The sequence below is a fragment of the Dromaius novaehollandiae genome, chromosome 13 (assembly GCF_036370855.1).
Source record: "Dromaius novaehollandiae isolate bDroNov1 chromosome 13, bDroNov1.hap1, whole genome shotgun sequence".
Classification (NCBI taxonomy): Eukaryota; Metazoa; Chordata; class Aves; order Casuariiformes; family Dromaiidae; genus Dromaius; species Dromaius novaehollandiae.
The window spans coordinates 14,234,770-14,521,991 of NC_088110.1; the positions used below are offsets into that span (position 1 = coordinate 14,234,770).

Below are 287,222 nucleotides of genomic sequence, written 5' to 3' on the forward strand. Positions count from 1 at the left end.
AGTGTACATTTTTTGAACACAATGGACCATTAAACTTGTTGTCTCCATAAAAAGCACCATAAAAGAAAACTTTATCGCTTTGTAACTTTGGAAGATAAAAAGTAATTTCCCCACCCGAAGGAGAAAATGGCAAGTAATGATTTATACTACAGCTTTCAAAGCTTCAAAAAAGATCTGGTTTTAATTACACTTTTAAAGCACATTTGTGGGTGGGTAATCTGTAAAACATGAATTAATATTTCTTCCCACTCACCTCCACTTAACTGAGCCATTTACACACACAAACACAGAGAATAAGGAAGTATAATAGAATATTGTATTTAATTAAACATGATATATACTGATGCACATTGTAATCCTTTCAAATCAAAAAGTCTGATATACATAAGAATGTATATAAACTTGTTGCTGAAACTGGCTTTGGGCCCATTTTAAAGAGGGGCTAGTACATTATTGGGAACATGTAAATCAGGGCTATAGTGTATCAACTACAGGTGAGTTTTGAGAAACAGCATCAGTTTTCTTTCAGCAACAACCTTTTCTGTATTTTCACATCTCTTAGTAATAATAATAATAGTAATAATAAAGTTTCACAAGTTTTGTCTGTAGAAACTACGCTGGGATTATTTCTATGATTTATTTATTTGCTCTATTGTTTTATCTGTAAATATCTACCATGACCAGCTGAGAAATAACTTCTGCATAAACTGCAGTAATTCTTATGGCAATTATTGTTATCTCTGCAATAATCCATGCACGTCAAGAGCACAAAGCTAGCTACAGCTAGCTAGAATAACCAACAGCTATTCTAGAAATACTTTTAAATATAGCTTTGTGTCTTTCAGTGGCAATGGAAATAATTTTTTATATGGCTTTTAGAAATTCATGACCTGTTCTTTTAAAGTCTGTTGAAAGTGTAAATAGTCATCTGTACTCACGTAGACAGGACTCAATAGAGAGACTTGGGAAAATTAAATAGCAAGAAGGCCCCAATTTAGCCCTTAAAAAGTCTTTCAAGGGGATACTTTTTACTTGACTGACAGCCTTTTTTCTTTTATTCACTCTGGCCAACTTCTTCACTCTTTCAGAAACTGTCCAAGTGTAGCACCTAAAAAAAAAAAAAAACAAAACACTTTGACAGTATTCCTAGTTGAATTCTTCCCTGAAATTCTCTTCCACTGTGTCCCAAACACCATTTCTATCTCCAGTTCCACCACATAGCTGTGAAACCCTACTAAGCCTAAACGGAGCTCTTCAACTTGAATTTTGGGACAAACAGATGAGAGAAAAATTATGAGGATGCTGGCCACATGCAAGGGGAAAGCAGTTGTATTCCAGGGTACTCCACTTCCCCCCTCTCAGCATTACTCAGCTGTACCACAACCAGTACATTTTTTGCTCTTATGTCAGTATTGCAGGCCTCCTTGATAATATCCCTTCTTCCTTTCCCTCACAGCTTCCTCTCCCTCTATGAGCCAGGGTCCTGCTCCTCCGTGCAACCTCCAGCAAAGCTTTTTTCCTCTTCCAAGCCCCACGCATATCTGAAGCTAGTCAATCTCCTTCTGTTGGCAGGAGCAGGAATAACGTAATGACAGTACCTGACCCCTTGATTGTTACTGGGCTCTCCGCCTCCTCCAACAGTCAGTACTTTGTGACAGAGAGCAGCAGCCACAGACCAACAACCTCTTAGCGGTCAGCAAGACTCCTCTCCTTCCTTGTAATGCAGTTATAAGCAAGGCATCTTTTGTTGTTTTTATAAACCGTAGCTTTGCTTTGAGCTGGATTACAAATGCTTATTTTCAACATTTGACTCCCATGGATCTGATATGGCCATGTATGTCTGGTCATTAACTTCATTCCCAAAACTCTTAAATAGTTCAGGGCATCCTAGAAACACATTGCAGTAAAGCTCCCTAGGCACTTATGTTCTGTTGGCTTAATCATCAGGTGAGCCTGGGCATAACATTTCCAGAAGAGTCTAGTTTAGCTCCTACTCAGAAACAGCCAGGCTCTTCCAGAAAGATCTGGCTTGCGATGTGTTTCAAAGCTCCATCTTGAACAAAGTACTTGCTAAAGCTTCACACTAAAATACACTTGTGTCCTTTTGCTGTAACAAAAGCTATTAAGTACCCTTTCAAGAAATTATTTTTGCTTCATGTAACTTCCTAGGCTGCAAATATAAGAAGGGAGGCCTGAGGCACTATCATGTTTCAACAGGCAAAGTGTCCAACATGAAGCCTTATTCATGATTTTTAACTTATGGAGTGCAAGTTAAGTGCTGTCTCAAAATCATAAGCTCTGTGTGTGTTTGTATTAAAAAGGTATTTTTCAAGATCAACTCTAAACTAAAGCCAAGATTTGCTCAACAGTTGCATTGCTCAGTGTTGTTCAGCACAATCTGACTGATTTCAAGACCGTGCCAACTGAGTAAAATGGAATCCCCCTTAAAACAAGAACTGAACAGTCATCTTCATCTAGACACTGCTCCAGCTCTCTGTATGACTGAATTCTAGATTACTTACCAAGGCGCGCAAGAACTGAGCACTCAGTAGTAGGTGACTTGAGCCTCTCAGAAAAGCCCCAGATCAACCAGCCCAGCCTCACCCGCCCTCGCTGCTCACAGCCTCCGGCGGGGCAGATTCCCCAAGGCGGGAGCCCGAGCCCGGCTCCGAGCGGGGCAGGACCCTCCCAGGGCCCCATCCCGCCCGAAGCGCCCCGTCCCCAGCGCAGCCGAGCCCAAGCGCCGCCGCCGCGGGGAGGCAGCGCTGCCCGCCGGACGGCGCGGGAGTCTTCGCGGCCGCAGAAGCCACCGCCCCAACGGCCCGCGCGCCCCGAGTAACAGCCCTCACCCTTCCCGCCCCCGTCTGCGCGGCCGCGGCTCTCGCGAGATCACCTCCGCTCCCGGCATCCATTTCGCGGCTGGAGCGACGGGGGGGGGCGGCTGTGAGGGAAGATGAAGGCGGCGGCCATGTTGGGAGCTTTAGGGTGCTTTTGGTGTTGCTTGTGCTGAGGGAGCCTGCGTGGGGGGAGCCGCCGCTGGGGGATCGGCGGGAGGTCGGGCCTGACCCGAGAGGAGCAGAGCACCTGCTGCGATTTCGAGCCGGGCTCGCTTAGTCGCCTGCGTCCGGCTCCGGGAGCGCTCGGCAGGGGAGGAGGGGGGTCCCTGACCGAGGAGCCAGCACCATGAGCGGGGGGACGCCCTACATCGGGAGCAAGATCAGCCTCATCTCCAAGGCCGAGATCCGCTATGAAGGGATCTTGTACACCATCGACACGGAAAACTCCACCGTGGCGCTGGCCAAGGGTAAGGACCTGGCGGACGGAGGCCCGTGGCCCTGGCGGCCCAGTTACGCCTCGCGGAGGGTGGCGGCGTAGCGCCGCTCGCCGCTGCGGAGGCAGCGCGGCGGCCCGTCCGGGGCCGAGCAGGATCCCGAAGCCGCGGCCGGCTCGTCCGCGGCGCTGCGGGCCCGGGTGCGGGCGGGAGGCCTGCAGGCTGCGCGGGCCCCGGAGGCGCGGCGAGGCGGCCGGGCTGAGCTCCGGGGGGAGCCCGCGCAGTGTCGGCCGGGGGCGCGGCCGCCAGCCCGCCTCCCTGCAGGGGCGGCCGCGGCCGGGCGGTGGGCACCCGCCGCGTTTGGCGGCGGGGGCGGGACGAGCAGGGGGCTGGGAGCGCCGCGGGGCGGGGGCGGCCCGGCGGCGCCGACTCCCGCGGCGCGCGGAGCTCCCGGGGGGGCACGGGGAGCCCCGAGGGCCGCGGAGGGACTGTCGCAGTGAGAAGGAGCCGGGAGCGTTACTTGGAGCAGGAAGCGGGGGAACAGGAGCTGCTGAAAGGAGTCCTGAACAGAGTAAAAGTATGAAGAACTTAGTGGTGGAGCTAGTCCAGAGTGAGAACATAAGGGAAAGCGAGAGGAGGAGACAGGAAAGAGGATTCGCTTGTATCGTAAGAATTCCCGGTGTAGAGGCCGTAAATGGTACGGGGCTGCGTCCCGTCAAACTCGGCTGCGTCCTGGGGTGGGAGACAGCCGAGATCGTCTAAAGGAGAGCCTGCGAGTGCGAGGTTATCAACAAAGAAGGCTGACTGTGAGCTCTTAATTTCCGAAGTAGATATATGGCATTGTGTAAATCAAAATTGAGGACAAGCACTGGCGTGAGAGTGTATTGGCCAAAAGAATGTGTGTGTCAGAAAGTTAGGAGAATATATTTGTAGAGCAAGAGGGTCAGAGACGGGTGTAAAAAGAGAGGATGTTTGAAACAGTATCTGGAGGGCTGTACTGTTTCTTGCACATGATAATGCACTGTCAGCACAAGTCTGTTAACTGTAGTAGTGAATCTGTAATATTCAGGTCAAAAATAAAGTCAGAATTTTTAATATGTTCTTTATAATTGACTGCAAAACTCAATTGTATTTTAACTTACAGACCTTGACTCTGTAAAGTCCTGATAAGTAATCTAAATGCATATATAAAATCAGAGCTTAATTCAGCTGTTAGGTAAGGAGAAAAATTGCTTCCTGTGTAAATTAATGATGGGACTGAGAATATTCTAAACCTCTTTTCCTGTTTGTTGTAGTAGACTTTAGCCTTTAAGCTAGTGAAGAAGAGCATAATGAGAATCTGATATTTTACACAGTTGCTATATTTAATAATAGTTCATCTGTTGAGTTGATACTATGTAGCAGTTTGTTTGCTTTCATCTCTGATTGGTCTGTGTGGAAATTCTCATTTGTTTGCCCTGTCACTTTAACCCCCCCCCATATATGTGTGTGTGTATTACTATTTAAGAAATAGATCGCTTTGTTCTGTAAGTTGTATTACTTACACTTTGAAACAGATGGTTTGCTTTTGTACAGATGCTATGCTTTTGTAGCAGGCTTGGTCCCAGGCCTGCATAAGTCATTTACAGGATGTTTAACTTTCATGATGTGATCTTATTTATTTATAAAGTTGTTTTTAGGTTAAATTGCCTTGTCAGAATTGATTTATCAGCTTAAAATGGACAGCTGGTATTTCTGTATATGAGAAAAAGATAAGCACTATGATAAAAAATAAATGTTTAGGAATTCCAATTGCATGTTATGATTAAGTTTCATACAAAAATGTTTACAAGAATCCCATCCTTGAGGAGCTTGTAATAGTCTTACTCTAATTTTGACAGATTTAGTACTGACCAGGACAGTCATGCATGACTTCTCAGGAGTGGTTAAGTCATATTGTTGCATACCTTTCGAAGTACAGATATTTAAGACAGATTAAACTACAGTTATAAATCTAAATGGCTCTCTTCTCATAACTCTCATCCAAAATGTAAATCTAAACTATTAAACTTGCTTTAATAAAACTTGTCTGAGTTAGCTCAAGAATGTATGTTTTGTAACATAGTGTCATGATTCAGAAGAGAATAAATGAGTATTCCCAGGCCACCTGGAACCAAAAATCTTGATGTTAAAAAAGCCAACAAAAAAATGATTTACCGCTTCCATTTTGCTCCACTCTATAGATGGCTTTGTGTCACTGTTATCTGGGTTGAGTGCAAGTCAATTTACCGTTACTCGTTTCCTAACTGAAATTGCTGAAATTATTTGTGGGGTGAAATGCAAAAGTAGAGGCAGACTCTGTCATTGAATATCTGCAGATTTGTTTAATAGTAGGGCTTCAGTAGGCTAACCTGAGATTAAGTTGATCAGGATGTGCATGTGGGATGTCCTCATTTCTCTTAAGTCTGTTTTTTAAGCAGAAATAATTTTGGGGGGTTGATGATAGGGTCCTGATTGCAGTCTTCAGTTACTGTGGAGCAATCTCTTCTAGGTCTCTAACTAGCAACTAGCATTTTATTTACAAAGCTGCAATCCTTTCACTACCAAAAATTGTGGCCTCCATCTCATGAGTTAGAGGAAGATAACAATTGGTTAAATATTTTTGTCCTAACATTTGTCCTAAGCTTGAGTCTGATAATGCATCTTTTTCAAAGTGTTCAAGCCTGCCGTTATTTAAATAAGGGTGAAAACGCCTATGTATAGCACTAGGATTGAATTCAAAATATTAGGCAAGATATATGATTATTTGATTTATTTACTTTTATTTTTATATATATATATATATATATATAAATATAAAATTGATGGTGATATTTCCTTTGGATTTCCAGCTTTTCAGAGTTAGCGTTTGGGACTTAAAAAAAAAAAAAAAAAAAAGAAAAGAAAAAAGAAAGAAAAAGAAACAAAAGAAAAGCAAAATCTTAAGTTTCAAATTAAATTAACTTCTAGTTGATACTTGCAATTTGTTTTCCCATCATTAGGTCCAACAGGTTTCAGAACAGACTGTTTCCAAACCACAGTTAGAAGAGGGTAAAATTTTCTTGCTGTAAAATGATTGCAGCTGTACCCAGGGGCAGTATAAACATAACCATGATTGATAGCACTTGAACTTGCACACTGTGGCATTAAAAAGTAGATGCAGTCTTTTATGCTAGTAACTTGCAGTGTCTTTCTATTTGAAGGCACCTATTTATGGAGATGGATTTTTAATGTAGGTAGGCTTTGTAAGAACAACCATATTGGGTCAGAAAAGGCTTTGTTCCCTGCCAACAGTAGTGAATTCTTAGGGGTGTGGGTATAAGAAACAGAATGTTAGAGACTGTTCGTCCAGTGTGATGCATCAGTTTTCACTTACAGCTGTTGGGGGCTTTGTGTGGAGCTGCATTTGGACCATTATGCTTGATAGATATTAATGAACTAGCTTTCATGAATTTGTCTTAGTAAGTGGTTTAACTTCCAGTATTTTTGGTCATCTGTGATAGTGTTTTCCATAATCTGATGATATATGTGGCAGAGAAAACTTACCTTCTTGCAGACACTTAAGCTATCTTAACTGGGAGAAAGACTAAGAAATGAGGATGGAACAAAGTTAAATTCTTGTGAAGACCTGAGCACTTCAATAGTTGAGGGGTAGAAACAGCAGAGGGAAGGGATAACTTTTAAGTCTTTATGAAGTTATTTTTCAGAGTCAGTTAAGTGACATGCACCTTTCATGCCTCCCTCCATGGCTTCACGGTTAGGGTATGCATGCCTAATCCAACCCTGTGCACAGTATATCACACCAGAACACTTTATTATGTGAAAGCTCACTCCTGGCTAATTTCCTCGTATCTCCCTGTTAAGTCAGCACCACTAAAAGCAGGGAAATGCAGGCTGAATTAATTGTTCTGAAAGTAACAGCCCACTGTTAGCTGTTACCTTCCCATTAATTATTTTCCCATGATATGGTGTGCAGACATCTGAGCATGTTACAGGGAAAGGGTTGTGAGGTTTTTGGAGAGATTTGGCAATTAAGAATGAATTGTTCTGTAGTGGTGGCCTAATTTTGGTCACTGTGCTTCCCATGGGTGCCTTAAGAGTGGGGAAAGACTGGTGTCTGCATGTGTGTGATGTATACAGAGTAAGCCTGATGAGATTGTGTCGGTGCTATGTGCAGAGACCTGGTTGAACTGTGTATGTGCAGTAATTCACCTTAAAGGGGAACAGAGTCCTCGTTTTGCTAGTAGAATACACAACTTAGCTTCTGATTATCACAGTATTTTTCAGTCAACAGGTGATTATTTCTGATAACTGATATGGAAACTTAGTGTTTTTCTTGGGTATTATAGTAGTGTAAAATAGTAATACTATACATTATATAGTATTATAGTAGTAACATTGAAGTCAGTCAAAATCTCTACAAATATTTACTTGCATCTCTTTACCCATATTAAATTGGTGGAACTACTTGGGCATAAAGTCATACACAAATCCTATTATGCTCAAAACTGTAAGTTTCTTTCTAGCCAGCTACTTAAGTGTGTATAATTATGCTAACCAAAATATTTGCTTTTAACATATGATAGTTGCCTTTTTCTTCTTTGCAAGTCACTATATCAATTTAGCTCATTTGAAGAAAAATGTTTAAATCGATATGGTAGGATTAAATGGATTTACTGCAGTTCTGGTAACAATTATATGGTCATGTTATTTTTCACGTGCTTATTTTCATTTCCTCTCACTCCTCAGTATTTTGCTATATATGAACCACTGCACCTTGTTCTGGAGGAAGGATGTAGTCCGAGGAAATACCCCAAGAGGCAGAGCTGGATAGAGCTCTAAGACTGCTGCTGCTCCAAATACATTATCTTTTTGATACTCTGACAACTTAGTATTTCTGATTATGCAAAGCTATGGTAAAAGCTGTTTCTTTCTAAACTCCTATTGTATTGACTACCTTTAATATTAGACTTTTTACTTCAGTGGACTCAAAGCATGTTAAATCCTAATCCAAGCAGAGGAAGAAGAAACTATTGAGAGAGGCATCCCTTTGCAAAATATTAAATGAAATGTTCAACTCTGTTATGCTAGTATCTGAGGACCTAATAGGGATAGACACTATGTCAAAACACAGAGTAGTACTTATCTTGGAACTTAATCTAGTTAAGCCAATTTTACCTGTTTTCTAAGATCCCTGCACATGCAGTTCTGGTTCCTTGCTTTAGAATGAAAAGCAGGGTGAGAGATGGTTACCTTTGTTGCTTTTGGTTGAGGGGGAAAGATTGAACCCCATTTCAGAGCTTAATTCTGCAGGATAGGAATAAACAGTTGTCCTTTTTTGGGCAAAATTGTCTTTTTTTTCTTGGGGGGGGTGATTTGCACTAAACCCAGTTCAGTAGTTTCAGGTGTGTTGGGCAGGGGGGAAGGGGAGGAAGGGAACAATCCCAAACCCCTAGTAGCAGCTCTTCCTGTATTTTTTTGCAAACCGTAGACTATGTTATCAGTGTCTTCATCTAGTTGCCTAGACAGCTGAATCTATTAATAATAAATTCTGGTTTGTGGCATTGGTAATACTTTCCTGTTAAGTTTTCATAATTTTTTGTTGGGGAGAGAGAGACAAATCCTTGTTGAGTTGCAATAAAATCTTTTTACTGATTACAGCCTGTTACTTGTAGGTAATGTTTTAAAAAAATACATCCAGTGATTGATTGTTTATCATTAGATTAAAATGATGTTTTTCAGCCTCTTTTGTTGATTAGTTTAGAATGGAGAGAGGTAGTTGCTGGGTGTTAAAACTGTTCCTCTTCTTTGTATCTTGTGACGTTGGTATTATTACTAAAATGCTTATCTATACAGAGTAGCTCTGACTTGCAGGAGAAGTACTTTCAAAGTAGACTTCTGCCATAGTTCATCAATAAAGGCAAGACGTCTTCCTCTAGCTTACTACCCTTTTTGTGGTGTTACTGTTGCTTAGTTCCTTCATTTTAGCTAGAAAGTGAAATACTTCATTAACTTAACAGTTCATGTACCAGCCATTTTTTGCACACCTTTGTAGACAAAATGGCTAGTAGAGCCACCGTTTCAATGTGGTGGGATAGACAACCCCAGTACAAGGTCAACTTTGATTGCATTTAGCAGGACAACAGGTCAAATAATACAATAAAAGGCCAAGTTTATTTACCAGTTATATACTAAATAGAGTATAGGATGGCCAGAGATCAAAGTTGGTTGGTTTTCTGTGTGTGTGTGCGCGCGTGCGCATATGTGTTTTTTTTCCCCCTAATTTATGTTCACCTGGAGCTGATAGTCTTAAGGCAAGGAAATGTCTGGAAAGAGTAGTGAAGGTAAAACAATGTCAGCTGTATACACTGGTAGTGATTATATGTGATACAAGGAGTAAAGCATGATAGGCTTCATTATATAATCCGCAAATTGTTGGAATTCAGCTAAGTACATACAAATTAATTTCGTGTGTCAGTGTGTTGCACCCTATGCAGGAGTACTTAAGATGACAATTCTGCCCCAATGAGTTCACTTAATTTGATAGAGATGATATGAAACTTAAACCAGCAAGCAAAATGCATTGTGCTTAGTGAAAACTGTATCGACATATTAGAGTTCATAACTGTTTATTTAAATTTTGATTCAGACCTTGAAAAATACTTTGCTTTCGGTCATCTGTAGTATCTTAATTTCTAGTAGTATTAAGATAATTTTTTTTCCTATTTTGTATATGCAGAATATGAAATACGTAGATTCACAGGACTGACGTACCAACCTTTGTTGCCACTTGGGGTTCCTGTTGTTATAGTGTCCAGAGATTATGTTAACTTCAGCAAAAAACTGCCTTGCTGCTTCCCCTTATCCCCACAAAACAATCAAAACATTCAACCTCTGAGTGATAGTGTAAGTGGTATCTCAGTAAGGAATAGGAAAGGTGTATTTGCTTGAATTTTAACAGAGATTTATAAGGTCAGATTACTTGTTTCTATCGGAGCAGTTGACAGTGGCAAAGAATATGCTGCCTATTTAATGGACCTTTTGCCCAATCAGTTTGTTCTTTTTACTTAAATATACCAGTCTCTGCTGTATGTTTGAAACCTTTTTGCTGAATGTGGGGCTTCCCCCCATCCCCCTTTCCCATTTCTGCAGTTCGTTCCTTTGGTACAGAAGATAGACCAACTGACAGACCTATACCACCTCGCGATGAAGTCTTCGAGTATATTATATTCCGTGGTAGTGACATTAAAGATCTAACTGTCTGTGAGCCACCAAAGCCTCAGTGTTCTTTGCCACAGGACCCTGCTATTGTTCAGGTAAGCTGAAACGTATTTTTAGACCTGTTTGTTGCTTAAGACAACCTGGCAGCATTAAGTGCTATCTAGTTGAGACTTAGTGCTAAAAGTTAGAATCTTCGTTGCTGTAAAGTTCACAATGCAAAGTAAAGAATTCTGGACTTTCTGGAGTCATAAGATTTTTCTCTCTTGAATCATGTCCAACTGTGAAAATCAAAATTGAAGTCTAACTCTAGTACAATGAATTGGACACCAAAGCTGACAGTTTTTTCAAAAATGCTTTTTTTTTTTTTTTTTAACCAAAAATGGTAAACCTTGATACCTTCTTTTGAAAGGTATTTGGGTTAGCAGGACAAGTATGCAGGATTTCTTGGGAAGATCAGACTTTGTATAAGTCAAATTGCGTAGATGCGGAAACATCCCCATTGGGGATTTTTTTTCTTTTTTTGACTAGGACTTAGTGTTTTATCTAGCTCTGTATTTTAAAAAGGGCAATTATTTGAACATCCTTATTTGAAGAGGGAGCAATTTAGAGCTTGAAGCCTTCAGGGCTGCTTAATCTGTTGCTTTATAATAAATGGACTGACAGAGCTGATTATGTTTGACCTCTGAAATTTGTTGGCTTGCTGATTGTGATTGTGGGGGTGTCTTATCACTGACAGCAAGATGGAAATTCTGGGTTCAAAAGGAACTTGATCAATTCTACATAAGTTTGTAATTTCAAATATTTAACTATTTCATAAAGTAAAACTTAACTTCCTTACAAAGTATCCTTGCTGCCTAATTCCTAAGGTGTTTTGCCAAGTTTGATGCAACTGCTTCTGTCAGTGTTAGTTGAGAGCTGTGAAATGAGATTGCTGCCAACCCCAGCAGTAATAGACTCACCTCTGCTGGTGTGTTTGGATTTTACATTGGTTGTGTGGTTTTTGAAACTTTAGGGGGAAAATGTGACATTTTTCAAGTTCACCAACAACTGCTTACACGTGCTTGACAAAAGCCAAGTCCAGTATCTGAGGTTCTAGGGAAAAGATTGCAAGTTCTGCAGTACTGTTGTCACAAGTTAGTAACATCAGAAAGGTGAAAGTGCTTTCTAAACTATATACACACACATGAAATTTTTTTTTCTGCCCATTGTTCTTTTGCTAGAATGAATGTTTTGGGCTCTAATGCAGAGTAATGTGATTATTTCAGCATTTTTGTGCTGTCTTTGCTCCTGAAATACATTGGTTAAACTTTTAATATCAAAATAAACAAGTTTATGAATGTAAAGTTTTCGTATATGTATTAGCCACAGTCTTATGGTAAATTTAATGAAAAGTTTTGGTTTCCTCTGTTTCTTGCCTTGCAGAACTATTTTCCGCTTTTTATGCAAACATTATATTCTACAATTTTTTTTTCCCTTTAGTCTTCACTAGGGTCTTCAACTACATCTTCATTCCAGTCTGTGGGGTCCTATGGTCCTTTTGGCAGAATGCCTGCATACAGTCAGTTTAGTCCAAGCCCATTAGTGGGGCAGCAGTTTGGCGCTGTTGGAGTTGGTATGTTCATTTTTATTTCATATTTTCCTATAAATGAAGTTGCATGTATGTTTCTAAACAGTAATCAGTGCTTATTATTCTTGTTTTATCCTAAGGGCAGGTCTTGAATCTACATCAGTCCCACGCTAGCTCAGTAGTAGTGAGTTTTTCCTAGCCTTTTTGCCTCAAATCAAAGTATCTATATGGTTCATAACTTACCTCCCCATCTCAGAGGGCTGAACAGGAAAGGATCATGAATATTTCACAAGTGGTAGAGAAGCCGCACCTCCACAAAAGCCTCCTTGCTGTGCTGGGGACAGCTGGTCAGGTGGTGTGTGCCTCAACCAAGGATTTGGATTATTCAGCAGTTCCTTTGCCAGCACAGTTCTGCAGCTATTCATGAGTTGTTAGCTTGGCATGAGGTCCATACTTGAAGTGTTTGTGAGCTGATGGGTTAGTTGCTCCTTTTTAGTTATACTGTAAATCTGATAATAGATGCTCTCAAACCAACTAAATTTCCTCCCTCTCTCAAAGTTTTTTCAGCAAAAGAGAAGTCAGTTTACATTCCCACCATTTAAAAAAAAACCAAAATCCACACATATGACTCTATAAGGAGTTCAGTTAACAGAAAAGAGGCAAGAACCTTATCGTAAGTCCTTTCCATTCAGCATTTAGAGATGAACTGGATAAGATCACTGTGGCTTAAAGTGAGAATTTTGAGGTCATACAAGGAAATCGAGGCCTTATATGCAGTGGAAACTTAGCTACTAGTGAGTATCATACTGATACAAATACAGATGTAATTTGATATGGTAACAATGGGTATTACTTGGCTGGTGTTATTTACAGTGATGGCTGAAATTTAAAAGCATGCAAAACACTAAACACCCTGGAGTTTCTAATTCTTCAGAATTTAACTTAGTTTTCTATCTTTTATGATCATAAAAATATGTTTAATACAGATGTAGACTCTTGTTATATTAGGAAAAAACAAACTGGTCTGTAGCAAAAAGTATGTTTAGTGCAATGCAGCTGATAACTTGCAGTAATACAGAAGATGAAAGCCTTCATCAGCCAGAGTGAGACAAGGTAATAGAGAAGCAGAGTTTGAAAGGAGTATTTTTATTGTATTTTACCTTTTATTTTTTAAATAAGAACTTATATTCTTGTAACTGTAATGGCAACAAATTTATTCTTAGAACTGAAAATGCCAGCCATGTGAACTGAAGGCTGTAGAATTGCCCATAATTTGATATTAATGAATAAGACATGATAGTTATATTCCCACTTAACATCTTTTAAACAAAAATATATACCAATGGCATTTTTTTCTTGCTCTGTAAGGTGGTGTCATGACCATGCTATGTTAATGCTTGCAATATTAAAGTTGGCAGTGCTTTTTTATTTTTTAAGATAGAAGGCAACAAGGTATTATAGTCTTACCACCTTGGTAAGAATACATATGTTATATTAAATTTAAATATGTGGGGGCACAGATGGATGGACTTTTGTGTATTCTAGAATAGCCTAATACGGCTTCCCAAATCATTTAGTACTAATTTTTTAAAAACGACTACAAAGAAGTCTAAACTAGGTTTTACAGCTGTATTATTTCTTTCAAAGCAGGAGGTTCTTTAACATCTTTTGGAACAGACTCTTCAGGCAGTGCTAGCTTGTCCCAAAGCACTGCAGTTGGTTCTGCATTTACAACAGATGCAAGATCATTAAAAACGCAGATGTCTCAAGGTAAATCTTGCTGAATGAATCTGTGAGCTTTTTGACTGACCATCTTGTCTCCCCCTTCCATTTAGGTGGTTGCCAGAAATGTTATTTTCAAATGTCCAGGCTGAAATAGGTTAAATTGAGGCTAATGGTATACCAAACAATTCAATTCTGTCATGAAAATTAAGGTGTTAAGAAAATTAAGGATGAGTTGAGAGGTTTTGTATTTATTCTTTAAATGTGTTTTCCTATATCTAGCTATGCTGCATAGGTAATTGCAGTTTTAGCAACACACCAATTATCTTTAAAACATCTAGATTAAGGAGTAGGACTTACTTCAGATGAATGTTAGCAAGCAGGTGCATATGGAAGTTCCGTACCTAATTTTATTGATAGCTTGACAAAACTTAAGATACTACATGCTGACTGAATTGTGAAGTCCTTCAGTCTACAATTTTTAAATCTTTATGCCTAAAGGTGTGTGGGGGAATAATTATTAATGTATGGTTACCTAAATAATACTGACATGAATGCCTCTAGAGGTAGTGACATGACAGTTAAATGGTCTCAACAGTAATAGGAACTTCATAGATAGATTTTGTGTAATATTAGAAAAAGAAATAAAAAGCAAAAGGATAGTTCTTTGTGATTTGAGTGGCAAAGAGGAAAGAAACTAAACATTAAGCAACTTCATCCTTACCTTTCCTGAGGTAAGGTCTTTCCTTAAGGTCTCTCCTAAAAATCCAAAAGGTGTTATTTTCTTTTTTCCAGTCTTCATTGCTGCAACTAAAACAGTGTGTGCTACCATTTATCCCTCGTCATTTTAAAAGGCAAAATAATTAACTTTACTAATAGCAAACAGGTTTTTTTCCCCCTAAATTCTAGTTGAAATTTGTGAACAAATTAGGATGGCTTTCAGTTGTATGGATTACGAAATATATATTTGAGTTTTGCTGCATTAACCAAAAAAAAAAAAATGCTGAGCACTTACTGTTTCTCTACTGAAAGAGAAGCTTGGTTCTACTGAAAGAGTAGCTTGGTTCTCTGTAGATGAAATTTAAAAATCATACGATTCTTAGATTTAATATGACATGTGTTCCAGATGAACATACATTTGGCAAAAAAACTTCCAGTGGGGCACCAACAAGATTTTTTGCACTTGCTTTAAAAATTCTTTTTTCTTGTTTTTTAGATCCTAGGTGTAGCTTTGGGGACTTTTTAAAATTTTTTTTATGGGACAGGTGGAAAATTACAGGCCTACTTCTTGGGACTTGAGTCTTACCATTCTAATTTCTAGGCAGATTTATTCTTGTGGTGTTATGAATTTGCCTGGCCAGCTCAGATGTGTCTGTTCCAAATATGCTTCTGGCTCCAGTCACTCATGTTGTAAATTGAAATGTATGAACAGTACTTTATGGGGAAGTTTTCACAACTCTTTCATCTGCATTATGCCTGGCGCTGGCTGTCACTGTTCATTATTTTGTTGACTGATCATACAACAGTGTGCTAGATGAAATGAAATTTCAGTATCATAACTGTATCTCTGTCATTGGGAACAGTCACTTTCCACTTGGCTTTTCAGGGAGGCAGAAAGAGTATTTGTACCACCTATCAATCAAAAAATTTAATTCCACAGCTAAATGCTCATCATAGATAGGTTGGTAGGGATTAATTGTCCTACCCATTTTTTTCTTTTAGACTGGGGGAAGGGGAATTGCTAAATATCCTTCATTCTGGATTAGTGGATCTGAGGGTGCAGAAATATTTATTTCCTCTTTGGACACAACTGTCTTGACTGGTAAGGCAGATAACCCTGTCAGTCTAGATTGGTTGAGACCAATAACTCAGATTTGTAGATGAGAAATAATCCTTTGGGGGTTTTTGTTTGCTTGTTTTTGTTTAGGTCGTTCAAGCCCTCAGATCGATCATTTGAGAAGGAGCCCCACCATGGAACAAGCAGTACAAACAGCTTCAGCCCACTTACCTGCTCCAGCACCTGTTGGGAGAAGGAGTCCTGTACCAGCCAGACCTTTGGTGTCTGCTAGCCAAAAATCGTTAGAGAATCAGGAGCACAGACGAGGTAGCTTTGGATAACTTCCTGTTTTGTTTTGGTTTTGTGTTTTTTCCTCTATACAGAGCTGTTCAGCTCTGCATTAAGGGTGGTGTGCAGGAATCTTCCTGCTGTCTGCTACTAGTAGACTGGCCAGCAGAGACCTGGATTGTAACTCTTCTTTTTTTCTTTTCCTTTTGTCAAATGTTTTTTTCGTTCAAGAAGTTTAATTCATGTTTTACTTTCATAGCCTTGGATTTTTTGGAAATCTGAACTATATAGCTAAATACATAAGTATGATAGAAAATATCTAATTGGATAAACAAATCATCTTTTTATTTCCAACTTTAGCTGAAGCACACAAGGTTTCAAGATCAGAAAATGAACTCAGAAATGAAAACAAACGGCAAATTGGTAAATCTTGTTTTGAGAAATAGTTGTTGTTTTCAGACATCTAGTTTCAGACTTTAATAAAGTCTACTGACATACAGTATTGTATATAGTTTACAGAGCGGTAGAACTTTGTTTCTAATGTTCAGAAATCTTAGTCAAGAAAACTTGCAGTTCAGATTATGATAATGTAGAACATGTACTTAGAATACTTTCACAGAATTGTTTCTAGTGGGTAACGGTAATTTTGCATTGGGTCAGATTAACACAAGCACAGAAAGTCAACATTAAACCAGTGGTTTTACCATTTCCAATCACTTGCAGTGATTGGAATAAAAATACAAGAACAAGCAGTATTAATGGATTTATACACACAGTAGTATGAAGTAAAACTTGATGTCTTTTACAGAAATACTTGACTGAAAAGCCAATAACATTTTAACTGTTACTTGGAAAGCTTTAGTGACTTTCTAGAAAGCCCTTTTGCTTACTAAAGGGTAGTACCTGAGGTTAGTGTATTTCATGTTTTATGCCCTTGCTGTGTTTATTGCAAGTGAATTTACGAATTATAAGCTGCTCCAACAGGACTTTTAACCACAGAAACACAGGAAGAGGATGCTTGAAGCCTCAGCCTATTACCCGAGGAATTTAAAAAACCCAGGAATTTCTCAATTTTCAGTTCCAGGTGGACCTTCGGCACGGAGAGGCCGTGGAGGTCACCGAGGGGGCCGAGGAAGGTTTGGTATTAGGAGGGATGGTCCAATGAAGTTTGAGAAAGACTTTGACTTCGAAAGTGCAAATGCACAATTCAACAAGGAGGAAATCGATAGAGAATTTCATAATAAACTTAAATTAAAAGGTAAGTTAATTTTTGCTTTAGATTTGAGCATGGAGGAAAAACAGCAAGATATGCCTCGTAAATGTTAATGCTTGGAGAAAGAGCTTTTAAAAAAGCCTGTCCTACTAAATGTTGTTAGCAGTTATGGGAAAAAAATCAATGGACAAGAAAACTGGGATCATTATTTAATTTATTAAATACTTGGATCAATATTTAAGTCTGGGTCCATGCTGTAACAAGTCTGCTGGTTAAAAATGCCTGTTACTTAAGCAGAAGTCCCAATAGTGAGTGTATTTTCTGGAGTGAGTTCTGGAAAAGATGCAGTAAAGGAAAATCTGTCTTTATGTTTTCAATTATTAATAGACCAAAAGTAGTCATAAAAATCTTAGTTTGGGATCAGAACTTTTTTGGAGCATGCATGAGAGTCTGTCTATAAAACAGGGTATTTCTTTTCTTTTCCTTTTTCTAAAGAAACACGGGAGTGGTTCAGATCCATGCTGGCAGGACTTTTGTTTTGTAGCAGGCTTCTGTTTTAATTATTTCACTCTCTCGAGATCAGCCACTTGTTCGTTACTTTGCTGCTACTGTTTCTGGACAAAATTGCTACAGGATAAGAGAAAGTTCCCTATATGGGTAATTGATTGGCTAAAAGCTAGGAAACAAAGAGTAGGAATAAATGGTCAGATTATAGTGTAGAGAAAAACCACCAGTAGAGTCCCATAGAATTTATTCTCTGGTACTCACCTCTTTTCTGTATCATTTTTAAATAATGAATAGAACATTTGCAGTTGACACTAAACTATTCAGAATAGTAAAGAGGAAAGCTAACCATAGAAAATTATAGAAAGACCTCATGAGACAAAGTGGATGGTAAATTCATGTTTTGTTTTGTTGTTTTTTCTCTCTTAAAGAGTAGCTAATTGTAAACTTAGGTGTGCTGTGGAGTGGATGAGGGAGAAATCTGAAGTTTACACATGGCATTATGAGACTTGAGCTATGAACATTTAGAAATGAGACTTGAAAATCATGATGGGTAGTTCTGTGGAACCATCAGCTTGTTTGTCAATACCAATAAAACGATTGAATATCAATCACAGCAAGATAACTTCAGTTATTATTAGGAAAGGAAAATGCCTTAAAATAAGTCCATGCCATGACTTCCTGAATGTTGGCTCCCTGTCTCAAAAGGGAGACTGCAGTGATGGAAAACACAGAGAAGGGCAAACAGGGATGAGCAGAACCATGGAATCGCTTTTGCATGAGGAATGACCGAGTGAGGATTCTGAGCTTAGAAAAGAGAAAGCTAAGAGTTAGGAAATAGACAGCTATCGTATTCATTCTACCACGACCTGCTTTAGCCTGCAAAGAATATAAAGGATGTCACGCCTCCAGACAGCAGCAGCAAAACATCCTAATTTGCAAGTCAGATAATCTGACACTCATGTTCAACTTCAGGAGATTGTTTTATGTTGTAAATGTTCAATATATTTTGCTTTGTGTGTTTGTGTCTTGGAATAAATTAACATTGCTATTTTGTTTAGTCTGATGGGCTGGAAAATTTCTGTTTATTTTTGTTTTCCAGAAGATAAACTTGAGAAACCAGAGAAGCCTGTGAATGGAGAAGACAAAGGTGACTCAGGTGTTGACACCCAAAATAGTGAAGGGAATGCAGATGAGGAAGATCCACTTGGACCCAACTGCTACTATGACAAAACCAAATCCTTTTTTGATAACATCTCCTGTGATGACAATAGGTATGGCTCGTAATGGGAAGCTTCTTAGGCTGCATAATGCATGTTTTTGACATAAGGTAGTGTCAGCACTACTCATTACAACTAACTCTAGATGGAAAATGAGTAAAGGTTAAATCCACATGCAATGGACAAAAATAAAAATTCTTTGAGTGTAATATATTGATAGCAAGATGTTTTAAATGTTTGGAAACATGCTTCTAGAATTTAATGCACATATTGCAGAATCTCCTTTCCAGTATGTTGTTGCTGTTGTGTTACAGAATTACCACTTTAAGTTAAATCAGTCATGAAAGTGCTTTGGTAATGGTTTCTAAGTAGATTACGTAACTCCTTGGCCAATAGTATTGTTTGAAGAGGAAGACAGCATTTCAGGAAAATGAAAGCTTGTCCTTTGCTGTTTCCTTTTTTTATTATGAAAGATGATGTGAATTGTTGACATAGTTTGAGATCATAGACGGCCTCTTTTTTTTTTTTTTTTTTTTTTTTTTTTAAAAAAAACTACCGGCTAGATAAATTTGACTAACATCTGTAACTGCAAACTCCTGTTTTTCTGTTTTCTGTTTGAAATTGTCAAGAACAGGGTTTTTTGTTGCTTTTCATTATATAATACTGTGTGCAGAGCATACAGGTCGCGTTCTTTATAGGAAACTCTTACGGCATTACTAATATATATAACTAATAAATACTGTAACGTATCCCTCCCCCCCCTTTTTTTTGAATCAAATGAATTGTGGCAGACATCCAGATGCTTGCAGAAGACATAATTTGGAAATTTACAATGTGATTAATCTGTAATTTTGCATTTCATTGTCTTGTGATTCTAACTAAGCCAAGCAATCTTTCTTTTGAAATGTTTTAAAATAAACAATCCTCGTTCCTTTTGTGTGGCAGAGAACGGAGACCGACCTGGGCTGAAGAGAGAAGATTAAATGCAGAGACCTTTGGAATACCACTGCGTCCTAATCGTGGCCGCGGAGGCTACCGAGGCAGAGGGGGGATTGGCTTCCGAGGTGGAAGAGGGCGAGGAGGTGGAAGAGGTGGCTTCACTGCCCCCCGAGGCTTTCGTGGTGGCTTCAGAGGAGGTCGTGGAGGCAGGGAGTTTGCTGACTTTGAATATAGGGTAAAATATATTTAATCTTTGTTATGAAAATGGTGATTGTCCTTAAATAAATCACCATTGAAGAGTGTATGACTTGAGCCACTGCCCTTGGAAACTAGTGGTAAAACTCTTGCTTTTAGATTTGATGTTGAACTATTGAGAATAAGAATTTGTTGAATACTATTTCGCAGATAATTGGACTACTTAATCAAAGGGCCATTAATGCTAAAATTTGGGTTAACATAGCAACATTTCATATCAACAACAACCAAAACTGCAAGCTGCCTTTATTCACATGCCCATAATATTTATTGTGTAGCTTGATTTAAAGAAAAAAGTAAAACATCTACAGATAGAATAAAAGTGTTAGAAATGTGAGTTGGGAGCATTTCTCTAAGCAGTATTCTAAAATGTAAAGGCTGAGAGGGAGAAATTGAACATGCGTGTAGCATGCAAGGAACCTTTCTTTGTGAGTGATTTGGCACAAAGTGGGCTGTCCTATATACTTGTCAGTTCCCATATAATCCCTAAAAATAGAATAACTGCAGTTACTGATGCATAGAGATGACCTTTTGCAAAAAGGCAGGTCAAAAAATAGTCATTTATGAGTTGTGTAAGTTCCTGTTAAACACTCTTTCTCTTTGTTTTTTAAGCTATAGCTTAACATAATCTTATAAAATAGCTGCTGGGAAAGCTAAGGTAGAATTGACTCTTTCAGCCAATCAAATGGTTTAAAAAAAGGGGGCGGGGGGGAGATAAGGTATTAAACCTTGGAAAGAGAATTTTTCTGCCTACCCAGTAGTGAAAATGTTTTTAAAAAATCAGATACTATTATTTTGTTTTAATTAAATATGAATGAAGTTTAAAGTTTCTTAAGGCTTTAGGCACAAGACACCATGCAAGTCTGCTAACTGAAATAACCTGATGTAAAAACTTTTTTTTAATCATCCAATAAGCATAAAAAGAGTAATTTGTTCTGCAAGAGCTATGATGGCTAAAAACCAGAATTTTTGTTCAGAATATACTAAGACAGTTTGGCTTTGCAACATTATCAAGATGTCCATTCTTCTGTTCCCTGTTGATGGTCATAACTCCTCTTGCTATCAGCCATTCAGAGAAAGGACTGGCTGGTTGTCATCCCCAGCCAGTAAAGTGAAATATTCAGTGCTAGCAGTATGTTAGGTTCACTTACTTTGTTCTTTTAGAAGCAACACAAATAAATTATCCTTTTTATGAAAGCTAATTGGCCAAGCAGTTTATGTAAATCAGCAGTGCTCCATTGTTTGCAAAACTAAAATCTTTTCATAATTTCAGTGTAAGCCATTTTTCTTAGCACTAAGCCTGTATCTTCAGCCCAAACATTAGCCTGTTAAAGAACAGAAATGATCCTGGTGCACCGTTCAGAATCAGTAACAAATATAATTATCTAAATCAATGCATGTAAATATAGGCTTTTAAAATTCTGAGCCAGACATAAAAACTTTTTCTGGTAGTGTACTGTGTGAGCAGTTACTGATTTGCACAGTGGAAGTTCTTTGTTTCCTAGTTGAGGATGAAATTGTTTGACTAAAAAATGTTTTTTTTCATCACAGCAAATTTCTCACTGTTCCTCAGTCACTCATTGATTTGTTGGTAAGAATTAGTTCTGTAATTGTAAGAAATTTTTTGACAGCTTAGCATGCTTCAATGAGTGTTAGCATGGATCTTCAACTTCTTAGTTTCAAGTCAAAGATCTTAATTTATGTATGAATGTGATTCACTGTCTTCCAGATAATTGGAGTATTTGTGCCATGCTTCTAGTCAAAATGACTAGCTTCTTCAGTGTGTGTCAGGCAGAGGGTATTTTGACCAGAAGCTAACCTGACCATAAGAAGTGCTCTTTTCTGGTTTTAGTAGATCAGAATTACCCATCACAATGCATCTTTTCCCAGTGCTGTTATCCAAATAAATTAGTTTTTGTGTTTTGCAAAATGAATTGTAACATTCTACTGTTGTTCCCTCTAGAAAGACAACAAAGTTGCTGCATAGTCTGCAAGAAACCTGAAACCGGGTGAACGTCTAGATCTTCTTGATCCAGAGAATTAGTTTCAGTCTCTGCAAAGAATGAAGTTAATTTGCTGTATACTTGTCACCAGCACTGGGATTTAACTATTTAATTTCAAAGGGGTGTAATGCAGTTACTTTTTGAAAAATGGCCATCTTTGAAAACAGTGAGCATTAAATATATTTGAGACAGAAGGATAAGTAATTTCTTATGTATAGTTAATTATAAAGCAGTACTTCGATGGAGTTTAAGTATTTTTTCATCACTGAAAGGATTTTTCTTACTACTAAACTGTATTTGATAATTGCTTCGAGTTGTAAGGACAATTGTATGCAGAAGGCCGTCGATACTGTGAGTGTTTTGATCCACTGAGGGTTGTTTTTTGGAAATCCTGTAATATCCCTTTTGAGATAGTTGTACTTTATCAACTAGGGTGCTGGACAGTAGAAAACTTGCTTTGTCAGTCAGATATGTACACACAGTAAATACTGTTTCTTAGGCAAAGGAAACTTTTTATATAGTTGTAAAATTCCATTATATCCCATTGCCAAAGAAACATTACAAACTTTGTATAGCTGTATAAAAAGCAACTAATTTTTTAAAGAATAAACATTTTTAAGTCGGCAAACATACTGTGTTATTGCAAAAGTTGATATGCTGAAGAACACTGAATTAGTTGTTTTTCTTTTTTTTCCTTTTTCTTCTTTAGCAGCTTTTCAGGCTTAAATGTTTGATTTTATATTTGGACTGTAATGAAGATTTGAAAATGTTCTTCCATTATACAAAACTGGATACATTCTTCTCTTCTGTTGCAAAAATTTGTTTTTGTAGTTTCTGGCATATCACAGGATTTGACCAAATTAAGGAGATATTTTCGAATAAGGACAAAATAAAAATTTTCATATGTCAAAATTTGAAATTTTACTTAGTGATAAATATTAACTTTTTTTAATAAAATGGACCAGGCACATGAGTTGAGATGATTCTCCTGGAATGCCTGGGACAAAAGTATGTCTCCATTTGTCAATTCTTGAAATGTTAACTTTGTTGTAATACCTGTAGACATAAGCAATTTAAAAAGAATTCTTAGTGTTTGAAGTTGTTTGCATTTTGATAGACCATAGCTTGGAGACATTAAAACTCTGGTTCTAATTCACGGTGGACCGTGAATCCACAAGTGACATGGTATGGACTTTTTTGCCAATTCTGAATGACTAGTTACGACTTTTTGATATGCTAAGTTACAATTGAAATAGAAATCTGGTCATTTGTGTCTGTATATGTATATGAAGGCCACAGGAATAAAGGGATCCAAAGATTAAAACATTTTGATCTAATTTGCTGATTTTTTTTTTTTTGTTAACTTTATCTTCAAAATGTTCAGTGGTGATAAAGATGTGGAAAACTGCACTGTTGGAAATTTGAAATATTTAAAAGTGGTTGATAGAATCTTAATTTTATAACTTTTTGTATAGCACTACAAGGAAGTATTTTGTAATTGGTTTCCTTATTAAGGTCAAGTATTTGGCAACTGTAGAAGTTAGATAATATTGTTTAGTAATGTTTTTTGCATGTTAACAACAATGCCTTTTGGGATCCACAAATCATGATTCTGAACAACTTTAGAGGTTTTTGAACATAAAGGCAAGTGCTGTACTGTTGCAATAACTATGTATACTGTATGAGGTGTCCCAGGCTTATTTAAACACGATGAATTGTAAATACCAATGATACATGCTGTGAAGGTATGAATTTAAGTCTTTCCCCCCAGTACTTCGGGTTACTAATCGGGGTGCTCTGTGCCCGGGAGTTAGCAGCATGGCATACCTTCAGTGTACCTTGCTCCAGGAACGTGAGGGGTTTTTTATTTTAAAGCAGAATAAACTGTTCAATAAAATCAGTCTTTTGAAAGTTATTTCTTGTAATGGTAATCTTCTCGTATTGGGAACTCTGCTAGGAACTGACTGAGCTGTTCTTCTGCTAGAGCAGATAAAGAAAGGCCTTTAATCAGAGGTTCGGTGTGGCTGAGTGCAGTTTTCCAGTCGGTTCCCTTGGTGTTTCATAGGATTAGAATTAGGGCATAATTGGAGCGGTTGAAGTGTCCGGAGGAAGGGGCAGGGAGGGGGAAGGCAAAGCTCGGAAGGTGACTGTCCCAACTGTTTTAACTGGGTTTACTGCTGGGGGAGGGGGGGACAGCTCTTTAATTTGGCACAGTCCTCGATTTTATTTACTTATTTTTACACGGGGCGGAGAGCAGACATACCTTGCCGCGTCCGGTGCCGCCGCAGGCGGGAGGCGGGGGGGGGGTGCTGCCGCTTCCCAGCAGCGCGCCGTGCTCCTGCCCGCCCTGGAGCTCGCTCTTCCCCCGGCGACGGCGCCGCAGCTCCGGGGCGGGGGCTCCTCTCCGGGGCGGGGGCTCCTCCCCTCATCGCGCGGGCAGAGCCGGCAGAAGCCGCTCAGCCCCGCCGGCCTCGAGGACCGCTAACGGCCGCGGGGGGGCGCCGCAGGGCGGGCGGCTCGCGCGCGTTACGCGGCCCGTGCCGGCGGGGGGCGGGGCGGAGGGCTCCCGGCGGCCCCTGCGCGGGGCGGCGGCGGCGGCATGTCGGTGGCGTTCGTGCCCGAGCGGCTGCGCGGGAAGGCGGAGGTGAACCAGGAGACGCTGCAGCGGGTGAGTGCGGGCCGCCGGCACGGCCCCCCCCTCCCTCCCCCCCGGGCGCCGCGGCCCCGCCGGGTAGGGCTGCAGCCGCCCCTCGGCGCCCGGGGCGCGGCCCTCAGCGGCGGCCGGGGCGGGCGGTGACGGGCGCTCCTCTGCCGCAGCTGCTGGAGGAGAACGACCAGCTGATCCGGTGCATCGTGGAGTACCAGAGCAAGGGCCGGGCCACCGACTGCGTCCAGTAAGTCAGCGCCGCCGCGACGGGGCGGGCAGGCCCGGCCTGGTCCCTCCGGGTGGGCCGCGGCCCCGCGGGGGCGGCCCTGGAGCCCTCCGGAGAGCTGTCACCCCCCCCAACGCGTAACGAGGGCGGGCGCGCGGGCCCTCCTCTCCAGAGCGCTCCTCCGCTGCAGCCACCTTAAACAAAACAAAAAAAAAAAAAAATCTGTTCTACTTCCAAGGAAGTTTCCCGAAAATTCCTTTTAAAGAGCTGTAAAGTGAAATGACCCCTGCACAGACTAAAGCTCACATACGTACCTACATACATACGTTCCTTTTTGTCAGGGTTTGTGTTCTGTATTGACGCGAAAGCTAGCTCTGCTGGGCAGGCTTTCCTTTGCCGCCCCCCCCCGTGTGTGTGTGTAAAACACAGGGCGATACTTAGGGCAGAGGGAGCGAGCGGCTCTCCGGCAGTTCAGCTGTAGCTCTTAGACTTGAGGAGCCCAGACTGACAGGCAGGTCCACAGAGGCTGCTGAGCCCAAAACCAAGCTGACTGTGTGGTCAGGCCAGTCTAATAGTGGAGCTTTGTCCCCTCCCACCTCTGGGCTGCTTTCCCTGGATTCTGCATCTTTTCAGTTGTGACCATATATAGATTTTTTTAATGTGCATTTTTTTTAAAAAAACTACCAAATGTCTAGTCTTACTCTAGAAGGTACTTGGTTACAGTGTGTAGTTTGGTGAAGGATAGTGAGTGCTGTAGTAAAAGCAGAATATAGAGGGGTTTGCCTCACATTAGGGTTGTGGGTTTTGGGTTTTTTTTTTGTTTTTGTTTTTAATAGCTATTTCTTTCCCTAACATCAGGCCACAAAAGTGATTATTAAAGTGTGGGTAATTTGCTATAAAAGAACAGGCAACCAAGTACTTTCAGGTAATGCTTTTCTTCCTCTCACAGGTACCAACACATCCTGCATAGAAACCTCATCTATTTAGCTACCATCGCTGATGCAACTCCACCCAGCACACAGAAGACTGTAGATTGATACAGTTACCTGGCCAGTGATGCTCTGAGACTCTGTAGAAGGACTTAGTTTAGGCTCCTACTTTGGGAGCTGAGAAGGTGTGGTCTTGAAAGGCAGGTAAATGGTCATCCCTGCTTTTGCATTAAAATATGTGAATGTAGTTTCAATGTAATACTAGGTTAGCTTCCCCCCCCCCCAGCACTCTATAGTAGTACTTAAGGGAGATGCTCATGATCATGCTCTATTTCCTCCACCCCCGAAAGTACTCTGTAGCGTACTTATGGAAGCAGCCTGGTTGTCAGGACTCGCAGTCTCAGTGAAGCAGAGACACTCAGGGCTGAGGTTGTACAGTAATAGGGGAAGCATTCAGCTATGTAACTTCCCTCTACCTCCAAGATGACAAAGTCCGGGCTAACTTGTCATGGATCTATTGCCATAAACAGTAGACTGTTCTGTATCTTGTATCATAGAAATTGTATTTAATAAATTAAAGATGTTCTCTGTAAATGCTATTATGGTCTGGATTAGTATGTGTTAATAAAGAAGCAGCTCAGTGGTTCAGAGAAATAGGAATTTTAGCTTTTCTAGGAAAGATGAGTGGCTATTACATAACTTACGGCTGTAAGTGTAAGGAAGAACTCCAACCTTTAGTTCAATGAGAGAAGACTGTACGCTTGCCCCAGTTCTGTCAAGGCTTCTTTTTGCTTGATATGCTCTGTACTGTAGATCTTGTTAATGAGTAAATTCTCACATAATCAAAACCGTTTCATATGCTTTGTGGGATTTGTCAGCAGTTGTGTTCAGTTGTATCATTCTTAGCCAGCAAGAGCACAGCTTAGTTTGCACCTCAGATCGGCCATTTCACTGACATGATTTGCATAACCTAAACAAACAGCCCTGATATTAGTTTTGTCCAAAAATCAGAGGTAACTTCACTCACTACTGTGAAAATGATTTACTCTATGGTTGCTAAAATTCAAACTACCACTTGCCTTCTGCAGTTCTCATCTGTGCTGCTAGTTTAAAGACAGTGCTAGGGCATTTTCTGCATCGTGCTCTGCAGCACAATCTACTTGAAAGAGTAGTCTGAAAGAGGCTACTATTAGAGGTTTCAGATTCTGCAATGCAATAGTTCAAATTTATACGATGAGTCAGTAAGTAGGCAGTTGACAATTTTCAAACTGATAAATAATCCCATGTTAATGAAATAAGATCTTTGTTTACAAACCAAAGTTACATTTTAAGGTGCTGCTTACTTTCAGCAAGGTGCATATTTTAAACAGGTATGACCTATTAAATGTATATCTTTAATAAAGCAAATAGTTTACTTTTACAGAAGCTTTAAAATACAAAAATGTACAGTTCCAGTTCAGAAGCATCAGCTATTCACAAGAAGCACTGCAATAAGGGTAAGTTAACTAAGCACCAAACCCTTGCACTTGGCAGTGTAAGTGAAATTTAATGGCAAGACTCATTTGCCAAGTGCAACAATTCTTAAAATTACCAGTGTTCAGAACAATCGGAAGCAAAGGACAGAGTAGCACCTACGTGGTCAAAATGCAGACAAACTTTCTTTGTTTCCGCAATTCACTTATGGAGGACCAGAAACTTGCCAGCATTTGTAACTGTGAATGAACGGCAAAAACTATAGCAATAATTTTGGCACTTGTTAGAAAAGTTCAAAAGTAAGTGTTTTCATTAACTTTCATTTTGGTCTTAGTATGGATAACCAGTAAGTACAACCAAATTTAGGGTTTAATATTAGATCTAAATGACAAGATTTAGGAAACTCAAAACCATTCATCAAGTTAAATAACCACTAACATTTTCAGCAGAGGGTTTTCAAAATTATAGTAGTACAGACCATTAACAACTTACAGACAGAAGCCACACTGATTGTGCAAAGCACATTACTGTAAAAAGTCTATGTACAGCAAACAAATCTTTGTAAACATGGTAAGTATGAAGTTTCAGAAAACATGGTGACAATATCATAAATACAGGCAACATTGGCATCCTCAAACAGCACAAAAGGTAACAATCTGGGCCTGCAAATATAGCCCGTCACCATACAAACAAAAAAGGTGGTTGGGTTTTAAACACCCAAATGTTTAATAGTTTTAGTGTTGTGTATACCTTTTATTTATATATATATATAATCTTACGTATTTATTTTTTGGTATCTTTAGATATAGATGTACTTAGTTTGTAAAAACAAAAACAACAAATGTGCTTTATCTTCATTGAAAAATTATGTAGTTAGAACTAATAACCCATTTTACTAGTAGTTAACATATTAGAATGATATGACTTAAGAAAAATACAAAAATAAGATTAATACTGTCAAAACTCTTATACCAGAAAATATTGTGGTTTTTAGACTCTTTCAAAGATGAAATATGAAAATTTAAATAAGCTTTAACTATATAAAGAATCTTCTGTAATCTCAATTAATATACAGTGGGATAGCTATACATATATTTACCATTGTTCTTCAATTTTTAAGCACCAGTCACTCTCCCGGATCCACTTTGGTTGGAAGGTTATTCCTAATTCCACAGGTTCACTTAATGGCACATATTGACCTCAAATAATTACTTTATCCTTTTAAAAAAAATAATGTTCTTTTAACTAACTGCTACCCCACATTTCAGTTCTAGTATCTTCTGAGCCAGCTCACTTTTTTTTTTTTTTTTTTTTTTTTTTTTTTTTTTTTAAATCAACTGTAGCATCTGAAATAAGACTTTAAATATATGCAAGTAGTCCTTTAGGCTATTCTTTCACACACTTAAGGAGCACTGTGTGGATAATGCCTTTGGCCAAATGAAGTAGTAACAGATTGTGTATTTGAAAACCAGTGTCATATTATCCACACAGATACTGTCTACTTTAAGCAGCCTAGATAACATTTGTGACACAAGTTTGAGTGGTTCCAGCTGATCTCTACTGAGAGTAAGGGAACTTTGACTTTTGTAACTGCTTTTGCAACAGTTTCAGAATAAACTCACTTGTGTGGCACACCAAAAGCTGCTGTTGCACTTCATTTTAAAAAAAGTTGCCCACAGGCCATTTACTGAGAATACAAAGGCTTTACAGCTTGTCCATTATAAATTTAAACAGTGTTGAGCAAAGTGACCACTATATATTTGCTTCAACATATTAAATGTATTTTAGTAAGATGTTTAACTATAAATCTATATGAAAAATAGCTATAAAATACAGTGTTTTTTGTATGGTAGTCCTTCAGCAGTTCTCTTAAAAAAATGTTTTGAAAGTAAAGGCAATATACACATCTTTAAAAGCATTTCTACATCACAGTTTTGGGCTGTTTCATGTACGTCTAACAAACATATTGGCCATGTTTGCTCAGCACTGCAGAACTGAATTCAAGAGTTTGTACACATCACCCAATAACCCCTCAATTCTGTATTTAATGAGATAAACAGGATATAACCAATACACAATTGCAAAACAAGGTATATATAATTTATGACTGTTTGGCCCTGTGCTGCATTTTCCAATGTGAAAAGCAATTAGTACTGATGCAAGTAAGACGGTCTGCGTTCGTGCTTTACTGGAAAAGATTTAAAGCCCTTATTCATCTGTTTGTGCTGGGAAGCCTGTTGCTGTGATTGCTGCTGCTGCGCATAGGCAAAGCTGGAGGAAATTCCTGTTGCTGAAGCACAGTCGTTGGCTGCTGCCCACACAGGTGACTGGAGGATCTGCATCGTGTCGCTCCACTGGCTGACGGGGCTGCTCATAGGATACAAAGACGTACTCTGACTGGGTAGTGTGTTCATGACCGAGGACGTATGCTGCCAGGGTGCCTTTGGAGGCCAAGTTTTGGTTTTATTATCCTGGGAGAGAGGGAGGGGGAGACAGGAAGAAAGAACAACCAAAATATTTTCTTTTGGGGAAATATTTACCATTTCATCTTGCCTCTCCCACCACCACCACTACATTTTTCAGAAGGTTGATTTAACTATCTTTAAAAACAGGATTGATGCATATATACAGCACTCTTCATTCTTACAGTACTTGCCTAATGGAAAAATCTTCTTATTTACTTCAGGGCATTTGTTTGGCCAACAGTAGCCTTGCTTTAAGTCAAGATTCCTAGCAAGAAAAGTCATCAGCCTGGTGATACTTTAGTTTTCTCTGCACAGACAGTTTAAGCTGATTGTGTTGCTTCTTAGCTTAATTTGAAGTCTGTTATTTTAATTGTGGAAACCTCAGCTGCAAGAGGAAAGTGTTAAGTGATTTCCAACTTTTAAATTTAAATTTGGTACCTTTGATAGAAGCATTTAGAGCTACTTGAGTGCAAGTGGTTTGGGTTTTAGCTGAGGTAAACAACATGGAAGTACAGATGAGGCTAGTTTAGGCTTCCCCCCCCCCGCCCAGTGAAAATCACCCCAACACACATGTGGGAAAAATGACTAAGAGAAGCCATTTTCAGCTTACCTGATTACGGTCATCTACTGCAGAAAGAAGAGGTGGTGACGGTAGCGTACTAGGTTCCTGCTCGCCGCTGCTGTGTTTTCTGGCGAAAAAGAGTAGTGATGTTTATTTTATTTTTTTTTTTAATGAGTCACCTGCATTAATCTGCCACTGGCATACCATTCTGTAGTTTGTCTGTCACATTTGATAGACTAGCATGTGTACTCTGATGTTTCACCTTGTTTTATGAATTTGTTGCTCAGCACAGGTGAAAGAACAAGCTAATGCAGCAAGAAAACTGCTGTAAAAAAAAAAATACTGTGAGGGACTTAACAGGGAACAGTAGTTCTCTCTGAGCTACACCTTCAGCAACATGCACGTGTGTTTTTGTAAAGGTGAAAGAGGAAGAAGGGCTAGTTTTTTGTCCACTTTGAATAAATCAGCCAGAAACTACTATTTTTTCTCCTTTTTTTTATTTAAAAAAAAAAAAAAAACCACTGCTCGGGGAGTTGTTCCCCCCCCCCTTTTTGTTAGCTTTTCTGAAATAACTTTAAAACAGAAGGAAAAAAATGAGTTGAACAGCTGAAACTGATTGAAACAATTTCTTTGTTGAAGAAATTTAGAGATTCAGCCTTATACCTTTGGCTTAAATTTGTGATTGAATTTCAAATTCAAGTCTTTGTCAAAGTCATAGACATTTCTGAAGGATTTTTTATTTTTAAATTAAAGTAGAATCATTCATCCTTAATCTTAAAAATCACCATGCTCAGAACTCTACAGCTGAGTAGTCCTTTGCAGGACAACTTTAAAAGTGCTCAGCCCTTTTGCCTTCATACTGTATTTTTATTTTGTGGTATTTTGTCAGTCTTGTGGGATTTTTCTTCCCTCTAAAAACAAATAAAAGAATAGTACTGTTTGCTGATGGCATGAAATACTGTTAAGCTGTAAGCTTAAGTTTTTATTTAATGAAGCACACTTAAACCCCTCCTGTTCTGGTCCATTACTTTCAGCCTTCTTGCCTTAGTTTCATTATCTTCAGCTACAGTATACTTCCTTTCTGCCAATGCATACAAAAAATAGCTGTCCAGGTATAATCTGCTGCAGGAAACTGGCAAGACAACCGCTGACTCATCACCACCAAAAAACCAGACAATCTTGTATCTAAATGTATTGGCTCTGAATTATTCTGGTGATCTAAAAATAAAAATATTCTATCTGGCCACAGAACTAACTAACTTGATTTTTAGAAGAGGTTTTGAAAAATAATTCAAGTCTGATCCCAGACTGAAATAGGGTTGGAATTCATGCTTTATCTTGTGCCTTTTAATTCTCTTAACTACTCTCTACTAAGGGATCAACGAGGTTCCAAAGATACAGAGCTTCCAGCCCTTTAGAAAAACAGAAAGTAATTATGCTTTAATTCATACCACTATTTTTAAGTAGATTGTTTGTAATTGAAAATTCTGGCTTAGTTCAAGTTACTAAGCTTATTTATTTATGCGATTAATTTTTCTCTTAATGAAGTTTCCTCAGAAGGAAAGAACTTAATAGGCAAGTGTACTCAAGGGAATTTTTTTTTTTTTGGTGTCACTTAGGGATCGTAGAATCTAGTACACTACTAAAATGGTGATGGTGGTAAGGGGAGACACAGGTCTAGACAATGTTATCAGCAGTGTTGCTTGAGTGCCACAAAATTGCAGTAGAGGCCAAGGAAGAGGAACTTGCTGGCATCAAAACACATGATGTTAGGGGCATGACAGTTTCCTCTTCACCACAGGCAGGACATGACAAAGCTGCAGTGAAGTACACTGTTTAGAAAACCAGTTCAAAGATGAACTCCCTCTCAAAGGCATCAGTAGTTTAGAGAGAAGTGTCATCCAAAATGGATTACCTTAGAAGAGGAGAAACATCAGATCTTTCCAGACATACTGGGTTTCAGCTAACAACGGATATTATACAAACTAGCATCTGTACAAAAGTGACAGCTACTAATATAGCACAAATTGAGACTCCATAGCATTGAGATCAGATATACTCTGATCCATATCATCAGTATAGTCTGCAAACTGTTTTGTGCGACTTCCTCTAACTGGCAGGCGTCTGCTTTGTTTGGTTACTCAAACCAAATTATGCAGAAGTGTGCTGAAGTGGTACACGTTTCTGTTAATTTTGCTCACCTTCTCTGCTTTACAGCAGCAACAAGGTCTGGCCCTGAGAACATGGAGAACAAACTATCTCCATTAGCTGAGGAAGTCTCATCACTTGAACTGGCAGAGTCTCCTTGAGTACCAGACCAGCTGTTCGTCACGTCACTGTAAGACAAGAAGTATATTAGTTCTTGTTTCTACAGTGCCTGGTCCAGATTGTATGCCCTAGTTCATTACGCTGAATCTTTGCAACAGATGATACCTCAGGGCACAAAATGTAAATACTTTGTAAAGTACCAGAGTAACATAAATACTTCCATTTATTTACTTCCAAGTGATCACATCACTGCTATGTCTTACAGTCAATTTATACATTCTATTAAAATAATTTCATAAGCTAAATTTGATGCCACAGCCTCTCCCTGGTCTGGAAGGGGAAAACAAATGACACTTGCTTTTGCAATCACTGAGGATGTGGCTATTTCATTGCAAAGTAGTGCACATACTTGAGCTACTGGTTATAAACTACCCTGAGGATACCCCTGAGTATTGCTACTGCATTATGGATAAATGGATGCAGAGTCTTGAAACACTTCTGTTGTAATAAATAGTTCTGCTTGGAAGAAGTGAAGGGACTACCATACCTGCTATAAGGTACTGTGGCATGCCTTACAGCAGCAAGATTAAGTTGCTAAAATCTGGAAGGCTGAATTCAGTCAAGCACTGTAGTTTTCACAGTGTCAGTCTTCATCAAAACTACGTCTTAAAGGTCTTCAAAATACTGAAATAAAGCAATTCTGAATGAATCTATACTATAAATTCTTTATTTCCTCTGTTTGAGGAAGACTCAGGACACATCCCAGTCTAAAGAATGCATCAAACAAGTGTCAGTGCTTCAATATCAACCTAAGCAGGAAGCGCTCAGAATTCTAACCCTTGACTTAATGAAGTGCAGCTTCATTACATCACATGCAGCAGCAATCAGAAAACACCTACTAGTTGACAGTATCCCCACATTCAGCTGAGTTTGAACATAAACTAGACTCAAATACTATAAATAAGATACTGCTTATCCAATCTCTTACCCTTCTGTGAAATACTCAGGAAAGGGCCAGGTTTTGTGAGGATCATCAGGAAGAGGCCAGTTGCTACGTGTGCTGCTTGGACGACGGACATGCTGTGCTTGCCTTTTTTGTTGCATAGCCTGGTTGACCCCAGCAACATAGCGGGCAAATTCTGGATCAGAGCCAACTGAATAAAAGAAACCAAGAAGTCAGATGCTGACATTCAGCTGTTTCTACTGCTGTTATCCCCTTCATGTAATCCTTTAAGCTTGAATGTATCCCAACCAACAAAAAAATAGTTCCATCACAGATAAATGCTGGACAACAGTTGATACCTCTTGATGGAGCAACGAGGGACACCATGAAGAAAAATATTGTAACAAGAAGTAGAAACACACGGTCCATATATAATGGATATGGGTCACATGGTTTTCCCCCCACTCCTCAAATATTTCTCACAATGGAATTGCCCCTGCTAATTCTTTTCTATCAGGAGAATATTATTTGTCACTATGATCATGGCTAGACACTGAAAGGTCCCATCAGCAGACACTGACAGAATTAAAGCCTGTAAATTTATCCAAGCTCAGAAAAGAAAATATTTGAATTATTAATCTTGATTCTGAATTGCAGTGTAGCTTGCAGCTATGTTGTGATTCTGCTTGTTTCTTGAGAAATCAGAATCTCAGGTTCTCATTAGAGCTACTAGCCCAAAAATTGCTCACTTCCTTCAAGGGCTATAGAAAAGCAGGACATTTTAGGATAAGATTGACATATACTGAAAAAAATAGTGATACATAAAACTTTGTAAAGCTTTATGTTTCCAAAACATTAAAAAAAAGTTATGCATGATCTTCTGCAGACAAAGTAAAAACCTTAGTCTAAAAGGTATTTTAAATGCCTGATTTGCTCTGACTGGTCAGAACAAAAAGTTTATGTATTAAATAGAGTATTAGGTGAATAGCACTAGGAAATATTGGCTATTGCTGGCAATATTTAACTACTCTTTGCTTTGTAAAAAGACCCTTATAAATAAAATGTAAAGGAAAAGACACATACCTGCAGGGTCAAAAGGCAGAATTTCCCCTAACATCCCAAACACTCCATCAGTTTGGTCACGATTTGGCCATGTGTTGTTTCTAGGTCCTTGTGGTTTCTGTCCTAACATCTCTGACATCATATTGTCCATATAGCTGCTCACAAGACCCAAGCTGTATAAGTCAGAGCTTAAATCTGAAAAACCAGGATTGTTCCACTGGTTAATATGAGACAATCCAGCTCCAACAGCTTGGGCTGGCTGCTGTGAAGAATTAGTTAGCCATTTGGCAGGTACACGTTGCTGTGGTCCAATAGGTTGAAGCAAATGTTGATAATACTGCATTTGCTGCTGCTGCTTTTGTGACTGCTGTTGCTGCGACAAGCCTTGCTGAGAAGGATGCAGTGGTGGGTGAGAGAGAGATTGCGGCTGCTGTTGTACTGTTCCTGATTTTTGTTCTGTTGCCGTAGAGGATGCAACAGAGTTCCTTCTTTTCACCATTGGAGAAGTCTGCTGGGATTTGCCCATGTTAAAGCCAGACAAGAAATCTATAACATCCTGCATTTCTTGGTCAGTCGGTAAATTCATACCTTTCTCATCCTTGCCCTCATCTGTTTTGAAGAAGTTGTCCCGTCTTTCAACTAGAAACCCATTCACTAACTGATTATTTGTGCTCTGAATTGACTGCAGTGGATCTGTGGTCCTAGGGAAATTACCAATGTTCAAAATGCTCTGTAATCGTGCATCTATGTTAGCAGGCATTTTAGCTTTCTCCTCTGAGTTGGAACTTATGAACACATTTTTGGAAGGTGTACTGGGGATCGAGTAGCTTCCACTATTACTTGTACTAGTGCAGGAAGTTTTTTTTGTAAACCGGGAAGTCAGTTTTGAGAATGTCTTTTGCAGACCACCTGATGATTTGCTTCCATTTCCAGATGGCAGGTCAACTTGATTCCCGAAATCTGAGATTTCACGTTGTAACTGGATCTGAATACAAGGCAAAGCTTGCTCCCTGCAGCAACAAAAACACCTGTATCAAACCAACTAATACATTCCATTTATCCTAACATCCTATCCTCTGTCTAAAGAAATTTCAATTTGTATTTTGGAGAAAAATGCGTATTTGGGTAATCAATAGTGCAGGAAACAAAACCAGAGTTTTCTATCCAACTGGTTAGTTCCTCAGCTACTTCCTATGATAGAAATGTGAAATATTATTAACATTTCCAATAGCATTTACTACAGATTACTTCACTGATTTAAACTTTCCTACATTTATGCTCTACTTGCCTTATCCTATTTTAATTGTGCTAAATGGAAACTAATCTAACATAAATCAAGTATTTTTGTAAGAGACGAACTAATACTTCTGTACACATGTATAAATTTTGTTTTTTTAAACAAAACCCCAAAACTGCTGTATCTCTGTACCCACAGAGTCCCTATATAGAGTATCAATTTCTTACTCAGAGTCCTACTTTCCTGTTGAATCCTTTCTAAGGAATTGGTACTATTGAGTTCTTCAGTACAGACCTTTAAATAACGATGGCTTTGTTTAAACTAGAAAAGTAAAGCATGAGGCTCAGAGATGTACCTTCCTTCCTTCCACCTGTGTATGTCAAACACAGCAGTATAGAGCACATCTACTAGTCCCAAAGTCTTCTCTGGGTCCAGACTCCTCTGTAGCAAAGACATTGTTGCTGGATCTTCTTTCAGACACCTGTAAACATTAAATATAACCTTTAAAAATAAATACATCAAAAATTTGACTTTAATATTAAACAATGTTTATCACAGTAGTTACATATAAAAGGCTGATTAATTATACTATTTCTGTTCCTACAGAGGTACAGCTAGTAAAGGCATCATAATATGTGAGTGGCTGGAAGTCCATCCCTAAAGGCCAAGTCTACAGTCCTGTTTTCTCTTTTTATTGTTGAACATACAACTAAACTAAGTTACGAGTGAGAGTTACTTTAAAAAAAAAAAAAATCAAGATTAACAAATATCTCTTTAGCAGAACAAGCATAATTCAGGCACAGAGGTAGAAATAAGAAATACACAAAGTCTATTTTTGGAAAATGGCAAGAGTACTCAATAACATGAAATGCTAGTGCACGAGATTTAAATCTTGGCACCCTAGGCAATCCAGTACTAAGAAACCCCCAGCCTGAGAGGCCTAGTGTGGAAAATTATTCAGTATATCCAGTAGTCTGTGCAAGATTTCACTGAGCCATGAAGATGCAGAACTACTGTTTTCTTCAGCAATGGAACAGAATTAACATTTAATTTAACATGAGTCAGAATAACTTAAATCTCAATACAGCCATATTACTTTGTGAAGTACTTCGAGCACCTCCGGCACAGGTAATTAAACAGGGCGCTCTCGCTATGTGTCAGTAGGGGGAGCTCTTCCAAAGAGTTTAAACTGGGGGTCAAAGTAGTCTGCTTTATTCAATTCTTCCATAATACAGCAATTTATATAAAGAGAACAGAGCAGTGCTAGTTTATATTCTATAGGGAGTAAGGACGAATTTGGATAAACAGACTAGCGATTGACTCACACTTGTGGACGTACCATCGGTACCGCTGGTGACAGGCTACCTCACTAAGGATTCAGATGAATGAACTGTGTTGTACTAAAGTTCGTAATACTGAGTACTCTGAAGTGAGAGAGAGGAACAATGTTCCAATTCCAATTATTATTATTTTTTTTTTTAAGAGGGAAGTAGTCCTCCCCTAAAACACGCAGATGAATGCTACATTCTTTTCTAGACAATTAACTAAACTAGGAGAAATAGTGTCTCTAGAACAGTTCTGTGGTTCATACCGGCCTTTAGAGAACAGCTCAGTGAAAACAGAGCGCGTGCTAAAACCCTTGCCTTAATCTCCTCTAACTACTGGCCTTCCTGAGGTCATAGCTGAGTGGACCTGCTGGAGAGGAGTGCAGCAGGAATGCTTCTGGACTTTTTTGTTTGTTTATTTTTTAAACTTTTCTTTCATCATCTAGTTTTTACTTTCTTTTTTCTAGATTTCTCTCTCAGATAGCATTGCCTCTCTTCTGTTGCCTCCAACGCACACCACTAGTACAGACATTTTAAGTCCAACTGTAAGTCAGTCTGTGAGGAATGGTGCTATTCTATCAGTTCCAGATAAAAGAACTCAAAGAAGATATGCCATAATTAAAAATATTATCTTTTCCAATTGTACTGGAATATTTTTTCCTATGTATTTAAACAGTCATAGCTACTAGTGTAATCTGCAACACAGTATTTTTATTTACCAAGTTGATGGAACTTGCACCACAATTCTGGATCCTTCTAAACTTATCTGAGGAGCATAGGCTTCTTTATTTTCAATCTGTGCTGTGTCCACAACCACCTAGCAAATAAAAGGAAAATAAAAGCAAAATGATTAAGAATTAGTTTCAGTTATTTTATCACCCCTGTAGTTAAGATTAAATATCTTACCTTTCTGCCATGCTAGAGGTTGAAAATAACCAGACAAAAAACAAAACAACTCATAAATCATTGTAAGTTGATTTGTTTTAACATCTGAAGAGATGGAAAGCATATAAAAGGATTAGTTTGATATATTATCCTATACTGCAAGGACTTAACTCTCCTCATTTACATATTGTAGTTATGAATCACTATGTAGCTACCAACTGCTTTACATAGCAGCTGGTAGATATCAACGGCTTTGCATAGCAGCTGTTACATTTGAGAGGTTTGGATCCAAGACTCAAATTATTACTTCAATAGTTCCCAAACACCTATTTATCCAAATATTAAAAAATAAAAAAAACTAACTGTAGTACATGGTACGATATAGACAATTAGTATTTAATTTGAAACACTCAGCATAGCTTGCAGTTCTTCAAACACCCCCCACCCTTTATTTCTTTGTTTTGTGTTTATAAAATCCCATACCAACATTTCTGTATTCTCCCTACTGGAACTGCAGCATTTTTAATTCCTGTTTATATAATAGGAGGAAGCTGTTCAATTTGTTGAATTCTGAGCCTTCTGTAGGATATGAAGATATACGGAAGATGAAAGTTTTGAAAATTAACCTTCTGTCATAAGTCTGTCTGTTTATGGAAATTGAGAAGGAATTGATTCACCTCAGCTTCATTTAAGCTTCAGTACCAGTGCTAGTAAGTTCCATATTTGGTTTGTGCTTTCTGTTGTTGTCCAGTCTGCATGGGTTGGTCTTTTTGATCATTTCCATAATTTCCTATTTTGGTCATGCTGAACCAGCAGCTTTTTGGCAGCAGTCAGCAGTTCTTGCTTCAATGACTAGCAGATTAGCTTAACCTTGAAATGGCAAAAGTCCTCCGGTATAAATAAGCCTCAAAGGATATTACTGGCTTTTTTGCCATGCTGGTTCCACTTCTATCTGGTTGTCTTCTACTGGTTACGAAGAAACGTGAAATGTGAGTAACGCTGAGATTCTGTTCTCTCCTGCATTAACCAAACCATCCAACAACGCTTAAGCGCAACTATTTCCCACCTTTTAAATATTTTAGCGCAATGCTTTAGATATCCTCCAGTAGACTCTGAACATTTGCCTTAGTTTATTCTGACTTCTAAAATGTGTCTAAGCACAGTTACAGAAAGCCATTTTATAATGTGCTCATGAGGGGAAAACATCTTATTTCTTCAACAACCATGCAATTCCATTCCTTTTTTTCTTCATATTTTACCATTTTAATTTTATTAAATTTGGTATTCTGAGATTCAGCTTTATTGCAATTATAGTTGGGGTAAGAGAAAAAAACTTGAGAATGATTTTCTCAACACCCAAGAAATATATACAGTCTACAATTCAGACCTGTAATTCAGGAGCAAAATTCTGATTTGTGCAGACTAAATAAGCTTCTGGTGGTGCGTGGTGGTGCTCGTGGTCTGGGTTTCCCCCTCTCCTTCCTTTTCTCCTCTCTAAAAACAGTTTTACATTTCTCAACACTTGGTCACAGTTACAACATCTGGGGTTTAAAAGTTACTAGGATATTCAGTAGTTCTGTAATGTATGTTGTTTTCAACTACAGAAAGATCTGTTAGCACAAAAAAGGATGGCTAATTAGAGATTCAGTTAAACCTACTCGTCATGACTTTGTATGAGGTCAAGTCGGAGTTTATTTTCACCCATCCTCTGAATTAAATTCAAGTATTTTCATACATGCTAATTTTATTAAGACACAGATTTCTTCAGCTGACCCAAATCTGAAAATACAGTTTTTAAATATATATGCTAAGGTAAAAATGGAATAACTGCACTTTTAAAATTATTTGTTTTATTAAAAAGTAAAGCCAAAAGAACAAAGCAAACTAACTCACACCTCACTGTGCTTTCTACTCTTATTGGGAGTTTCTTCTTAAAAGGTACACAGTGTATAGGCTAAACAGTTAGACTGTCTAATGATGCTCTATTTGGCATTTAAATGACAAATTAACTCCCATTTCTCAACTAATTCAGATAATTATTTTATAAAAGCAGTAAACCAAAGCCTGTGTAATATTGTCCCATGATTCACTTATCTGTGCTCAAAATAAATTCAAAATAAACACATTTCTCACTCCCCGCCTGGTGGGTGCTTAGAGGATGCTTCCTGTGCATCAGACATCTATTGTTCTTGTTTTACAGGTGTTTCCTCCCTCATCTCCACCCACAGAGTGCTTTAAAGAAGAGAATTAAAATTTCTCGTCATTGCATGAGGTTATATACAAGTGTAACTGAATCTTGTAAAAAATTACGGTGCATAGTTCACAAAGAAAAGCTCAACCCTCACACCCTTCCAAATTATAACAAATCGTAAGTGAGAACAGAACCAAGAAGGAAGAAGGCTTGCAAGTCTTTTGTTAAGTGTGTATCTCATTACTATGCCTTTGAAGATGAAAACCGGCTATTTTCAGAACAAGAGATTCAGGCAACAGCCTTAGAGACATTCATGATTCTACTCAAATAGTATTCTTTAAATCAACACTATTATCTGGGAGACTGTATGGGTAAGTTTTACGCTGACACCTCTCCATACGTTATGGTAAACTTGAAGAATATCAGCACTTCTATTACTAGCAAGTCTGACTGGTTATGTCTAGATCGGGGGACACCAGAAGACTTCCAAACTCCTGAGTCCAAGTATGCCTCAGGCCCCATCCCAGGTCTTGTCACCGCAGGAACCAGGTATGCACAGAACTCAACCCCTATCAAGCCTTTGTTTCCTCAGAGAGGAAACAGTGGGAGGTGCAGCATCCTCTGAAGCTTCCCTGATCTGGATGCTCAGGAGCCAAGAACTCTTGAAGGGTTACACCATGCTCCCACTGGTCATTTGAGAAAGCGTTCCTTTCTTGGACTCATTTCCCATACCTTGCTGCTGACTCTCAGCATCCTACAATGCACTACAGCACATAAGATACTAGCCCACCTAACTATAGCCCTTTTCCAGCCCTTCTTGCATTTACTAGTATTTAATATGTATTTTTCCAGAAAACACGTAATCAGAAATTTGACCAATCCAACTATTCCACAGCTGCCTTCCTATACCTCCTTGTGAAACTTCTTACACAACATGCTTGATGGTCTACCACTTCCTATCCTTAAATCCCTATATCACAGTGAAAATAAGGATTGATAGCAGCTGCATGGCTGTTACTATATTGATAGTCTGTCCCTTTCATTTTATGGATCATTCACATGACAAGTCAGTTAGGAGACAGTGTCTTGAATTCAAGTATGACTTGACCGTACTTCCCTAACAAATATTTAATACCAAAGGGATATCTAAGATCTGATATCTAATATGAAAGGGATGCTGAAATAGAAACATCTGACAAATTTATTATTTACCATTTATCATTCGCCATTATTACAGAACCTATTAACAGAACCAAAAATAAATGCTTTAATGAACTAAGACTGGAGGTCATGCAAAGTCACTTAATCAGCTGCTTGATTTGCTTGAAAAAAATAGGGTATTTTCAGAGTATGCAGCAATACAGATCTTTTTATCAGAAATCACAACTAGTTACAAAATCTTGATGGCCTGCACTCACCTTGAACAGAGTGAGTATATGAATCAACAGGAAGGACTTAGCTCACAGAAGCTTAAAAGTGATTGAAAGAATACTTTACAGAAACTATCATGAGCTGTGATATACCTTTGTACATCCTTTTCCTACTGCACTCTTGCCCCCATTTTATTTGCCCAGTCAAATGAAAGTTCATAGTAGTCCAAAAAACCTTTTTGTCATGAATGAGCACTTTTTTAAATAAAAAGGTTGCAGTAATTAGTTATAGCAACACAAATGCATTTTCTTATCAAAATATGTATTTCAATCATATATTTTTAGCAACTGATAGTGTAAAATATATGCTTTTTACTTTTGAAGAACACATACTGTGTTCTTCATAGAATTGTATTTAATTGCTCTGTCCTATGTTGTAGATGTCAGGTAGCATTATTTGGCAGGGAAGACTTACTGGTGTCTGTTAGGCAGAAAACACAACTTCCATTCAAAAGAGAACGGAAATGAAAAAAAGGGCAGTTTTCAAAGTTGATCTCAGAGAAGGGGGTTTCAAGGTTTTTCTTTTTGGTTTTTTTTAACAGTCACCTATAGATTTGAAAATCTTTCTATTTTGGTATGTATTGGAATAGAGGCTTCATTTCTAATCAATGGAGACTATAAAGTACACTGCATTTTCCTGTTCGTACCAGCTATAGATAGTATCTATGAACTTACATTCTACAGGGATACACCTTGTTCATAACTCAAGTAACCTGCAGTGTTAAAATGAAGCAACACGAAGCAAGACACTGGAAATGAATTTCCAAACTTTATATATTCTGAAAAGAAACTAGATATTTTAAAACGGTCCTTTTTTGCTGAGCCTATCCATAGTTACTTACCAGTCCAGCTTGGCCAAACAACAACTGTACAGCAGTTTTGCAGGCTCCTCGCCAAGTCGAAGGGCAAACCTGATTTAGTACTTCAGTAACAGGAGAGTCATCCCGTGGTGTCAGTCCATTATGGCATCCAGCTTCTTTAATTAACTGCAGCATTGTGTGCTGAAAGTCATAAAAACTTTGTCATACCAAACATGGGAATCAGAAATGTTAACACCAATACCTCCATATGTATTTGCCATTGTTCTATGCATTAATAGCGTCTGTTACCCCTAAGCAGTCTTGTATAGTTATAAGAGTTTAACTGCAGAACAGAAATCTGGAGGACAGTCTCTGCTAATTGGAACATTATTTTCCTCCATCGTCATAAACTTTACCTTATGCTCCTGCAAAACAGTTTAATCAAAAGTACAAAAAGTGCTGCAAAGACGACAGAAAAGCAGCATTTGAGTTGTGAGTTGTTTAGACTCTTTCAGGAGCAAGGAACTAGGCTTATCTAAGAAAAGTGCTGATTAAAATTAACCAAATTACTTCTGAATGGACACCTTTCCTTTCCTTTGTACTGAAAATTCCATTAACTTTTCCACTACTTCTAAAATACAATTTAAATTGTTTTGGTAACATTGTTTAAAGTTTTTAAGATGACATTAAAAGGACCTTTACCACAAAATTTTTTTTCAAATACTTCCCCCTTAACGTTAAAGGGTTGAACCTGGGGCATTTGTAAGGGTTCACTCTCCTCTGCACTTTCTGATACCTAATCACCTACTTCCAGAATAGGAGCTCACTTACCTCCTAGACTTCTATGCTTTTCTTAGCTTGGACTGAACTTGCCTAAGTGGTTAAAAAGTTATTAAAGGAAGGCATGGACCTACAGCATTATCCCATCTTGTTCATAGGAAGTTAGGCTAAAAATATACATTTTTAAATATGAGCTTGGCATTGAACTTACTGCAGTTGTTCTCTTAATTTTAAGGAGTTCTATTGATTTTTTACTGCTGTGATTAGATTCAGGGTTATTACCGTTTTCAGCTTCAGGTTTTCTGCTGCAGACTCATTAAAAGATATTCCTTTCAGAAAATGGGATCCTATCTGAACAGGTACAGTGGGGAGTTCACACTGAATTGGCTGAGGTGGAGTCTGTCTCCTTCCTGTTTGCTGGGCTTCAGCTTCACTGCAACAGCCCTGAAATACAAAAGAACAGATCAGGTAAAAGAAATCAAAGATGTTAAAGAAATCCTAATATCGGAGAGTCCAATTTACTTTGAAAGCAAACAGCGAAGAAAGAGAGGGCAGGATTAGCAGATCTTACCTGAAGACTTGCTTCAATAGCCTTTGGGTTCAAGTGGAAGCCAGCCTTCATTGCATATTCACAATGGCCTAAACTCTCCAAAGCCACTTTGTAAGCCTGGTATTAAAACAAATAAAGTTGAGGTGCAACAGCCATAGTCCACAAGTAGGTGTGTAGTCTTTGCATCTGGATACATGTGTAAAAATCATTATATGGATTTACCTTACTGAGCTCTACAGCGTACACACATTTTTCATATAAAATTCCAACACTAGTAATTCTCAAATACTTCTTGGCTGCCTGTGGTATACATTTCTGCAATAATGTACTCAGTCCTATTTTATTTCTTGGCCCACTGACTGTACTAGATACATATGAAAGCAAACAGATTTTAAAAACTCACCTGCAAAGCACTGTCAATTTTCATGTTTAGCTCTTTGAGCTGATGTTCAGGGATTGCCACACTTTGTGAGCAAAAAAGTTGCTGAACTTCAATTCCAGCCAAACATCCATCGCAGCCTCTTTCTCGCAAGCGAGATGTGGCCTGTAATGTAAAATAAAAATCTAGAGTAAAGAGTATTAGTTCAAAATTAAACCAGATCAAGTTTAACTAGATTTAAAAAGCAGAGTTTGAAACAGTATAAAGAAGATGAAGAGAGGCATCTAAGGGGAAAAGATCTAGAACAGACTGTAACTGACTACTACTGATACTTTGAAAGTAAAAAATCCCACTTAATTTGTACAGCATGTAGGTGTTGGCTAGCAACTTAATTCAACATTGTTTACTGTTACTATTTCAACTCCCTCTCTGGACTAGGGATGCTGTTACATAGGCCACATGATGACTGTGGCTACCAGACAGAAGAGGGACTTACAATTTCAACATAAAGGGTATTTTGAACACTTGCTACAGGAACAGAAACACAATCATGTGTACAAACATTTATGTGTACATAAGAAGATATACTTTATCAAATAAAGGGTGATTACTGTGATACATTTTTAAGAGAGCCTTACAAGACTGCAAGTGGGTTGTTAAAGACAAAAAACAAAAACAAACAAACAAAAAGTTAAGGTCCCAGATCTGCAAACCCAAGTTTAATTTCAACCACATTGAAAACAAACTTCATAGCAATTACAGGACATTTCTAGAAATTATAACATGGTTAAGGAACAAAAGTATATTAAACATGAAATGAATTTATTTTTATAAAAAAGAAGCAACAGCTCTAATCCTGGTAAAATTTTAACAAGATTATCTATAATATATCCAAAGCAAACCCAAATCCCCATTTTTCTCAGTGGGAGAAGTTTATGCTGTGGCATGAATTACAAATAATTCGTCTACATTCATAGTTCTACAGGAAACTTGTTTGTTTTCATATACCTGGAAAATGGAAACCCTGACAACGTTTCCAGTCAGGATGATTAACATGCCTGTGTGGGCTGCCAAATTAAGACTTCAAAAGCACATGCTTCATATTACTTGAATTTAAGGAAACCATGCAACTAATGTCTGAAGCCATTCTGATCTATCAGTTTGTAGACTTCAGTAGCATACAGACAGAGAAAGATTCATAAAACTGCTTTTCCTTCTAAAGTACTTTTTCCTCGCAAGAAAAATTAGGATTCCACAGATGACAAGTGTTTGTTAAAATACAAGTCCAGAAAATGGTAAATTTAAGTAATGGAATTAACATTCCAACAACTTAGAAATCAAGCAACACCAAACTTAACAGTTCTCCCTCAGCATGAAGACAAAAAAGAAAAATCACCATAACAATTTTAAAATATAAAGTAGAACTCATGCTCAAAATTTAAGAGAAATGGACATTAAATTATTTTTCATAAAGACTTCGCTCTCACTCTTCAGAAATACTTGTTTAAAAAGTTTCCTGTGTCCCCTCCTAACCACATCATTAATTCATTAGTAATAACAGACAACTGTTTCCACTGTTTGTGGGCTCCTTATTTACAATCATATCACAAAGAGAAAAAAAAAACCCCAAACTATAAAGGGCAAAGATAGTGTAAAATACCACACGGGTAACAAAAGCTTTAGCATCCGAAACCACTTGCACCATTCCCCCATGCAACATAGCACACCTTTAAAATTACAGATTTTCTTCCCTTATTACGGCAGCTAGGCCTGAATTTAGGTTTCACTAAATATAATGCAATTTCACTACAACAAGACATCCATACCTCTGCTGCTCCTCTCCATGATCTTATTGCATCTTCTAGCTCATTTGTGGGGCTTAAATTTGAGGCTCCAGCCCCACTAACATTCTTTCTTTCCTGAGCTACAGCTTCGGCAAAGCAAGAGTGTGCCACTGGCTGGACCTTCTGCAAAGCTTGCGACAGGAACTGAAAGTGGACCTGCATCACTGTCAAGAAACATCGCCCAAGCACCTTTGGAAAAAAAAAAAAAAAAAAAGAAAACACAAACACATTTTTAGCAAATAGGAAATCTTATGGAGTGTCCCTTCGTCCTTCCTGGTCAGTGTTTGAAGTAAAGAACCAAGTTAAACTCAGACTTTTTTTAATTTAAAAAAATAGTAATGTTTCAGATTATAAGTAGCAGATAATATTTATCTATTTACTTAAAACAAGGTAAACTGTTAGCGAGCATTGGCTTTAATGAATTAAGGGGTGATCAGACTGATTTGGTTCATAAAAGTAGAAAGGCGGCACGGAGACTTGTGAGTTCAAGGTATGGTTACTTGAAAAATGAAAAGCTCATTTCATTACTTAGCAATATCAAGGACATGAAGCAATACTAAAATGCAAGGAGCATATTATCATAAGGACAAAGTCAACACCAAACCCGGCTGCACCCAGATACAATTGAATTTATGCTTTTTAAACAAAAAAAACAAACCCCATGAACTACTTCAAAACACTATCACAAAATCAGATAAATTGCATCCACAAGTTTATCTTCCAATCAAAGCAATAATCAGTAATACACAATCAAAATATTTTGCCACATAAGACAACAGTGTCATTTTTTGAACCAGATCATGACTGCAGAATAGACACACAAAGCTGCGGCTCTGTCACTTGTGCTGTTTGACAGGAACTGCTAATGCTGACGCAAATTTCCACTCCAGAATACTTCATTGCAATGGGTCACGTAACAGTATGCATGCGCAAAGCGTGGGGGCAAGCAGGGAATAAAAAGCAAGAGAAAAGGTGCTGGGAGGTTTCTGGCGGGCAGCTGGGCCGTGGGGTGCCCCAGGGCCCTGCTGCTCCCGCGGGCTCCGGGACACGAGGGGCGGCTCTGCCCAGCACCAGCCGGGCTCCGCGTCACGCACTCCCACAGCGGCGGCCTTTCCTCCAGAACTTCCATCCCTCATTTCACCTCCCTCTCAACACTAACGCCACACCTGAGGATTACAACCAGACCTGCACTACCACAGGCAAAGCAAAACAAAAGCACAAACTGAGTATTTAGGGGCACCCACTGCACATGAAAGAACAGATAAGCACACAACTTCCCGGGAGGGCGACACAGAACAGAGGCACGGGAGCAGGCGTGCTCCGTTTTCAGGGCCACGCTTTCCCACGTGGACAAAAGCTAGTAACGAAGCAAAACTAGAGCACAGCAGAGAGGCAAATATTTTCCAAGTTACTGTAGAAAGCCTTCAAGAAGCTATTCAAAATGTTTTCTTTCTTTTATGCAGTTTGTCACACCAAGCAGTTTAAAATGTATATTTGACTTTGATTTATTCAAAAAGACTAGACTTAAATTCCATTTTAGGAATAATGTCACAAAATACACAGATAACGTACAAAGCCATCAAGCCTTGGCGCAAATAAATCATCTGGCTCGTTTTCAGCTACATTCTTCTGGAACAAAAATATTCAGACACAATGATCTTACTGGCAAGATCCTGCAGTCACACTTACAGTTATATGCATTAACTATCTATTTTAAAAAGAATCAGCAGTGGCAATTCTTTTTTCCATTGCATCCGGTCTCCTTTTGACATTCCATTCTGCTTCAATCACTTCCCTTCTTTGTACAAAGCATTAAATAAAACATTTTTGGTATTCTGACTGACCTCTGAAAGTGCAGTTTGCCTTATTAAAAAGTACTCAGCAAATGATAAAAGGAATAGAACTCCAACTTTCCTGGCTACAAAATTAGAAAGATTTATAAGAAAACTGGAGGGAGAGAAGACTGGTAATCTGAGTATTTCTGTGTATGGAGAACGCAGTACTCAGGGGAAGAAGAAACTAGGACTCATTAGGAATTTCAAGCCAATTAAGTTTCAAAGAATATTTAAGGTACAGAGGTTGAAGTTTTCCCTGCCTGGGGATAACACTCAAAATAAACAAATGATTTAGTTTAAGTGGCAGCACACAACATTCCTAGTATAATTTACAGTGTTAAGCAGTAAAGAGAAATACTAACATCTGCTTTACTTGAACTTTTATTTTGTGTGATGAATAACCTATTTCAGTCTTCCTTAGAAATGGTTAAGGATGGTTTTAACTGCTTAAATAAAATCCAATTGGTGGGGGATTTTTGCACTGTAGTTTAAACACTCACTCCAAACACCAAACTCATTTTGTTTTAAAATTCGCTTCTTGGGGATTCTCTTCTGCAGAGCCAGGTCTCTCGCTCTGCTGTGGCAGCAAAGCACAACCACCACCAGTTTAATAAATACAGCCAGCCGTTACTGGGTAAAGTGTGTAAAGCAGCATACTAAGTCCTTGCTGCAAAATCTGCTGAACACCATCAGCATACAATGTAGTGTCTTCGCAATTAGAGTACAGATACCACCATCTATTTTGAGTTTATTTTTCTCCACTTTCCCATGCAGGAGTGTTCAATCCTCCTTCTTGAGACCATAAAAAGGACAAACTAAAGCCTCGGGACTATGTAACAACCAAAGACGAGCTGGAATCACCACAAGTGTCAACCAGTAAGTTCTTCGGTTTTTGGTTTGGCAGGGGGGGAATGGTTCATTCTTTTGTTTTGTTTTTTAAACCACTTCTTAGGATTATTTACATTGCACATACGATGAGCTCTTCCAGCCTGCAAACTTTTTATCCCATGAAATACACCACTAGCAGCTCTGACTTTCCTAACCCTTTAGCAGGAAGGGCAGCTACCTCAGCAGCTGAACAATCTTACCTAAAGGAATCTGGCAAAAAGTTGGGGCAGCTGGAAGTAATGTAATTTTCAGGGAGGTCTTGTATCAGACTCTCTTGTCCCTAAAACAGGTGACAGTTTGTTGAGTTTATTCAGTGTAGCTTGCTTCCAGTTGCAGTTGCTTAGAGAGTTACTGCTCCTTTTTCATCCATCTTGAGGGAAAAAAAAAAAAATATCCAGAGTTTCCTTTTCAGCACTTTGTTTTGTTTTGTTTTAAGACTGTATCTAAACTGACACTTTTGGAAGCATGCCTTTCAAGCTGTGTAACTTCAGAAACATGCAGTACAACAACAGCTCATCGCCCAAGGATTCACCCAAATACTTAGGTGCAATTAAGGGACAAACACGACACCACAACTGACCGCTAGTAACCAAGCTAGCTAACACGATCAGATTGGTTATGTACAAACAAATCTCACATGAAGATACAGAGTTTGGCTACACTCCATCCCATATTATCATCTTGATGGGGGCACGCAATCAATTTTGAAATATTTTGCTAGACAAATTGTACACAAATACTGCACAGATTTCACTGCTAAACACTGATTCCATGCAAATTCCCAGGCAAGAAATTTTAAACACAGATTCTTTGAGACATTCACTACTGTTGATAAAGTCTGCAAATAATCAATGTCAGTCTTCTAACCTTGATACAAATACCTCCCATTCCAAGTACCATTTTAGAGAATGGGGTTTTTTTGTTTTTGTTCTTTTTTTTTGGGGGGGGGGGGGGGAAGGAGTGGGAGAAGGCTTTTCTCCCAAGCAAACAAAAAACCCCGAACACCACAGCACACGCTTATTCCCTGGTTTCCAACCACCCTCATTTCCCTTAGCACAGTTCTTAATAGCTTTCGTGATGGTAAGTCCTGCCTATAACTTATCTGCCCACTGAAGAGACCAGATGAAAATAGCAATATAATTACCTTAACAATGAGATATTACTCAAACTGGTGTACCAGCTTGTGAGATAACCCCCTTTCCCACTCAGTACTACAAGTGAACAGAACATCACTCATTTTCACTACGTCGCGATCCCCTGCAGCTCAGCAGAGCCACCTCGCGTGACCCAGAACTCCTCCATGGGCAGACACCATCCTGCTCATTAAACAGAGTCACCTACAAGACAGACCAGATTCCAACACAAGTTATACCTTTACCTTCACGCTATTAGGAGACGTGGACAACCTGGCAGGCTCCTTTACACTGACAGTCAACCTAAAAACCCTGTAGTGGTAATCTGATATTGAGTGCTATTGCAACGCTAACTATCCTTAGACAATTTTTGGCTAAATTAGTGTTAAGGCTATCAAAAAAAAAAAAAAGAAAAAGAAAAAGAAAGGAAATCAAGTCTGACTAATACAAGATATTTCTGAAGACTACGCTAGCAGATCAGAGATTAGACTATAAGATTATAGACAGAAGCAACAGAATAGTATATAGTATTGTTCCAGCTGCAGTATTTTTCTACTGATTTGAAGCAGCTTTTTGCTAGTAACCATTCCCCATCTCCGAGAAGTCTGCAGCCGATCCCTGCAAACCACAGAAAAGATAATTCAAAAGATGTAATTTGGGCTTTACAATATTTGCTAAGGAAAGCATGTGTTTTATGTTTACTAGGACATTTTTGTTCCATATGCTTCTTAAATACTCAAAAGAAAAGCCAAAAATAATCACCATTTAATATGAATGGAACTACTCATAAGTATTTTGCACCCCAGCCATGCTTCCCTTTTGTTTATGAAGGCAACATGTATGCTTGTCATTACCACTTTTAAGAAAATACACAAACTCCATCTATAAATAAAACATGATTCATTCTTCATATTTTGCAGTTAAGCCTGGGGTTTTCTTTTAGCACTTTTATTTTAACACTTTTATTAACAGTTTTAGTGTACTCTTCTATATTACAAAACTCTAATGACTGCTCCGAAAACTTAAAGAACATAAAAATACACTTTCATTCCCCTTGATTTCCAAGCTGTTCCTCGCCCATACAGGTGCAAAACTCCTAAGAATTCGAGGTTTTCACAGGTTTTTTGAAAGAGAAAAAGGAGAGTCAAGAAAAGCGGAAAATAAAAGTCAACATGTGCATTTCGGGAAATTAAGAAACCTTGGCAAACTCCCTCTGTCACCAATACTTTGATGAAGGGAAGTCAACTTTTTATATATCCTGGCAGACAGCTCTGAGCAAGCAATCTCTGTTCTGACAAAATTAATTAATTAATTAATTAAAATCACCCATCACGGCTACAAGTCCAGGTTGCACAATCTTTTTTTAGTTCAAATCCAAATCAGTCTACGTTCATCAGAACTTGAAGTTTTCTTAATACCGCCTTCCCTGAGAGCTAAAGCCCACTACACTGGTTAAAAGCATGTAGCATCTCACGAAAGCTAGAGCTCTCTAACTTTTAAAAGTCAAATCTGCTCCGCTTACATGTCTCATTCATCCTCAAAACACCCATCCTTTGTTGAGGGAGGCTTAGGAGAGGAATACTTTCCTTAGTTGAGGTCATGCATAGAAAAAACTTGATTTGATGCCCTTCTAATGAATTTTGGGTTCTGTCCTTCCAGCCCACAACGAATTATGACTCACCTCCCATTGCTCTGTAATGCCAGACTCCATCCCCCAAATTAGGGGCTCCTGAGCACCTCTTGACAGGGTGTTTCTGAGCTGCCACTCAGACATTCAATCATCTCTTAATTCTTTTTTCAGACAGATAATCAGCTCAGTTCTTTCAGTCATCTACTAGAGAAGCTGGAAAAGCAACTTCAGATTATTACTCTGTTTTCCCCTCCATCAAAGGAAAAATTATGCTGCTTGTGACACTCTTTTCCCCTGGCTTTCCAAGTCAGTGAACCCTGGTAACAGTCAGGAAACTCCTTTTTTTATTTTTTTTATTTATTTTTTTTTAATTTCTGCTTCCATTAGGTGGATACAGAAGTGAGTTTTTTTAAAACCTGTTTTATGAAATGTTTACTTTTCCATAGATCAAGAAAAAAATTAAAGTTTTAGCATAAATAGCTCAGTTTTCAAATCACAGAAAACAGCAGGAGAGGATCTCAAAAGGTCATCCTACTGTCCCAAGCAAGGAACAATCTTAACTGAGTCAGTTCTGACAGATGCAGGTTTAACCTGTTCTTTAAGTTCTTTACGATGGAGGCTCTGCTGCCTTTGTAGCAATCCATTTCAGTGCTTCACTGACATGACAAAGTATTTCCACAATATCTAACATGTGATTTAAGTTCATTACTTCTTGCTCCATCTTACATGGACATGAAGGACAGAACACTGCCACCTCTTCTGGCAGCTTCTTGCATATCTGAAGAATTCTGATTTTCCTCCTTAGTCTTTTCTGTAAAGTCCGTAATGCCAATTCTTCTTTTCTTTCAATCTGTCCTCTATTTTCTGGATGTCTGAATACTCTTGCTGCTCTTCTCCGGTCTCAATGCAGTTGCTCCCTATTTCTCTAAGCACAACAGCAATAACGGGTTGGTGCAGCACTGTATTTAGTATCACACTAACTCAAGTGAAGAGATTTGAACTCTTATTTCATGGTTCTTGCAGGTTATATCCTGTTAACACAGGACGACTGCCTCTTTGCACAACAGCAGCAATACTGATTTAGGATTTGCAACACCAGCTCCTATTCAACAGATGATTACCGTAAGCCCTAGCCACTTCTCTGCAGAAGTGCTGCCCAATCACACGTTCGCCATGCTCCATCAGTGAGACTGCTGATTTCTACTTAAGTATAGTACTTTGCAGTTTTCCCCTCTGAATTCCATCCCGAGTGGAAAACTCATTTGTGCAATTTAAGATTACTTTTTAATTCAGCAAGTCTTCCGGCATACTTGTACCATGTAGTTTCACATCATCTGTAAATTTAACCGGTGTATTCTCTATGCAGACCTCTGCCAAGCCTTATTCAATACGTATTTCCATCTTGAAAGTGAGCCACCGATAACTGCTTCCTGGGCACAATTATCCAATTAGTTTGACACACACTTGTGTCATCTAAACCATGCTCCCTAGCTGACTCATAAAACTACCATGTGAGTCAGTGCCAAATCCTTAAATGTTGCTTGCTCTTAAGCAAAAGTAGAATGGAATATTTGTCCCATTAAGCAAAAATTCTCATAATTTTTGCATGTTGACTTTTTTAAAGTCAGGTGTAAGATGCAGCTTTAATTAAGAAAAGATTAAGAGCACTGCAGTGATGAATGACTTCTTTCCTCAAGATACGCTCAAAAACAAAACCAAGAAATCCAGCTGTTCTAGCGGTACTCTCTTTAAATTTGTTAATATCATATACAGAGCTACCTAGCAAAAGAGTACTGCAGGTGCATATGGTGTTCAGGCACAAAGGTTAGGTCTATAAAGGTAAGCGGAGACAGAAACAAGTTTCTCCACTTGTGCTCTAAGCTTGCAGGACGCGCAGCTGGGCCAAAACAACGCCTTGCTTCTGCTAGGGTCCTCCGGCTTCGCTTCCCGCTGGCAAAGCGCTCCCTCCAGGAGACCCCCATCTGGGGGCAGAGCAGCGCATGAACCAGCACCTGGAATTGTTCAACTAGATTATAAGAGCAGTACAGGTAGTTGCCAACATTTTGCAAGACAGAGTTTTAAAGTCCACAAAAAATGCTGGAAGAAAGGTGGTACTTTATGTTTTTTTCCTTTTTTTTAATAAAGGATTCCCCTTTCATGTGTTATCAAGGTCTTTAGTTACATGAATGCACACAGATTTTTAAATAGAAAAAAGATTTTTTTTCTATGGCCTTAGATAAGCATAGTGATATATTAGCTTGATTCTATATTAGTTACAACTATCTTCTGTAGACTGGTGTTCTGGAAGACAATCTCACTTCACTGTATAATAGGTACACAACGTGGAAAAACATGTCAATCATTTTTGCTACAATTACGTGCTACAATTCTACTTAACATTACATTCTACTTAACTACTTCACCCGTAAGTTGCACACTTACGGAAAGCAGAAAGTGCTTGAGGGGCAAACACGCATTACATTCATAGCTCACAAAGCTACTAGAAATCAAAATCAAAAATAAGAAAATCAAAAATAAGTTTTCTAATCAGGATGGCACTTAGTAGGGAAAACTCTGCAAAGGCTCCTGTAAAATAAACACATTAGAACATGAAGAACTATTTAAAATGCCAGGAATTCATATGTGAATATCACTTAGCACTGCCCATTACATAATCATGTAATTAAGAAACTTACTACAGGGCAAATACACAGCCAGACCCAGTTAAGGTTGTGCATACTATCTTAATTGAGAGATCTCTGAACTCTATTGTGCCTTTGCTGCAAGTATATAGAAATCATGGCAGTCATGACAATTTTTTACAGCACAAATATCTCATGTTAGCATCATATTTTTCTTTTACACCTAACATTTACATATAACAGCTTACAAAGTAGACAGAACTGTTCTAAAGAATGATAAAATGCTGTTTTACATGAATCTGGATCATTACTCAACTAACACGTAGTTTCAAACAACCACTGATCATAATTTGGCACTTCCACGTGTGTTCAGGTTTCCCCTCTAATGGATAATACTAAGAAAAATATAGTTTAATTTAGAAAATAATGTCAGAAATACTGTCAGAAATATGAGTTAACACAGGACAGATGCTGGGGGTTTTTTTGTTTTGTTTTTTGTTTTAATTTAAGTCCTCTTTCCCCCCCCCCCCTTTTTTTTTTAAAGGCTAAGCATATGTTTCCTCAAAGAAGAAAGATGTTTTTGGATTACCAGTTAAAAGTTAAAACCACATGGAAGATTAATATTTAAAACAATGCAAGTAGTAAAATTTAATTATTCAATGCAAAGAAACTTCACCTTTCCAATTTTAAGACATCTCTGAATTTAGTGCAAGTCCCCATACAGAAATACCTGCCAAATATTCAGATCAACATACTTTGAAGTCGCTCACTGCAAATAACCTAATACTTTCAAGGAGAAAACATAACAAAATAGAAAAGGTTTTCCTCCTTTTATCACGGAAAGCACTGCCCACAAAAATAGAAGCAAGGCAGAGAGAACTTTTGGAGCAGCAGTGATTTTAAAAAGAAGTTCAGTTACGAAGGAATGAGACAACTTCACATGCAAACCAGCATCCCCCAAGGTAACTTACCTCAATGTCTTGTAGGCTGAATTCTTTTTGATCTTTAAAGTTTGCAGCTCCTGCACTCAGTTCCATCAGCATTTTTGCTATTTCTGGTTTTATTGCTGCTGTGAGTCGACTCGCTGCTTCCATGACATGTTCCTGCACGTCCTTCAGTTGCATAGCTGCCTTAGAATAGTGCGAGTTCCTAAATACACTGCTGAAAAGGTCTGTAAGGAAAGTGCTCGTACGGCAAAACACATTGAGTGCATCCAGATACTTGGAGATTCCCTGCTGGATGTCTGCAATCGGAGTAGTATGGGATCCAGGGTGGCTGCAGCTGCCCGCAGCAGCTGAGGAGACCAAAGGGGATGCTGGGGTTGTAGATGCCAGCGGTGCGCTCAGGGTCCTGCCTAGCTCAGGCATTTGATACTGCTGGTGTTGCTGCACTTTTTGCTTGGACCCGCCAAGCAAAAAGCGCCGCTTATAGTCCATTTTGCTTTCTTGTGCACTACAGCAATACATAAGTGAGTGCTTGTCCAAAGATTCCTTGAATTAACAATCACTTGTCAAATTCCTTCCGCAAATATATAGTTATGTACAGTAACAGTGGAGGACTGTGTACATAGGTTTCACAAAAGGCATTTCAAAAAGGCAAGCGTCTGGATAATCTGTATCAGCAGTGAGAAAGGCAGCAGCTTTGCTGACTTAGTATTTTCAGTGTTCAGTGCAGCCCTGCTGCAGTTACAAACTGTACTCAAAAAGCATGCTGAAGTATCTTAATAATGCTCTGTCTCGTTTGGTATTCCACTCTGCACACAGAAAAGCAACACTGGAGCAGAGAAGTTATCGCCTATAATTTCCTCATGAGCATATTGACACTTCCTGTTAAGTCTACAAAAGTTATTTTTGTCAATGGCAAATAATATTTTTAGAAGCAATACCTTAATACAATTTTCCAATTAGTAATATCAGGAAAAGCGGAGCAAACCACCGATCAACAGCGATTATAAAAGCAGTGCAGAGGCTCCTTCCTTGAAAAAGCAAATCCTTATGTCAGCAGATCAAATATCGTTAAATGTCTTGACAGATCCAGTCTGTCAAATTAGTTCACTTGTAGTGTCTCTTCTTAACACTGGAGGAAGAAAAAAAATCTGGACTCTGTTTACAGAAGACTTTGCAAATATAAGCTATTAAAAATTAGAGTGTTTATTATTGCAAGCCTTCTTCTTTCCTTGTTTGTTGAGGTAGTTGTTTCCGTTGTAACATTAAAAAGTGGTGCTTCCAGATTGCATTTGCCCTCAATTGTAGACTCGGAACAAAAATGCACAAATGTATTTGTAAGGCCTCTAGGTCATTTCCTGTGAAGGAAAAAGGAAAAAAAATGTTAAAAGGTTATGGAACAATGAGAAGCTTTAAGATTTTAACTCCTGCAGTGTTCTGATATATTTCTCTAGACATACATTGTGAACAACGCATACGATCAAAGAAGAGAGAATTGTACTGATAATCTGAAAGGCAGTTACAAGTCAGTATCATCACATTACTAAACTTAACAGCGGTGAATATTTTCTTACTAGTTCTCCCATCCTAGACAGCCAAATTTGAGACTAGCAGTTAATCCCCAGTGCAACTCTTACAGAGCTAACACAGTGAAACGCTATTAATGCAGAGTTCAGGGAGAGTTAATCATATTTTCTAACCTTCTCCTTTTTAAATAATTTAGGAATTAAATAAATGAAACCTTTTTTCCCCACACACCATAATTTATTGCAGAAATTTGAGACTCCTGATGGTTCTTTTTAATAATTTACTGAATGAACAGACACAGCTTTTTTTTTCCCCCCAGTACAACAGCATAGAAAGTACTCTGTTAATATCCTAACTGAGATTAGCTGAAAAATACAATGCACACATCTAGTTTCACAATGATGGCATGTCCCTATTATATAGAACATCTTATATGTGGCAGAACTACCTAACAGAGCGGCCAGAAGAGCTGTCTCACCCAACATAAAAATATGGGGGAATTGCACCTTCTAGTACTGCCCTAACTGCTCCCAGCAACATCCGGCGCAGCTGGGGAGCCAAGGGCACCTTCCCGCGAGTGCCTGGAGGAAGGTTAGTAGAGCCTGAGCAGCAACACAGGGTCACTCTGCAGCAGGAGATATCCACAGCCAGGCTGGAGGAATCCGAGCTGTTGGAAGAGGGCATAAAGGTGTCTGGGCCCTCGCTCTTAGCCAGACACAGCTCCTAACTGGACAGCGTTGGGCAGCGCGTGATCATGAACATGGGTGGGAGTCATATCCATGAACTGGTCACGGTTACACTAGGAGTGCATTCATATTTGTGTGTGTGTGTGTGTGTGCATATATATATATATATATATATATATATATATATATATATACACACACATAGACATATGCACATACATATATAAACGTTTGTATGTTTATAAATATATATGTATGTATACAGAAAGAGGTAAGAGAGATTTTTATAAATGCTATGAATTTACAGTCTGTTACCTAATCTCATTTCAATGTCTTCCTTTTCTCTGTGCCAGGGTCAAAACTGCATTGACCTAATTACTTCTTATCTTGCAAGTTAGGTTAGACTGGGAAACTCCATTCCAGTTTCCTAAACAAGTAACTTTCTACATTCTTCCTCACTTAGAGAGAAACTTTCTATTTCTTGGAGGGAATAAAAACAGCAGCAAAAGAAACCTGGGATTTTTAATGTGTGGATGGTATTAGAGGGAACGTATAGTGTACAGAACTAATTTGTTCAGTCAGTTTTTCCAGTCTTAGTTATTAGTCACACCTTAGGCTACTCTCTCCCTCCCATACAAATACATAACTTGATTTGATCAAATAAGGATGTTCCTTTCCTTAGTGCAGCAATTCTGACTTACAAGGGTAGTATCAAACAGTAACTTGTAATAGTTTTTTTTTTCTCTTGAGCACTTAGAAGTAAAAAGAATAATCTAGATATACTGAGACGGAGCACTTCAATTCAGCAACAAAATATTCCCATAACTATATGAAATTTGTATTAGTAGCATCAAAAAGGTTGAGGAATTAAGATTTTATCTTTAGTCCAAATTTGTTTTCCACCTGTTTGAAGAAATAAAATATTAATTTATTCACATAATGTGTTTTGACATGTCTGATACAAAGACCCAAAAATAAATAAATAAATAAAGCAGGCAAAAACATAGCAGGATGAAACACCATATAGAGAGCCACATAGTCTCACGCCCACTAAGACAACAGACACAAGATTCAGGAAGTCACTGCTGCAGATGGTTTTGCTTCCAAGATCTAAAGCAAATATTCTTTTATATTCCTTCTTCTTAAAAACATGATGGACAGATAAAACACCACAGATATTCCCATACACACTCCAACATCCTTTAATAAAGCACTTTAAGCTGATTATTTTCTTTCTTTCTTTCCTAAAAGCTAGCCTTACACTTCTCTCAATATTCAATGTGTCAAAATGCTGTAAACTTCTTAAGGAGGGAATTTTCTAGCAGGTCTTTATATCATATGCATGGTTAAAAATATTCTCCTCCTTGCTTTACAAGCTACAGTGATTTACAATGTAAAGCATGAATAAATTGGTTCTCTTGATTGCATATAAATGTAGACGGAGCAAAAGACTTGGTTAATTTATATGCATTGTATAAGTAAACTGGTGACTTTTGCCTAAATAGACATGAATTTCACATTGCAGAGGAACTTCAGAAATGATCATGGAACATCTAAATGTTAATTAGTGTAAGAAGTAGAAAAAGCTAAGAAGGGGATTTTGAGCTAGACAGCATTGAACTAGTCAAGCATACAAGAGACGCGCTATGATTCGATTCTTCCGATTACATGGCAAGCCTTTCAGTATCAAATTAAGAGACACTGAAACTGGCCACTTCAAAGAGTCTGATATTTAGGCAATACCTGAAACTGCTAAAACCTGAAAGAACATAAATGCAAGGAATAGAAAAAATGCCATTTTCGTATTTCTTACACCTATAAAAGTGTGATAAATCATTATGTTTTACTTCTAGACAATTTCATAGTCAAACTTGTAGATGCTTGTTCAATTCTTTGAACAGCGCATAGACAGACTTCAAAATTTATTTGTAATAAAATCAACAACTTAAAGAAGGCAGCTTGTGTCTTTAGCATCTAAAAAGACTTATTTATTTAGAGAGAAAACACTCTGTGAGGAAAGCTACAAACCTTGATATTTCTCAAGACTAGACATGTAATACTGCATGTATTATACATTCTATAATGAGACTGGCAACATGCTATGTACAAAATAAACATTCTTCCTTTTGTACATTTTCCTGGAAAAGTGATGAGAATATTGTTGCCACTCTTCTCCCTCTTCCACAGCTGTCCTTGGTGCAAGGACTAAAACTGTAGGCTCCATATTAGAACAACTTCAACTTAACACCAAGCCAGCTCTTGCCATATTACAAAAAAATTCAAAGGATTTCATTATGGTGATGTAAAAACAGCATGTTATCAGTCCAAAATATAAATGTGAAGTTCGTACAATGTTTTGTAGACATTAGCGATTTCACAAAAATCTAGTGTAGAAAGTCTCATTAAAAAGTCAGCATGCCACAAAGCAAAAAATCGTATTCCTTCTTGCATGTACTCAAGACCAAAATAATGTTGCTTATATTAAACATTATAAATAGTATGTAATATACAGTATAAAAATAAGCTTCAGACTGAATACTGTCCTATTGACAGGTATAGAATGCTACCGAGAAATCGTACCACATTGCATTCTTTATGCTCTTGTTTTAAGAGTTAATGCCATAGTTAAGGAGTTAATAGTTACTACTATTTGAACTTCCACATAAAATCAAGCAGACTTCTACAGGAGTCGCTCTGTGTACAAATTGCTACATTTACATAGAAAAAACAAAGCGCATGTAAATGAGTGCTTACGCAAATCAAATTCACCATTCTTTTCTTAAAATGTAACTCCCAGAATTCTTTGCTCCGCTACTTCCCAGGAGTCAAAAGTATTCTCTTCAACTCCACTGGCTGCGAGAGACTCAGATTTATACAGAAGACTTTCAGGCACAAATGCGGAACAGAAATCCACAGGTGCTGAACTCCAGCCGCAACACAGGGCCTGACCCCTCTGCCTTGCCTGCAATTGCCCTGCTAGGAGAACTTCTTCTCCGATCCTGAATCAGTACAGGAAACTGAGCAGATGAAGGAGATAAAACATCCAAGTCTACCACTACTTAGTTTAGTTATGCAGTTACCCGTACTGTCAAGTTCCTTTCTGCCGATTTCATTTATCACCTAAATAAGAGTTTTGTAGACCACGCTAGTTAAACTGGTTTCATGCCTTAAAAGGGCTCTGATCTCAACTTTAAACGCTGCTGAGGGGCTCTTTCTGAAGTCTCTTCTCCCTTCAGTGAAGGGGCGATACATACCATCGTGAACATACATAAGATGATCCGAAATGCTGGTAAACTTAGCTAAATTTTTGGAAGTAATATTTCTGAATATTGTATGTTCATTTTAGTTTTTATGAGATCCACACTGCAAATCTCAGGGTGAGCTTATTACAGCTAGCACCATCCATGTAAAACAATTAAACACAAAAGTAATCAAGCTCATTTAATGTCCCAAAAAAGATAACTAAAAAAAAAAAAAAAAACCACCAAAAGCCAGACTGGCCAGATTACTTACTGCGGAAAAGCCTGAACAAACAAAGCCTACTGCAAGGCCAGAAGGTCAGCAAGCTGCTGAAGCCGAGGGCCTCCTGTCGAGAGCACACCAATTCCTGCTCAAATTCAGTTATACAAATTTCGCACAAATCTAGAAGTCACCCCGCTACAAATGGAGTTATTCTGCCTTCAAATCCTGCTGTCACTAATGTGTACACCAAATCCTATACACCTGGCCAAAGTCCAAACGTGGATGCCTTAACAAAAAATAAATAAATCTCAAATGACCGTACTTATCTGAATTGCAAACGAGGAGCAAACACAGTAAGGAAAGCCCATACGCTATCTCCTAAAGACCAGCCTTCCACTGTCCACCCCGCTCGCAGACTCAGAACCAGAGCCACTGCCATCGGGCCCAAACAGTCTGGGTTTGCAGGTCAGCACCTCGCACCGCAGCCGGAAAGATTTGGGCAAACCCAGCGCTGTGGGTTTCTCAGCAAGCAGGGGCACCAGGCTGACATCAGACACCGAGCCTGCGATGGACACACTCAGCCACCTCGAGTGTCATCACACCGGCGAGAAGACCACAGCAAGGACTGTAGAGGCAACACCGTGGGATTTTGGAGAAGGGAGGACCAAGGGGCACAACTATAAAATGCTCCAAGCTAGTAGTCTACACTAAAGCACAGACACAGTAAAGCAACAGGAGAAAGAGAAAGTTAGTCACAGATAGGCTCCTTGCAAACTGGACTGCTGCAGCGCGCTCGACACACTAATGTGCCCCACCACATCGTTGCCTGGATCTAAATGCCAGAGGCCGTGCACAGTGCAGGAGCTTACTTTTTGCTTCTCCCTTTAGATAGGCCACTAATCATAAGTGAGAATACAAGTGAACTACGACAGATGGTGAAAATGATTTCCTCTGAATAAACTTTTCTGGGTCACAGAAAATAAATGGATTAAGAAAAACAGCTTAGAAGTAGTACCAATTATGTATACTGCACAAATACAGTAAGAATGTAAACAATTGTTATTTTAAGCTAGGCATCAGTATAAGTTTACAGATATTAAATGGGAGGGGTTTCTATTTTCCTCTATCCCCAAAGCATGTATTACATTCACAGCTAAAGAGTATATTTAGCATCTACAAAATAGATCCTTTCCAAAATATTAGAAATTGAAATCCATATACCAGAAATGAAATTGAGGAAGCATTAGAACTTCAGTAGTAAATGTCACTCCTTGAGAAGTTCCATTCTACCCTGAACTAGAACTTCTCCAACACTCTCAATATACCACATTAATGTTAAAATTACTGTAAGAATGAAAATTTGACACTATAAAGAATTTCTCAGTAATTGTATAACATATGAAATCCATCCATAAAATGAAATAGCATAGAATTAAACTACTTAACAGGGATAGTCATGTAATTAAAAAAAAAAATCTAAGAGTTAAAATATATATATTGCTGAAACAAGTTCTAAATTATAGGTTTTGGAAGAAAGCTTTCATAAGCAGTCACAACCAATTCGCAGTGCAAAAACTGTTCTATTAGTTTGTAGAACCTGATAGCCATAACAACAAATTACCATAACAAAAGGGTATTTCTCATATACCAGTTATGTCTACATGTGAAATCTGACATAAAAATATGTTCCATATTGCATACTTATTTTAACCTTACCTTCCTGGTAAGAATTTTACATTTCCACTAAGATCAATTACAATTACAGTGTCCTTCTCTTTGTTCCTTAGTCACACACACAGAATTTCAAACAACTGATTTCTCTTGGCTAATGAAGCATTTTTTTTTCTTAAACAAATCAAGCAGTAACAGCTTGCACACTTTATTAGGAAGAGATAAATTAATCGGGTGCAGATATATTTTTTGATCAGAGCTAACACATTCTAGTTATTCTTACAAAATATTAAAGTCCTTCAGATTCTGGCAGTAGGTAGGACAGACTAACCTGTAAGATATCACTACATGCCATGTCCATTTACACCGAGGTTCAACAGAAATACCAAGTTTCTCTTGGCACTACCTTCTCATGCCAGGTTTACTTCTGACCTGCAAAGGCAGCACCCATCACTTATTAGCAAAAGCTCAAGATCCTCTTAGAGGAGTCTGAGCCTCCCCTTGTCCTCCTGCCCACAGAGCGATCCCGATCTCCACCTCAAGCCCTGTGGGGAGGAAGAAGGGCAGAAGGGATATTTTCAGTTGAAGCAGCGAGCTGCTTTGATACAAAAAAAGGGGCATGGCTTTGCATCAGCTTAAACCAATGAGAGAAATATACCTCAAGAATAACCTTTCTACCAGGTTGAGGGAACATCACAGAGTAAGCGTTTAGGGAGTATGACAAAGAACATAGCCAGTGTTATCACAACTCACCAACATATAATTAATAATATAGTTCAGGACTCCAGAAGAAACTCACAAAAAGATATTTTTATGCTGTCTTAGACATAAAACTTTTCAGGATAGTAAAAGGGCAGAAACTATGCTTTGAAAATTAAACCTTTCCATTGACAAGAATGGCTATCTCAAAGTAATGCTGCCTGGCAGAAAATACGCCTTAATCTCTCTAACATCAGCTAACTTGTTATTGCACCTGTAATATCTTACCAACAAATAATTAATACTTAAAGCATGAAACTGCTTTTATAGGCGTTGACAAGCATCATTATCTCCACGGTTGGGGCAAACGAGGCTTAGAAATTTTCAGGGAATTGCCGGAGCAGTTGTCAGGATACAGGCACGCAACAACAACAAAACAGGCACACATGCACAAAAACCAACCCCCTGCTGACAATAGCAAGAGGAAGCATTTCCTGGCAACTAGGCCAATACAGCAGGTAAAACACACCACCAAATCTTGATTGCTTTTAGTCAGGGGCCCACGCTGGCTCCAAAGCAAGAAAGGAAAACCACTCTCTCACACCAAGGCTGACACCCTTCCTAACAGGGCGGGCTACCACCACCACTGCAAGAACCAGGCACCTACTGTATGCTCTTCCATCATCCAAGTAGGAAAGCCTCCTAATTGAGGAGGGTAGGGGGCGAACAGAGGAAAGGAGAGGAGAGACAGAAATAGTCTGTTATATCAATACCATTTTAGTTCTTGTTAGCTCATGAATTGCTTATTGGGATTCCTTTCTGGCCGCTTGCCTAGAACATTTGGAGGAGAAACAAAGAGGAGAAAGAAGTAGGCAAGCCAGTCCTCGGTGAACCCACAAAGCTCGTGCTGCAAACGTCTTCCTTCCAGAGTCTACCCTCTCAAATACCAGCTTACCAGACCCTCTGGCCCATTCTCCTCGGCTCTCCCAGGGCTGGATGCATCATTAGCAACAGGATTAAAACTGATTCAGTGTCTTCCCTTCCACCAATGTGGGACCTTAATACCCAGGACATGCTTCATATGGACGAAGCAGCTACTCTGCTTTAACTATAGCCATCGAACTGAGCACCCTATTTAAAGGATAGAAATCTAAACAGACCAACTGATTGTTAATGCAGAAATTGATCTTCTCATTTACCGGTGAAGCAATTACAATGAAGCAAGGAGATTTAGAAAACAAACAGGAGGCTCCGGCAAGCTGGCTTTATTAGCTCTTCAAAGATAAATTTCACTGATGAAATATTTACATAATATTTATAGACAGCCTCTAAACAAATTCTGTTATCTATTTGTCTAGAGTCTTTTCCTTTCAAAATGACCCTCCTTAAAACAAGACTATTAATTTCTTTGTGCTGATCTGTGTCTTTTGCATTTATACTGAAAAATCCCTAGCAGCAAAACTATGCTAGATGCCCTAAAAGACAAGGAAAGACAAAAAAAACCCACCCCAAAAACCAAATCACCAACCAACCCATCATGAAAACTCATCAGAAACGTGACAGAGAGAACTGGAAAAGGCCAAAGCTTTGGGGGGTAGAAAGCTACATAAAGACCAAGAGATTTGGCCGCTCAGCACACCTCGCTTTCAGTTGTTTAACCCTCCAAAAAACAATCTACAGCCCTGACTTACGTAACTACACTCCCTATAAAATATACATGGAAGGTAGGTATCTCTAAAGGAAACACAGAGTATACCAAGCTAGATTTTCCAGCACAGAGCCTACACTGTATCAGGCTGCTTCTTACATCTTGAAATAAGGATGTAACACACAAAATAGACCCAACTCAAATCTTAGCAATAAGATATGGCAGCAAAAGGAAAAGTTGGCGAAAGGAACATGTTAAACCAAACCTTCTTGCAGACTTGGGTGACTTCCTGAATGCCAAAAATAGATGCTCGTGTCAGATCAGGATCACTGTTTCAATCCTCCCTTGGCAATAGGTGCTTACGTTATCTGCTTTGAAAACAGGACCAGTTCTCTTTTAAAAGTCAACTCTGGGTGTGGAAGAGAAGGAAAAGGAAGTAATGTCCATTCTTTTCACGAGATAGCCTAACACAGCATTTGCACAAAGCACGGCAAATTCGCGTTGAACATGCTGCTCAGCCAGAGAAAAACCCGAAGGGGTGCCCTGACCGCCAGCCCCAAGCCCGCTCTCTCCGCGCCCTCCTCAGAGCGGTACCAGGTGCTGAGACGAACAAAAGACTCTTGGGACCAGAGAGAGCAAGTGAGCACAAACAGGCACCCTTTCCCCAAAGCAAACACAAATGCCCACAGCTTTGCCTCCCAGAATCAACAAGCTAAAAAATGCTTCGATTCTGGCTGCTACCTGCAGGACTGCTTACAAAGAGAGCCCTGCTCTAGCTTACGGCTAGCCACTTGCAAGCCAGGACCTGAAAAAATACACTTTTCCTCCAGAGTGGGGAAGTGAAGGCCATGGTAACAAGGAAGGGATGGAGAGCAAACAATTTCTAGAATAGTCTGAGAACAAGTTAATTTCTATTCCCATAGAAGGCTTTTTTCAGCCACAGATTCCCCTTGCTGCTGAAGGAAGGCAGGAAGCTGAACAATAGGCTGAACTAGAGAAAATATATCATATTCAATTAAAGCATATGTGGAACAGGAACACAACTTGGGTCAGACTTGTGCATCATGGTCCAGTTATGGCCATTTCACATAACTTTTTTTTCAAAGAACTTCCTATGTAAATCCCCCCAGCACATCACACATGCACTTCAAGGCTTTCTAAACTAGAGCACTAGCCACTTACATTAGTCTTCACTCTGTCATTCCTGATTACAGTTTCACTTCAAATACAGTAACAATGAGTCTAGGATGGTATCTCCTTGTTAGAACTAAAATATAACAGAGAAAAGCATTAACAAAACCAAATACAACCGTTTCTCAGTTCTCTAATGGTAAGTATAGGAATCAAGATTTCCCATGTTTCTGCAGAAGACCAGATTTCATATTAGGTGTAAAAATAATACAAACGTACAAACTTAGAGTAAGCATCTTAAATCTAGAAGCAGTTTACTCTTTAGGCTCAGTTTGGCATTAGACTTAAACACATGAATAGTTTCAGTAAAGTCAGCGGTACCTCTCACACACTCGAGCACCTTATTAAACATGAATTGCACTTTTCCATTATGAACAAATGCCAGATGTATTTTTCAGTATATCCACCAGGAAAAGAAGCTTTTAATACACAAGCACTGCGTGTATTACTCCTTAAAACACTTAGTTACTTCTGAATGAGCATAGATCAAGAAATTCATCAGCGTAGAACTTTATGTCCACTGGTTTAAAACAATTTGTCTATGGTCACAAAAAATACATTGTAAAAAGCTTCTCCATCTACAAAAACTGGAATGATTCCCACTCTTTGACAAAATACTTGGAGAGATAATTGAAAGATAGTCTATAAACACTACTTCTAATAACACTTCTCTCAAAAGTTAGATTCTTCTGAGAAAGTTTCCATAGCCCCGAACAAATCATTCCTTAAACAGGACTAGAAAAGACAACTGGGACTAAGAGCCCATGTCAAATACAACAATATTTAGGCATAACGTACTACATTTATATTTTTATATAGATATAGTTTTTGTTTTTGTTTTTAAGAATAGCAAAACTTTACAAGACTGAGGGATTAAAATAAGAGATACATTATGGATTACAAAGTGTATTGACTCACACACAGGAAAAGCCATCCTAGCTTCACATACAAAATGACAGGCTCTGGGCTGATCCCAACCATTTAGGGGGACAATCTCAGGGTTACAAGAGATTGTTTTTGCCAAAACGTCAGCCTGATGCTGAATGGCAGACAAAAGAATAAACCTTATGTTACAAAGTATTAGGAAAGGAATTACAAAGGGTGTTGGGAAATCCAGAAAACAAAATTATGCCACTGCACAAATGCATGTTTTACCCACACTTAAAATGTAGCGCGCAGTCCTGGTCTCCCTAATCTTAAAAAACAGATACATTAGAAGTGGAAAAGGCAAAGAGAAGGGTAAAGGTGAATCAAAGGTACGGAACAGCTCCTGCACGAGGAACAAACGAGTAAGCTAAGATGCTTCATCCTGGAAAAGACCAATGACTCTGAGGTGGAAGTGAGGAATACAAGAAGGAACACGAGGTGGAAGGGTCCACAAATCCCCAAGCGGCACGGATCATGTGGGTAAGGATCAGCTCTTCCCAACCTCCTTCACCAAGGTCCTCTTGGCTTACTAAATGACAAAGCACTGGCTCAGTGAATCCTATACACAGCAAATAGTTCAAGACAGTTTAAATGGGTGTAGCCCACAAATTACCCTGTTCTTGCCTTTCCCTAAGTATCCCTTTAGGGCCACCATGGGATACAGAAGGCTGAGATGGATCTATTCTCGCTCTGATTCAGCATGGCATTTCTTACCTTTTATTCACTACAATTGAGTGATTAACAAAAACAGTATATCACAATGACATACTACTTACAACTGCCCTGAATCAGAAGCATTTTCTCACTGATAAGTCAGCTTATCAACCTTTAGACAAGATTTCCAATCATTTTTCTGATCTTGCAAATATAGATATTATATTTCATAAATGCCGCAAGTGAAATTTCACAGTACTCATATTTATTAGCATATACACATTTGAGTTTTTCTACTGAAATAAATATCCCTAAACCAAACTTCTACACAGTTTTAGCTGAGCTGTAATGCTAGACAACTTTAAAAAGAAAATCCAACCCTAGAATTGTTTCATTACGCATTTAATTCCTGTTTTTAGTAGCATTAGACAAAAGCTTTATTTCAATGCAGTGAAAATTACAAATCATCTATACATTTAAACCTCTTATATGAATAACAAATTTCTGAGTACTAGAAACATGAGACATTAGGTACAGAAAATCCTGTATAGTAAAGCCTTTATGAGATTTTTCTTAACTTTTTTGTCTGTTTGCAACGAAAAGGATGACAAAACCTCTCTCAAAACATTTACAGTAACTCAACACCAACAGTCTTTCCTCTCCCAAATTACTATGCTTCTTCTGTATTCTCAGTGCTTGCCACAGAACACATCCACAACATTCGCTCTATACTAGACTAAATCAAAAAAAACTCCAAACTCCTACAAATCTGTTTTCTTAGTTGCATTGAATATATTAATCTTAATGATCATTTATACAAATGAAGTGGTTATTATTAGTAAGTAATTCCATATGCAGACTATTCACTTTTTCATATTTAACAAATATTACCTTATTATTTGCTTATGACTAACATTTAAGACTAAACCAACATCTACTAATATTTATTCCCTTCAGTACAGGTTAGAAGCTTTATTCTGTTTTAATGTTTGCTTTTTCTCTTCCGCTTCAACTCATTCACTGGAAGTCTCCTACTTCAAAAGCTTTTCTCATGATTAAATATTCTTAAGTTATATGAATTGGATTTCTAAAAATAGGGAACAGGAGTACATCATATCAGGAAAACTGACATCAGCACATACATTCACTGTCTCATGACAGTCGCAAACATGAGCTTTTTCTCATCGAGCAAATGCAGAGAGGGATTCATGTCTCCATACCACAACTCCTGTGTTCTCAGAGCAGACTTTCCAAACTGTTTATAGGCTTACTGTATTTGAGTAGCAGTGGATTCATCAGTGAACAGCTGGAGTTTTGCCCAGGAAAACAAGCTATATTCTACACTGGAGAGAGAGGGACATGATGATTAGGCCTTTCATATCCCTCTCATCTTGAAAATTACAGAATTATCAGAAAACTGTAATCATGAAAATTTTAAACTAAGGAGAATGTATTTTTACAGCAAATGAACATAATTATGTTTACCATATTTGGGCCCGAAGTTGGCTGGCAATTCAGTCTGTATATAGACAGCAATATCTGATTCACTGTCACAGGATATGAATAAACCAGAGCAACCCAGTGTGAATAACAGTGTCTCTCCTAAAACAAAACCAAACATTAGTGTGTGCATAATACCCCAAAAGCATCATATAATACTACCATAAATAGCAATTTCATAAATAGTAGCAGTTGAATAAATTTTAACAAAAATTCTAAAGTCATTCTTGCACTAGCTCTTTTAACAGGAGACTTTTTAAAACTGTCAAAATGCTTCATTTCTGACAAATCTACATTCTTAATGCATTAAATTATGTAGAACTAATTTCTGTAGTTGATGAAGGAACAGTGGTGACAAGTAATTTGAGATCATAGAGATTAAAAAACTAGAAATGGTAACATGCATACTTCATAACCTTTCCTCATTTTTTTTAATCAAAAATGCTGCTTATGTGTCTTCAGCATAGCACTCCCCTCCTCATTAAGACCAGAATTTATAAGTCCTAATTAAATATAGATGAGATTTTTAAAATAGTACTAACTCAACCTGCATAGTTGGAGTCAAAACATGATTTGTTATAAGATCAAATGCAGCACCCTTCAGATTATAAGCTCTATTAAAAAAATCAAAACAGAAAAATATAGCCAAATCTTGCAAACTATAACCTTTCCTCCCAAAAGCACCCAAAGCTTAGAGCTTATCTAGTTGTTCTGCCTGCTCTACGGCAGATAACTAAAATATGCTTCCCCAAGTTGCTCAATCTTCTGCAAATGCCGTTAACAGTTACATATAAAAGTTAAGCACTGGAGACAAAAGGATTTTTCACCTACCCTTCTTAAGCAAGTCTTTGTGTTTAGCAAGTATCACTCCATATTTACCATGATTGCAAGAGCTTAAGTCTTTGAGACTTCAATATCTAGTGCCTTCTATTAATTGCTTCAGTAATCCTGCTTTCTATTTCAGTCCACAGAATAATTTGTTGACTTTTATCCACACAACATAAATGCCAGAATTGGCTACAGGTCAACTTAAAATCAAAAGCTACAGACTTAGGCTTAGAAATGTTAGAACCATCTTTAGTCTTCCTCCCATCCTCTCCTTACATTGACATAGCTGTGAGATATTTCTGGTTTTAAAGGCAGTTAGATACTTGTTTTTGCATTTTGTGTGTTCCTCCTAAGCAGGCTAGCTTGATTAAAATTATTTCTCTATATTAAAAAAGCTGAAGACGTTAATATTTTAAACAGATTGTTTTCCTGTTCTTTAAAAATGTTAATACTCATTTAATAATGAAGTTTACTAATCTATTTTAATAAATACAAAATTATACTTTGGGAAAATAAATCTCATTTTGTGTAATTCATATACAGCCTACTAAGGAATATAAATAACAAAACAGCTATTTGCTAATAAATGCATACATGGAATTCTGCCAGCACATCTCAAGTAGCATGCATAAGTCTTCTAGCTTCTGGCTTTAAGCTACATTAAATATATGGCATGGAAAGACATACAACAGTCAAACTGATGGACAGATAGACACTGATGTGATGACTGATACAATGTGATTTTTGCTTTAAAAATGCACTGTTCTTAGGTTAAGAACTATTTCCCAAAGAACTGTTCAACTAATTCCCCATAAAATTTATTAAAGAATTATCAGTTGTAATTTACAGCTTACAATGCACAGTCAGAGCACCTTACCATGTCCTGAAAGTAGAAGTACTGACACCTTACAGCTAAGGCCTCAGTCACATGTATGATTTGTCACTGGGTTATTATGTGTCAAAATTCCTGCATTGAGTTGTGCAAGAGACTTTTCTCCCAGCAGAGGACACAATAGGATATTTATGCTGCTATAGTACGTCTTGAAAAAGAAACAGATGCAGCGTTCTAACCCATAAAACAAACGTGATGTGGTCTATTGAGTAGAAACCGCAGAAATACACACAAGTGAACCTGAACATCTAGGCTTATAATTCTATGATTTGTTAGATCTTTCGGAAAACTCACGCATCTTCCCCTTAAAGCGCTTAGTACCAGTGGTCCAAGACATCATGCACATGGGTCAGTGAAAGATTCTAACTGCACACCAAATTACCTAAGTATATACATTGGTATACTGCAACATTCATTGATGGAGCTGATTTTTTTTCACAAATACAGACTGGAAAGAAATATTAAAAATTTTAACTTAAAACTACTGATGTCAATTATATTTAAGAATAATAGTGGTTTTGTCAATGTGAAGGATTACGTTTATATTGGAAAACATTCAGGTGATGTAGCCACACCGACGCTCCTCCCCAGTAGCTTGTGTTGGCAAAGGGCTCTCCGCTGCCAAAACTGCAACACAGCAAAGCTCTGCCAGCCATAAGACACTGTAAAGATGCCAAATGCATTTAAGCAATGTTTCAATACCAGCTGATGTGTCTGTTATAGATTTTGCCAAAAGCCTTTCAAACATATTTCCTAAGTTTAGATTTAGAAAAAGTGACCTTTTCGCCACAAGGATTATCGCCTGTGCCGGGGCGGCCCTCTGTCCGGGGCCGCTTATGCGACTAATCCGACAACAGCAAATAAGGGGAAGAACAAGGACAGCAAGCGTCAAGGCGATGCTCTACAAATTTTACTGCACATATTACAACCACCCCCCAGTACCTTCCAGTTTAGCCACTGATGGACTTTCTCCCTCCTCCCCATCCCCCAGCCAGGCTCCAAACCTTGGAGTAACCTTGTTTATCCCCCCCCCCCGGGAGACCAGAGGCAGCTCCATGCCTGAAACATAACCTCTAATCTTATTTTCTATTTCTAGCCTACAATTCACGACCCTTATCCCAATTTTTTAAATTAAATATTTGCCGTGTTGCAGACTCTGCTTCCTATAGTCAGGAAAGGCACAGGCTACTTCAGAATTTATAACCATATGCTTCTCATTGAGGAGAATTTTACTTTAGGAGCATTAGAAACAGACAGTATTTACGCATTCTAGGTTGAAAAGTCCTCTCTGAAAACAAGGTTTTCAATGCTACTGCCAGCACTCCACTGCAATGGAACAGCTTTATTTGTTAGCAGGTTTAGATAAAGACCTTAAATACAACAGAACTGCATTCCGGGGCAGTTTGCAAAGCAAAGCATTAACTTAATGATACTTACAAAGCATTTGTAGACATTAAGCTGAAGTCTTATAAATTACAGGGCTTTATTACAGAGGAAGTCTTCTTGTCCAACACCATCTATTTATCTGAAAGTCTTTGCTTACGCTTAGGAATTTTTTTTTTTTTTTTTTTGCAACAAAATATGTATTTTGTGTGCCATCTGATTTTGTAACATGGAATTTCTTACACAAAAGAAATTAAAATAAAAAGGGCCTACAGGATCAGATGTCCATCTAGGCCACTGTGCCATCTACGACAGAGGTCAAAATTTATAATATCAATTAACTAACACTATCCATAATCCTCTTACACATTTTTAATCAACTATATCTAATTTGAACAGGTGCTAGGGCCAAGTTTTCCCCCATACACAAATTCCCCTCCCAAAAGCACCCTCATACAGAACAGCTCCCTATCTCCAAAGGGCTGGAAAACAAGAAATTTCCAGGATGCTTCCTACACCTGCAGGTTGCAGCCTGATGCAGCGATACCCTCCGAGAGCTGCAGGAGAGTTGCAAATCCACATCTGCATTTTGATCAGTCACATGTTAACTATCTTCTGCTTACCCCAAAATATGCTATCTTCAGGCCTAGAAAACACAGCTCCACAGAAAGTGGAGGAAATGTCTTACCACTGCTCAAGCTCACTGTGCTTATTCTGTACAGAGGAAGAGATTTGGTCACCATGCATTAGTGAATACCTTCACTTACACACAGTGAAAATGGGACAAAAAAACAAAACAAAAACCCCACCACCCTCAAATTCCAGCGTACCCATTTACCAAAGTGTTTATAACGCTCATACTATGCTAGTAGCTAGCCTCTCAAAACAAGACCAACTACATTAATATTAGCTAGCCTCTCAAAACAAGACCAACTACATTAATATTACTATTTGTTGGTTAATCAGGCATAACTATAGCACGGGACAACTTAACAACATAAGCAATACTAGGAACGGAGGAATAGTCCTTGGACTAAGACATGAAGTGTTGCAACATGTTTTTTAAAGGTTATATATACCATCAACATATTTTGCAATAAACTTCGTGTATTTTGTATTAGCTTGAGCAGGCAGTTAGAAAGGTATTTACACCACTAGTTTGTTCTGCTTTCTCTCTCCCACTGCTTCATGTTCCATCCTATTCTCAGCAGGGCATCATTTGAATTTATTGGTAGTTCCCCAGAAACTGAACAGTACATGTGGGAAGACAGCCTCTAGTAATTAAGAATAAAAGCGGATATAAGTGAACATAATTTAGACTAGAGAAAAACAAGTGTGAGGAGTTTTTAAGGGAGAGCTGGATTTTGAAAAGGACTAGAAAATAAAAAACACAGAAATAGCAAAGTGCCCAGTCATCCTGTCAGCATACATATCAGATATAAATTTACACCATGAAGCAAAAGTTGGCATGATAACGGGAGCAGTGTAAGCAGAAGTAGCCCAACATGAAATTCATTCCTAGGTGGCTACTGGTGAAGTAACGGTATTTTCTTTCCATACTTAAAATAAAACGACATTGTTAACATAAATGTTTGAAAGTTACAAGACTGCCTTTCCCCCACCATAAAGGTGGTTATAAAAACACGTTTTGTATAGTAACTTCATTGAGTCTTTAATGTTCAAAGTTTGAAAGCTCTTCTCCTCCACCCCAAAATGAGGGCTAGAAAAGTATCACAAAACCTCACTGAGATCCTCATGTCAGTGCATGACAACTACAAAAACTTAAAGGGCTGAAAAATATTTGTCAATGCATTTTCAAAAAGTATACTGTTAATCAAACACAAAACAAATATCACATCACCACTGCCCAACAATCCCCAAACAACTACTTCAAAATACTACTTTCACTACACATTTTATTAAACATAACTTAAAAACTAATCAACATGGCTTGTCGGATGCAGCTAGCATTTAAAAAAGTGGTTTTCCCCAGTGTCTGCTTTTAGTATGAAAAATTATAGAAACAATTCTAAAATCCTGATTGAGGATATAGAAAGGTCTTTACTTATTCAAGTCTGGTTTTACTCCCATCTTTATTAAACTTACGTGAACATATGTTATGTGGTTTTAATCATATAGGGATATTCATTTTTCATTTGCCATAAACAATGAAAATCCAATATATACCAAAGTTACCAAAGTAAATCCATAACTCTGCTGATCATTTAATTTTTAAGTTGTTTTGAAAACCTATCAAGTTTAAAACAGTTCAAACACGCTGTGAAACTCCACATATCCACCCTGGGAATCTCTCTCATAGTCCTTTGTTCTACAAGTTATGATTTATAGAGCCAGACTCCACTGGCAAGCAAGCAGGAAAAAAAATCGGTTGCGAAGACTAAAAACTGGCAATTTTGAGCCATGAGATAAAGCAAGCTTTCAAAAGGTATATTCATGTAGCTACAAAACAGTTAAACATAGTTGAAAAGCTTGCTGGTATGACCTGAAGATTTCCTGGCTCACCAGAAGTAGAAGGGGAAAAAAAAAAAAAAAAAAAAAAAAAAAAGTCTTGTGGGACAGTCACTAGGAAACAGTCTACCAGGGTGTTTTGTTTGGGTAGTGTCATAATGAAAAGCTAACTAAGGAGGGCATTCAGAAAAATGGACATAATGAGTATAATCACTGATGCAGGCTCTGTAAAACATACTTCTGCTCAGTCAAAACAGCTCTTACAAGTACCAATATACAACAGTTTATATGAAACTTTCAAATGACTGAGTCTCTGAAAAACATTTTATCTCACTGAAAATGTAGTTCTTTTAAAACATTTCTGCAGGATTTCTTAAAAACACTACATACCTTCAACTTACAGCCCACCAGCATCATCAGGTCACCACAGTGCTAATAGCAATACTGTAACCTACTGCTGTCAGTACTGGAGCATAAAAAAAAAATAAACGCTGCCTACCATAAATGGCAAGTTTTTTTCAGGTATTTAGCAATCCAGTTTTCAATTTTAAATATTAGATTATCTGTAATTATGTTAACATGACCTAGTAAACTTTTTTTTTTGGAAGATAAAACTTTTACCAAAATAGGTAACATATGCCTTCTGACTCTGTGCTGTGCACAAACCCTAAGTCTGGCGCTTTCAAAACACACCCAACTCGGCGCACGTGCAGCTTTCTTGCCAGAGGAGTTTGCAGCCGGCTACGTGTCCTACCTTCCTGTACGGGGCCAGGCATGCTGCTGGGATCAACACCTGGCCAGAATCACGGCCAGAGACTTTACATTTGAACAAGGATCTTGCCTAAGACATTCTCATACATTCCGTATCTCCAAGTTCTTCCAAGGCCAGGGGAACCACAGGCAGCAGCTACTCACTCTTTGCCGAGCCGATCTGGCAGCGCCCGTCACCGCTCCGCAACCGAGGTTAGGCGCAGCAGCAGGTCTCGTCTTCGCCCTTCACCCGGAGGGGTGCCTTCGGGAAGCATGGAGCAGACGTGTCCTCTGTCTTGCTCTCAGAGGTGTCTACAGAGATGCTTTTAGATTTGCTCCAAGAAGCTCTAAAGAATATCACTCTGAGATGCTGCATATCTCTTTACCAAGCGGTCTATTTATGTTTCTGCAAAATGTAGAAAAGCAGCTAGAAAACAGAGCCAATAGGCTAAGAAAAGACTAATTAAGCCAGTTACAAAACCTATTTCTGCCTATTTTAAAGACCAAGTGTTCCGCCACTGTGCGGGAATCAAGAAAGGGTCATAATGAACGTAATTCATTAAAGTATTTCCCTTTCAATCATCATCATCTCCTCCTCCTCCTGAAATCTAATTTAGTATCTACAAAATGGGTGAACCCTTGAATATTTAGATGGTGCTTCTTCTCTGAGAAACAGGAAGGTATTTCCAACCACATCCCAAGCAAGTCCATCTGCTTACAGTGACTAAATCTAGCCTTTCACACAGCCTGGTTCCCCTCTACCCCCAATAAACACATTTTTGCTTTAACATGTTCAAATACCTTAGCTACTGTTATAGAAGAGGGAGATGTGCTTTGGGCAGAAGCAAGAAAGGCAGGAGGGGCAGCCTGCTACCCTGGTCACTTTTGCCAACGTTATTCTATTGCTAAAAGGACTCCTCCTTTCTGCCAGACCTGCAACAGAGTTAAAAAATAATGACCTTTTTCCACACGTGTTCCAGGAGAAGCCAGGTGAAATTATTACTTAGGCAATGAGTTCACCTTACATCTGCTTTAAGATAAACAGCACAGCAATAGTCCCCCATAGAATAATTAGTTGTTTGGAAAGATCCCTGTTGCTAGACACTAGAAACTAAGCCTCAAATTTTCACTGTTTTTCATAACTATGTCCTCCATTTACAGATAATATATCTTCTTTATATTTTCCCGTTAGGCAAATTCTGGTTCCCCACCTATATTTCTAACAGAAAATTGAACTTGTGTGTAGTCTATGCTCTGAAGTTACTGACGGCAGTAGAAAGTGCAAATTGCTGCTGTGCAATCAAACAAAAAACTAACGCTCCTGCAGGAAGGATTTCTATGCACTTTTTGTTTCCAAAGCATTATATGGAAAACCTGCAAAACCAGACAGCATGGAATGAAATATTCTGATATGAAAAATTGTTTCACAGTGAAATATTTAGAATATTGGTTAGAAACTGTATTGCTACTACTGATATTCCTGCCTTCTAACACTTCCTCTAAGGATCCTGCTTTATTCCTAGAGTTATTCTATTAGGCATTTACAATTCCTGTATTCTGTATACGCCTACAGCATACACACGGAGAAATCTCCCAGGGAACTCTATGATGAACAAATGCAGGCATGCGACATTTATTTATTCCATCTTCCTTCCTCCCAAAAACTTCGGTTTTTCTGTATCCATTATGATATCAAGCCTGTAGTTATCTGATACGTTTGAACACTAGAAGGCATCTTTTTTGCTCACAAGCCAACAACATTCATGGTATTTTTAATTTTTTTCCTACTTTTAGATTCACCCCAACATGCTTTAAAAAACAGTATTACAGAGGTATCTTTTCAGCATGCTAAGGTATTTATATATTTGCTTTTATTCATAAGTAATACAATATAAATATTTTATACACGTACCTATACATATTTTATACATATATTGCCCTTTATTAAGGGAGTTTGATTTCAGTGAGTCACTTCAGATTTTTTCCCAAAATTTCCATTTTGGACACAAGGAAAATAATTACATTTCTTCAAAGTGTCCAGTAACATTATACAGCTGGAGCAAATATCACTTTTTGCACTTAGTAAACTATTTTATCAAGAGCAATCTGGCCTTAAGTCAGAATTGTGACTAATCACAATCAAAAATCTTGATGTATTGAAGAGTATTTTATCTTCAACTACAACTAATTCATTTGTGTGTGGTAGGAGAGTTTAAGCAGTGCTTCAGTTGCACAGACACTAACACATGAAACCAAGTTTAGAAAGAGAGAAATTGAGAGGAAATCCTTTGCAATTTTAACCCAGTAGGTGTTTTCTTCCCACCTTTGAGCTTACATTCCAATCCTCATCGTGTAATACATAGAAACAGGAGTATTTTAATGAGGAATAAAGTGTAAAAGAGGAAAAAAACAACAGTAAAAGGAGGAAAAAAACAAATCGTGAGGAGATTAGAAAAAAAGAGTGACTGGATGCAGGAGCATAAGGAAATGAGATGATTGTGCGCTTGGCAACTAAACTGATTGTTTTCTTTACAGTACATCAATATGACATTAAAAATTAAGATTAAACTATATTTTAGGTGTCTCAAATGCCATTAGTAAGACATTCTGCTGCTTTTTGAAATGTTATATGCATATCACCAAATCTTTTTAAGTAGTATAGCTACTTGTAAAATGCTTTTATATTTCCCCTTGTATCTAATATATCATATCTGCCTGGAATAGAAAATTCTTCCACAGACTGCTTTTCATATCTTTCAGATGATTCTGTTGGCATTTCTTTGCCTCTAAAGTTGAAACATGCAGATTCCATTTATGCAGACATTTCTTTGTCCACATTTTGGACAAAATAGTGCATTTTTATTGGTCAGAAGTGGTACTTATTAAATACTAATAAAATTAGATTAAATATCATATTAAGCAATCTATACTAACAAGTTCCTAGAAGATAACTATTTGAGAAAAAAAGCCAGTGAAAAACTCTTGAGAAATTTGTATCTTTACAGCATGCCAATACTGTAAAAATCAGGGTATCTTACCCTCACATTTGTGCTAGATTTAAGCTTCTCAACTCATAGGTGAATGGAGAATTCTTTACCTAATTATTTGATAATTCTAAAAGACAGACATTAAGACTTGACTGTGATTAGCTGCTTTGCTACTTTTCTTCCCATAGGCTCCAACATGAAGGTATTTAATAAGAAAAACAAAAAAAGAGGCAAGCAAAAAAGAAGAAAAAGAAAGCAGAAGGACAGGTATTTTGGTGCAAATGTTACTGAGTCACAAGTACCTGCCACACAATCTGCAACTTGTCACTGTCCTAATGCTAGCTACAGCTGAGGCAATACCTTCCATCTGGAAGAAACATAAGTACTAGTCTTAGAAGAAACAATTTTGTGACTGAAAACAAAATCCAAGTCTTCCCTTTACATCAGCTACAAAGCATCCATTACAAAGTATTACTTGCTGAAATGCCAGTTCTTACCTAGTTGTAAGAAAAGGGCATCTATATGCCCTATATGCCTAATATATACAATGAGGACAAAATTATATATTTAAGTTAACTTGTCAAACAGTTCTCTTTGAGGAATATTCTACAGCTGCAACTACTATTCCCTGCCTTTTGCAAAAATCAGAATATATTAGGTGGGTCTTCTGAGATCACTAGATTTGGACTACTTCAGATGTGACCAGATTTGGACCATTTTAGATTTGCCAACGACAGCATAAGGTAAGTGAAAGCCAGCGAATCATAAGTCAATACTGTGATGTAAAAGAAAGAAAAAAAGAGAAAGTGCCACAATGCAAGTCTTTAGACACAGCTAAATAAGGGATAAGAATTTCACTTTATGCCAACAGTGCTTTAAGGCATGACCAGCTTTTTCATGTACTACAGAGCACTATAATCAATATTCACACGTATCTAGTTGCGTATGTTTACTCCGAGTCTACTGTTGCAGGTTACACCAGCTTAACTTGGCTCGCATTAGGATTCATTTTAGAAAAAAATATTCAGCATGGGTATATACATGCAAGATGCCCTGCACTCATGTAATTTATTCCTCAACACACTGGAACAACTGTATCAAAATACAGCATAGCTGGGTAACTATAATACTATGTGATGATGAAGACTGTATCACTGCCAAAACCTTAAGTTACTAGGAAAAGGAGCATAATTATCTAGTGTAGAAAATTTCATAAACTACATGCCACTGTTTTTCTTGATATATGATTTATTGGACAATGAAAAAAAAACCAAAGCAGAGATGATCAACTCATGCTCCAAAACAGAACATATCAAATAAAACATGTAAGGAATACACAATGCACTATTTCCCCAAAACCACAAAAATTTTTGAAAAGAGATTGCTTCATCTGTGCTAAAACAGTTTCAAAAGAAAATACAGACTTTTTAGCAGAAAAATACTGACCAAAGCAAATAATTTTGTTTCAAGCGGCAACTTTAAACACCAGTGACAACGCAGTATATCGCACAGAGAAAAGCATCCACTGGCTGCACTGTAACCCTACAAAAGCCCCCAAAATGTGCACGTCTCATTAAAAAAATAAAACTCTAGTCAAATTTTATCAGCCATATAAGCACTAGTCTTCTCAACAAATCATAACGCACAAATGTGAAGGCCATGCAGACCTTTGAAGTAGAACACAAACAAGAAACAAGAAAAGGCAGAGTCTAGACACATTTTCCATCAGCAATCCTGGAAAGTGCAAAGGACAGAGAAACACTGCTTTAATTCACAAAACAAGGAACAAAAGGGTAAGGAGAAACGATTCTAGGGAGACCAACAGCAATATGGTAATTTAAATCTATTTCCTCAGAAATTGACTCAAGTGGTTTGGTCTGAAAACACACTAAGTGTCACAGAAAACAAAATAAAACAAAAAAGCACTTGTCAACACCCTGGGCTAGGCAATCAACTCTGTGCAGGTGTTTAAGAACAAATTCAATTTAATATACCCTGTCTTTAAAAATCAGAGGAACCATTCAACTGTTTAATATGATCTCAGTAGACCACCACAATTCACACACCAAGTATTCAGTCCAATAACCTGTCTGATTAAAACATACTGCCCAGAAAAGCGTCCCGATTTGAAGACACCATGAGAAGTTTTTGAGCGGTAACTCTGACATCTGGCCAGCAACAACTTAAGAGTGCTTGAGATTCAGTGGTAAAAACACCTCCTGATGTTTCAAAGACAGCATCTATAAATTGAAAGGGACCCATGCAGCCCTCAGCTAAAAATATAGTCACTATGATATGAGAAGAGAAGGTAGAGTAAAAGACAACTAGAGCCTTTTAACACATGTGCAGAGAAGACATGTTTAAGAGGAAAAAATTACGGGCTGTTATTCATTTGTCTAACTATATTATCGATTCTAATCAAATGTCATAAAACCCAACTGTTCCAGAAACTAAAATGGAAAAAAAAAAGTATTTTCCAGTTATGTCTTCAAAGGAAAAAAAAATACACTTTTCCCAAAAACATTTCACTAAATCTTGTGTGTCGACTACAGATTTACTCTATCATACCAATCCATCACCACAAAAATGTAACATTCCTATATAAAAACAAAACATGTATCATTTGTGGTTTTCAACAGATTTCATGTCCAGCAACATCTGCAGAGCAATAGATTTCACTTAACCAGACCCAAATCTTTTCTAACCACAAAACCAAACAGTGTATTAATTTCAAAATAGCACAGGTCAGGCATATCACTTTTCCACGTGGATAATGTAAAAAGTGCACTTGACCAAAGACTGCCGCATTAGATTTTCTGTCCCATGACCAAATTACTATTTCAGTTTTAAAACCAAATACAATATGTGTGATAATGTATTTAAATCAGGGTTGATAGTTTGCAACAACAGAACGTGCTTGCTAAGAAAAACGTCTAAACAGACCCATGTTAAACTCACGGTTAAGCTTTCACAGTTTTATACTGAGTTTGCTAATTACCAAAGTCACTTTGTTTTTAGCAGTTGCCACAAACTTTATGATACTCAGCCCACTTAACACATGAAATAAGGTCCAAGTGATGAATTTGACATCACAGTCTGTTGCCCTGGAAATTATTACAATGTTTAGAAAAAAAAGTTTATTATGAGACCTAATAGCATCACCTGAGAGAAACATTTTCATTTCTCTTCCTGAAAGCAATGCAAGACAAACAGAAAGACAGGACATTCTCTGAGTAAGGACTCTTCCTAGGGTTTAATACCGCACAAAGCATATTCCTAAAAACAGCATACATGCTTTTATTTCATCATTTTGTTCTAACAGTTGGCATTTCTTCCAGCACCCCATCCAAATTTTCACAAGCATGGAAGTCTTTTAAGAAAGAAAAATAAGCCAGAGAAACAAAAGTCCACTTACACTTGCATTAATTTAAGAAATCTAATTTTTCATTAGCCTAGCCCTACTTTCCTATACAAAAACCTGAGCAGCTTCTCTTCAGAACTAATACAGAAGTCATAATACTACCAAAACCTTAACTTTTTTGCCTGTATCATAATTCACCGCCTGTTGCCCAGAAAGACATGCACTCCACTATGAACTGGCAGAGTAGCTGGCTCCAGTTGGCTCTCTGGAGGTGAAGATCATGTGAGCATTCATTCAACCCTCTGTTTTCCTGCCAACACCAGTGGCAACCCAACAATCCGGATAATTTCATTTGCACTACTTAGAACCAAACTTAGTAAAAGAGAATTTTGATCAATGTCAAATCTTATACATTCTTCCTCCTTCTTTCTTGTTTTTATTAAATAAATGCAGTTTTCTATCTTTTTTTGAATGATACACATACAAATATTTAGCAGCAGACCTATTTTTAGCACCATATTAAGGATCCTATGTCATCTGCTTGTAGGTGTTCATCTCATTTAGGGAAAAAGGTAGTTCTTATTACCTTATCACTTAAATATTTGCAAAATATGTTGCTCAGCCAAATAAACACAAGCTGGTAAGAGGCTCAAGACAATTTATTCTGGAGCTATGAAACAAGCACTGGTGAAGTTGGATTCCATAACAACATATTAGTGTAGCTTTATTTAACACTATTCTATACTACCTCTTCAATTCCTGCTTGGACAAAGAATTGGAAGCCATCAGAACAGTAAGCAGTACTGCTATTCTCCCCCACCCCCAAAATAATCTATTCTTGTCCTCAGAATCTTTCCACCTTTAACTAAACGCAAATGCCTTTAACAAAAGATGAAAAGCTGCATTGACTTTTAGACCCTCACCTGACATACACAGTCTCTTCGGAGCAGCTGGAAATGACAAACCCACTCTGCATTGAAATTACATTTGAAAGATGCATTCAGAGGAACATTAAGTATAGATCTGGAATAATGGAATTTCTAGCCACTCTTTTCCTCTTTGTATTCTTCCTCCTTCTACATAATACCATCTGGTGCAAGACTTGCAACAGCATTCTGAGAAAAATTTTGAAATATTCCAGCAGAAAGAGTTCATGTTCCTCAAATCTTGTAGAGTCTGGCACAGTACTGCATTTACCCATACCGATCTTTCCCCGTGATCTTCAGTCTTCTTCTCAAGCTGTGACGATGCAGAAACAAGGAAAGTCTTTCAACAACAAGGAGTTGTCTATGTGCCTGTTCCTTCTAGTCACTAGAGCTTTCACCATTTTCAGCATTTCTGTTATATATGTTGGGCCACATAATAACAAAAACGTCTAGCATCTCAGTGATGAGATTTGCCAGCTTCAAGCATTTCTAAGGAACTTTTTAAAATGCTGCCTTGTCTTAGACTCCTAGGAAGGAACAGCGAAAGGGCTCTGGATTTTTCTGAGATGTGAGCTCTAGGTAGCGTTCAGGGGCCTTCTCTTTCTCCGGGGAAGCTCCTGTGCTTGGACGCCAACTGTGCTAAGGCACAATCAGCCCAGTGCTACAATCTGCAGAGAGGAGCAGGAAGTGCAGCTTTCTTAAACAAGGAAAATACCTAGGAGCGTTGCTCTGAATACCTACGCATCTCACAGAGCACGTGGACACGCTTCAGAAGATAAAGTTTTGCCCCACTAAATGCTGAGGATTTCCTGATACCATCCAGAAACTCTCAAACACCCTAAGTTATCACAATGAAGTAATCTACTTGAGAAACCAGAAATACTTAGTTCCTGAAAGGATTTAAGACATATTTCATTGCCAGCTTAATCTCATGCACTGACAAAGGCATGAATCACACCAGAGATGTCTATGGAGAAGTGGGGGGAGAAAAGGACCATTATGGCTCTTTCTACTCTTCTCCTACCCTCTCCTCTATCCTGCATTCCATACATTCCTTTAAGAAGTTCCCAAAATAGAGCATGCTAGAATAAAGCATTAAAGAATTAAAGTTAAATATTATTATTTCTAAGAAGGAAAACAAACTTCCCCTAATGTTTGGAAATTGTTGAAGTTCAGAAGTTTTGTTCCATTCCCAGATTGCACAAAAATACGTCACATAGAGGCCGTGAAGAATATTCTGTAATCAAACTATTAAATTTAAAGGTCAACTTTGAGCATACAGCTAAGCAAGAATCACAGCTTCAATACTGTTATTAAACAACCAGTTAATATGTCCCCTTATAAGTTCCCAGCCAACATGTACTTAGTGCAAGAAAACAGCAAAAGTGGAATATCCAAACCTGAGAAGAAGTGGCTGAAAAGGCAACAGAAGGAATTTCCTTCTGAAATCTGCTAAATAATGTGTCTTTTCCAATGTTGTCCTACAGAAGCGCTTACCGAAAAATAGTAGCATCTCACAAGTACCACACTGAAAAGCAACAAGATAAAATGTGGACTTACAAAGATATATTTGCCCAGCCCACTTGAAAAAGCAGAAAATAACTAGCAAAGCAAGAAACAAATGGCCACAAAAAAGGATTACAACCATGTTGCAAGAAAATAAAAATTTAGTTAGACCAAAATGGAAAAAATATATATTAGCCATTTCAAGGAGAAAATTTTATTAACAGCGTAATCAGAAATTAGTCACTATTAGGGGCACATTCTAAATATGCTTGCTAGGAAATTACTTTCTCTGATGTAACCCTAACAGTAAAAACATACAAGGTAAAACTTTATTCAAGAAAAATGGAAACAGCTACTTTACAGTAAAAACTTTTTGTTTTTGTTTTAGGTAATGCAGCAAAAATTATTTCCACCTGTGCTAGCACGTTCTCTTACAAGGGCTTTCCTCAGAGAGGAGAGTACCTCTTCCCTTCATGAAAACAGCTCTTCAAAGGAGAGGCCTAGAATATCCCATTTAAAACTGGTACGTACACAGCACACCAGATTAGTTGTTTTAATAAAAACAGTTGTAATAGGTGTTTACTCTGATAAGCCACCGAACATTATCATTCTACTGAAGCCAACGTACCACCAATGGTATGCAATAACACAGTTAGAAAAATGTCTGACTTGCTATAAAGGTTCTTGAGTACGCTTGAAAGTCTCGCATGAAGCCTCAGGTACTCTCACCTCAAATACACCCATACTGATCTTTTCCACTCACAAACACCTCCGAGTTCCGACACCACACGGAGTACTTCACATGCTCCTTTTCAGCCCTTTGCTTTCATCCTTCAAATCTTAACCAGCACGTCTAGACCCTCCTCTGCTGGTCCCACCACTCTTCCTTCTTGTATGCTACTGCTGCTCCAACCCAGGCCCTAGAAGTCAGCTTGCCTTATTCAAGATTGATGCCCTTAATAAAATCACGCAGATTAATCCCCCCAAAGTTATCTAGTCTTCATTAAAAATAGCACAGGAAGACAGAAAATGATATTTCAAGACCTATACATTTCTCAAAATAATTTCTGTCCTGTCACCTTAGAGCACTTCAAAGTGAAACACCCCTCATTAACACCAAGGCACTACGGCTCATCTTCCTGAAATTTCATAGGAAAAAAATAAGCATTTTTTTTAAATGATTGTTTTGGCAAAATTCAAGTAGGTGACCCAACAGTATTTTCACAGAATGCTAAAAGACTGCTGTTACTTCATACCAAATCAAAAGTTAACCTGCAAAGCACCATCTGCAAATGAATGCCTTGTGTAAACCTCTCCTTCTCACCATCACCCTCCATAGTTTCTTTGGGGAAAGGAGTGAACAGAATTCGTTAAACCCACAAAAGTGAACTTCTAAACCCCTCCTGCCATGAAATTATCCTAAAGCATATAAACAACAGAAGACAAGAAAACCACACAAAACCCATAAGGAACAACAAAAGGCAGCACTTGCTATCTTCTCAGTGAGTTTGGAACCCATCTTTATCGAAGAAATTCAACCCAACTATTAAAATATTTTTCCATCCTACCAGGCTACCTTCAGATCTACAGATATCAAGAAACAGCAGCTTCTGTGGTTTCAAGCAGCAGTCTCCAAATGAACTTTCAGAGTCACTTTCAGCCACGAGACATACAAAATTAAAGTAGAATCCAAGATACAATAGTCCCTGGATGTACAAGATTGCCTGCAGCATGTTACTAATAAATCACTGTTACCCAAAGGCCAATGAAGGTTAAGAAATGCTAATCCAGACATATCACCTAGCTCTAAGAAAAATGCTGTGATTATAAGGCAGATTTTGAAAAGCCTGGCAAAGGCAGTTGCCCTGCAAATCAGCCCCAGCACACTGTTTTGTGATGAGGTTATCCATGCTGCTGGAAATGTCATCTTTCATGTGTGATATAAAACCCCTTCTATAGTTACTAACAATACCCTGGCATTGTCTCGAACATGTAGGGTGTTGTTCTGGCTAATGTCCAATTCCAGTAATAATACTCCATCTACCTACAGTAACCACAAGGAGATATTCTTCATTTTCAGCCCCAAGTGGTTTTACAGCACAGCAGCAAGCTCTCAAAGAATTGCCACACTTGACTGCCAAGTTTGGCATTTCACTGTGCATTTATCTGTCTGCACAGATCATACATTTCTTCAAAAATTGTAAAAACACCTTGAGATTATTTGGAATACAGGAGCTCTTTTCATACAAGACAATTAGTCATATCTGCTGTGATAAGCTATTTTGAGTAGCACCCATTAATCACCATCATTAGCAGGATTTCTCGTGCACCAGAATTCACTGTACCAAGAACAAATCTTTTCCTATTACAATACTACTATATAAACAAAAGCAGCAGCACTATTTTTCTTCACACAACCCTGGTTTGAATAACAAGGGACAAGTGGTAGCACTTAAAACTGCAACCAATTCAAGGTGTAAAGGGAAGCTTGCTTTATCTTACAGGACAGCAAAAATACATTTGTTTGTTTTGCAGCAAAGAAAAACTAGCATTCATTTGTATGCGGAGGAGGAAGACATGTTGAAGAGTAATAAAAAGGGGGAAGAAGTGGGATGAAATACTTTCAGGTCAGAAACAGGAGTAAAAAAAAAATCAGGAAAAAAGCAAGATTAAATGTGTGGTAGAAGGCTCTTGGAAAAGATCAAAGCGATCAAAAAAGCTGACACCTAAGAAGTAGAAGAAAATTTGACTTTTCTTTTAAGTGTTTGTAGCTGATATTTTCACGTTACTCCGAAAGAAGGATTATTTACTTTAGACTAGCAAATATTCCCAGGACGTATTATTTCTAGCTCCCTAACACCTCTGAGTATGTTCTGACTCAGGATTTACGCCTGGCTCCGAGCAGCAGCGGACAAGAGGCACCGGCCCGCGCTGCGTCCAGCCCCGTCCCTCACCCTGCCGAGGCTCCCAGAGGCATCAGGAACGGGCACCTCCACCTGGAGCCCACCTTCTCCACAACCGCGGGTCCGATAATCAGCGAATTTACAAGAGAAACCCTTCGTTTTAGGGGGGAAAGCAAGAGATGAAAATAAAGGCTTGCAGAAGTCCTGAACTTCGAGCTCTGAAGAACAGCAGTTCTCTGAAGAAGAAAGAGGCCCAACCTCGTTTTCCGTGGAGATGTTGCCCAACAAGAGACCAGCCCGGAGCGAAACCGCGCTGCTGCACGCAATACACAAACGGCACCTATGTACACACCACGAACGGCCAACGCTGCCGGTCCCGCGAGCTGCACACCGAAGCCTTCCCGCGGCTGGGCGCTGCCAACACACACACACCCCTCGGCGCGGGGAGCGGAGGCGAGGGCCAGGGCACCGCGGCGGCTCCCGCAGTTCCCGCAGCCAGGAGACACCGGCCGTCCCTCAGGATGCCACCGCTCCGCGGCAGCGCGGCGCTGGGCCCGGCGCACCAAGGATCCTCACCAAACCAAGCAACGCAGCCCAGAAACCCACACCGACTTTCTCCCGAAGTCCTGGATTTACGACTACCCGACCACCACGCAGCGTCGCCGCTGCGGGACGCGGACAGGCCTCCTGCAGCCGGCACGCGACCCACCTACGCCGCCTTTCACCAGGACGTCTATCCCCCTATAAAGCCCAACGATAACAACAGCCCGCTCATACCTACAGCGGTGTTCATTACCTCATGTATTTAAAAAAAAAAACAAAAAAAAAGCCCAACTTCTTCTGATTTCTCAACCCACGTCCACCTGACGACTTTCACCCGCGCCAGCCCCTCCCGTTCAGCCGACCCCCGGCGGGGAGGACCCCAGCGCGGACGCTCCGAGGGGCATTTAATAAAAGTTTTCGGCCTCAGCGCGAGACGAGAGCTCTGCGCGGCTGCCGCGGCCGCCTCGCACGCAGCGCGCAGGAAGCGCAGCGCGGAGCGGGGCCGGCTGCAGCGGGGCGCGCGCAGGTGAGAGCCCGCCCGCACCGGGCCAGGCCGGGGCTCCCGCAGCGCCGGGTCCCCGCTGACGTCACCCGCCCCGGGCACCGCCGCCCGCGGCGCCAGGCTGGGGCAGCCGGGCGAGGCCGCCGCGGGGCGGCGCGGCACGGCACTGTGGGGGGGGGGGGGGGAGCCCGGCGGCCCCGCGGCGGCGGCGGCCCCCGGCAGGGAGGTGCGCCGGCACTGCCGCAGGCGCGGCCGCCCCCCGCGGGTCGCGGCAGGTGGCAGGGCGGCCGCAGCGCCACCGCACGGCTCGCCGCCCCCTGCGCCGCGCCGCCGCCCTCCCGGCCAGCGGGGGGCTCCGCTCGGCGGCTGCTGCCAGGCGCGGCCCGGGGGTGCTCCGGCACCGCAGGGCGCTGGCTCGCGCGGCGCCCGCCGCAGGGCAGGGCGGAGCGGCACCGCCCGCGTCCACGCCGCCCCGCGGGTCGCTGCGCGGGCGCGGCGGCGGGGGAGGAGGGGGCCCGGCCGCGATCTCACCTGCCTGCGCCAGCCGCGGCCGCACGGCCAGCCCCGCGCGGCGCTCTCCGGAAACGGCGGCTCCTGCGCCGGGCGCCGGGGGAGGGGCGGCGGCGGGGGCGGGCAGCGCCGCGAGTGACAGCGGGAAGGGGACGGCGCGAGAGGGCGGGTGGCGGCGGGGCCGCGCTCGCGGAAGGGGAAGGCCGGGAGCGGGCGGCGGCGGCGGCGGGGCTTCCCCGGGGCCGGGCCGGGCTGGGGGCGGCCCCGCGGCGCGGCTTTGTGTGCCGGCGGCGAGGCGGGACGAGGGGCCGCGTCGGCCCCGGGCGGGCGGCACAAAGGGGCCGCGCGGGGCGGCGCAGCTGTGCGCGCGGGCGGGGCCGGGAGGCGCGGGCGGGGCCGAGGCGCTTGTGCCGCCCGGGCGCGTTTTCGTGCTGTTGTTTCACGGCGAGGTGCGGCGCCCGCCCGCCGAGCGGGGAGGGCTCTTTTCTTGGCGGTGGAGCTGCCCAGTGGCACCTGCGAGGTGCTGTATTTCTCCTCCGTTTGAAGCGGCTAGCTAAAGAAACCGCATGGGAACCGGCATCACTGCCAGGGGGGCTTGTTTCTCAATCAGATAAAACGCGTGAAGAGTTTTCTCGGTTTGAATTCTTGGGAGATAATTACCATGGTGCTACCAGCTCTAGAAATGGCTCAGAAAAATGCCTGGTGTGTGTTGTCATCGCTGTGTGAATTTAGCCAAGTTTAGTGTTATTTCTCAGCAGATTTTATAAATACAGAAAAGTTTGCTGTGCAACATAATGTATTTCCAAATCCCATGTCCAAAGAAATAACCTTCTGTTAATCCCACCTTTCACAGCAGAAAGCGACTATTTTCTGTTTCAAAGGCTTATTTAAAATCTTGCACCTGAAAGGGAACAGGCTTTTAGTACTACACAGATATAGTTGGTATAAGTCAGAAGATAAGGTAGTAGTAAGGGAGTAGTTAAAAAGTTGTTGGAATATATACGAGCAAGTTTTGTCTGCAGGCCTAAACATCTGATCATCTGGTTGTAATGCTTGAAAAAAACCCAACCCACACACTTGGATATGATACTAATAAAGTGAAAATAACAGTAATTTCCATCAGTTTCAGTGCTGCTAATCAGAGGACTCTGTGGGAAGAAGTGAAATTGTCAATTTATTGGACACCTTCTAGCCACAAGCTAGAAATAGTTCTCGAGTAGTGTCTGTGGGGAGCTGCCTCGAAGCAATCTGCGGCTTTGTTTCCTTCTCCGTAGCAGATGGTTGCTGACAGACGGGGCTTCTCGGCGGCGGATTGCCGCTGAACTGCTCTGATGCTTCTACGTGTGCTAAGCAGCTCTCTTGCTAGCAAATTCAGGCTTCGAATTAAGAGGTACCTGGGAAATACCTGGAAAGCAAGCAGGGAGCAGAAGGTTGTAATATTGTTGGCTCCTTCAACAGGAGGGGGCACCATGGAGTACCCGTTGTGTGGGGTGGGGGGCTTGCTTTTTTTTTTTTTTTGGTAATGGTTCTTTAAACTAAGTGGTAGATAAACATTGGTGATGAAAGCTGTTACGGGGTATGACAAAGTTTTTGATTGGAAGGAAGTATAGGTATGAAGTGCAAATAACTAAGTGAAAAGGAAGTAAGAATGAGCTGAAGAAGATAAAGAGGAAGAAGTAGCAGGGTGGATTTCCCCTGCGCAGAATCTGCACAGGCCAGATGCTGAACTTGCACCTTAAAAGTAAGTCAAGGAAAGACACAAAATACCTTCTCTCTCTATATATATATATTTTTTTTTTTTTAACAGAGAGCGAGAGCTTAATACACATATAAATACAACATGCATACATTCTCAGGTATACGCGTATTTTCTATCTGGGGGAAGCAGAGTGGCCAGTCTGGAAGCTTTTAGCTGCAAGCAGCTCCCAGGAGTTGATCTGTTGTTCTTGTGCTGAGGTTGTGCCATGTGGCCAGCGCAGAGCAGTGTTGGTGCAGGGCTGTTGTAGGAAGAAGCGAGTTACTGAGGCAGGAGTTACCGAGGCAAACGTGAATGCGCACACATAAGTCTTGCCTCATGTCCAGTCCAGGCCTGTCCAAAACAAAATGCTGGAATCCCTGGTGAGCTATTGACTTTTCCCACCTACAGTCTATTCTGGGAATTTTCCCTCACTTCTGCTCTCCAAGCCTGTAGTTCTTGGTCACGTGAAGATTTTGATACGGTGCTCACAGGATCATGACAATGTCATGCCCCAATATACAGTTGGGAAATTCTACAGCTGATGGCTATCCAGAAGTGCTTTTTCTAAATAGTGCTATAGATGCAACTTCACCGTTAGATGCAACAAGTTACGCTGGTAAAATTCACAGGAGTCTTCAGGGTAGACAGCTATAGCAGTACAGCTATGGCAGTCAGAGGTCAGACGTCTCCTATGTAGGTTGACATAGCTACACCGGCCAAAATTTGTTCTGCAGATCTAGACTTCCCGTTAATACAAGGCACAAATGTTCTTTTCTGTTAGCAGGAACACGATGCTGGAGGATATGGTAAACCAGTTCTTCATTCTCGTTAGCTATCATTTATCTTTCAGTAATAGATGTCTGGTAAAAATTTCTAGCTTCACTGTCATAAAATAATAAAAATAATTAAGAAGACAGAAGAACTAATGAGAGGGTCATTATGAATGGGAGGAAGCATTTCTGCATGAAAAACAACACAATTTATTCTGTTTCCTTGGATATTGGATATCGGCTAGATTTGTAAGTACCCAAGCAGCAGATAAATGTTTTAAACTGTTTGCTTTTTTTGGTTTGCTTTTTGTCTTTTGCAACATCAAGACCTAAATCAGCTTATCTAAGAACTGAGTTAGGACTGATTTGGCATGTAAAGTTATGCATGTTGAAATATTTGCAAGATTGGAGTTCTGATGATCATATGAGGTGCCAAAATCTGCTTCACGTTTTATTACCCTTGCGATTTAACTGTATTCAGTGGCTCTGCCTCAGAGTCTGGTTCTGTCAACACTAACAGTTGTGTTACAAACAATTTTTAAAATAAACATATTTTTTACTTTGACTTTCAGGATTTATTTACATATTATTATGATTTTTTTACAGTGCTGTATAACAACTTTTATCAAGTCGTCATATCTGCAGATCAGACATTGGATTTGAAAATTATTATAGATGAGGTTTATAGATTAGGACTATAAAGGCACAGGAGACTGATGATAATCCTAGTTTTAAAGTTAATGTTTCTTAAGCAGATGGTGGGAATTTAAGACAGACTGAGAAATAAGTAGAAAGTTCACACTTTTTTAAATACAGCTAGGGTATGAAAACATTCAATTCAATAGAATTCCATAATAACTAATGCAGAATAAAGAGCAACCTCCTCAAGACTAGAAAATATATAGTGTAGATAGCCATCGTGACATTGTTCATTAAAATTATTCTCTTCAATGCTTACAATGCTATATTTATTCTGAATATTCCAAATTTTGTTTTTGTGAACTCAGAATGTTTTGAAAGATGGAAGTATGATTAACTGTTTAATAGAGTCCTGTGTAAATCTGCATACAATAGATGTATTCAATTATATTTATGATTTTCCTATCAATGTTACATATATGTGAGATGCGCTTTCCACAACCTCCATTGAGCAGGAAGGGAAGGAAATCAGTGCACTGCTTGAACAAAAAACATAACAATGTTGTTTAGAGAGAGAGGAAGCCAGCTTTGAAATGTATTATGATTGCAACTTGATATCACAGGCTGTAAGCGGAAGAAATCATTAGCTTAGAGAAAAAGGCAGTATTGGCACAATAGCCATGTGCAAATGTTAATACGGATATGCGTATCGGCAAGGTGTGGGATAAGATTAGGAGGATGAATGTTAGTAATAAAATTCCTCAAGAGTGGCTTGTCTTGTTAAAGGAAAAAGCTAATTTACAAGCGATTGTTGTTTCTCTTAATCTGATAGAGATATGTTTAGGAAAAGGAAATGTGAGGAAAACCACAGTAATTTTGGAAAATAGACTTGATCACTAATGTTCTATTGTATCAACAGTGATTTTCCCTTTGTGGTTACTAATTACTATAAATGTTGTAGTGACAGTGCGCTGAAGTACGGGAAGAACGGCAGTAGCGCTCCATTAATATTTGGACTGTATATTTGCAGTGGGGGGATGAGCAGTAGTGAAAATGCAGTTTTAGATCCAGATAGGTTGTACAGCTTGCAGTGTATGTCACAGTTTTAGTGGCTGATGGTCTCACTGGCTCTTGGTGTCTGTGAATGTATGACGATGCAGGCATACACGTAGGCAAATAAGACTTCTAAAAATACATTTCACAAATCATCCATTCCAGCTGTCAGGGTGAGAACAGCCCTTTTGTCCTGCAGCCCTGGACAACTGAAATCCTATTTCAGACAAGTGAAATGTAGTTATTTGCTGCCTGACAGGAAAGCTGCTGACCTATGCTTTATACGGCTCCGTACATTGACCAACCATTGTGTCCAACCTGAGGCTTAAAATGAGAATTGGCCTTTTGCCCGGTTTCTTTGTAAACGCTACCAAATGGCAGAAAAAAACGCACGATTACAGCCCCTAGCCTGCTGCCTGGAAAAATTCTCCCCTGTTACCTCCACAGAGCAAGGCCCCCTTTGGAAAGAGTGAACATGACCGACTGTATATGGCCGCTTAAAAATAAAAACAGGAAATCAGCTTTTCTTGTCAGACAAATCAAAGACCCAGGTCACCTTAAAAAATCGTAGGCTGCAAGCCAACGATACTGGCCGTAGGGAAAATTTTTTACGCACGCACACATGCACACACTTCCCTCTCTTCCTGTCTATTTATCTGTCTGTCTGTCTGTCTATCTGTCTATCCATCTATCTTTAATTCTACATGGATCAGTCGAATTTTGATGGAAGTGAAGGGAGGCCACTGACTTCAGCTGAGGTTGGACATGTCCTCTGACCTTCTAGTTTATATATTTAGACTCCTCTTACTGATCTCCTCTTCTGCAGGCCTGATGTCATCACCATTATTATAAGCAGAACTTGTCGCTTGATTGACAGCAAATAGCCTTTCCAAAAAGTAGCCAACAAGTAAGAATGTTTTGTAAGAGTGACATATGATCATGACTGCCTGCAGTCCATTTTTGTTAACAGGCAGTGGAAGAATTTCAGATATTTTTAAGGTCAGTGTCCCCAGTCCAGAGATGAAGGGGAAGATGTGTTTGTTTTCAGACTGCTGTTTTGCTTAGAAAACTGCCTTCCAGTCATGCTGAAATGGAGGGCTAAGCTCTGAAATAAATTCTGCCTCTGACGCAGCCAGCTAGAGGGGCACAGGAATGGAATAATCCCAATCACATGCACAAAATGGCCATTGGCATTCATATTTTTGTTTCAGGAAGTTCAACTACTTAAATATATGTATAATTTTTTTGAATGTCTGATGATTCAGATGTCTGGGATCTCATTTTGCTTGTTTTCTTGAAAACTTTCACAAAAAGGAATCAGCTTGCAAAACCACAAAAATGTACTTCCCAACCAGCTGTGGTAAAACAGTTTGCATGGCCATCTAAATACAGGAGAAGTTTTTATATTTTGCATAAATTTATTCTGTTGAGTAACAAATGATTATGCATTCATTATTTTTTTAGCCATCAGCAGCTGGCTTAGAATTGTGCAAAGGATGCAGCAAATATGGAAGTATTTAGAGAATATTTGCAAGGTACAAAGTAGAACTGTTGTTGGCACTGTTTTGTAGTACTAGGTCTTAGAGGACTCTCCTAAAATATATATGCTTTAAGTATGTGAATGAGGATTAGATTGCTATATTTTCTACTTAGAAATGAATGTAGCATTTCAGTATATTCCATTGGAAGGTGGTGAATAGGAGTAAAATGTGATTCTCTATAATTGACCCAACTTCCTATTAGAGTATTTAGGGTTCCTAAAATAATAGGGTGTAAACATTACTTAAGAGGGAATGAAATAAAATTTAGAATGAATTCTGGAGCAACATTGATAATCAGGTATAGAAAAATATTATCACTTCTCCTAAATGTTTTAAATGGAAAGGTTAAGTGGTAAATCATGTTTTGTTTGTTTGGCCTTGTATAACATTGCAATAAGGCCATATGTATGTATCAGATACCAGAATTTGGCTTTCTTAGTAAATATGTTATACTGGATATATAATTCTTATTTAATAGTCTATACTAAGCTTGTTAACATATGAATGGTGTATCTTAGAGGAATTATTCTAAATTACATTGGTATACATAACGTTTTTATATTTTTTTATAAATATATATAAAAATGTTTAAAGTGTTCTGGAAAGAAGCCTTAGTAGTAGTTTTAAAGAATTTCCATGTGGTAGTTCCTGCAGCACAGGGGACTGAAAGCTATTGCTTAGTTTCTGTTAGAGCACCGTAGCAAAGGCAGCTTCATTTGAACTACCTTAGTGGTACTGTTATTACCTATATACCTATATACCTATATTTGCCTATACAGATCATATAGTATTGTGGAAAAATACCAAATAAGCAGTAATTTTGTAATGGAGAACATGGATTTATGAGAGTAGCTTGAACAGGAGGATAACAGAGAAACTCGTAAGCCAGTATCTCATTGCTGAATCTTTGCTAAATTGCTTTATAACATACAGAAAAGTGCAGTGGATAGAAACTATGTTCTGATACAGGCATGATATATGAATGAACTAGCTTCCTCTTTATTAATTACAGAAATACCCAAAGGCCCTGACTGGGATTGAGATTTAAGTAATCCACTTACATAAAGGCACTTCTTAGGAACAACTAAATATAAGACAATCTAAGCTTTCTTCATAAATGACTGTTGATTATACCCCTCATGAAGAACCTCTTTTGGGTGTCCCATCCAGCCCAGTCCGAGTCTGCTGGTGACGTCATGAAATGTGAGATGCCTATGAGTTATTCTTTGGCCACGATGTGGCTTTGGCCACCTGTCTGTCCTATGCTTGAGAAGATATTCATGATGTTAGCAGAGAAGAGCGGGGTTTATCTACTAAAGACTTGGCAACCCAGTTTTGTCTGCTCTCCAAGGGACCAGTGCAGTTAGCAATGCTTGATTGGCTGAGTACTATTTTCCTCTGGCTCTAGCAGGAGAGTCAAAAAAAGTGACAGGAAAGCTGACCTCAGTGGCCAGTTTCAGGTTGATATGTTTAGTCAGCTTCTAGTGCTTTCATACCTCCCCTGTAACTGCAGCCAAGAGTGTATTTGGTTTGCTTTCATAGAGGTCCACTACCAGAGCTTGGTTCTCCTTGATAGATGTGACATCAGGTTTGAGGAGCTCATTCCACTCATCACAAAGATATGCTGCCCAGCTCTTTTTTTTTTTTTTTTAACTTTTCTTTCTTTTTTTTAATTTATTTCGCCAAGAGGGTACACAGCTGGCCCAGAAATTCCTTCTTTGGATATTCGTTTGCTTGAAGTTTAACAGCTATCTGAAGTTGCCTCTCCTGGAATAGTTTTGGATCCTTCACCGCTTTCCAGATGCTGGCATCTAAGGTAGGCAGAGGACCTTTTTGTCTGAGAGGGCTAAAGGTGTTCTCTGCCTCCCCGTCTCCATTACTATGTCTTCATTTCAACAGGCACATGCAAACCTCCCTACCGTGGTTTGGCTCCAGAGGTCCTGATTCGCCCGTCATTAGTATATGTGGAATTTGATAGTTGAGGTTCCCAGCTCTTTTTCCTGGCACGTAATCAATTGTAGTATTGTAAAAGCAGGTATAGAAAGCTACCAAGTCTGTATCAAACTTTCAGATCACATTTCTTGCTGGTGTAAGAGGCAGGAAACAAAACATCAGGCCCACAAGAGCTGCACACAGGCACATTTGTGACTCTTGTGTAAGCTGTCCCGTCTGCCAGCATGAGGGACCGTGAGTCAACAGCCCTGTGGTAGCAACTGACACCTGAGGTGTGAGAGGAAAAAAGGTTTTCAGCTTTCTGTGTCATGATGCCACATAGCATCAAACCAACTGTTAATAAAAGATAAGGGAGTAGTAAAACAATATGTAGGCCATATATATGCTATACATCAGTTCTTTTCTAATGTTGGATTTTATATCTGTTACATTTCTTTTGGAGTTCCAAGAATGAGAGTGGGGAACTGATACTATATAGATCTTTTAAAGTTAAAATTTGATATTAGAGTCAACTGTCAAAACACCGTATACATCTCAAGGACCTTTGTAATTCCAAAAGTTGGAAGATGAGAAGACAATAAATAACAGGATACAGAGTATACTTCTTTTTCATTTTTAATGGGAGAACATTTCAGACGTGGTGATGTAGTTGATAGACATTTATTTTAGTAGAAAAGAATAAGGAAAAGAAAGAGATTGAAATGCATATTCTTATAAGGAATGAAAAGACTAATTAGTAAGGGAACCTACTGTGAATTTATCACAATAAATTAGCTTGTTTTTAGTGTACTATAAGCGAAGTAAATACGTGCTGCCTCAATATGAAGTAAAAGTAATACAAAACAATAAGGTTGTCTTTTTTGATATTTCACTGATGTTAGCTGTAATCCATCTCAAAGGCAACCTTAAGACATGTCAAGAAACACATAAATACACATATAGGTACACACATGGATTTTTCTGTCTTTATTTGTTGCCACAGATACTCTGAGAGATAAATGAATGATATGCTGTTATAATGATGTACCTGATATGATATAAGTACACAGAGTTGACTTGTCGTATTTATCTTAGTTTTTCACCATACCAAGGGTGGCTACAAATAGAAGATGGTAAGTAAACCACAATAGCAGAGCCTTATAAATAGCTTTATTAAAAAAAATAAAATAAGTAAAATAATAAATAATAAAAATAAAAAATAGGGCCTTATAAATAGCAGCAACATCCAGAGTTGGGGAAACAATGCAGATCTAAATATTTGTTCTTCTGTACAACCTTAGAGGCAATTCTGTCCTGTCATAGAGAGTGTACTAGATAATAATCATAAAGTAATGAAAAACTTTTGTTCTTGTGCTCTTAGATTCAAAAGTATAACGTGTACCTCTAGCCCTGAATCTGCTGAATATTGCTTCTAGAGAACAAATGATCTGTATAGTTGTTGGGGAATATGATTTGCTATTTCCTGGAATAACTGCCTACAAACACGTGAACTTGACCCCTGTGCCAACTAACAAACTCTTGGCTATGTACAGAGGGTGACCTCAGTAACGCTTCCAGAAAAGTAGGATTTAGGGACTAGACATATTTGTCCCTGACAGGAGTTGTTTTCCTCCTTGTATGGAACAAATAACATATTGACAGACTTAAGAGTTGCTAATTTTGGCCTTCTGATTGCAAGTCTCATGCAATTGGATGTTTTGCTTAACCTCAAAATTCTAGGAATAGTCATTTTCTAAGAAAATATCAATTGAACTCATAATACTTTTGGTCTCTCCCCCAAGGTTTTTGAGCATGTAGCAGAATGTTTTTGAGTATGGCAGAATAGCACAATGCATAATAAGAATGAAGTTCAGTCCCTTTTTGTGCATGTAATTGTTTTTCTGGAAATATGTAAACAGAAGTCTCTGCAAAGCACACTTCTCCAGTTGTAAAATGGTATACATCTAATTTTGGGATTCTCGGGCCTAAACATAGTAGCAAGAACAAAAGATATCTAAAGCCTATTGTCCTCAGTCATTCTTTTAATTAGTGATTTTAAAAATCATGGTGCTGATCTTGCAATGAGATCCATTTACACATAGGTCTCATTGAAGGCCCAGGACCTGAAATTATGTAACACACTCTGTTGCTGAGCAATTAATATGGTTCCATGATGTGCTTAATTCTACTCCCATTTTTACATTAAGTGAATTCGGCATTTGTTTTAAGGTCTACAATTTATGAATTAAGAATTGTTTTTGTAAATATCAAACTTCTGATTCCACAGGAATTTGAAAACCTCAAAATGCAAAGGGCTGGAGAGTTTTAGCCCTGTAAAATTTTATGGTAGCATGAAGGATGAGATACAAAGCAGTACCTGCAATTTAACAGCCTGTAATTATTTGCATTATAATCATTTGTGCATTCTGTATGATCATATTCTTTTAAATTCAAGGACTGTAATATAGAATTGTACACACAAGCAAAAAAAATACAGGCAGGTGTTTCAAAAATAATCTGGAGAAAGGACAACATCAGCATGCAAATCCGTTTAGCAAAGATCCAGTTAACAGAATCGGGATTTAAAAGAGATATGGGCAAAAGAATTAGGCTCTTCTGATATGCACACAGGAAAAATGTCAGCTTGATGAGTAGACATCTAAAACAAAATCTAAATTACCAGAGCTCCTTGAACTCAAATGAGCTGCAAGATGGGCTAATTTCTTACAGTATTAGTAAGTCATTTTAAACAATATTTTGATAAGGCATCCTTGTCATGATTTCGCTGATGCAAATTCATTAAATTGCAAGGATAATAAACCTTGAGAAACCAAGTTTATAAATGAGTATCAAAGGGATTGTTTGGTTTTTTTTTAAGAACCGGATATTTGTTTGGCATGTTGCTGAACAATCATTTATCTTTGCTGACTGTCTGTTTTACATTACTAGAATATGTGCTGCTGTACACCAAATGGCATTGTCCAGTTGGGTTTTATTTTTAGGCTGCTTTGTAGCAGAAGCAGGCTGGCACATCACTGCTTACTCCAGTGGTGCATGTTACACTCCCATCAGGAGCCCCACTGAGAGGCGAGGAAGGAAACTAGTAGCAGGAATGATAGCAGTGAAAAGCACAAGTCTCAAAACTCTGCTTTAGTGGGTCAGCTGCCAAGAATTACTACATGTGATTGGTACTTTAAAGCTGCCTTTGCTTCCCATTAGGGACTCTCCTGACAATCTGGAAATCATGCACAGGCAATTTGCTAGAGCTTTGAATTAACATGCATGTAACCAAAATAGCCTAACTTAGTCACCTTCAATTTGATATTGCAGAAGTCCTAACCCTCAGACATATATGCCATGCAGTGGATTAATTATTAACATATAAAGTAGTAAATATATTTTAAAGAATATATTCTGAGAATTTGCTTCTGCTCCTTTTTAGGAGAGCAGCAATCTTACTGTTAGACCCCAGAATAAGCAACAAGAATAAATACTGAGAGTTGCTGTTGTGTAGCTAGTGGAATCTGTATGATTGGAGGCCCCCATTATGCAGTCTTTTTGATCCAGCATAAATCTCTGCTGCTTTTGAAAGAGACAGTCCTACCATTCCATCTGCCTTAGACTTTGCTGCTCCCTGTGTTGTGCGTGCAGTAATGTTCTTGATGCTATGTGCTAAGGAGATGAGGGAACTAATTCAGCCTGAATAACAATCTTCTGTGGCCATGGAAACATGTATCATCTTTATGAAATAGGTTCTATATTACCTTCTGGAAAAGAGAACTATTTTTGCATGGACACTAAACTGGAGTCCAAGTCCAGTCTGATGCTCTGTAGTGTCATCTGCAGCTTGAAAATACATATTACACGAGTCCTGATTTTATTGTCATTGAAGTCATTGGCATCTAAAATTTTCAGTTGTGTTTCTACATTAATGTTCATTGCACAATTGCCAGGACTAGGAAATTTTAGCCTCAAGTCATAATGTACATCTGAAGTGATTTTGTACTATTTGAATAAGTGTTCTTGACAAGCATTAAAGGTCTGATTTTTATAGTAGTGGACATTACTGAATACTCAAAGTTCTTTGCTCATTTTTCAAAGGAATACCCTTGCTTTCAGTTGTATTTGATACAACATAATGGAAAATTTTTAATTAATTTCCTGCCTTGTAAAAATCCATTGCCTATAGAGGAATTGTACCCAAAGTGAATGTATTCCTATGCTACAGAAGCAGATGTAAATCTGGCAGCCAGTACTTATTTTATATAACTAAAAATTATAGTCTTTGTTAGAATTAAGCTATTTTAGAGATGCTGTGACTTGGCAGCTTTAACATAACAATAGCTGACTGAAGAGGAGATTTTCTTCTGTGCTAATAAAAGCGGTACAGTGTCACAATTTGTAAATTCAGGAAAACATATCTTCTAAAAATAACTCTTTAAACAACTATACAGGTCTTTTGAGTGTAGGATTCTACTATTGGGTTTGGTACCCACAATCATATAAATAGTAGTACTTTTGCTCCCTTCAATACAATATATAGTTTAGCTACATATGCATCTTTAGGGGATAAAAGAGACCCAAATGTGACAAAAAAAGGAAATTGCTGTCATCGTACAGAGTCTGAGTCAAGCTTTAGGCATAGGGCTTTTTAAATGACAAATGCTCACTGAAATAATATCATGTCTTCATACTCCAGAGCACCATTAATGTGAGGTTTCAGGACTCTAAGAAGTGTTAGTTAACTAGTTACCATTCCTGTAAAGTGTTAGTATTACAGTCATTTTGTGGGTTGATAACTGAAGCATGGAAAGATTAAGTTCTTCAGAAAAGATGAGATTGGGGTTCTCTTCTATATGTGTTCTCTTCTATGTGTTCCATACTATGTATTTATAAACTGCTTACACGATGGTCGTCTCCATAGATCTTCCATCAAGTTAGCCCGTAAGGAAAAGGAAGAATAGTGGGAGAGATTGTGAACAACTTCAGTAACACCCAAAGCAGGATGTTACTGCAGCCTGAAGCCTTGTGCTGGACACCTGAGAGCCCAAACGCGGCTCTGAAGCCACCCACTGGTCTAAGGGATTTGAAGGAGTTGGAAGGAACAGTGGGAATGTTGACTGCTCTTGTAGGAAGGTAAATGTTTGTATCAGTTAAGTATATTTTTTCAGAACTTTTACTAACCACTATAACTAGGCTACGTAATGTGCAAATTAGAAAGCCACTGGTAGGCTTATAGGCATGTATCTCTGAACAGGTTTGCTGAAATCTATTTTGTGACTTCAGTATAATTAAATAATATGATCACTTCAGAATGTGACTCACTACAGAAATTCCATGCAGTGTAGAAATTGCCCAGCTACTATACATCTAGCCTAATGCCTTGTTTCCATCAGAAGCCATCAGCAGATGATTTGAAGGAAGGTATAGAAGGGGCCAGGCCCATAGATACTGAATAATCCACTGTCCGTATTAGATATCAGCCTGATCTTAAATATGTTTTGTATGTTAAACCCTGAAGCATGGCATTTCATATGCTTCCCATACTTTTTTTTGCTATAAGTAATTGCTATTTTGAGTATTGCTGATGATCATTCAACCACTGAATCTCTTTTTGAATCTTGTGACAGTGATGTCTCAATGATTTCCCTTAACAATGAGTTTCATCATATAATTGTATGTTATTTTATTATTATTGAATTTCAGACAAAATTTACTCTTGTTTTTCTGCTACAAGACAGTGAGAAGAGAAGATCAAAGTCTACCTTTTTTGTCATAGTCATATTTTTATGCATTTTTATCACAGGCCTTTCAGGCCTGTTTCATTTTACGGTAAAAGCCAAACATCTTTTTAATTTGCCTTTTCCCTGGCCAGGTCATTCTTCTCCCCCATCTGTTAATTCCATCTTTCTCTGCAGCATCCCTTTTGAGGTCTTTGCAGCCCATATTGTTACACTTTCTTCCAGATGAAGCTATCAGTATTGATTTCTCTATCATTCTCCAGCTTTTTCATTATTACTTTTCTTGTGCATCCCAACAGTTTGTTTGGTTTTGGTGACCACAGATAAACATGGCACCAATCCCTTTTCTAGGCTGATACAATTTTTTAAGAATGCTATGAATCATATAAATAACTTATTTTGCCTTCAAAAGCACGGCAGTTTGTAGTCATCAAAAGTGAGGTTTGTTTGCCATCAGTTTGCTGATCTGATTTTATTTAATTAGGTCTTTTGAAGTTCTTTGTAGTCCTCTCTAACTGTAATATAAATAACCTGTCACCTACAGATTTTGCTGCTTGCTTTTCAGATCTTTGCTTTCTTTCTAGATCAGTAATAAATATATTAAATTACAGAGAACTGTTTTTTAACCTAGTAAAAAATCTTGAGGCACATTGCTGCTAGCCTCTTGCCAAAATGAAAAGAAGCATTTAATCCCATTCTCAACCAATTTTTGATCTGTCACAATACTTTTCCTCTCCAATGGAAAATAAATTTCTCCACAATTATACTAAAATAATAGAGGATTAGGTAGGATCTGCAGTGCTGCCAAGAGAAGTTCTTGTCTAGTTTCTGTTGCAGCTTTTTGTGTGGGACCTCATGAAAATTTCTGGTAGTGGTTAAACAAATAAGGTCAAACAGTTCCTCTTTAGTCACTACTTTTTCTTTCAAGAAATTCTAAAAGATTAGTAAGATATGTTCCTCCATGGAAGAATCGGTTCTGGTTAAGCCAACATTCTGCCATTAATACTATTCCAAACATCAGTTTTCTCACTCTGTTTGTAATAACTGTTTTAACCACATTGCTAGGTGAAAGACAAAACCTGCTGGTTTCTAATTTCCCTTATCACCATACTATTTATACTGCATTTGCCATTCTCCAAATTGGAAATTGCATTTTTTTCCAAGTACAATTTGTGTTCCTAGGATGTCTATGTTTGGCCCAAATGATTATTTCTTAGATGGAAAAACATGTTTTAATAAATTGTATTTTCAAACTTTTGAAAGTTGAGCTTTACATCTATGAAAAATTGGAATTTGGTGCTTTGGAAACATCTTTATTATTTTAAGGGTGCGATTTCTCAAAAGTATTGATAATTACAGAACCCTCAGTGAAACTAGTGAATTTCCCATTATCTTCAGTGATTAAAGAGATGAGCCACCACTAATGGCATTCAAAAGCCTATACTTAAGTTTAATCATCAGAACAGGCGATGTTCAAATAGTTTCTCAGAAAGATTGTATAGTTTGTCTGGTATCATGAAAGCAGTTTAAAACAGTGCGGTAAGCATTTTGCTGACCTGATAAGCACTAGGAGAATTCCATAGTATTTAATACAAATACCAAATAATCAATGCAGTACTGCCATCTGTTGGTAACTGGTTAGCAATGTTGCAGAAGAACTACTTCAAAAGCAGAACTACTGCAGAAGAACTACTGTTTGAACGATGAACCACCACGCAGACTTGCTGTGGAGTATTACTATTTTCCACTCCTGAGAGGCCGTGTTTCGCTGGCATGTTCTGGAGAGTCAGGCGGTTCACCTTGTGCTGCTGCAGTGCCGGAGAACCGCTTGGGCATGACAGGAGGCTGCAACTGGTCTCTGGCTCCCAGCTCTGGTCCAAATTGTTTGAACTTTCTTCCATCTCTGAAGCTACTCCCAGGACAAAGCTGTGAAGACCTGGCACACTGTAGTAGGAATATGTGAGAATTCCTCCTCCCCCCAAGGGGGAAAGAGGAAGGAGTGGGATCTGCAAAATTTATCCCAGTGAGTTATAAAATCTCTCTTGTCTTAAAACCTGTAAAACCTGAGACAGATAAAAAGTATGTTTAAAGCACAGTTCTACTTTCTAGCCAAGTGTTTGCATATCACAAACCTAATCAATGGCAATACTCTTTGGTATAGAAGATATGGCTCAAGATCCTCAGAAACTGTGTAAAGGTTCGCTTTCTCAGCACTGCCAAGCTGAGATGCTCTGCAGCCAGAGTTTCAGAGGTGCCGAGCATCTGTATAGTGAATTAAAAATGTGATACCTCTGCTCAAGAGCCATCTAAATCCATGGTTCCTAAATATGCATATTCCAGAATGATATGTTTTATCTAATGGACCAAAAGTCCCAATGAGAGCTGTGTGAACCATATAATTACTACAACAAGACAATTACGAGACACAGGAATGAATTCCTACAGACAAGTGATGAAAGACAGAAACACTCAGCAGTGACAGTAAATAATCGCCACCTGTGATTCCTGTCTTGACCGTTAAGGGAGACTTAAAAAGTATTCTGAGAAGGCAAGCCAAGGAACAAAAATGACAGGATAGTAAAAAAGCATAGATAATGGAAACATTGATTTTACAATACTGTGAAATTTTCCACATACACACTAGCTCATGTCCCAAAGGAAATGGATAACTGCACTTCTCAGTTTTGTATGGCAGAGAACCACAGTATTTCTCCCCTTGCTATTTTCCTCCACTCTTGCAGATGTCAGTTACCTTTTTTTTTTCTCGGATTGTTTAACGGATTAACCTAGTTAAACTCAGAGCAATTGTTTCCTCCCTATCCTTAGCTTGAAGTTTGCTCTGTTTGTGCCAGACCTGAAGAAGGCTATGTATCTGACTATCGCAGTCCGAGCAAAAAGATGACCTCTCTCTGCAAACCTTCCCTGTCTTAAAAATTCAGAGCACTCAGCAGAAACTCCTAAAAGCATAGGTGTAGCTGATCAGCTCAGGTATTTGGGAATTAGTACATTAACACAATAAGTCCTGACCTCACACTGCTAAGAGTGCTCTTTTTCTGAAACCTGCTCCAGTGTCATAAAAAGTACAAGTTTCTTTGCTGATGTCAGTGAGCCCTATCCTACCTAAATTGCTCTAGTGAGTGTGGGACCAGGTTTCTCCCACTGCTAAAAACAGATGCTGATAGCTGTGGAGCGCTCTGCAAATCTGGCTCCTTTTTCATATTTGAAACGTGGGACACAATTTGAAAATTTGGTCCCGTTTCTTATTATCAGTCCTCAAAAAGAATCCATTCTACTACTTTGTCTGCTGCTATTCAAATATTTTGTTCCATTGCTGGGAAACAGAAGCAGGATTCAAGACTGCAGTTTTGTTTGCTTTTATGTAATAAAATAAGTTAGTACAATGGATTTAAAATCCTGGAATTATATATGAAAAATTTCTATCATGCCAGAAAATTTCAATTAGGGGAAATTAGCCTCTTGGTTTTTTCTGATAAATTAATCATAGAGATTATCTGTTAAACGTGCCACTTAACATTTCTGGCACAAGTGCCTGAGGCAGTAGTATTCAGGCCTCACACATTCATTTGGAAATATTAATTTCTATGCAGCTGTCTTCCAAAATGGAATTTTCACTTGTCTTTTTCCTAAGTAGGTCATTGTGCAGCTGTTGTTAATAGAGGCTGGCATTTGTGAAATGGTAAGCCTGCCATTGTACCCTGTAAATCACAAAATTGATTTCTATCAATTGTAGAATATCCTTTACTAAAATACCCTTTCTCAGCCCCCAAGGGTGTCATCCCTTGCTATGATAGCCTTGGGCCTTTCTGGAATGGGTGTTTGAGCTGGTTATTCTGCCAGAGCTGAAGCACCACTATGTTCACACGGGCTGTACCCCATTAGTTTAAGGTCTTGTCCTTACTCTACATTATGGCTTCCTTAAATTTTCTTAAAAGAAACTAGTATGACAGCCATCAGCTGTCAAAGAAACAGCTGTCTCAACTGCTGAACCTTCCAGGTCCAAATCCTCTTTCTATCCTCTACAATAAAATCAGTTGATCTTTTTAATGTAGACAAGGCATTACCGTGCCTGTAGCGTTCAGCTGTTGCACAACTTATGGACAGACAAGCAACACTGGCAACAGCTACAAACCTTATCCTGTAGTCTTTAAAGATTAAAATTAGGACCTTGACCAGGATATTTCTCCTATGTCATAAAATTTGCATATTCTGTTGCAGGAATAGTTTGAACACTAGAAATCTCTAAGGAGTCTAGTCTGTGTACCTTAGAGAAAAAGATAGGAAGTCAGCAAGTATTGGCACCAGAGAAGGAGGCATAAGGAAAGGAAATATGAATGACAGATAGTTACAAAATTTAAAGGTTTATGAAATGAGAGAGAACAATATTTCAAAATCTTAGAATAAAGTACTACAAAAGAAAGTAAACAGAATTTACACTATGTGAACTGCAACACACACATTAGTTATGGGTAACAAAATGAACATTTTAGAAAGTGGAATTGATAATAAAACAGTGATGGTATTGTCTGTACTGTGGACCAGAACAATAGGTTCCTTTCTGAGTGCCTCAACCTACATATTCTGACATGTTTAACGGTATCCTGCAAGTCAGTGATGTTATGTTAGCGAATACAATTAAGTGTGAGCAGAATGCTTGTAGAATTGGGGCCTTAGCCTAACAAAATCCTATTGACTTTGGGATTGGATCAAATAAACCTGAAGATTTTCAAGATTCAAGATCTTGAGGATTTGGAGATAATTCAAATAGCACAAGGACCATGATAAAAAGACAGAGAAGGGGAAACGAAATTGAAGACAGAGAGGTGTTGAACCACGAACTGAGCCGCAGTTGGGACACTTGTGCTGTTTAAGGGCAAGGGAGTCAAATTTCATATGAAAAGGAGAAGAACAAGCACAAGATTGCTACATGATCAGAGCAGTCAGAAACAAGAGAGCTATACAGTGGTTGGGTAGTTTGGAAAGGAAAGGGAAAAGTGAGGTGGCCAGAAAAGAGAACTATAGTGATGAATGAGGATTTAATAAACAAAACTGAGAAAGACATTTTAGCAGGGTAAGTATCAAGAGGCAGTGAAATCCTGAATGTGACGAGAATACAGGTGATAGCTTAGATAGCTCCAAAGTTTTAAAATAAAAGGCAAGACAGGGAATTGCCAGTTCTGGTAAAAGAGGAAAAGTAGACACTAATTTGAGACATCATCACTATTCAATATTTCAGAAAACAACATAATAGCTGGGAGGATCTGCAAGAGAAGTGAATGTAAAGTGTAGATGGCAGACCTTCAGTTTTGGCAGACTAATCAGTGGAAAGATGGGAGAGTGCTCTCAGAGCAATGAAAGCATGATAACTACTGTTGAAAGCAGAAGAGAAACTGAAGAAAAGCATATGTAAGGTGTGCTGGATTTGCTAGGGATCTGTCGAGACCACTTTAATGAAATCCTATTTGCCCCAGTTTAAGAAAATCAGACAGGTGAGTCAGGAGCATTTCATGACTGACTCTCTCAAATGCTATCGGTAAAGTTAACAGTTTTAAAAGGGTATTTGTTCTCTCCCCATAACTAATAGGAGATACTTATTAGGCCAGAGTACTTCATATCCTGGTGTGTAGCCTGACTGTGAACAGAAGTCTAGTATTATTGAGCTTTTATCCTCAGGACCTTGAAAAGGAAGGAAAATTTGGAAAGTTTATGGAGCAGTGCCCATGATGACCTAAGTGACTTCTTAAAGTTTTAGTTGGCATTTGTGTGCTTCTTTGTGGAATCATGTTCATAGTCCCGTTGTTACTCTTCATCTTCCTTCCTTACATGAAGATAAAAAGAGAACCACAGTCACGGATGGATGATCAGGTAGATTCAGGCAGGAAGAGGGAAGCAACTTTGCCTTGGAGAAATTGCCCAAGACTATGATAGGCAGGAATGAGAGCATCCTCCAAAGATATAAAAAAGCTGAAAACTTACAAAGAATGTGAACTTTATTATGAGGAAGAAAAAGTCTTTGGCCTGTTAAAATGATTACTTTTAGTCTGAACAGCCAAACTGGAGAAACAAGCAAGTGTACTGTGAGGCGAGGAAGGGCCTTTTTTAGACCAAGTTTATTATCACTATAATTGAGGTACGTATGTATTAATGTAATTAAGGATCATTTAAGAATGTTCTTGGTTTTGCAGCCCTGAAAAATGTTAATTCTGTCCCTGAAGACTTGGGCTGCGATTCGAGTGATCTGAGTCAAGTTCCTGCTCTGTGACTCTGACTTAGGCCCAGATCCATAAAGGGACTTAGGTGCTTAAAATATGACTTCACTAGGATTTGTTAATTTAAGCCACGGAGTACAATCCTCAGAATTTGACATATGGCTATATATGCCCGTGTTTAAACAACATTCTGCTTTATGCTCAGAACTGCCTTTTTCTTCTGGAGAACTGAGCAGCTGTTTGCCTGCCTGCCCTGGCCTGCCTTCAAACCGAGGTGTGCCACCGCCTCGCGGCGCGGGATCCAGGGCCCAGGCAGCCAGCCCCGAGCCGCTGCAGCTCAGACATGTAAGCTCCTTACATAACGGCCTGGGGAGAGCTCAGGTTTTCAGAGTGAAAACTGGAACAGCCAACGTGTCATGCAAGGGCTGTCTAAAGCAGCTGGCAGGAAATGCCGGAGAGAGGGGAGCGCACCCCATCTTGGGGGTGTCGATGTCTAATGCAGGCTTTAGGATGGTATTTATGCCAGACGGGGATTCAGAGCTCTGATCGCTACCCTGAGGCCCGCTGCGGAGACCACAGACTGATCAGCATTTCCTTCAGCGGCACCGCCAAACTAAGCAGCAAAGGCATGCTCTCCTAGCGGCCTTTGGCACTTCTCAGCTGCGCTGCTCCGTGCAGAAGCAGACTGTGAGACTGACCGGCGTTAAAAATAACCCCCGGGGGAGAAGGAAGAGAGATTATTTTTAACCTGGTCAATTAACTGTGCAGCAAAATGAGCAGCAGTACTGATGCAGCTGTGGAGGCAGTGCACAGGCGGGCGAGGACAGCGGGGCGAGGCAGGGGTGGCCTGAAGGGTTGCCGCCAGCCCCCCGATGCTCCCCTGCGCCCTGAGTTGCGCCTTGTTACAGCAGCGGCACCCGCCACCTCGCGCAGCCGCCCCGTCACTGGGAGCGGCTCGTCCCGCAACACCGGGGCTTTGAAAAGAGCATTCTGTAACTGGGGTGCGCTCGAGGGCCCCGAGGGCCGGGGATCCCCGCGCAGGGCCTGCTGCCGTTGAGACCGTTGGCCGCCTCGGCGCGCGCAGCCGTTGCGACCGTTGCCAGCTTCCCCCCCAGGGGGGCCTCTCCCCTCAGAGCGCCCCGCGCCGCTCCCCCAGGCGGGCCGAGGGCGCAGCTCCCCGCCACGCCGCCCGGCTCCCGCGGCCGCACGGGGATCCCGCCGCCAGGCGCGGCGGCCCGCAAAGGGGGAGGCGTTTGGGAGCGGGGCGGGGCCGCCGGCAGGAGGCCGAGCTTGCTGCTATAAAGCCGGGGTGCCCGCGCCGGCCCCGCTCGCCGTGCTCGTCCCCGCGTAGCAGCCTGTTTCCGCCTCAGCCCGGCCCGGCCGCTAACATGGCGCTGTCCAGCGACCCCCATTTCAAGAAGCTCGTAGAGTGGCACAAGGCGAACGCCCCCAAGCTCGTCCTGCGGCAGCTCTTCGAGGGCGACAAGGATCGCTTCCAGAAATTCAGGTGAGGCGGAGCCGCCCCTTCCCCTCCCGCAGCGCCGTGGCGCCCCTGCCCTCCGGGCGCCGAGGCTGCCGCCGCGCCGAGCACTTCCGCGCGCCGGGCCCGGGGCGCCGCCGCGCTTCCTGCTTTCCTGCTCCCGCGGGCGGGGGCTGCGGCAGCGCCCGGGCCTGGGCCTGCCCGCGGCGGAGCCCTCGCGGGCCCGCGCGGTGCGGCGTGGGGAGGCGTTACGCGCTCACACTGGCGGCCCCTTGGCTGTGCGGGGGGAGAGGCGGCTGCGGCCGGGCGGAGGCCGGGCACGTGCGCCCGGCGCCTGCAGCGCCCTCCCGTTAGCGCGGCGTGGGCGGCCGGGGCCCTGCCGGCCGCAGGGGAGAGGTGCTGTGCAGAGGGGCTGCTCCTCCGGCGGCCCCCGAGCACGGCGGCCGTGCAGGCTTGTCCTTGACTCATCCTTGCAGCAGGGTACGTGCCGCGGAGCACAGCGGCGGGTTGCAGCTTGCACAGCGGCATTGTGGGTCATTCATTTCTCAGCCTCTCGCATCCATGTGCTTAGTCATGATAAGTCCCCGCGATAAGATGACTGCAAGTGATCGGAGAGCGATCTGTATGTCCTACCTGCCAGTGTCCACCTCTGCCCTGAAATGGGGAAGGGGTGATGTTTAGCAGCTTTAGCTTTCTTCCTTGCTTTAACGTGTGCTGCCCACATTACAGAAAATGTATTGCAACATCTTTTTGCTACAGAAGGAAGAAAGAAGTAGTGGGATAATGTTCAGTTTTCTGTAAAACAGGGCTAATGTTTTCTGTATGCTGGAGACTGAGCAGTCATATGTGTGCTGGTAAAGTTGCCAATATATGCAATCTGAAACCTCTACTGTTAAGTAGATTCATCGCTGAATTGAATTTTAAAGTGAGCCTAGGTAATGCAGATAGGGGGAACTTTTGTTCTTTGGTGTTGAAATAATATTTTTTCTGTCATTTTGTGCTTGTTGAGCTTTTCAGCAGAGTCCTGGACAAAATGGCTTTTCTTTCCTCTTGAACTGCGTAGATACTTCTTAAATTATAATGAAATGCTGCACATGAAGCTTCTACATACCAGTGCACAAGAGGTAAAATGTCATGTGCTTTGATGGAAAGTCTTTTAAAGGCTTTTTGGAGCATTGACTTCATCTGGCTCACCTAATAGGACTTCTGTTACTGTTAAAGGAGCTTATTAATACTCTTTTATATAAACCTACTAGCTCTTTTCTAGTAGGAAAAGCATGTTCTGTTTGCAAGTTTCCCTTATCTCCAGTACATCCCAAGAGATTGAGTTTGATAACATCCTTGTAACAAAGGAAAGCAGAAGCAAATTAACAGAAGTAAATCTAAAGGTATAACTGAGAGGTTTCTTATAAAGTTCCTTCCTTAATCCTTTAAGCAGGTATTTCATGGGGGATAGCACTGAATGTTAGTCATCTTGGTTGTCATTATGATTATCTAAGCTACTTTAACCATAAAACACTTTCATCAATCTCTGGTCTGTATTTAATATTGCCAGTGTGAAATATACTTTTTTGAATATTATACTGTTAATGAATAAAACTAACCAAGGAGAAGGTATTTGGCAGTTGTTGTTTCAAGTACTTGTACTTGTGGTGTACATCCTTTCCCTACTGAGAGTAGTCAGTGCATCTCCCAGAATCGTTTGATTTTTGTTATGAAATGCTCTGCTATTTCAGACAGTTGCCCATCTGCATATCTTTTTGTGCTTCCCCTAAGGATAGGGAACAGTGGTTGGATGACTTCAGTTTATCTAATCTATATTTATGTTTTCCTTTTGTGATTTCAACTGTGTTTCACAATTAAACTTTTATACTGTGGGCTACCAGGAAAACATGCAATCTTACAGCAAAATAAAATTGCAAAACTGGTAGCCTGGAGATTAGTTTGACTCATCTGCTTGTATACTTCTCACTATTTACCACTTACAAGTTGGATCAGCAAGGTGATGGTGGCTGGTATCTATTGAAAGCCCAAGCAGTCTGGAAGACTGGCCACAAGGTACTGTCGTTTACACCCCTTCCCTCATCCAAAACTAATCTTCACTCTTCAGTGAGTTTCTGGTAGTCACTGACTATCTCTTTTCTAACGGAAAAGAGGCAAAAAATTTATAGCTGTATAGAAGTGCTTCTTGACTTCTGTGCTGTAGAAATTTTGGGAATGATGTGAATAGGTTTCTAACCTGAATGTTATCTATTTAAGGTTACTCTAAGGTATCTACCTAAGAGCCTTAGACTGACTAACTGTGCTTTACAGAGTATGGATCTCAGATCCTTCCTTCCTTCTGTCCCCACCCCTCCATTATGCAAAACATGCATATTTTCTTCCTTGCCTGATTTGGAGTCTATCCAAACCTTTAAGGTATACCTTTGATGTTCTTGGACACAAATGTAAGGCCTGTCAAGAACAGCAGGCATGAATTGTTCCCTAGGAAAACGCTATCATTAGTTTTGAAGAGATTAGAACTGATAGCTGCATTATAAAACTCAGCAGATGATAGATACCTGGATGCTGAGTAGGTACCCTTGATGCAAATAGCCACTGCTGATTATAGAAGACTAGTGTTGATAACTCCTACTAGGTGCCCTGTGCATCACACTTGTGCTTCATTCTGCATGGTTGAAGGTACTCCTCAAGGGTAGCCTTGTAGAGCACTTTACACAATGACTTGACTTTGTGAAAATGAGTATAGTGCTTCTTGAAGGACCAAAAAGCCTCTAGTCTAAGTGGGTTTAAAAAAAAAAAAACACCCGGGAACCAGTCCCATATGTATATTTAAGGGATGCACACAGCTTCTTTATAGCTTGTGTTTAGATGGGAGATAAATTCATTCTCTGGATGATACAAATGACTTTCCAGTGAAGAACTGCATCACTTAAATATGAATGTGGCTTACGTGACAAGTCTCTTGTTCCGCCTGGGTAACGCTACCATTAGATGCCGCACTGCAGAATGGGTAGCGTAGCAGAATGCCCCTGATCTAGGGAGATGTCAGGGAGAGGGTGGAACTCCCTGCATAAGGGTTTAATATGAGATTACATTGCATGCCTGTATGTTGCCATATGTGTGGGAAGTGGGAAGTTAGGTCTATTGTATTCCTAGTATGTGTTACTTGTTTCTTTTTGCATGAGAAAGGGGTGGGTGGGTGTCATCTTTCAGCTGTCTGCACTTTCAAGTCAGTGATTTGAATCCAGGAAGGACTTATTGGGATACCTTGTCTTTTAGGTCTTGAGGTTACTTTCCTTTCATATAAGGGAAACAGATTGTTGGAGCATGTTGTGCATTTCTCATAAACATGAGAAATATTTTAAGGATTTCACATTCACAGAGTAGAAGAAAGACTGTTTCTTTCATTAAACTGTTGCGTGATTTTTTTAACAGTTCCACTTCTCTGAACTGTGAAGACATATTAGTATACTAATGGCCTTGCCATTCCATTAGTAAAATGTGTTCAAACTTCTGTTGCATTAAGGGATTTGAGATTTGTCTCCAAACATAATGAATCAAACTTTAAATTGTTAAAGATATGCAGGATTTGTTTGTATTTTTTGCATACACTTTTAATAAAGAGTGAATTCACCAGGTGGGAGGTACAGTCCCTCGCTTAGCTGTGCTCCAGATATCCTTACAGTGGATGGTTAGGGTTTCAGTATTACTGTTTACAGCCTACTGAGCAGAGTAATTAGCAATCTTGATCTTGGTTCCCCCCTGCTCTTGCTTCATCTTCTATCCCCTGTGAATGAAACACTTTTCCCAACACTGTGCTTGAAGGCACCTACCTTATTGACTGTGTCCCTTCTATTTTAAAAGTAGAGAAGGGATATCTTATTGCCTTTTTTTGGTCAAGTTAATGAAACCACTGAAATGTCTAGGCCTTGCTGATTACTGCTCTTGCCTTCATTTCTACAGTCTTTCCTGTTCTGTCATATTAAATCTGTTTGGAATCATGATTATAATCCTTTTGCCTTGCAAGGTGCTTGACACAGGTGGGCACTAAAATAACAGCAAATTGTTTGTGCCCAAGTATTGGGAAGGAAAAAAGCAAGGGAGATGAACAATGTGGACACATATTGAACTGAGATGCATGCAATTTCCTGTGACTCTAGCATGTGGAGCAAAAAAATGGTGCAGAATAAGGCATAGGAAAGACACTGTCCTTTTGTAGAAGGCCTACTGAATGACTTGTAGGATTTGTTTAGTTCCTCAGTTTGGACTGAATATGTATGTTAATTAGATTGTATGTGTTAATTAGTGTAAAGAAAAGAAATGGCTGGAAAACACTGTTGTGAAGGACTATAGAGGAACTATAACTTCTCACTTAGATGGTAACTTCTCACTTACCAGGCTGGTAAATACAAAAGGACTTGCTTGACTTCTGTTAGACTGCTATTCCCATGTTTCATATTGGATCTAAACATAAAGTCTTTTGAAATATTAAGCTATAGCTCTCAGATGAGGATTATTTAACTAATTTGGAGACCCCCACTGAGTTGTTGTGGATAGCAAGACTATGCAACTCACAAATGGGATTAATTCTGCATAGTACTTGACAGATTGTTTTTGTGCTTGGAGTTGCAAGAGGTTTATCAGGCTTCTTTCTCCATGTAAAAGCATGGATAGATTTGTTGAAATGACCTATAGGAAAAGAGTTTAACTCTTTTTAGCAGCAAAAGCATGTTAAGCATTTCACCTATGTTATATATAGAAAGTAATTGTGGCTCAGTGAAAATAGAATATGCTTTTCCAACTGTGTATTTAAAAAGTTTTGTTGTATTTGGATTTTCACAAGCAGAAAATGGATGCTACAGTTTAGCTTGTTGAAAATTGTAGTCTTCAATTAATGACATTACAGTACCTAGTAAATCATTTCATGGAATTTGGGCAAATCTGTTCCTCAGGTCATCCTTACTAGCTTAGTATAACTAGGATTCAGATTATTTCATAATCTGTACAGGAGTCATCACTGTCTTGCTTAAAACAATCACTCTTCAGGAATGTACAATTAAACAACCTGTTTCTTTTGGCAGCTTGACTCTGAATACTGATCATGGGGATATCTTACTGGATTATTCAAAGAATCTTGTTACAGAAGAAGTAATGAAAATGCTGATGGAACTGGTAACTCTTTAAAACACTGAATTAAACTAAATAGTTGCTTAAAAAAAGGTGACTTTTTCAGGTTGCAGGTTGTTCTAACGTTGTTTATGTATGTTCAGCTCTGAATTCAAGAGACCATCAAAGTTCAGCATCATTTGCATATAAATCTTGGTGGTGTTCAGAGTGTCACATTGTCCTTTAGCCCTCAAGGAGCAGAAGTGTTTTTCAGTGCCTGGACAGTCTCTTGCCATCACTGAAAAGATTTTTTTTTTTTCCTTTCTCCTGTGTAACAGACTGGCTGGCATGTGGGTTTGTTACTGAGGTCTGCAGTAGAATAAGATAGGGTTTCATGTAAAGTTCCAAGAGAAGCTAATGTCTTCTATATCTGCAGTTAAAACAGAAGTTATTTCATATGTCATGTAGTCTTAGTTTTGATATTCATTAGTTGGATATGTTTTAAGGAAGTTTGTGTTAATGTCAATTTAGGGTGGTGTCTCTATTTACAACCCTCCATGAACTACTTGATTCAACCAAAGGCTAAACCAAGATAGGACACAGATTAAAAAAGTAATTGGAAACACTGGCAAACATTAGCAGTAGCAAAATTATTTTCACTACTTTTCTGTAGTGGGGGGGATTCTAAACTGGTATGTAGAATCATTAATGAATTCTGTAATAATCTAGAAGATGAAACTGAATAATTAAAATTGGATTCACTGCATCTCTATCAATTAGCACATGTTACTGGGTAACCTCTTAAGTGAATAAACAGCTGTTTAAAAATACTTGTTCTAATAGGAGAAGCTATATTTAAGCTAGAATCTAGTGTGTCATTTCACCTAATTTTTTTGACAAGCTTACTGTTTTTGTGCACTAAATGCTCGCCCTGTTCAGTGTAGCTAGACCTTTGTAGTACATGCTGACTTCTTACTATTTTTAAGAGAGCAATCTATTTTTACTTTTCTCAGGCAAAGTCAAGGGGTGTGGAAAGTGCCAGAGAGCGAATGTTCAGTGGAGAGAAGATCAACTTCACTGAGGTAAGGCTATTTCTGTCCATGGTTCTTTCCTCTCAGTTGTGCATATATTATGGATGTTCATCTCTCTTTAAGAGATGAGTCTTGGGGTGAAGGGGCTGAACTATTCTAATTGCTAGTGCTACTCCGAAATGATGACACTGGTGTTAGTATTTACTTCATTAATTACATGAGAAATCTCTACTTCTTTGGGAAGAAGACAGAAGAAAAATCTATATGAATAAAGCTATGCAATCCTCCCTCCTGCATTTATCTCCTAATTTTTCTTAGATTTTGGTGGTATATGTGTTTTTTCTTTCCTTTCCCTTTGCTCTTGTAGAGAGGGAGATGAATTACTGTATAGATCTTACGGAGGGCATGGAGCAGAGTATTGCATTCCAGATATCCCTTACATGCTTTGCCTAATGTCAGTATTCATAACACTTTGCAAACTGCCTAGAAAGCTTTAGCAAGGCTTGTGTAAGACTACCTGCTTTGGGTTGCTCATGCTATTTATCTTTGGGTGAGATTTAACAGTAGATATTATAGAACAAACTCCTAGGGAAATTAGCCACCTATTTTGAGTAAGAGAATGAGTATTTTCCTCCCTTCATAGGTCTGAAGGCCATGGTTATAGTTAAATCCTTCTTCATTGGAACATACAGAAAATCAGCTGTATCTTTTCTTTAATTAAAAATAGGATTAAAAAGCTGGAAGCTCAGCCCTGTAGCATGATTTATTGGCCTACCTTAAATATTAAAGGTTCTTTATGTTTGAGGTAATCTCTCAGAAATCAGTGCTTTCTTTGACTTTTCTATTGACTGACTTAACTCTTGCACAAGCCACTTGCTTTAGATAACTCAGTAGTTGGACATTGTATTGTTTGTGAATGCTGCATGTTAGTAGAAATGCACAAACAGAACCAGATAAAACTCCACTGGAAAAAAGAAATGATTCGTTTTGTATTAATGCCTTGTAATCCACCGTTTAAAAAAGGGAGAGGGAAAAGAGCATGAAAAGTCTTAAATCTGCCTGCAGGCTTGGATTCTCAGATATGGCCTCTTTCACTACCCTCATGCAGCACAAAGATTATTACAAGGTAGCCTGTCTTTGTCTATGCATTATGAGGTTACTGTTCGTTGTTGGCCTGAGATCAAATATGGCAACTGAAGACTTCTCGGAAAGATACAGCTTTAGCACATAACACTAATCCTACAATTTAATACTGTGTTTATGTTTAGCCTCTGCTACTAGCTCCCTGCTTCACTGCTGTCTCTCTGGCAACTTTATGTAGCAGTTACCTTTGAGTCCAGAAACATCTTTTTCATTGATCTCATTTGCAGTCAGATATTTACCTGGGATTAGATTTGGTTTAATTCATTTTTTAATTTGTTCATATGGTATATCAGGTAAGTTTGGCTTTGGAATGTGAATGTGGAGCATGTGAAATTGTCATGAGACTTTTAAAAACAGGATGCTGTCAAACAGTATCATTTAAAAACCTTAGAGCATTAAGACAGAAGGAAGCTGCTTAATGGCAAGAACTAACTTGTCCACTACCCTTCTGATTTAGAACATTTTCTAAGCTATTTGCCTAAAATATTTAAGGCTTGTCTGTGTTTGGTGCTGCAGGCATTGGATGCTTGCTGTGTACATATGTGGAAATTCTTTATAGTGCAGTCAAGCGTGAGAGTGCCAGGTGCTCATCCGAGATGAGTTAAAACTTGCAGTGTGATATGGCACGGTCCATGCGTTACAAGGTAACCCATGTCTGACCACTCATTATGGATCCAGTCTTCATTGCCCACCCAAATATATTTTGGTTTATAACAGTAGATATGAGTTCAAATGTGACACTATCTTGACCAAGGCAAAGCTTCCTTCAAGCAAGATACTGAACAGTATTTACTTACTCACTTGTGCATACATCTTTGAAATACCATTTCCTGGCTGAGTGTCATGAAGAATTGCTTCTGTTCACCCCAGACTTAAGTGGGTACATCATAATTAGCAACTGAAAGAGCTTTTGCATATTCCAAGTCAGTAACCACATACTCAATGATTTTGAATTAGGATTTGGTGTTTAAATCTTAACTTGGCAGTTCATATTGGCACTGTTATCTTTGTCTCACAATGCTGCCTGTTGTAGCAAGGAACAATGAGACAGAGCAGACAAATTCTTTAATTTGTTCATTAGTATTAACAGTAACTCCTTCATTCTAGATTAAAGCCATAAACTCCAAAATAGGCAAGTCAGAGGCTGGGTTTTGGGGTTTTGACTTGCACATCTCTGGATGTACTTTTACAGGAGAATTTTTCTCAGCTAACACAACTACAACCTACATACCTAGTATGCAAGTACTTGAGTAATACTTCATGTGCTGCCCACAATTATGTGGTTATTGTATCCTTGTCAGATGGTTAAATACATGTTTATCTCTTCCAATGTGAAATGGACCACTACTGAGAAAATGCCAGAGAAAATAACTTCCTTTGGCTGCTTGTTACAGTTGATTTGATTAGTATCCTCAGTAGCAGGAAACATAACTTCTCCCTTGTATACCTGAAACATACTGAAAAGACTAGAATTACTGAGTATTGAATATTACTGAATTCTGAACTTCAAACATCAAATGCTTTTCAAGGGACTTTGAACTTTCTGTTCAAATTAATTACAATAAACTATTTGTTTACTTGGTATGTTATATGCTATTGTAAGCCTTCTTTCTCAAGTGAGAGGGTAATCAGGTAGCTGGAGAGGGAGAGGTGTGTATGTATACACACATGCATATCTACTCTACTAATTTAATCTAGACAATTTTTAATTTTCTTAAAGGTTGTATTGCCTTTTAGATGAGACACCTAGGTGTGATGCTGAACTAGATCCATTAATATTTTTTTCCTTTTCTTCCTCTTGTTTCAGAACCGAGCTGTGCTTCATATTGCTCTGAGAAATCGCTCCAATGTGCCAATACTTGTAGATGGGAAAGATGTTGTTCCAGAAGTAAACAAGGTGTTGGATAAAATAAAACACTTCTGCCAGGTATAAAGCACTACCACAGTGTACCTCTATATTTCTACTATATCCAGTCAGGTTCTAGTAAATGTATACTGCAAAGCACTGATTATAGACTGAATGAGGGGAGAGTAACTGGTACAAACTAATATGCAATATAACTGTTCTTCTGGTTCAAGCACGGGGTGTATGAGCTGTTTTGAGTGTGAGTTGCTTTGCTTGCTGTCATTCCCTGTCAGTTTTCTTTAATGGGCTCTCTGGCTCTTGCTTTCTTAGCAATAATCTTGCGTTTACTTCAGAAGCTTCAAAAGGATTGTAAATAATGTGTCATTCATATGTTGCTTTCTTTTCTTGCTAACTCTTCAACTACTTGAATCTAACAAGTAGAAACTGCCTCTTAAAATTCCTATGAAAGGGGAAGGGGAGAGTTAGATACTCCCAGCTTACTTGCAGTTTGATTATGGTCTACTTAGAGCCGGAAGATCTCTAAAACAATTTAGGTCCTTTAAGATTCTGTTCTGTTTGCAGTTTTGGCAGTATGAAAACTTCTTGTTCCGTAATTAAATACAGCACTCTGCAGAATCAAAAATCTCCTGATATTTAAGGAGATTAGTACATGTTCTTTAAAATGTAGGAATCTGTTAGATGAGTTGAGAATTTTCATTGGAGAACTGGAAACCAGTCAATTCATACATAGAGTACTTGAACAAGAAATCAAATTTACGTGTGCGACAAAGTAAAAGCTCCCCAAATATTTCAAATGCACTTTGAACATGGCTGTGAGGAATTGGGTTTGGTTGCTATTGTGAATCTTAGCCAGATGGTGGTGGCCAGTGTTACCACCAATTTAAGATTGTTAGCCTATACAAAATGAGTCTGGATTATGTCCAGTTCCCAAAAGATAAGTACCAAAACCACAATTTGTGAATTTGGCAGTTTTTTCAGACAGTCTAAGAATTGAATGAGCACAGAAGTTGTGGGGTTTTTTTTTTCCACCCTAGAGTTTCTCTAATAGAGATTAAGAAAATGTTGCTTTCCATGCAGATCTAGCTTCTTTGCAGAATTAAAATCATGCTAAACACTTCTAATCTTTTCTGGAAAGATTAATACAAAGACACTTGAGTTAGTCAATTCTTCCTTAAAGTTAGAGGCAAATGGGACTTTAACAACTTCATCTGCAGGCTACAGTAATGGTGTATACTCAAATGGTTCTGCATTTGGAAAACAAACCAAAAAAACTTTAAACTTCAACTTAAAGCAGATCTTTTGTGAGGGAGAGCTACTGTCAGCATAGTGAAATTATAAATCTGTTGCAGAAATGAAATGGTTTTAGATTTGGGGAGCATATGTAGAGGTGTTTATGGTACAGGCCAATACTTGCAAGGCTCATTTTGTGATTGGAATAGGTTTAATGCATAGATCGCACGTGATGGACAAAAATCAATGCAACATTTTGATATTTTATTGTAATGTTTGCCAGAACTCTTGGTAACTGTTAAAGCAGTGAGAATAGAGTAGAAATGTGTTCCATGTTCTTTTAAGGTAAAGCCCAGGAATGAATATTTTAATGCAAAACATATAGGCAATAGGAAAATTGAGTGTTTGGTTTGCACATAAATGTATATAGTCAAGGCTTCATTCCTATTTTAGAGCTTTTGCATTTAGTCAGCAAAGTCACTTCTAACTGAAGACACCTAAGGAAAACTTTCAGGTTCAAACATTCCATCATAACCTAATGCCTGAGGGTGTTTTTCTTCATTTTTAGCCTGATTTCTCTCGCCTTTAATACACCTGTCTATTGTAAATGCTATAGTAGTGCACAGAAAGGCTAGTTGGATCTTGCAGTTTGTTCTTTTAAAGATGTGCATTAAATTTCTGACCCCTAATGAGTGTTTTTTGTTACTTAACCAAATGCATAGTTCAGAAGGTAGCTTTGAGTATAGATTTATTTAAAAGTGTGCTTAGGAGATTCTTTGCAACAGTGCCTGAAAACACAACCTCATTCCAGGGTTAGAATCACTGCAACTTTAGCATAACTGAAATGTTTACAGTTGTGTTTTTTGCCCTAGAAAGTCCGTAGTGGTGAATGGAAAGGCTACACTGGAAAGGCAATAACTGATGTAGTCAATATTGGCATTGGTGGCTCTGACTTGGTAAGCTCCTAATTTCCATATCTCTCATCTTTTGTGTGTGCCTACTCACTCCTGCAATGAAAATGTTAAAAAACCTAATTATGTTGCTTCTCTCCAGGGCCCTCTGATGGTAACTGAAGCCCTGAAGCCATATTCCAAGGGAGGCCCTCGTGTTTGGTTTGTATCCAACATTGATGGTACTCACATAGCTAAAACCCTGGCTGAGCTTAACCCTGACACTACACTCTTCATCATTGCATCAAAGGTATGTCTGATATAAGTGCTACTGTGCAACTTAAACTGTAAAGGATTAAGTCAGAATTCTTCCACAGGAAGATCTATATCAGTAACTTCTAGTGTGGACTCTTCCTATGCAGGCCAATTGGATTCAGCCTAAACTTGCAATACAGGTTGATGTGCCACTACTGAAAAATGTTTAGGGATCTACAAATTGATCACTGAAAATGACGTAAGCTAAATAAGCAATACACATGAGTATTTTCCATTGTCTTGGGTGTGCTTCTCAGTCAATATAAGTTTAAGTTCTATTCAGAAATGTTTCTTTTACTATACTTCTCTGGGTGGCATCTGGGACCCTATATAGCTTTTGAAATTCAAGGTCTTTCTCTTTCCTTACTTAAGGTTATTTGTGATCCTTTTTCTTGCCTACTGTGAACTGCAGTGCTAACTAGTTCAGTGTAATGTTAATGCAAACAGAAGTTTACATGAACAAATGGTACTTAGCTTGGTGATCTTCACCCTGATTTATGGCAGTAATGAGAGATGTCATTTCCCCCCCACACACCCCTGAACTTAAATGCTGAGTTCCTTGATCACTATAAATACTAAGCCTCTTTATTTTCAAATGGGTAAAGGTATTCTGCTGGTATTTTATAAGACAACATTTGAGTACAAACTTAATACCTGTGTTTTTAATCTCAGCTGTGAGTAACTTTATAAGCATAATTGTCAGCTGCTATCTTTTTCTTCGTTTTTGAGGAATACTGGCTTCTGTCTTATCAGAGGAAACTGATGAAGACAAACTTCATAGTTATGTAACTTGGGTTCCCTTCATTTCTAAAGCACACCAGAACCCTTTTGCTGCTGAAGACCATCTGCAACAAATGAATGTGTATAATGCTGGCCATGCTCTATTGTACTGCTCATTATTTCATCTTGGCAGTACTGTAGTCCATCAACTTACGGAATAAGAAGGAAACTTCGAAAATGACCATTAGTGTTACTTTGTGAATAATTGAGTTCAAGCATCACGGTTCAAAGGCTCAAAATACTGCCAAATTGCAAGAGTAACACTTCAATTTCCATTTGCCAAACTGCAGTTAGATAATTGGGTATATTTGGAAGAAGATGAATAGTATTTTCTTTAGTTTTCCATAACAGGCCTCTGTTTCATAATGAAATAATTCTGGAGATGGATGGGAGTAGGATGAATGATGTTCACCCCTAAAGCTGAATTTTGATGGTTGAGTAAATCAGAATGGCTGCAGATGATCTTAACAGAGCTGCATGACTGACCTTCTGTGCACACTTCATGAAGCAGGAAAATGTTTTCTCTAGTCAGCAAAATAGTTACGACAAAATTCTCAGCAGAAATGAGTGCTCAAATGTGGAAAAACAGGAATTAAACAATGAGAGGATAATCCAACTAGGTTATCCTGTTTTGATGCTCAATTATTTCCTTTTTCATTAAAATGAATTTTTATACTTAATTAAAGACTAAAGTAGAAACTCTTAGTCTCAAGGTTTTGCATATCAGTTTGGGGAAGGGAAGGAAGAGAAGGAAGGTAGGAAACAAATAGTTATTGCAATTCCAGATAAATGCTAATTTAAAATTATCAGATAAATGCTAATTTAAAATTATAAAGGTAAACCTAGAAAGACTGGTCTTTACTGGCTTGACAAACTTACTTTTCCTGGATTCTGGCAGCAGCTCTCTATTATGAATATCTAGAATTATTCCACTCTGATTAGTTGAAACAACTTTAGCTGATATTTTAGCAGCCTAAACTTGTCTTAGTTTAAATACAGTGTTTTGCATACTTCCTTGTTTTCTGATGTGCAGACTTTCACCACCCAAGAAACTATCACCAATGCAGAAACGGCCAAAGAGTGGTTCCTACATGCTGCTAATGATGTAAGTCTAATATGGTTAGGTTACATAAAATGTAATAGCTTTCTGTTGCGCAGCCTCTCCCTGGTCTTTCTAAGCATGCTTTGGAGCAGAGCCAGTACCTGCCTGAAGATAAGTTGTATAGCTCAGCAAATGCTGTACACAACACTTCAGTGCACAGTGATTAAAGTGACAGCCTGCTATGTCTGATCTAATTGATAAAACCACAGAAGGTTTTTGTTACGGGTAGCTGTTGTGGGTTGCTCTCCCAAATCCTCACTTTCAAGTAATATATTGCAGTATTTGCCTCAGCTGGCTAATAGTTTGGTGCAAATGTTAGGCCATTGACATGGAAATCCAAGAATATGGTGTCTACATGACATCGCCTTCCAATTCTTGGCAAATATTTCAAAGCTAGAAAGGAAGCTCTTAAGTGATATACCAGCATTTCTATGGCAGATGTCTGTGCTATGAGTAGAAACCTTGTATTTGGCTCACTCCTTCTCACTTCTAACCCTTAAAAGGAAAAAGGGCAGATACTGGCTGCTTAGGTAGTTAAGATGGTCTTTAACCTGTTCCAATCAGGATAGTTGTATTTGATTTGAAAGCTGGGCTTTGAGATTCTCCATTGCACTGCTGTTACGAACGGCGCTCTTGGTTCACCGAGAGATTCACTGAAAGACCAAAGTTTAAATCTGTGGCTTGGGATTTATCAGCAGGTACTGAGAAACGGATATTCTGTAGTCTTGAATTGACTTTTGACCCTAGCCAGGAGGGTAGCACGTGTACAACAAACTGTCTGCTCCAAAGTGTTAGTGGTGGTGCAGGCTGATAGCATACTCTTATCTTAGGGCTACATACTATTTCTTTAAATGGTGACTGCTTCCAGAGGGAGGCCTTAAGAATATTATCAGAATACTGTATCCTGAGAGGCATGCTGTCATATCTTACAGTGAGTGTGAATAAGGTGATTTCAAGCTGGTAAATGCAAAAATAGCTGGTGATAGTAAATAGCACTTTGTTTAAATGTAAACGGTAGCAGATCAGCTCTATGACTGGAAATGAAAAATGAGTGTTCTAGATCTAACAGTCTGTCTGTTTTATTAAGCCTTCTGCTGTGGCCAAGCATTTTGTTGCCTTGTCTACCAATGGTGTAAGTATAACAATTCTATTTAAACACTTTTTTCCTCTGTACTTTTAAGATGGCCTCATTTTAAAATCCACTAAGTGTGTCTTTTGAGACAGATTACCTGAATACCAAGAGTTAGCCTTCCTTTTGAAACTGTATTTCTTCTACTGAAAATAGTTGAAACACTTTTCAAGTAATGAACTGTAGCAAGACTGGTAGCTCCATTATAGACTTAAACTTTTTGTAGAGCTTTATAAATCTGAAGTCAAGATCTCTTGCTTGAAGTATCTGTATTATTATTAGTGAAGGACACCTGTTACTACTTAAGTGTGTGTGTGAAGGTAGTCATTCTGTAAGCAAATAGTATTCTCCTAGACTCCTCAGATAAATGCTGAAGTGATGTAAGCAGCTTGTGTGAATAACCTGTTGCATGTGAATAGTGTCATGTACCCTGATGTGGTGACTGCATTTGTACAAAATGCGTGCAAAAGGGTATGGGGTAGAAAGAGCTGCAGCAATGAGACTCTACAATAATTGAAGCCTTCAGGTGAGGTCCCTGGTATAAAGTTCCTTTCCTTTTGGCTCTGAACGTAGACTGAATGTCAGTTTAACTCCTATGTTTTGCCACTTACACACTTTCTGGTCAGTTTATATCACTGAACTCTCTGTTCTGATACTGCTGAACAATGTTAGGCTGATCTGTGAAAATAGAGGGTTACTTTATTTTCTGATGGGTGCTATGTATTTTTGAACTGGAGAATATAATTGGGGAATCATATATTAAATGGTACCTGCTTGAATCTGTTTTTGTTGTTGCTGTTGCTAGACATTAAGGTTTTTAAGCACTGTGGCTTTACTTATGGTGGTCTTACCCACTTCTGCTTTTATTCCAGCCTAAAGTTAAAGACTTTGGAATTGACCCAGAGAACATGTTTGAGTTTTGGGATGTAAGTAAACATTTAAAGTTGTGTGGCAGACATCAACTGTTAGAATAATTTGCTTTAGAAAATCTTAAATAGATGTCAGTGGCAAAAAACTAAAAATTAGTAGTTGTGATGTTTGTGTTGAAGCATCTGAAGAATCATGACTAAAGGCAAACTGCAGACATGTCAGGCAAGCAGAACAAAGTCTTATCTCTTGACCCTTCCATTAAAATCCTGCTGTCAAAGGTCTGAAGAGGAACCTTCTATGTTCTTGGCTGTCTAATCAGCTGCTGGGTAACAGGAGATAGCAGTCTTAGCTTATTGCTGTTGGTGTAAGCAGTTATTATAAGCTGTGACATTTGACTGTTGGGGTCTACTGTATATAATTCAGGTCTGTAAAGGTCAAACATCAGAAGAACAAGAGTCTAATTTTATGTTTCATAGTAGACACTTGGAAGTATAGTGTCCTTAATCTTGGTGCTTATTATACTTAAATAATCAGAAACAGTTTGGTTCATGTCTCATGATCATGTGTCTGACAAACTAGACTTTAAAGCTGCTGTTTAGAAATGATCTAGATCACTACTGTTCCCTAGGCAATGTCATAATCTTGGTGAAGCAGGCTTTACTTAAGATTAATACATGCCTGAGTGAGCTGGAGTCATTATCAAGGTAACTGCTTCAACAAATGCTATAAATCAGAGCCTCCAGACCAGCTGGATAACTTGAAAGTCCTCAAAATGCATAATTAGGGGACTATTGTAAGGTGTAGGTCCCTTTGACCATTCCATATACAGTATAGTATATTATTGCCAATAAGAATATTGATTTTGATGAAAATAGGAAATAGCAGCATGTGTTCAGAACTAACAATTTGTAAGGCTTTTAAATTTGAATTTTTTCATTTCACCTGTGTCAACCAATCTCTTGTTTTCAGTGGGTTGGTGGCCGCTATTCTCTGTGGTCAGCTATTGGTCTCTCCATTGCCCTGCATATTGGTAGGTATTCCTGTGATATGCCAAGAGTTAATCTGTTTGGTTTAGGAATATAATCATGCAACATGTTAACAATATTGGATTGTGGATCAAATTTGTGGCAGAGATGTTGTTTTACCCAGCCTCTTCTCTGAGCAGTTGGATGTTTATGCAAAAACAGTCTGCAGTGGAATAGAAATGTTGAGCCTCTACACTAGCACTGTGAGTGCAGCTTTGGAAATTACTCATTCTTATGTACAGATAGTTAATTACACTTTTCAGTCACTTGTGTAGCAAAAGTGCCTGGTTTATGTAAAGCCACATCAGCAGTCTTGAAAATTAGACCTTGCAACTGACATTCATAAACTCCTTATTTAAAAAAAAAAAAAAAAAAAAAAAAAAAAAAAAAAAAAAAACTTGGGCAGTTTGTTTCTGCAGGTACATATACCTACACTAGGCATCAAATCCGATTTAGCAAAATGCCTTTGTTTCCCTCATTACTTTCAGGTATTTAAAATCTGAAAGTGTAGGACCATTTATTTTCTAAATGAAAGTTAAAGTTACATTAAACTGAAGTTAAAAGAAAACATGGGTTGTGGTGGTTTTTGAATGATGCGAATAGTTGTTGTCATGTGTGGAAAACCTTGTGTGAATAGTAAAATAAACTTTTGTCAGGCAGTAATGTTCTGTCTGCAGTAAGCTGGTCATCTCTGTCTTCAGACAGATTTGCTGACATGCCAGTCTCTGCACTGCTTGCTCTTAGATCCTTCATCTCCCAGAGCTGCCGCTTTGGTTGCGAGTCACTTCAACACTGTCATTTTTTTTCCTGTATAAGAAGAGACAGGATTTCCAGGTTTGCAAGAAAGGGTGGTGTTAGTTAAAGTACTCATTAGTGAAAATGAATGGTGATAAATACCCTAATTACAGGGCAAACAAAACTGGATGAACTGTTAGGAAAAGGATTTTTTGTTTCCTTCTTTCTCTCAGAAGAGCTTGCTGTAAGTGTTTCTCCTCAGGTAAACATGCAGCAGGGATACCTTGAACTATAAGCTCTGCTCTGTAAGGTTTGTGGAAGTCTCTCCTGCTGTATCTGGAGTGATTGAAGCAACTGAGTGTTCCAAGTAGCTGAAAACTATGTAGCCTTTAATGCACATCCTAGTTTTGAGGCCTCTGTTTTCCTCCTAGTTGCTGTTTCTGCCTGGAGACTTTAGGAAAAGGCTTTGAAGTATGTTTCATAAAGTTGGACTCAGACTCTGAAGTCCAGGTTTTAATTGTAACTGAATATATTGAGCCTATGGGGTGCATTGAGAAGTCAAAAAGTAGAAGTGCAACTTTAAGTTCAATTAGTGGTTGGGAGCCTTCTTATACACAAGGAACCTAAACTGTTTTAGGACTCTGTAGAGAAATCAAGTATGAGCTGTAGTAGTAAAAACTGTCTTTTTTTCCATTGTTAGGTTATGACAACTTTGAGAGCCTGCTTGCAGGAGCCCACTGGATGGTAAGTGTGGGATGCCTGTCTCAAATTTGTTCCTGTTAACTTGTTAGCACAGCATTGTTCAGAAACCAAGCTGTCTTCAGTTATTTTAAGATTGGGTCCCTTTGTCATCCCATTGCTTCTAAAATGACTGCTTGGAGAGCTCCTGCCAGATCAAAGCAGCAATAAAAACTGATTTAAAATTTGGGACGGATGACAGTTGCCTTATCAAAAGCAAATTTTCTCTCCTTTCTGATTAAAAAGGATAATCACTTCCACACTGCTCCACTGGAGAAGAATGTGCCAGTTCTTTTGGCCATGCTGGGAGTCTGGTATATAAACTGCTATGGATGTGAAACCCATGCCCTTCTGCCCTATGACCAATACATGCACCGCTTTGCTGCCTACTTCCAGCAGGTAAGGCGCAGACAGAATGGAGGACTTCCAAGAAGTGAGTAAGTAGATGTATTTCTGTCCTGAATGAATGTTTCTAGGTTAAAACTAATCATTTAAATTCATGTAATGAGGGCCTGAAGACCAGTACCAAGATTGCTGTCAGTTTATTTACCCAATTTAAGAGATTTTTTTTTTTCCTTCAGGCTTCAGTTGTCTTAGTGTCCATAAGTGAAGCAGCTATACCCTTGCTATTTATGAAATGTTTATAAATGAGCAGCAGTTCAGTTCAAGCATGTATGGCAATTTGTGCTGTACTGTGTGGTTCTTCAGAAATAAGTAGAAAAAGTTAATTAAAAACAAAGAATACTGTCCTTTCCTCCTCTTAGGGTGACATGGAATCTAATGGCAAATACATTACCAAGAAAGGATCTCGTGTGGACTACAGTACTGGCCCTATTGTATGGGGAGAGCCTGGCACTAATGGACAGCATGCTTTTTACCAGCTCATTCATCAAGGTAAACTAAAACTACTGGATGGCTTGTTTTGGAACTAAATTTTGAGTGGCTACACAGCTGCAACAGCTGGCAGAAGTGACACTGGTTTAAAGGTCAGGTTTTACCTAGCATCACATCACTATGGTGTTAATTACTGGCTTTAGAAGACTACACAATGGAGTTCTCAACTCTACAATAAGGAGAGTCATTTAAAACTGAAATTGCCGAGCTTTGTCACAGCCCCTTCTGCCCAGTCAACACAATTTTTATAAAGCTTTTTAAAAATATCTGAGACTTGCAATAACTTTGAAAGTAGGGTGAGAATTTTAAAATTCTACTCTGTTGCAGAGTTAACGTGGCTTTTCTTATAGGAACTCGCATGATTCCCTGTGACTTTCTGATCCCAGTCCAGACCCAGCATCCAGTCAGAAATGGTTTGCATCATAAGGTAACAAGCATCCTTTATCAGGGCATCTATATTTTTCTTGTTGCTTGAAGGCATTGAAGCTTATCCAATATTGCAGTGTGCCAGATTTCTAAATGCCCCCTTGAAACTATACCCACAGGCTCTGTGAACATTCACAATAGACTTGGAAATGATCTCTAAACTATAATTGCATACCCAGTGGTGTTTTTGTTCCTGAAGAAACTGTAGCCAGAATTCTTGAGGCTGACTAACAGTGTGGCCTGTCAGCTTACTGAGGCTGGGGAGAGTTGAGCAATTGGACATCTGGAGAGAAAATTCCTTGTTGGAAAGCAAGGAGTGTAACTAATCTTGCAGACTAAGAAGCAAATGCTCAGCTGATTAAAAAACTGCCTCAAAGATGTTGTTACAAATACTGAAAATTCTAGGACAAAATTTAAGGAATTTACCAGCATAGTTAAGGTGAGACTTATACATGGAACTCTTTAGCCAGTTCATTCCATTTTACAGTTTAACATATATGTAAACTAAGGATTTTCAGTGAATCACATCATGAACAAAGGTGGTTTTAATTAAATTCTGTAGTTGGAAACATGTGCCCAGCTCTACCATTTATTTCAGGGTTCAGAAAAAGCATGTCCTCATCAGCTAAGCTTTACTCTTACAATTTCAGATCATAAGTGCTAGTTAAATTGTATATTAGCAATTTTTCTGTCAAATAACACCACATATAGATGAAAGTTTTAAAATGACTTTGCCAAAGAGGGGGAGAAAATGTTTCACTCAACTGTGTGTAGATACTGTAACTGTATCTTTCTAACTGATAAGACAAAACCGCTGAACAAGTTGCAAGCTAACATAAGGAACAGGAAATAAACTTCCCCTGTTATTGGCAGGGGTTGGTATGTGGTATACTGTTACACATTTACTCTAAATGAAGGAAAAAGCTTATCTTATCTGGCTAACTTCAAGTAATTCTGATGGAAAAGCAGTTGGTGCTGCATGCATGTGATGTGTCATGGACTGAAAGTGTAGACAACAGTGAGTGAAGGAGGCGTGTGAAATCCTGGCTCCTTTGTCCTCACTGGAAGGTTTGCTGTCAGCAGGGGTAGAATTCTCTACAGCAATTCTGTTTGTTTTTGTCATGTGCTATAAAAGTAGTAATCAAGTCTCCCAGCACTCCAGCATAACAATAGTGGGCATTATTACAGATAAAACTATTCTACATTTTACAGCCACAGTGTTGAAAATAAGACTATCACTGTAGAATAGGTCTCAGTCCAGGTTCAAGCACTAGATATCACTCCTCCAGCTAACAGAGTAATAACTTGAGTTGATGCTTTCCCTCCCTTCCTCTATCCACTAGATCCTTTTGGCCAACTTCCTTGCTCAGACTGAGGCCTTGATGAAGGGAAAGACTCCTGATGAAGCTCGTAAGGAGCTGCAAGCTGCAGGGCTGAGTGGAGATGCTCTGGAGAAGCTTCTTCCCCATAAGGTAACCAGGCTCTAGCGTTTGTGTTTTCCTCCAGTTAATGGTACTGCTGTGGTGAGGACACTGTTTTGGTAGGCTGGCTAATGGAGTTTGCTAATGGGGCAGTGCCCTCCGGTGGCTGTGAAGTGCTACTGTCTTGACAGCAGTGAATGTCACATTATAGATTCTACCCTGTCAGCTCTGGGACTCTTGTTAATAGCATGCTGTTTGGGAAGCCTTTTAAGGCACTTCATAAATGTTGAGCTGTTTCATCATTTTCCCCTTGGATATTAACTTATATTTTACTACTGCTTCCCATAGCATACAGTAGCCGGTACTGGCTTTTGGAGATAACATTCTACCATTGTGATTGTATTAAATTTTTGTGGTGTTTTCATGTTTTTATGGTTGAAATTGTTGTTAGCCTTTTAAGGCTTTTCTATTTCTCATTAATACAAACACTGCAATGTGGGCTATAGAAAAACATAACAATGTGTTTCTGATGCAAGTTTTAAAGTGTTGGATTACAACATAACTTCTGTTTCAAAAGGTCTTTGAGGGAAATCGTCCAACCAATTCTATTATGTTTACAAAACTCAACCCATTCACTCTGGGAGCTATCATTGGTAAGTAAATAGATTCATTAACTGTGAATGCTTATTGAGGCTTTCTGATAAGTTTATTGATAAATCTTTTTTTCTGCTTATAGCCATGTATGAGCATAAGATATTTGTTCAAGGAGTTGTCTGGGATATTAACAGCTATGACCAGTGGGGGTAAGTATCCTTGATCTATTTCTTGTGTAGTTATGAACTGTGGAACCAATCTGGCATCTCTTAGACAAAAGAAAGACAACGAAAGGAATAGGTTGTATACTTAGAGCAAAAGATCATAGGATAATTTTTAACAGAAATCAAATTTTCTGGAGGTAAGTCAGTGTGTGTCTACAAAGTTGTCATGCATGGATGAACAGGGATACACTTTTAACTAAAAACCTGTATTATAGTTGGATTTGGAAAAAAGGGGCAAAAAAAGGCAGTGATAGATTGGGGGGGAATAGTCAAGCAAGCTGAAAGTCATCTTGGAGAAGTCATCCTTGTAGAGGGGAAAATAAGTTGCCTTACATCTTTAGAAACTTTTAATAGGCAGCCTAAGTGGCATCTGCCAAATGAAAGACTGGCCACCTTTGGGGTTTTTTTCTTTTCTGTACCGGAGTTATAAGAGCATTCTTGGTAGAGGTCTTCAGATATAGCTGCCCTAGGTCCAGTGCAGGCTAGCTTCAGGAGCTAATCATAGATGTTCTTTGTAATCTTTAAGTCAGTAATATTAACTGTACAACATACTGTGTGGAAACTTAAGCAGGGGAAAGAGGGACTGGGGGAATAGGTAAGACTTTTCAGGTGAAACTTTGCCTATGCTATGAGAAGTTATTTGGAAGAGTAAGTTTGCTTTACAGGTGTAGCAGTTCACACTAAACTTTTCTAAAAAGGCTGTCTAATGATAGGCCTTTCTTTATATACACTTTCTCAGAGAGCTTTGCTACCAGGGCAGTTTCTTTACCTAAAACATTGTAATAGAAATTGAAAATGGGAAGACTGTCTAAAAGCTGTAGGTATCTGCTATAAATTCTGACATCTGGAGGGGCATGTGAATGAGTAGTACAGCTGCGACTGCAACACATCAAAATCCAGAATGGAATCCAAAACTAAATATGGAATGGGGGGAGGGCAGGCAGAGCATGTTACAGATCCAGTCTGGTTTCCTGCAGCTGTTGGAAACTCCTAGGTTCTTACCCTGTCCATGGCTGTAACTTCTGGATGCCTTTAGAAAGTTGGGGAAAGCTTTCAGGCCCCAAGCTTAGCTGTTCTGATTTATTGACTTGTTGCTACAAATCAGTGTTCTGAGTGATATGTTAAACAATAAACAGCAAGCTGAATGCATTCTGCATTGGGACAGACTGTATAACAGAAATTAGTGGTGAAAGCAAAAGGGGAAAACCATATAGAGTAACTTGGCTTAACTTTTAAAACAACCTTATGGTTTTGACATGCTGCAGTTTGAGAGCTGTCTGTTTGGCTAAGCAGCTGTACTTATGACACTTCTAACTAGTTTAACTGTTGGTAAATTCTGAAGGAAAAAAAAAATCAATTCAAACTGTTCACTGTCAAGTTAGCTTTTACTAGCACCTATTTTAGCATCAATGGCCTATGGTAAATACCTTAGGCTGCTAGCACTAATGTTACTTTTCTTTCTTCTCCTGCTTTTAAAAATAGAGTTGAGCTTGGAAAACAACTTGCCAAGAAAATTGAGCCCGAACTGGAGTCGGATGCTCCAGTGACATCTCATGATAGCTCAACAAATGGGCTCATTAATTTCATCAAAAAACACAGAGCCTGAAATGAAAGACTCGGAGGACATCGACAATCTAACCACCGAATACTCAAATCTGTTGTAGTTGTGCTTTTTTCAGCCACTTTTAACAAAAATAGCACTTTACAGAAGTAGCTTCTTCACTTGTTGCAGTTAATCTTGTTGTGTCAAGCGTTACAAATGAAAACTAGTTTTGTGAAACCCAGAGAATGTATAGTTGCTTTCTATTTTTGTGGTTGTTAATCCATAAAGTGCAGCTGGTACGTTCCTCACTTCTTGTTCCTCAACGCCCTTAAAGATGATCACATACTGATATTAGAAAATAAAAGATATGATGGATGAGTAAAACTTACTCACTTTATCTTTAAAATGCAGACCTAATAACCTTTGTCTCACTGATTGTGTATAAGATCCTCTGAAGCAAAGTAAACTAACTTTTGTCTGGCATGTCATTGTCTTTCTGGACTGGTTCTGCTCTAAGCCTGAAAAACTAGAATGTATTCAAAGAATCAAATAACTCACAATTTTAAATTGTTTGGATCACATATTATGCATTTGATAAAGACACTGATTTTTTTTTTTTTTCAGTGGTACTGTGAAAAGTAAAGTTTACTACTAGAGGTAGATGTGTATTGATTTCTTCATGAGCTATGGAAAAGCTACACAAACAGCTGTCCAAAAGGGGAATAAAGTTCCTGGAGTGACAGTGATCTCTTAATTTTCCAAACAGTTTTCAAGAACTTACATGAACCTGAAGCTTGTCATCACTTGCAGAAGAAATTTTATTTTTGTATACTCCAGAGCCAGTTTCTCTCAATCTTCTTAAATCAGCATCATGTTTCTACCAGAAAACTGAATAGAGAGCGATTCAACAATATTTGTAAACAAATTGTTTACATCCTGTATCATTCTCTTCCACTGCTAACCCTCTGTGCTGGCGTGCTGTGGCTAGTGTTCCATAACACCTTTGCGGTGGAAGTGTGTTAAAGGTAAGAAGGGAGAAGTAAGACAATGAATTGTGACAAATGCTACTATGCTAGGAACTCTTGATGTACATTTAAGTGCCTGCAGCACATAAATTTCCTATGCTGCCACTTAATCTGATCTTAGTGGTGTGGCACACCAGTAGCAGGTACTGTCTGGAATATATCCAGCATTATGGAGGATGTTTGACAACCTGGCTATGTGGGTGTGAATTAAGTCAGCCTGAGCGTTGGTGGTGTAGTGCTTAGATGCTAGATATCTGTGATAAGCTTTATAGAGCATTTCCTCCTCACAACAGAACCCACTAGAGGGAGGTGTAATTCTAAAATACGAGATTTTGTGTTTCATTCAGCTATGTAAAGGTTCCTGCAACAGAAAGAACTCCAACTTCTTCTCTCATTACAGGTAGGTGTGAAATGTGATCTGTCTTGGTGCAGGTGCTTGTCATGATCTCGGTGGCAGTGAGTTAAGCACAGGCCTTGTCTCAGTGCTATTGTTTTACCTCTCTTGCAAAGTACAAACCCTAGAAACTTTTCTTGAAGAAAGAAAATATATTCTGAAACTTTGAAGTGTGTAGGTATTCTTTCCTGGAAGAACCTCCTTTCCTTCCACCTCCTTACTGGGGAAGGGGAGTGAGCAGTATAAATGTGTAATGCTGCTGCTACTATTGAGCAGGACAGCCCTTCACTAAAACTTTTTAATTTCTTCTTTATAAAAATAAGGCAAACATTGTTTTCATCTCATTAAACACTCTTTGAGCAAGGGCTCAGCCTAGTGCTTTTTAGGGGTAGTAAGGGGCTAATGTCAGGAAGAGCAGAGTTGGACCCCATCATGAAAGCTGGGAAGAAAAAAAAAAATCCTGCCCCAATGTTAATCTTGGAAGCAATTCAAAACTGTCTCAGAAAGGAGAATAACAGAACAGGCTCTTGATGGCAGTTGGCTTTTGTCACTATTACCAAGTCTAGGTACCTCATTTTAATTTTATAGAAATACCCCCCCACACACACCAGGCAATTATAGAAAAAGCAATTTAGCCATAAGGAGTGTTGCCACTCAATCATTATACCACATAACCCAAAGGTGCTTGCAAGAGCGACAGCTGCCCTTCGGCCGCAGGCGGCCGCAGCGCTTGCCGGACACGGAACGGGCGCGGGAAGCCGCGCTCAGCGCCGCCGCCGCCCCTGCTCCGAGCCGCCCAGGCCCCGCGGAAGCCCGAAGGCGGGCGGGGCCGGGCGGGCGCGAGGCCGGGGGTGGGCGCCGGGCTCGCGCGCTCCCTGGCGGTCCTGCCGCGGGCGGGCGGGGCGGTGCTGGAGGGAGGTGGCGCGCGGCCTGACCCCGCCCCGCCCGGGCCCTTCCCGCCGTCTCGCGCCCCTGACGCCGCGCGGGGGCCTTGAGGCGCAGGCGGGACTCTGTGCGCACGTGCGCGTCCGTTGGGCTGGGGAAGGAATTCCCTGCGCGCGTTGGGGTCGCGTTAATCCACCGGGGCCAGTTTGGGCCAGTTGATCGGCCTGGGCAGTACCGTTACCGCCTTGTCACCAGTCTGTAGAGCCCGCGGCTAGTCCCCGGCACGGTCCCCGAGGTCCGTAGTTGAAGCCGGGGCTGAACCGCGGGAGGCGCTGCGGAAGGAGGCTCTCCCTGCCGCGGGGGGGGCGGCGGGCGGGCGGCGGGGCCTGGCTGGGTCTGGGGGGCCGGGCGGTTACGGGGATGAGCGACTGGTAAACTACATCGGCATGAGGTCTGGTTCAGACTGCTGGCTGCTGAGTGTTCTCCGTCTGCGTGTGTAACCACTCTGCTCGAAGCTCCTCTTGCAGAAGGACTCGCAGGTGTCGATGTAAAGGCTGCCGAGACGGTGGCGACCGGTATTGCCGCGTTAGGACCCGAGGCGGAGCGGGAGCGGGAGCGCCGTGTCGAGCAGTCGGGACGGGCTGAGATTTGAGCCCCGGCGGGCAACAACTGGGGCACGAGGAGGAGGAGGAGAGGGAGGAAGCGCAGGCGGCTCAGCCGCTGGAAACTGTCGGCGGAAGGGAGCCCAACCTGCAGAAGTTACGGGGCTTCAAACGGAGCAAGCTGCAGGCAGGCTCAAAGCACATAAAAAGCTCTTTTTATTTACTGCATAGCAGGCTTGCAGAGCTGTCAGTTCTTGTGGGCGCTGAAGTTTGTAGGAGCTGAAGCAACAGGACAAAGTACTGGAGAGTAATCCATTGAGGGTTATTAAATGCACCGAAACCACATATGGTTCAGGAATTCAGTTTCCGGGACAAGAGCTGAAGATGAAGAGAGTTAGGAGAATAATCCTGCGTGCTTCACCCTTCCCTAGATATGTGCCCGTGGCCACCCTCGGAGGTGGGGTGGTGGCCTGGGTAGGTCTTGGGACTCACCCAGCGTTGCTGCTCTTAGATTCAGCCATGACCTATGTCCTGTTGAATAAAATACACATGAATTTTGGGGCTATGGTACTTGAGCTCCAATGGATAATTTTTAATTCTTCTGTATAATGTTCAGGCAGCCAATTCCTACACGAACCAAAAATGGCAGAGGTTTCTTCATAGGTAGCACTGTAGTTTAAACTAGTCAGTTCTGCTCAGGAGACTGCAGTGGACGTGACTGAGCTCCCCGATGAAGGTGTGTTATCATTATTTACATTACAGGAACAAACAAGAGCTGCTAGATCCCACCATGCTAAGAAATGTAGAAATAGTCTTTGTCCTGGAGACTGTAAAATTCCAGCAGAACAGAAAACGTGAGAAAAGAGAAATATTCTCTCTGTTGTGTGCATTTTGTAACAGAGGTACCCAAAAAGGAAGTAACATGCCTAAAGTAAGCAGAAACGTGTCAGAACCGTGAGCTGGAACAAGATCTTCTGACTCCCAGCCCAGTGCGTTAGCCACAAGACAAATGATCCTCTTGAAGGCCTCTGAGGAAAATGCAGTATGCGGATGCTTCGCTCACTGTAAGTAGCTAACTTGATGATCTTATATGTATATAAAGTAGCATTGCGAGTGTGCAGATGGTCATTTTACTACATAATCTTAACAATTTTTCAAAGTCAAAATTCATCTATGAATGCATTTTTAAGGTTCTTGGGAAGGAAATTAGTCAACTAAAGGGAAAAAGTCTAATGATCTTAAAGAAAATAATGTGAAATTCATCTTGTATTCCCACCGGACATGCACTTAATATAGGCTGTGTGTATAAGATTAAAGGAGGAGTATGTTTGCATTGTAATTTGATCTAAAAAGGCTGTCTCTGAGAGCCAAGATTACAGTGAAGGCTTCTTCCAGTTCTTTTGTTTAAAGAGAATTTGGTGGGAATAATCAATAAGTAATCCCCTTTGGCATAATTTCCAGTGATCTGATCTGATGGGATTGTTTTAATTTCCAAACTGTCCAGCAGTAAATACAGAGTTCCTGCAGGCTCAGTGATTTTAATGACTTAAGCGTAGACTGCTTAAAGGGAGATACGCTGGGCAAAACCTCCTATGCCACAGTGACAGCTTGAACTGAATGTGTTGCTGTTTTGGAAGAGCAAAAAGCATTTACAGATCTGCAGTCTCAGGGCTTAAACAGCTGAGCCATGAGTCTGTAGAAATCATTCAAGTATAAAGAAGATTATTTTCCTCATTCATTTACTGTGCTGAGAAGAATGTGAAGATACTAGTCTTTAAATTTATATGGTCTTAAAAGTATTCTGCTTAGGCAATTTCTGGTGTTATTTTTTATGGAAAGGAAATGGATTTTGGAGAGATCACTGTTAGGTAGATAAGCACAGCATATCATAGCTTAGCAAAAATTTGCTTCGGTGAAACTTCAGTAGGATATTGACAGCATATCTTGTCAGCTCTTACGTAGATAAAATTGAACTGGCTTGCAGGCTATGTGAGTAACTATTTTAGGGATAACAAAATGTGAAAAGAAGCAGTTTTGCTTTCACAGAGCTGATTAAATGTTAAGCAATTTGGATTAATAACAAGTATGACACAGCATTCCCTTTTTGCTACTGTCTCAGTCAAACTTGGGTGCTAATAACTCTGTTGCCCTTCCCTCTTTAAGAGCGGTTTTCCAAGTTTTTACTAGTTTTCTAGCAAGTAGGAGCTGTCAGAATAGACCAGATAAAAATAGTCCCAACTGTCCACTCTAACCAAAGCTAAGCATTTCTGGAGGGTTGGTAATGTACAGATAACTTTACTGTGCCCTCAATTTTTCCTTTCTATGTTCTTCCCTGTTTTGGATTTTCTGACAGAAGAAAAACAGGAAATTTGGAGATGGTCTAGAAAAAAATATTATTCCAAAACCTGCTGGAATTTCAACATATCTAATCTCAAAAATATTTGTAGCTGGGTTGTCAGATTCAAGAGTATTTGGATGTTATTTGGTGGTTTTACAAGCAGACATATTTCTTGGTACTCTGTTAAAATTTATGTTTTGAAGTTTATGTAAATCAAAGGAAATGTTATGAGCCCAGACTTGTGAACTGACGAGTCTCATGTGGAGAAAAGACACCTACTGTTGGCCGTCCATTCAATCCCTGCTGAATTGGACTGTCCCAGACAGGAAGTAATATAAGGAGTTGGGGAATGAATAATGCTTTCAGTGTTTGGAAGTAGGCTGCATGGTGGATTCAACCGAGGTAAGATCTAGACATCAAGAGGCCTGCTAAGAAGTTGGCCAGGGAGCGTGCATCTAGGGCGCTCTGAAGTATGCAACAGTTCTGGGAAATCTGAACTCTGCCTTTCACCATTAACAACAGCCAGCAAAGGGACAGTATCTGATAGGAAGGTCCCTCGGATAAAAGCTTATTGTTTGTTGTCAGATAGCTACTGAGTGCTAGTGCACTGTAAAAAATTTTGGATAAAAATCCCAGTAGTTTTGTTGAATTTTTCTGCATGGTCTTGGACTAAGCAAAACCACTGCTCTTGTCAGTGCAGTGGGTAACCAATGTCTAAGCATTTCATGACTTTGATAAATTCAAGCCTTGAGTATGACTTTTTTTCTTAAAGACTTCAATTTACAATTATTAAATTTTTTGTGGGGACTCTTAGATTAACTGAAGTACCTTGCTATGCCAACAGAAATTCTCACTTTAAGACTCCCTCCCGTCTGTTCAAGAAATGTATTTATAGCCATAACATTGTTTTAACTATATAAATGATTTTCTGTGCAATTTTGCTTTTTTATTCTGATACATTATTTTAATAGGTCCTTTTAAAGTTTGCTTTATTCTCCCAAATCTATTATATCATTAACATAGACAACTAAAGGGCTCTTGTTATAGCTTCTTGGCTGGATAGTCTGTGATCGAGCAGCAATGTTTCATGAACTACTTAAGAAAACTAGTATTACAAGGAGACAGTACAGGATATCTTCGGAGGCTTACTGGAGTTCTCCATAGCACTCTATAAATAACTACATCAGTTTTGATCTTCAGTAGGCTTTTAACATAAATTACATCGTTTCGAGTTAGAAGAGTATCAATAGTCTATTGTCTAAGCCATGTTTAATTCTCAGAATATATACCTGGTACTTGTAATCATAGTGTATTTCAGGGTGATAAAGAAGTGAAAGAAGAGAAGGTGTGGAGGCTCCATCTGTTCTAACCGTAGAGGTATGGAGCATGGTATAAGGACTGCTAGCCAAGGTGCATATGCTTAATTTTATTTCCATTGGATTGAGATTTTATTGAGAAGACTTCTTGTCTCACAGTTCATTGACTTCAGCAGACATCACTTTGGGCCCTGAGTTATAAACTGTAATTGTGAGGGCATCCTGGTGGCCTGGATTATTTTGCAAAGATATTTTGGACCATTCCAGTGCCCGGCTACAAATATACTTCTTCATGGAGTGTGTGTTAAAACCAAGTCTTCACGCTAAGAAGCAGACACGTGTGGGGAACTTAAAATGCAGCTTATAGAGTGTCTCTAACCTGGTTTCATAGCCCTTCTTTTCAGAGATAGCAGTATTCAACAACAAAAGACACCAGTTTTATTTAAGCATGTGTACCTTTGGGGATAGAATGGTGCTAGCTGTTCGATTATGCTATAAGAAGTCCTAGAGCAATGTTCTTCCTTCCTAGAACATTTTGCCATGATTATTTATCCTGTTGAATAAAATGTAAGCTAGAACAAAAATGTAAGCTAGAACAAAACAAACAAGGTGATGTTCTTAACTTTGATGTAGGATTAATAATAATAAAAAGATATATATATATATATATAAAAATAAAAAAAACTTTTTTTTCTTTCTTAATCCTCAGAGATCTTCCTCTCAGGAGATACTGCCATTCTCTTCATATTGGGTGGATTTACCACAAGGAAAGCTAGAGGAAACTTAAAAGTGTCCGGTTTTATTTAAAACCTTGGTGGTCTTTAACGGCTGCCCCACATTTCCAGCCTGGTACAAACTTAAACAGAGCTCTTTGTTGCTCTTGAATGTGACATAATCCTTTCATCTGGCATGCTGAATGAAGTATGCACATGGCTTTTTTGCTACCCCTGCTGGGCTGCCTTGTTACACCTTCAGAGCAAACCACCCCCCAGTAAAAAAGCTTGGACTCTGTCATCCACCCTAATGCCAATAAACAACAGATAACCATGGCATCTTTTGGCTTTAAAATGCTGCCCCTCATTAAACTTGTGTGTTGAGGAAGGAAACAGCTCCCCACATCATTGTTTCTTGCAGATACAGATACAGAGTACATTTTTTTGTTGTTTGCATGTTTGCTAATTTGAAACTCTTTGAAGACTCCTACAGGGAGATCAAAGACAAAAGATTAGAACGTTTTTAATAAAGTGAAGAAGGATCAGGTTAGATCAAAGGGACAAGCTGACAGGAAATAAGTAGGTGCCGTTGTTGGCTGACACTTGCATGCTGTAGGGTGATTTCTGTGTTAATGTGAGGTCAGGAGGAGGATTGCTTTACATCTTATTGTCTCCAGACTTTGCTGACTGGGTGTGTCTTTGTACTTTGCTTTAATCTCAAAAATTAAAACCCATAAAGTCACAGTTTGGCTCAGCCACATGATTTTTCTAGTTATTTAGCTTTGATTTTGAAATAAAAATAAAATTTGGAACGCACCAGCAGGGTATGGAGGTAATTAATTGGCCTGCAAGGGGATTCAACAATAGGAATATTAATTATCAGAAGTACTGGGCCTCAGTCATTCCCAGTGTCATTTCACTGACTTTAAGGGAATTAACCAACCTGAGCCCACTGTCTTACAAGGAAATGTGTTTTCTTTATACTAAACTTTATACTTTTTATCCTAAAGCCTTCTGTGATCTCAAGTGGTATCACTGATAAAACCAGTACAATGAAATTGATATATCCCCTTTAGTTTGGATGCAGTTTTAGTGGTAGAGACCTGTTAATTGGGTAGAGTTTGTTTCCCTATGAGATTAGAGGTGACACCACTAGCTGGAAGAGGCACTCTGTCCTGTGGCTACTGGCCTCCTTGTGATCTTTAGCGTGTAGGTTGTTGTGGATGCATAGGGATCTCTGGTATACTGGCCTCTGTATATCAAAAGTAAGGTGCTTTACAAAATACTCTCTAATAGGAAATCACCCTTGTGTGTGATGTAGCTAGAAGCTAATTTGAGTGCTCATTCCTTAGGGGCAGCCATGGGGAAATATGCTAAATTTTTTACTATATAATGGGAGATTTTATAGTTGCACAGAGCTTGATTTTCCATGTGTCTTCACAGGTGAGACAAATGCCTGAGACGTCTGTGTGACTTTGTCTCCTTTAGCAAGAAGCCTGAAAACATCATTTCAGGCAAAGGTGAAAGCTGGGCCCAGACTAACAACACTTATTTTGCTCCACAAACAAAAGGGCTAATAGCGTTAGCTTTCTGTTCTACACAGGTACATACACAGTTCCTCCTTCTGCACTGAGGGTTTCTGCTGCCCTAATGCAGCATGGTACTCCAGTGGTTAGATACATTACCAGACATGGTGCAAGTAATAACTGTCTTTTTTATCCAAGCGTGTTAAAAGAAAATAGTAATTTTTGGCATAGAGAGAGCCCTGCTTATTACTACAATACAGGTAATAATCATTGAAATATTTTGAGAAATGTATTTTTATGGTATTTTCTTATTTTTGTCTTGCAGTCATTTGTCTAAAAGAACAATCACTCTACAGAACCAAAAGAAAGTACTCAATAAAATAAAGGTACCTAAACTTAATGAGGGAAAGAAAGACAAGAGGGAAGAGAAGGCTAGTTTGCATTTGGAAAAGTGGAGAAAGTTTGTGAGCCTCAAAGGGATGTTAGCAACAGCACTGAGTTTGACTAATGTGCACAAGTAGGAAAGAGTGTTCCTTTTCACTGCCTGTGCAGTCACTGAACAGAGCTTCTCTCTCGGTGCATGTGGCTGTAAGTCAAAACTTCACATACTGTACCATCATTCCCTGCTTGTATGCATGCCTTATCTAGGGTTCCTGATTAAAGCTGCATGGCAAATTGTCTGAAGGGCTACTATTCTGGAGCCCACTTCATGATACAGTCAGGATACAGTTTCAGGAGGGATGACCCTGGGAGTGCAGTGCTATTAAGCCAACAGCTGAGAATGGCATATGGAAAGAAGATAACCTGATTTGATTTGGAACATACAGTCTCATTTTCCTGTATATGATCACATTCCATGGAGCCTCCTGGGCTGCCAATCTGCTATTTTTCATGCTCAGTGGGCTCCAGTTAAAATGATTTCTAAGTCAGAAATGTGCAGCATTCAGAAGGAAAAAAGACTGAAGGCTCCTCAAATGCTCAGAGTGCTTCTGTGTGGCCATTGTAACAGCATATCTGCTAGAGAGGTCTACTGCTTAGCACTTGTTGACTCATGCTAAAGTTGGCTTCAAATAGGGAATATGCCCTGACATGCCTCTATGACCTTTCAGATTTAGAAATGGCAGATCATTCTTTCTGGTATTGATCTGCCCAGTCAAAGCATTAAACTTGTGCTTAAATTTCAGATGTTTCATGGAGCTGTCCTTTTACAATAAAATACAGTCACGGGAAAAAGGCAAGTGCTGATCTGAGAAATGAGTATTGACTGAGTAGTAGACAAATAGGGAGTGTGAAGATCGCAGTATTGGACAGAAATGTCTAAATCCCGCTTAAGTCATGAGAACACTAATGAGTCCAGCTGGACAGAGGTTCCTGAATCTCAGAAGTGCAGGAAAAAATAGGCTATGCCCAAAATGGGAAACTCTGCTGTTGTAAATTGATTTAGTTAAATTTGTGTAATATATACAAGGCCATAAACCTACAGGCATCGCAGGAGTCTGATAGGACTGGAACGTAACAGAAATTCAAGGTACTCAAAACAGTCAAACAATATGAAAGGAAAAGGAAGGAAAGACAGTCCTTTAATGGACTTTGCAGAATGCAGATTAACCATTCAGGGAGAGGTGCAAAGGGGGGGATGCGAATGTTGACAAAGTGTTATGGTAACAGAAAATTCAGTGAAGAAGCACAGCATTCCCTGAGGAAATCATAAATCAGCTTTAGTCTGCAAGGTATGTTGGTTCCTAAATCAGCAGGAGTACCTAAACAGCTTTGCAGTCTGGTCCCGGATGCTTTACTTTGGACTGTTAGCTTCTCTTTAGGTTTCATGGGCTTTTAAATTTGACAGGGCACTCATTTCCTTTTGAACCAAAGCATGTTAATATTGTCCTTAATGTATTTATAAAACCACGAGTCTTGAAGAATAGCTTGGGGTTTTTTAGAGTTCTGAAATGCGAAGTATTTTAATATGAAGTAGAAAGCATTAAGAGAGGATTGAAAAATGACAGGGAACATCAAGCTGAGACTGAATAATTTTGGAAGGTTTAACTTATCCAAAGCAGCACTTGAAACTGTAGTGCGTGTGTTTTTATGCTTTGCTGGATTTGGGGCTTCAGTGGCAGAGTACTAAAAACAAATAATTATGATACGAGCACAGATACAACAATTTACTAATTAATATATCAACAAAGAGAAATGTTAGAATATTTTATGTGGACGGAGATTAGATGAGAGTGTAAAATGAAAGAGGAGCAGTGTCTGTCCACTAGGTGGTAATGCTGGTTGTTAAATCCCCTTCCACCAGTGTAGGAGCTCCCTTCCTGCTGTCCCAAGCCTTCCTCATTCCATTCTGCTGACGTGAAAAACAAAGTAGTAGTAAATTATGTAAGTCTGGAACACTAATTAACGAGAAACTTTTGATCTGAAAATCTAGGTTTTTGAGGTAAAACAGGACTTAGTAAAGCTTAAGGTCTAACATGTGGTTTGTGACGGTGCCTTAAAGCTTTGTATAGATGTGCTTCATCTGGTGGTACGCATGTCTCTAATGTTTGGTATGTAAGTTTTGGGGTGGCTTCTGGAATTGTTGAGCACTCGCTCTACAATAACCAAGTAAAGCTAAGCACCCAATATCTATAGTTATTTCAAAACATCTTGGTCATTGTAAATGATAAGTTTTACCCCGAATGACATACAAAACCCAAACGAATGACTGGATAATAACATACTGTTATGAGCTTCCGTTTGAAAGTGAATTTGTCACTGAAGGCACTTTGTGAAACAAATCTCAGAGGTGTTTAATATTAACTGAAGTGCAGCAACTTCTGAAGAAGCATTTGTTTAATGGTGTAGCACAGTGTCTAGGACTGAAACAGTGTTAGGCTAGAGATGGAAACTGAGAAGGGATTTTGGGAAGAATGAATGTGATTATTTTAGCTGGAATTTGGGGAAAGTGGTCTAAGAAAAATTCCATTAAATCCTTCCAGACATTAGAAATCACCTACAGTTTTGTATGTTTTCAAGAAGACAGTATTTCCAGAAGCAAAATGTTTCCTAGCATCAAGTTTAAACTTTGGGTTGGGGTAAAACATCACCATTCTGGAATTTTTGTTTTGGCAGACTTTCAAAAAATTCTGAAAAATAGGTTTGGGAATGTCAACCTGAAAAGTAATTCTAATGCTAAAATTGGGTATAAATACTTTAAAATGCAAAAAAAAAAAACCAAAAAAAACCCCTGGGTTTCAACTCACATGTATTAAATTTCACAGTTGTATTCTAGGTCATTGGTCCATCTTTTGCTCAGAAAGCTCAGGATATACTCTATGTTAATATTTCAGCAATTTGATCCTCAGTATCCATTTGAGGTGGACAGAAGATGAGAAAGAAGATACAGAGTATTTTATTTCCAAATGTTAGTAACCATTAGTGGAGTAGCGGGGAGGCAATTTTTTTTTTTTAATATAGGGAGAGCCTGGGATGGGAATGGTAGGCACCAGGCAGCCCTGCTTTGCCAGATGCGCCCTGGTGTTCATTTGAGCTTTGCTGGTGTGCAGCACTGCTGGTGAAGTAAGTGAGCGCAGCCGTGCCCGGATCTGTCTGCAGGTGTCGTGCGCAGCTGCGGGGAGGCTTTGGAGGCAGCGGGGAAGCCGCGCTCCGATAATTCGGACATAAAGCGGCCAAATAGCCTTATTGCGTCATATGAAAATTAAGATTATGAGAAGTGTGTAGAGGCTGAGAGAATTCCAATGAATGAGCAAAATTTCAAGGAATAGGTAGGGTGAGACCCATTTTGTGTACACTTTTCGGGGAACTGGCTTTATTTTATTTTTTTCCTCACAGTTTGAGCTTAGTCTGGAGGCGTGCTGTGTGATTGCTGCTTTCATCATCTTGTCTTTTCTCTCTCTCTCAACCAGGTGTTTGTCTCCCTTCAAGTGTCGATATAGTTCATAGTACAATTACTGAAAACAGCACGGTAATGTCACTGGTATACGTGATGGCTTTCCAGGGACAATAGATATTACTGTTTTAATGTTGTCAGTAGAGATAATTCATATTCTTTGTTTCTAAGAATTTTTATTTCTACATAACCAAACTGTTAAATGTATGCAGTTTCTCTCCTTCACGATTAGATTTCCCATCAAGCTATGCCATGTAATTTAATGTAACTTTACCAAGCCTGTCACTGCAGCAGGAACACCAACATTAACAACATTAAAACTTGGCTTTCATGTTCTTGATCCTGCCATCTCACCCATAAAGATCAGCCTTTGGATTGGTGTGGAGCCCACTGGTTTAAACGCATTTCTCTGTGGGTATAATGGTTTGATTGGGCAAATCAGTAGCACACTTGGGGCTTATACTGGTTAGGGGGATTCTCTTGGAGTAAGAAATTTGTCTGTCAGGATCTGTCTGATCTATATCATACTTTGCCTTGCCCACTAGCCAGCTGACTGCATTTTGACTAAGAGAAATATAGTTCATCTCTCTGTTGGAGATCTGTTTTCTTCTTTTTCAAAAACAAAATGGTCATGAAAAATATATTCACTGTTATATAATTTTTCCTTATCTGTATTTATTTACCTCTGTTTTTAGTTATATTTAATGTAGTTGTCATCTGCTAATTTAAACTGATCTGATACCTTATGCTTGTGTGACTGGAAAAAGAAAAATAATTCTGTAAGCAAATCAGTTACATATTTTGGCATTCTTATACCTTCTCTCCTTCAGAAGTGAAATGAGGCACTTCATCTAATAATTATGGAGACAGATAATCACAAGTTTTATTAAAGTTTTTGAAAATGATTCAGGATTATAGAAAATAAATGATTGTATCTTACTTTTTGACATATTTCTGTATGAAAATTACTGTTTTATGTAAGGGATTGGAAATTTTGATGCAACGGTCTCAATTCTGTGAAGATTTATACAGCTCAGAGAAAACAGGTGATTCCACTTTCTAGGGTAAGTTTGTTGAAACAGTTGAACAGTTTTCTCCAGAAAAAAATTAAATAAACCTCACTATTTTCAAAATGAAAAAATGGGGAAAAAATAGTTGGATATTTTATAGTTAAGTAACACTGGGACTATTCTTACCTATATTTATGCTATATTTATTCTTCCCTATATATATCCGGGACCAGACTTTGGATTTATTATCTGTCGTTTGTATCAAAAAAGACATAGAATAGAAGAATATCCCAAACACAGTGAAAAACGAAGTTATAGTAGAGAGTTCTTGCTCAGTGAGATTAAAAGTACTGGAGTAAATAGTGCATATCCTACAAACAATTAGGACATCTTCATTTTATATTATTGCACTTGGTATTAGCATTAGATTCATTGTGATAGAAAAGACTACCGCAAACCCCTCTGCTCCATTTAAGTCTCAAGTAGGAGATGCAAGGGGAGAACAAGGTTGAGCAGCTCTGAAGCTTGTCTCTGCCCTTTTCAAAAGCCTGCATTCCCTGAGCCATGTTAGCTCTTAGGGAATGCTGTGCGGGCAAGCTGAGGGGACGGGACACTGTCAGTGTCCATAAGATCCCACTGACTTGGTGCTTCACAACCAGTATCCCAGGCTGGCGATGCTCCTACATTGGGAGGAAAGTCATTTTCTGTGGGCTGGTGAGAATGGAGAAATGCAGATTTGGAGAAAGGTTTGCTTTTCAGCAGGAATTTCTTCAACACACCCTTTATTCTGCTTTTCTTACGTTTTGATTCTCACCGATTAGAGAGGCTTTAGTCTGGAGAGGCGCAGGAACTCCAAAACCACGGGAAACTTGTTACCAGGCCTAAGGTTGAGGAAAGAGAGTAATTGCAAAGGACTGTGTTTTAACTAGCAATTGCTTACAAGCTCCACTTCATTTGCTTTGGGGACGAGAAAGAACTTGTTTACAGCCTAGCTAGAGGCTTAACTTTCTCTTCCTTTAGCTAATGGAGAACTCACAAATATGCTCTGTTTAGAGCTTTCTCTTTACTTTGCGTTGAAGGAAAGGAAGCAATTTTGGGAATGTACCGGAGGGTTTTGCATGAAAAAAATCAAACAAGGCAATGCTAGACCAAAGTTCTCCAGCTTCTGCTGGCACACAGATACTTGTGTACCTTTGTCCACACCTATTATTTCAGAGAATCAGCTTTTTGCAGGAATAGGTGCCAATCTTCTCAGGCCTACCAGTATTAAGATGCGTTCCTTTAATGCTGTGCCTTTCTTTTCTGTTTTGCTTTCAGGAATTAAGGCATGTGTGCTGAAAACATGATATTCTATTTAAGGAGCACTTAGCAAAGTTGGAGCGAGACTTTCAAAACTAGAAACCCTTAGTTAGACTCCTAGATCCATGTTTAGGCTGCTACTTAAGTGGGCTGGTCTTCAAGAGTGTGGAGATAGGTAGCTTTGGCTTCAGTGGTGGCTGCTGAATGCAGAACACTGCAAGAAGTCAGTCTTCTTTCAGAAATAAGGAAATAAGGGCTATTGTTTCAGACTATCTTGGCAGAATGAACATCACAGTGACCTTTGTGTATGAACTTAAAAAAGAATCAAACTTTCTTTAAATCAGAATGGGAAAATATTGAGACAATAATGATTATATATAAATGTAAGCTAGAAAATAATACTTTAAAATCAAGCATAAGTTGGATCTTTGGTTTCTAGGGGAAAACTTGAACTTCAGGACGGAGAGTCCTGTATCTGCTTTTGGTCTGTTTTGAAAGGGTAAAATAATACTTACCAACACATTATTTACAAGGAAAGGCATAGCTGTCCCTGTGTGTACTGTGGAACAAAAGATTTATTGCTTTTCATTTCCTAATAAGTGGATAGATAGATCACATATATTCTCTTGTGCCCTGTATTCCCTGTCTTTTTGTAAAACGTTGCTTATAACATGGTCTCAGGTAACTCTTAGATTTCTTTGTTTAGTGTGCAGAAGGACAGGTGAGAGAGGAGAAGATTGACCACAAAACCTTGAATATTTTAGACAATTAGTCTGTAGAGCTGCATTACTATGAAAGGAGAGATTATCTTGACATGTGCTTGTTTGCTTTTAAAAAGTAGTAGATGTTTCTTAAAAAGCAATGTGCATATGATGTTAAATTGGAAATGGATTAAAGCAAACATAGGCTTTCTTCTTTGACAAGCTTACAGTCTCATTAGGGTAAATTATCCATTATTGAGCTCCCTGCTTCCACGGTTAGATGGTTATTGGGATCCAACCTAATTAGTTTAAATCTGGCATGGGTATCTCTATACAACACTGCCGTTATTTCTGTGCTGCTGTGGAGACGTAGACTAAAGTCTTCATTTGAAATCCATTAAAGTCAAAGGAACTCTTTCTGTTGGTTGAATGAGCTTTGCATCAGGCTGAAAACACATCAAGAGTACAGTACAGAAAATAGAGAGACCCCAGCCATGCGGTCCGGGCCTTGGAATGTCTTTTGGCATACACTGCCGCGGGGAGGGGGCCAGGAATGCAGACGCGGGTGCCATGGGGGAAAGCGTACTGGGGGGGGAGGTAAAGAAAGCAAATGAAGGAAGCTTGTGTATAATAGGAGAAGCACAGCAAGGAGAGAGGGAGAAATCAGAGCATAGATGAAGGAAGATTTCTGAGGAGTTTTGAAGGTAATGGGAGAGACTTGGATTTTTTTATAGAAGGTGGAGTGCTAGTCTGGCATAGTTGAAGTAGCACCCGGTGGACAAGCGCTCTGAGGCAGCATTTCTGAAAGAAGCAGGTGAGCAAAGGCAGAACTGACAATGTGCAATAAATAGCATTATAGAGAACAGTCGAGGGGGGTAAAAAGCTTGGTTGGGGAGTAGACAGAGCAACCAATCTGGTGGTGAATATAAAAGTCTTCCCTTTCCCACTGCCTGAAATGATTTGCTGCAAATGATGTGCTCTTTAAAGAAATCCAACCTGACAGGAATGGGGGAGCAGCAGGTGAGCCCTAGGGGGTTTGGAACAGGCAGTTATTCTTCAGACTGGTGGAGACATGAACATGCTAAGGGGTGATACGCTTCCAAAAAAAAATCTGAAAAAGCATAGCAAGCATATTTTAGGGCAGGATGGAATGTTTGCTCAATTAACTAGTCAAAACTGGATTTCTTTGTTTCTCACAGTGCTGCAAAGGGAATCACTTTTATGAGAATCAAATTTTTAGCCTGTATTTCTATTATCCAACATATACCGTCTTCAGGGGCTTTACTAGCATTAGCTGATCCCACTCTGCCTTGTGAAGTAAAGTAGCTCTATTTTATCCTGACCTCACAGGATCAGGAAACCTAAGACAGAAATTAGACAGCTTGCCCAAAACCTCCAAAGGCCTTGCTATCACAGTGAACGTGGAATCACCTTTTCATCAAGACTTGCTTACTGCCACCATGTCATAGTTATGTCTGGAAAGTCCAGAATGGTCTTCAGAACACCCACTCCATGTGCTTCTGCAAAACACAGTTTGCAAAACACACCCTGTAACAAACCTGAAACTATTAATCTTATGTAGAAGATCAAAAGCCACAAACTGCCATGTCCCACTGAAAGAGACCTGGAGAGAGTAGGAGCTTCATCATTCTCTTAGATCCTTGCATTAATGTGGAACTTGTTAAGTGACATTCCCAGATTACCCAGATAGCAAACTACATGCTGCACTACACATGAAGAAAAAACAGTTAATTGTTACATTCCTTAACAATTTGATCTGGATAGAAAGCTTTTCCTGATCTTGCCTAACCCTGTGCACCAGAGATGTTTAATACCATAAAGCAGGAGTACCCTGGCTATGCCTAATCTTTGCTATTTCAGGGAAAAGCCATGAAGTTCCCCTTTTCTACCACCAGCATTAAAAAGCCAAGTTGTACATCAAAAGGAAAAATATATACCTTTTCATAGTCTCTTTTGGCAACAGGAATTCAGCACAACTATGGAGCAACAAGGACAGCCAACAGATAGTCACTGAATCTCCTTGAGATTAAAACAGTACAGTCAAATCAGATAGGAACAAATTAAATAGACCAGCTTCCGTAACTATCTCACTCTGTGTCACATATAGGAATCCTGCTATCTTCTCATGACTCTTCTCTGAATCTTCTCCCACTTTTTGATTTCATTCTTTTTTTTTAGGGATATCAGAACTGCAGTATTTTTGCAGGGTTTACACCAATAGAATATGCTGAGGGGATGCATCATTTCTGCTTTTACCCAGCATTCCCATTAAGAAACGGATTACGGATTGCCTAAGTCCTTTTGGCTGTAATGTTTCAGGTGGAGATTAAGTTAATTACTGCTTCCCAAGTCACGGCTTCCCCCACAGGCTGCCCTATCACAGGGGTATGGCCTAAATTCTTCAGGCCCGGATACATAATCTTACGTTTGAGTACTTTGCAATGCACATAGCCTGGTTTACCAAGCAACTGGTATGTCTCAGTGCCCTGCTCTTGTTACTTACCTTACTTTACCTTTTTGAAACCACTGACTCATCTGTAGATTTAATACCCAAAGAGTTTATATTTTCTTCTAGGTGCAAAGAACCAACCCTGTGTGACCCCATTAAAAATACATTCAATTAATGATCCATCTCCATTGATAATTGTATTTGTGGACCCTTCAGTGAAGTGGCTAGAAGGACTGAACCCCAGCTAGGCTAGTAGTAGTACTGTTGCTGTTATTGCTGCAGCTGAACAGTTGCTGAAAGTCAGTTCAGTCTGCTTCTCACCCCTGTGAAGACTTTCCTGCTTGTTACCCGCTGCCTTATCAAGTGTGTTGTTTCTTGCAGTAAAGGCTTAGGCTCTATCCCCCCCAAAAAACATTCGGTTGAGAATCAAGACCTACTCTCTGTAAATCTGACCTGTCTGTATGGTCTTTCAAATGCGACAGGGCCAAGAAAACCAATCTAGCATAAGTAATGTGCCTGCCTTGGCCTAGTGAGACGCGATCACTTGTGCTAGATGATTGGGACAGCTCTAATCAGCTGTTTCACTGCTGATTCCTGAGCACTGATAATAGACTGTTGTGTTTCTTTGGCTCAGGGTCTTTAACAGGTGGGCAAAGTGTTTCTCCCCAGCCAGGTCACTCAGCCTGTCTTTTCTACGTATGATTGGCATGTTGCTGAGAACATGACTGTTCTGAATGCCCAGGGAAGGACTGAGGACTGGTTAATACAGGGAAGGGAGGGAGGGAGCAAGCAAGACTGTGTTGTGCATCTACTCACTAATAGCCTTTAACACACAATAGACCTTAACAGACTAGACACCAGTTTCCTCCAGAGACACCCATGCCACATAATGTAGTTCCAGACTGCATGACTGAGAGGAGTTAGTTCTGGGCTGTTCACTGGCTTGCTACAGAAAAAACAGCTGTTACACGGGGAGCAGAGTCAAGGCCAGGAAGTCCTAGAGACCCCCATGTTTAGGGGACTATCATGTGACCAGACTTGGTTACTGCTCTGCTGCAGACTTCCAGTGCAATCCGGGACAAGTCATTTAGTCTCTTTATGCCTCATTTTACCTTTGTGTTTCCATATGTTAGAGGGTTGACAGTAAATAGAAAAAAGGATGAGATGCTGCAATACCACTGTAATGAGGTCAGTGTCTAAGAATGGATGTACTCCCTTCTTTTTTTACCATCTCAAAAAGTCTGTACTCTCCAGAACTGAGCTTTTGGCCTCGTTCCTCCTGTAGTACAATGAACAGGATACCCAGGAGACAGGAGACTGACCTAGAGTGGAGGCTGAGACTCATGTCTGACAGGTTATTCTTACGTACTCATTATAGCGCTCAGGTGTGAAGCCTGTAGCCATTTGTATTACATGGTTATATTTTATATATGTATTTTATATATAATATATTAAGATGTTCTAGGACAGCTCTAAAACAGCTTAAGCTACTGCAAACAAGAGACAGGGCAATGTTCCAGGTTGTTATTGATGCCATGTGAAGCTGTGAGGCTGAGTGGTGGCTGCAGACTGACAAGGAGGTAGTAACGTTGCTGTAGTGACTACACATTAGTAAAGAAAGAAGACATTTTTGGTGTCACTTTTGTCTGCAAAAAGCCCAGACAGTACAGCATAGTTTCATGGCTGGCCTGGGATGGGCAGAACCCCTTGCCTGTCTTGTTTTTAGTTCTTTTTATGTCAGCAATGTAGCTTTTGACTTTACATTAGTGAAAACATATGTGCTTTTGCCAATAGCAAGGGAACAAAATGTAAGGCATCTGATGATGGAGGTTTAGGTTAACCTACTGTTTCATTGACAGACAATGGTGAAAAAAAGGTTCAATATGATTCTTCTAACATGGCTCTGCAGAGATAAGGGTTTAGAAGGGAAAATGATGAAGGAAGTGAGAGCTCAACTGGAAGAACACAGATAACGTGCACTCTTCTCTTTCCTCTTTGTTTCCTTTCCTCGCATTCCTGCAAATGAATCTGTGACCATTCAGTAGCAAGATGTTCCTGGAATTACATTTCCTGCTTTTTGGATAGACTGGCTGGCTCTCAATAGAGACTTCAGGCTGTGAAAGGTCACAAAATCAAGATAGAGGTGTGCCAATATGCTTACCATCATGAAGTCTCATAAGACCACCCTACCATGACTTCTGATCAGGTGAGAGAGAAACTGTTGCTGTGTGGTGAAGTAAGGAAGAAACTAGTTCAGATGGTAAGAGCTGCCAAGACAAAAAAAGTTAAAATCCCCCCCAAAATTTCAGGCTTTACACTTCCTGTGGCCACTCAGGGAATGACTCCCTGGTTAAGGTAACGAGACATTTACCACGCCAGTTAAGAGCGTGACTACACAAGCAGCTGTGTGACCAGAGTTCACCAGTGGTGGTCTGAGGTAGGAGAATGGGAATGAGCAGGCTGGAATGGCAGAGAAGAACAGTTTAAACTGGATTTACTTCTAGCAAAATAGCAATGTGTGACTGTGTCTGCAAAACAAACTAGAGGAGCTAAAACAGGTAGATAGGTAAGCCTGTCTTAACCCTGTTTTTTGTACTGAAACAAAGTTAATTGTTCAAGGAATGAATTTGGTGAATCAGAGGTGGTGGCGGCTTTCAGGAAAGAATGTGATAATGAAGAGCCTGGGGTAGGCTGAAGGGTAGGTGTTTTCTTTCCCTAGTACAGCAGCATCCAAAAAGGACCTGTGTCTACAGTCAGAGTTGGATTTGAGTCCTTGAAGAAGGCACGCAGGGAATGGTGATGAGGGGAATCAGCCTACAGGCACTTTGTGAATTCTGTTTATTTCCAGTTTAGTTTAACTCTCTGTCCTTGTATCCTTATGACTATAACAGCCACAGCTGTTTGATATGTAGGCAATCATAAGCCTTGTTAATGCTGGTGAGTAGGGTAAATGCTTTCTTTCATAGAAAGAGTAAAATAAATAAATAAAAAGCCTTTTTTATATGGTAATAGCACAAGACAATGGGGAACTGAAGGCAATGGAACAAGCAGAGGTTAAGCTGGTGGGGTTGTTAGAGAGTTTCTCTGGGAATTATTGTAACTACAGGGGTAGGGGACTGACTAGCTGCAGCTGTGTGGATGACTGTGAACAAAAGAGAGGAAGAAAAGGTAGAGGAGGTGGTTATGGGCAGAAGCAGAGGGACAGGGTTTCTTGAGATACAGGCCTGACTAGAAAGGTAGACTTGGCATTTGTAAGGTAAGAAGCTCTTTGTTTTTATTAAAACATGGTATGTTTAGAGAAACAAGGTTTTGGTTATGTTGCCTTTAAATAGAGTTGCACCAAGGAAATACCTGATCTTCATTTTCAGCTTTTCATTCTAAAGTGACCCAGCTCAGCACTGAGAGGCCAAACAGAGACAAAAACAAATATAGACTAAATTAACTTTTGTAAATTTTTGAAATCTCTTCAGGAAATTTTAGAGGGTCAATAATTAAGCTATCAACTGACTCTTTAGAAAAAAATTGTATAGAATTGGCAATTATTTTGAGTTTCAGTTCTTATAGGTAGGGGTGGCTTTTATTTTCTCTATCTAAATGCACCTCATGCATGCAGGTACATAACCTGACTTAGCCTTCATTCATTTAAAAGCGAGACAGTTTCTCAATGTCCGTTAGCTGTAACAGGAGAAATACATGAGCCTTTCTAATACAGTGGGTTTTGGTGGGGGTTTTTTGTTTGTTTGTTTTAATAAAAATACCATTCTGATAGTGCTGTCTGAAGACACACAGATACTTACTTATGGTTTGGGGGTTTTTTTTGGCTTCACTTGAGTACTCTAGTTTTTAGAAACAATTTCACTAAGAATGGCTTCTAGCTGTGGCTGTCTGGCAATTGCTGTGTATATTGCCTAAAAAAATATTAGATTGTTCCTTTGATTTGGTAAAGCCTTTTGGAATAATTTGAGTTTGAAGACTTTTTATTTGGTTTAATATATTTTAGTTTCTTTCTGCTTCACATTCCTTCTGGAGCTGCCCTGACTACCTTTATAAACATCTGAACAGTTACTGTGTTTTCAAATACAAAGAACAATAGCACCTCAAGCACAGTGAAAATACCAAATATTGATCTGTCCCTTGAATGCCAGAAAAGCCCAGCAGGAGGTATACAAAATATTTCTGAAAAACGATAGCTTATCACCTGCAGACCTGGAGATTGCTGTCTATTATTACAAACACTTGCTGGGGGGCTCAAGTGACCTCCAGCCTTCAGCTATTTGTGCCTCTTCCAAGGCAAAGAGAAAAAAATCCCAACCCTCTCCACAATGTTTGCATTCACCTCATTTCCTGTCTTTCACCTAAGTTTACAGAGGTGCATTGAAATGCATCACCCACAGAGATGTAGCAGTATCAAAACTTCGCAGCAATGGTGGAAATCGATGAGCTGCTTTCAGAGTAAAGATTTAGCTAGCTTGTTTACACCCTTGCAAATACCCATGGCTCTATGACTGACTTGATTAAATGGGGTGGGATTTGGAGATGTGACTCTTGCTAGATAATGACCTTGGATTCCCTTCAAAACCAAACTGCACCTGAATGCTAATTCACACTGTGCACTCTGGTGTTCTGACTGTTTCCGTGTTAAAAGCCTTCTCACATTGCCCTGGGGACGCTAGGAACTGTAATGCTGCTTTTTCTGCAATGAAGTTGGATTTGTCCCTGTGGGCACAAAGAGGGGTGCTCTTTTCTCTCTCTTGTGGGGTGGCAGCGGTGAGGAATTGCTGCTGAGATGGGCACTGATACGATCTCAAGATGTCATAGGAGGCTCAGAAAGCTGGAAGAGCTGCCGTGGGTTTCTGGCAGTGCTGCTTTTGGAGAAACAGAGACTGCTTCTATTTTGCTTTTTCTTTTGGACAGTTCACATGTGGTCTGGACAACCTGTTTTAGCAGTTCTTGGGGCTCTCCATCCCAGGGGAACCATCTGCCCCCAGGGCTTCCCTGACTGAAACAAGGTCTGGGCTAGTGATCTCTAATCAAATAATGGAAAAAAAAAGAAAAAAGAAATGGTGTTTGAATGTGTAACTAAGAAGCAGTTGAATCCTGACCTTGTGGTGGAAGATGAAAGAAAAGGTGATCTGTAAATGGTGAGTCTGCCATGTAGTGAGTATGTTTGAGAGGAGACTGAGCACATAGCAGATTACTCCTGCAGGGCTCAAATAGTAAGTGCAGTGTCCCTGTGCGTTAGGGAAACGGGTGGTACAGCGCTGATGTGGCGGTGCCTCCGCGGTGGCGTTGCACAGCGCCAGCCTGGCGCGCGGTGCCACGTGCATTAGGCTGGCGAAGCCCTGTGCGCTCAGATCTCTCCTGCTCGCCAGACTATTTTCTCTAATTTATATTTTTTGTAAGCTGAATCTTGCACTGTTTTCCCCCACGGTTCTCTAGTGTCAGGGCTTTCTGTCATGCCTTCCCCCTTTTTTTGTGGTGACTTTTTAATTTTTTAATCTCTGCTACTAGATATGCTTTCCCTACTTCCACATTCAAGTTGATCTCTGTGTCCCATTGCCTTTACTACAGGATTAGATATCTTGTGATTCTTTTAAAATATCGCATCAGTTACTACTGCAACTTCGGTTTTGCCATGCTATTCAGTTTTGTTTTATTCATGCCAGTTCAATACACTCCTTGTTCATACTTGTAGTGTTCACAGGACTTCGTTAGCATCTCACTTAAATTGTGAATCTGAATTGACCATCTAGGTCAAACATTGGGTCATATTCATCCCTACCACGGCCGCACTGAAATTAATGGAATACCAAAACTGAGCTGATCTTAGTGTGGTCAGAATCTGCTGCTGAAAAAGGTGATGAATATTGTGGAAAGCGGGTAGTTAGAACAGCTGCTGAAGCACTTGTCTCTGACTTCCCTGCTGCAATTCCTTAAACTTTTTTTTTTTTTTTTTAAGTTACACGTGCATGCTCTTATCTCTCTCTCTCTTTTTTTTCTTTTTCAAACAAAAAAAAATGTATTCCCCTGTGGTCACTAACTCTTCTGCTACTTTCATTTAACTCTTGCTTCTAAATTTTGTATCTCTTGTCTTCCTCCGCTATAGAAAAGCAATCACCCTTTGGATCAGTTGCTCTGAGAATTAAAATTTCTTTTTTCTTCTATTTCACGGTAGAGGGAGCTCTAAAGAAACTTAGAAGGAGTAAACAGACTGTATCCTCAAAAGTGCTTGAGAGAAGAGCAACAACGTGCATGCTCCGTGTGACATGTGTACCTGTGCACCTTCTTGTTTTAAAGAGAGATCAGGCCCGCCTGCAGTTAGTTCTGCAGGTCTTCACTGCAGGTTTTCACTGATTGCCAGTTAGAAATTAATCAGTAACTTTGCCCTGCTTGACTGGAGTCCCTTTACTCATTACAGTATTTCTCCTGTGTGAGTGCCGAGGGGCTCTGCTCCTGGCAGTGCCGCACTGGGAAGCCAGATGGTGTTCAGTAAAGGCGAATTACAGCACTGTCTGTATGTCAGGATGGGCGCTTCTACGTGAGCTGAACCTGCAGCTTGACCAGAAAGGTTAACTCAGATACTGAGGATAGAGATCACGCCTTGCGCGTTTGGGCAGTGACAAATGGACTAGCTGCAATCAGCTGTGGAGACAGGGATGTTGAGGTGTTTCTAGCCTGAAAAGCAGGCCAGTGCAGTGGTTACGGTGCGAGCAGGAATTCAGGACTACTTCCCACGTGGCTTTGAACACCTTATTTAGTCATTCTGTGCCATATGCACAAAATGTGTATCAAAAGTGCCTTAAAGATTAAAAATGTATAAGGAGCCAGGCTGGTCCTGAGAGTGTTAAGAGCTGTGCCTAGGTAGATACTGGATCTGATTTTATTGAAACCTTCTGTTGACAATAGATACTTAATATCTGTCAGAGAGCTATGGATTTTCTTGAAATGTATTTCTGTATGCAGTACCTGGAAACACAAGACCAAGTTCTTCTCAAGATCATTTAGACTTAGATTTTTGTGGGCAAAAGAAGCATTATGTTGGGTAACACTTCGAAAAATCATTTTTTTACTATTACAATGAAAATACATGTTTGGCTGTGTTATTATTACTTTTCCTAATGGGTTACTTTCCCTATGCACACAGGGAAGTAAACTTTAGAAAAATGAAAAAGGACATCCAGCTTTGCTATAGCATTAAACTTTTATAAGAAGCAGGATGTTATTTATAGAATTTGTATACTTTTGTTTTCATAAGATTGCTTTACTGTATTCTTTGAAGCAGAGCTTTTTATGAGCAATCACATATTCATTATTCTTCACAGAATATTTTACTAAAATGAAATGCCTGTATTTTTCTAAAACAAACAAACAAAAAACCCAAAAGTCCTGTTCCTTCCCCAGATGACAAATGATCACTTTAAAGTATCGTGTGGTACAGTACTCTGTACATCATGCTGACTCATTCATACTCCTCTCATAGTTGGCAGAGTTCATACTCCTTTCTCAGGAGCAAAGCGGTAAATGAAGACTAGATAGTAGATTTTTGTTCTTGAAAGCCTTCACTTTAGGGCTAGCATGAAGTTTATATTCTTCCGTGTTTTTTTTTTTTTTTTGCCAGCTCCTGGCACAGCAGGCATTGATGGTGTTTGTCAGCTGGAAGGTGACCATAGATTAGTATGAAAAATTTCAGAAAGAGGGTTCCCATTCTTGGCCTATATAATTCTGTAGTATCTTAAAACATGGTATGCTTTATATATTGAATCATGTGATTGAAGAAAGCAAACTAAATAATATCCAACTGATTCTGTGTCATCCTCTCCACCCTCACGCTGATGGTGAACGTAGAAAGCTTTTACTGTTCTCAGCAAGGAAGTCTCTGTACAAGTAAAAGCCAGACTACAGGCATGGCTGTAGTGACAAAAACACTTGCTGGTATAATTATTTTGTTTGTGACCCAATATAAAGTAGATTGATTAAAAAAAAAAAAAAATCAGGATAAACTTACTGTCTTCTAAGACATTTTTTTCCATTGCAACTGTACATGTAAAACTTTTAGGAATGGGCCTTGTTTGGGAGGAGGTATTTTATAAGTTCTTGCTTCTGAGTCTCAGAAATATACCGTGCTTAAAAAGCAGTTACAAAATTCTGTTGGACATAATACCTCATACAGCAAAAACAGCTGTTTTCTCTGTGACCATAATCTTGCTAGCTATAGTTATACATTAAGCTTAGCTGGAGAGAGAACGCAGCACTGCTGCTTGGAGGGGGGTGAAATTGTCTTGGGGAATTGCCTGCATTTGTCCTTACAAGCTTGGTGGAGTCCTTATTTCATGTGATAATCAAAAAGCTAAAACTCTTACTAAAGGAGAGGCTGTAGTTGAAAAACATAAAATGTTATACAGTGTAAGCAGGGCAATGACTGAGGCTAATCTCAACCACTTGGAAAAGAACAAACCCTGACCCAGATAAGCTCCATTCATGCAGACAGAGAAAATGTGAATTTTAGTGGCAGTTTCACTAGAAGAAAGGCCGGCACACCCTTTCATGCCATTCTCCCATTCCTCTGCATCAGTTACAGAAAAATTCTAATTGCAAGACATAGGGGTGGTAAAATTTAAGGCGCTCCAGTTTATCCTGAGGAAAGGCTTAGTGAGGTTTTTGATTGTCAGTTAATAAGCTATTGTGACTATGACACATGGCATCCACCACATATTTTAAAATAACTACTTTATTGTGCACAACTGACTTTCAGTGTAATAATACAAAGCTGTTAGAGAACGGAGAAGTGGTACAAAAACTTTAATGAGAGGATAACTTAAAATAGGTCTGCAGACATCTATCTGAATAAGCAGAACTGTTATCTGTCATGGAGTAGTGTACTCCGTATAAGGTCATTTGTATCACTTATATTAATTATTCAGTTCCCCCGTAGCCAGAAGCCCATCGCCAGGCTTACAGACAATAAATATTTTAAAAACACATAATAACTCCCAGCTGGCGCAGAATGACTTCTTTTAACCTTTTTAAACTATATTTCTTTTCAAGACCACAACAATGTACAACTCTACAGAAATGTCAGGTTTGAACAAGGTCCATGTTCTTTGAACAAAAAAAATCTCATTCAATTCTAGAAAACAAGAGTAGGCAGAAATAATCTTCCAAGTAACATGTTTCAAATTTTAATTTGCTGCCAAAGGCAAAAAGAGAGATACCAGGCCAGAGTCTGTGCCCCCATTTTGTCCACTTTGCATCGCCTGGGCAATGCCTCGTTCATTCACAGCTGTCTGCAGCCAGTGCCTGCTTGGAGGAGAGGCAGTTCAGGAGTGGAGGAGTTGTAACCCTCCTTCTGGCCTTCCTGGCTGAGTTACCCTGACCCAAGAATATGACCTGGACTGTTCTCCATGCTGCTTTTCTTCTAGTAGGTGTTTGGGGATATGTTTGATATTATGTTTGTGCTTTTTGCAAAAGTCAAGTATTTAACTGCAGGCTTTCTCAAATGCGGCAATGTATTTGTGGGGCACAGGTACTTGCAAATAGCTGTCGTGCAGCACAATGTAATTGAATTTTGCATATGTAAACCAGGGTGTTAATTTTTTTAACAAGGATAATATTAGGAATATTCCTTTTGTATTTAAACTCTGCTTTTATTTTTTTTAACATGAGTAGGTAAATCCCATTCATTTTTGTTGTCCACAATACCGATGAATGTCAGTTGGCCTAATTCTTGCCCTGACAAATCTACCATTAACATAATGAAAGAAGACTTCACTTAGCAAGGTACTTAGACATATGCCTAACTTAAAGTATATGGATAAGAATCCTTTGCTGGTGCAATTCATAAACTTGCCCTTATATTTGTTGCACCAGTTGGACTACTTTCAAAAAGCCAGTAAGGAAAGGGAACACAAATGCAATAGCCTTCCTGATTAATATATATTTTTTTGTATTGAAAGACTATACCATACAGGAAAAAAAGTTATTTGAGGAGCAGAATGATGGTGATGATGGAGGTAAGAGTGAAGGAGAGGGCCGCATGGCTATAGGCTTGCTCCTGTTCTCCATGAGGTGGATTTTGGCCCTGAGGGTAGCAGCAGGGTCTGCAGCCTCCTACCCATCCCCCAGGCAGTGATCAAAGCTAGCTCTGATATGATGCAGCTGTGTAACCTTGCATTAGACTGCTGTGAAAAAAGCTGTGAGAAGCCTTATTGAGGGGGCTTTCCCTGTTGTTCAGGAGCTGCATTTAAGCTCGGAGCCTTGTCTGAGTGATGCGGGCGTGCCTGAACCTTCCTGTGTACCTTGCTCATCCTGACCTTGCCTTGCTGACTTGGCTTCCCAGCTCAACCTCGGACCTGCCTCATCATTGTGAACTTGTCTGGTGATCACTAGACTGTTGAGTGAACCTGGTTAATGTCACCAGGCCTGCTCTGCTCTTCTTGCTCAGGTGCTGGGGGACTGTCCCCATGTTGGTGAGGCCCTTGCCTGCCTTGCTTCACTCTTGGCTCCTGTTCACCTTCCCTGGCAGAGCAGCCAGCTCTTGCTGCTGGCTAGCAGTGCAATACCCGATGGCGCCCTCTTTACCCAAGATATGTTTTGTCTCTATTAAGAATAGCTTGTTGTCCTGTAGGTCTGAATGTCCACGGGAATGATACCTCCGAAGTTAATTGGGAGGATGGAGTTCTTGTGGGAAGATGTGAAGAGAGATTATTCTGATGTGATGTTACCCTGATCATAACGGAAATAAGATGTGGTATTCTGCATTGATGGATGCTGCTTTATGTCAAGATGGTAACTGTTGTGTGTTTCAGTGATATTAGAAAATGAAAACAAGGTGTGTAACTAGTGATTATGCTGTAAATTCTTGAAACAAGAGCCTGGATCTACCTTATGATCTAAGAGAAGCAGAATACATGATATATCATCACTTCTGTTGATTTAGTGACCTCAAAATTCAGAGCTGAATAAGAATAAATTGGCACTGGTAAATATTTCTACTGAAGGTTTTCTAATAAGAAATTCTACGCTTCATAAATTGCTTTCCATAATACTTAGGCGAGTGCAGTGTCATGAGACAGCTGTGTAGGTGAATTAACTAACGCTGCCAGTGCCCTCAGGAGGCAACCTAGGTGACCCCAGGCCTGCACTTACCTCCCTGTGTATGTTCACCTTGTGGTCTTAACAAGGCTTACAGGTGTTAAGTATCCGATTTTTAAAGACCACAGTAAAATACTAAGGTGGTAATAAGAACTTGGTACGAGTTCAAAATTCGAGTAAAAAATCTTTCTCTCCTGTGACTCTGGCTTGTTGCTTGTAGTAGCTTCTTCTGTTGAGTGACAAAAAACATTCCAAGGGTTCTCCCAAACCTAGCCTAGCAGAGCTGTGTCGCTCCCCTGTATGCAGTGCCTCTTTGTGAGCTTTCTGCCCTCCTCTTGCTAAAATAACTTTGCCTACTGGTGGTAATAAGTCCTCTTGTCCTGGGCTGGATCAGGATGCAGGATCTGTGCGTATCTCTGGCCTGACTTGCTCTGGCCTGAGCCATGAGGTGTGGCACTGCCTAGGTAAGCTCAGAGCTCTCTGGAGCAAGGTCCCTCTTGTCCTCCGTGTGTGTGGCAGCTCGTGTGATGGAGATGGTTATGGGACCTCAGGAAATTACTATGATACACACAGTAATAATAGGAGATTCACTATATTGGAAGTCGCTCTTAATTTTCAGCTTTGACAGGTCATTATTAAAGGACCAGACATGTTTTAGAAAGGGTGAGTGTAAACATTACTTCATCCCTTTGCTATGAGTACTCAGTGGAGCTCTGCTCCCCCTTCTCTTTTTTTTTTTCCTTTTTTTTCTTCCTTAAGAAAAGAGGAATGTTTTCCCTTTGTGAATAGGTGTAAAGTACTAGCTTGTGCCAGGATGCCTGGTATTTGGCCTCCTCATATGCTTGCAGGACATGGGTTGCATGTAAAGCAGAAGTGTAGAGAGTTGGGACAATGGATATTGGGGAGTAATTGAAAGATTAAAAGGAAATCTCAGACATTGCAGGGAGACAAAGATTATAAGGAAAATAAAGGCAAGGGAAGGTATAAGGGCAAAAATTTGTATGGCAAGAGAAGCTTTCTTCTTCTTCCCCCCCCCGCCAGGGATAAACATAGCCACATAGCTTTTCTTTGTTACATGGCAAGTATATACTTTTTAGTATAACAGGACCATTACAGTGAAGCTGCTTGCTAAGAATTTATTAAAAAAAAAAACCCAAACCTATAACGGTATTTTACACTGGCTCTTCTTTTCATCTTTATCCTTCTGTTCCCTTTGTTCAGTTCTCTGCAGGCAGAACGTTGAGGGGAAAATAGCTAATGGCACCTAAATGTTTTTCCTCCTCCTTTTTTAAGAAACCCAGACTCAAGGCTAATTTGAAACTTCACATTAAACAAGTGAACAAAATCTCCTCTGTTTTATGACTTAATTCAACATATAGATGTTCCAGTTTGGCTGTTGCCCTGCAATGTACTAAGTTCCATGATCAGGCTGAACAACTACTGCCTGGCAAATTTTCAAGTCAGCTTTGCATTGCACCCATCTTGGAACAAATTTGGAGATAAGGCTAGGTCAGTGCACTCCCCGCAGATCCAGAGTAGTTCAAGCCTGGCTCTGGAATAAGCTGAACTTACCCCAGTGGAGTCATCTGGTGAGAGGGCGTCTGGTTGTTTAAGGAGTCGGAGGCAACTGGACCTTATACTAGCTCTGTTGGTTCTTCATTTACCAAAGAAAATGGTGTGTTTTAATTACCTTATCCCTTACAGCCGCATAGGCTAAGGCTAGACCTTTGGCTGTAATGTGAACAGAATGATCTGTTCTGTATTAAATGGCTTGTTCCAAAGGACAAAAATATTTTGTGGCCATAAAGAAGTCTCCTAATGATGCAGAGTGGGGAAAATCAACTTGGTTGCTGTAAAAAATAATCAAAACTTGAAAAATAATCAAAGGTGGGGAATTCATCTCTGGATAGGTCAGGAATTCTCATGGATGTTAAGGCACCTTTGTCCATCTCTGAGAGTACAAACTTATTTTCAACATAGGATTTATCTCACTTATCTATTCCTGAATAGAAAAAAGTTTTAATAAATCTTGAATTCTGTAAGAATTTTAATAGATTTTTTTCGCCTCAAAATAAGCTTAAACACTAGCAAAAATTTCCAGGAAAACAAATATTTTCTTTTCTTCAGAAGAATATAACTTTTATAAACACTATTGTTCAAAATACCTTTGTTTTGAGGATTTTTTTTCTTGTTACTGAACTTATTCCTACACTACTTCACAGGAGGAATGCCTAGTGATGTCCTATCAGATTCTGTCCTAATGCAACAAACTTCATAACTATTTTAAATATGAATTAATGAAAATAAACCATTTTCGATCAAAATGGCTCCCAGTTCTATCTGAACAGGAGTTTAAATGTTTGGGTCATTTTATATACAAATCATTTACCTTTCAAAGTCTCAGGAGAATTTCATAAATAATGTCTGACCTCAGTATTTAAAAAAAAAGAATATTTAAGCTGCTAATACGATATGTTATGCTGTACTAGTGATATTGCATGTTATAAGAAAAACTTAATACAACACTGAAAACCCAAAGCTTCAGCCAGAATTTCCCCTTCATAGGAACCTTGAAAATATTTCTTATTTCATACTGACAACACACATCAAGATTTTATTTAAGAAATAAAATTTTATGCAGCTGCATTAATAAACACAGTAAAGATCTTTTTAAAAGAAGCACCTGCAAAGGCAGGTAAGTATTATTTTTGGAAAGTGGGAAGAGTTTTTCCAAAGAAGATCTACAACCCTTGTTCTGGATTTATCTTTCATATATGAATATTTGCTTGACTAAGAAAGCAGACTTTAGGGCTGGAGAATGAGGATTAGCTGGTATCTAGGTGTCACTTAGATATGTTAGTTTTTATTTTATTTTTTTAAATAATCAGTCACTAATAGGATGCAGACCGGGACATGCATTCAAGCTTGTGGAGATTTATTAGGCTACTGCGGTTCCCCTCATGTTCATTAACGCTGCTGGGTGCAGTGCGGGTGCTCCAAGTCACGTGAGGCAGTGGCCAAACAGTTCCTCCCTGGTTGTAGTGGGGCCGTATCCAGCCTTGTCCAGGAGCAGGGACGTGTATGAGGACAGGAACGGGGATGGCTTCAGAAAATGCTCTGACGAGGTGATTCACTTCAGAGACACTCCCTGAAGACTAGACAGCAGCTGACACAATGCCTTTGTTCTCGCCGCCCGGGAAAGCACCAGCATGCTCCAGCCCACCTAGATTGACATCTGTTGGAGGGAAAGTCCTAGAAATCATTTTTTTCAGAGATCAAATGGAAGACTACTTAGAAAAGCTCAGCTTGATTACGGCTGGCTGACACAGTGTCAGGAAATGAAGGTCACGGCTCGCTGACTTGATGGAATTCTTTGAAGATATTACTGCTGAAGTAGATATGTGGGGGAACAAGCTGTAAAGAAGGCATCTAATATTTGCCAAAATGGATCTGCAAAATGATGATGTGCATAATCTGCCTTTCAAGGCTCTCTGCCTTTCTAAATGGCTTTTTATAAAACTGTTTGTGTTGCTTCGCATTAATAAAACACAACAAAAGACAGTGTTGTTATCATCATTTATGAGGTCTTATAAAAATGACTTAAATAGTGTGCCCTAATTGAGTTTTGCCAGATGAGTAGTGACAAATATTGGCAGGAAATTAGGACTGATCAACAGACTATGAAGATCTGACAGGGCATAATCATTTGAAAGCTTTACATGATAGAGTTCATCTGTTTCTTTTCTGATTTGTATTAACAATAAGGAAATTCAGAGGCAAGAAAAAGACATTGAAATGCTACTTGGCGGAAAGGATGGTCCAGATTTGTATGTTGGGGAAAATGGATCAGCTTCAGATTCTTTTCTGAAAGACCTGGAATTGGAGAAGCAGCAACCTCTGTAATATCATCCTTTCCTCTCTTGTGGAGCCCTTCAGTAGCTGCTCTGTGGGGCTTCCCCTTGAGCAAATGCAAATGGGGTCAGATCGCAAGGGCAACATCTGTGTGAAAACTGACCCTTGGCCGTGCATGCTGCCCTTGTTAGGGTCATGCAGACATGACTAATGTTACCTGGTAGGTTGAGGTGAATCTTTTTCGTATCACGTTCCACCATTAATATCACCGAATGCTGAAGGACAGCCCATTGAGTCCAGGAAGAGGATTTAATACCCTTCCTCTGCTTTCCAGGAGACTTCTTTCTAATACCTCAGCTGCGCACATTGTGTCTAGGGAGTCTGGACCAAGTTTCAGTGCCTGGTGCACAGCAGGTTCTTAGTAATTTACAGGGGAAAGAGGAGAAATGTGACTGTCACTAGTGGTATGTGCCAATTCTGGCATCTGTGTGAACACATTATGCACTGTTAGACTATGCAGTTTTAGTCAGATGGCAGATTTGGGGAACACCAGCCTGTAGAACATCTCACGGCCTCAAGACTTCAGTGGGTCCACAACAGGATGAGGTACAAGAAGCTGTGCGAAGGCCGAGAACCTCCATGGTTCTTGAGATAGCGGTAGGTGCCTGCTTGGCAGTCAGGCCAAGGTAAGCATTTTTCTAGAGAAAATTTGCAGTGTTTTCTCTGGAGAAAATAGGGAAGACTCTAGGCTATGATGATAAGACAAAAGAGGAAAAAAAAATTTTTTTAAAGAACAAAATTCAGAAAAATGCCTTATCAGCCCATATCAAGAGAGAAAAAAATGATGGGAAAAATGAGTTATATTTAAAGGTTTCATCTACCACTGGGAACTAAGGATAGCCTGATATTCAGGAGAGCTCTTCACTCAGATGTTGGTATGAATGTATGCTCCATATTAAATATGGAGTGATACCAAAATTGTGGTGTTTCTATATGGCATTCATTTCAATTGCTGGCAACAAGAGTGAGGAAATGCATAGTTAAATCTTTGCATTTAAAAAGTAATACTGAGGCTGTGTCAAAGTTGAGAACTAAAACCAAAGATAGGAAGCAGAGAATTAAGTTTAGACTGACTCCCTGTGCTTATGCTATTTTTTTTTAACATGTGATCTGCCAATTCGATATGTACAAGCTAGACATGTCTTCTACAACTATGTATTCAGTCAGGTTTAGTAGAGTTTGTTTTAGGCTTGAGTGTTGTTATTAACTCTTTTCCTGAAGAAATCATGCCAGAAATGAGGTTTATGCCATTGCTGTATCAGTCCCCTTATAACTTCTGAATCTTTGGGCCAACTTTTAACCAAATTTGAGAGAAGCATAGATCTCAAAGGTCCTGTGTTCTTAAACGGATGTGAGAAATTCGAAAGGGACTTTGTTGACTCTTTCTGAGTCTTTCTGGGGGGAAAGCTGTGTTCATTAGAGAATCCTCTGAGGACTTGAATTGTGAGATGTAAAATCTATAAAAATAATACTTTATTTTGCTGCTCTGAGAAGTATTTGTTTTAACATCTCAACAAGATCTTAAAAAGGGTTACATTTAGAGAAAATTGTATCTATAATTTTGAGGCAATTAGTCCCTAGTGCTGTGAATGTTTATGTGCATGACTAGTCTTGGCAGTTCATTAGGCTCATTAATTTCATCAAAACTATTCCTGGTTCAGCCTGTGCATAAATACTTCCAAGATTAGGCCTTTGGTGAAACCGACGTAAATGTTAGAAAGCACTCTTTACTGTGGCTGAAATGAAATGTCTTCAGTGATGGCATATCATGTCCTCTAGGATTTTTTTCTTTTTCTTTTTCTTTTTTTTTTTTTAAGTGAGAAAGGAAAAATTGTAACATTCAGCTCACTTGTGATCAAAGAGAACTGAGTGGATATCCTTCCTAAATGGACTTACTGTCCCTTTGCTCAGGGATAGTATAGGTAGGGAAAAAACAAACTGTGGACAAATTAGATAAAGAAATACATTTTGTTTTGAATTATGGTGGTAGAAAAATGTCGGAGAAGTGCAATTCTGTTTACATAATTAAAAAAACATGATAAGTGTTCTAAGGCTTTTACACAAGGGACAGGAGCTGAATCAAACATTTTAAAAAAAGCAACACAGTTACTCTTGATTATTTAAAAATTATGAAAAAAAGAAGCCACTCTGATGTCAGATGGGCACAGTTTTTTAAGATTTAAAATTAGCATTGAACAGTCTGTTCTGGGAGCCCATGGTTTTAGTATGACATTTTTTTTTCCACCGCAGTTGACACTTGATTTGCTGGCATTGCTCTCCTTGCATCTAGTACTGTAGCTGTTCAGTCAGGAATGCAAAAATAAAACGAACAACAGTGAGGAGGAATTATTAGGATTGTTTACAAATTTAGATTTGCATGAGGGAGCAGAGATGTTGACAGTTATACTTTAAGAATCAAGCTACTGCAGCTGGATAAACATTTATTGGATATCTCAAGCCCCCCACCCCACCCCCAAAACAGAGAATGAACCAAATGCAAGTCCAAGCTAATCTGAAAAATAATAGAACTGCTTTCAACAAAACCTATTTATCTATGAGGTCAAAAGCCTCGGCCTAGTTATGCTCCTAGATGGGCTCTTCTTGACAATATTGTCATACTATCTCGGAGGCCAAGAGTTGTAGTGTTACAGACCACCCAGAATTATTGCTCCCACTAGGCAGTGATAATGGTGGTATGATTTCACTGCCTACAGACTTGAACTAACCTTTTAATAACTTGAGTAGCCATGGGAAACATACTGCATTGTTTTGTTTTATGGATCACTTTTCCTGGATGCTGTTTAGTCACCAGTAAAACATGTTAGTTGATTGAAAAAAGTAAAGAAAAATTATTGTGTAAGAAAAGAAATAAACAGGTTGGTATCAGTGTGTGGAGCTTATGCAGAGCTAGCAGTGATTAATGAATAGATTTTATCTTTTTGGACTTCAGTATGTTTGACATATCACAATTCTGTCAAACTCTTTAAGAAGTAGAATATCCGATATTTCTTACAGTGAAATGATAACAGTCTGTCCTCTGGAACGAAAATGTGAATGAATCCCCGAATGCAAAAGAACTCTCATGTTTCTGAAGCTGTAGACAAAACTTGTGGGGCCTTCGGGTGCCTAAGCAATGTAAGAGGAAGTACACTCTACAAAAAATAACCATTTGTGAAAGCCTTACTGAACCTGTGTTGAGAAAATATTGTAGAATTGACTTCCTGTAAGTCTATTCCAATTGCTGAATGATCTTTAAGTTGATGGACAGTGCCATACGTAGGTCTTACTTTAAAAAAGCAAAAAAGACTAAGAACTTTGCAAATGTCTATCTCAGAGCTCAGGTTTCTCTTCTTGCTTCCTCTCAAATCAAAAGTCACTGTGCCATAGGTTTGAAAGGGAGCAGAATTGGGTTAAAAAATTGAGCAGCTTTGATAGGGAAATGTTTGTACACATAGAAATCTGTTTGCAGAAGTGCTGATTTACACAGTCAAGTACCAGTTTGTGTAAAGAAGCTTATTTAGGCCCAGCTGTTCATAAATATTGTAAGGTGCATTTAAGTCTCCTTTTCTTCATTGCTGTTTGAAGTAGTCTGCTACCATCCAACTATAGCTGAAAACTAACATGGTCTCTTTTATCTTTATCTTTCACCCCTCTACACCCCCATGCCCAACAAATCCAGTGGTTTGGGTAACTATGAATTATGGAAACTATCATGTTGCTTTGCTGGTAAATCTTTGGTATCTACAAATAGTTTGCTTAAGGTTCTCTCTCTTTTTTCCCATAAAGTTGGGTGGGTCAAACATTATTAATAAACTTGCTTTATCTTTTTGTTTTGTAGATGATTATAGTTGGGGTTTTTTTTTTCAATGCATTAAGATGTATTGGCTAACATCTGTATATTTCTTGGGGCGTTGTGCAAGCATTTAGCTTGTTTCTTTCATTGGACATGTTTTTAATTTTGAAAGCTCAAGTAACATCTAGTAACAAACAGGAATGATGCCATCATTGTCTTCCCGAGACGTTCCCAAACTTCTGACTGCAGTTCTACTCTTTGAGCCAATAGTAGAAACACAACTATTAGCAAAAATGTCAGATTGAATTGAACTTCTGTTTGTCACTGACAAGTGCTCCATGACTATCCGAGTCCACCTGGTGTCATGATCCCTATGAGGGAGTTAAATGAGGGAGTGTATGAGCACTTGCTTAAAATCTGCTTCCTCGTGTGAGTGCTCATGGCTGTTGGCTCTGGTGTCTGGAAAAGCACATGTGGAGGGGAAGGAGGGAGCACTCTGGTGATTCCCTCCCAGCTCCTTCAAGTGACTTTGATCCCGGGAACTATCAGAATTCAAACCTCTTAATCACCCTCAGTGGTTACAAAGGTGAGTATCAGATACCATACAAATTCTGTTTCAGCTAGCCTTCTGGAGACACTGGTGGGGATAAATATTAGCTACAGATTAACAATATTGTTTCTGTATGGCTAGAAACAGGTTTTATTTATATCAGGATAATGCAAACTAGAGCTGTCTTTCCACAGTCAGTTTGATCCACTTTGAACAGCTCTTTTTGTTATTTACTGTCTTGCTATAGATAAAGCTTGCCATGGAAATAGAGATGTTTATGTGATTTTGCGTTTTTGTTGTTGTTGTTTCAGTATATGGTATTAGTCATAAATTTCTTCTTTTTTTCTGTTTATTTTGTAAACCACTGAGAAATGTCCCACTCCTTTTGTTTTTAATTCCATGTATAGCATTCCAGGAGAATGAGGTGTTGCAGAAACATCTCTTTTGATCTGAGTAGATGCTTTTAAGAGCCAACAGAGCAAGGGGTGTGGTGTCCTGTTCTCAGCAGCCTGAGTCATGAATCTCAGGAACAGGGCTTCTCTGCTGTATTGATTTGGCAGCATGTGGCCTCATAATGTCTCTGAGAAAAAGACCGATAAAAATTGGAATAAACTTTTGGTGCTTCTCAGAAGATCAGTGGTTTGGGCTGTGATGCACTTCTTGATCCAGTCTTTGGAGAGAGCTGTAAAGCTCTGCTTCACTTTCTAGATGAAGCTAAGAAAGAAGAGGTTCCAGGACTTGTTTGAAAAATGGCCCGTGTGCTTTCCTTTGAGACAGGACAGACCACAAAAATGTGCCATTTGCTCCTACAGTGCCATATTCCAATAGTATCAGTATAATCTCCAGTTTCTTTCCTTTTAGTTACCTTGTCTTGTCTAAGTTCTGGGCAAAGTGTCCTACTGTTTTTTCCTTGGCACAGCCCCTGGTTGGAGACACCAACATGTTTCAGCCAATGGTTGAAACATAAGCAATTTCATGTAAAGTCCTAGGCCTAACCTCAGTGCCCCTCATAATTCAACTGAGACCTTACTGTGCCACTTTGGAGTATCCAGCCCAGTTGAATCCAGGAAATAATCTGTGAGTTATTTCTGCATGTGTAGTATTTGTTTATTTTGATGTGTCACTTGAAAAGCCTTAAGAAGTATATGTTTCCAGCTACCAGTGGTATTGTTCCTGATGCGGGTACTCCCTTCCAAGGAGGGACTGAGCTGCCGATTCCTAAAAAGAGCAAGAATATGTCACTGAAGGTCTCCTAATAATTTTAGTACAGTTCTTGCTTAGAGAATGCAGTGGTGACTTTGCATCTCCAAAGGTCTGAACCGCAAACCCTTGAAAATCTGTGCTAGAAAGGCTAGTAAAAATACTGCAAGGTGTGAGAGAGATTAAATTATTACTAGGAAAATTTTCTGCCTTGTGCTAGGGAGCAGCTTTCAAAATGCCATCTAATGATGGAAAACAGTCTGTCTTGCAAAATTCTCCCTATATGTTTAACAGGATATTAGTTTAAAAAAAAAATCAATTTCCTACTTTATAGCAAAACAGCTGCATTTTGAATGCAAGGTGACTTCACATTTTGCGATTTGGGAAACTTATATTCAAACACTTCTGCAGTAAACGTAACGTTTTGATATGTTTCTCTCTTTTCCAAATGTAATATTGGTTATTACTGTTACTGTTATCTGAATTTTGATGATTTCAGTATTTCAGTTCAGATAAATTAATACCTGAGAAACAGCCATGTAAATGTGAAAGTGGCATAAAAGCTGTTTAGATTTTCACCTAGTTCTGGTGTAAGGTAATGATTTGCTTCTAAGAAGCACATCTTAGGAAAATATGGGGGAGGGGGGTTAGTGTAATACACTTATTTGTATGAAGGAGGAATTAATAGTGCTGAAGGCATGGTGTGTCTGTGTCAGGTAATGTCCCTTTGTACAGGGAATATACCCAGTGCACTGGTCCAAAGGTTGTGATTAATTCAGTCTCAGATCCATGGTAGAAGGCTCTTCCTAATGTTAAAGCTATGATTTTTGCCCCAGTTTTGCTCGTGCATGTGGATTTTATCTAGTGATTCTCCGTGTTCAGCAGCATGTGAATTCATGAGTCTCCTAAGTGTTATGAATTTCTGCTCTCTGCTTTTGTATCTAAGAGAATAGCTTTTCACACAGGGCAATTCGAACTGATTTGACCACAGGGAGTAAGGAGAAAAGATAAATGTTAAGATTAGAGATTGTCAGACCATTTTTGGCTGAATGAAATCTTATCTAAATGTATTACTTTGCCAAAACATCTTTCGGACAAGGGAGCTGGGAGAGGAAGCAGTGGGAGAAGAAAGATTACTTGCACTTAAGATATGAGAAACCAAGTACCTGCTATGTCTGAGGCAAAGCAGAATTTCTTACTCCAGGTCACTCAGAGTCTGCCAAGAAGAGATTTGAACATAGGGGTCCTGTGTCCTAATGAAGTCCCCAACATCTACCTTCTCTTAGGTTTTGATGGCCATTGCTGTTCTTCGAGAGGAGTTTGTCAAATCTCCATGCTTTGTAGGATTTCTCCTGTTCCTTGTGCTGTGTGGAATTAGGAAAAAGGAAACAAAAAATGGCAGTACAAGATAAAAATTGTTAAAGTTGCCATGAAAGGGGTTGTTGTCCTTAATCTGTTCTGATTAAGATTGAGCAAAAATGTTCGTTAGATCTAGAGCTGACTCCGTTCTTTGAGAACGATCTGTGTGAGTGAACGGTGTTTACTGTTCTCGAGAACTTCTGGTTGGAGTAGTCTTGGTTATTTTTCTCTCTGTAAACAGGTGGCTCTTTCTCCTGCAAGCCTTGTTTGTGCTTGTTCTAGTCTTCATCACTGGAAACTTCAAGGAAGAAATTTTGTTCCATTTCACTGTGATTTGAGGGAAACCAGTGAGATGGGGATTATTGGGCTGACTGGTTTCCAAAAGAGTGAGCTTAAAGTTATCAGAGGGGCAAGAATTAATGCAAGATGGCAAGAAAAATAGATGTGGAATAATAACAATCAATTTTGTACTGAAGAGTAACTTGTGGTATGTCTCAGCTATGCCTTGCAAAACTTTGTCAGCTGTCCTTAATTGAGGGAAAAAGTGGTGCTGGATGATAATGAGAACATACCAATGCCTAACTCTAACTAAAAACTCTCCCAGATAAGCAGCTCAGAAGTGCTTGCCCCAGAAGTGCTTTTACTATTTGCTTTTTCTTTTTTCTTTTGATTGTTACCCAATCAGCTTTCAAAGCTCGATTAGGGTTTTAAGTGGGGAAATACCACTTTTTGCTAGTATTTGAGAATCAGCTTGTAGGTTATTGTGGTGTCATTTGACTTCTGTGAGGCACAGCTCTCTTAACCCAAGCTTTTGGGAACGGAACAGAGGAATATGCCACTGTTGAAAGCCAAAACTGCCGTGGAAACCCAGATCAAGGCCTTGCTGGGTGCATCTACTTCTCGTGAGTCTCACTTCTGACATTTGCTCAGAATATTCTCATTTCATTGACTTAAACCAGAAATCCCTCTTCCCTAAGTGTCAAATGTGTGATCCTCACACATGGTGTGTGGGCCTTAGCAGCTCTTCGCTAATGGGGATGGAGATCTGGACTTTGGTTAATCTTCATGCAAAGTTTATTGGCTTTCTGAAGTACAGTCCTCATGTCAGTTTGGCTGGCTTTCTTCTTTTAATTTCATCTATGTTCTTAGGAGGGAAGAAATGTTTAGTGCAAAACCTGCTCTGTTATCTCACAAGTGTCGTTGTGGATACTGTCCTGGAAAGTATACTTGTGTTGTTTGGATTCTGTAAAGAAAAAACACAAAGAGCTTGTGTTTTAGCTCAGTTTGTTCAGAAACTGTCCTTTAGTTATGTTTGCTAACTGCAAGTTCTCTGTTATACAGAGTTGGATTTATATAAGCACTAAATATTATACGTTTACACATCCATAGGTTTTTTTTTTCCTTTTTCTCCCCGGACATCTGTTTCTAAATCTTTCTCTGGTGTCCATCATCACAAAGTCGAAACAGCTCACAGACGTCAACAAATTGTTTCTTGTGATACTACTGGGAGATAGATACTGCTGTTTCAGCTCTGTAGATGGGTTACTGAGGATTAAGCAAATTGCTCAAAGAAAGACAGTGAGAGAAACCAGCAACAGAAGTGGAGAGTATTGTACTCACACTCATATTTCAGACAGAGCTGTACAAATGAGCTATCTGTTCATCTGATGGGAATCCACTCTTGTCTATGGCACTGTCTCCCTCCAAAACTTTAAAATATGTTAGAAGGCCAGATATCCATGGTATGTGCTAAAAGACTTGGAAACAAATGTCTCTTTGCACTTTGAGCCTTACTCATTCTGAAAATCTCAACTTTGGAAACTTGTTCTGCACAGAATTAGAGAGAGGCTCAAGTTTCAAAATGTGGTTCTCAATTTTTTGTCGATCTGTTGATTCTCTTCAGCTCTGAGGTTTGCTTTCAGCTAGTATGTAGCCATAATAAAATTGCAGAGAAGTCTTTTCAGAATGTATGCAGGCCTTGGCAAAATGTCCTGCAATATTATGTGAGGTCTCTCCCTAAGAGAAAGAGCTTTACTGCTTTTCATATAATAAATACTTTAATTCCTAAAAGTTGCTGTTACTTCTTTAATTTCTTTCAGAATATCATTTCTATATGCTTACTTGTGGAGCAGCAGTGCTTTCTAGGTTACTCTGTGTAAATATTGTCCATAAATTCTCCTCCCCATTTAATTATGTGCTCATAGTAGTAAGCTGTTAGCCTAATCAGGTTCTTATGATGAATGCTGGAGTAATTATAAATGACGATGTATCTGAGAGAGTCAGTTCTCTGATGATGATAGCATCATTATTTTCTTTAATTACCTGGGTAGATTCTCAACAGTCTGTGGTGCTGTCGCTGCCCCCGGGCCACAGCTCAGGAAGTCAAGATTCATTTCTGCATCCATTCTGATCCAAAATATTGTCTGCTCCACCAAGTGCGAGCTGCTCAGTGTGGGAGCACCTTGGAAGTTCTTTCAGAAAAAAAGTGAACTGCTCTGAGACTAAAGGACGTTCAGATAAAAAGTGTAGCTTAAAGGATCTTCGCAGGCTTTACACTCAGCACAATACATTTTAGCAAGGAGTTCACAAGATTGTATACAGTAACTACAAGGATCAGAAAGAAAATCTTTGCACAGCTTTCATTGCTATGCCTTGATTTGAGGTTTATGCACCTGTTAACATCCCTAAAGAAAGCGGATCACACTGCCTAAATTACCTGTGTGCTTCTTTGTTCATTAAAGGCATTTGTTTACTGTTACCTGGCTAGTCTGTAGACTCAATGGTTTTATCACTATGTGGATTCCAGTAAGTCTTTGTTTTTACAGTGGAAAATACAAAGGCGTAGCTTCTCCCAGGAGAAGCTATTCATGTGGTTGAAATTAGCTACTGTGCTTCCAATCAAAAAAGATTTATCCACTTACAAATATACCCGAAGTGATGCTTTCATGGTGAACAGTTCTTTGCGACTTCTCCTAGACTCTCCTTTCTTACTCCTTTTTTACTTCATAAAACATCCACACTGGTTTCAGTTTCTAGAGTGAGACTCCAGAAGGTCAAGCACCCAGAAACAAACAAAAATGCAGTATGTGGAGTGCATAATTGGGGATTACTGATTTTACCTCTTTGCTTTGTCTCTAAGTTTTTCCATTCAAGTCATTGGGTATTGAGTTATCTTGTGATATGGGAACACCAACAATTACTGCAATAAACTCAGTTGTGCACATATAGGCTGTATATATGCCTACACTCTTACGAACAACCAGGTGGAAGATGTGCATGAAGGTTTTTTCCAGGACGTAACTAGGTTTGTTCTTCCGCCTTACCAGAATGTCCCATCTCTGGAAAGTCACGTTGGAGGATATAAGCTTTTGGAAATACTATCATATTGCAGTCCTACAAGCAAAGAAAGCAAACAGCAACTGCATAATTGCAGGGCTAGTACCGGAAGTATTCTTATCATCTTAAGGACAACATTTGTGTATGGATAGAGTGGTTCTCCTGGAGGGAAACAACATTCATCATTACTGACCTAGCTGGTGAGGCAGGCTGTGGTGCTCCATGCCTACTTTCAGGAGGGATGACATGCAGATCTCTGAGGGGAAGAGAATAGGGATGGGGGGGACCCATGTAAATGAGCAGATAAGGACAGTTATCAGCCACAAAGTTTTTGGAAAAGTGGCCGCAATCCCAGCAGGTCTGGCTTTCGGTATTTGGCACTGGCTTGGCATGCTGTTGACATGGGCACTATTCCAGGGATTACCGCTTCCTGAGAACTGTCAGATGTGCTGGGAGAGGTACAAGCAAGCTTTCATTCGGCATCAGGCATCCAATGCATGTCATCTTGGTCCATCTCTCTTTCGCAGAAGTGTACCTATGGCTAGCGCGAGGCTATTTCTTTGGCTCAAGTGTGTGTGGCAAAGTGGTAACAAAAAAATATCTAAAAAATAAAGTAGGCAGGCACCTAAGCACAAATTCTTAAAGGTCTTGCAACCTCATCTGAAGTCTAAAATTGCATGTGAAATCTTTTTGTATGTAACTGGCTTCTCGAATATGCAGTCAGTATTCTTGCAAGTTATATTTTCAAGTATTTGTGCTGTAGCTATATAGACCTTTACATATACACTTGAATTCCTTTCCACTCCCCTGTATCATTGCAGAGCTTGAGGCTACAACAAAAAAAGAATGTGGAGGGATGAAATGTGTCTTGTTTTTTGTTTTTTTTTTTTTTTTTCATTCTGCACAAGCTGTATGAAGCATTCATGACCACAAAAAGACTTTGGCAGTAATTTGGGGGAAGGATGGGAAAACAAGCCTTTTGATCTATTTTAGTTCTCCAAGATGGCAAAATATACCCTCAAAACTGCAGCAGGAATCTGGAGCTAGGAGGTTTGCTATTTCCCCCTTGCATGCCACCACTGCTGCTCTAGAGACTTTTAAAAGCCCTGAGTGGCATGAAAGGTAGATGTGACACTGTGCAGGGCGTTCCATATAGTAGGCTCTCCGAGGAGTATGTAAGTAAACTTTCTGGGGGCAGCTGTTCTGTGTCACTGCTGTCATGTTGTTTAGCTAGAGGCAGCAATAATGAGAGGGAGATAATGCCACAGAGAATTCTGTATGCTGCTGGTCTTACGGGGAGTCTTCACTCTGGTTTGGTGAATAAAGAGAGTTTGACAAATATGAAGGGAATGCCAGTCAAAGTGTTAATACATTAATTCAGGCCTCTGCTTGTTTTACATCACTCTGCTCTTCCATGGGACTGTCTTTTAGCTGTAGCAAGTTACAAATGGCAAACTGCAAGATGGGGGGATGCTCAGTTTGCCACAGCTGCCTAATAGATCTGTAAGAGCCTGCAAGTCTCCTGACGGTCCACCTGCTTGCAAACACCATTGCCTTTTCTGTCTGTCTGCTACTCAGAGGAAAAATGCCAGGGTTTAGTGCTCAGAAATGGTTGTTGCTGTCTGCTAATGAAACTATTCATAGGCTTAAAGTTGATTCTTTAAGACCACTTGATATATTGGGGGGGAATATTGTCTTGCATCTGGTTCCATTGGAATTGTCTTTCCTTGTCAGGCGCTTTTTAAGACACGTCTGATAATGCCTTTGTTTGTTGCATGGGTATAATACACAAGCAAAGAACAATAGATATTCTAATTTAATAAAATTGGCTGAAGTTTAGCAGGTAAGTCGGAAAAAAAATTCTTCCTTTAGAGTGTAAAGATGGGGATGCTGCTATGCTACAGTAATTCCAAGGGACTTTGATGGCATTACATATATAAGCAAAGATTTGGGGATAAATTTTACTCCTTGGGTCAGGGTTGCAATTTCTTATTTTTCTGGATATCAGTACTTCAGATCGTATTTCAGAAGAAAAACATTATTTTGTTACTTCTGGAACACAAACAGAATTTCCACCAAAGCAGATAAGATGGAGGGCTTACAGGCATCCAGATGCCCAAAGTGCATGTAGGCAACTCCTCAGAGTACAGTCAGAGGTGAGTCCACACCGCACAAGTGGATTTGAGAGAGATAACTGGATATCATAACAGTGATATTCAGCACTTGAAAGTAGAGATGATACAGTCTCTCATTGAAGATTATAAGATTTTTTTTGTGAATGTAGTTCAAGAGAACTAACTTTCCAAAACCCATTTTTAAAATGTCCCTCTTATCTGAGACAGACTGGATTGTTTGTGGTTATGCTTTATTATGTAACCATATCTAGGAAATGAAGATTTGAGTCATAAATAACTGAAATAACTGTTTAAAATACATTAGGAAAATGCTGTAATTCCTGTGGGAGAACACTTGCAGGTATCTCTGCTCACCGGCTGGAATGAGAACATTGGTACTGACACTTTCATTTATACACCATAGTGTTTAATATTACTCTGAAATGCTTCTCATGCTGTATCTTGAGGGACTGAATGAAGTGAAAGCGTTACTGTAAACACAGAAGACACTCGGCGGTGTCCCGAAGCGCAGGCTTTTGGCAGCAGTAAGCTTGCTCAGCTCGGTGAGAGTTTACAAATTGGTCACATATGAGTCCATTTTGTGAACCTTACTCAAACCTGCACCTGCCTCCCAGAGACGGGCCGAAAGGGGAGGGCATAGATACATTACCCTTCTGCTGATGCCCCATTAAAGCTGAAGTGAAATGGCCACGTTTACATGTTCTGGTTACAAACGCCTTGGGTGGCAGAACATGGTTGTGTTTGTTGGAAGTCGAGCGCTCGGTGAGTCAGCTGCGCTTTTTTGTTTTTGTTGTTTTTTCCCCCTGGACTGTTGGGATTTTTTCTTTTCCTGAATGAAGAGTAACTCTCTCCAGGTTATTTTTGTAGAGAGAGAGGACAAATATTCAAATAAAAGACTGAGTCACCAAGTGGGAAAAGGACTTCTGGCGCTGTTACATTTTTACCAGGCACTGGAGCTGATACTGGAATAAAGAGGGCAGCAGCGAGTCACGATCACAGAACAGTTTACTATGTAAAACTGAATGTTCAGGTAACATTGCAGAAACTTCTTTTGAAAGACTGAATGTTGAATCATGCTAAAAAAACACTCCACAAAGCATATTTTTTTCAGGTGAAATGTAGGCCATAATAACTTTTCCTGAAAAACTATTGAAATTTTTTTCTGTGAAACTTGAAGGGTTTTTTTATTAATAGCATTTGGCAGGTTGTCCTGTTAACTTCAGCTTCTATATCTGAATCTGAAACTTAGTAGAGGATTTTCAAAAATAATTTATTATTATTTTAGCTCAGCAGCTCTGGGAATGCACTGAAATTCTTTTACGAGCTATAGAGACCTCTTAGATTCACAGCCATTTCTAATGTACAAGAACTATTTCATCGCTGGCTGTGGCAATCTGGACTCGCCACATTATCTGGCTGTTACAGGAAGATTGCAAGTTGTTTGGGCTTGATGCTTTTCTAGTCCTTGTTGCAACTTGTTTGATGTGAGCAGCCACGTTCCGGTGGAAATCAATGCTCTGCAATAATGAGATGTGTTTGAAGGAATCATGCTGTGGTGACAGCTTTTGGTGGGTGCCAGCTAGGTCTGTGTGTAGACTTCAGAGTCCCATCCTGCTGCGCAGGCGGCTGGACGTGCACTTGGCTGTGCCCTTAGAGATAGCCCTGCTGGCTTCGGTCGGACTAACCACGCGTATGAAGAAGTGAGGAATCAGGGCCCTCGTGTTCCTCTAATACGCAGTTTTTCAGAAAAGATCTCCTGAGCCATTATGTCCCTATGGGCTTTATTAAACACTCTAAAAATAAATACTTTCCTCTTAATTCTTTCTGAAGACATCTTTTTAAGGCTGGCAAAAACATAAAGGTGGACTGTCTGTTGTTCTTTATTAATTCTGATATCTGTTTCTAGCAGAATGTCTTAAAGTCTTTCTAGGCTTTCTCTAAGTCATGAACACTTCCAAGTACAATTAATGATGTAGCTTCAGAGAGGCTAATGTTGCTTTAGAGATGCATAAAACATTTGTACACCTGTATGGTGTTTCTTTAATAATATTTACTTATTTATTTGAAATAAACTGTTGGATTGTATCAGCTGTTCTCCCTTTTTTTATGCCATGAACATTTGGCTAAAAAAAGATTGATAGAGCCTAGCGCTTTACAACAAGGAATGACGAAGTTCTCCGTACGGTGTGTTCCATCTGCATGGCAATTCCCAACAGTACCTTATGTTTCTTCCCCTTGTTCACTGGTATTTAAGTCTCCTGATAAAGGCCTGGTTGTACCTGGGAAGGTACGAATAGCATCTCTTTCACACCTCAGCTAAATAGTTGTTCACATGGCAGTTTTAAAAGCCTCTGGGTATATCGGTGGAAAAAATGCTAGGAAAGGAGAGATTTAGTACTTAAATTAGTTCTATCAGCACATATTTTTTTTTGGCTGGGACTTGTTCTCACAGAACTTCAAGCTGGATTATTTGTGTTAAACTTCCTGACTGAATTCCAAGCAAGTCATCTTTCCCCACAACACTGACCTTCAGTACAAGGCCAGAATAATTTTAATTTGTTTCAAGTTTCCCTTATAAGCAAGAGAACAAGAAACAAGATCCTTGTAAGACCTAGTGAGTTAGCTGGATGGCAAAATACTTTAAAGTTCTAAGGGGAAAAAACGAATAAAGTTGGATATTCCAAATTGACATCCAAACTTTACACCCTTTCTGAGCGTGGTTAGTTCTGCAGCCTTCCAGGCAACTGTTGTAAAAGTCTTGGAAAAGTAATGGCTTTGAACAGAGGTGTTAGGTAACTAACATGCTTTTAACCAGGGTTATGCCCTAAAGGAGTCATCGCAGGTTATGCTGCAGACTCCTGTTGGCTGTTTCTGGCCAGCTGTGGCTGGGGGTCAGGGGGAGCGTCTTAGGCTGTAGTTTGCTGTAGACTTTAGACCACCAGCTTGCCCCTGCGCTACCCCCAGTCTCCTGCTGGCACAAGCATTTGTGTAGCTGTGTTGTGAACTGGATCAGGTAATTCAGCTGGCTGAACACACATCTGTCTGTTTTTCTCCTCCTTTTTTTTTTTTTTTCTTTTTCTTTTCATCTTTTCCTTGCTGGATTAGTTTTAACCCAGATTGGTTCCCTAACCTGCCTCACTGCATGGTGCCCAATTGCCTGCGCCAAGGGAGGAGGAGGTATGAACTTAGGAACAAGTGACTTGGAAGGAGCACACCACACTTTTGTTTTATGACAGCAATTAGATATGGGGGCAAGCGGTCTCAGGTCCTTGATGGCAAGGAATTGCTGAGAAATGAGAAGGATGTGACTGAAGAAAATCTTGATGGTTCTGTGCTGGGAAGAGAACAGAGCAAGATGTGTGGAGGAGATGAGCTGGGTGGGCCAGGAGTGGGGGAGTGCAGTTTGAGTCCCTTGAAAATGAGGGGCTCTGCTTGCTACTTAGCTTAGCCCCACAGCACAGAGGAGACATGCCATAGATAATGATCACTGACGAATCCCCTGTCAGTAGCTGTGTCTTTTGTGTTATATCTTGCATTTTTACCCCAATAAATTCAGATTAAGAAAATAAGTTTCCTGTGTGCAGAGCTGATCAGCTGTTTTGTTCTCAGACTTGCTGCTCCCAAAAGTGGAAGTGCACAGTCCTGACATTTGCTGAGACTTGGCTTTTGTTCCTTCTTGTTGGACACTTAGTCTAAAGTACATGTCTTTATAGGACTGCAGAGGACAGTCACACAAGTGGAGAAGTGATTTTTTTTCCAGCACTAGGTGGCCGTATGGAGTGCTGCAGCGTTCTGTGGAAAGTTCACAAAAATGGTTAAGGAACGGGCCATTCTCGAAGCAGAAAAGTTGCTGCCTTTTCACGTACCGTCCTTGGTGTGATTTTTTTAAATGTTAGGAAACTAAAGCTTTTTTTGTTTTTTTGTCTTTTTTAATGCTGATCATTGCCTGCAGACACTGTCATCTGTGGTGTGGAGCCCACCAGAGAAAGTGGCTGGGCTCCGATTACTTTAGCTGGCTACTGTTGCTGCTGCTGTTTTTTCCTTAGAGGCTTGGATTTGAGCATGTGTGTGCGTGCGTGCGTGCGTGTGAGAGATACTGGACTCTGAGCTTCCCAAATGCTCGGCCTGCGTTGGGGCCCTGTGCTGTTCCCCGCGTGGCATGAGGACAGGCTGGCGCACGCCCCACGTGCTGAGTGTGGGGGCACAGGGCAGCTGGGTAGGTCCCAGACTTCGGGTGCTTGTCCGCTGTCAGGGCAGTATCTGAGGGTTTCAGCTTTGCTAGGAGGGGGCCATGCAGCTCTCTTGTTCTGGCACAGGATCGTGAGCAGGGTGTTAGACTGCATAATGAACTGTCAAGCCTTGAAAAGGAGAACAGTCTTCTCCGTCAGCCCTAACGAGTGCGAAGTGTGTTACCCATCTCCATGCTGACACATCCCGAGGCGATCCTTCCTTCAGTGGAGCGTTTAGATGTGCTGAGCGCTTCTCAAGCCACTGGCTCGGCATGGTCCAGCATGCGAGTAAAGTATCTTGACCAAATGGTGGAGGTGGTGCACTCCCCTCGCTTGCCTGGAAAAATGGCTATAATGGCCTGTGAAGCCGTGGCAGAAATCTGCACAACTGAGATGCGCTTGTCAGTTATTTTTTATGAAGCCCAGACCTTAGAAACCTTGTCTGCTTCCCCCCTTGCTGTGCTGTCTTCTCTTCTTGCCGTTCTGTGATCTGGTCTTTGTGCGTCTCCCTGCCCAGGAAGCTCATCTCGTTAGCAGCAAGGGACAAGATGAGAACTGGTTTCAGCTTAAAAGGGAATATAAAATCCTAGTGCAGTAGCTTGTGCAGCTCTACATTTATAACACCTGGCGAGGCTGTGATTCAGTGATACTCCGTGGTGCCCTCTGGTTATTTCTTTGCAGTTAATTGCAGTGAAAGAACAGTTCGCAGCCTAGATCCTTTCTGTGTTTGAGCTTCACCTGAATATTTTATAGTGAACAGAGCTACTGTAACTTTCCACTTTTCTGGAGCTCTCTGGAGTGTAGTTCGTACAGCTCTGCACTGAAAAAACGTAATGACACAAAATATTTCTTTTGCATTCCCATGGCAGCCCGTCCAATACAGTAATACTTATTTTTTTAAAGGAAGAGGGCTAGCTGAGGATTGAAGATCTTGGGGTGCTCAAAGGTGCTGTAAATGTTAAAGGTGGGCCATCTAATAAATTAGCAGAGCTGAGTAAAATGGAAATGTTTAGTAGACTGTAAAGTCTAGGGACCTCGATAATAAATTAAGTCTCCATTGTGCAGAATACTGTACATGTGTAGTAAAAGGTTGGTTTTGGGCCCCCAGATGTTTTCTGTAACTCTCTGCCTAAATGCTTAAGCGATGTCTCTTTGACAGCCTTGTTTCATGCTTGCTTTCTCTGAATGCTCTTGAATGGATATCCCCAGGAAATAACAGTAATGTGCATGAGTATTTGTCCCCGGGTTTTTGCACACTTGATCAGACGTGAAAAGGAGATGCTGCAATGACTCATCTGACCTTGTAGACCCAGGGCTATGAAATGCTGATAGTGGCCTCTTGCCGAAGCCTCCATCACAAAGAATGCAAAGCATTTCAGAAGCGTTAATCAACACTTAAAGATAGTGGCTAGCAGTTTTCTCACCAATATTATCTATAGTGGGCAGGGAATGCAAAAGACTAGTCGGGTAAACTGTTGTGAGTTGCTTGTGAATCTCATTAGTTTATACTTAGCAAAGTAAATCCACTGCAGATATGTTACTGCTAGGAGCTGCTGTGATATATTTTTGTAAGAATGGCTTTTGGTGTTAGACTTCAGTAAAAAATATTTCCTATAGTAGAACAGCCATTACATTAGACCAAGATTTTGGCAGTACTTGTAACCTTCTAGTTGTAGGGCTGCAAGAATGTCTTCCCTGTGATTAAAAAAAAAAAAAAAAAAAAAAGCTTTTTCCCTCAGAAGCAAGAATTTAAGCCTAGATAGATGGGTACAAATGGTAGCCATAGTGTGCTACCAGTTCTAACTGGAAAGCTCATTTAGGTATCACAGCAAATGAGGGTATTAAGGGGAGGGATTTAAAAGAGGATAATGAAGCAGATAACTTCCCAGTTCTTTCTAAACAGCAATACTTTATAATCAGCAAGGGCCTTGTAGGGGAAAGCGTGTGGAAACAAGCCGGCACTAGAAGAGGGCATCCTGGTACCCGACGCTTTGGTTCGGGCTGTGTCCACAAGCGCGAATGGGTGAGTGCAGTGTGATGGGAACCTCCAGCGTTAGCCACGAATATACCAAAATTAAAACGACAGCAGGCGAGGAGAGTGGGGGAAGAACATGCATACCAGCTCATTCGATCCCAGCGCTCATATACATCTAAATTACTGTCTTAGAATATGTTTAAAAGAAGTTGGCTAAGAGTCTGTTTTTTGGGGGGAAAAAAGTCAGTTTGTTTTAGTGTCTAATTTTATATTGAAAGCAAACTTTCTTGTTTGCCCTCTGAAGTCAGCAGCAAGCTGTAATGGGTCTCTGGGGGCAGCGGGGCCGACCGGAAGCGGCCTGCCAGTCCTGCTCGGGGATTTGTTTTCTTTTGATTATGGGAAAAATAATCCGAGATGTTTCCGTGCGTGCAGAACATTCCTAATGACTGAAAAATCTGTTGTCAAGTGGGGACAAGGGGGAAGTGCCATCTTGAAAGACAACACAACTGTGTTTGGATTAGTTCAAAAACCCAAACAAATTTATTTTTAGTGACTTCCAGAAGCTTCTGCTACAGAAGAACTGAGAGAGTCGCGCAGGGAAAACCGGGGCTAGCTCTCCTGGAGTGGTCGAGTCCAGGGGCAATTTGCCGCAGCAGGCACGAGAGGGGTCTCCTCCGCTGCCTTGGAGATACCGCTATTCATCTCCTGCGGTTTGTTGGGCGAGAAGCGCGGCAGAGGTGCTGCCCGGGCTCTCGCGGTCACTTGCAGGACGCGGGGGGTCAATCGGGTTTTGTGGCGGCCCCGAGAGCCGGTTGGGAAGAGCCGGTGCGGGACGGGCTGTGCTGCGCTCGCGCTCCCCGTGCCCGCTTGGTGACCGGCCTCTGCTGCTTGCAGGGGGAGGCACTTGGGAGGACGGCGTATGCTCCTCAGGGGTATCTGTTTTGAAATAACTTTGATATTTCCACTGGAAAACTCCCTCTGGTGCCATTCCCATGTCCTTCAGAGTCAGCCGCTTGGCACAGCGCACGAGGCTGGCTGCCTCCGCAGGCCAGGCACCGGCCGTGGCCCTGCCAGCGCTCTCGCCGTTCTGCCTGCTTTTAGCTCAACACGCAGCATTTTCACCTGAGCCTCTGACAGGAGGGAAGGCGGGTGGATGCGTCTTGCTGCGCGCCTCTGGCCCGCGCTGTGGTGCAGCCGGCTGCGGGGTGGCTGCTGGGAAGCTGGTGGCAGCGGCAGCGCGGCGGCCCCATCCCCGTAATTGCCACAGTTTGACACGAGCCGGTGCCCTGCAGCGGCCGCGGTAGGCAGAGCTCAGTGGTCCCGCCGCTGCCTCTTCTGCTGCGTGCCTTAAAGCGTGTCCTTGGGCAGATATCTGGAACTGGAGCGGGGAGAGTTTCCTCGCTGGTAAAGTAGGATGTTTAGTAAACTTTAGCTGGAGAGGGAGTGAGAATAATGTACACTGCCAGATAGTAAAGGCTAATGAAATGTGCTTGTGTACATGCAAGTAGTAGTATTGCCTGCCTCCAAAGAATAATATTGGGATACATTTAAAATACATGGTAATCCTTTGCCAGTGACTGTGGTGTGGCTTATTTCAGCCTAAAATGAGATCTTTGCACAAAGCAGCCCTTCAGCTCACACACCTGAAAGTGGGTTTATTTTTTATGTATAGTGTAAATTTATAATATTATATATAATGTACACCATAAGTTTATATATGTGAGGTATTTGGGGGGGGCATTGGGGTTGCTATTAGGACAAATGAGCTGTTGCTGCTTCCAGGATAGGAGTACCACAGGGACCTTGGAGGAAGCGTCAGGAGTCTACTCTTGCTGGTGCCACGAGCGCTGATGGCTTGCTTTGCCTTTCCTGTGCAAACAGCGATGGCAGCTGGCACATCTGCCCACAGTCCTGGGCACCCCTCCGCTCCCGTTCAGCAGGGAAGTGTTGCTGGGTCCCTGCAGCATCCCCTGTGCAGCCCGCGCGCCCCGAGCGGCTCTGCCTCTGCTGGGCCCGTGTGCCGGTTCGAGCCTGCGGCGGAGGCTGTGGCTCAGAGGAGCCGGGGGCTGAGCTGCCGCCCGGCTTCGTGCTCCTGGGCGCGCGTGCTGAACGCGCAAAGGTGCTCAAGCTGCAGGAGAGTCCTGGGGGCTAACAGCCACTACGTGTTTGGGAACGATCATATGGAAATTACTCACTGTGGTGCAGTAGGTGCCTAGTTTCAGATTATCGTTTGGCTTGTCAGCAAATGTAAAGACTTTCATTTTGAAGATGTTTTAATTAATGCAAAAAAAAATTAAGTTCAAGGTTGGCTTGTATCATGAGATCCAGTGTGCTTTATCAGCTTACTGTCTGGCAGCTGCTAGAGCCATTGATTTAGCAGAGTTTTTGCTGCATGTTACAGAATAAAACCAGAAATGTTTAAAGGAAACTGTTTTGCCCTGCCTTTTTTTTTTTTTTTTAATTCGGTTTGGAAGGTGCCATGATACACTCTTAAGGACCTCTGCACTGTTTCAGAGGCGTTCCTGGGCTCTTCCATGTAGATATCCATGCTCATTTTTTTCCCTACTCCAGTGGGAGTCCTGAAAAACAGGTGGCCAATTGCATATTACCTGGAAGTAAGTGTATTCTTTTTTAATATGTCCTTTTCTAGCTTTGTTTTTAATACATTTTTGATGCAGAGCTTTGAAAACGTGCTACAGGTAGGAGAGGGACTAACAGCTGATTGAAGTGGAAGTATGTTATTTAAAATGAAAAGGTTACAAACAATATTTTAAAACAGAGAATAAAACAATGTTTATAAACAACTAAATTCAGATCTTATGACAGCTGGACTTCTGTCTATCACTTTTACCATTAAGTGCTGTATATTATAGTGATAAAAGAACAAAGAGCCAAACAAATGGTAGGTATTGTTTTTATGAGTTGGAAATCTAGACAACAAATGATCGATCCCAAATGGTAAGACAATGCTAGAAGCAATAGGATGTGCGTAAAGTTACCATAATGTTTGTGGGACTCAGACTTGCCACTTTGATGAGCAGGATTCAGATAGGATGAAGTGACTGTTGGCAAGTGGTGCGTGCTGAGGCACCGCAGCGCTGCGCTGGGGCAGGGTGCTTTTAATAAACAATATGGCAATTTAAACTTTACTTGCACTGGGAATGATGAGAATTGTGCATTGAACACTCAGGCTCTTAAATGAATTTTGAATAAGAAGAAAATATTTTTGATCTTTTGGAGTTTTGCCCCAAAATTGTGGTTAACTCTATAGCTTTTAAAATATGTAGTTTAGTTCTGTGCTGCTGATGAGCCCAGGGGTCTTCACGGAGACCTGCAATTTCTTCCAGAAACCAATGTCCTCTGCCTAATGGGTGATACTCTCATGTCCGCCTTACACACCCAGAGAAGACTGATGTGTCATGCTCAGTGTCCATCATTTTTTCCAGACCTTGCTTAGTAGTTTCTCCTTCAAAGTTTCTAGCATCTAAAAGTGATTCCCGAGCGTGAGGTCGTAACGCCAACTGGGATCAGAAGCTGGCAAATTCAGCTTCATTTAATACTTTGAAGGCTATATGAACATAGGCCTGTATGTGGGGCAGCAAGCAGGAAGAAGCTTGCAGCTTGCTGCTCTAAACTGTGTTTAGAATGAGTTCTTGGATGGGAGAATGACTGTAATTGCAAAAGAGTGTTCTTTACTTTTATGGATTTCACAAATAAAGGTGTCTGTTGCCTTATCCCAAGCACTCAGAAATATATTTGGAGGATTTAAACTAGTTTCTGAATCTACATTAAAAAAAAAAAAGGAAAAGTTTAGAGAAACTTTTCCACATAAGAAAGTTTAAATGAAACCTGGAGACAGCTACCTTAATTGCAGGAAGCATTTCCCATGTCCTGTAAAGTGTGAAGAAAGAGTTTGTCTCAAATTCTGTAAAGATCCATATATTGTTTATCCATGTATAAAATAAAATGGAAATGCATAATTATGCACTTCCATTTATAACAATTTATTTGGTTTCTGGGCTTGTTTACAGAAATTGTGTCGAAGCTGAAGTAAATAAAACAAAGAGGAAAGGAGAGTAGAGAGTCTTGCTGCTTGACTTTCTGTAATTGTCCCGTCCCGCTGAACTGTATGCCACTCAGTAACTCAAGCAGTGCCACTGCCTCCCTTGGGTATAGGTGGGAGAGTTAGCGTACCTGGAGTGCCAGTGTTACATGTTGTTTTAAACAGGATTAAATACATTTCTAAAGCAAACACACTAAGGAACCTGCAGCTTTCAGCCTCCTAATGTTTAATGGGAGTAGAGCCTCCAAACATTTCATGTAGGAAATAAATCAGTGATTGATTGAAGTGAGGGATGTTTTAGGAAAAAAAAGGTCATAGATGTTGCTTTTGCAAAGAACTGCACTGGCCAGTGTTTGCTACCTGGGGTGCTTGTATTTGAATCAAAGGTGTTGGCAGTGCATTCAGCACAAACCTGTGTCCTCTCCTTTTTTCATTTGCTAACCTCTGGCATCTTGCTCCTTATAGCTGGTGTGAAGGTAAAGGCATGGCATCAGAGAGAACCAGCTGGCATCATGGAATGAAACCTGCATCTCTAAATGTGAACACTGAGCAGCTGATTTTATTGATATCTGTCAGTTCACCACCTAGGCTGGACAGGAAATGCTACAGAGGTATAAGCTGAGCCTGAATTCTAGCTTACTCACTATTTAAGGCATCACGCCTCCATCCATCTATCTATGCATCTATCTATCAAAACACGTATGTACATACATACATATATATAGGCGGGGTGTGTGTGTGTATATATATATATATATATATATATATATATGTGCCCCCCCATATGTGTACAATGCATATGTGTACACACCCATATATGGCTAGTTCTGCTTTGAGAGTGTGTGTGTTGTGTGCGTGCGTGCACGTGTTTGGGGCGGGAGGTTGGACCAGACGACCTCCTGAAGTCCCACCCAACCTCAATTATTCTATGCATTACTGGGACTAAAAACTGAACAACAGGGACCTGAGCTGAAAGCAGACTCACCAGTCTAGTTCACCTATTCCTAATGGTTCCCAGCAGCAGCCAAGTGTCTCTGGTTCAGCCCTGGGAGGGCTTGGCAGATCCTTGTCCTCATCCTTAGCTGTGAGTTAAAGCTGCAGACCTCAGGCTAGATGGCAAGGTGAAGAGCAGGGCTGGCAAATCCCTCCTGAATAATCTGCATGCCAGATTAACAAGCATGTGTCATATAACAGCCTCCACAGTTACACACTGATCTACAGATCGGCTGTCATGCCAGGAAGATGAACCTCCACTGCACACTTCTGTGGCACTCCCCTCTGGGAGCGGGGTCCTGACTCACTCTCTTCCTGCAATGAATGTATGTTCATTTTCCAGCATGCATTTCCTGTAAGGAGGCCCATGTAGGGCAGTTAGTATTCTAAGTATTCTGTTCTTTTCAACGAGGCTGGTTATGTTTTGGTATAAATACTTGCTGCAGTAAGATTATGTTGTAGCTTTTATTGACTACATTCGCATCACCATCACGGTGATGCATGTTAGAATGCTTTACAAGTTGGCAAGAGCCCCCCCCCCCCTTTCTCCAAGGAAGGCATGAATTGCTCATTTTGAATGAATTAGAAAAATTAGGAGTGAGAAAATAGCATGCATTTGAAGGCCTTATGGAACTGGGGTACATCTGTTTTAAAGCATAGTAGTGCAGACTATGTTCCTAAAACAATTGTGGCATTTGTAACTCTTTCCATTCTGACCATGCAAGAGAAGTCACAACAGACGGAGCTGCCAAAACAGCCATTGTGTGACAGCCACCAGTAAGTTTCATTTTCAGATGTGTACTGCTGGTTAATTCATTTGTACTTTGCAAAGTCAGAGTGGCTTAGCTGCAGCAGGCACCTTTGGAGGAGAGGGGGGAATCGCACTGAAGCAGCAGCTCGTGAATATCTGCCTTCTGGGAGGCACTGGAGGAAACAGCAGCCGTGGGGATTGGGACAGTGACCAGCTTAATGGAAAAGAAAACTACTGAGTGTAAATATGCAGAAAGCAGAAAGAACTTGCTCTTAAACTCTTCCCTAGGCATCCATGTCCAGCCCCAGCTGGAGAAAAGATACCAGCCTTGACGAACCTTTAGCCTGACGGACATAGCTGCTCTTGCAGGACCACTGTGTGCGAAAGGTAAATGTGATCAAGCTCCCGTCTGCTCACATGTGCCATGAAGTTGGAAGCCAGAAAGAGGGAAAGAGCTTCAAAAAGGTAAAATATATATGTAAAAAAAGCATCTTCTCTATCCTATCAGAGCTCTGGCCACTGTTTCTTAGTTACTGTGACTTAGGAAGAAATGTGAGAAACCTCCCCAAACCAAGGTCCCTATGCAAGTTCATAGCCCAGACAAGTAATTCTTGTCTGGAAAGCTCCAAGAAATAACAAGAGTTTTAAAAAGGCAGTGTTCCTCAATACTGACTGTCCTACATGTGAACTAGCCAGACTGGTTAAAGCTTAATTAAAAATTGCCAGAGTGGCTAAATTCTTTTCTAAGTGCAGCTGCAAAACATTAGCTGTAGGCATATTTTAGACCTTAATTAGTAACACTTGCACTGGAGGACCAAAATGTTTCATGCATGCAGCTGCAATCAATTAATATCAGTTAGGCAGTTCTGTAGGCAATACAAGGGTCTCCTGAAAATGCTTTAGTGCCCACCTGGATAAAAATATTTACTTATGTGCAACAAACTACAAAATCAAACATAACTACAAAATGTCTTTATTGAAAAAAAGCAGATTATAGCATCTAAGGTTAAATGAAACTTCTGACTTTTAATATTAAATAACTTAGGATGATAGCAAGTAGCTTCTTCTTTAGATAAATAAATCTACATTTCCCAATTTTTTTCTTCAACAATCAAGGGAATCAAACACTGAAACACAAAAATCACAAGTAATTCTAAAGACTAAATGACAGAAGCACATTGAGAGGTTTTACAAGGATATATACAAAAATAGTTAAACTAATGTATATTTGCAACATGTAAACTAGTTACATGATATACAAACTGGGAATTTATATATTTCCTACAAAATAAAAATCAACGTTGGTCCAAGTTCTTGGAAGAAAACTATATTCTTTTAAAGAAAATGAAAATATTTCTCAAATGAAAACTTAATTTAAGTCAAATTATATACTCTAGTTACGGCATTAGTTACAGGATGAATCACAAACTTTTAAACTTTTCTTGAAACACAAGAAAGCAGCTTTTGTCTCCTTTAGAGCTTTGGTTTACTTAACTACTCTGGAATTTCTGGTCTTAAAGAGCTCCTCTAGTCATGCTTTCCTTTTTGCAGCGCCACCTTACAAAATATATACACATACACACACGTGCGCACAAGTGAAAGGAAAAGAAAAGAAACCCAAACAACCCCTTTTTGAACACCCAATTATCTGAATGTGTTCTTTTGTTTTCAAATTATTATTTTGGTCCTCGCTTTGGAACTCATTCTCCAGTGCACTAGGGACTCTACATCTCCTAAAACAGCTACGTCCTCTAGGGATTTTTTTTTAAGAATGCCTTACCAAAATGGAAGGGTGTATTCATGATGCAGATGAGAACAAGTTGTTGCTGTTGTAACTTTATGGAAATATGCTGAAACTTCAGGACACAGACAAGGCTTCTGCTGACTAATCACATCATAAAATGAACTCTAGAAAGTTTACATCTGTGTTGAACTGATTTAATATAAGAATATGCCTTAAGAAAACCATTAAAAGAAGCTTTCTCATTTACATAATTCTCCAGACAGGAGGTAAAATGTACAGAAACTCCCACTAGCACTAAACAGTACAGCACACCATTATTTTAATTTGTTTATTTTTTTCTGTTCCTTGATTAAAAACTGGCAAATTTCACTCAAGCACCAGTTTTTATATTAAATGCTGGAAAAGCAAAGCTGTACTTCATTATACAGTAACAGAATGCACCTGTCTGTAGAAAAATACTGGAAGACCAACTGCTGCTTTCTGGTTTTAAACAAATTGCTTATTCTATATTGAATAATTAACTTTCAATATTTTCCTGTGATGATACTTAACACATTGGAACTGAGTAGAACTATAAGAAAGACGGACAAATTAACGTGTGAAATTAAATATTATTCTGTTCTAAAGTATGATCATTTTCAAAAAAAAAAAAAAAAAAAGTATTGTATGTACATGTTAGATACTGTGCTGTCCCCTGAAAAGTAATGCTGGCGTGGAAATTTAAACTTGCCCCTGAAGGAGGCAAAGTGCTAAGGAAGATAGTGACAGAAGACTGGTCTGAATGCCAGAGTACACTGTCTTTCACCTCTGGCTCTATGACTCCAGAGGTTTTGCCTCCATGCTGGCTGAGCAAAGCATTTTTCAAGAGCAAGTACTGTTATGGGATGACTTGCTCACAGGAACAGACCCAAACCTTCTCTGTGTCTTTTAACCATTGTTTTTTTTAATTTGGTTTCCTTAAAATATATTGTGAAGACAAGCAAGTAAAAATGCCTCAAAGCTAAATGTGGTCCAAAGCAGCTTCCTTAAATGGAAAAAATATTACATTGTAGCTGATGCTAAAAGTTTATCTTGAAACTCTGACACCTTCTATTTGATATTTTTATGTAATAACCTTAAGGAATTGACCTAGCCCTATAGTCCAATTCAAGACAATTTTTTCCTGTTCTGGAATTTGCTGTTTGGGCAAGTGAGGCTCACATGCACTTTTAGCCTCCTTCTGAGGCTGGTCTGGTGACCGTGGACACAGAGATAATGTTTGCAAATGCAGAGAAAATGTGCAGGCACCCAGTGCTCACCCTCCTGCAGGCCAGGCCTCTTAGTTGCACTGCAGGAACAGGACACTAGCTGCATTGTAACTCTTTCAAAACATGGCTCTTGCATTAAACATATTAATTATAAACTGATATATATTAATTACAAAATGACTGCTTAAAGGAGCATGTGACTTGCCAAGGAGCATTCAGAAGGACAGGTTAATCTAGGCCAAAAGTAGTTTGGCAAAAGTTCAGGAAACATACCTTTTGTATCTTCCTAATAGAAAAAAAAATATTTAACAGCATTTTTTCCTGTCCCTCCCCTTGCCCCCCCAAAAGAAATTCCAGATGATCAGAAAGTTCTGTTAAGGGAGTTAACTCTTCCACTTAAGAATTAGTGCCTACTGGATGCCCTTTGTACTTTCAACACCACAAATGGCTTTCAAAAAATCAATGGAGCATAAGAAACTAAATGGCAATGGTGTTGCCAAATAAGTCATTTCATCAGTCTGTGTGCTGAATTTAACACGTGATCATTTCAGAACTGATTCGTCAGATTCTCGACTTGTTGTGAACTGGCATGGAACTGTCTCAATTTACACATGCTGAGAATCTGGTCTCGTATTTCCACTTCCTCTAGAGCAGAAGAATTTTATTTTATTGTAATTTTGGAAACAGTTAAAGACAGCAATGATGGATTTATTTAAAATATAAATTCAGGAAGGCTGGATCAATTCTCATGAGAATGCATGGAATTTTTTAAACATACAGATGTGTGATTTGCATGTAAATCATCAACACATGGTAGAAAACAAACCATAAAAAAAGATTCATCTAACTTCCTATATGGAAGACACATATTTCCCCAGAGCTCTGAGGTTACTGTAAAAGCTTATGCAAAATATGAAAGTGTGTACATTCTATGTACATCTAATACTTGTTATAAAATACCAGTTTCAATTGTCTGACTTTCTAAATTATTTTTTCTCCTAAATTGTACTTTGTTTTCAAATGAAGACAATCACCGTAATCAGTTCAAAAGTACATCTAGAAAAGAACACAAAGCTGCAAAGATAATACAAAACCACTGCCCCCTGCCCTTTCTTTATAATGTTTCAACATACAATTGTAAAGCAGTTGGTAACAAATGAAGTCTTGTATAAAACAAGTAGCATAAAGATAAGTGTAACTTTGCATAGCCAAAGGGGCTGCTAACCCTATTAACAAAAAAAAGGTTTAAAAAATTGAATTTTTTAGTAAGTGCCAAATCATCAAGTCAATATGAATGTGTTTTGAAACCATGGCTACTCTTGTACACGGCAGGTAATTACAGAGCTCTATAACTTTCTTCAGTTGTTACAACCCTGCATGTACCAATCTTTTAATTCTTCAAATGGATATATTCTTCTATTATGTGGTTTCTATATGAGATGCTTACCATATTTCTTTAACAAGCTATAGTCTTTGGATGACTGTGGAACCAAGCAGGATGGAAAGCTGGCCTGAAGCGTCTTCACAGAATGCCATTATTTAACTCATGCTGAAAATTGTCATTACTAAAAATACTCATTTGCTTTCCTATTCACTACTTCTGGGAATCTAAGTTTTTAAAAACATTAGACTGTATTCTCTAAGACCAGAATGCAATGAAACTAGCTAAAATGCTAGCATTTATCTTATCGTGCTTGCTGCGATATGATAAGGTGCTAACTTTTGGGTAGTAATTCCACACTCCTTACTTGGGCAAAACCTCCACTGAAGGAAAGTGAATAGAGGAAGTGCAGAACAGCCCTTTGTACCACTGTTTTTAGAAATGCTGCCATTTACAGTTACAGTTTAGTGGTGCATTATTTGTTCAAGTAGACAGTATCTCAGTGAAAATGTCTAGATAAAAGAATGCATATGTACAAGATCAGAAAGGACCCCTCACCTCTGATTTAAAAAATAAATAGCTGGTTTAGATGGTTATTACAGGAATCTCATCTTTAAGAGAACACGAAAGTCATTTTTAGATTTTTCTGTCTTCTCTTTTGTACGGCTTATTGTAACGGAAAATGTCTTTCAGAGTTCTGTGACATGCATTGGATAGCTCGGAGGTGGATGTGATGGCAATTTAATATTAAGGCGCCTAATGTGACAGCCGTGGCAGAGCAAGTGGCCCTCTAATGGGTAACAGCGATGGCCTTCTTCATCGTTGAGCTGCAAACCACAATCCTAGAAGACAGACATACATCCTAGATCAGTGAGTGATTCAGGTAAGTTGTAACAGCACTGAACTGTCTTGCATAACCCTGAGAGCTGCCCCCAATACTGACAAAGGCAGCAACCCCCAGAGTTTGTGGTAGATGGACACAGACTATCTTGTATCAAGCAAACTGACATCACTGAAACCTAACAGGACAAGCTATAGCACTACCCTAGCCTGGTTCTAGCATTTATTTTAATTGAATCCCATTCTGGTCTCTTCATCTAGTAAATGTTGATGCAAATCAGACAAAAGCAGGCCAAGCACTAACCCTTGTTCAGAGCTCATGCTGACATATAAACCACAGCAGGTTAGAACAGAAAAGGAGCTGGTTCTGTAACAGGATGGTGAGAAGGAAACGGGGGAGCATGAGCTGGAGAACACAAGGAGAACAAAGCAGAGAATAAGAAAGATGAGTGGGGAGGGGGGAGATGGAGCATGTTTTTCTTCTGAGGCAGAACTGAACTTTTGCTAATTCACACAGGAATTTAAAAAATTAAATACTTCAAGGCCAGTAGTTCCTATTTTTGTGGAGGTATGTTGGTATTTCTGACAAACAACTGGAGGACAACATGGATGCACACCAGTGGAGGAACAGAGGTAAAAAGAAAACCAACAAAGCAGACACTCCTGCTTGCTGACTATTATATATGCTGCAGTAGGTACAATCCTGTTCTAAGTTGTCATCCTTACAGTTTTGAGGGCATTCAAAGGTCATGCGCTTTTGTGCTTGGATTGGTGTTTTGACTATGGTAGGTACTTAAAAATTCTTATTGTGGCCAGTCCTGACAAACTAGAGATTCTGAGTATGTGTCCGCGCACTTAGTAGAAGGAAAAAGGTTGAAAAAGTTGGGCATAGATCATTTTAGTATTGAAAATTAAGGAAAAGTTTTTAATTGGACATGAAGTATGATTTTTCAGCTTTCATAGCTCAAGTCAAAATCCTCAAATTTTATAATGTTTAAGTAAGAATGAAGAATGAATTTTAAAGTAAGCTTTAAAACTGGAATGTTAGTTTAGGGAACTTTAATCAGAGCTAGAGCCAGTGTAGCTGTCTGTGTGTGACTATATGCTATTTAATAACTTAGAGCCATTAAGTTAAAATTTAAAATCGAGTTCCTCATTAGAACTTTAATTCAGATGTGCCAAATGTTCATAACATACCTTCACCCCTCTCCAAAACTGTATTCCTTTTTCTGCAGGTAAAGGGGGGGGGGGGGGGGCAAGGGCGCGTCCTACTGATTTGCAATCTGTCTTGAACTTCACAACAGAAGTTAAGTAGTCTCACAAGAAAGAGATGACATGGAAAAGCAGCAGAGTTTCCAGAATGATTACTTGCTTTGCATGGCCAACAGTTGATAATGGCAACTTAACAGAGTTTCAGAAATGGCTCTATAAGTTTTCCTAGAGATTGGACCTTTGTAAAGTGTCCATTTGAATACCTCAAAGTAGCGGCACTAACTTTACTAGCGGTATTTGGAGGTATCAGTGACCCATTGTGTACAGTTTGAGAGCCCAATTTGAGGCTGTTAGGCAGCAACCTACCCCTGTTAACACATGGCTAACCCCCTAATTTCTGCATGTAATGCACTCTGCCATTCTGGGCAGATGTGGAGGCAGCTTGATTTGCCTCAAACTGGAAGGAGAATGGGGAACTGAATAATGAAACAGAACTGGAAATAAACCCCCATTGGGACATTCTAATATAAAGTCAATAGGCTGAGAGAGAAGGGGAGGGAGCTGTCATCTTAGGTGAAGCTTGCACAAAGCAATAGATGGGGGAAGAAGGAGGAGGGAAGCACAGCTAGCTCTTCAAAATGCTTAGATTTTCTCTGTCAATTTCTCTTAAAAATTAATAGGAAAGGATGAAGTATCAGCTGTCTCTGTTAGAAGGAAGTAGCTGAGTGGACTCGCTCTTCCTCATATTTAGGTTCATACACATTTCAAGATGCCCTGAATTTTGCTCTCTTCTCCCTCATTTGAAAAAATCTCTTTATAAAACCCTTTTGTGCAGGAGTGCATGGAAGGAGGATTGCTCCCTTTTTTGCTTCTGGTGCTAAGATAAGCCACACTGGATGGCAATACAGTTTAGGATCTATGTTAAGAGATGCATTTTGTATCAGACAAACCTACAGTAAAAGGGAATTTTTGGGTTGATCCCCCAAAACGGTCCCAAATTGTTTCCCTCCTCATACTGCCTGATGCAGAGCTAAGACTGAACTCAGCTCTCCTCCCTTTGAAGCAATTTGACTTATTCCACAGCTTGGTCTCTCTGCCTCAATAAATATGTAAGTGTCCTGCAGCCAGCTTTTGAAATTAGTTGACTAAAAATAAAGAAACTAATTTCGTGCTAGTGGAGATGACAGCACCACTTGCAGCTCAGCTAGCAAGTCACTGCTGCATTCATCCTCCCTCCCTCCACAGAGCGGTGTGGCAGAACCCTACCTGCCCAGGCACGCGCAGGAGCCGGGGAGTACACCCTGCGGTGCAGTCAGACATCCGTGAGAGGTTGCTAGTTATCAGCAAAGACTTGCCGTGTCGCGGCCAGGCAGAGACGCTCAACACCTACCTCGCAGTGATAGCATTCCACGTGGTAGTCTTTGTCCATTGATACCACTCGAATGGTCTCCTCGGAGCCCTGTTTGGAAAGCACAGAGAATGTAAGACTGGGCTTGTGTGCTTGTCAATATTCTTTCAGTGCCCAACCTGTAGCTTTGGAAAGCTCCTTCCCTGCAGGAACCCCTCTCCCTCAGCAGAGCAGCTCTGTGACAGCTAAAGGTCTTCTCTCCCTAGAGCACACCACTGTACCACTGTTTTCACTGTGCGACAGCCGTTTGGATCTCTGACACACCTGAGCTGTAGAGCTCCTTTTGGAAGTGTAGCCAAAACTTTGTCCTCAGGAGACAAATTTCTCTTGAAATCAAATCGTATTCCAAATCCTGGGTGCCTTTGAACAAATTAGCAGCCAAGAACTATGACCTGTTGATTGGGTAACTTCCCCTTGTAGACATCCTGCCCTGATCTTTCCAGGACTGTATTCCCCCCTCAAACCAGCTGGTGCACGCTATTTTGCACACACACATGTCACCGTATGTACCCCACAGGGATTTACGTACCAGTCTGGCAGGTCACTATGTGCGCAGGCCAAAGCCTCAGCGTGAGGGTGGATGCCGTGAAGTATAATTCCTGGCTGAGCCCCAGACCCTGCACAGCAGCCCATACCCTTCTTGTAACCTCAGAGACTCTTTTTGTGAGCCAGTCTGAAGACAGAGCTCATTACATTTTTTTTCTTGCATTGTTTCCAGTTCCAGGTGTGGTTAGAGCATCAGATATGATGTAAACTATGTCTGAGAGAACTGTGGACAAGTTAGCACCTGCACTACTGGACCTGAACTAACCTATGAAATCTCCATGGGAAAGGAGGTGGAATCTATCCTGTTAACTATCAGATGAGTCAGCAGTAGGACAGCTACACCTTTTTTTTCATTTTTTTTAAAGAAAAGTAACTTTGTAAAACACCAAACCAGTGAACTTTAGATAGGGCTTTTCTCCTCACTCCCCATCAGCGGAGCAGGCAGTTCTGGCTCACCCTTTAGAACGTTTTTAATGCAGCTGAGACCTGGCCATTTAAAAGAATTAATAATGACAAATGGAGTGTAACGTGCAGAGTGGTGGAGGTGGGCATGCTGTACAATGTAAACTCTGCCTCTGTACACGACAAGAGGCAGAGGAGGGAGGTACTGAGGCCCTTGCTTAAGAATAAGTTAGTTGGCATTACAGTGCCACCCTAGGACGACAGGCTGTGTGGCCTTTTAACAGGGTCAGGGTAACCCCCAGGTGTCTTTTCAAGTTTGGGCATATTAACAGATCCACATCAGAAATGCAAATGTAGCAGACAAATAAAATTGCTACTTAAGCTAATGGGAGATTCTAAAAATAAACAGGGCTCTATTTCTTGGGTTGTTCTTGGAGACTCAATGAGAGCTTTCAATTAGATGAGATTTATAACAGCATAATTAAGACCTGGAAAGCACCCTAAAGATACAAAGTACTATGCTGTGTAAGTATTATGACTGTTACAACCTCTGGGAATGTTTGGGAGTGATATTGCTGCTGAACTGTATTTAATTTTGTATTTGACATACTATAGATTCTGGAAGAGGGAGGAAAAGTATCTAATATGTTTTTAGAAAGTGTTCATATGCATACAGCTGTCTTCCCTAAAGAGTCTGCATGTTAAAGCATACCTGTGCTGGTAGAATCGGCTGGTTACAGGAAGCACATTTTGGTGCAAAAACCCTATGGTACAAGAAGAAAGTGTTCAAATCACATTCAAAGCTTCTTCAGAAAAATAGAACTAAAGAGGGCCATGTCTTCTTTTTAGCAAAATGAACCAAGCAATTTGAAACATCTCTAAAATTTCACTGAAATTCAAGGAAAAGAAGATTTGGAAGAGAGGCTCATCTACCCCAGCTTTTTATTGCTTAGGTCTTCCTGATCTCTAGGCACAACCAATCCAACCTTTCTGCCTCTGCCTTCTTTCTTACTTTCCTTTACTCATAAAGCCATACACATTTTTCCATGGACTCCCTGCTTTGACGCAAAGCAGCTCCTGACTTAGGGACTGTCATCAACTAATGTCAGGAAGACATGACCCTGCTAAATATGAGAGGGGCTGATACTGGCTAGGATCTACTTATTAAACCAAATAAATCAACTGGTCTTACCCACAGCTGCTTTTTATGATAATCACTGGGCCAACATTCACTCTACTCTTGCAATGTAGTCAGACCAATAGGGTTGAGCTCAGAGTGATTTACTCTTGCTGCATAAGCTGCATTATTGGTTGACAGGAGCTAATTCACGTTGGCTTTGAGTAGGAGCAGAAGAGAGCCCAAGATTAATCATTTAAACCTCAAAAATGTATTGCCAAATGAGGCTAAAATCATTCTGACACTAGCTGCTAATTACATGCCTACTGTCCTGTGTAGGTTAACATACCATATACTCCACTGTCACACACTGCCAGAATCTGGACTTTTAGAAGCAGCCAGCAGAACCTACCATCACTTGCAGAATTAGCCTGGTTTAATTAGTACTAAAAGTCCTGAAAGAAGTATAGAAGCAGCCACCAGAGAAATACCCCCTTTGACACAGTTTGATTCTCAGCCTCACTGGGAACCTCTATGTCATGTTGCGCCCGCAAAGTGATCTTTAATACAACTTTAATATACCTTACAAATACAACATGTGGGAAGAGCATTGAGGGACATCAGAACAAACATGCACTCTTTATCTACTGCAAGGCTTGTAACAGTAATTTAATTAATTTTTTCAAAACATGCAATGGATCTGTGTACTTACGTGTGATAGTCTTTGACACAGTAAATATTGTTCTCCACATCTACAGTGAAGGGGACTCCATCCAAACATTCGTTACATACCACACAGCGGAAGCAGCCAGGATGGTATGACTTTCCAAGGGCCTGTAATATCTTAGGAGGCAAACAGTAAAATGAGTGGAAACACAATTACATCAAATTACTCTCCCCCTACCAGAGCTGTGTCTGATTCTCAATAATGCACTTCTTAAGTGAGTGAGAAATACACTTCAGGACAAAATTACCATTCTGCAAATCTATCAGTGAGAGCCCTTCTAAAACCAATAAATTATTATTTCAGTAGGTTTATAGAAGGCTCTCAGTAAAGAGCGAGAACTGTGAAAAAATCAAGCTAATGACCATCAGTCTTAGCTCTGCAGGGCCAATACTGCCCAACAGATATTAACAGTGGCTTCCTCAGCTGTTTCTTGGAAAATCTGCTGCAGCCAAATACAAGTTACTGGGATACAGAGTTAATCTGCAAAACATAACAGGCTGTAACAGGAGCAGTCCGAATCAGTCAATACTCAAACAACAAAACATAAACAAATAAATCGGAGTCCCTTTATTAGTGCTTCTGATCCACTAGATAGCATTCACAGGGGCCCATCAGTTTCAGTTAAGATTCCATCTGTATCAGTGGATAATTAAAAGTGTCCAGGCTTTTGCCATGCTGATCTTCTGTATCGCATTTTAAAGGTTTCAAGGAAAGGCCTGACACAGTCTCATCTACACTGCTACGGAACAAATCCCCTCTTCCTGGCATCCTTGTACATAATGCTTAGAGTGGCACTGGGATGTCAACAAGGATGCGCCAAGCCCATGAACAAACCTCTGGAAAGTATAGTACATGATATTTTCAGGCAGCTCTCAGTGGATTACACCACCCATTGCATGCATTTCAGGTGTGAGAATCACCTTTGGGAGGTAATTTCAAAAAGTATCTGCTAGCAATAGTGTCCAGCTTGGAGCTGTTAATAAGCTGGAGATGAAAATCTCCACAGGCCAAATTCTTACAGTTCCGTAGGGGTTTCTACAAATAAAGTTCAAATCAATGCGAAAAAAGAAGTGGAGTATAGGAAAAAATGCATGAAACCAAATTAATTTCACCTTGTTTTCCCCTCTCATAAACCCCTACAGTTCTCTGTTCAGTGACTGGCATGAGATTCCGATCAATCTGCAAGCCTGCTCCAATTCAGAAACAGCTCCTCTCTGCACGTGCTACTATCCAGGCAGCAATATAACAAGCTCTGTTAGTCCACCCCAGCTCTGCAGCAGCTCTTTGCACAAAACAACTGCTAATTCAACTGCGCTTTGAGCCCCTGAACAGCTTCAAGGCTTGCGCCCAAGCCTGTGGAGTTGCAGCTCTGCTCCTTAGCTGTGCATCGGTCCCACTACTGTGCAGGCACGTTTCTTGTCTGTTCACTCCTGGGGAGGAACATGAAGGAATAGCCAAATAAGACTGCTTAATTCCTGGAGCTCCCAGTGCTGTTTCCTTTTGTTGGAGCACACTTAGTGATGGGAGAAAGGCAGACGAGCACCTGCCAAACTTCCAGCTACTGCACTACACCAACGAGATATTATGGACTCTTGCCTGGGATTCTGCAAATAAGGGCCGGCTCAAAGCATGCAAGTCGGAATACCCTCCCCCTCCCAGCATGACACAACTCTAGAAATTTGCTCTTGGGCTAAAACGAACAATATCCTTGTCCAACCAGTGGTGCCAGGATATGAGCCAGATCCTCATTAGTTAAGTCTCTGTTCCAGCTTCTACTGAACCTCCATGTTCACAACTCAATAGCTACTCCTATTAGGCATGCTGATGTCCATGAACATTTTAAAGCAAGAGGAAAACATCAATATATTACGATAATATATCAGAGCACGATATATGATAACGTATCATGATCCGCACTTCAATGTGCAGTCTACTTTGTTTTGTTCAGGAATTTCCGCTTAGAAAGAACAGTCTAAATTCATCATACTTTCACTCAGTGAAACGATGCCAGAACTATCTGGCCCAACCCACAGCCCTTATTTTTCATTATAAAACTGACTACTGGCTCCCTACAAATGAGAATGGCAATAGTGCATTTTAACAAATGTGAAAGAAAAAAATACAGAGGTGGAGCAAGTGACAGAAGGTAAATAAAGCAAGTCACAGAGCTGGCAACAAACTCAGGACTACGAATACATGTCCCTCTCCTCAGCAGTCCGTACTGCCTCCCTTTGATAGAGCTCTCACTATTTCATTGTCTTACAGAGCAGCCTCTTCTCTTCCTTTACCATGTTCTCCTATGAAGCTGTTCTGCATTTTCCACTTTGGTATTAAAATTTATAGTTGTCTTTATTCTACTGATGGGAAAAACTGATGCTGCAGAACAACAGCCTCCCGTGATCATAGGAGGAAGAAAAGCCCAACTTACTATACTTGATAGCAATACAGCATTTTAGCTTATTTATGATACTTCCTGAATTTCAAAAGTTATCTTGACAATCTTGGAGACACAACAATAGTCTGACTAGAGAAAAAACACAATGTACTGAAGTGCACTATCTGAAATATATCAAAAGAAATATATCCCACAATTAGGAATTTAGGTCTCTTACCATTTCCATTATGAGGTGTCCACAAACAAAGCACTTGTCTGCTGTTTGCTGAAAACCTGAATACTGTTCAAACGACAGAAAGGAAAGAATTATTAGTAGCCACCCCTCTAGCTGTAGAAAATCTCTTAAGCAAACACTGTGCTATTTTTCAGCCTATGCTGTATATGATAGCAACTGTACAGTAGTTTTGGAAGACAGAGATTCAGAAGCCTTCACCCTGCACTTGGAATATGCTCAGCTGCAAGCTTTGTGTTCTGATGCACAGAAACATTGGGGTTTGCTATATAACAAGATTATTTAAAGTTTGGGGTTTTATTTTCAAAGCCTCTTGGGGGGGCAGTGTTTGTTGTCTAGGTGTGCTGGGATTAGCTTCCATTCATGCTTTTTGGCTAGGGGTGGGTGAGTGGGGATAAGGGGGGAAATAAATAATATACGTCTCCTGACTCATACTAAAATTAATTACCAAATACTTACTGGCATTGCCTTTGGGACCTACATTTCACTCAGTGTTATATGCAGGCTGGAAGACAGGGCCAAATGGGGATTTAATTGCCTTGTGAATATCAAACTTTGATCCAGGGGAGAATCTGAAAGTCTAGCTTTAAGAGTTTAGGTTCCTTATGCAATGTGGGCAACAGTAATGTAAGGTAAGAACTAACAACAAGCCTGTGCTCAAGCCTGCACCGGGAAGGGGAAAGCCCAGGGCAGGCCTGGCAGCAGAGCCCTCCCGGTTTCAGTGACGGGGGCACGTCAGCAGGGAGATGCCTTTGTCTGCCTGGAATCCAAAGCTCCCACTTCCCTGCCTGAGTGTTTTACATCTCAGCTGTGTTTTTGCGTCCCTAAAGCAGGTCCTACTTCAGATGTCGAAGTCCTTCTTTAACCCTAGGTTTAGAGGCATATGAGAAAAAAAGACAAATAACATCAAGGTTATCAGGCCAGACAACTGACCTACCAGACAACTACCCTACAGGCAATCGGGTAGCATTTGCCTGAAGAACTCCAGCCATGTAATTTTGAAACTGCTATTTGCAGCGGCTGAACTTTACCCTTACCCACTACAGTCCCATGTAAACTAATTGCTGCGTGCGCATTCTTTCCTGCCAGGGGGAAGGGGTGCCCAGGTATTTGCATGGTACTGCACAGTGAGGTTTAACTTTAGCAATTAAGGTTACAGCAAAGCTCATCTGAAAAGTACTGTGGTCACCTAAGATAAAAGACATGGAATGGGAGGACAAGGGTAACTGGACTCTTCTGCCAGAGCTCAGGTTAACTGGCTCAGAGCATCTAATGCATCCTTGCAGCCTCAGCCTACAGAGCCTATGCCTTGCTCCATTTCCCCCTTGATTTAGTGGGGATTAACTGTCCCCTTGCTTCAAAAGCTACTGGTTCACAGCCTAAAGCTGCCATATGTTTTCCTTTTTATTGGTGTGAAGAGATTATATGTTATTTCAGATCAATAGGTTGGAGACAAAAGTATTGTTGCTGTGCAACAAAAGCAGTTATGAAGAAAAGGGTCTCTCAGATATTTTCATGGGCCCACAAGTCAGTAAATGATGCTATTGCAGCTGACACAGCTCCCTGCTTACTACACACTAAGGAACACTGCTCATGCCATCTTATGAAACTTTAAAACTTTAACTTAACAGTCTAGGGTGTTTGGGAACAAATACAGAGGTGGGCAGACCATTTTAGTTGGCTATTTCTGCAAGATATTATTCTGAACTGTGTAATGAAACTAGTATGCAAGTCTAGACATGAAAAAAAAAGGTTGGGTTCATCTCCCCACTTTCAGGTAGCAGCTTTCGTATCAAAGTACTTGCTTTTTTTTCTTACTGAGGCAGAAAAAAGGCTCTACTTGGGATGCTTCTTGGCTGCACTATATCTGAGTAACCATCTGGCTAGACTATTTCCTAAGGTTGTGAACTCAGGGGTTACTGGAAACAGGTGGGTAGGTCCTAGCAGAGCAGACAGCAGAGGATTAACAATAGTACAAACCTAGCTAATTCTAAAATCCTGCTGGAATGAATTTACCAGTACCATCTGGCTGTCATTTGATAAGGAATGCAAAGGCGCATTTACCCAGTTATTGATTAAGAAGGAACATTATTCCCCAAGAACAGAATGGCTTAGTGGTCAGATTAATGTCATTTACTGCTAACTAGATTGTCATAAATTACACTGCTTGTCAGAAAGAAAGGTTTTGCTGACACAAAATCACTCTTTATGACTAACCCTATTAAATTAAAACCATGATTTGTTTTTAACAAGAGAATTGTTATTTGTCAAACACATCCAGAGCTGGATTACTCAGTTAAGAAGATTTTGCAAAATGGCAGCAAGTCTAATAACAGCGATAAAATATTTCATGGGCTCGGGGAACTCTCCTTTACCACTGCACTGTTCTCTTTTCTGATCACAGCATTGATCTGGACAAACCTGAAATGTCTGATTCAGTGAGAGCTGGCATTTGGATTAGGCTCTGCTCACTCTTTAAATCTGTCTGGACTGGAAAAGAATAATAGTCTCGGATCTCAGCAGCACTGCTTTTCTACGTGATGGTAGCCCTGTGGACACTGCTGCTTAAAGGTAACCAATAAATGACTTTCTTCACATTTTTGCATCTCACCTGTCAACTTCCTCTTTGCTATGTTTGCTTCTGTTCCTAACTGGAGCATTCAGACATGGTTGTTGTGCTAAGTTCTCGATTTTAAAAGCAGAGCTTACAAAACAAGTCTTAAAATACTAATTAAAATGGGCAACCTCAGTCTTGAGGCATTCGATTAATATATCAAGCTTCACAAATCTTCTGTGTGCAATGAGACAGAAGTTGCGACTTGCTCCAGACTGCAGACAAGGCAGAACGCCTTCCTTATTAGCTGTCAGCACACCCAAAAGCCGCATCGCGCTGGTGGGTTCCCAGTGCGGCCGGGTGGAACAAAGGGACCAGTCCCCCCGAGTCTGTAAACTGGGTAAGTACAAGAGAAGTGGGGTTACGTTCTACACTTGCAGCCTCTTTCATTACTGACATAGTTGGAGGAGAAATAAAAGTTTTTGGGCATACCAGCCCATTTCACAGCCTGGAGACATGAAAAACAGACTGAGGTGACACAGTGGAATAATATGGGTTGATAGGATAGGATTCCAGCACAGAAGCCAAATCATAGTTACATTGTTTTATACATACAGTATCATTCAGGGTATAAGCAGAACTAGGCTTAATTCTGGCCTGACTTTATAAGGTTCGTATAGATGCCATTAAAAAACAAAACAAAACAAAACAAAAAACTATTTAGTTGGCAGACCAGTAAGAAAATGTAAACACAGACCAATCTCAAACTAGCCAGAAATTTTCACAAGGCTACAGACCATATGTAACCGTAACAAATAGGGACTGTATTTTTTAACATTAACAAATATTGATTATAGATACTGATTAAGCATATATAAAAACATTGAACAAAGTTTTTATAAAAAGGACAGCCCTGAAAATCAAAGCTCAAAATGAAGCATTAGCCTTTTACTCTCAGTTACATGACTTAGAAATGAGATGCCAGTTACCAAAACGCAAGGAAGGCAAGTGAATATTGAAGAGTGGTATTATTTTTTCCTGATTCCTTAGTTTGGTCACAACTGTTTTCTCCCATATATTACCTTGTCCTTCATCTCTCTCCCAGGATAATAAAATCTCAGTTAATGTGCAAGAATCAAGACTTCATAATCAAGCTCCCCAATGATATGAGATTCTGAGAAGGTAAATAAACTTTGAGAAATATGTTAATTATGTTAGAATAGAAGAGTAAAAATAAAGCAGAAGACTTGGCTGGCTGAACTTTTCTTTTGTTTGCTGTCCACTATACTTTGATTATCAAACAGGCAAAAAATCTCAACTGATTCTGTCCAAAAGTCTTTGTTTCAATGGAAGAAGAAAACAAGTCCCCCTCTGTCCTGAATATTTGGGCCTGTTAGCGTCCTCCTGTGATAATCTTTGGGTTTATGAACTCTTCTGTCAAATGTGCAATATATCCAAAAGAAATTAACAATGAATTTTGAGCATATAATGAACAAATTATGCATGGAGGATAATCCCACCAACTACTATGAGAAACAATTTCTCCTGTCTGCCCTCAATCTTTTAACCAATCTTGGTTGTCTACCCAGGATCTTTTAAAGTTTCATGTTCTCATCACCATTTTCAAAAGCAAAAACATTCAGAAAAGAGCATGTCTGAAAAAGGCTTCAGGACCCAAAGTTACTACCTTAGGCAACATCAGATCTGTGAAAAGACGTGTCGCTTCATCTCCTTCACATGCCTAACCGTGCCCAAGGAGAGGCTGATGCGCTTCCCTGCTGTTATGGACGCAACAAAACAAAACCTTCCTCCTGGAAACAGGCCCTGGAATCTCATTCAGACCCATTTTCTTCTTTGATGGGATGTTTAAAACCTGCTGCAGGTTTATGCAAACAGCTCAAGTGGGTTACACATTTCAGTAGGTGTGGCAGTTGCTGCTGCAGTCGGGGTATGAAGCCGTAATCACTACAATTCACTGTTACAGCACTGCAAAGTCACTGAACGTGATCAGCTTAGAATTGAGATTCCTGCTCTTCTATGCTTTAAAGGCCTTTAAGAGGGATGATCGGGAGTTTTTGCCAAGATGCCTCAGCCATTTAATTCTGAAAACTAATTTCTGAATTGGGTGCTGTGCTAATAATGTATTCCGACCCCAGGCTGCCTGTAATCCCTCACAGACTCTCTTCTCCTTGGTTTCCCATTAGCAGAGCATCTGTCTTCTCGCTGCTTTATTGTTTGCTCTCTGCATGGGACCCTTAGTACATGGGACACAACAATGTAAGAAATTCATGGGATCACGTTAAGAGAGGGAGAGAATATCAAATTTGGTTCCATGCAGATGGGTTCTTGTTGTTTTTTTTTTTTTACACACACGTTTAAATGCAGCGATTAAACTATACTAAACCAAATGGGGCCTTCTCAGGCTCAAAGATATGGCAGGTGGCAGAGATCAAACTAAAGGAAAATAGTCCTAAACGCTATTCTTCATCTCCCCTGAAATCCTTTCGTCTATCCTGTTCCTTTGCCTTGTCTTGCTGCCAGTGGGGAAACATAACTTATGAGGAAACACTAGTGCAGCAGCATCTCTTCTTGATTCTGGTTTTCCACTTTATGTTTGAAGGACATGCATAAGGCAAGGAGGGGCTTCATGTTCTGCACAGAGGTAACAGTTGATTAGGCCGTGCACAAAACTGATGAAAATCAGGAATTCTGCTGGTAGCTAATTTTGCCTTAGCAGTCAGGCATTTTATAGCCTCTAAGGAAGGAATAACCATATACTTCCATGCTTTCTAGGGAGCCTAGAGAGATCCATGTGCCAGCATTTGCCAAGGCTATTTTCTGTCTCACCAATTAAGAGCCAAATAATGATTTTCTTACTTAGATCTTCTGAGATAAACTCCTGTGGAAACTTTACAGTGATCAAGAAAAAAAAGTGAAGGAATGAATTTAACTCAGCACTGCATTATACAGTGCACAATCTATTAACTTGATTGGCATTGTACAGCATTTTATATTGCACAGCACTGTATTCTTGCTGGAGGTTATTCATTGTCACTGCTACCATCTATTATGTACACTGTGAAAGAAACTGCCTACATTAGAACATCTTCCTGAAAAAAAAATCTGAATTTTATTCAAAACAGTTGTTGAAAGATTTCAATTCAAAACATACAGGAACTAACACCAACATTTACTACAGAAGTGGAAACACACACTACTTTCTTGCATATTTTTTTTCTAACTCTCCCACAGAAAAAAAAATTAGTGTTGTTTGCTTACAAGTGTTTGGCAGAAGTTATATATAATTAGAAAGAGCTCTAGTTCCTTTTTTAAGTGTGCTTCAGTTATTGTAACTTACTTTTCAATGTAGAAAGAATAATCTGACTTTTTGGATCTGCATCTCAAAAGGAAATAGGGGGAATGACTATCTGGCATGAAACCAACTGGACTTTGTAACACAAACTTCAAAACATTCCAGTAGCAAATGTAAAGTACAGGATAATTGCAAGAGCTAGTCCATAGTGATAGATCTCAGGGAAAAAAAATCATCTTTTGCTTTCCTTGTCTATTCTGTCACGTCCCAGAGGGTGATTCCTGGGACCCACCTAACAATCTGTAACCCAATTCCAGAAATGCTGAGCTCCCCTTACTGAATTCGGACCTTACTCACACATTTCCATTATGTTCCATTAAGTTCATTTACATTATTAACTGCCTATGTATTTTTCTTTTACAGACTTCAGAGACTTTTTTGGACTCCGGTTGGTCTGCTATTTCAAAACACCAATTTTCTTCAATTAGCAGACCTGCAGCTCGCTATGTCTGCAACGTCTGTTAGCGCTCAACCTTATGCTTCTCAGCCATGGTGCCGAAGTTCTTATATCAACCCTTGCTTTAAAAATTTGTCCTCTGGGATGAATTGCTGGGAGAAAATCCAGACCTCCCCCACCAAAGTCAATGAGAGTTCTGCCACCAGCTTCAATGGACGTCTAGCTTCCTGATATGGGATACGGCACTACTGTGTTCTGTTATAATGAGAGGTGAATCCAAACTGCCAGCTCTGCCAAAGTGCACAGGCCAAATCAAGATTTGAATATCCCTAAAGACTCCAAAATTTATATTTTAAGCTCATCTGTAGGCTTGATGCAACACTTCAATTCAAAATATCCCAATAAATTAGCCTTACTTCACCACTGTCACATCTGTTTATAAAATTAAACCAGGACCACTGGCATACTACAATTGTTGTAGTATGTACAATAGTACATACTACTTTTTTTTTTTTTTGGCAGGGAGGGTTTGGAGTGAGACACACACGAGTAACAACATGAACCCTCCTGCACAGATTGCAGTTAACATGCTATAATCTGTTTGCCTTTGTTGATAGTATTGGGGAGCAGAGCAATGTTTGGCATTCATCCTTCTTTTCACTGCATGTGCTTTGAATCTGTCCATGTTTGATTAGTGGTACCAGTGCTCTGCAGCTTGAAAGCACCTTCTTTCCTAACCTAGAATGGTGAGAGGCTTCAAAATGCTCACAGACTTCATTCGGCTTCTGTGCATCACGAATATTGTGGCAAATTCCTTCTCCAGCTTTGATTCCATTATTCTGCTAAACTTATCAATAAACATCTGTGTCTGCCTGTTCTGTGACTGGAATATGCATTTTAATTGCAAGTCTTCTAAACACAACATTCTCACAATTATCTAAAACTATATTTGCTATGCGATTACCATTAGATATGAAACGGACAAGGCTGCAACTTTAATCCTTTGCCTTTTCAACTGGAGTCTGTTTTTTCTGAGAGTGTCTCCTGTAACAGCGATGGGCTCTCTGACTAATGCACTAATCCCAGAGCTCACCTCCCAAGGGAGAGCTACAAACATCTACACTCTCTGAGATGGAAAATCAAACCTCTGACTCCAGCTGACACTAGCTTCCATTACGCTAAATAAAAACTATCTTCCCAGGGCCCAGCATCCCTTCCTAGGGATGGGCCTTTTCCTGCACCGCCAGGCTTGGAAAACAGCATGTGCACAAACTGAGAACAGCCTTGTTATTATTAATATTACCCCCAGCCATGCCTAGGGGCCCAAATTAGGGTAAGGGTCTCACTGTATTTGGTGCTACAGGATATGAAGACACAAGCCCTGCTCTCATGAGCTGCCAGTTGTCCAGCTATTCCTTCATTAATATCCTACTCCTTTCCTCCATGAGAAGCTGGCTGGAGGGCAGATTTCTGTTCGCCTCCTCCCTACCAGTCTTATGCACCCTCACCCTTTCAGATCTTTAAAATCATTGAAAGTTTTACAACTGTGGATAGAAGATAAGGCCCCGTGTGTTCTCTGTAACCCGTTTCTGTGTTGCAGCGGCCAGTTACAGAGCAAAGGGACTATGCCTATAGCAAGGAGAAGGGTAACCTGAGCAAGTACCTAGTGCTGGTGTAGGGGGGAAGAAGGAACAGAAAATCCCAAGGACTGGTCAGAAGGGAGAAGGAAGATTCAAGAAGCAGCCGGCAGGCTTGCAAAGCACAGCTTCGGTTTGCTGGGCAGTGCTGCTGCTGGCTGCTTGCCCACCCTTCTGCCCTAGCCTCAGTTCTTGCCTCTCCCTGCGCTGAGTTGGGAAAGAGGGACCGAAGCCAGGGCCGGAAGCCACAGCAGCGAGAGCAACCCACGCTGGGGGCTGGCCACGCTCTGGGATGGGAGGGGACAGAAAAGGGGCACCCAAAGTCCTTCCTCTTGGATACTTGCAATGTGTTAAGTCTCTCTTCATGGTTGGCATGAGCAAAATGAAGAAGTTTTTACAGCATTTTCCTTTCAGGATTTATGGGTAAAGTGACAGATCTTCCTCCAATCTTACTCACTGAAATAGCTGAACAGTTTTGGATGAAACTTTCAACAATAAATGACAAGAAAGTTAGCCAGAGGCAAAAACCTGGTGTGGAGAAGTTCAGCCTAAATGATTAAATCTGGCAAAGTTAAAAGGCAATGAAAGAAATAATCTTAGAAGGGGAAGTTTTGGATGACCTGAATGCTATGCACTGCAGCTTGTGGTGTCTATAATAGGTTATTTCCATAGCATCTGAGTGTCTTCCAGTAGTGCATTAAGCAATGTAACTAACATCTGTCACATGAGGTTCATTTTCCTTCTTATCTCCTCCCTGGAGGGAAATTCTCTCATTTCTTAACCTCTACTGGACCCCCACTCAATAATGTTCATTACCTCAAGAGAAAAAGGAAAAGCCTATCAAAAAGAAGGGGGAAAAAAAAGATAATAGATCTAAGATTCAGGCTGCTTTGGTGACATTTTTAAAGTCTTTTTTGCCAAGAAAAACAGTAATTTCTTTTAAATTTCTTTATGTGATATTTAAGCATTGAAAAGGAAAGACACATTAAAATTATTGAGCTATTTTTCCTTCACCTGTGATTATGCAGCAATTTATCAACAAAATGGAACAAGAACATCTGACTGGGATTATTTATTATACAGTAAGGCATTTATTTTTTGCTCACTTCACCAGGAACAGTGTCCCTGTTATGGCTAGTTAGCCATCTGTGTCCTAAGAGCTTTCAGGGAAGGATTAAACTGTCATTTGTTTTATTTCCTTTCATGAAATAACTATTGTAACAGGGCTAAAAGCAAGAGTTGGATACTGCTGGTCTTGCTACCTTAAGGTGGCATGGAAAAGAGTAACCATTATCTTGTTATCTTCCCTAGAACCAAAGCAAATCATTGTACAGTTGTTGGGTTTGTTGGTTTTTTTTTTTTTTGGAACTATTCCCATTCAATAATATCCTATCTTGATACTGAAGTGGTTCTACTAACAATCACAGAGATTAGACGTCTCTGCACCATGCTTAGGCAGAAGTGGAAGTACCAGTGATTTTTTTTTTTTAAATCTGATTTATTCACTACATTTAGCCAAGATGGTCTGGGTTTAAGCACTGACAGACTTTACAGCTGATTAGGGCTGTAATTGGGAGGCTGATAAAAATAAAGAAAGAAAAGAGAGGGATGCCATATCCTTATCACGTGGTAAGGGTTTACCAGCCCTAACGCCTTCCTTTGCAGCCCTGCACACAAGAAGATTGGCACCATTCACGCACGGCCGATCATGGCAGTTCCATTTGGCATCTCCTCCCCAACTACAATTCCATCAGAGGGTCTAAAAACTTCTAGTACTTCTTCCCTGGAAAGAATGAGCAAAATAAGCCTTCTGATTCAGACAAAGATAATCTGTGCCCTCAATAAGAGCAAACATGTGGGAAAACTATTTGTTAGAAGAATGTACCTTGCAGCTATTGCCAAAGATTTTGATGGGTGTATCTGTGCTTTGGATAGCTTTATGGCTGCGCAGTGGAAATTGCTCATAATGAATGATAACATCTACTTTTCTATAACACCTTTCGTCCAGAAATCAAAAGCGCTTTACAAAAAAAAAGAAGGGAGGGGGCCAGATTTTAAATGATTGATGCTAGGAGATCCTCATGTCACACCTATGGACTAATTTTTTTTGAAACAGCTTGGTAGTCAAAGTTCTTTGGCACTTACCATGCTTTAAATGACAACTGAGTTCTCTTAAAAAATGTGGCCCATAAAGCATTTCACCATTGAAACGCAAATGCTTTTAGAGTTTGGAGAGAGACGCCCTTCAGCGGCTGGCACAAGCTCTGTGCCGAACCTCAAACGGGACAGTTTAGCCAAGGAGGGCAAGCCCCACTCTTACTAGAGGTGCCAAACATTTCTACAGACCAGATAATGTTGTTTGTTAAAGTTGTCTTCAAGAACCATAATAATATTGCAGTGAATTCAACACATCTCCTTTGATGGAGAGAAAGAGCTGATCTGTCTTGAGTGGGAGTTAAAGAACCATGTACCTCGTATGAGCTACAAGCTACAGTTCTGGAGACTGCTTCTACAGGAGCAGTTCTGACAAGGAGAACAGCAGTATCACAGGAAAATTAAAATACTAACACTTAACGGGAAAAAATTAAACATTTCTAAAAGTTCCAATAGAGATCCCTAAATAATCTCCATTCTTTCAAAGATGTTTCTACATTGACTGGTTCACAGCAAGAAGTGGTCCAGCTCTTTTGCCTGTCCTTGCTCACGTGCCATTAACTGCAGTACCAGGGTGGGGTGCTGCTTCCTCCGGTGTGTCACCTGGACCACTCCTGCCGGACATTCCCAGTATGGGGCAGGGTGACAGCGAGGAAGCACCTGCAGCAGAGTAACAGGACACGCAGAGGCAGCACAGTCTCTGGGAAACAGTGCAAAGATTAGCCTGCTGTCGCTACTGCAAGTTTACAGACCTCTCCATTTATTATTACATGGATTTCACCAATGACCACAGCATGATAGGCACAGTCCCCTCCTGCCAAAATTCTCAGGAGCTGCTCCGCTTCTAACTCCTGTTTTGTTTGTAACATAAATGAAATAACCTGGTCACAGACTGCAGGGCTGCAGATCCACGAAGCCATGACCAGACTCCCATACATATATGACATTTTAAGGCTTCTCATAGTTCCCAGGCAAAGAAAAGCCAAGTAAGAGAACAAACACCAATGGGAGTCCGTATTTTGTTAGGAGAAATACAATTATAATGTAGACACACTGCCTCCATTTCCTCCCCCAAATTAAAATCATCTTTTCCTATGTTGTTACATAAGAATACAGCCAAATCTGATCCGCTGTGCCTTAGACTGTATTTTAGAGGCCAAAAAGAGGCTAGAACGAGCTAGCAGACAAGTCCCCTGGTGCAAGAAGTGCTGAAGGGAAGCGTGCATACTCTTGCTGCTACTCTAGCTCAGGACCGAGGCTTCCAGGGAGGGAAGAGGCAGGTCTTTGTGGGGCACCAATGGACTCAGGCCTATGGGACAGCTCAGGAGACTGCTACAACGTACAGCAGCTCCTAGAGCTCTGCTGGCTCTCTCCTCTAGGCCTGCAAAGCTTGCATGGCAGTTGTTGAGGGCAAAATTAGCCTAACACATCCTGAGACAGTTTTTTACTTCCCCCTCCTGCCCAGCTTCATTGCAAATGAGTGTCCCTATGGCTAGGTGACATGTCTAGAACTAGAGAGGGCCATGAGCTTGAGAAGAAAGGTGAGGAACAAGCCCTCTGTGACAAGAAGGGGGACTAAACAGATGCCCTAGAGAGTCTGTGTCCTATCTTTTACTTCTCTAATATCCTACTGTGGTGCTGTCAGCTGAAAATCCATATATAAAGCTGAACTAAGGTTTGGAGTTACAGCAGAGATTGAAATCTTCTGTATAACAGAAAAAGCACTTGACTATCTGCTTTGGACTTTTTTTTTTGGGGGGGGGGAGGGATTTCAAAGTGGTTAGGAGCAAGGCCTGGGAGTAAGAAGCTGTTAAAATGCCTTCCTTATTAAATGCAACTTTGCAGCCTTTTCCTGTGACTGCTAGGCTTTGAGCTTGTTCAGTCCACATAAATCTAAATTAAAATAGGCAAAGTTGCTTCATTTCATTAGGGAAGCAAGGCAATTCCTAGTATTCTTGCTTGTTATGATTTGCTGAAGGGAAGCTGAGAGAGAATGGAGTCACCTTCTGAGAATCAGCTAATTTAACAGTTAGGGACAACGTCAAAATTTAATTTCTTTTGCTGCCTTATGCAGCAGACAGTTCCTTGGCCTGCTTCTCTCACTTGCCCCTGTGCTACTGGGAACCTGCTAAGATATACCAGTAGAAGGTTCAGACTTATGAATCTGTGCCTTACATGTCCAGCAGTTCCCTAACTTTCAGGAAGCTTATTCCTATCAGGTCCCCAACCCCAATTTTCTTGGGAAAATGACTGCAAGTAGGCAGTCTACTTGCATAGGCAAGTAGAAGCCTACTATGGAATGGGCTAAAGACTTTTCCTCCCTCTGAAAACTGAATGTTATCCAAAAAGAAATTTAGATTTTTACATTCAAAATTGTTATGTTTAGGCTGAAACTGCATAATAACAACAATCACATTGTTAAGTCTGTATGAAAGGTTTTGATCATGGGGAATTCAAAATAAGACAATTCAAAACAAAAATCTCAAATGTTTGAACCCTTTCATCTCATATTCCACCTTTTCTCCCTCTCCCTGTGTTTCTGCAGGAACACAGGAAAGAGCTGAAAAAAAGCATGGGAGAAAAAAATAATTTTACCTCCAAGAAACATGTAAAAGAGTAACGTATTTTAATTATAACAAGAAACCTCTTTTCTGCAAAAAATACAACTTGCTCTTTTCGACAGGCTCCAGCTGTGGTAGGCTGAGCAAAGGTGTAACTCATGAAGGCAAATATGGCTTATATTTTAGGAATTTCGAGGATTTTTATGGATTGCATTGATGAGAAATGCATTTCCATTCTCTGAAGTGCCAATAACATTTTTGTTGTGGGATATACTTTGAGGAATTCCTTTGCAGAAAGGATGGCAATATACTAATTAGAAATTGAAGGTCATTCTTGAAGACCTAGGCTGTAAATGAATGTTATTTCAATAAATAAAGGTGCTGTGAATTCAACATATTGATTCTCCATCCTATAAGCTAAAGTACATCAATCCTCTCTGATTTCAACTCCCAGCCACGTTGTCCTCTTAATCTTAATTATAAATGGTCTGCCAGTTATCAAATCTTTCTCTGTGTAAGTACTGCACAATCCTCACCCTTAATTGCACAAATATTTTATTTTTGGAACAACGCAGCTCAGCAACATGCTTCATTTTTCTTTTCATGACTCAGTCTCTATTAAAGCACAGCATTTATAAAAGCTCTGGGTGTGTGGAGAGAAAATTAGTTGCTCCTCCGTGGCTAACAGTTTTTAGCTAATCACAATGCAGCTCCACATCACTCCTAGCAGAGCAGTGATTAAAACTGTGCCTGTAACAAAGCAACATTGTACACAGCGATGACGTGCTCCAGTCAAAAACGTCTCCCCTCTTGTTATGACTGGTATTCCCCAGATGTTTGACTTTGAGCTCTAGCTTGGCAAGCAAGGCTTTGTGGCTGCAATTCAAGTCCAAAGCTTGAGCAGCTCGTGTTTATTCTCATAATTTACACATTGTGATGGCTTATGGACAGTTAGGCACTTGGTTTCATAGCCACCGCTTCAAACTAAGGGCCTGATCCTGTCTTCATGGAGTTGATGATAAAATGCTTTGCAATTCCAACAGAGGCAGAAGTAGGCCCCGGAAGACTAGACTGTCTCTCAAAGCAAACAAGCCAATATAAAAGAAAAATTTGGTTTAAAAACAATGAAAAAATGCCTGAAATCTTACTTACTAGGAAGTCTTCTTCACAGTACACTTTACCATTGACATTGTAGAATGCTTTTCCTCGTAGTCTTCTCCCTGTTAAAATATTTTACTGTCAGTATTTTGTACTCTGTTTCCAAGCTTAGGCATTCAGGACAAAAGATAAAAAATACACCCTCCTGTGCCTGTTAACATGGCCAGTTCCTAGCTTTTTTTCTCACTGGACTGTCAATCCAGATACCTGGGTGAGAATTAGGCTCTAGTCTCCATCATACATTAACAAATTCCTTATCAACTGAATTTGACCTGTAGGTATGGGTTCGGGAACGCAGGTGATTCCAGTTCCTGGTAAATTTGAAACCTAAACCCCCAAATGATTATTCTGGTGGGAAAAGCTCATTTGTAAATCAAAACAATTTTCTTTGCAGGTCAAGTCATACCTGGGATAACCCACTTGGGATGAACCCAATGCATTTGACTCTGAAGGACAACAAGCATGGAACAGCAGCACATTAATGTTGCTGTCACCTTTCAAAATATTAATACATTAATCAATGCTACAACAGCTAGACCTGTAGCAACCTGCGATACTAAACCAGCACAAGGCACAGGGAAGCACAGAACAGCACTGAAAACAAGAGATTTCATTTTCAAGTTTGAACATTTGCTGTTTTATTGGAATTAGCTGAGCTCTTATTTACTGTGTATGGGATCATCATAAATTGACGGTTCCCTTTACAGTTAAGAAATATACAAGATTCCAGAAAGCCTCAACAAAAAATGTTAAAAAAAGGAATTCAGAAAACTATCAAATCCAACAGTTCTTAATATACGGCTGATCAAAAACATCTCTCTTGTACGCCAGAGTGGTTCCACTGAAGGCGATGACATTGTGTCAGCGTAAACCAGCAAGGGAGAAGAGTAACCAGACTCACCCTGATTCAGCTTGTTTCCAGCCAGTGTCAGGGTCCTATCTGGCCAAAGTTTCCAAATATTTGGGTGTTCTCATCAAACCGTTTGCAGCCTTGGTAAAGAGATGTCACGACGCCTAAGGGCTGCATATAAGCTGCCATTAGCAATGCACAGCAACAATACTGTTGGGGACACAGACCCAGGAAAAGGGCAAAAGACTCTGTCTTTACAGGTCATCAGACAAACGGTCTTCGAATTCACTGTTGAAACTTTCACTCCACCGAACAAGCCTGGACTTCTCCCTAACGTCCCAAGGATGGGAACCTCCACCATAAACACTGCCTATCCTTGCTGAGAGTTTAAATCTCAGGGCTGGCGAGCTCTGAGCTAGCTGGCAGAGAGCAGAGTGGCAGAAGTGCTCTCCACAGTTTCCATAAACAATGTTGAGGAAAATATGATTAATTTTCAGTGCTTAAAAGTGCCTTTTACACGTTGCCACTGTGATCTGATCCTGGGAAACAGCGTGCGGCACAAAGTTGGGATTGGGCTGATGCTTTTGGGAAATCACATGCTGCATGTGGTTGTCTGGCGGTTTTACTGTCGTGCTCGAGTGAAATGCTTCTTTTGTGTGCACATTCTTGGGCTTTAGATCTCACAAGCTTCCGTCTCCATATTACTGGTAGGTGGAGTCAGTTATTTTTTGACTTTCTTACTGCCTGGTAGCCGTGGTTGGGGACCAGGATCCTGTTACCCTGGGCAGTACACTGAGACTACGAATCTTCTCTCAGAGACTCTCATGTAAAACTGGTTCATCCACTAAGTCAGTGACAGAAACAAGACACAGGGCTGGAACAGCTCTTAGGGGGTCATGATGCTTCTCTCAAGAGAGACACAGGAGCAACTACCTCTAAATCTTCCCTGTTATGCACCCAAGCTGTTCTTAAAACTCTCCAGTGGAAGAGATCCATGACCTCCCTTAATAGTCTGCCCTAGTTCTCAGCTACACTTCTAGCAAGAGTACAGGGTTCTTTTCTTAGTATCTAACTGCAATTGTCAAGGAAGCAGTAAATTTCATTATATCCTTCCCCTGTGAACGTGGTGAGCAAGCCATTCCCCTGTCTGACTGACTTATAAATCTTTAGGCTCACGACTCTTTGAACAGAGTCCTTTACAGAACTATAAATCTGCTTCAAAATGACCTTCAAACTTTTGATTCCTATGAGGACCTGCTCAAAATTGAACTTACAGCAGACATAGTGCATCACCACCAGTATTTTGGTAAAGGACTAGGGAGGACACAGCCTCACGCCCAACGGAAGAGCTGCCACCGCTTCCACGAGTCCTCTGGCACCCGTTAGCTCCTCTGCTCTTGCCTGCAGTGCCTGTTTCAGGTTTGCTAAAGAAAATGGCTGATGCTCCTTCCCAAAGGCCCGGCTCTACAAACTGTTTCGTTCTGGAGCCCCGAGACGTACTTCCTCCCTGCTGAGTCCTGCTCAGCTAGTCAGCTCCCCTCCTGCCTCTCCTCCCTGCCTGCCGAGCTGCCTTCAGGATACCTCTTCCCTGACTGCCCTCTCCAGACACAACCGTTCCTCCCACCGCTGCCATTTCTTCCCTCTGGCTCAAAACCCACGACTCGGCTGTCACTGCCATCATGCTCACAACCCTCCTCCCCGGCTCCTCTTCCAGCCTTGGGAAGCTGCCTCCACCTCACGCACACCCTTGCAGCGGCTCCTAGAGCCTACCTGCTTTCCACCCGGGAAGGGCACACAGGTCAGGCACCCAGCAACCTCCGGGCCTGAAGCGTGCATCCACCTCCAGCCAGACTCACGACCCCTGTCAGCGGGCCCCAGAGCTGTCCAGGCCGGTGCACTCGTGCCGGTGTCCTCGCACGCCGCGGCAGGGACTGAACCGGCTCCGAGCACCCCCAAGCGTGCGCTGACTCGCGGCAGCAGCTCACGGCAGAGGTGAGCCCCTGCCTCGCAGCCTTCCACGCACGCGTCCCCCTCCAAGCCCACCACCCACAGCAAGCACCACCCCGGCCCGGACTGCACAGTCAGGCCAGCAAATAATAAACCTCTCCAGTGCCTCCAGAACCACGCCATGCAAACAAACAAACATCATTCTTGAGGGAACACGAAAGCCTTGGCTTCGTATCCATCTTTAATCACCTACTAAAGCTCTTTATTGCCTGACAGACTGTCCTCTGCTGCAGGTATTACTCCTAAGTCACGCAAGCCACTGCGATCCGGGCAACACAAGAGCCTAGTTTCCAGAGGTAAGTCCCATTAAGAGTCACTCAAGCTTGCTCAGTGTGGTTTGCGTGGCATGTTGTTGTTGTTGTAATTCCTTGCTGCGCCTCTAAACACACAGAGCCTGTGCCAGCCTGCTGGGAGTCGCACCCAGCGCAAGCCCGGCAGCGCCGAGCAGGAAGCCCGTGCCGATCGCAGGCCCCGCGAAGGTGCGGGAGGCAGGCTGGCGGGGCGGCGGGCAAGGAGGACGTTCTGCAAGGAAAGGAAACTCCCTGGAAAAAAAACCCACTGTCCTCTGCCCAGCTGTGTCATGCTGTCTCTACCCAAATGGAAATAAAGGAGCTAATAATAAAGTACTGTAAAAAGAAGTGAGAGAGAAAGGAAAGAGCCAAGAATGGCTTCTTAAAGTATATGTTGGTTCTGCAAGACCTGCAAGGACACATGATTTGCTTTCAGATGGTGGAAATAAAATGACCACACCCAGGCCAGGAACTTGTCTTCTACATGCTGATGCAGCATTTCCAAATTACTCACAGGGACTGGCTCAGTCAATGCAGAAAACCTGCCTGCTTATTTCAGATGGTAAATCTCCAGCCATCACTCTCCCCACACGCCCATTATGGTTAGAAGCAGCAAGATAATTAGGGACAAATCCTGAACTCTAGCCCTGGAAGGATTTCTGCAGCAAGAGAATGCCTTAAGTCAGGGCAGGCATCAGCATCTCCTAGGGACTGCACAAGGTGTATGAAGATCCACATTGCATCCCAACGTTCACCAGAGAGCCTGGTAGTGCTAACAGTGGTGGAAACACCCCAATTCTGCTCCTGTTACTGCAGAGCAAAGCACCCATAGAAGAAGTCAATCAGGTCTGATTCTTCCATGACCAGGAAGGAGTGGGAAGCCTATGATCCACAGCAAGTAAGGCAAAATGATGCTGCGGACTAGCTCTCAAAGATGCTTCTGTTATCAAACTTTTCATGGGCAGCCGATCGCCCTAGGACGTGAAACAACCTCAACTCGCTCAAGTGCAGTAAAACTGCAAGCCCCCGTCTCAGCCAGTGCACAACTTGTGAGCCCCTGCTTACTGATTAGGCATGCCTCTACAAACCCACCGCCCTGTCAGAAACAGACGGCTGACCTCCCCTTTCTTATAGCTGACATGGTAAAAAAGCCACAGTTTTATATTACACTCCTAGAGCAACGCCTTTCAAAACTGAGGAAAAATATCATTTTCCCCATTATACAGATGAGAAAACCACGCCACGTATTAGGGAACTGACTTGCCCAAACTCATAAAGCAGGCAAGCAGCTTACTCACATGATAATTACTATTATTAGCAATAATTAATAAGATTGACAGGCCTTTTACCTTAGAGGAATTTCATTCAGGGATAGTACAATAATTATCTCATAAACAAGAAACAGCGAGTTATCACACAAATAGCATGAACTACAGTATACTGGCTTCTACGTACTGAATTTCAGAAATAAAAGCAAAAACATTTTCTGTTTGCCCTCCAGAAAAGTTTGCTAAATGACAGCACTGAGCAAAGTTAAACACCAAGCTCTGTGGGTGCCGGGGATCATATAAATACTGCAATAAATAGAAAAGCGCCAGCAATCACAATCAGTGAGGAGCCGCAAACCGAAAGGAGGTCCAGGCTGTGCTCCCGCAGCGCCGGCACAGCGCTCCCTGAGCCGCCCTCGCGCTTGGAGGCCGCAGAGCCGAGACGGGGCCGTACCACGCAGGCTAGTGTAACCGCCCCCCGCTCGCTTGCGCGGCTTCCTTCCCCGAGCGCTGGAGCAACGCTGGGACCTGCGCAGCAGTAGCCTGCTCCACGCGGCCGTAACCTATTATTGCCAGTCAGGCAGAGGTTACAAGTCAAAACCAGTGACACTGCTTTAGCCAGCTGAGTCGAGCGCCTGGCCAGCTAGACAAGGCAATACCATCTGCATGCCGGTACAAAGAATCTGCTGCCTGGTTTTCCTTTAAATGACGGAGGAAATCCAAGTCCAAGTTACTATTTGCTTTTACAATATTGAAACAAAAGCCAGCATTTCTGACAAAACTTGATACAACTTGCAGATAGCTCATTATAATAATAACGAGCAGCCTACCACAGAATGCACAAATACGGGGTTTCACAAACACAGCGCTCCTTTCCTCGTCCTCCGCCTTTAGCTGGATCCCTCCCTTGGCACGTCCGCCTGTCAGAGCAGTCCTGTACAGCACCAAGGGAGAGTGCCGTCTCACACCGGGCCGGGAGAACAGCGGGTCGGCCTAGAACGCGTGGGGAGACCATGATAAACGCCCAAAGAGAGGGCAAAACGCCACTCAGCCTGCAGCTTATAGGGAAGCCCTTTTTTTGCCTGCATGGTTTTTAGCCTTGCTTACTACAGAAAATAAAGCTTATGTGCTCACAGAGACAACATATGCCCATCTGCTAACTTGCAGACTTCTTGGCCGACATCAACAAATTCGACAGGGTAGAGAGCTTGGGGTAGTGGGGTCCCGACGCATTGCGTGGATGGCGGAGACCTTGCAAACGTCCAGCTAAGAGTGTGACGTTTCAAGCAGATCTTCTTGCATAAAGTGTGAGCTAGAAACGACTCTGTCACAGAAAAAGATCACAAGTGGTGTTCACAAACAAGACAACAAACATCCAAAGGAAACCAGGCTTTTGGGAACTATGGTTTACTTTATAAAATGAATTTATCCAATTTAGGATTGCTCAATATTTAAAATGTGCCTAATAATTATTTCCTGCAGGACTTCTACATCCCAAGTGTAGCAAAGCACAAGTGAAGAACAGCAGAACAGCATGGCTTTAGCAAAGGCCTGGGCATCAGGCAGCAAGTCTAAGCTTTGCCTTGCAAAAGGAAAATGACCCACAGTTGACACAGGCTGTCCACAGCTATTCTCTCCAGGCTCCGCAACACTTCACTGGTGGTGAAAACACACCAGTCAGGAAGCCAACATGGGGTAAAACTTTTTCCAACACTGTTTCAAAAGCTGCTCCAGGCCTCATGGAACAAAATGTGAATCAGATCAGCTTTTATAGTCTCAAGGAGGTGCTCCAAAACAGCAACAAAAATGTCCTGCTCCTTCTCTACTAGCAGTGAAAGCATCTCCAGAGCCCTTCCAGAAGAGGAAGTCTGCTGCTGTTAGTAATGGGGTTTTTGCCTAGGGAAGTGAGTTTACCGAGTCACAGCCTTCAGTGGTAGGTACGCAGTCTTGCACAGAAAAATGCCTCTCAACACCCCCCCCAATGTAAAACAGGAGATAGCACTGTCTCACTGTCACAGCAAGGTTGCTAGGCCTAACTACTGTTTGCAGAGTGCTTTGAAGTTTAAAAGTGCCAAGCATTATTATAATATTTTAAGTACTTTGACGATTAAAAACATGCAACTGTTGGGTAATAATCATGATTTACTAGTATCGTAGTGTAAGCAAGCTCGTGAGAAGTCTGCATTGTCTCACGGGCTGACACTGCTTGCAAAGAGCTCCCCTCTGACACGCCGGCAGCGCCGCGCTCAGCCTCGCCTCCTAAATAACGCCCGACACATCTCGGAGACTACCAACGCCGTCAAAAGATACACCAATGTACTTCCTAAGCATCGTGATCTCGGTCATGATATTTTAGATATATGTGCCTCTTCTTGTAACTTCATGGAGGAAAGTTTTAGCATTAGACAGTAAGAACAAAGCAAAAGATGACTAATAATATCCTTTTATTTCAAATGTTACAACTGTGTGTAACAAGAGGCCTGTACTTTACTCAGAAGTTGTTAATTAAAGCATCCCTATATGAAATACAAAGAGTTCAACTGTAGGTATTGCTCCTAAAGATAAGGAAACTTCCTTTGTTAAAGCAGATGTAATTAAAAGCTGGAACTGCCAAAGTTATCGCCATGGAATAACATTTGAGTACCTGCCATTCCTGTTCTTTGGAGACATGCCTGGGTGGGTCTGAGCACACCCCAGCGGAGACCCCGGCTCTGCGGGGGCTTCTCGGCAGGGCCACCCCCCCTCGCCTGCAGGGCAGGAGCGAGGAGCTGGCTGAGACGGGAGCACGCAGCACCGCTGTCGCTCCCTCTCCGAGGGCCGCAGCCCCTCTCCTTTCAGCTGCTGGCCGCAGCGAGCCCGCCTGGCACGTCCCCGAGCGCCCCGCCTGCCCAGCTCTGCTCCCCCTCGGGTCTGGCACGTCCCCGAGCGCCCCGCCTGCCCAGCTCTGCTCCCCCTCGGGTCTGGCACGTCCCCGAGCGCCCCAACTGCCCAGCTCTGCTCCCCCTCGGGTCGTGGCTCAAGGGGAGCAGAGGATGCCAGCGCAGCACTTGGAGAAGTGCACCCATAAACTGCAAGAGCTCCCCACTCGTTTCAGAAGAGCACAAATATAACCCTGACATCCTTTTTAACAGCTGTTTCTGAAGTGCAAAAAAAATCACTTTGCTTTTTTTGCTAGTATTTCTTCCCCTGTTATGTTTTATTTTATGAATTTTCAAGTCTAAGGCTAAGTGGGACATTCAGTAAAGAATTTCTGCACTTCCGAAGTTTTGGTTCATGACTCACCCAGCCTTCTGCGCACAGCAGCCCCTGGCTTTTCATGCCTGACTGACTGATGAATTGTGCATATCTGTTTTATTAAGCAATGTCAAACATGGACCTAATTGCTTGTTAACAGCTTCAGATGCCATCTTTGCAATGACTGATGCGACAGCATCATTACTGGTCTCATGATAGTATCTCCAGTGACAGTCTCCCAAAGTGTCCAGACTAAAGTGACACGTAAACATACATGCTGAATTAATACACAACATTCGCTCAAACATTTTGCAGCTGCCATAATAGGGAAGGAAAATTCCTGTGTACAAGTGCAATCAGACCGGACACAAAGCAACTTGGCCTGAGCAAAAGTTGGGTTTCTGTTCCCACTGTCAACCCGGGAACGGTGTTTCCATCATTCCTTTAAGAAAACTCAGGCCAGAGGGCCAAACCCAGTAACTCCGTTTGAAAAAGCCCCTGGCGTAACTCAGGGGCTGCCCTGACCAAGAGCGGCGCTGCCAGGGCTCTCCGTGGGCTGCCGCAGCTCCCAGACGCGGGAGCACCCCAGCGTCCCCGCCACACCTTACGCTGCAGCGAGGGCCGCGGCGGGGCCGTCCCAGGCGTCCCCGTGGGGTGCCCGGCGCCCGGCACGGCAGCGCACGCAGCTGCCGCGGGCTGCACCCGGGAGCGGTGCACATGGCAGCACGGCCAGCGCAGCCTCGCTGGCTGTGCAAGGTGCCCCCGAGCTCCGAAGAGCACCCGCGTGCTCCTCGAAAGCACACACTGCTTCCCCTGTGCCTTCTAATAACGTCGGGCATCCAGATGGCAAAAACGCTGGGTTAAAAAACAAAGGTATACATTTTAATCGCTGAGAAACGAGGACCAAAATAACTCAAAAGCTTAGAGGCAAATGAAACACCCAGAATCCGATCTGTTCTCTGCAAACCCTGAGGCTAGAAAATGACTATACCTGAAAAATGGGAGCTAAAATTTAAGTCATTAGATGATTCTAGGGGCTGATATTTCAAGAAAAATACCAAGTTTTGAGGGGTGTGTGTGGAATAAATGTAGAGTAAATCATTGAAAATATTAAATATGAACTCATTTCTGTTACCTCCCCTGTCCAGCTATCTCAGGATAAAACTGATGCTGGATTCCACCTAGGAGATGGATTTTCTCTCACTGTGTAGAGGACACTTGCCTGCCCAGGACTCAGAGAAGTGCCAAAAGAAAACAAAAGCTTCCAATACTATTCATTTATTTATTAGCATTTCTCCTTCACTCCCATGTGAGTTTGGGCCTGCAGCTCCCCATCCCTCCCGCTGGCTTATCCCTGCATATCTGCATAGAGATTTTCCTTATCCGCTCTCTGCTACTCCACCCGTTTGGAAACGGGGAGCACTGAGGCTGCTTTAGCCCCTGAATAACTGTTAATTCAAATTTTCTCCTCCGCCTCCTACAGGGGAGTTGTACAAAGCCCCCAAGCAACGTGAGCACCACTCTTCATGGCCGAGGAGCCATGGGGTCCGTGCAGCTCTCCTCGGAGCCAGACCCGCGGCCGGCGTGGCGTGGCGTCGCGGGGGCAGAAAGGCAGCGCAGGACCCTTTGTGCGGGGCAGCAGCTACAGAGGGAAACTGCGCTCCAGCCCCATGCCCTAGGACGGGTGGGGGGGGGTTCCATCCCCCACCGCCACTGCCTAGTCCCCTCCTCACAATGCTCAATTGCTGAGGCTTTGTGAAAGCAGGGGTGAATTTCTAGGGCTTTCAGGGTTTTTAAGATAGAAAAAAAAAATCAATGCCAAATTCCTTTGAATAGATGATACTGCATGTTGGCAGAAGCCACTTTTCACAGACTTCAGCCGTTTGAAATCTGAAACACTAAAAAGTGGCTACTGTGGATGTGCTGTATTCTTCTTTTCAAAGCAATCTGGCACACAGTTTTACTCCCCTGTTTCAGGACCCAATCCTGCATTCCTTTCACGCTCAGACTCCCATTGACTTTAAGGAATGCAGGATTGGATCCTAAATGTGTGCTTTACTCACACAATAGCTCCTCATGGTTACGATCTATTGAGAAAGGCACACTTTAAAAACCATTTGGAATTGCAGGCTCATCCAAAGGGCCAGAATGCTTGTAAAGATCTTGCATTATTTCAGGAAAAATGCTTGGTGTGTGAATTACACACACACACATTCACACATCTTTCTGGTTTCAAGCTGCAGGCACAGCTTGGTTTGAGATGCATCAAAATATTTTGAGCACTGGCCTGATAGCTAATAAAGAACCACGTGTAATTTTAGTTTTGGAAAAAAAGCAAAACTCTGAAAAAAAACCAAAGCAAACATATAAGCAGCTGAATCTGTAGGACGTTTTTTTTCAGGGAACGTTTGTAAAAGCCTTTTAAAGATCTGCACTGGCTAAGACAAAACAGAGTCCTGCAATGCGATTTTTGAGGATGCTGTATATTGAGTTACTAGGCTATTACGATGCAAATCTCAAATGTACAAGCTTTTTACTTGGCCATAAACACAAAACAGTATACATTGTCCTTGCAGAAGAAAAGGTTTGCTGCTAAAATAGCAGAAGCCCTACGTAAATAACCAACATTCTTTCTGCCTGAGGTCACTGACTTGGCCTATTCAATTCCGGCCTAGTCTGGGATTTGACAATCTAAGCAGGGGAGAGGCCCTTTCCTTTTTTTCAAAAGAATGCTGGGATTTTATTTGAAATTTAAACTCTTGCAAACAAAAGGTGGCATCGTATGCTAGAGGCCTATGAAGGTGGAGTACAGGATGTGTATTGTTTTCTCCCTTTACATAGATTCTTTCAGGAAAGAGTATTCAGAGTCTGTGAACAAATTCTAATCAAATATTATCATCAGGTAGACAGAAATAATATGATATTAATGAACAGTTTTAACAGATTAGGAGATTTACTTTTAAAAAATACCGATGCACGGAAAGCATAAAAATCTGAGTGATAACTTAAAATAAATTATTTTTAAAATCCTAATGTAAAATTCCTCCATAGTTTAAGCTCCTGTACTAAAACATATTTGTATGTCGAAAAAAGGTTTTCTCTGCAAATTAATTGCAGCTACAAAATCAGAGTTCATTTTCTATCTCTACCTCAAGTTGATCTTTCCTAGAGAGGCAGATGGTAGATAACTGTTTTTCTTTCTGATTACTGTTTGCCCAGCTCTTATTAGGCCACTCACAAAAGTACACGTGTATAATACAATTATTCAATTCCATTTACGGGCCGCTAATCAGACTCTGCATTGCTCTCTGCTCTGCGCAACCTTTCCAGCAGCAAACAGTGTGCAAGTTGCTATCGCATCAAAATAATGGTATTCTACACCTCATACTGCACATCATAGATTATATTAAGTTGAATTTGCAGCTGGTGTAGATCATCACAGCATCCCTGAATTCATGACAATTTATACAAACTGTAGACCTGCCCCAAGATATTATCTTTACTAGAAAAAATGTCCATCTTTGCTATGTGCTAGCTAACATGTGGTAAAATCCAGGTGAAAACAAGGCAATTTTTCATTTTGACATGTTTGTAGCTCAAGGTAAACTTCAGATTTTCCTCTGTAGTTTACCTTAAGCTGCCACGATGTCAAAATGACAAACTTCATTAGCTTCTCTAGAATTTTGCATTTTGTGTTAGCTATCACATTGAAGAAAACACCTTTCTCTCCAGAAATCAGGCCTTTGCTGCCAAGAAACCTTGCTTTTTTGCAACAAGGCAGGTAACGTGCCACAGCTGTCTTCCTCTGACAACTGCTCTGCAGCGTTCACAGCCACAGAAGTCTGCAAAATCCGAGCTAGGTGGAGGAGATGGGGAGGGTACATTCCTGCCCCAACCTAGCTGCTTGACTTCAACTGCTCGTCTCCAGCCAGACTATGTAGATAGCTGGCTAGTATCTTTTGTTACCTTGCTGGAAAACCCCACCTTTTTTGGCCGGGTATCCATAATCTCCGTGCCATGTTTATTCTAGTGTGGAATTCGCTCTTCCTTTTCCCTCCTACTCTTCAGTCAGGTTATTTAACCAAAAGGTTACTTAATGCTGCGGGGACAAGGAGATCTCTGACCTTGGATACACAGGCGAAGCTTTCCTGTGCAGGCTGTATTATAAACTTCACAGATACTTTCAAGCTTCCATATAATTTGCAAAAGTTAAAATTTGGCAGATGTTTCCTTTCTCTCCCACTTATGTATTTATTCTATCTCATACCACCCATCAATTCCAGGGTTAAGGCATAAATTATTTCCACAGAGCTCTGACAGAAGAACTTATGTTGAAAAGGAGTTCATAAAACATAAGCCAAACATATATTTAAAAAACAGAAATGCAACAGCCTGCACTGATCTAGTAGCTATTTATAGGCCTATATATATTAACATATATCTTAAAATATATTTCCTTATAACCTAGCAAGCAGATACACTAACAGGGAAATGTAGAGTAAAGCTCCAAAAGTACTCCAGTTAGGATTTTTTTCTATGGACAAATACAAAAAACATGAAGGACAAGGGCAAAGCAACACCGACCACTGGGTAAAAGCCAGTAGAGGCCTTCTTGCCTCAGCAAGCTGGAGGGAAGAGGATATAGATCTTTCCTCAAGGTAGCTTCCACTGTGGGAAGCTTTCATGGCCCCAGCACCGATCTTGCTTGTCAACAGCAAAGAATTCAACTTTTCCAGCTGCTGCCCGTAAGCCTGGTTTAAGAGAGTACTTGTCCGACCATGCTACCATAGGGTGCAAGCGCCAGTCCAGTCTGTGACCAAATATATCTCCTGTGAAACCGCAGTCTATTCCAATCCAAGTATTTCCAACTCTATGGGATGCAAGCTTCCCAAAAAACCTTGCTAGCTACTACCCATGTAAATGTGGTGAGTGTTTTTTATTTAAAAGCTTCAGTAAGTACCACCGTAACGGTACAACAAGGATCTATCTAGCTCGTTATCCTGTCTCCAACTGTGGCCAAGAGTGAAAGCTTAATGGAAAAGAGCACCAGAAACAGGGCTTGCACAGGGTGACGTGTTCCCAAGAATAACCTCTCAGCTTCCAGCAGCCAGCACTGAACATCTTCCTGCACTGCAGGTTGCATCAGAACTATTATGTTTAATAGCCTTGCTGGACCAATCCTTCTCTAATTTGTCTAATTCCGCTAAGCGCTCATTTATACTTTTGGCCTCCACACTGTCCCTATGGCAGTGGGTTCCGCAATTTAATTACGCATGGTATGAAGCGCTCCCTTTTGTTTGTTTTAAACCTCTGCTGCGCTCAGCTGCTGCATCCTACAGAATGAGGCAGTCTCTACAGCCATCACAACCAGACTAGACAAGAGCTTTGTAAGTCCAAGCCTGATATGTCAAAGTCCCAAACTACACCTGGAAATGAACAGGACATAGACCACAAGCACAGCTGTTTGTTTGTTTGTTTTCCCAGTAGCTCTTTGAAACCATGATCAGGTCTCCAGTGTATGACACAGAACTGGACACATGTATAAATGGAACTGACAGTCCCTGACTCAGAAAGTTCGCAGTCCATGCGCAGTCTCCCTACAGGAGACACGAGCAAGCCACCAAGTTCTGTACTACCAGAAGCTGATGAGCAACCTTCATGAAGAGAGAACTGCTATAATCCACATAGCAGATAATTTCTGTGGGAATACATCCAAAAGAAAAAGTCACGATCTTCCCGTAAAACTAATGGAAAAAAAAAAAAAAGACATTCCATCCCTGCTGCTATCTGAGCACTCAGAGTGGGGCAGGAATCCACCAGAGCCTCTACCTGACAAACTTAGCCAGCAGAAGTTAGGTCAACTCTTTCAACTGAAGGCAATACAGATACTTCACCATTGCTTCCAGTTCTTTCTTCCACGTCATTATCCATTTTTCATTCAAGTTCAGCCTCAACTAAAAATCATGGTTCAGCTGGGCTCTCAAGTACACCATCAGAGATCCATCTGGCCAAGAGCTGCTAAGGTGAAACAAGACAGAGAGCTGAACATCACCTCTGAACTACGACCTGCAGCACCACTTTCTCTCCTATACCTTACATATAGGAGTATGCTGAACGAAAGGAGTGGACACAGCCCAATCCTGTGACAACACGCAAGAGAGCCTCAAGGGAGATGAGCAATTTCCCTAAACTATCTTCTAAGTTGTCTCAGAAAAACAAGAATGGATTTGCACAAGAACAGCTTACTTTCTTCCTCCCAGTAGCATCATATGAGTCAGTACCTCACTGCAGACAGCTTCAAAGGGTGCTGCTGACGAACCTAAGCACAACGGCAATGCTTGATTTGAGTTACATCCAGAAAGCGTTCAGCAGCCACCATCAATGGCACCCATCCGTTTGTGAAATCAAGCTCACAATGCTCAACTCTCATTCTCTCAAGATGAATCTGAGCAGCAAAAACCACGATGATTGTTGAGATTCATAGTGCCTAGAGATGGTAGCTTAAACATTTTTGTTTATGCAATAATGGAAGCACCATCTGGAAAGGGGGTTTACATACAATCTCCAGAAACAACACGTCTCTGGCTTTCTGGTGGATACTGCCAGTCAGAAGGATATGTGGCTAATTTATGACTGCTTTTGTAAAGTGCACCCCTTCACCTCACCCCTGAGTTTATTTAAATCTTGGACACAGAAGTTTCTGTATTTGCCTACACACACAAGATAAGCTGCTATCAAGGAGAAGAGCTATCTAGCATCAATATAAACAGCTTCGTTCATGGATGACCTAAAGACCTTTACAGCATAGAATTTTATAGCCCTGAAACGCAGAAGTTTCCCTCCATAGTTGTGGTACAGGGGAAACATTTTTGTTGCCTCTTATACAGCTTTTCAATACATTTGCAATAAATATATTTCAGTTCCATTTACTCAGATCAGCTGTGCCCTATGCAATATGTGAGACTTGGTCAAAGTTGGAGAAGCCACTATAGCACTTCTGGAGAGCTGGAAAGCATTCTCCCTCAGCACCAGAAGTGCTAAGAAGCTTATAATAGGGCACAGTGGTACAAAGTTAAAATGTTCTCAGGGTGGTAAAGCATTAAAACATTCTGAAAGTTCTGAAGCACATTCTTTGGGTTTAGATTATTTAGCAGTAAGTTTGAAAAAACTCAGCACAGAGACAACTTTTCTCCTGTTCACACTGGTGTAAATTTGGAACGATTATACTGACGCTAGTAATGCTACTCCAGATTTACCCTGGGTAATTTCAAGCAAAGCCCGACCTATGATCTCAGATGTTTTAGATGATATTCCCGCGTGCTTTGCTGTAGCTAAAATACAACTGAGAAATATAATTTTACTGAAATACTGAAATGAATTGGGGCTTGCTCAGGCACTTAAATCCCTGATATTTTCTGGTGCACCGACCTATCAGCTTCCTCCACCTTTCTAGACAAGGTCATATTAGAACTAAAGGCACAAGCAACTTCCAAAACAAAGAGCTGAAAGATAGGACTCCTGATAGTACACTCACTTCTCTTGGCACTCAGGTACAATAAGGATATTGTTCCTTTAATGCTTAGCTTTCCTTTTAAGAAGTATGTGAGATTTCGGCCAATTCTCCCCAACGATTAGTTCAGGATGAATGTACTTAACTCAGGATTCAGCTGGAAAGAACCCAAGTAGATGCAATCAATTTTCCACTAAATCCACTTCCTTCCTCTCTTCCCTACCCAGCAGGAGACATCAGCTCACCACTACAGCCAGTGGTGACTAAGACAATGAAAACCTCTGCCTTCAGCCATGCTTATATCAAAGTTGGTTACTCCTCCTTTTGATTTTCCCTGGTTTTCTCTTTTCTTATATCCTATTCACTAGCCCAAAACTTTGGGCTAGATGGAAAAGCAACAGATTTGAAAAGGCAGCTATGCAGCAAACCACAAACATCAAATGCATTAGCTGCTATAACCATGAAGTTAATCATTCAAAACTGTACAGATTCAGCTACATGAATTTCACTGATACAAGGACAACTTTCACCTTTGCACGTATAGCACTGAAACCTGCTCAAGGTTTTAATATGCTGGTACTGTACAGCACCTGTCCCATGCCATCTCTGTATTTAACGCGAAATTACCACCACCACTATCTGAACGCTGCAGTTCCTGAAATGTCAGCCACTGTCCGCTCTGCCTGAGCCCACCCCATGCGGCACGGCCTGAAAAAGAACAGTTGTAAAGCCAGGGATGATCTGCTACTAGAATTTAACCAGGGTAATAAAAAATAGTATCTTTTCCTCTTTGAAAGACAAGACTTGGAAAACATGATCTCTGGCTTTCACCTCCGTGCTTTCTTAAGAGTTTAAGTAGACGATTTCTACGCTCATCTCCCCAAGTGCATAAATTCTCATTTGTTAAGTAACTCACTGGAACAGCAAAACAAGTCTTTGCTGGTTGTGTATTCTTTAAGCTACTTTCTTTTCTCTTTTTCTAGAAGAGCTATTAAAACTGATCCAGCAAATTGTTTCCATAGGTTTGAATTTACACTGCTGTGGTTCCTAAGGTCAGTAATCCATGGACTTTCTCAAATAAATTATTTGCATCATTTCCAGGAAGAATTTTGCAGGCAACTCACTTGGAAGAGCGACAGTGTGGGATACCTAGGCAGCCAGCTGAATTAAGTGACTGAAGTCATATGACCACATCCAACTTAATACTAGGAACATGCCATACTTGTGTTTTAAAATACATTGATAGATGACCATTTGGACATAGCTATCAGTAATCAAAAAATATTGCTAGGCACTGAAAATCCATTCCTGTTTTTAAATATATATTAAATCAGATGCCTTCCACTCTGCACAAGTACAGTTAAAAGATCTGGCAGGCCTCCTGTTATTGGCTTTATTCTGCACATGCACAGGGCACTTTTCAATCACCCACAACAACCAAGTTAGTTGTGTGGCTAGAAGTCAGCAGTAACTAATCATTTTACTTCTTCTTACAGGAGATATCTTAGAAGTTTCTCTCCTCCACATTTTTGCTTATTTGTTGTCTAACTCATTATCTGCTTTTATTACTGTTATTCCAAATGCACTACAAGTTCACACGGAGTGTAGCAAACAGGAGTCAAATCTTGACCGTTCTAGGTAAGAAAAGTCAACTGGGGAAGGGGGGGAGAGGGAGGAGCATGACCTGCGGAGGCAAAGAGAGAAGGCACAGTCCCTGCGAGCACCAGGAGGAGGAGAGCAAGGCGGCTCCGCAGCGGGGAGCCCGTTCCCGGGCGCAGGCAGGTTGCCCGACTTCAGGCACAAAGCTGCGGTGGTAGGAGAGGGCAAAGGGAGCAGCCAGGGGAGGGCAGGGCTGGGGATCCGCCAGCTGAGTCACAGAGGAAGGAGCAGTAACACCAGATACGTAGGTGAGGCTGAGGTTATACGAGGCCTTGAAGAAGAGAGGAAGGAATACGGATTTTTTGTGCGCAGATGAAAAGAGCTTGTAAAGACAGAACCCAGTGGGATGGGGTGTAAAGCAGTGGGAGAAGAAACCTTTCTTCAGATGTCCAACTGCGGAGCCTCCATGTCATCTTTACTTTATGTGACATACGGGCAGCAGGAAGGGAAAGTATTTATGGAACGTAAAACTTGTTGTCATGAGCCTGCTGCTAACGCCACAATGCAGAGGAGATCTCACAGGCGACTCGGGGAATGATTTCACAAGACCCCAGGAACCGCATGAACAACTGAGTCTACCACAGGGTTTGAGCCCTATCTCAGAGGCCACGACTCTGTCGACAATCTCCCCCTTATACCTTCCGCTCCCCAAAATCATTTCTCCCAAACTGCACAAGGGAACAAGAGAACTTGCAAAACCACACAGCAGAAGACCATTTGGCACGTTTGAGCAAAACTTACTGCCTCCCATAGGCTTCCAAGTCTCTCTCGTCATGTCACACACAAATTAAACTTGAAGGCAACCTAAACATTGACCTAGAACTTCACTTATCACTCTGCTGTGTGTGACCCAGTGATCAGCTGGGGCACAGAGAAACTGGAAAGCTCTTTGGCATTTCAGCACACAGGACAGACAGTTGTTTCATTAGCAAAGGAAGGTGAATGTTAGGTCTGGAAAGCATTTCAGGCCTGAACACGCCCAAAAACAGCATTGGGAGACTTTTTCAGGATTCCAAGAAATGGACCTGCTCCTTGAGTACTAAACACCTGTGAGCAGAGGAAGAAGAGGCCACGTATCAGGCAAACGTTCAACGCTGTTCACTGAGAAGCCAGTCCTCAGGCGCTCGAGCCTGCTGGAAACAGACGGGCACCTGGGGCACGCAAGGAGTGCAGCTCTGAGACACACACGGACACTACAGCACGTATCACGTTATCTCTTTTGGCTGCCAAAGCACACTGGCCACATTAAATCAGATATTCGTCCTGCTAACTGCCAAATGGAGTTGATAATCTTATAAATGGAGGCGTACCGAATACAGACTGGAAGCTGGCCATGAAGGAGGCCGTGACGGGGTTTTGCTTCAGGTTTGTTTCTAGTAGGTATTTAATGTACCTTATTGGGACTGAGTTTGCAAGCATGAAGATTTCTTATTTTATGTCAGTTCAACACAAGGCACTCACACAGAGGCTTCACTCTACTAAAATACTAGGAGTTACTCAGTAAAACCATAAAACAATTCCCTATTACTTCTGGCATAATCAAAATTAGACAATTACATTACAAAATTAGCTACTTTTCATACAGGCACAGGGAACAGGCTGATGTAGAGCAAATCATGCCATAAAGCCATTAATGTCAGTGTGATCAGATCAGGCTCCTGATGCTGAACTAAGACCCGATGCTGTTCCCTACAAAGTCAAGAACAGTTTGACAGTAACTGAAACTGGGTTTGGCCACTAGTGCTGATAAATCTAAAAAGTCCCAGTAGAAGTTCTGGTCACAGGCAAGATTTTCAGGAAATGAGATATTTATTGGAGGTGGGGGGCACTTCCTGGCTAAGATCAAATTTACTGTCTTTCTTCCTGCGCTGTATTTTGAGGGAGAGAGACAGAAGAATGGTGGGAGTGAGAGATTCTTCCCTAACTGGGTTATAACCAAGCTAAAATTCTCCAAGAAGTCAAAAGATGGGAGACAGTATTGCTTGCTGGTAAATAACTCTGGAAATTGACCTGCAAAAGTCAATTTACCAGAACCAAGTTGGTCATTTTATAATGGTAAGTTTATAAGCAAGCAGAACATTCAGCTCATGTCAAATACCAGGGGTCAACTGAAGCACTTTCTTTGGTGCCCAAGGACAGCCCACTGCAGCTATAATTGGCCAATCCTCCAGAGTCCCGTCATTTAAATGAGAAAAAATTTATGGTTGTTTATGTAGGCCTCGCGCCAAGCCTGTTTCTCTGATAAGCTTCTCTGGTGCATTTGTGTCTCACATCCGATTTAGAGTCCTCTAAATACTGGAGACAGCATTCCTTGGATACTTAAAATAAATTAAAAACACAACGTTCAGCTTCGACAGAGGAATGGGAACGTTATTCATGCGGCCCAGACCCTAAGAGCTCTGGGGAGCGGTGCTGGGAAAATAGTCTTTTTAAAATCTTACATTAGTCTGTGTATTTAATGACATATAATCCTCAAAATGGTCCTTCATAAACTGTACATATGCATTATTTGAGCAAATAATTATTTTCAGTAGCATACTGCAGCAGCTGTATAGCTTGGCTGGCAGATACTACAAATATCTCCTCCAGCTAATGCATTTATTTATTATAAAACAATAATTAACACTCTTCTCTAGTACTTCCATCCCAGGATCTCAAAGTTCCTTTCAAAATATTAATGAAATCAGCATAGCATCAACCATGTGCGGTAGGTAGGTGGGAAGAATTATTCCTGCATGGACAAAGACAGACATACAGTTGAAGTGATTTGTCCAAGATTACGCAGGAAGTCTGTAGCAGAGTTTGGAATAAAACCGTGGTCTCCTGACTCACTGGGCTGGTCTACCCCCTCTTAACCACCAATCCATTAATTCTTCCAGCTGCAAATTTCTATGAAGCTTGCTAATACCCTCTCTACCAGAAGGAAGCCTGAAAGACAGAACAGCAAAAGCCTCCATTATCACTGTATGCTCAGGGACAATAACGCCAGGTGTGCTTCTACTGTTTAATCTATTCTATAAATGTGAAGACAAATAAAAGTTCTTGTGTTTGTAAAGTTTCTTTCTTTTTGTACAAGGCTAGGTTCTTCTGGGAAACAACATTCCTAGATGCATAAGAAGTAAAAACATCTTTTGGGAGTAAACCTTTGATTGGTAAAATTATTTTGTAAGATAAAACCTAGGCTGCTTTCTAGTCTGGAACATCGATGACTTTTTAGGCCATACAGACTTCTGTTCCTTGAAATAAGTAGTAAATAAGAATTATTATTAAGGATGAGTTAGTAACCTAGGAGGCATGGATGAGGTGCAAAGCAAAAGAGAGTCCTTTGAGAACATGAGGATTAAGGTAAAGCATCAAAACACATTTTCACTCCACAATGTGTCCTTTGCTAAGAGCTTCACAAAATATTTTACTGAGAGATCCTGTCCTAATTAGGCAGGATTTCCAGAACAAAAGTGACAGATGGGTATGCGGACATGCAAGAGGAGAGATCCTGCTACCTCAGCAGAGAGCGCGACATGGAGAAGGGACAGCAAGAAGGCCAAGACTGGTGACAGAGAGCAGGACAGGGTATAACAGGGGAGAAAAAAAAATTAGAAAATGGTTCTGTTGAAAGAACACATGGGAAGTTTGGAAAAGAAGGGGACAGCTTTGCTGGTGAGAAAGGACACACTGAAGCTTCCGCTGTTGCAAAGGGATATTATCTTTGCCTCCTTGGTAAAAGATTTGTTGGGCTGCCAACAATCTGGAGTCTTTAAATCCTAGGAACTCGGGGATCCAGGAAAAGCATAACACATGCAGTAATGCTGGTCAAAATGGGAAATGATCAGGGCACAGTAAGGTTCAGCCAAAGGGGGCAAGCTGATTGTCTTCTGGAGAAAGAGGTACTGACACAATTAAATTAGGATCTTTATTGAAGAAGCTTCTAGTGCTCATCTGAAATGAAGAACAAAAAATTGTCCATGCAGAAGCAAAGCCAAAGCAAAAGCTTTGGACGAAGAACAAATCAAGGGAGATGGAAAGCTCGTCTCCCCTTCACAGAGGTTGCACCTGAGACAAACTGAAGTCTAATCTCTCCAACACAGTAGAAAAAAAAATTATCTGATAAAGTCACTTTGGGGCATTCCAGAGCAATAATGGTGAGATGATGTCCACATATCCAAAGGGTAGGACAGAGGAAAGCCGGAGATTCAGACGACAAGGAAATATCCAACAGATATAAATTTAGAGGGTAGACCAAACACATTAGCATGGACACATTTGCATACATGGATGTGTATGCAAGGACCATATTTGCTAGGATAGGAACCAGGAGAGAAATGGTTAATTGGTTATGGAAGGAAGAACTGATTTACTGAGTGCTGAAGTGATGAAGGACAAAACTGATTAACTGGTATATGTGGAGACAGAGTTGATTTATTGTTGAGGGAACAATGATGTATATTAAATTAGAGATGGTTTCAGGGAGCTGAGACCTTCTGGGGACTGGTTCTCAGATGAGTAAAGGGCCAAGGACATCGCTAAAGCTTTGACTGGGCATTTTGCAAAATACATATGGACAACATATAGCACAAACTTAGATCATTAAAAATGAAAGGAAGCAAGAAAATCATCTCCTCTCATCTGTTTTTTCTTCACTTTTTCTCTGCCCACTTTTCCCTTTGTTTTTAGGTAATACTTAAAAATTACAGAACCTGGAAATCGGAAACATAAACATCGGCTGATAATGTCAAGTGACTTGCCTGCATTCTGCTTTAGATTATCTGGATTTCTTCCCCTTGGGGAGATGAACTCAACTGCAGCACAAGGAAATCTTTTCTCTTGGAGAAACTGAGATGTGTTCCAAGAAAACATTTAAATGAGGGAGGGAGTGGAAGAAAGAGGACAAGAGAGTAGAAGGGAAAGAAGGAGAAACTATAAGAGATGTAAGTTTCAAACTAAGAGAATCAAGAGCTGAGGATAATAAATGCTGATACGGGAACAGTGAGATTTTAGCAAAGCTTGTTACACTAAACAATAGATGGCATTGCAAACACACAAAATTATGCAAGGAAATTATTATATTCTCTAATATTTACCATAGTTCTTAGAAATAAAAGAGGGGCAAAAACCTTGTTAATTAGAGTATATTTTTTGTACTTTGTGTGTTTTCCAGCCCCTGAAAGGATCACAGGCACTGTCAATGATTGGTTCTACATTAAGAATACAAAAATATTGTGGGAGGAATACATCTATGGGTCAGTCAATCAACCGAGAGAAAAGTTTCCATCATTAGTTGCCGAGCAACCCCCACCAATTAAAATAACCATCAAAAGCCATGCATTTAATGCCAGAATAATTAATAGTAGAACACAATTAATACCTTTCAGGGAAACAAGGAGACAGAGAGAAACCACCAGCCAACTATTCATCATTTTCCTTCTGATAATCCAAAACAGAGAATGGAAATGTTTTCATTATCTCTTTTGGCTAGCTACCTATCAAGAACACCTCTCCCTGGGGGTCAGCCTTCAGATCTGTGAATGCTAGTTGCTAAGTCAGCCCTCAAAAATGAGAGATACTGAGTATTAAGACCCCTAACCAAACCACTTTAAGCACGTGGTTATTTTTGAGCACCTGAGGTACCTTCCCCATGGAAGGCAGGGCCCAGGACTGGACCACTCAGGTGAGTCACCCTTAAAAAACAGGCCCTGTCCTGTATTGGAACAGGATTTAAAGTAATCACAGAATTGAGAACCTTTCATGACAATGTCTAGCAGTATCATCTGTAAAAAGAGACACAACCAATGGACTGGTCTATTTATCTGAAGTCAAGTATGGCGTGACTAGGGCTTAGCTAGCACAGGAGAGCAATACAATCAGAGAGCAGACTGCTAAATGCATCCTAAGAATAAAAACAACTAAATAAATGCTAAATGAAGGAGATTTGGGGGAACATCTGTGTCAGTCCCCTCTCAAACATTTCTGATTACTCTTTTCCCACCCTTTTTCATTTTTCCAAAGCCTGAAATATTATCAGATTAGCAGTGGATCAAGATTAAGGAAACATTTTTACACCAATAGGTACACTAAGATACTTGGGACCTTAGAAAAGCTGGTATCCAAGTTTGACTTTTAATTACCAGGAAACGAGATTACATTCCTTTGCTGACACTTACTCATGGGTTCAGAATCTTGTGCAAAGTGAACCAAAGTTATCTGAAAGCAGTTGTCACCTTTACAATACTAACGCCTCTTTTTCAAGTGAGCACCTTCCCTTCAGCAAGCTCTGCATTAACGGGTATGTCTAGGACTGCAGTTACAAACACACCTGAAATGGTTTGTAACTGTGCATCTTGATAGGTGTTAAAACTAAAAGCAGGGAGGTAAGCACAGGCTGTAACTTATCCCAAAGAAGCTGAGTAACTCAGACAAAATTCAGCACTCCTGTAGCAAGCTGCAACTTATCTCAATTACAAGTCTACATAAACTGCAGTCTCCAAAAGAGACTGCCTCCAAAAGATTATTGCTTTGTAAATCCTTTGGTCCTTTTTCCTAACTGGACTTGCACATCTCCAAAGCGCTTGCCTTCTCCAGTGAATAATACCTCCAAATAACTGCCGCAGACAGAGCATGTCAGGACTTACTGCCAGCTCCAGTTATGGCCTGGAAACCACCAAACATTCAGGTAGCCATGAACACAGTCTGCATGCAGGGTCTAAGTAGTAGATGAAAAACAACGGTTGTTATGTAAGTTCAGGGCCTCGAGATCTCCTGCTTCAGGCTGTGGAGGTCGGGAAGGACTGTTCCCCCATGCACAGCACTGAATCACCTGCCTGCTCGCCCTGCCCTAAGCACCAGGTACTAGCCAATGGCCCTGGCGGGACTTCAGACCAAAAATCCCCAAATTCCAGTCTGCTCTGGACTGACGGCATGTGGTTAGAAAACTACAGGGGAAAGCGGGCAAGGACATCAGCTACCCAATAGACTTCCACTTCACAGCAACGTACCCCTCAAAGCAATGCTCACTAGTTCCTCGCCCTTAAATGTTCTCACTGCGTCTCCGTGATGCTCAGAACAGCTCGCATGAAACACTCGTAGTCAGATGAACAGTCAGAGGCCGAAGTTGCAACTGAGTCACCTAAAAGTCAGGCACGAGGCACTGAAGAGTTAAAAGCTAACACACACACACATCACTATGATTACCAATACTAATATTATATGTGGACACACAGTAGAGAACTCATAAATTTGACACTAAATTTTGCTTTATTCTACATAAACATCACATTCACAGAGAATTTAATGTAAGGCTAAGAAGCAAGTACTGGCAATGTGCAATCTGGATGCAGTGTGACTCATACTAAACTTATAAATATGCTGTGGGGACAGAACAAATATGAATTAAAAATGAACCTTCCACTGGGAATTTGGGTATTTTAAAAACTCGCCAATTGCTGATAAATATACTCTAAAAGGACGCAGTTTCCTAAAGATGTTCTGTGCCTTACTACCACCAAGAGCAAACAAAGGTTCAACCCAGGGCAGCTAATACGCAAAAGAGCATTTTCAGCGACGCAAGAAACTTCTCCCTACAAGCAGGGACATGGCCATACTTCCTATTAATAGCCATTTACGTACAGTAGCACTCAATGGCTTCAGTCAGAAGAGCGCTGTTGTCTACTAGATCCTATACAAACGTAAAGGGAGGCTGCATCTAAACCTACAATCCCATTCTCCTTTTAAAGCAGTTAAAAGGCACGGGCTGATTCAGAACTGCACTTCCTGTCTTCAGGGTGACACTAACTGCTGCCGTGGTTGTCCCACTTGGGCCTGTTAGAATTACTGTGCTGCCAGCCTTCGCTATACTCCTCCTTTTAGAGAGGCTTGCAGCAAGGAGTTTTGTAAAGTCTGGAAAAAGGCTGGTGCTGAGGCAGCAGCAGTACTGCCAGCAACCAACTGAACCGTGATGCCTTTGCAAGCTGTCCCTCAAATGAAACTGCGGTACGAAACCCCCCCGAGTATTCCAGTCTGATCAATAACCACTAGGTAAGAAATGAGCTGCATACCTATGGGATTATACCGTTTGCTACAGGCTTCTGATTGATCTTGCAGTGATTTCCCGTGCCTAAAACCAGTGGCTAAAGTGCAGATTAAAGGCAAATGGAATGCTCAAACATTTGCCTTTATGTAAAAGAGCAGAACGGGTCCCAGGTCTTTATGGGGAAATACATCTCAGTTCGAGAGCACAGAGATTTGAAACTCCTAGTTCTGCAAAGTTCATCTTCTGCACATCTACTACCACCCTAAAAGTAACATAAATACAAAAATTGGTATGCCTCATTGTAAAGATTTATTTTACTGCAGTTTCTACAGTCACTGCGACTGGATTAAAATTTTCAGCCTGAAAAGATGCTGTGGATGGCATTATGATTTGAGCACCGTCCTGCCCTCTGAAACCTGGAGGCACTTGGTAAATTACTTCCTGTAACAAGTATCAAACAGATGCCATTAATTCCTGCAGCCGATCACCTGCACTTAGAGTGCACAAGTGAACTGGGCATTACCACAATTATCCTTCAAGAAATCCTGTCATACTCTGAAATACTACCAAGAGGGATTAGATGAGCTTTTCAGGTGGACATTTTTCTGCTCTTGTCTTTGGTAAGCAAAATCTACAACTGAACTCTTGCCCAAACTAAAATTTTACACTTAACAGAAGGGACAGTGGATGTTGTTGGCTAAATTCATCGCTCTGTTATTTAAGATCCTCATTCAGCAAAGCATGCTTACATATGAGCAATTTAATGCATTTAAGCACGTCTAAGTGTTTTGCTGTATCAAGGCCTAAAAGAGGTTTCACTGGTGTTGGAGCTGAGAGGAGATTTGAATCTTCATTTAAAAAACATCCTCACGAGCTTCATTTTTCTTTCCTCTGAGAGATTATGCATCAAGATCTATGGTGAACCATTTGATCCCAGAGAAATCAGAGAGCTTTGGCTTTTACCTTACCTGAAGTGAATTATCTGACCTAGGAAAAAAGGCCTGTCTCAGGACCATGGCCTGTTACATAAAGCACTGGCATTTACACAAAGAAACAACAAAAATTAACTGAAAGAGCAAAGCTCTGAGATGCTGAGATGAAACTGAGACTGGTATCTGCTGGAGAGGAATTTAGATCATTCCTGTTATTTAAGGGGGGGGGGGGAAGGAAAAAAGAAGGATAAACTTTTCTTCTTACTTTATTTTAAAGTAGACACAAGTGCGTAAGAAGCGTTTTATGCCAAGGCACCAATGTATTTCTCTACTCTCCTGTCAAGGCTTCAGAGTGTAACGTCCAGAAGGAGTACTGGTTCATACGATGTGACCTCTTGCCTAACACAGGTCATTAACAGGTTCACCCGGTTACCTATGTACTGAGTCCAAAAGTTTGGCTCAACTTAAGCCACCTTCCAGAGAGACATTTGGTCTTTATTTTAAAATAATGAGGAATGGAGAATTCGCCACTTCTCTTGCTACTTTGTTCTAGCAGTTATTCACCCTCACTGTATACAAATTGACTTTGATTTCCCATCTGAATTGTGTTGTTCCAGCCTCTACAAGAGACCTCTTGTGTTCTTCTCCAGTACACAAAACACCACTTTCTAATGCTGTTTCCTAGTAAAAGCATTTGCACTCCAATCAACCCCCCTGCCATTCCTTCTGATACCCAAAATACACTGGGCTCATGATAAGCTTTTCTCCAGCCTTTAGTCACCTGCATAACTCATTTTGGACCCTCTCCGTTTTTTCCTCATTGTTTTTAATGCTGGGCAGCAAAACTAGAGTGCAATATTCTGGCATGGGTCTCACCAATGTCACATTTAAAGTAAAATTAACTCCTTACTCATAAATTGAAGTACTGTGAGAAGTTCACGTTCAGTTGCTTGTACAAGATGTCCTGCAAACCCTTCTCAGCAGCACACTCCAGGATGCAATCATGATAGATATGACTTGCATGCCTTGTTCCCAAGATCTGGATCCACTAGTCTTTTTCCTCAGGCATTAGCCTGAATCATTCTTGTTTTCAGAAGCAATTCCAAAGACCACACTGCACCAAGCAAAGTGTGAAGCTGAAGAGTTTAAGTAACATCCCCTCACTGGCTGTGTTCAGTGTGATACTAGTTAGGAGCTGAGTTCAGAGGAATAGCTCTGCTATTAGCTCACTATTGCCTGCAACTGAACCTAAGTTTTGATCAAGTATTTCACCTGCACGTAGAGCTGTTACTGTTATATCAACAGCCTGTCCACCTTTTCAGTGCCTACCATAAGAAAGATTGCACACTTTCTGGGCTGCACACAGCTGGCTTCCTTTTAATGGGATTGTATCAGAGGTTGCAGACAGAAGGAAATCCAAGGGCTTCTTGCTTGCAAAACCTCCTGACATGATAGCTGGGCTCTCCAGCCTGAGAACAATACAAAAGAAGCTCAGAAGACACGGAGCATTGTTTCCTAGAGTGTGTATTTGTGACTCACGGAAAGTTGTGTGAATCATGAAACTCCACCAGCACCATGAGGTGGGGCAAAAAATTCGTTTTGAAAGAACACGCTTGAAGTCACCTCCTGCTAGATGTACACTGGCCACACGTGTCCCCAGAACAGTTCGAAAAGCTTGTTGTGCTTGTGAATAAGTTGGAATTGTGTTTTGCTGTTAAAATACATTCCTCGGCCTTTATACATTCTTCTCAGGAACAGAGCGACCTGTGTACAGACCCTTGCAGTAACAAACATGCATCCTGACTACTTAAAAAAAAAAAAACAAAAACCAAAAAAGTGCCTCACAGAGGAAGCTGGAATTCACCCATGCAATTAGGTTAGGTTAATGTTGACGATGAGTGGATAGATATTATCCAATATCATATTCTGTAATCCTCTGCTAAGCAGGATGCTGGAGCATTTCATTCACTCTGGCAGCCAACAAATAGCTGCTCATTCACTGTCAGAGTGGAGTCATGAGAACGATCCCGTAAGATTTGAGACAAGTTTGTTCTAGAACCTGATAATGGTCTAGAGTGACTTATAAAGGTTACTAAATTCTATATTCAGGTTGTAGGTTTCTTTAACCAAACATTTATCTATGTGTACAAACCTCAGGAGAAAAAAAAAATTTCTTTCACAAGTGAATTTTACAATGGTCTTTTCATTACAAAGTCACTTGGTTCTATTCCAATAGTTTTTTACTCTTTTTCTAATCCTTAATTAATCCCTTCTATAAACAATCTACACTCAGCATATTCTGCTGAGAGTAAATCTTTTGCTGCATATATATATATATTAGAAAAAGATATATATATATCACAACAAGATTTTTGACACCCAGGTCAATATTCTCATGCATTAGGAACATAAATCCACATGTATATCAATAAAAATTACCTGACTCCTGAAAACAAGCTCCGATAGTTGCCTTGGACTTGGTGGGAACCTGTGAACCCTCAGCACTAACAGACAAGACACTTAGGTTTCCAACTCCAGTTCACAATGTCTGACTTAGGGCAAACACTTTGAAAGTGCTGCCCTCAGTTCTCCAAGTCCTATGTTTTCCCTGGCAAAGCCACAACTTCCCCTGAATCACACAGAGAATACATCACTTCTACACACATTCAGATTTAAACATAATTCTAAACAGGTCCTGAGAGCAGCAAGGAGGAGCCAGTGATTTACCTACAGAGTTTTCCTCTACAGAAATAAAATATTGTAATACTTTGATGTTTTGACTTGCAGTTTCTACCTGTTCTTATCACGTTCAAACATAAACAAACAATTTTTGAGCACTATGTGTACACAGAAGTGACAAATATACATGCTGGACTGGACTTGCATTTGTACACAGAAAGTGAAAGAAAGCATGCTTCTGACTGCACAACTTTTATCGTTTTTCTGTAAAAATGATAAAGGCACATTACAGTTCCATAAACACAACTGATTTAAAGTATGTAGTGCTTATAAAGGCCAGATTGAAGCCATTTTGAAAATGCAGTCCTTAAAACAACCAAATACTACTTTTCTGGGCTGTTGCTTAAGAAAACAACATTGAACACTTACAGATGGCAAATAAAAAACAACTTTTGAGGCTGGAGCCTTGCATGGGAATTCTGCCTCAGGAAACCAGCAAGATGAGGTCTCACTTTGCACACTAGATGCTAAAGGAATATATATTACAGAAGGAAGCCACTTAATAAGGCTATGGTAGATCTGACTTACCACAAGAGCAGCATGTGAAGCAGTTGGTATGATAGAGGTTACCCATTGCTTGGCAAGCCTGGCTCGCTCCATACACACCTTTTCCACATTTTATACAGATACCTAGGAGGAAGAAAGAGACTGAACGTTAGACTCCTCTGCAACTCCTAAAAGCAGCTCCTGGCCACTGCGTCTTAAGCACTTGCTATTCCCCCCTCAGGCCCTAAATCAATGAGCTAGTCAACCTGAGTAGATTCAAGTACCAAGGTTGGCAGCAGGCAGCTTGAGTGAGACAAACACATGGAAATCAACCGAAATAAAGCATGGAGACTGAGGCTGGCTAAAGACAGAAGTCCCAGGGAGGCAGGTGAAATGAGAGAGACCACGAAAGCCAAATGATCTCTGAAAATAATTCAGTTTGCCCAAGAAATAACTTAGTGAGACCATCACAGCTAAGTGTTCCACCACATTACATTCAATAATGACTGACAACACAGCAATTAGGTCAAGAAAGAAAGGATTTCTTTTCCTTGCCACTCTCCAGTAACGCAAGCAATACACCAACAGCGTTAGTCCATGGTAGAAACCATGCAGCACAGCAAAAACGGGTCTGTCATTCATATTTAATAACTATTTAACTTTCCCTGAATAGTATGTAACCTCAGAAACATAATCTGGCAACTTTAAAAAAACAGAAAAGCAAGTCTTCTACCTTCCTTATGGTCTAAGGGCAAAAATTCCCATTGGCAGTTTTGCTTCAGGGGGTCAGGAATTGATCCTCACTGTCACATGGAGCAGAGTCACAAGAAAGGTCATGATTTCAGTAAGCTCTACAGAGAGGCGGGTTTTTTTAGTTTTTTCCTCCTAATCATAGCTGTAAAAATATTTTTGTCCGTGTATTCGTTTCTATCTGTGCATCACCCCTCCAAACGCAAGCCTTGGCAGACAGATAATTCAACAATCGCTCTGCTTCTGTAGCCCTGCGAACGGGAAATGAAGCGCTGGAGAACCTCTGTCCTTTTTCATATACTCAGAACCATTTATTCTGCGTTCTTCTGAGGTGCCCATTGGTCTCCACCTGACTGTAGTTGTATAGTATACCTCAAGATGAGGCTGTGTGATTTTGAAAATACTACAGAAGAAAGCAAAAATTAGGATTTTTGCCTCACTCAACCCTGTAATGAAGCTATCTACGTGCTGTTTGAATCCTGCTTCTACAAACGTATGCACAAGCTTAGCACTGATTATTAGTACCAACAAAACTCCTAGTATACCTAGAAGGTATCAAGAACTACAAAATCGGGCTTTAACCATCCAGTCTTCCCCTGTTGTACTGTGAAAATTGTATATACACATACATACACACCTATGACAAATGCACAGAAAACACAAATACGAGCTGCTTTGGGGAAAAGTAGCCTATTATGAATGGGCAGAAACCTGAGTAGCAGAAAAAACAAAGCTAAGCTAACAAAGCACTTGGTGTCTCAATTTGCTTTTGCTTGATTTTACACATTTCTAGTATGTGAATTATCCTAAACTGCCACACTACAGAGAAAGAAATGCCATTTGCTTCTGACGGGTAACTGTAAGGACATTGGTAAAGCTAGCAAAAGAGCAATATCCAGTAAAACTGCTGAGATTTAGCCTGGGCTTTCAATGAGAAAACAGCTGTAGACAACGTGACACCCATGAATATCTCTGGCTCCCAAGCTGTTCAAGACATATTCTAAAATCCATCTCTGAAACCAACATGCTTCAGCATTCACAATCTTCTGTATGGGCTGCGTAGTTTGATCAGCTTAAATGTGATACTCTCAAGCTAAAAAAAGTTATTGGGGGTTGGGGGGTAGGGAGGAGAAGAGACCTCCCTATGTTACTAATCAAATACTGACATCGAAAGACCTTTCACAGATCTTGGGTTTCTTGGCATTTCTACCTTTTATGGACTCCCTCATTTCAGATATGAGGAGATCAGTCTTTTATTCACCTATCTCACTATACTAGCATAATGCTGCAATTTTGGACCATGAGAATATTTGTCAATTAAGTGTAACAATAATTAAAAAAATATAATTCTATTAATACTAGATTTCCAGAACCCAATTTCCATATTTCAGTGAAGCAGGAACTATCACTTCAATGTCATCAAATACCAGTGTCCCAAGTTAAACCTGTATTACCAAACCAGATGTCAGATAAATCCATCAGTTCACTGCAAACAAAATATTAAGAAAATGTTGGTCATTAGACAAGTTCTGATACAGGAAATTGAAATTTCAGAATATCTGTTGCCTTAGTCAAGGTTCCTGAAATGTTATGTCTATTTATTTATTTGTAACCAAAGGTTATGAAAAAGGGCTGCTATTTGCCATGAGTTAATGGTTAATTGCTGATGAAAGATAGCTATTGATCACTGTGGCCATTCCGATCTGAAAACGCAGCCGGCTCAGCCAGCCTGGCAGCAGCAGCTCCCAGCAATGGCAGAACCGCTGCCAGAGCAGCGAGAACAACCCACAAACCTGCACTCTGCCCCAGTGCATGCTATGAGCTCTAAAGCAACGGCAGTCCCTCACGGCTTTGTGAGCAGAAGGGGTTGCACGTACAGCGGAGAACATGGCATTCGCTTTGGGAATGAGCAATCTGTTACTTTAGCCCCAAGCCTTAGTATTTTGATTTACTCTTGGTAGTGGAGCCAGAACCCTTTTAGAGTTCCCCAGCTATCTGCACCCTTCTTGCCCATCTTTTCACGCCATCTGTGCGCCTAGGACTGACGGCTATTGAAAGTTTGACTGTGAAGTTACACTGAGAGCGCTACTTTTTCCCATTTCTGCTTCATTTTGCTCAAAGGAGAGCAGAAATCCACAGCCTAGGACCTTCTGATATTCTTCTCTATACGGTCTCATGAACAAATCTACTATAGCCATGAACCACTTTGACAGATGAAGTTACTGTCTGATTTCTTCGCCCATTGCTTCACTGGACTATCAGAAGCAAAAGGAGGATTTACTGTGGATGTTAAAACTTACACTGGCCTCTCCAGCAAGTGACTCGTTATGAGCAGCTGTCAGTTTGTTAACTTATTTTCTCTAAAAAACTGGTCATTAACTCCAGGAATGAATGACCACAGAGATGATTAGCATTCTAAAAAGGCATATATATAATTTCAAAAGTGTATTTTGGAAAACATATATGCAGCTGTGGTGTGAGTAGAGCATGAGCTCATAACTGCCTAGAAAAAGCACTGACTACATGACCGTTCAGGTCTGGTTTTCCACCAGTCAGAGCCCAGACTGCACACTGTGAGCTTGTGAAAGCTTTGGCATAACAGCTACATCACCTTCTTTTTTTTTTTTTTTTTTCCAGGTTTAATTCCAATTCTTGTTAAATCGCCTATGAAGAATGTTTTGTTACAGAGCAAGCATGTCTCATTTCTGACACTTCACTCCAAGAGACTTTTTCACTCTTTAAACAATACTCTGCCTCTCCCAGCACCTCTGTTCAAGATATTAGGGCAGGATCTTCTGCAGGTGCAGCAGTTTCTTGACAGCTCTGGGTGAAACAGAAAGAGGTCCATTAGGTTCTAGCCTCACCTTAGATCCATTCCTTTGCTTCTACTCTAATTTACTAAAGTAGCTCTCTTTTCTCACAGCCTCACTAAGAACGAGGCAGGTGCACAGACCCACAGGCTGGGCACCGCCGTCATTCTGTGGCCCTCCCTCAGGAGACAAGGTTCATCAAGTATCTAGCTCCAGCCCTTGGGCTGCTCTGTACTGGCAGAGTGGTGCAAAGTACCCTCAGCAGCACTGAGGTTTGGGGCCATTGGTCTCTAAAGAGAAATTGTAAGCAGACAACATACACACCTCTAGTTCTTTAACACATCAGCTACTGCATTTCCACCCCGGTCATGAGGTTTTCCTAAACACCTGGTATCTCTTTTTACCAAGAAAAGATGTTGCATACACCTAAAGTTTGATGAACAGATGGCTCGGCAGAAGCACAGTATAGCAGCGTGGTAAAGTGATATTTGTGTCCTTACACAATGTTTAACTGAACACGAGAGTAGAGACTGAACAAACACGTGCTCTGTGGACCTCAGCAAAAGACAATCAACAAAAATAACTCTAGAAAAAGAAGGAACTCCCTGGGACTCCCTACTGGCGTTAGCTGCAGAACTTTGCCAGTGCTCCCCCACCCCTTAACGAGTCCAATGCTTCGAGCTTAACGGCTTCAGTTAAAAGGGCATCTCTGCATACAAACTGGACAAGCCTTCCGACACTGTATGACAACACAGCAACGCTCTCTGGGTAACACATGCATTAGCAAGATGCTGATTTAAGCACCAGGAAAAATAGGACCAAATTGTTATCAGCCCAGACAATATTTTCTGACATATTCAATAATTTTGATCCACACTCAAGAGACAAAAGGACAATGCAGTATCATGAGCAAAGGTACCATCAACAAACTAGAGAGGACACTAAAGCTATGTGATTTTTGCTCAGCCTGCCATAACACACCTGTAAGAGTTCCCTATAGTAGCCTGTGTGTTAGAAGAAGTTCACATTGGGACCTCAATATCCAATTATGGAATGATCTTTACCTTGGCAAGCCTTCACAATATTCTTCTGACCATGCAGGTTGCAGACTGGTACTTTGTACTGACTCCTCCGGGTACCTCAGAATTAGTACAAAGGCAGTAAGCTCAGGTTAAATGGTGTATGCACGAGTACAGTACTAGCACCCTGCTTTTAGCAATGCATTTCAAGGGCTGGCAGAAGTATGAGTAGCCTTTTGGTCAAACATCATTCTCAGACACACGTAAAGCTCAGCCTGAGACTGAAACCACCCTCACTTAACCCAAAGTCAACAGCTTAGCACAAATACAAGGAAAATGGCAACATATGGTCTCTTAACTTCAACGAGAAGCAGCTGTATGAATCAGAAGGCAAATCTGGCTACCTCACTCTTTAATTTGACAGTATGCCACAGATCAAGGATGAGCTGCAGCTTTACTGTCTTACCATTGCACCATATCTCCCTAGGGTAACTGCTACATGCTGCCTCCAGTAGGAAACAACCATGCCCTGTCATCATGAGTTACGGTAAAGCTAGACTTAACAACTAACACATGGCACAGCTGAATCCCTGCCTCTGTGGTTCTATTCATGTTGCAATGTTGGGAAAAGGTTGGGTGCGCTTCACTGGCTACTACAAAATCCTCTTTTCTTCTCTCGCATAGGAAAAGACTGTCTCCATAAACATCCACAATAGGCTTTTCGACACCTTTGGCCTAGTCAAGGTGTTGGGGCAGGGAAATGAGAATATACAGCCATGAAGCAGTAAGAATAAAGGAGGAAGGAACCTTTAATTCACCTCAGAGAATTCTAATTGGGGCAACAGAGGCTGACCATTGAAAACAGAACGACTGTGGAGGGACTGCACTAAATCTTGCAGCTAAAGGACATCAGATGTTTTCCAACTCTGAGCTGCAATGCCTACAGCTTGAGACCTCATACCTGAGCAAGTTTTAAACAGGATGTTACTACTAGCTTTAAAAAAACTCTCCCACGAAGCTGCGTAAATACGGAGGCATCACTGCTGCACTGAGCTCTAGGCTGCCGCACCTCTCTGCTGCTAACAGCAGCTACTGTGCAGACATCCTGGATTGCAGCAACTAGGATGTTGTGAGGTGACTTCAGGAGAAAAAAATGCTTCCTTCCTTCCTTCCAACAGAGAAGGAGGGATCTTCAAATACACACATCATCTTCCAGTCAAAGACTGATAGAAAAAACAAGGTACCTACACAAGATGTAGGGCAGAGCCTTTTCCCAGCAGCTGGGGAGGATGAGGGAGGGAGGCAGACTGCACTTCTGGAAACTCTGCTGGTGCAGTTCACCCAGCTCTTTGCCAGCAAAGGTAGCTCTTGCTGGAAGGTTATAATTTATCAGCTGTCAGACAGCTGGCAAATTTTTCAAGACTTGAATATTCAATGTAAAAAAAATGATATACATATGTTAAAAAGTAAATATATTCTGGACACATTCAGCAGCAACATAGCGATTGGATATATGGTAACAGTTGCACGAAGAATCAACCTAAGTCTTTTTGTGACAGGTAAAAAATATGATGGAGGAACTGCCTGATTAAGCTACCTCTATTGCCTTCTCTCACAGAGGGAAGATCAGAAGATACATAACTTGAACTAAGCTTGAAAATGACAGAGACTGAGAAGTACAGAAAATGATCTCAGGTAAAAATTTTAAACTCCCCTTCCAAGCCACAGCCCATCCGTGCCTGGAACCGTGACGCCTCGCTGCCCAGCAGAGGCCTGACCCCATTCAGCAGCAGACCCCCGGTTTGCACAGTCCTTTATGGCAGTAACCACACATGCTCTGCAGCAACTGTGCAGGAGATGAGAGCCAGTTAAACTGCACAAAGGCCATCCCAACACCTAGCATAAATCACAGTAGTGATTTAGTAAGCAAGTAGTGATTCAGTAAGCAAGGCAAGACTAGAACCAGGCTGCGTACTAGTATATTTTATACTGTCATCGCTAAAATTTATCAAGATTTCCCCTACCCTTGCCATTCTCATGATGGAAAGAGGGTAAAAATCCCACCAATAAGCTATGTAAACCCTTGAGATACTTACTGACTAACTTCAAAGGATCTCCACCAGTACAGTGTCTGCCTCTTACAGGAGATTTTACTCAACTAATTTACAGAAGGGGCGTGCATGTAGAGCTTATTGAGAAAATTGGAGTTACGGATGAATTTACAAAAGCCTAAGCAAGCTCCATGTTCTACCTCCAGCTCCTGGAAAAGTTTTCAATGCCTCCATTCAGCCTATTGCTTAACCAACTTGAGGCTTGCATAGGACAAAGCTGCTGGGACAGGTCATAGCCATGAAGAGAGTTGCTGGAACCAGTTCCAGGAAGGGCTTTTCTTATCAGGACACAGGAGTTGAACTTTATATACATGAAGGAATCGGTGTATCCAGCAGATCAGCAGGGCTCAGCCTTAGCTTATTCTGATTTGCTTCGTTAAATACATGGGCAGCTCTGTTTTGCTGGAACCTTTCCAGGTTTGAAATGTAGATACAATAAAGATGATGGGTGAGAACTTTGAAGGCTACCAGGCTGTAGAAATGACTCTGAAACGTCACCCTCCCTGACCCTTTATTTTAGCAGCTGTAAGCCCAGAGAATGTCTAGGCTGGTGAATTAAACCATGACAGCTACAGGTCAAGCACAGCAGAGTGGAAGATGTCATGGGAGATGGTATTAGTTCTGATTAGCAGCTGTTGGAAACTGGAAGGCTTTTGTTACTGTTAAAGGAGATCCACCCAATCACACAAGTGAAAGCCTGAAGCTAGTGCAGCAAATGCTTCTTGCTTCATACAGTATGTGAAATTACTGCTCTGAACCATGAAATTACTGACACTATCTACCCAGAGTTCATCCTGCCTTGGCCACAGCCGGCATGCCTCTGCATAACTTTCTTTTGTGCAGATATCTGATTCTGCCATGGCACCTCACCACAGCACAAGGCACATCATAGGCCTATTCTGTGCAATATTTCGGTTACACTGACACTTGGTTTACAAATATTCATTCATTTCTCTACTTCTTGATCTAGCGTGTGGCAGTTACAGGATGATTCACACCTCTCACTTAGCTTTTATAAAAAAGATCTTTTGCCACCTAGGCAATAAACTGGGAAGACCACGTAGTTCCTGTGGGCTACTCTATCGTCTGTGGTGCTTTGAGTTGCTTTGTCCATGATTCAGAGCTCAGCTGACTGCTCAAGCGTCATGCCCAAGCTCAAAACCACAGCTAGAAGCAGGAGGAGAGGGGACTGTGCAAATAACTATAGCAACGGAATTATTGACAACAAAAAAGGGGGGAGACAGAGGTAAATCCAACTTCTAAAAGCACCTTGGCATGCTTAGGATTATCAAAGCAAGAAGGCATGTAGAGCTGAGGATAAAGGACAGCGCCACTGGAAATGAAGCATTCTGGGAGGGAAAGACGTGTCAATAAAGTTCCTTCCTCGTCCTCCTCACCCTCCCCTGCTCAGCATCTGAATGTCCCACTGAGGTTGTGGACACACCACCTCTTACAGCTGCCTTTATGTTGATTTTGTGGGTATCATTTCATACCTACCTCCTGCTGCTTGCCACCACCCTCTGACCATGGATACCATCTCTGACATCCCCGAGCCCATCCTCTCAAATCTGCCAGACTGCGACTGCTCCTGACCCCACTTCAGCCCAAAGAGCCAAGTCAACCAGACCTTTCAATTTAAACTGCTTAATAACTTGGCTCATTTTGCCAGGAACAGATTAAAAGTGGTCACACTGATAGTTCAGCCTATTTGTGGAAGAGTGGTCATTTCTAGCACTGGTGCAGTAGTGAGCAGGCGCAAAAAAGACTGACGACAGTTAAAACTTGAGCATGTACAACTACAGGCAGAGGAGGACACACCACCATATCCAGAAGCTGCCTCCAGCCAGGAAAGCCTACCAGAGAGATGCAGATAAGTTAAGACAGCAGGAGCAGAGTGACACTGCTGCTGCTCCTACTTTCAGTCCAGGTAAAGAGAGATCTAAATATCAGCATCCAAAGGTCCTCAGTGTTCCTGGGCATTTCTTGTTCGGCAGCCAGCGTGCTGGGCTGCTGTATGAAGATTGCCAGGGCATTCAGCCCAGCTGTGCATTCATGCCGATTTAGGAAAAGGATAGTTCTTTACACTGTGTACTCCAATATATGAGGTAACAGAGGAAATGAGAGTTCATGAATGATGATAGAAGGGATTTCACCAAAAGCTTCAGATCGCAAATGCACTCACACATTAATCAACACTGATACTGTAATTTATGCTAATGCTTTAATTTGTACAAGTTCATTTAGCTGGTTGCACCAACTGGAAATCATCTGAGTCCAGAGTTGAGACAGTTGTCCATGCCACTACTTTAGATTTATGCTGGCATAAAGAAGGTCAGAATGTGGATCTGCTATGTTTTATTTGGCTTTTTCTAACAGCAGATTTACAGACATCTTGAAACAATTTTATTACAGTAAATAATAAACTAAATACTTTAAGCTCGTATTTTCATCACCTTTCCTTTGCGCTTACTGTTATCACAGCTTATAGTAGCATATCTATCTATACTAGCCAGGAACTCTACCATACTAGTTCCTTTTTCTGACTTCGACTTCCTTAGTTATCTTTAGCAAACTATTTAATTTCACTGTCTTGGCTCCTTTATAACAGAAAATGGGAGCTACTGATTCCTGTGCAAAGTCTGCAGAGAAAAGACAGTTAAACCTTCTGAGATAAAAGGAAAAAAAGACAGAACAAATTCACATACTTCTATTTAGGAAAATCTGTGCAACAAGATAACAAGAGTGATACTGAAAGCACCAACAGTGCAGGCCAACATGGCATGTCAGATCTGAAAACATCAGCTACACACACGTCAAGTTGGAGAGACTTTTCATTACGTTCTTCTGACATTGCAGGTATGAGTCATCATTCTAATATATGGCAGAAAAAGGTCATATATTACAGCTGCCTTACTTGACATATTTGAAATGGGTTCATGATTAAACAGGGAGTCTAGTCTAAAAGTTTCCAGGTGCACTTTTCTGTTTTCTTAGATAACGGTCTCTTTCCAGAAGGAGCATGACATTCCAAAAAAGGCATGACATTACGTAACCACATTTGGTTACAAATTGACCAGCTCCTTCCATAAGCCCTACCCAAGCAATACACATCTACAACAGGCCTGTACTTCTCACACCTACTCTGCAAAGGTGCCACTGTCACTGGTTTGCTAATACAAGTCATGTACAGAGGTTCTGTATTATTTACAGGAATAAAAGTAGGTTTGGTTAAATGAAAGCATGCACACAAGTAGGTCATATACCAAGCTATTTAGAAAGACTGAACCATTCACTTAAGGAAAGCTGGAAATGACCTAAAAACCTCTGTCACTTCAATGCTCTGAGCAGGTTATTTGAGTCACTGTGAGTAAAGTGATTCAAGGCTGTTTTGAGAACGGAGGGAATACACCTTCCTGTAAGGATATCCTGCAAGGAAGACAACTTCAGAGTCATTTGCCATAGGTTTCTCCCACCTTCAGCTCATGAAAGACTTCTGAAATAACTATTCTGGCAAGCTCCATTTTTCCTGTCTCTGCTACAGTGAGAAGCTCAATCTTCTCTAGAGTGGTAAGGCCCAAACCAGTGAGGTACTCAGCTCTAGTGCAAACAGTTAAACTCCTCTCTTCCAGTAGGACAGGAAGACTCTCAGACCATAAGAAAAGCTTGTCCTGATCTAGCAATATGAAAACTCTTGGGACAGTTAGTCAAATATAGCACTAACAACATGTAAACAGGATATTCCAATTTTGCCCGCTCCCTCCTCGGGAAACAGTAACACTAAATGCTATATATGCAGGATCATTTCCTTCCTATGCATCCAACTAAAGAAAAAAGAAAACTAAAAAACAGTAAATCAACACACAGTTAACTTCTGCAGCATAACGAGGCCTCTACAGATCTGGACAGTCCTGGGTGTTTGACTGTTCTGAAATGGAGACCTAAGACAGATATGCAGCAGTTGTTTTACGTTTTTGTCAGTCTCATGTTTGCAACGATTCTCACTAGAGGACAACTCTGAGCTCTGCATAGTTGTGAAAGTACCTGAGCTCAATTTTGACCTCCATTGACTTGTTCTCCAAGGCAGCTGTGGCCAGATAGCACTCTTTAGACCCTTACGAAAGGGGTCCAAGACCTCTTTTCACTCAATAGTGACCCCTTCACCAATTGGCAGCTGCAGTGCAGTAGATGAGGCCATGCTCCAGTGACAGGAATAAAACCAACTTTACAACTCTTACTACCATATTAAAAAGATGACACACAACTTGAAGAACTGACCATTAACTTTGCATTGGCAGGATTTCTCTGAGGTCAGGTATCACGTCTGAGCTGCTTTGACTTTTTGCTGGATCAGGTATAGTCTGCCCTCCAGCAGTTGACATGAACTGCATGGTACATGGTCTATCTGGCTAATTCAACAGCAATGTGAGCATGTACTTGATCCACATCCAATTAGTATTGCTGAATGACTTAGGAATGCACAAATATCACACTCAGGACCATCCTTTTCCCCTGTTTTGCCCTTGACTCCCTCACTGATATTGATGCAAAATGGGAGCAAAAGGCTAGAAAATGAGAAAAAAAGTAGAGCCAGTTTTCCCAGATGAAAACAGTGGGAAATGGACAAGGTTGCAATACCCAAGTCTGTGTGGTCTCTGTTTACCTGCATATACCATATACACTTAGCTATGCACTGTCTCCCAGCTTGTAATAAACTGACATCCAGACTTATAAGATTGCACACCTAGAAATGCACTTGTCTTTTGCCACCTGCCTTTTATATGTACATGGATAGACTGATGTTAAGTGCTTGGCTCCTCCACAAAAACTGGGCAGGGAGGAAAAAAATGTATGAGACTTGATCAGTGAGTCATCTCAGGCAGGACCTAGCAAAAGGCATAACCTAGGTATAATGGGGTTTTGGCATCATCTGCTCTTTTTACAACCTACCCACTGCACCTGCAGCCAAACCCTTGGCCCATAACCTCTACAGAAAAACCTGCAACCACTTATCCTAAGTGCTAAGCTACTCCTATTAAAGAACATGTGTCCTGTGATAGCAGTCTGGCACAGAGATGCAAACAGTGCAATACACTTTGGCCTTGATGGCTAACATTGAAGTCTATTTGCTTGAGGAGAGAAAGGATTTATCTTTAGAGACAATCACTTCATGTAGCACTGGAACTGACAACTTTAATGACTAATGAATCCCCTGCCTTCACAAAACAGACATCAGAGGCTGCCAACTAGCCCTTAGCACTGTGGGACCCAACCACACACCACGGCAGGCTCGTTTCCAGAACTAACAGCTGGTGCGCTCTCCACATGTATCCCGCTCACTGTCTCCATGCCCAGACAGTAAGTGTCCTCTTTTTAAGCTGAATTTTGGAATATGCATGCCATTTCTCTTAGAGCTAGATGCCAGACACATTGAACTGGTAAACAAGAGGTGAGAATCTCTCCTCTCCCAGTCCTAACTCCCTCCAACCATCCCACTGCCCAGGTAGTGCTTATTTTAGTGAGTAATTCATCAACTCCACCCACAGTCACCAGACAGCAAAAAAGATGTGGCTAAATTTGTAGCAAGGCTTTCAAAAATACTACTAAATCATCATGGAGTAAAACTCTGGGACAATTATCCATCTCAAATCTTCCTACAAGCAGCAAGAAAAACTCAAGAACTATAAAACTAGGGAGACTGTGAGTGGACAGAGAAGACTGGAGGGCTAGGAAGGTAATTTTCCACTGTGTTAGTTACAGTAAACATCATCTTCAAATAAATGATTTTATGTAATTTATCACCCAAACCTCCCTTCTGTTTTGAAAGGTTACATGACATGGTGAAATGTTAGTTAAAATTTATGTCTTAGAGGAATAGCTAAAAAATAACAGAAACAAGAAATCCTCTAGTAATTATAAAGTCAACACTTAAGTGATATGAGAAGCCTCTATTCATAGCAGCTAAAAGGAGCATTCATTCCATTTTACATCATCCCTTCAATGTTATGTCTTGATGCAATTTTCGACAACAGGTGAAATCACCAAAAATTGGAAACTGTGAATAATTTTCCTCTATCTGGTTTTAATTAAAATACTCAGCAAAATACAAACAAGTGATAAAGAGGCAACCCTTTCCACCTCATTTGTGCTGTGTGTTCATCTTTACAGAGCATGGTGGCACTCCTCATGCTATGCCAGTGCTAAACACTTTCTCTGCTGTTAAAGCAGTAGTTCAAGTTTAGATCGTGACACAAGCAATAAAAGATGATTCGCATCTGATTATGACCTACGTGGTAGGAGTTCAGTGGCCTCAAGTTTCAAAATGTCCACCCAAGAAATGGGCAGCACAGTGGCTACTATTGGGAACGCTGGGTCCCACCTGAGCTGCCGAGCAGGCTCACGCCACAGGGTGTCCGACATTCTGGGGCTGCATTCCTCCGGTTGGGGACCAGTTAGAAAATTGTGCATCTCCCACCTGACAGATGCACCTGTGCCAAGCAGGGAGCAGGAACCAGGGCAGCACAACCCACTCCCAATCTGATGTGGCACAGAGCTGCAGCCAGGGCACACACCCAGAACTGCAAACACTGAGGCATCCTGGGGTCCCCCACTTAGACACAGACCTCAGGGGCTCTTCTCATACGTCAGATGCTTCAATGGCTTAAACATTTTTGTGGCCCTTTGCTGAACTCACTCCAGTAGGTCCATGTCTTGCACTGGGGAGCCCAGGATGGGACACAGCATGCCAGGCGTGGTCTCACCAGTGCTGAGTGCATGTGTGGAGTGGTGGTGGAAATCACCTCCTTGGACCCGCCGGCCATGCTTTTCCTAGTGCACCCCAGCAGGCTGTTAAGGCTTCTTTGCCACAAGTGCACATCACTGGCTCACGTGCAACTTGTCCAACAGAACCCCCAGGGCTGCTTCTGCAAAGCCACTCTCCAGCCAGCTGGGCTGCAGGCTGTACTGGCGCATGGGGTTATTCCTCCCTGAGTGCAGGACTCTGCACTTTCCTTTGTTGAACTTCATAAGGTTCCTGTCAGTCCATTTCTCCAGCCTGATGAGATCCCTCTGAATGGCAGCACAACCATCTGGTACATCAAGCATGTCTCCCAGTTTTGTGTCATCTGCGGCCTTGCTGAGGGTGCACTTCATCCCATCATCCAGGTCATTAATGAAGATGTTAAAAAGTACTGGACCCATTATCAACTTCTGAGGTACACCATTACTGACCGGCCTCCAACTGGACCCCATGCTGCTAAACATAGCCCTCTGCCCTTGGCAGCTCAGCCAGTTTTCAATCCACCTCACAGTCCACTTAAGTTTGTGCTTCATCATTTTTTCCCTATAAGGATGCCATGGGAGATAGCATCAAAAGCTTTGCTAAAGTTGAGACAAATAGGCCACTGCACTCCCCTCATCCACCAAGCCATCTCATCACAGAAGGCTATCAGGTTGGTCAAGCACAATTTTCTTTTCGTAAATCCATACCGACTACTCCCAAACACCTTGTCCTTAATATTTTTCCAGAATTAGATGCTCCATCCATCACTTTCCCAGGTATCAAGGGGAGGTTGAGCCTGTAGTTCCCTGAAGAGGAATGACATTTTCTTTCTTCTGTTCCTCAAGAACCTCCCTCAATCACCATGATCTTTCAAAGATTGAGTGACCTCAAAAAGACATCAGTCAGCTCCCTCAGCACTCCTAAATGTATCTCAACAGGTCCCACTGACTTGTTATGTCAAAATTGTTCAAGTGTTCCCCAACTTGATCCTCCTCTACCAAGAACGTCTTCCTTGCTCTAGACTCTCCCCACTTTCAAGGGCCTAAGATTCCTGAAGGTAAACCTTACCAGTAAAAAAGGAGGCAAAAGTAGCAGTTAGTACCTCAGCCCTTCCTGTGTTCCCCATCACCAGGGCCCTGGCCCCATTCAGCAGTGGACCCACATTTTTCCTAGTCTTCCTTTTGCTGCTCATACAGCTGTACAAGCTGTTCTTGTTGCCCTTCACACCCCTCAATAGACTCAACACCACCTGGGCTTTGGCTTTCCTAACTGCAACTCTGCATGCTCAGAAAGTGTTTTTAAATTCCTCTGAAGTCACCTGCTCCTGCTTCCACCTTTCATACAATTCCTTTTTATTTCTGAGTTTAACTAGAAGTTCCCTGTTCATCCACACAGGCTTCCTGCCCCTCTTGCTTGACTTCTTGCATGTTGGAATGGACCATTCTTGAGTCTGGAGGAAGAGATCCTTGAAGAAGAAGAAAACAACAACAAAAACCACCCACACAACCACCAACCAGTTCTCCAACACCCTCCCTTCTCTTTCCTAGATGCTTTGTAACTCCTTTGAGTCAGTAAGGCACTGAAATTAGATGCAACATCCTAAGTCAGGACAGTCCACAGCCCCTACTGTATGTACTGCTAAGGACTGGGCTTCAGTCTTCAAGTAAGTTTTTTCCTAACATTAAATTAACACCAAAATAAAACAGGTAAGGCAAGAGCTACATGGAAATTTACTCATCTAACTCCTGTTTAGAGATTTAACTTCACAGAGGTTTCTCTTCAGACTTCCAAACAAATATAAACACATTTGCGGGTCTGACCTTTAATCAAAACATTCAGGATCAATGTGTAAATCACTCAGCTGGGATTTTAGTTCTCACTCTCTAAATCACTGCAGTATAAGCAAAACGCAACTGTTCCCTTAATTGCAGCAAAGTCCTTTTGGAATCTTTGCTTTCACTTACTCCACAAAGAAATACATTTGTAAATGTCCCTTTTATTTATTTATTAAACAAAACTTCTCTGTTGAAAGCTAGCTAAAAGAATTAGGATTTTTTTTTGATTGGTGAAGCCTTTATCTCCAGATGAATCTAGCCTCTTCTGTAATTAAATCCATGGAAATAAGGGTAGCTTTTACTGTATCAATGAAGAATCTCTCTACTGTGCTGTCTCTGTAAGGTTAAGTGAAGTACAGAGTATGCACTGAGCTGGTGCTTACACATCCCCTGCTTCTCCCATTGAAGAAGGATTTTATCATTCCTGGAGAGAAGCTGTTTGTCCAATTTACAGAACAAATCATTGTTTACCCACCATTAAGTGGATTCTGTTTCAATCTAGTACCAGCCACAAAATGTCTTCTCTTATTGTCTTCCAGTGTAGCCACGAGAGGAAAAAAAGGGGGGGGGGGGTGAGATGTCTCTTCAAGCAAAGCAAGCAAAACTAAGTGATAGGTTCAAATGGTTGTTTCAAATTGGTTTTCATCTGATGGAAGCCTTGGCTTTTATCTTTCACTGATTACAAAGACTCAGGCTGACAGGAAAGGCTCATGTGGGTTTCTGGCAGGATGAATGCAGGCTGAACATGTTTCCTTGCTCTAACTCACATGCCTTAAAAATGTGTGATATCATGTGAAGGTTGGCTAAGCAATTTACACTTTGTCTAGAAAAAAAGCTGCATCCTTTTACAATACTAGGTTTAAATCCTGATAGAAAACTCTCTTTTCTCTGCTGAAAGAGACACAATTAAGATCCCAGTATCTAACAGCAAGCAGAAGAAAGAGCTTCAGCTCAGAATAGAAATACTAAATTCTCCAGCCAATGACTTATTTCATGGGTCCTTTCTCAAAATCCTCCTTTCTTCCCATACAATATTGCCCAATACACTATCTCCTACTATTTCTCAGTGACCTGATCCTGAAGTCTTCAAGGCAGGGAGGAAATAACCTTAAAATATTGTATTCCTCTTCAGGATTAAGCATGTGGAGCGTTCTGTTCACATCTATGCTCCAGCCTGCACAGAACAGAAGCCTTACTTCACTTTCTTTTTGCTAAGCGTAAAAAGTCAGTGCTCTGGCCCTGTGCTGCAGGATAAAAACAAACATCAGACTATTTGTCATGAAACAGTCACATTTGACCTTGAAGTCAGTCTTATTCTAATATATATGCCAAGACAATGCTTACTTTGTTTTCTTAAGTCAACTGCTTGGTGAGAAACTGCAAGCTGTGTATTCTGAAATATTCAGTAAACAATTTGTTTGTGGGGTTAATGAGTACTTTTATGGCTGGGAATTACTTTTTTCAAAATAATAATGTTACAGCATGAAGTGAGGTGTGCAGAGAACTAAGTCTGCAACAGCAGCATACAGAGATCCTCTGTGCTGTCACTGCTGGTATTTAAAATGGGACTTCCCATGCATTTAACGCCTTACTCTTGAAGATGCCCAAGAAACAGATCATTCCCCCCAAAAGGAACACCTACTGTTTAGGGGGACATTTTTACACACTCAGGCTTATCACTTGGCTATGTAATTATCCTCATTTGAGAAAGAAAGAAAGAAAAAAAAAAAAAAAGGAAACCAGCTCTAATCCCACTATTAAGTACATATAAGAATAAAACCAGGATTCCCAATTCCCAGTATCACAGGAGGCAGGTTTAATCTAAACCTCCTGAAGCTGAAAGACTATCGATTTCACTGCAGTTTGGGTGCAGTTCTAATCCAATTTAAAATGAATATAAGCAAAATAGAATTTATGGCCTAGCATCCCCTGTAGCTAAGCTATAGTTAAAAAGTTCAAAATGAAGACGGAGTTTTGACTTTCAGCTCACACTTTCCACTATCGCCTGTTGCTGGCAGTTCTGAACCACCAAACAATGCCTTGATATAGGAAAAGCTTAAAAATAAAACCCCACACAAACCCACACTCTTGCATTTTATATGTCAGTTAGAGACATTCATTTAAAAGCTCCTTAAATGCACTTGTCAAACAGGCTCAAGAGTGGCTCAGTTGCAGCAGACAATCCTGGAAGCATGCCCAGACTGACACATCCTCTGAAGACCCGCTCCCCTCACCACACTACTGCACGTTTCTCCCTCTCTAGTTTTAGATACCTCAGGAAAATTAGTAGCAACCTTGAGGGACCAGAGCAGCTACCTCCTTGCAGAGATGAGGGCTTGAGGGCTTTTAAAGGCCAAAGAATATGCAGTGTCCTGCAACCCAGCTGCCTGACAGCAGACAAATGAAGAGAGGATGAAAAAAAGAATGCATCTCTCTAGATTAGCCATTTTTATTTGCAGGTTGAAAGGGGACAGGAGTTAAGGCAGGGTCAGTTCTATGCCCCTGTCCTGTACCTTTCCCCCACCTCATAAAAAAACCACCCACAGAAGGGAATACGAAAGGAACTCTGACTATCGGCATCAGTTGGTGCACATCATCCTCACCCTGCCACGCAAGTTGAAGGCAAGCAGTTCACAAGAACTGCCTGATGTGGAAGAGCTGGGGGAAGACAACACTTGGATGCAAAGGGAGAAAAAGGGGGGGGAAAAAATACGTAATTTGAGTTGTTACCCTGACATTTGTGGATTCCTGACCAGCTGATCTTTGTGACTAGTTACGTATTCTCAGTTACAGCCCAGAGCGTACATGTGTCATGGCAGGGCTGCTGCCACTGACTTCCAGGTGCTACGGATGGGATTTAGCCATGTGTTCAGAGTGCCCAGACATAAAGGTACAGAACATTGTTGAAGAAAAGTGCAGTCAGGGCAGCAAGTTCCTCACGCTGTCCTGACCCAGGCAGACTGGCCTTCAGCAATTCCTCAGCTTGTCATCTCACCTACAAAACAGGGTTAGAAATTCTCTGCACAGGCACCCTGCACAGACTGACCTATTTGGAAATGGAAAAGTTCTAAGCCAAATACTTGTTATTCATGAGGTACTCCACCAGAAAACCAAGAGAAACTCTGCTTCCCCTGAACACTGTGACACAGCCTTTCTCTGACCCTGCAATAACATAACATTGAATTGCCCAATTCTGCCAGTCTTTGATCAAGCAAAACACCCTATAATTTCAAAAGGAAGCTCTGTTCATGATGGAGTCCAAAACCAGCCTTAAGCTTGGGAGGTTTGTTTTTTTCTTTTCCTCCTTCCTTCCATGAGCTACAGAAATAAATTAGATAGCCACAATCTAGGCAGGGGTGCTCAGTTAGAGCCAAGCCACTGCTGAAGCCACCTCTGCACAAGGATGGCTCTGAGCTGCTCCACCCTTCCTGCCAGCAATCCCCTGCTTGGAAACTAAATGAAACCCCTGCAAAGCAGCAAGCGGATACCTTAGGAAAAGGCAGAGCTTCACACACTTGGCACCCTGGGAAACTGATTTGCAAGTCTGCATTTGGAGGATCTTCAAAGTTCTGCTTTGTGAATAAATGCGAATTAGCCTCTAGGGTTCACACCTCTTTCTGGGCCAGTTATTCACTGGCCTGTATTCCTCTAAGGTATGGATGGAACAGAGGCCAAGAAAGCATCAGCAACTGTTTCAGCATTTTCCCAAGAGTCAGTTTGCTTTTATACACCGTGGACGACTTCTTCAGCCTAACTCATGCTACCTCTTCTTTTCCCCTACCCCTAATAGGTCAGGGAGTGGGTTTTTCTTTGCTTGCTTTTTAAGTGTGGTCCGGCAGTCCAGATTCTTTTTACCCCAAGGCACAAGCACTCTGCAAAGCTCTAAGGGATATATAGGATTTGGCTAGTGGAGTACCGTATCTCCAACATGCCAGAAGCTACAGCAAGGGGCAAATCTTACCTTACACCTGCCCTATGCAGCGATCAAAGCTGACAAGCATCAGACTTGCCATGGGTTTCATTTTCCCTCTTTCTGAATTGGGCAATGACCCATTTTGAAGGTGATGCTTGTGCTAGTGCCAGGCAGCCCTGCTCAGTTCTTTGAGCCTGGGCAACACCTCATAGCACAGCTGTATTCCCTGACCTTGTGCATTAACGTCTGTCTCTCTCTCTTTCAATACTTAAGTATAAAAATAACACAGAGATTCTGTTCATAAGCCAGGCAAGATGAAGAGCTTCTCACTAGCTGCTTGTAAACCAGTGTTTAAATCCATACCCGATAAACTCCGAAGTTCCAGGAAAATCAGTGAGCAGAATTTTAGTATTTTGCTGCTAAAAAGGCAATCAAAGAAAAGAATGGCAATACTTGGAAGCACTACATTCACAGTAAGCACAGAGTCAGCCAGCTCTCTGTAACCATCTACAGATCAGAGGGCCAACAGGTGTCATTAGCATCACCCACTTCTGTCTCCTCCATACCTCCTGCCCAGGTTTAAGTCATGACATCTTTATGTGACTCATTATGAGCAGAAGAAAGTAAGGAGAAAGAAAGAAGAAAAACACAGAAACCCGTGCTGGGAAGAGAAATACCACTTTAAAGCACTGGGGAGGAAACAAGAGCTTAGACTAAGCCCCTAATTAAGGGGACACCCTTTAAATGAAGGGAACTGAATTCTGTGCCCACAGAGGTGCATAAAGAAGTCAGCTTGTGAGGGAACATGAGGTGCCTACCGGAGCTCTGCTTAGTGTCCTTGCTTTTAGGAAGAAGCAGTGGCCTACGCAGCCAAACCTCCTCAGTGAATGCACAAAGAAACAGGACACGGAAGCTACCATGGTGGATCAGAGAAGATGGAGAATGGAGAAGAGAGCACTCACAGTTCCTTCCAGTTCTCCTTTTACCACCGCCCAGGGGAGCTGCGTGCCACAGCTGCAGCAGCACAGCCTCCACCCTGCCTTCCAAAAACACATATGCAGAAGAGTCAAATTCAGTCTCTGGATCTGGTCTCTTCAAACTGACCCTTTAGTGACCTGGGACAGCATGATCCCAGCTTCTGCAATGGGGAGTTTTCTTAGGATTCACATTCATCTTCCATAAATTCATCTTCTGCAAGCCAGCAAGATGATTTGGGAGCTAAATGTTGATAGCCAGCTTTGTATGAGCTGAAAGAGGTCAGCAGAACTTAATAGAGCATTAGAGTTCTTTTTTTATGTCATTAACTGCATCTGCTCTTTGTTATTTGTGTCATAATTTTGCAGAAAATAAATGTCTGTCAATTTTCAGGCAAACGGCACATAGCTTTTACAACTAAAACACAAAGCATCCTTCTACCCAATTGCTCCACAGTGAAAACATCTTGGAAGGTGCAGAGAAGGATGGGTAGAAAAGGCAGAGAGGAAGGGGAAAAATAAAACAAATACTTATTCCCTGATCTCTTGTGGTGTAATAAAAACAGCTAAAGATGATTCCAAGCTGACAGAAACAAGTCAAACATGACCCCATGACATAAGAACAAGACTGTCATCAATGAAGTTGGTCTGGATTTTATCAGGTAAGAGCTACATTTTGCAAATAAAGATTTAATTAGTACTTGGTACATATTTTTGAGAGATGAGTTTGCTCCATTAAGTGAAATTTCAAGCAAGATCCTTGTTAAGTGTGATTAATGTGACCATCTGTTTTTTTGTTAAACATGTAATTGTTTAATTGTTAATTTTTCATCTTTTCAGCATGTTAACATGTGATCTGAGACTTTACATTTAGCACTACTTACAAGAAGTTTGAATCCAGCAGTTCAAAATATCCAGAGTAGAACTACAACTCCCTCAAGTGCCACTGCAAAACCTCCAAACACTTCATATATCATCTGCCAAAATACAGAGCTGGTGCAAAGATTAAAAAAATTCTGCAGATGACTGGGCATAATAAAAACGTACACACATGGAAATGCAACGTGCGACGTTCTGCCAGATAAAGTTGATGTTGTCCTGGCCAGAAGAGCAAAGTTACTCTACTCTCAGTAATTACAGTTATTTAAGAAAGGAACTTTAAAGGTGCAGAGGAAAGAGCTGGAGCACATTCCTTCTTCAAGCCTTCAGTTAAACAGGTCAGCTCAAATCCAGGTTGCCTACAAACTTCTTCTCCTGCAGCATCTCACACTGTCTGCTGAGGTGGCGGCCTGCCGTGGCAGAGCAGCCTTCACAGGAGCCCTCGTCTCACCTCAATGCATGCTCCACCGGGAAGGGGCAGTCCCACTCTCTCCTGCATGCTCCCACTGTCTCCCTCACAGAGGAGCGAAAGTATCTGCTCAGAGGAAAGTCAACTTTTAAAAAAAAATTGTGTGTACATTTTGCATCCAATCAATAAGTTAGGGAGACTTGAAGCAAGCATTACTTGGACTAAGCAAAACAGAGAGGAGCAAGATCTGTTCCCTCTTTCAGCAGCTGCTCTCCCAGATCAGATTAAGCACATCCAAGCTGCACCTACAGTCCAGAGCAGCTCCTCTGAATTTCTTCTCTTGCCAGTGACCTATTAACAAGCCTATATGCTAATTCAGGAAAGGATATAGATTAAATAACCAAATCTGTAAAAGTTCAACTTTGATTGGAAAGGCTGTAATTAAGGCAAAACTTTCATTTGATTTTTTGAGGGTTTTTTGCTCAACAATACTGTACTGTAAATAAACACATCTGAAACCACTCAACAAAAGGCCAGTCTTCTGCCTCAACAAGCAGAGGGAACAGGATGAATAGGGACATGCAACAAGGAGAGAGGACACACACAGCTCCTCCATTCTCACCACCTGGTAAAACTCACTCTCTGCATCATTTGACCAATTTGCAGCTCCACAATCACATCATCTTCCCCTCTCTATGAGAATCTGCCCTGGTTATGCAATAGAGCTAGGAAAAAATCAGATGTCTCAAGCGTTTTTTTTTTCCCCCTCCCGAGTTAGGCCATTAAGGCCTGCATCTGAGCCATGATGGTTTTCCTCCAGTGCAAATACATCACTTGCTGTGGAAACACTCCTGATCTACAGGGCTGTAACATAGAGGGTCAGCCCTGCTCAAGCCAAGAACAGGTAGAACAAGCCAACATACGTTCTAAAAATACCAGCTACTGACCTATGCTTCAGAAAATTACATGCTTGTTTCTCAAACCAGCTCAAAATCTGGACTCCAACACACTTGATTGTTGTACAGCTCTGTTTTCTATCGAGTGTTTAGATCTGGAAAACATGGCTTTGATTAAAAATGGGCAACCCACCAATTACAGAGAATTTTCACATAACTGCTTGGCAAAAGAAGAGCTGCAGTAGTATTAGCCATTCATTAAAACTTTTCCCTTGCCCCTGAGGAATTACCTATTTCCCTTGTTGACATCTGAGGATTGTGATGCTAAAGGTTAACAGCATGGCAACTGCCACAACTCAAAGATACACACTCTGAAAGACTAAGACATACCAACATTTTTACCAACTACAGCTCTTTGCCACTGCCTGGTATAATCAGCAGTTTTGTGAGCCTCAGCTGATTTTGCTGGGCTCCAGTATCTTTTGTTGCTTCTATCTTTTTCATTTAAAAACACCAACATTCTCTTTGAATGAAACCAGTCTTGCAGTAGTAGAAAGAAGAGTGAGAGGTGGGAGAGTCAATGGAGATCATGGGTCTAATCCTGCTGCATTTCATGTCAATGACAAACTAGCAAGGCAGCTGCCAATAGCAAATAGCCAGGTCAATGAGCATAGTTCTTCTGAGCAGCAGAAGCTAAGGATGAGGAACAAAGTCTATTTGTTACCCCACTTCTCAGAACCATTCCCCTCAGTGATTCTCTTCCAGTCATTCGCTTACAGCAACATTCAACATCTGGCCCAAACAAATGGATTTTAGTAGGAATTTCACACCAGGAGCAAAGACAGAACACAAAAGCCAAAATCCCACTCTAATGCTAGCGAAGGCAACGGCACATTCCACAATTCCAGGGAAACAAGATCAAGTCATAGCATTTCAGCTGTCTCAATTCAGTCAGGTCAGCACTTAATTTATTACAGTAAAAAACAAACTTCTATCAAAATATCTCTTTTCAACAAAGATTTCCCATCAATTACATAAAGCTCTCTTTTGGTCACTTCAATCATCAGACCATGTTCTGCTGTTATGTGACTGCAACTCTACTGCTATCACAGGAATACAATGAAAGCAAGATTTGACCCACTGTTTCTCATTTCTTTATCAAATGCTGACTACGCTTCAAGGTAAGTTTCAATGTAAATTACAAGACCTTTTTTAAGAAATAGTAAGATAGTTCTTTAAAGAGTAAGATCTACATTACCAAACACCCACCATGCCAACAACTGCACACACAAACTCCTTTCCTCTTACCCATATCTGCAAGTCATGGATGTGCTTAACTTTCGTGTGTGCTGCAGGTTTGCACACACAAAGGCCAGGCACGCCTGGCCTCACTCCTCACAAATGGACCTCCAGTTAGTAGCAGTTTAATCCAGGACATTCAAAAACAGTCACATGGCTAAGTGTTTTAAATCCAACAACATGCCCTGCTGACCCACCAGGCACCAACCTTGTCTAATGCCCCCTGAAACCCTGCAGGCTAGGATTTTCATCACAAAGGTAATATTCAAGGACATTAAGAACACAGCAGAACCACTGAACTTCCAGCCCATGAGCTTTACTCATGGGATCACAGTTCTCTCCAGTGCGTACACTTAGGGATGACTTTGCAGCACAGGAGAAAGGTTTATGCAATGACCTCCAGAACAAAAGGGTATTTCCCATGCCTGGGAGAGGCCACAGGGTCTCTATGGACCACAAGAAATATGATCCAAGTGAGCTGGAGCAACTGCAAAAGCATCTAAATCCGCATGACTGTCAAACTGCATTTAGGAATGGCTTTTCTTTTCTGCAACTTTGAAATTTTCTGATTTTTTTTTCAAGCAGCCACATTAAAAGGGAGAAAACATCTTGTTTTCACTTTCCAGTTCTGTGGTGTCCTAAGTGAAACTGTTAACCAATTAAACAAATGTTGGAATGGACATGAAAACACAAGAGAATCCCCAGCAGATCTTCTAAAACTGTATGTTCCAAACTGAAATGCCTCCTGTTCAGCCAAACACTTAAAAGAACAATGATAATATACCCAAACCTGACCTTGTGTAACCTACTAAGTGATTCCGCATTGTTCATATAATTCACTTCCTATTTCATGATAATGTGGTATTAATCCTCTCTATATTTGCACACTGCCTTTCCCTGCAGATCTCAAAGTATTCACAAATACATGAATTCATCCTCATAACAAACTAGACTCATTTCAGTGCTGCTGCCTGCAATTAGAGACATTAGAATTATCTCACCCAACTAGTCTTAAGCATTTGTGTTATTATTCCAACCAGACCATATCCCTGTTCAAAATCATTTGACTTCTCATCACCACAGTTTGCCCATCTTCAGTACAAACTTCTAAGGAGTCAGCGCTAGAAGCCCATTTACCCTACTTTACTTTTCTTATAGAGACAAGGCTCTGGATAACCTATCCAGGTTACTGTGATTTATGGACGCTTTGGCACTTGGAGGATTTCACAATATCTTTGTTAGGTAACTAAGCTCCCAAAACTAAGCACAGGGGAAACTTGGAGCAAGTCTACACCATGCACACGGGGAACGGCACCAGCGCTAGCCAGCAGGCTCCACGCGGGGCTGATCACATTGGTAGGGCTGGTCACGGCAGGGCAAGGAGCCGTGCTCAAGCACAGAGGTGTCCCCCCCAGCTGTGGGACTCAAGCCATTTAGCTCTGCTTTGACCTGTATGAGATTAACAGCTTCCTTGGAGGACCCCAAGTAGTTTTGTCACTGTCAGATATGGAAAATATTAGTTACATAACAGTGGAGTCCTCCAAGCCTTGTCCTTAAATTACCAAGTTGAAATACACCTTACACCTGACATCCTCCAGGACACCAGTGCTCAGAACAACTCCTACCACAGGGGATAAAGCCTCTCCTTCCACAACCACTAAATCAACCAAGATCTCTCTGCTTCTGAATCACCTGGTAGCTGCCACCATTGCCCTCTTCTCCCAGAAATGGAAAATGGTCAAAGCTTTCAGCTAAGCCACAAAGACAAAATGGGTAAGATGCACTTGCCAGCGCACGTGCACAATTACAACTTGAACACGGGCAACACAAAGGTTTAAACCCAAGTGCCTACAAGTTTTAGGCACCTAAAACCTACTGAGTGGGATCTTTCCAGGATCTCAAATTTGGAAGTAGGTGACCTTAGCAATAAATCCTTACTCCTATCTAAGTCTGCTTGTGTAAGTCCCTACATGTTTTATATGTACAGTAGTTCTCAGTCGAGCCCTAAATGAGTGTTTGTGCTCTAATGTGTTCGGCTTTTTTTTTTTCCTTCCTTAATGAGTCATAGGCCTTTTCTTAAAAGTTTGCTGGAACACAAACGTGACAGTAGAGATTTAGTAAAACTGCTCCAAAAACAAGGAATGAAGTTTCAGACAACGTGAAATATTCCAGCTGGAAGAGATACGGCTTGCTTAGCCATTTTCTTGTGCTCCTCTGTCTCACAGTGCATCTAACAAGCAAGGCTACACTGATAGGGAGTTAAAACAATACAGTAAGGTTAATAGAAAGAGAAAACCCATACCACAAGAGAAATATCTGCTGTGGTGGGGAGCAGGGGGAATCACTTGAAGAAATGGCATCCACACAGGCACAGTGAAAAATTCATATAAAAATTCAGCCAAGCACTGACATTTATTGGTCAATAATTAGCACATCTCCTAATTTTGTTAAGAGCTGAAGGATGGTTCTGCTCCCAACTAAGTTAACAGGAATTCTGCTACCAACTTCAACAGGAGCAGATCACACCCTTGGAGCATCTCCAAGGGATGCCACATCACACAGGCTTGAGACACCTATTTCCTGTCAGAACTTGAACACTGCAAGCAGTGAATGCAGTAGTCTGAAATGATTAAATAGCAAGAGCATTTCTAAGCTAGTCATAAAGCTTGCAGACACCAAACACGCACATTCCTGTTTTCCTTTTGCTGCTTCAATCTTGCTTTACATCATATATTCCCAACGCTGTCAGAAAAGAGGCACTTTGTCCAGGTTTGGCATAAATCATATACTGTATACTCTAAGGGACATTCGGTTTCTTCAGCCACAAATTAAGCAACATTTTTGGACACAACCAATTCCAACAGAACTGCCCCACTGCTAAACGCTGCAACAGAACACCGACTTCGAAAGACTGCAAGAATAACCTAACATGCTCTCTGGCCAGCAACCCCCCAGCCTCCTCCTGCAAGGGGGCCCACAGGGGACCAGAGCCCCAGGAGCCTTGTCCCCGGGGAAAGGAGTGGCAGCCCGAGCGCCCATTTGGCCAGCCAGCCCCTCACCTGACAGCACGAACAAGACATCACAGGTTTATAGCCCCTCCCCGAGCACCAGAGCCCTGCTCCAGGACTCACAGGGCACCATGCCCCTACCAGCCAGGGAAAGGCCTCCGGCGCTGCACAGCTCAGGGCTGAGCACCCTGCTCAAGCTGCTGCACAGGGCAGCCCAAGAGGACCTGAGACCAAGACTGTCAAGTGCTGGCCTTTGATAGCTTTCAAGATATGTGGTGGAGGCCAAGCCCAGAGCTTTTTGTTTACCCATGCAAAACTAAATTTGACTTATTGCTGCTGCTGTTTCCCTTCCATTGCTGAACAACATTTTTAAACATCTGAAAATTACTTTCCTAGCCAATTTTTTTAAAATTACTTTAGTATTTGGTAAAATCTCTTGTTCTGAAGGCTTTCTAAACATTCAATATCCACATGGCTGTAACAGAGACATTTATCTCCTAGTTTATTAATCATAGATACCAAGGATTTCAGCCTAGGTTGGTATCTCTGCTGCAGCCACAAAACCAGTAGAAGAAGCACAAGAGCAGAACAGAAATCCTGATTCAAAGGCACTAGGACTATTCTTTTAGAAGTAGAAATTACATAATTTGAGGGGAAATTTCCCACTAAAAAACATTAACTTTGATCACATTGTAACTGCAGCTCCTTTGACAACTGGCCGTTCCTTCAGAACCCAGTCTTGTTTCTGCTCTTCCAAATAGAGTGGCCACAAAATCCATTAAACGATTTACTCCTAATTCACACACTAACGTGCATGAATCTTTAGTGTGTGATTTAACATCAAACTGGGATATTCACACACAAAAATCTTTGTGGAGGGTCAAGCACAGAGCCTAAGCAAACAACTGCTAATAGAAGCTAAACTCAGATAAATGGTTTTTCCACTTTGAACATTGCTTAGGATGTTTCCTCGACCCCTCTAGAGGGTGTACCCAGCTGGGCTGACTTGTGTGTGTGTGTTGGGGGGGGGGGGTGGAGAATAAAAGCCTGATATTACTTCTGGGAATGTGACTGGCCCTTAGTCTAGGAATGCAATATAAATCTGGCTTGGAACTTGTGACTGTGTCCTAAAAAATGAACAGATCTAATGAATTGCCTAGTGTTTTATACAGAAGCCCTGTGGCTTTGGAATTACCAGTTGCAGAGCACACTCCAAACCAAAGCAAGCTAAAGCATGGACTGCACTCAACCCTTGCAAACCATCAGCCTTTTCACAAGCATACAGACTCTGAAACATGCAAAAGTAAATTCCTTATCCACATACATTTTGAATGTAAACGATCTCCTTTTTCTCCCTGATCTGTAGAGCTGCGTGGCTCGTCCCTCCCCTCCCCCTTGACACATGGGCTGCATCAGCATATGGCTTAAAATCAGCTATGATGTTCAGAGAGGTACGCACACGGGTAGATTTTCCAAACCATATGGTGACAGAAAAGGCTAACAATTAAACTAAGACTTGTTATACCATGACAGTGCATATGCTCATACCAACTCTATAGTATATCCAAATCTCTATCAGAGACCTTATTTTATGTTAGCACCAATAAAACACATGGCTTTTTTTTTTTTTAATCACCATCATCCTTTGCATCCAGTGCTTTTAATGCAACACAGACTGAACTAAAGGTTAAAAGCACACCCAACACATACTAGTTGGGGGGGGACACGAAGACAAAAAAAAAAGCTAAGCCATCAAATAATCACCCTATTCACAGTCAAGTTTCCTGCAGCTGAAAGGAAGAAAGCAGTTGAGTCTGTTTATAATGAATGTTTCTGTGAAAGTTGTAGTCACTCAACTTTCCATTTAATACATGCTGTTTGCATGCATGTTACACAACTGGTACACACGCTGAAATGTAACACTTTTATTACATTCTGCAGTTCTCTTCTCCCCCATTACATGTTCGATCACTTGCCAACTTCATTTAGAGTCAGGAATGTATATATGGCTAGCAGGGATTTCAAGAAACCATCTTAGGGCCACTCCCACATTTTCATATGACATTTCAGACTACAGACAAAAGTAAGACTTCTTTTTCAACATAGCATTACTCTGCTGGCTTTTATCACTTTTTTGCATCAGCTTTGCTGCCTTGTTGCTCTCTCCCCACACTCTCCTATTCCTTCCTCCCTTTTTATTATCCTCAAGTTCCAAACTTTCTCATTTACCATACCTTTTGCCACTAATTTAGCCCTTGGCTCACTCTCTTCATCTCTCCTCTAGTCGTGCATATAGTCATATGCAGCAGCGCTACTCACTCGCACACGCACCCGGAGACCTGTACCACACCGCCTATTGTCTCCGAGCACAAGATCAGAGACATGAACATACAGCACTGAACTTGCAAGTACATTCCAGGGCTCAGAAGTCAATCTTGTCATGCCAGCAAGATTTCTCAATACAAAGAAATGGATTTGCATGGATGACTATGTACATAAAGCATAGAAAGGGTTTGGATGGGTCTAAGTATCTACTTCCTCCCTTCACCTACACAGCAGGCCAAAGGCTTTTCAACAGGATGTTATCAGCAGTGTTTCCTGGTGGTGCTCCAAAAATGTTTGCTAGTACTAGTGGGTGGCCTTCTGGAAAGATCCAGGATATCTAGAAACTCAAGCCTACTTGTTAGAGTGAGAATTCACTTTTACTAGACAGATTACTACAATTATTAACAGAATTTGGACTTTGTGTCTCATCCTGAGACATTAGCTGACCCCCCCCTCCTTTGCTTACTGCGACCTCTTACTGGGTACTGAGAAAGGAGCCGTCTTCCTCCGGACGGCAGAGAGCCACATGGAAGTACCTTTGGAAGACAAAGAAAGGTGACAGCTCATTGTGACAGGACCAGTTATTTCTCCTTAAGTACTTGCCATATTCTGCACACCAGAGATACAAAATGAGAGATACTAAGGACAAGGTAGTAAGCAGCAAGAGGCAGGAAGATACTCTAGATGCCCAACAGAGCTAGGGAAAAAGCCCTTAATAAAGGAACACTGCAGCGTATTAACGTCATCAAATGTATTAACGTCAGAAAAACTGCAACTACTGCTTGTCTCTCTTTAGACTTTGCATAGATGAAAACAATTTCCTCTCTCCGCACCTCTCCACTTTTGCAACACCTTTTCCACTTCCTCTTTAGGTCAAGATGGTGAGGCAGTAAATCACTTCTTGCGCTGGATCCCTGTACCCTGACTGAAAACAGCAGACAGTCCTCTTTGGATGACAGCTGCAGCACAGCATGGGCAGCTGCAACAGCAACTCATGCAGGGCTGCACTGAAGCATGCAATTGCTGCCTACACCCCTCTGTCAACTCTCCTTCAATTTTTGACCATACACCTGGGGAGCCACAGGCCACAGGGAGAGCTTGTTCTAAAACCACCACATCAGCACGACTCTTTAACACAATGACATTTCCCTGCTTGCTAAATGACACGGAGCAGGTTTACAGGCAGTCTCAAAAGGGCTGTTTTGATTTGAATAGGCATGCCAAAAATCCATTTGGGCCTTAAACTCTTTTTCAACACCTAGACATCAGACTGAAGAGTTCTACAGAGTACACAGAATTTAAGTTAGTGCCTGAGCTGATGAGTTTCCAACACCCACAAATGTCTTGTTGACACCTTAAGATGTACATTCCATTTAAAACATTCATGAAACTCAACTTTGACAATTTAGCCCACCACATATAAAGGCCCAACTGAGAACATTTATGAAAGTGAGTGAAATTACTTTTTTATTACTTCTCTTCTCAGCATCTGTCACTAAACTGAGCATATTTACCAAACTGTCAGTACCTTGAAAGAGGCCAGGCAGAGGGTCTCAGAGTTGAGTATGAAGCAGTTGGGGAAGGGGCTGCAGAGTAAGCAGGTACAGCTACAGGGGAACTCAGCCTTACAGCTTTAACCAACCTAACCGCAGGCTGCTGCCAAAGGAATGGCCTCACCCCCCTGATGCCCTCTGCAGCCACCTTTTCCTCTAGGTCAGATCTAGCCATCACGTGGCTGGGGTGAATCAGAACAGCTCAGTGATCCAGCTGAAAACAAGCCCTTTTCCCCTCTGCTTCCTTTTTTGCAGGCCTGGCTTTCAGTAAGATCAGAGAGTGCATGTGGCTGCAACATGCTGGTGGTAGCAGTTGGAAGCAGCAGGCTATTACCTCTCAGCTGTGCAGCTGGGGGTAGGGAAGATGGAGAGGTTGCTCTTTCTGCAGCACTGTCATCTCACGTCAGATTAAACCAACTGTGGAACAACGTTTTCATTCTCTCAACAGATACAGTCAAGCCTGCCATAAGAAACGAAAGGCTGGACAAGGTGAGGTGAGGCAGAAGAGAGAAGCCCCCAGCAGGGTGGAAGACAAAACGCTGCCTGGAGCCGTTCGTAGAAGCATAGCACAGGCAGGCCTGGCTGCTCGCTCCCCGGAGCTGCTGGGTTGTCCACTGCTGGCTCCCCCAGAGACCCTTCTGCGGGTCCGACTGCTGCACGCATCCTGTCTACATGAGGTCAGCTCCATGAGGCCCTGGGTGCCTGCAGGGGTCCCAGGTGACTTCTGGAAGGCTGCCCACCCTCTTAAGGCACAGAGGCAGCCCCCCACGGGCAAAAACATAGCCCAGTTTCCCACCACCAGGGAAGCATTGCTAGAGGACCAGTTCGTGCCCCTTCTCTTCAGGTACTTTTACTAAGGCTCCTGTGCTTTCACTCAGTGCAGACACCAGATGCACAAGCGTCTCTTCTCCCCTCTCATTTGCTCTAACAATGTCTTGCTGTCATCCGCATTTTAGTGACTTCTCCAGGTGGAAGTGGCATACAGAAAGCCCAACTCCCTCACCTCCCCCCAAAAAAGAAAGCTGCTTGCACTTCCTCAGGGATCCCCATGTAAGCAAAGAGAAAAGGCAAGACTGCAGCAACAGCAGCTCCACCATGTATTTTTTTTGCCTCAGATTAGACTCCTTCTCCAGTGGAATAGCAAAGTGTGGGAAAGCAGCCAGGGATTGCCAGCACTAGTGTGGTTAGGGGAACACCCAGCCACGCAGACCCACAAACAAAATGAATGCAATGTAGAATTATTCTTTTTCCAAAGACGACTGATTAGTCACTTGACCTCAAATTCAAAATAATTCACTGTTCAATTTTTCAAAGTTGCATTTGGACATAAGACAAAATAGAGTGGCCTGTGGACAGCATAATGGCACAGCACCATGTAGAGTAGCCCTCACTTTGAGCAGACAAAGCAAGGATTGTTTTGGGGGGGGGGGCATGGTAAAATTAGCAGTGTCACAATATGAGCATTTACTCACTAGACAATTCATCTCATCTAATTAAGGAGTATTAAACCATCTGCTCTGCTCATTCTACTTTGTTAGACTGTTAGGCTCAGCATTTTTGTTTTCCACTGGTATCACAGGTATGTGAACTCCTACTGGATACTCTGCAACTGCCTTCTAAGCATGTCAGACAAGTGCTAATGGAGGCAACAAACAGGCAAGTGAAGACATTGGGCTGGGATATGAATCAATGCATTCCTACTGGCTCTCCTTTATTAAAGCTGTGTTTAAAACCCTCTCAGAAAAGTCAGTCTAAATAATCTGCTGTAATATCATTCATAAGCAGACTTCTCTCTTCTCTTCTTATTCTCATCTTTAACCCTTCAGCCCGCAGTCATACTGGGCCAAACCCTGACATGCTTACTTAGACAAACCTCATCCTTCACCTCAGCAGCTGATTTGAATCAGAACTGCAGGATCAAGCCCAGCAGGACTCGTTAAAACATCAGCAACTCACAGAAATCAATCCTCTCTTCCATGGCACCCCAGTTTTCTAGGTTTTAGGTGCTTACAGGGTGCAAGTCACAGTAGTACTTTTTTGGGCCACTACAATAACAAATACCTTCAGGGCAGCTGGCACATACACTCCCTCGGCACAAGGGTGTAAGCTTACTACTGCTGATCTTACACAGACCACATCTGCCGAGGCTTAGAGCGTGCTGCAACACGTTGCCAGAGAATATCCCTGCAGGTAGTGACGCTTGCAGCAGACAAATCCTTATAAACTGAAAAAAGGAGAAAAACAAACAAACAAAAAAACTCCCACCCACAACATACATTCCCCAGGCTCCTCCTGCAGTCCCCAGTCACACCCGGGCTCCTCACTACACACCCAGCTCCTCCAGCCACAAGAAACCCTTCCCAGAGACTCAGGGCAGTTATAACTCACACTTCTTACTCTAAATATATTTTCGTTCTCCATCTTCCACTGCACTCCACTGAAATTTAGGAGGCAAACATTTTTTGGTACATGTTAATTAGCAACCCCAACCAGCTTCTGCAGATACTCAGAAGTTATCTGCTATTATCCTCAGCTGATTATGTTCCTGCAGCCCGTTAAAACCTCACACCAGGTGCTAGACATTGCAAGAGATACAGCAGATGACAATCAGCTTTCTTATTCAGCCCCGCACTAAACAGAGGAAGGAGAGTAAGACTTAGGAAGTAAGCAGGCGCTGTATTCAGCTTCCTTTGTGTGGGTACAAGAACTTATAAAAATAATGCTATGCAGTTAACAAAAACATTTACCTTGTACTAGAGGGTACTTGCTCAACTGCCTCAGATGATCTTCACGGATCTGCCTTACTTGCATTGCACATCGCAACTATGCACTTACAGGGCCTTGCAACTCCTCCCTTCCATGCAGGGCACACTAATACTGAACTGAAAAGGGTCTGAATTGTTTTAATAAGTTAACATGCACCTCCATCCTCAGCAACACTTGTGTCAATCAGAGATCACACCTCATCAGTGAGGCCTCTCCCCTCACAGCACCCAGACAGCACACACAGGCTGAGAGAGATAACTGTCCCCTCCAAGGCCAGACTTTGTATCACCGATTCACAGCGGGCCACGAGCAGGGGACTGACACATCAGCGGATCCCCTTGTCCGTCCGTGCCTTATTCTTACTCCCCTGCTGTGAAGGGCTGCACGCAGAGCCCCCAGAACCCACATCCCTAATTCAAGCAGGGGACACAAGCCTCTTTTGAAGGCCACCAAGATCCTGCTGCCCTAGCTGGCAGTATCTAAGGACTTAACCTGAAGGTCCCGGTACCTACGAGGAACAGGGCAGCATTTAACACTTGACAATTCTTTCAAAGGCAGACACCTCGTCCTTCTCCATCCATTAGAAGATAAGAAAGATGAGGAAGCTTAATCTAAACGGTGCAACTACAAAACATGTTCACTTGTTTCAAGACATTGTTTTTGTTACAAAGAAGCAATAACGAAGTTAAGGAGAACCCCCAACAGGCTGACTCAGCTTCACCACGGAGAGGTATCCTCTCCCCCAAGCTCCTCTCATTTCTCAGACACAAATCCAAGCTCTGCCAGACTCATGTGATAACTAAGAGAAGCCTTGCAAGGCCTCACAGGCCAGAAACAATGCCACAGGCTCCCGCAAGCACTCTAAGCGAGGACAAAGATTTTACTGAACTAGGCACTAAAAATTGTTTTGCCAGTCCAGCTCACCAGCAGAAGTTAAATTATCATAGTTGGCCTGAGAACATGATTGAAAACACCACAACTGCGAGGATGCCGGAGCTTATCGTGGGGGCTCTGATGGATTGAAAGGCACGCAAACACAAACCACTCTGACCCCTAATCGCACAAACAGCTTCTGTACTACTTCAGACAAGTCTCCTATTGCACCTGGAAGGGAAAACACTCCAAGTCCCGGCAAATCATAACAGGCAAGAGAGAAACACCAGGTGAGAGAGTCTCAGTGCAAACACTTCTGACAGCAATTAGGAAAACGGCATGTAGCGATCCGGGCTTCTCTACCGATGACCAGAGACGTCGGCGGGTGGCGGGTCCAGGAGCAGCCCCGAGCACCAGACCTCCCGGAGGCAGAGCTACCCGCGGCGGGCGAGGCCCTGCCGGCGGCCCCTCCTCGCGGCCGAGGTCCCGGCGCCCGCGCGGCGCGCCCCGCGGAGCCACTCACCGAAGTACTCCTTCTTCATGTGCATCTCCAGCTCCTTCTCCAGCTCCAGCGTCAGCGCTTCCAGCCGCCGCTCCGCCTGGCTGGGGCCGCTCTCCCGGCACGGGGTCACCTGGTAGGGAAGCTTGAATTTTGGAGCCGAAGCGGAGCCTTTGGTCGGGCTGTAGGTGTAGGGGGGAGCCGCGTCGGGGGCCGGCGCGGCCGGGTGCTGCTGGTCGCGCCGCGGCGGGGACTGGGCACGGATTTTGTGGTACACGTCCGCCGGCTCCGGCGCGGCGCCGTCTTCCTGCAGGCTCGGCCCCAGCAGGGAGGCGCGGGGCGAGGGCAGCTGCAGCTCGGGGTAGGCGCTCATGGAGCCCCGCGAGCTGCGCGAGCTCTGGCTGGAGATGCTGGAGCGGGGGCTGACCACGGCGGCGCCGCGCCCGGCGCCGGGGCCCTCGGCGCCGCACACGCTGGAGCGGGGGCTGGCCACGGAGAGCCCGGCGGCGCCCGCCGCGTCCGGCTCGGCGCTGCCCGGCGGGCCGTACCTGGAGTCCGAGTAGCTGGAGCGGGGGCTGGTGGTGCCGGAGTACTGGCTGGCCGTGCTGGAGCGGGGGCTGGCGTGCCGCTGGTCGTAGCCCATGCTGATGCCGCTGGTGCGGTTGCTGCTGGGCTTGCTGCCGCCGTCGTAGCTGGTGAGGCTGGCGCGGGGGCTGGAGTGCTTGCTGGTGTCGCTGGCCGTGCTGGCGTAGCTGGAGCGGGGGCTCAGGGCGGCGCCGTCGTACTGCACCAGGCTGGCGCGGGGGCTGCCGTACTTGTCCTGGCCGGGCACCACCAGGCTGGCGCGGGGGCTGGAGAACTTGTCGTAGGGCAGCGCGGCCGCGCCGCCCAGGCTGGAGCGGGGGCTGGAGAACTTGCCGTGCTCGGGGCCGGGCGAGGCGGCGGCCGCCAGGCTGGCCCGCGGGCTGGCGGCGCCGTACTTGCCGTCGGGCGCCCGCCCGCCGCCCTTGGCCACGTAGCCGGGCTCGTAGGCGCCGCAGCGGTAGCCCTCGGCCGAGTAGCGCTTGCCCTTGTCGGCGAAGCCGCTGTAGCAGGGCAGCGCCACCTCGGAGCGGGTGCAGAGCCCCTCGTCGCAGCACGGCGGCCCCGCGGCCGGCGGCGGCTCGGCGGCGGCGCGGAGCGGGGCGGCGGGCGCGTAGGCTTTGCCGCCGGGGAAGGCGTCGGCGGGCGGCGCGGCGCCGTTGGTCTTCCGGCCCCGCTGCTCCGCCGTCATGTGGGCCGCGATGACCCGCTTGGTCTCCTCCAGGTCGGGGTGCAGCGGCAGGTCGCGGCGGCCGCCCCGGCCGTACGCGCCCTCCGGGCACGGCTCGTAGAGGGACAGGTCCTCCAGGAACTTGCTGGCTTTCAGGGCCACGTCCTCCTCGTACTTCTCCATGCTCGGCCGCGGGAGCGAATACACGCGCCGCCCGAGGAAGAAAAGGGGAAAAAAGGGGGCGAAAAAGAGGCAAGACCCCCGGCGCCCCTCCCGCAGTCCCGGCGGGGAAGGCGCCGTCCCTCGAGAGCGGCCCCGGCGGCGCGGCGGTCACCTCCGCGGCATCCCGGCTCCGCGGCGGGCGAGGGCGAGCGCAGACGAGGAGCCCCCGTGTCACTTTCCAGCCTTAAATAAGTTGCTGGGTCCAGTCAATGGCGCGCTGCGCGGAGGAATTTGCGCTCGGCGGCTCCCTGCCCCCGCCGCCCCCGGCCGGCCGCCCCGCGGCGGGGCCGCGGCCTGGCCCGCACCCGCGGGCGGGGGGGCGAAGGCGGCGGGCGGCCGGCGGGGCCGGCGCGGCGGCGCGGGGGCGCGCGGGGCGCGGCGAGGCAGGGACTCCTTTGTGTGGGGCAGGAATGCGAGGAAGGAGACTGGGCGCTGCGTCCCGCTGGAATGTAGTTAATGCCGGAGCCAAACAATGATTCTCACCGAGTCAGGCCGGGAGCGGGCGGCCGAGGCGCTGCTCGCGAGCGGGCCACCCCCCCCCGCCCGGCGCCGCGCCCCCGCCTCCCGGGGCCGGGCCGCCTCCGGCGGGGACCCGGCCTCCCTCGCACGGCGCTCGCGGGCGGCTCTGCCGAGCGGAGTCACCGGCGCCGCGCGAGCATCCGCGGGGCGGGCGGCCGCGCGGCGCTCCGCTGGGGAGACGTGCGAGGGAGAAGGGGGCGCTCTGGGGAAAGCTCACCGCGCCCGAGCGGCTGGCGGAGCGCGCGGCCGCGGGGAATCCCCGCGCTGCCGGGACGCCCCTTCCCGCCGCCGCCCGCCCTGCTGGAACTTTCCGCGGCGCGCGGGGGAGGGGGCGGGGGGGCGGCTGCCCCGCCCGCGACCGTTAAACCGTCGCCTCACCTGAGCGGCCGCTGCTCAGCCGGCGCCCGGGCTGAGGGGGAGCAGGGCTGAGCCCGGGGCCCTGCAGTGAGGGGGCACCTGCGGGAAAGCCCCGGGCCCGCCCGGCTCCGGGGACCCGGCCGGAGCTTCGGCGCAGCTCTTTATCTGGTCTTTAAAAACCGGCAGCGATAAGACATACGATAAACGTGTTGCGGCCCAAAGCAACCTGTGAGTTGAAGCGAGTTTAAAAAAGCATGCTGGTGTTTGTACAGCCTTCCAAAGGCTTTAGCCGGCGATCCCGAAACAAACAAACGCAAAGCAGCACCACTCGCCATTTAGATTTGTGTATAATGTCAGAAAACACCTCCGAAGCGGTTACTGAGCCAAGACCTTCCATGCAAAACCATAGCCGGCAGTAGCTTTTCCAGCTCAACTGCGGATCCACTCGGCGGTTCATGCCACCAGAAAGCTGACGTAGCCTTGGCCATAGGTACCTGAGCGGTGTTAGGCTCAGCACCCCGCAAGGGGAGAAGTGTGAGCCAGAGGCACGCTGTGCTGCCAAGAACATTTTATCCGGTTATCATACCTAATTAAACATTAAAAGCAACTGTGTACTTAAAAATGTCCCCAGCTGCGGAGGGCAATTGATTGGCAATCTATTTGTTTGTGGGGGGGGGGAGGCTATGAAAAGTCCAACAAACCATCCAAAACTACAGAGCAACACCTGAAAAGCAAACCTGTGAGACATGGGAGAGGCAGCTCACCACCCACGTGAGGTATTTTTCCAAGGAGATGTAAGTGCAAATACAACCAGTCCTGGAAGTCAAGCTCTGCTATGTTTTTACGTTTCTAATGCTTTCATTGCCGTCCCTAAGCGTGTGATTGCCCTGTGCTTGTGGAGGTTACCGCTCCATAGGTTAGGTTTCACCTCTTAAGTTTGCAAGCGTTAGAAGTGACTCTTGCAGTTGTGCGTCCTGGTGCACGCTGCTGTTAGCGCAAACAACAGGCACGATGCAGGCCCTGGGCGTCAGCAGCAAAAGTGTCCCAGCAAACGTCCCGCAATGCTGACCCGGATTGAAAGGGTGTTTCAACTCCCCATCTCACTCAAACCTTAGACTTTCTAATAAAACCATCAGCAGATGTGAACCATGCTGTCAGCTGTGCGATGCTGACACGTGCCAGCGCCAAGCACAAGTCACTGCCACGGAGCCCCGTGGAAATCGCAGTTACCCTGAGCCCAGCAGGACCCTGTGCGAGGTCCGCTTGGAAGAGGGAGCGCCTCGCGGTCTGCTGCCTGCAAGTGTGCAGAGGCACATCCTGCTGAGAGCAGTCCTGAATTGCTTGTGGGGCCTTTGCTAGGATGATCTGCATTATTTTTAATTACTTACTGCCCATTTTTATAAGGTTGCCATCTTGAACAACTATGAGAGGCCCTGGGACAACCTGGGCCATCAGAGCACATATAGAGGAAAGTTAATTTACTGCACTTCAAGGTTTTTTTAACTTTTCAACATTAGGTGACTACTATTATTCTAATGGAGTAGGTAGGGCTTCTCTGGGGGTAAGAGCAGCTTCCTATCCTGGGGGGCGGCACGGGGACCACGGTGCTGGTGCCGGGCGAAGGCAGGAGCCAGATCGCGAGCGCCTGCTGTTCCTCCGCAGCTGGGGGCTCGGCGCTGCACCGCGGTCCTCCTCCTGCCTTCTGAGGCAGCTCAGCTCTGTACTGCCTCGTGCCGCCAGCAGGTAGCAAGTTTGTACGTTAAGCCTCTTGGTACGTAAGTGGTTAAAGCATCTGTTTTATTTACTATGAACTCATGGAAAAAAAACATACCAGGGACTAAGAGAATCTGGGGAATCTGAAGAAACAGCTCCTTTTAGTAAGCAATTTGCATCAAAAATGATTAAGAATCACTTACTGTTACTGTTGAAAGCTTATGCTCAGTAAGTAAATCCTCAAAGCACGGCGCAGACAAATCCACTGCAGCCCTCGGCTTGTATATTCCAGCACAGTGTTCTTGTCTAAGCCCTACATTGGGGTAATACTACAAACCAGCTCTTCACCAGTAAATCGTACTTCTGTCATACACATAATGAACATAACATTTATCCACGCTGCAGCCACAGATGTAGCCCACGTGGGTAAAATAAATATGTTTGCAGTGGTACGTAACGCACTTAAGCACTGCTGCATTTCTCACAGAGGACCACATGTGCCAGGCCGTGCAAACAGAAAGTTTAGAGTTAAAACTGCTGTTGCTGTTGTAAGTAACCCCATCATTCTCCTTCCTGCTATATATAAGAAAAAAACAAAGTACCAGACAATTACAATTTGACAGCCCCAGCATGTTTTCCCCTCAAGTGTATTTAAAATATATTTGCTTAATTTTAACAACCAGCAGCACAGTGTATGTACTGTAAAAAGACTCAGTCTTACACAAAGAAAACTCCTCTTCAATAGCTGTCATAGAGCTACCTGACAGTATTATAAAAGCTGAAATTCATTTCGTAATTTAGTGTGGTAATCCTTACGTCTGATTTTAAGTTATATCAGTAAATCAGATATTAAGGAAAGCCAGCTGCTTCTGTTAAATAAACTCCTTTGTCTAAGACTTAAAGGGAGCAAAAAAGCCAGGTGGAGTTATTGATCTGTGAATATCAGTTGGTTGGGCCTCACAGTCGGTGGACTCCTATTTCTTCTAATTGCCAGTGCCTTCAAGGAAACTCTGGCCAAGCCAACTTGTAGAGAAAACTGACAGGCTGCCTGGGGATTTTGTCTCCCTGGGCTGCAAATAGTTCGTTAACAACAAAGCAGAGAATCCGTAAATATAAGAATTCACTGGTGCAACTTCGGCCCTGTTGAAGACAATGGCAAAAATCCCACTGACTTCTTGTACTGCATTTTATATCATACCTATCTTACTATCATAATACACAATGGATTTGTCTTATTTCATCAATATAATGACTTGAAAATCATGAAGCTGCTCCACAGATTTGCTTATCAGATTGGATACTACCTGATTTTTTTTTTTTTTTGCAGCTTCCCTCCTTCTCCTCTCCAGCATTGAGAAAACAATTAAATTATACTTTGAAGTCCAGAAGGTGAAGACATTATTATTTAGGGATTTACTGCCCTGGTTTCAATTTTTTTTAATTTGACCAGTTACTTGGTAATGTTTCCTGTAATGATTATTCCTTTTCCTTTGTCTGTTTTGCTTTGAACCAAGAATAAAAAAAAAAAGTCGTGTTGCTTATATCCCATTACTTTGGAATATAAACAAGAGTTCAAGCATCACAAAGACTTCATTGTTTAATTCTGAGGACTTTCACCTTGCCCTAACATATTTAAAAAAATACTAATTCTCAGATATCACAACTTTAGAAAATTGGAATTACTGAATACGTTTTAGGGCACCATCTTCTGGTAGAAAGAACACATTGTATTTGAATGGCTACCTTTGACTGCCGGCCAAAACTATTTAAAATATTTTTGACTAACTGCTCTGAAAGCTTGTAGATCATTTCTCATGCTAAATCTGCAATAAAACACTATTTAACATTTTTTACATTCTTCTTATTCTCTTAATAGTTCATTGCAAATGCAACTATTCAACATGCTGCCTGAATATAACTAGGGACAGACCCTGTAAAATTCCAGTTACAACAGCCACTTTGTAAATACATTATGTTAGAGAGACAACCACACGTCCAAGCTTTTAAGACCAGTACACCATTGTATCTTACTTCTTTTATAGT

The 287,222-nt window shown here is 41.1% G+C and overlaps 5 protein-coding genes and 2 long non-coding RNA genes across 16 annotated transcripts; 4 read left to right on the forward strand and 3 right to left on the reverse strand.

The window, feature by feature from the left end:
- Window positions 1-294: 294 nt before the first annotated feature.
- On the reverse strand, window positions 295-2,884 carry LOC112987678 (uncharacterized). Its single transcript, XR_003260344.2, has 2 exons — window positions 2,523-2,884; window positions 295-1,108 (listed from the first exon to the last, which is right to left on the reverse strand). It is a non-coding gene; the product is annotated as an uncharacterized LOC112987678 (long non-coding RNA).
- A 16-nt stretch (window positions 2,885-2,900) lies between these two features.
- On the forward strand, window positions 2,901-23,913 carry LSM14A (LSM14A mRNA processing body assembly factor). 3 transcript variants are annotated; one of them, XM_026107662.2, is made up of 10 exons: window positions 2,902-3,304; window positions 10,442-10,605; window positions 11,990-12,122; window positions 13,725-13,847; window positions 15,727-15,903; window positions 16,225-16,287; window positions 16,943-17,122; window positions 18,684-18,855; window positions 19,747-19,975; window positions 21,959-23,913. In XM_026107662.2, exons 1-10 carry the CDS (start codon window positions 3,184-3,186, stop codon window positions 21,980-21,982), a joined length of 1,386 nt encoding a protein of 461 aa, XP_025963447.1. In that variant the 5' UTR covers window positions 2,902-3,183; the 3' UTR covers window positions 21,983-23,913. The 3 variants fall into 3 exon arrangements, with proteins under 3 accessions (XP_025963449.1, XP_025963447.1, XP_025963448.1); XM_026107663.2 differs by having other exon boundaries at window positions 13,728-13,847; XM_026107664.2 differs by lacking the exon at window positions 16,225-16,287 and having other exon boundaries at window positions 2,901-3,304.
- A 609-nt stretch (window positions 23,914-24,522) lies between these two features.
- Window positions 24,523-26,648, forward strand: SS18L2 (SS18 like 2). The gene is made up of 3 exons (XM_064519686.1): window positions 24,523-24,666; window positions 24,816-24,892; window positions 25,821-26,648. The coding sequence occupies exons 1-3, from the start codon at window positions 24,598-24,600 to the stop codon at window positions 25,906-25,908; spliced, it is 234 nt and encodes a 77-aa protein (XP_064375756.1). The 5' UTR covers window positions 24,523-24,597; the 3' UTR covers window positions 25,909-26,648.
- Window positions 26,649-27,060: 412 nt separating this feature from the next.
- On the reverse strand, window positions 27,061-88,885 carry GARRE1 (granule associated Rac and RHOG effector 1). 7 transcript variants are annotated; one of them, XM_064519680.1, is made up of 18 exons: window positions 88,613-88,885; window positions 76,155-76,286; window positions 75,519-75,759; window positions 69,017-69,133; window positions 68,803-68,874; window positions 55,094-56,424; window positions 45,977-46,183; window positions 44,175-44,315; window positions 43,793-43,888; window positions 43,504-43,665; window positions 42,484-42,642; window positions 37,855-37,952; window positions 36,166-36,291; window positions 34,595-35,583; window positions 33,557-33,722; window positions 32,502-32,636; window positions 30,349-30,427; window positions 27,061-29,744 (listed from the first exon to the last, which is right to left on the reverse strand). In XM_064519680.1, the coding sequence occupies exons 6-18, from the start codon at window positions 55,586-55,588 to the stop codon at window positions 29,421-29,423; spliced, it is 3,177 nt and encodes a 1,058-aa protein (XP_064375750.1). In that variant the 5' UTR covers window positions 55,589-56,424; window positions 68,803-68,874; window positions 69,017-69,133; window positions 75,519-75,759; window positions 76,155-76,286; window positions 88,613-88,885; the 3' UTR covers window positions 27,061-29,420. The 7 variants fall into 7 exon arrangements, with proteins under 7 accessions (XP_064375750.1, XP_064375752.1, XP_064375753.1 ...); XM_064519682.1 differs by lacking the exon at window positions 68,803-68,874; XM_064519683.1 differs by lacking the exons at window positions 68,803-68,874; window positions 69,017-69,133; window positions 75,519-75,759; window positions 76,155-76,286 and adding exons at window positions 65,025-65,168; window positions 65,942-66,026.
- Window positions 88,886-109,536: 20,651 nt separating this feature from the next.
- Window positions 109,537-133,438, forward strand: GPI (glucose-6-phosphate isomerase). Its single transcript, XM_026107661.2, has 18 exons — window positions 109,537-109,739; window positions 114,797-114,887; window positions 115,835-115,903; window positions 118,803-118,922; window positions 120,965-121,048; window positions 121,146-121,292; window positions 123,111-123,182; window positions 124,267-124,311; window positions 125,181-125,234; window positions 126,148-126,208; window positions 127,639-127,682; window positions 127,923-128,075; window positions 128,441-128,570; window positions 128,921-128,997; window positions 130,340-130,468; window positions 130,995-131,070; window positions 131,154-131,220; window positions 132,718-133,438. Exons 1-18 carry the CDS (start codon window positions 109,621-109,623, stop codon window positions 132,839-132,841), a joined length of 1,662 nt encoding a protein of 553 aa, XP_025963446.1. The 5' UTR covers window positions 109,537-109,620; the 3' UTR covers window positions 132,842-133,438.
- Window positions 133,439-191,293: 57,855 nt separating this feature from the next.
- WTIP (WT1 interacting protein) lies at window positions 191,294-282,777 on the reverse strand. Its single transcript, XM_026107608.2, has 8 exons — window positions 281,141-282,777; window positions 246,462-246,563; window positions 217,416-217,483; window positions 203,573-203,635; window positions 200,946-201,076; window positions 199,829-199,880; window positions 198,151-198,219; window positions 191,294-195,550 (listed from the first exon to the last, which is right to left on the reverse strand). Exons 1-8 carry the CDS (start codon window positions 282,549-282,551, stop codon window positions 195,398-195,400), a joined length of 2,049 nt encoding a protein of 682 aa, XP_025963393.2. The 5' UTR covers window positions 282,552-282,777; the 3' UTR covers window positions 191,294-195,397.
- LOC135329786 (uncharacterized) lies at window positions 195,523-210,788 on the forward strand. Of its 2 annotated transcripts, none has more exons than XR_010391466.1 (3): window positions 195,523-195,591; window positions 205,992-206,158; window positions 209,878-210,788. It is a non-coding gene; the product is annotated as an uncharacterized LOC135329786 (long non-coding RNA). The 2 variants fall into 2 exon arrangements; XR_010391465.1 differs by lacking the exon at window positions 209,878-210,788 and adding an exon at window positions 207,247-207,439.
- Window positions 282,778-287,222: the final 4,445 nt, after the last annotated feature.

Excerpts from the sequence above, each read along its gene's own strand:
- LSM14A (XM_026107662.2), top strand. The coding sequence starts at position 3,184 with ATGAGCGGGGGGACGCCCTACATCGGGAGCAAGATCAGCCTCATCTCC. Across the intron at positions 3,305-10,441 it reads CACCGTGGCGCTGGCCAAGG|TTCGTTCCTTTGGTACAGAA; the intron begins GTAAGGACCTGG and ends CCATTTCTGCAG. Across the intron at positions 13,848-15,726 it reads AAAAACGCAGATGTCTCAAG|GTCGTTCAAGCCCTCAGATC; the intron begins GTAAATCTTGCT and ends GTTTTTGTTTAG.
- SS18L2 (XM_064519686.1), top strand. The coding sequence starts at position 24,598 with ATGTCGGTGGCGTTCGTGCCCGAGCGGCTGCGCGGGAAGGCGGAGGTG. Across the intron at positions 24,667-24,815 it reads ACCAGGAGACGCTGCAGCGG|CTGCTGGAGGAGAACGACCA; the intron begins GTGAGTGCGGGC and ends CCTCTGCCGCAG. Across the intron at positions 24,893-25,820 it reads CGGGCCACCGACTGCGTCCA|GTACCAACACATCCTGCATA; the intron begins GTAAGTCAGCGC and ends TTCCTCTCACAG.
- GARRE1 (XM_064519685.1), bottom strand. The coding sequence starts at position 55,588 with ATGTATTGCTGTAGTGCACAAGAAAGCAAAATGGACTATAAGCGGCGC. Across the intron at positions 46,184-55,093 it reads TCAGCCTACAAGACATTGAG|GTGCTTGGGCGATGTTTCTT; the intron begins GTAAGTTACCTT and ends TTTTTTCCAAAG. Across the intron at positions 37,953-42,483 it reads TGTTTGGCCAAGCTGGACTG|GTGGTTGTGGACACAGCACA; the intron begins GTAAGTAACTAT and ends TTTATTTGCTAG.
- GPI (XM_026107661.2), top strand. The coding sequence starts at position 109,621 with ATGGCGCTGTCCAGCGACCCCCATTTCAAGAAGCTCGTAGAGTGGCAC. Across the intron at positions 121,049-121,145 it reads GCATTGGTGGCTCTGACTTG|GGCCCTCTGATGGTAACTGA; the intron begins GTAAGCTCCTAA and ends GCTTCTCTCCAG. Across the intron at positions 131,071-131,153 it reads CACTCTGGGAGCTATCATTG|CCATGTATGAGCATAAGATA; the intron begins GTAAGTAAATAG and ends TTCTGCTTATAG.
- WTIP (XM_026107608.2), bottom strand. The coding sequence starts at position 282,551 with ATGGAGAAGTACGAGGAGGACGTGGCCCTGAAAGCCAGCAAGTTCCTG. Across the intron at positions 203,636-217,415 it reads ACTGTGAAGAAGACTTCCTA|TATTCAGGTTTTCAGCAAAC; the intron begins GTAAGTAAGATT and ends TCGTTTGAACAG. Across the intron at positions 199,881-200,945 it reads TGTGTCAAAGACTATCACAC|GGTTTTTGCACCAAAATGTG; the intron begins GTAAGTACACAG and ends CTTGTACCATAG.